The 288,358-nt window shown below is 44.6% G+C and overlaps 1 protein-coding gene, 2 long non-coding RNA genes and 2 pseudogenes across 3 annotated transcripts; 3 read left to right on the top strand and 2 right to left on the bottom strand.

The window, feature by feature from the left end:
- Positions 1-14,848: 14,848 nt before the first annotated feature.
- Positions 14,849-19,351, bottom strand: LOC138989188 (uncharacterized). Its single transcript, XR_011465433.1, has 3 exons — positions 19,260-19,351; positions 17,623-17,689; positions 14,849-15,326 (listed from the first exon to the last, which is right to left on the bottom strand). It is a non-coding gene; the product is annotated as an uncharacterized lncRNA (long non-coding RNA).
- A 44-nt stretch (positions 19,352-19,395) lies between these two features.
- Positions 19,396-31,676, top strand: SOD2 (superoxide dismutase 2). The gene is made up of 5 exons (XM_070376974.1): positions 19,396-19,555; positions 19,916-20,118; positions 24,715-24,831; positions 26,544-26,723; positions 28,792-31,676. The coding sequence occupies exons 1-5, from the start codon at positions 19,533-19,535 to the stop codon at positions 28,935-28,937; spliced, it is 669 nt and encodes a 222-aa protein (XP_070233075.1). The 5' UTR covers positions 19,396-19,532; the 3' UTR covers positions 28,938-31,676.
- A 45,567-nt stretch (positions 31,677-77,243) lies between these two features.
- On the top strand, positions 77,244-85,860 carry LOC138989155 (small ribosomal subunit protein uS11-like; annotated as a pseudogene).
- Positions 85,861-101,913: 16,053 nt separating this feature from the next.
- LOC102282846 (cytosolic arginine sensor for mTORC1 subunit 2-like) lies at positions 101,914-198,705 on the bottom strand (annotated as a pseudogene).
- Positions 198,706-206,087: 7,382 nt separating this feature from the next.
- LOC138989240 (uncharacterized) lies at positions 206,088-226,335 on the top strand. The gene is made up of 3 exons (XR_011465484.1): positions 206,088-206,319; positions 221,288-221,370; positions 225,994-226,335. It is a non-coding gene; the product is annotated as an uncharacterized lncRNA (long non-coding RNA).
- Positions 226,336-288,358: the final 62,023 nt, after the last annotated feature.

The following is a 288,358-nucleotide window of genomic DNA, read 5'->3' as shown; positions in this document are numbered from 1 at the left end:
GGGTTTTAGTCATTCTCAATCCTTGGTGGGCGCAAGGAGCAGAGATATTAGAGGCGGGGGGAACTCAGACTCACTTGTTCCTGGAAACAGGCTTGTCCAATTACGGGGAAATCTCTTCATTAGGAAAAATAAAGGCAGCCCTTGGAGTTGATTTCCCTGTCTTGCTCTCCATTCGTTGTAAGTAACAGTACTTTCTGAAAAGGACTCAACGTGCCAGCACGATTACGCACCCTCCTCCCGACCCCCACTGGGGTACCAGGGCACCTCTGCTGGGAGCCGTGTTCTCCTTCTTGCTCTTGGCAAGATTGTGTTCGAGTCGTGATACCTTCAGCCCATGGGGTGAATGATCGTTGGTTTGAGCCCAGTGTTTCTTAATAGCACTGCTCTTGGTATTTTGAGTAAGACAAATCTTGTTTTGTGTGTAGAAGGGTTCTGTGCATTTTAGAACATTTAGCATCCTTAAACTAATCCACGACATGCCAGTAGCACCTCTTTTTTTTTCTGTGACGACCAAAAGTGCCCCTTCTCTGTTTCCAGTACCTCCAGAGGAGCAGGTGCCCCTGCTAAGAACCCCGTCAGTTGTGGGCACTGTGGTCTTTATAAAACAGTGACACCCGGTCTTCTCGCAGGCAGACGTGGCCAGTTGACCAATTCTGGCCAGGACCAGAGGATGTCTTCTGGGGCTTCTGAGAAAGACTTTGCCTTCTGACAAGAGAGACGTGTCTGAGGAGAAAAAGTGTCCGTTTCCCCTCTCCACCCCCGCCCCACGCCACCTTCCTTCTCATGACAGGCTGGGAGGGGCTGCGATGCTCGCCTCCGCCTCCTTGGTAGAAACTGTCTTATGACCCTGACCCTGAGGGCCAAGTGGAAAAACAGGGTGGAAAGTCCCTGGATCCTGGATGACGCTGGTAAGCTTCCAAACTAAAGCAGGGACTGCCAGCTGACGGGCTTTTCATGAAGTAAAATGAAAATCTCCTTAATGGTTTAAACCACTGTCCGTCAGGATTCCTGTTACCCATTGCAAAACACGTGCTGACCTACACAGAGAAAAAGGGTATTTGCATGATAAACAAGTTAAAGAAAATGGAAAGTTACCAACAAAGGAGGTTTTTCTCAGGATAAAAATATGTATGTGTGTATATGTACATACATACATATATGTATATAATAATTCCTTTATATATGTAATATAAGATGATCAAGGAATTCACCAGGAGAGAGCTGACTATTCAAAGTCTTAAGACATGAACTGTGCTTCCTTTACCCACACATCAAAATAATTGATCTTCCTGTGGCATTTTGCTTTTTTATTATTGTTTTCACAGCACGTTATGACTACAAGCCCTCATGGTTTAGCAGTGTAGTAAAGCAGACATTTAAATCCCATTATTCACTTTCAAAACATCAAACTTCTACAGACCTCAGTACATTAAAAATATAAGAGGCTTGGAGACCCTTATTTCCAGAACTTTTCAAAATAGTATTGTTTAGTCTCACCAACTGGGTTTAACCTATGGGAGCAATAGATAAATTCTGTTGGGCCAAACACTCAGTGAAACCTCTTCTAAGATTCTTTACCAACTGAGCTACCGCAGAACCCCAGTTTTTAAAAAGGAAAGCTTTATTTCCTTTTTAGATGAAAGACCTACTAGCTCAGGAGACCTACTAGCTGATTCCCCAGGACAAATTGCCAGTCTGTTCTTCTGTCAAGAGAAGCATGCTGGACTCTGGGCAGTTGTTCTAATACTGACCATGCTGACCACCTGCTACAGAGGTCTGCTAGGACCAATATCAGATTTATTTTCGTTGCTCTTTCCTGCCTTTATTAACCTCCAAACTATTTTCCTGCATCCCACTCATCTGCGTCTGCCAGTCAAGTCCAGACCTTCATCTTTTCTCCTAGTTGGTTCCCAGCCACCCATCAAAACCATCTTGCTTTTCTAATATAATTGAGCAAGCGTTCGTGTGGCCACAGTGCAGAAAGCCAAACTCTAACAGAGGGTGTTTGCAGCAATGTAAGGGTTAATTTGCAGGGAATCCGGCAAGGGAGTAGGAGACAAGCCTCAGACCCACTCCACCTTGGTCTTTGAGTTAGGGGTGTTTTAAATGGAAAGAGCAAAGAAACCCGGGTTAATCGTCGTCTTGTGACATTTCTCTCTCTTTTTTTTTTTGGTCACGCTGTGAGGCATGTGGGATCTTAGCCCCCTGGCCTAGAATGGACCCCGCAGCCCTTGTGCTGGAAGTGCGGAATCTTAACCACTGGACCACCAGGGAAGTCCCTCTTGTGACATTTCTAAATTGTGGTTTTGGAGATCAGAATGTCTCCAGTTTACCATTCTCTGACCAGGCGGTCCATGGCTCCAGGGTCTGTGAACTCACCTTGCCCCAGAGAGACAACCCGAGTGTGTCCATCAGTGACGAGACCTACAACAGCAGACACGCTACCACTTTAATGACATCATCGGCACAACCATCTCGGCCATCTGACTCTGGTTGGTTAGCGTTCGGTCAGCACAGGATTGAGATTAGAGGAGACAAGAAAGGAATTGAGGGCAGAGGAGACAAGCAAGGCAATCAAGGTTTGGATAGAGGTTAATCATGAACTCAGCAAGAGAAGTCAGTTTTCGGGAGACTTGGTCTCACTAATACTCTTCTCCAGGAGAGTTCCAGCCCCGGGGAAATGGAGTAGACACACACTTCCATGTTACTCTCGCTAACCACAACTAAAAATCCCAGATGTCGCGTGTGCATCAACCACAGTCAGTCACACTGGTTGGGGATCTCAGGACCCTTGGCTTTGCTTTGGCTTCATAAACCCCAGGGGCTTCCCAGGTGGCACTAGTGGTAAAGAATCCACCTGCCAATGCAGGAGATAGAAGAGATGGGGGTTCGATCCCTGGGTCAGGAAGATTCCCCTGGAGAAGGAAATGGCAACCCACACCAATATTCTTGCCTGGAGCATCCCCTTGGGCAGAGGAGCCTGGTGGGCTACAGTCCATGGGATTGCAAAGAATTGGACTTGACTGAGTACACACAAACATACATAAACCCCAGAAGCAGGCACCCTGGAAAGTATAGACAAAACATGCCCCTGTCAACCCCCAACAAAAGCCTGTTCCCTGTAACCAGGACCTGGGAAGGGGCAGCCCAGCAAGACAGAGACCCTGTGGACAGCAACCACTCTCTCTACCGTTCACTCCTGCACAGGCTTCTGATCTGAACCCCGACACGCCTGGATGTGGTTAACTGGAGCCACACCAGGGCTGGATTACCCTACCACCTGGGCACTGGAATCAGTCATCTGATACAACTTTTCAACGGATTGCAGAACAGGAAATGCTTCAGAGTTTTCTGGGAAAAAGTACCACCTAGTGAGGAACCAAAAGCAAAAAGGGAAATACTGTGCCTCCAAGCCCTCTGGTCAAAGCCAAGTCAAGGCCAAATCACTACCCAGGCCCAGCCAGGGTGGGGGCAGTTGGGTGCGTGCAGTCAGGAGAAGGGACTGGTGAAGCCCAGATGGAATGTGCTAGAATGTTCCAGTTCAAAGCCGGGCTCATCCCTCTTAGGAAGTGGAAAGTCTGTATGGGACTCGTCACCCGGTGGGGGACTCAGGGAAGCTCAAGGTCTGGCTGGGTTTCTGGAGAGAAAAAGAATACGGGGGTGGGGGAGGGTATAGGCAGAAAGAGAGGTGGGAAACTGCTCCTAATGCTTTGCTGGTTGTTTCCACATGTTGTTTCTTTAATCCTCACAGCCAGACATCTAGCGAGGTAAGGGCTTGTGCTTGTCCCATTTCACAGGTGGGACAGCTGAGGCACAGAGTCAGTAATTAGCACCGATTTCGAGGGGTGATCAGCTTGGATGAATTTAAGTTGATTTCAGAGTCCACCCAAACCTACGCAACAGGCTTCCCTTAGGGACATATGCAAAAATAGAAACCATTAGCAAAGTAATAGCCCAGCTACTGCAAAGCATGTGACTCAGTTCAGTTCAGTCGCTCAGTCATGTCCAACTCTTTTCGACCCCATGAACTGCAGCACGCCAGGCCTCCCTGTCTGTCATCAACTCCCAGAGTTTACTCAAACTCATGTCCATTGAGTCAGTGATGCCATCCAACCATCTTATCCTCTGTCATCCCCTTCTCTTCTCACCCTCAATCTTTCCCAGAATCAGGGTCTTTTTAAATAAGTCAGCTTTTCACATCAGGTGGCCAAAGTGTTGGAGTTTCAGCTTCGGCATCAGTCCTTCCAATAAATCTTCAGGACTGATCTCCTTTAGGATGGACTGGTTGGATCTCCCTGCAGTCCAAGGGACTCTCAAGAGTCTTCTCCAACACCACAGTTCAAAAGCATCAATTCTTTGGTGCTCAGCTTTCTTTATAGTCCAACTCTCACATCCATACATGATGACTGGAAAAACCACAGCCTTGACTCGACGGACCTTTGTTGGATGTTTACCTTCATCAGGCAGATATTACGATGACGTGTCCCCAACTTGGAAATTCCTTATTTTCTGCCTGTAAACCCTTAAGCTGAATAGTAAGCCTCCCTCTCAGTAGGATAAACCTTAGATACACACACAGGAAGGTTTTCTTTTTGGTCCCTAGGAAATAAACGCTGAATATAGCCAAACAATCCAATAAGTCTGAGTCGTGCTTCTGTCCCACTGGAGGAATAGCCGCGTGGTAGCGAGAGCAGGATTGGGCATGAGGCAAGGTAAGAGGGGCTGCAGAGGCCCCAGGCTTTTTTTTCTCTAAGTATTTACTTATTTGTTTACTCTTTGGCTGCCCTGGGTCTTGGTTGCTGCACGCAGGCTTTCCCTAGTTGTGGTGTGTGGGCTTCTCATTGCGATGGCTTCTCTTATTGTGGAGGACAGAGGACAGTCTCGATGGTTGTGGGGCACAGGCTCAGTTGCTCCGTGGTATGTGGGATCTTCCCAGACCAGGGATCGAACCCATGTCTGCTGCATTAGCAGTCAGATTCTTAACCGCTGGACCACCAGGGGAGTCCCTCAGAGTCTTTATTAATGAGGAACCCTAGGCTGTCCAAGGCCACGTCTAGGAAGCATGGGAAACGGAGATGTGTTTAGATGAACAAGTGTTGTCAGAGGCCCATTCTAGGAGCAGAGCTGAGGGGGAGACACGTGGTGGTACCCGCTAGTTACATCCAAGTAGGGCCCAGGCAGAAGTGCCAATGCTGAGAAGAGGACCAAGCCTCTAGATGAAGGGACAGGTGAGGGTAAGAAGTGTTTACAGGCCTCCAACACTGGAAACAGCAAATGAACAATATGTACAGGATCAAAGCCAGCAGATCCATGTGCTTGCTCCGTATAGGAATCTTACTAGAAGGCATTAGAAAGAGGCAAGAATTTAATAAGTTTTTAAAGGATAAACCATGGTATGACTTTGACCTAGGTATTTATCTACACTCCACTATGTACTTGGCTTCAGCCTTGGCCTTTGGAAAACTGGAGTCAAGAGCTGTCTACAGGGTCATTTGGGCCATCCCTGACCTCGTGCTGGAGGAGTGATTGTGTAAGAGCTTAGGTTACCACCATATTCAACTGTGGTAATGATGTCAGTCATATTACCAAGGCGTGTTTTTCAGATTAATTTCAAACTAGCGAGTGCCTAGATGTGGCATGGGGTGACAATCATCCTAGGTTCTGTGTTCACTGAAATTTTATCAGTCAGTTGTATAAACGTATATTCATTATATAAGAATGTTAAAGGAGCTAAATATATCTCCCTTATTTACTATCATTACTTAAATTCTTACAAACATTTAGTGACTCAAGAGAATGTAACTGTCTTCCGAAAGTTACCTATTTAATATGCTTTTTTTTTTTTAAGATTTATTTGTTTCTTTTTGGCTGCACTGGGCCTTCGTTGCCGAGTGGGCTTCTCTCTAGCTTTGGTGAGCGGGGCCGCTCTTCCCTGTGATGCCTTCTCTGGTTTCGGAGCACCGGCTCTAGGGCAGAGGCTCAGTAGCTGTGGCTCACAGGCTTAGTTGCTCCAACTCATGTGGAACCTTCCTGGACCGGGGATCGAACCTGCGTCCCCTACATGGGAAGGCGAAGTCTCACCCACAGGACCACCAGAAAAGTTCCTTAACCGACATCTTCACATTTATTACAATTACCGGAATCCTTAGTATGTGTGTGCCAGTCACCTGTTAGATACTCATCTAGCCCATTTCCTCCTCTTCCTCATCACGGAAGTCAGCTTGGTTCTGCTTCTCTTACCGTCAGATGCAGCTGCAAGACTGAACTCCAGATAATGGTTTGTGGGCAGGGGATGTATGGCATTTCCAGGCTGGGCCGGTTAACACCTTTCTCATTCTCTTTCTCACCTGCCCACCAATGGACAGGAGGCTGGGGACACGACCCTGGAATATATACACGAACGCTGGAATATATAATGTCAACCCTGGGGAAGTGGGAGCTTGTCTGTCAGAGCAGCTACTCTTACTAATACTCTTCTAAAGGAATTGGTGAAAAGTTTGAAAACAACTCAGGAAGCCATTAAATATCTAGAAGAATCTAAGTTGTAATTTTGCATAAAGTGCAAGTCGCTCAGTCGTGTCCGACTCTTTGCAATTCCATGGACTGTAGCCTGCCTGGCTCTTCTGTCCATGGAATAATTCAGGCAAGAATACTGGAGTGGTTTGCCATTCCCTTCTCCAGGGGATCTTCCAGACCTAGTAATCAGAACCCAGATCTCCTGCATTGAAGGCAGATTCTTTACCATCTGAGCCACCATGCTGGGGCTGCTGCTGCTAAGTCGCTTCAGTCATGTCCGACTCTGTGTGATCCCATAGACTGCAGCACATGAGGCTCCGCTGTCCCTGGGATTCTCCAGGCAAGAACACTGGAGTGGGTTGCCATTTCCTTCTCCAATGCATGAAAGTGAAAAGTGAAAGTGAAATCACTGAGTCGTGTCCAACTCTCAGCGACCCCATGGACTGCAGCCCACCAGGTTCCTCCATCCACGGGATTTTCCAGGCAAGAGTACTGGAGTGGGGTGCCATTGCCTTCTCTGCTGAGCCACCATACTCCTTTTTGAATTCTAAGGTTATATTTGGGCTGGAGATGGATAGTCATTTTTTTTCCTTTTTTTATTGTGCAGCATGTGGAATCTTACTTCCCTGACCAGGGAATCCAACACATGTTTCCTGCATTGCAAGGTGGAGTCTTAACCACTAGACTGCTGGGGAAATCCCTGGGATGGATACTCTTAGGCAAAATGCTGGCATGAGCAAAGTTTCTTCTCTAAAATCCCCACCAAAATGATTCATGGGGAAAAATATCCAAATTAGTGCTGGAAATCTGGTGGTCACTCGAATATCCTCTGGAAACATGGGAGGATTTCTGGTCAGTGTAGCAGTACATTGAGTCCTGCTCAGTGTTTGAGTACTCAAAACACTGAGTAACAATGACTCATAGGCTGTGGTAATACAGTGACTCTCTTTTGTCCCCAGCTGTGTCATTACATTGGCCTGGGGGCTTGTTGTTTTCTTTCCCCTGGACCAAAATGCCAGCCCCGTTGCCATTTTTTTTTTTAAAACTTCTTACATAATAAAAAGTCATATAATCACTTTAAGTCAGAACACAGGCACAGTCTTTCTCTCCTTGATTGGAGTATAATTGCTTTCTAATGTTGTATTAGTTTCTGGTCTACAGTGAAGTGGATCACTGTATGTATACATACATCCCCTCCCTCGTGAACCTCCCTTCCACCCCCTCAATCCACGCCTAGATCATCCCAGAGCCTGAGCTAAGCTCCCTACGGTACACAGCAGCTTCCCATTAGCTACCTATTTTACACACAGTGGTGTATATATTGTCAGTCTTACTCTCCCAATCTGTCTCACCCTCCTCTTCCCTCTCTGTGTCCACATATCCATTCTCTACGTCTGTGTCTCTATTCCTGATCTGCAAATAACCTTATCCGTACCATCTTTCTAGATTCCATACATATACGTCACTGTACGCTATTTTGTTTTTCTCTTTCGGACTTACTTTCCTCTGTATGACAGACTCTAGGTACATCCACATCACTGCAAGTGATCCAATTTCATTCCTCTTTATAGCTGAGTAAAATTCCATTGTATATATATGTACCACATCTTTTTATCCATGCATCTGTCGATGGACATCTAGGTTGCTTCCATGTCCTGGCTATTGTAAATAGCGCTGCAGTGAACACTGGGGTACACGTGTCTTTTTGAATTACAGCTTTCTCGGTGTATATGCCCAGTAGTGGGATTGCTGAGTCATATCGTAGTTCTATTTTTAGTTTTTTAAAGGACGCTCCATATTGTACTCCATAGAGGTTGTGTCAATTTATATTCCCACCAAGAGTGCAGGAGGGTTCCCTTACACAGGCACATCTCTGGTTTAAGGTTGAAACTCTATTCTTTCAGCACAAACCTGTAGGAAGCTAGCAAGCCTGCAGTGGGAGAAAGGTGGGAAGCTGGTGGAGGTTAAGTTTCCAGCCTTGTTCTTGTGTTCCTCCTCTTCCAGTAAGCTCTTCGTGGCTTCTGACTTCTCCAGGGATTGAGCTGCAGGAGTGTGGAGGTTCTGGTACTGTTCGTGGTGGTGGGGTGGGAGATTCCTGCTGGTGGGGGCGAGGCTGCTACCTGACCACCACTGTCTTGCCTGGCAGATGTTTAAAGCAGACTCTTTTCTCTCCTGGTTTTGGAGACCATCCTATCGCTGAGGATTTCTCCCCTGGAATTCAGTCTGAAAACTGAGGGATGGCGTCGTGTTCCAGGGAAACGAGAAAAGAAACACAAATCTCTGTCTCGAACTTGAAAAGTTTAGGCTTGAACTTGCGAGGAAACTAGGCCAACGGAAAGTCCAATTTTAACAACATGGATATTATGTTCCAAAGACCAGAATCTTTAAACACAACTTCCAAAGTGTGATCACAGAGATAATGTGTTCTTCATTTAGCACTAAGAGGTGAATGTCTTCTTACTCCGTGTGATCTAAAAAGTTGGAGTCATGGGACTTCCCTGGTGATCCAGTGATTACGAATGTGCCTTGCAATGCAGCGGGACCTGGGTTCTATCTCTGGTTGGGGAACCAAGATCCCACATGCCTCGGAGCAACCAAACCCGCCTGCTGCAATTAGAGAGTCCGTGCCTTCAAACTAAAGATCCTGTATGATACAGCAAAGATTCCCCTTGCTACAACTAAAACCTAATGCAGCCAAATAAATAAATATGTAAAAAAAATGAAGCGGAAACTCCAGTCCTTTGGCCACCTGATGCGAAGAACTGACTCACCAGAAAAGACCATGATGCTGGGAAAGATTGAAGGCAGGAGAAGGGGACGACAGATGAGATGGTTGGATGGCATCACCAGCTCAATGGACATGAGTTTGAGCAGGCTCTGGGAGTTGGTGATGGACAGGGAGGCCTGGCGTGCTGCAGTCCATGGGGTCTCAAAGAGTTGGACACGACTGAGTGACTGAACTGAACTGAACTGAAAAAAATGAAAGTTGGAGACACACAGACATAAAAGAAAACCTATGGTTACTAAAGGACAAAGTTGGGAGGGGGGATAAATTAGGAGTTTGGGATTAACAGATATACATTACTATAAATGAAATAGAGAAACAACAAGGACCTACTGTATAGCACAAGGAACTATATTCAATATCTTGGACCCACCTATAATAGGAAAGAATTATATATATATAAACTGAAATATATATTACATATTATAAATATTATGTAATATATATAGTATATACAACATATATTGTTATATATTAACATATATAATATACAACATATATTATATAATATAACATATATTATTTATATATTACTGAAATATATATTATATATATATATTTTTTTCCCCACGGAGGGGAAAGACTCTCCCCGTCTTCCTGTGCTTCACGCCGATACATCGGAAGGAATCCCGTTGGTAACCCTTACTGTGTAACTGATGCCCATGAGCCCCCAGGCTGTGCTATGTGGAGTGCAGTAGGCTGGCTTCTGGACACACGTGTCCAACTGGTGGGATTAACCGCTTTTTGTTTGGAAAGACCTAGTGGGGGGTCCACCTCTAAAGGCACGCAACATAGCTAGGGTGATAGAACGTGCTGTGCTGACTCCTGCTAGACCACCAGAAGGTTTCTTTATTGATTTATTTTGGCTGTGCCTCGCAGCAGCAGGTTTCTTTTATTTATTTGTCCTTTAAAAAATATTACTTGGCTGTACCAGGTCTTTGGAGAAGGCAATGGCACCCCACTCCAGTACTCTTGCCTGGAAAATCCCACGGATGGAGGAGCCTGGTGGGCTGCAGTCCATGGGGTCGCTAAGAGTCGGACACGACTGAGCGACTTCACTTTCACTTTTCACTTTCATGCATTGGAGAAGGAAATGGCAACCCACTCCAGTGTTCTTGCCTGGAGAATCCCAGGGACGGGGGAGCCTGGCGGGCTGCCGTCTATGGGGTTGCACAGAGTCGGACACGACTGAAGCGACTTAGCAGCAGCAGCAGCAGCAGCACCAGGTCTTAGTAGCATCACGCAGGATCTTCACTGTGGCATGTGAAATCTTTAGCGTGGCATGTGGTAACTAGTTCCCTGATCAGCAATTGAACCCAGGCCCCCTGTATTTGGGAGTGAAGGGTCTTAGCCACTGGACCACCAGGGCAGTCCCAGAATGTTTCTTTTAAAGCCGGCCTGCCCCTCCATGTGGGGGTGGCTCTGGCTTGGTGAAAACCACGGGTGGCCTTCCTTATAACTGGACAGGATACCGCTGCTATTGACTCCCTTTCCATTGACCCAGTAAGCGCTTGGCTGCAAAATCTGCGCACATCCTGGCACGTGAATTCTGAGCAGACTTGGTCTCTCACTCTTTAGTTCTCTTTGGCTGCTTCTGTCTGTGCTGTATTTGTTGTATCTGGTTGCAGTGCCCCCTACATACCTGACCCCAGGAAGGTTCCGGAAGAGGGGTGGATCAAGAGTGTAGGGTCGTGCAGGGTATGTCAGGGTGGAGTGTATGACCAGGCCACTCAAGATGGCTGTTCTCTGGCTCTCTGTCCATCCCCTGTGGGACCAAGGCCTGTTTCACATACACCAACTCACATGACTGACTTTCCTCTATACCTGCCCCAGGCCCCAGCTAGTGATTTTTCTTATCAAAGGGGTGGTGGGGGTGTGTGCAAGCTCCCTCTTTCATCAAACCACTGATGTCTCAAGAAAGGAAAAGAAACTCTGATTCACTGTCCTGTTTCCCAGTTTGCCCAATGCCTCAGTGTTTTGCTCACAGCTGCTCAAATCATACCTCCCAAAGGACATTAGTAATCTTTCACAACTGTGTTTACCCTTTAAACTGAGAAACTTGTGGGTGATGATGTTAGCATCTTTTTCTTTTTTTTGCAGGTACTGTTTTTCCCAGATAGTTGTCATCATTCAGCATAACTTTGTTCCAATGTATAGGTTTTCTCCAGTTATTTTTGTTTGTTTGTTTCTTAATAACAGTTACCAAGAACTTCTTTCATCTCTCTTAGAGGTTATTTGCCTTGCTACTAATTGTAAGCTCATCCAACCAAGCTTCAGGCCAGGACGGTATGGAGGCTGAGAAGACTTGAAAATGGAAGGGCTGGGGTAGCATCACGTGCAACGAGCAGACTGAGACATCTTTGGTTGTCACAGCTGTAGGTGGGTGAGGACTACCAGCTTCTGGTGGGTAGTGGCCGGGGAGGTAGGTAAACATCCTGCATACCCAGGACAGCCCCCCAGTAGGAGAGTTACCTGGTTTAAATCGTCAGCAGTGTGGAGGTTGAGATTGAAGCCCCAGCTGTCTGGGTTCCAGCCTTTGACCCCAGACTCTAGTCTCTGGGTAGCCTCAGGCCTTTGCTGTCACACCCCGAGAGCCGCTGATCTTCCGGGGTAACAGGCTCTGCAGGACTATGACCAAGCACCTGTGGGTGGGGACATGGCTGGTTCTACATCCCAGCTCCTGGCGGGCTTAGCACCACAGGGCGGTCCGTGCGGGGAGTAGAACGTGAAGGTTCAAGCACCCACTGAAATCCTTTCTCATCCACCCTCCAACCCCAGCTAATGGAGTCAGCTGCTACTCAAAGCACGAATATGAAGTCTCCGAGCCTGGACCAGAGGCAGGGAGGCTCCTGTTCTGGGCAGTGCGGCACTGGGGAGACAGAAGAGCTGTCTCTGGCTTTAACAGAGCGTTGGGGTTGACTCTTCTCCGTTCTGCTCACCCCTCACCCCTAGGAGTCTGAGAGCGAGGTGTGGGAAGGTTGGCCTCTTCTTAGGTCTGCCTCCTGGGCTCTTCGATGCCCCGTGTCCTCACATGGTCGCCCCTTGGCCTGTGTGTGTCCCTGGCCTTGCCCCCTTTTTATGAGGGGGGGTTAGTGCTTGCATTGTACCTTAATTACCTCTTAAAAGGCTCTGTCTCCATAAGTTTGTTTTCTTAGAGTCTGTGAGTCTGCTTCTAATTTTTGTCAATAAGTTCATTTGTCTTATTTTTTAAAATTCCACATATAAGTGGAATCATATGATATTTGTCTTTCCTCGTCTGACTTACTATGGTGCGGGGAGGGATAAATTAGGAGTTTGGGGTTAATATATACACACTACTGTATGTAAACTAAACAACAGGGCATACTGGATAGCACAGGGAACTCTACTCAATATTCCGTAATAAGCCACATGGAAAAAGGATCTGAAAAAGAATGGATAAATGTATAACTGAGTCACTTTACTGTACACCTGAAACTAATACAATACTGTAAATCGACTATCGTTGCTGTTGTTTAGCTGCCAAGTCACATCCGACTCTTTGCGACCCCATGGATTGTAGCACACCAGGCTTCCCTGTCCTTCACTCTCTCCTGGAGTTTGCTCAAACTCATGTCCATTGAGTTGGTGATGCCATCTCAATCAACCATACTCCAAAATAAAATAAAAAGGAAATAAAAAGGGAAATAATTTAAATAAAAAGTAAAAGTGTCTGATACTAAAAAAAAAAAAAAAAAAAAAAAGCTCTGTCTCTGGATACAGTCACATTCTAAGGTACTGGGGGTCAGGACTTCAGCATATGAATCTGGGGGACAAATACAGTCCTTGACAACTGGATTAAGTGTTAAACTGGTCTGGGACAGGACTAAGATGTCTGCTCAGGGGGAACTGGAATGTTTAGGGTGAATGTGGAGCATAAGAGAGCTGCTGGTTTGTCCATCACTGAGAGGCTATTCTTCAAACTCCTTACAAGAGTAACTGATCAGCTGTCTTTCACAAACAGAGCATCTTATCCCAACACATAGCTGACTAGTTCCTGACACTAAATCAAAGGTTAAAGATCCCTCTAGGCTTATTGGACAGGATTTTATCCAGTTTCCCACCAAAGGGCCAGTGCACATGTAAGTGGGCCCTAGGATCGGGTGATGCAGACCAGGATGGAGAATATTCTGGGACACGCCTGAGACGGGACCCAGGGTCCATCCTTTCTTGTGGACCAAGTTCTGGAATGAACCTCCATTGTATATGAGGCCATGCCTCCTGCGTACCCCCTCTGGTTCTCCAGAGTGGACCTTTGGTGGGAGGGCGGCTCCTAACAAATGCTGGCCAGGAGACATAGCCAGCCTGAGCTCCTTCTGCATGGTCATTGCCCTCTGTGCTGCTGCTACTGCTGCTAAGTCGCTTCAGTTGTGTCCGACTCTGTGCGACCCCAGAGACGGCAGCCCATCAGGCTTCCCTGCCCCTGGGATTCTCCAGGCAAAAACACTGGAGTGAACTGCCATTTCCTTCTCCAATGCATGAAAGTAAAAAGTGAAAGTGAAGTCGCTCAGTCGTGTCCCACTCTTAGCAACCCCATGAACTGCAGCCCACCAGGCTCCTCTGTCCGTGGATTTTCCAGGCAAGAGTACTGGAGTGGGGTGCCACTGCCTTCTCCGATTGCCCTTTGTGGTCAGGGTCAACTCATTGTGAGTAGCTCTTGAGAGTTATTCTTAGAACTATGCCATGAATTCAGCCTCACTCCATGATAAATCCTGGGCTGTTAAGTGGAATTCTGCGGTGTAATGACTAACAAATCTCCCCACCGCTTACATGGAATGCATTGCCCCCCCTGTGTTTTACCTGTGTGGTGGTTAGTTTTAGGTGTTAACCTGGAGGATGTTTTGGATGAGATTAACATTTAAGTTGGTAAATTTCTGGGTAAAGCAGATTGTCCTCTATAAGGTGTGTGGGCCTCATCCAATCAGTTGAAGGCCTAAGTAAAGCAAAGACTGACTTTCCTTAAGTGAGAGGGAATCCTCTATCAGATTGCCTTCACACTGGAACTGCACCACTGGCTTGCCTGGGTCTCAAGCCTGCCAGTTCACACTATAGGTTTTGGATCTCCAGCCTCCATAATCGCATGAGGCACTTCCTTATAATACATCTCTTTCTCTCTGCATTTACACATCTTAGTAGCCTTGTTTCTCTGGAGTACACACCAGGAGTGGTGATGATGGTGGATTGTTGATTCCCCTAAAGGGGCAGATGTTGCCTAGTTTTTACAGAGGGATCTTACGCAGGCATCACCTGGATTCTAAATATGGGACCACTTTTCTCTTCACCCTTCCCCCATTCTGTTCTGGTTTCCCAGGTTCATGGCTAGTGAGTCTAATTCCATAGACAAGGGTAGGAAAGTCAGCCAGGTGGGTCAGGGTCAAGGGAAGCTCCAGGAAGCTGGGTCTTCACTGAGACTAAGGAGCAAAGGTGATCGAAGGGGCAAATGAGAGGGGGCAAGGGAGAACGGAGGACCAGTTCAAGCTTCAGGTTCAAGAGCTAGGACCTGAATCATATGCAAGAGAAGAGGCTGGAGATCAATCAGGAGTCGAGAAGACAGGAATAAGCTGGGACCCAGCATAGGAGGGGCAAGTTTCAAACAGTGAACTACAAACAAAATAGGGTTGAGCTCAGTTTTACTGGGTGCAAGGAATGTGGCGGGCAGGGGGTGTGGTGGCTGTTTAAAGGCACAGTGATGTTAGGGTTAACAGGGAGAGCAGTACATTCAAAGCCGAGCTCTACTATCGACTGGCTCTGTGTGACCTTGGTCAAGTCACTTACTGTGTGTGTGTGTGCTAAGTGGCTTTAGTCGTGTCCGACTCTGTGCGACCCTATGGACTGTAGCCTGCCAGGTTCCTCTGTCCATGGGGATTCTCCAGGCACGATTACTGAAGTGGGTTGCCATGCCCTCCTCCAGGGGATCTTCCCAACCCAGGGATCGAACCTGGGTCTCCTGTATTGCAGGCAGAGTCTTTACTGCTGAGCCACCAGGGAAGCCGAAGTCACTTACTACCTTTGTGCAAAAGAGAAATAATAAGCCACTTTACAGAGATGCTGTGAATTAAGACAAGATGTGGAGCATCAGACCCAGCACCAGAACAGGGTCTGACAGTACCAGAACTGAGGATCTGCTCAATTACGTCAGTTCCTTTCTTCCTTTATGTTGGTTGCTCAGTTGTGTCCAACTCTTTGAGATCCCATGGACTATAGCCCACCAGGCTCCTCTGTCCAAGGGATTTCCCAGGCAAGAATACTGGAGTGGGTTGCCATTCCCTTCTCCAGGGGATCTTCCCAACCTAGGGATTGAACCCAGATCTCCTGCATTGCAGGTGGATTCTTTACCAGCTGAGCCACAAGGGAAGCCCAAGAATACTGGAGTGGGTAGCCAATCCCTTCTCTAGGGGATCTTCCCGACCCAGGAATCAAACTGGGGTCTCTGACTACCTGTCTCATTCAATAAAACACTTCTGCTCTGAGCCAACCTTCCCCTTTCCTTTCCAAGAGTTAATGCATTCTTAGAGGATGCAATTTAATTATAATCCGCCTGATGTTGTGGCATGGGCAGCTCACTTTGAAACCTTTGTTAATGATATTCTATCTTTCCCATCATTTTCTCTCTTTGTCTAGATCACTGGTTTCATTTTAGCAATTTAAGTACTACTCTTGGTCCTATTCCTAGAGAAGGAAATGGCAACCCACTCCCAGTATTCTTGCCTGGAGAATCCCAGGGACAGAGGAGCCTGGTGGGCTACAGTCCATGGGGTCGCAAAGAGTTGGACATGACTGAGTGACTAAACTACAGTAAAACAACAACAACTTGATCCTGTTAGCGATCTCATTTATGCAAAAGGAAAGCCGGTGGAGCAATTCTCACTGAGATTCCTGTCTGGGTAAAGTTTGTGGTACAAGGGGTGAAAAGGAAGAGTGAGAGAGAAAAAGGAGAGAATGTAGCTAAAGTCATTCCATAAATGGTCCGAGTTCATTACTAAGCATGTGAAAATATGTCTTGTAGAAGGATATGTGGCAGAGACTGTTAATTTCCAATCCGTTATTCATTTTCTCTGTTGTTAAGGAATTCCACATTTTTTAACACTGGGAATGGCCATAGCTAAATGAATGTTTCCCAGCCTCCTCTATAGTTAGGTACAGCTTTCTACCAAAATTCTGATTGGAATTTGTTGGGTGAATCTACCATGGAGAATCCTTGAAAGGAGATAGCTGGGGCCAACCTTTTGTCCCTCCCTCTTCATGGAGAGGGGGTGAGATAGCTGGTGTTCTACAAGCTATCATCATGAGGCAACTCTGAGGACAGAGGAACCTGGTTCCTTGAGGACTTCACAGCACTGTCATCCCAGCCCTGGACTACCCACTCCAGATCTCTTTTACAGGAGGGAATACACACTTCTGGGTTTGAGACACTGTGGCTGGATCTGTTTAATAACTGACTCCAAAGGATTTCATTTCAACCTACATTTTTCCTTCTTCAGCCAATATGTTGATCTAGACTCTGGTGGGTCTGAGATGCCTGTGAAGTAGTCTTGGGAAGTTTGTTGATGGGAAATCCACAATTATGGTGCCCTGATGTGGCAGATGACATCCTGAGCTGGCGGGAGGAATTTGGGACAGATTCCAGTCAACTGTAATCTAACTCCTTGAGACAGTTGAATGAGTACATCTTATAGTGGTGATTGCAGCCGTGAAATTAAAAGACACTTGTTCCTTGGAAGAAAAGCTATGACCAACCTAGATGGCATATTAAAAAGCAGAGACATTACTTTGCCAACAAAGGTCCGTCTAGTCAAAGCTATGGTTTTTCCAGTAGTCACGTGTGGATGTGAGAGCTGGACTATAAAGAAAACTGAGTGCTGAAGAATTGATACTTTTGAACTTCGGTGTTGGAGAAGACTCTTGAGAGTCCCTTGGACCGCAGGGAGATCCAACCAGTAATCCTAAAGGAAACCAATCCTGAAGATTCATTGGAAGGACTGATGCTGAAGCTGAAACTCCAATACTTTGGCCACCTGATGCGAAGAACTGACTCATTGGAAAAGACCCTGATACTGGGAAAGACTGAAGGTGGGAGAAGGGGATGACAGAGGATAAGATGGTTGGATGGCATCACCGACTGGATGGATATGAGCTTGAGCAAGCTCTGGGAGTTGGTGATGGACAGGGAGGCCTAGCATGCTGCAGTCCATGGGGTCACAAAGAGTTGGACAGGACTGAGCCACTGAACTGAACTGAACTGATAATGGTTAACTATAAAGGAAAAACAGGCCCGTTTACTGGATGTAAGACATTTTCATTACCTCCTGCAGCCCCCAAGCCCTGGTCTCAATCCTGGTCAATCTCGTAGTTGGGGTGTCTTCTGGAAGGCTGTAACCAATGGCAGATATGATGTTAGAGACACTAATCTCACTTCCCCACAACCCAGCCTTTGTTGCTTGCTCAAAAGAGCTTGTCCTGCTGAGGGGGTGGGGTGGGAATTCAATTTAAATATCAAAGCATCACTTGTACAAAAAAGAAGTACAGCGATTTGGCCTGACTGGGCTCAATCTCCTTCTAGTGATATTTTGTTCTCACTAGAACAAGCCTTTTTATTAGCGACTGACCTATCACTGAATTGTTATTTCATTCTTCCAAATGCTTTTATTCCAGTTCCCATAGCTAGTACCCTAAAAGCAGTTCTTAGTATCTCATGCTAGAATTTATACAACAGTTTTTTAACTAGCCTGCCCCTTAAATCAATGGCAGACTCCCTTGACTGGAAAACTACTTTAAATATGCCTCATGTCAGCTAAAATGCTTTTCAGTTTCCGGTTACCAATTACGTGTTTGAGTTTTAAGGACACTCATCACCTGGTTCCAACTTGAATTTCCTCCATCTGGTAGCATGCCCTTACATTCACCTTGACTGCCAGCAAGCCCTACCCTTTCTGTGAAGCCGGGCTCAGTGCTTCCCCTTTCGGTTCCCCTAGTCATCCTCGGCACAGAGGTGGGGTGGAAATTGTGAAGGGGGTGGAGGAAGGTAACTGAAACACTATTCAGCACCTATTATTTGTCTGTTTATTACTGTACTATTCTATTCAGGAAAGGCCCAACTCAGGCCAGTAACAGTGTAAAACTTTCTAATTTCTTCACAGAATTCAGGATTTTTTTTCCCAGTTGTTGAGAAAGTACCTGATATTTACAGTTCATTAGAAATAGGACGCCGCAGCAAAGACTCCTCTGTTGTACTTCTTTTATATTCTCCCGGCAAACACTCAAGACTTGACTGCTAAGGCCTGGTAATCAATGTGTGAACTTTGGATTCTAATCCTGATCTTTCACTTATTAACGGTGTGACCGGGGCAACCGGTTCATTAAGCGGGAATCAATGATGCCTATCCTAGGAGTGAAACAAAGATAAATGTATGTAAACTCTGCAGCGCAGTCCCTGGCACGTGGCGGGTGCACAGTAACACTATTATCAGGCCTGGCGGAGGTCCCAAGGTCGGTTCACTCGGAAAGAACGCTCACTCCGGGCAGTAGTTGGAGAGGGACCGGCCCTACACCGTCCCAGAGCCAGGGCCCGCTCTCCTGCGAGACCGCGTCGGCTCACGGCTGCGCTCCGATGCGGCTCCCAGAGACACTAGTCTTTCCTCTGTGCGAAGGGCCCGGGACCCCGAGGCTACCCCCCACCCCACCCCGGCTGCGTCCGGGAACGAGCAGGAACGCAGCCGCGGGCTTCCCGGCACGGCCCGCGGGGCCTGGGCCCCCCATCCGCGGGCCGCGCCAGGCGGTGCCTTCACGGGGGCGGAACGCAGAGCCGTACCATCTCTTTCGGGGGCTGGGGGGAGGGAAAACAGCGGCCCTCCCTTTGGCGACGCGCCCGGAGACGCGCAGTCGCAGTGGGGGCCCCGCGGCTCGCGCAGCCGCCGGGGAGACTGCCGGGCCTCTTTCTCACCTGCGCTGGGCCCGGAGCACGGGCGGGGCCGACCACAGCGCCGAGCACCCCATTTCCCCGGAGTTGGAAGCGGCGCGCGCAGCTGGGCGGGGCCGAGGCGAGCGCAGTGGGGCGGGGTCGCGGCGGGCGCAGGAGGGCGGGGCCGCGGGGCGCGCGGGAGGCGGGGCCGCGGCGGTGGTGTCCTTGCGGCGCAGCCCGGGACACAAGCGCATCGTCTCAGGTCAGCGCGGCGCTGCTACTCGAGCTCCGAGAGGCCCACGGGCGGCGTCCACCATGTTGTCGCGGGCGGCGTGCAGGTGAGGCTCCGGATAGCGGGCGCGGCGGCCGGTCGCGGCCCCGGCGGGGGCCTCGGTGGCTTGCCGCTGCTGCCCTCCACTGGCCCGCTCGCGCTGGCCCCGCGGGCTCCAGGACACCGGCCTGCGGGCAGGTGGTGGGCCGAGCGCGCCCAGGTGCCGCCGGATCCGCTGGACCGCAGCTTGAGTTTAAGGCTGGAGACTGGACGGCCGGCTGGCCGACGGTCCCAAGGGCCAGCCCCACCCCGCTCCTCCTCCTCCTCTCCGGCGCTCGGGTCCTCTCTCCGGGCTGCGGAGACGCGCTCGCGGGGGAAAGGTGGCTGCGTGCGGGGCCCAATCGCGCTGGGTGTGCTCTCTCTGCAGCACGAGCAGGAGACTGGTGCCGGCCCTGAGCGTGCTGGGCTCCCGGCAGAAGCACAGCCTCCCCGACCTGCCGTACGACTACGGCGCCCTGGAGCCGCACATCAACGCGCAGATCATGCAGCTGCACCACAGCAAGCACCACGCGGCCTACGTGAACAACCTCAACGTCGCCGAGGAGAAGTACCGGGAGGCGCTGGAGAAGGGTGGGTGCCGGGCGGCCGGGCTCTGGGAAGCGGGTGGCGGGGCGCTACGCTGCGAGGCGTGCCTGGTAAAGACCAGTGCCCCCCGGCGCCGCGCAGAACCAACGCGCGCGGTTGCGCGTGGACCTGGGGGCGGAATTCACAGGGACAACAGCCGTTTCGTGGGGAACCCAGGCTTGCATTTGTTGGCCACTCTGTTTTCTTTTATATGCCACTCTTTTGAATTGAGTGAAAATATAGTACGGAGTTGGTGTTTTTCTTTTTTTAGAGGAGCTCAGTTGACAAAACCCGTAGTGCGTGAACTTTATTCTGTGTTTTGAGTCTGGGGCCGTCTATGGGAGTACGATGTCTTAACGTTTCTATACAGAATAGTTTTTGCATTTTTGCGTGAGGGAAACCGTTGTTTCCAGGCTGTACGTGTGGCTGAAGCAACACAGTTAAAAGTGCATTTTTTTTCCTAAATGTTTTTTTCCCCCCATTTTATTTATTTGGAGTATAATTGCTTTACAATGTTGTGTTAGTTTCTGCTGTTCAAGGACATGAATCAGCTATGTTGTTGTTGTTAGTCGCACAGTCGTGTCCGACTCTTTGCGACACCATGGACTGTAGCTCCCCAGGCTCCTCTGTCCATGGGATTCTCCAGGCAAGAATACTGGAGTGGGTTGCCATTTCCTTCTCCATGAATCAGCTATGGGTATACACATATCCCCTCCTTCTTGAGCCTCCCCCACCCGCCCCCTCAGCCCACCCCTGTAGGTCATCACAGAGCACCCAGCTGAGCTCCTTGTGCAGTACAGGGAGCTTCCCACTAGCTAGCTATTTCAGATATGGTAGTGTATACTGAGCGACTTCACTTTCACTTTTCACTTTCATGCATTGGAGAAGGAAATGGCAACCCACTCCAGTGTTTTGCCTGGAGAATCCCAGGGATGGGGGAGCCTGGTGGGCTGCCGTTTATGGGGTCGCACAGAGTTGGACACGACTGAAGTGACTTAGCAGCAGCAGCAGCAGCACTGTATGTACCTCAGTGCTGCTCTCTCAATTCCTCCCCCGCTCCTTCCCACCGGTCCTGTCCACGAGTCCATTCCTTCTCTACATCTGCGTCTCTATTCTTGCCCTGCACATGGTTCATCAGCATCAGTTTTCTAGAGTTCCTATATCTGCGAGTTGAATTTCAGTCCTGAGAAATTGGTTGATTGTATTTTAGGCAGTGACTGCTTGTTGACTGGGGACATCTAGTGGGAAAAGGCAGCAGTTCAGTCTGGTCGTGTGTGAGATTATTAGGTAAACGAAAAGAAGAGGAAGTTACCACATTCTGGAAGATTTACTTGTGACCATCAGAGGGATGGTCTGAGGAAAGAAAAAGGTTCTGAGTACAGGAAGAGGTTCTACGATTTAGGGAAAAAACAACTTCGGGAAGAATGTGGTAATGGGGAGAGGCTGGGGTAAATCCCAGTTGTGAAACTTATTTCCTGCAAGACAACACATGACACCTATGAATGCCTCTTCAGTATTTTAAAAGCAGCTTAAATGCCAGTCCTTGTGCAATAGAAGCTTTGCTTGTTTAGTGAAAGCTTCTGGGAAAAAAGCTTTACTTTATCACAATATATTCTGTGTTCTCTCTATATATTCTAATATATTCTATAAGTATCTGTGGTACTTTTGTTTATTTAAACAATTATATTTTAAAAACCATTAAGAAGTTACATTTTCATGTTTGAAAATTTTGGAAAAAAGTGTAAGGAAAATAACATCATTAATTTTATCTCAGGTAAGTACCATAAATACTTTTCAAACAAACATATATATTTGACTTTTACTGTATTCAACAGAGGAAAAAACTACTGTGAAGCCAAAGAAAACGTTGAGCTTCAGGAAAATTCTTAAAAGCAGATATTAAGCCCCCCAAATTTCTATTAAAATTTAAAAATGCTTATGTAAACTTGAGGAGATTGTGATGAAACTAGTTCTCAGTAAGCAGGTTTCTTTTCCATTATAGTTACTGTTGGCAGTAAAAAGCAATATAAATTCTGTATTTATTTTTAGATTGATTCTCCAAAAAAAATTAGTAAGGGAAACACTGATCTGTCAGAAAATTATTTTGTAAACATAGTGACAAAAGTTGGTATCTTAAACAGAACTCTCAAAGATTATCTGTGTATTTAGATATCATTGGCCTTCTCCTTTCTGAATTGCTGGGGCTTCCCTGGTGGTGCAGAGGTTAAAGCATCTGCCTGCAATGTGGGAGACCTGGGTTCGATCCCTGGGTGGGGAAGATCCCCTGGAGAAGGAAATGGCAACACACTCCAGTATTCTTGCCTGGAGAATCCCACGGCTGGAGGAGCTTAGTGGGCTACAGTCCATGGGTCAAAAAGAGTCAGACACGACTGAGCGACTTCACTTCACTTTCTGAATTGCTAAAACCTGGAGGCTTTATTGTTTCAGACAGCGCCATTTCTTATGTGTGTTCTTAGCATGCACCCTAACAACAGAAATGACCAACCTAGACAGCATATTAAAAAGCAGAGACATTACTTTGTCAACAGAGGTCCGTCTAGTCAAGGCTATGGTTTTTCCAGTGGTCATGTATGGATGTGAGAGTTGGACTATAAAGAAAGCTGAGCACCGAAGAATTGATGCTTTTGAACTGTGGTGCTGGAGAAGATTCCTGAGAGTCCCTTGGACTGCAAGGAGATCCAACCAGTCCATCCTAAAGGAGATCAGTCCTGGGTATTCATTGGTAGGACTGATTTTGAAGCTGAAACTCCAGTACTTTGGCCACCTGCTGCAAAGAGCTGACTCATTGGAAAAGACCCTGATGCTGCAAAAGATTGAGGGCAGGAGGAGAAGGGGACAACAGAGGATGAGATGGTTGGATGGCATCACCGATTTGATGAACATGGGTTTGGGTGAACTTTGGGAGTTGGTGATGGAGGCCTGGTGTGCTGTGGTTCATGGGGTTGCAAAGAGTTGGACATGACTGAGTGAATGAACCAACAACAGAAATAGAAAACTTCTTCTGTTATGTAAGCTCCCCAAGGGCAGAGTTCTGCTTGGTTCTGTGTCCTTCACTTTGGGATCTTGGAGTCATAAGAACTTAATACTGAATAAGGAAATTCCCATCTTTCATAATAGTTTTGTTAGTCTGTACCTTCTTCAAGGCATAGAAAAAAATATCTTATTTTGCCTCCATGTTTGGCAAGGTCAAAAAAACAGCTCCAAATATGCCATTCTTTTTAAAGTACAGAGGTCAGAATTCTTTTTCTGTAGAAACTCCATTTAGTGTCATGAGTGCCTGCTATGTTGTAAGGCAATATGTTGAGCCTCAGAGACACAGCAGCACACAGAAGTCCATGTCTTCATTGGAGCTTTCCTTGCATGGAGAGACGTGAATAAGAAATGTGTAGTATGTCAGGGGCTGAAGTCCTATCGAGGAAAACAGATGACGGGAAGTGGTCTGGAGGCGGGTGGGCATTGCCCATTTCATATTGTGGTTAGAGAAGCCTTCTAATGTGGTTGATGCTTCAGTGGAGACTTGAGAGGGAAAGGGGGGGTAAACCCGGAGGCTGTCTCCAGGAAGAGTGTTCCAGCAAAGGCTGCAGTGGTCAGTGGAAGCCCTAAGCTGGCCGCATGCCAGGCCGGCTATCTAAGTGCCAGGAGGGGCCACTGTGGCCTGAGCTGGGCCAGCAGGGAGATGCAGAGGGCCGTATGACACGCATCCCTGTACCGATTGTAAGGACTTGGGGTTCACTCTGATAAGAGCAGCCTGTGGAGGGGTTTGACCCCAGGTGTGCCATGATCAGTCTGAGGTTTAGAGAAGCCCTCTGACCACTGTGTTGAGAATAGACCGTAGGGGTGGGTGTAGAAGCAGCAGACAGTGGGAGACATGGAGGCTGGAGGAAGGGATGAGGTTCTGGATGTTCTCTGGATGTTCTCTGGCTTTGCTGCTGGGTTGGATGTGGGGTGTGAGAGGAAAAGAATTACAAATCACCATGTCATCAAATATACCCTGAGCAAACAGCTGGTACTCACTGAGATGGGGGAGGCCTTTGGACGAACGCGTTTGGGGTTGAAGATCAGCGGTTCAGTTTTGAGTAAGTTGAGGTTTGGGTAGTATAACCATGTTCGTAGGTGGTTGTCTATCTAGAGAATGAGAGTTGAACGTTCTCCATATAGCCTGTGTATGCAACCATCTATTTTATAGCACTCCACTGTTTTCTGTCCTTGTTTTCTTTGTCAGGTCATTTACTGAAATCTTTTCTATCCGAGAAAACCGAGTTCTTTGAAGCCTAGGAGTGAATTTTTTACTAGCTTTGCCACTCTTGCTCACTAGCTGTTTGCTACATTATTGATTGAACTGAAAATCCACTGGGACACATAATTTGGGGACACTTTTTTTTTTTTTTGGTAAAATATTGAAATGGTGAAGTTTTGGGACTGCTTGTTCAGTCACTCAGTCGTATCCAGCTCTTTGCAGCCCCATGGATTGTAGCCCACCGGGCTCCTTTGTCAGTGGCATTCTCCAGGCAAGAACACTGGAGTGGGTTGCCATAAAGCGCAAGACTTTAAAGAAAATGTATTCGTATTTTAATCTTTCAGGTGATGTTACAGCTCAGATAGCTCTGCAGCCTGCGTTGAAGTTCAACGGTGGGGGCCATATCAATCACAGCATCTTCTGGACAAATCTGAGCCCTAACGGTGGTGGAGAACCCCAAGGTTGGTTTAAACTGGGGCAACCTTGGCTTCATTTTGTGCATAGTAGGAATGACTTGATTTTCTTAAGTTACCTTCATTCTCCCTGAGGTATCATGATGGCATCTTTCTCATAGCAGAGGGTACGACAGAGCTGTAACTTTCAGAGGGGCACGTGCGAGAGTGCAGAATACATCCAGGGAATTATGCACACACGCACACACACAATACCACATACGGTGTCATCTCCTGGTCGAAATGCACTGTGCATCAGGGGAAGACTGAGTTTTTAGGAAAGATGAATTTTCATTTACTTGCTCTAGGCCCTGGGATAAGATATTAACCATTCCATATCTTACTTTTCTTCATCTGTATGGTATGGGGATAATTATAGGGTTGTTTTAAAAATTAGGCCATTATAGAATAGTGCCCTTTGCTATTATTTTACTACTCTTTCTAACTGATAAAAAAGTAAACTGTCCCAGAAAAATAGGTTTTCCAGGACAGCTGCAGGTAACAAGGGAGTCCAGAGCCAGTGGACTTGTTCGCTCTGCTTGTTCACTTGACTTCCTGTTTGGTGCGTGGAGTCCCGTAACTTTATCCTTCCCATCCCAGGGAAGGTATGGGCCATAAACAGAGCTCTCCACCTTTGTCTCTGGTCTTCTGGCATCTACCTTAAGTTTCTGAGGCATTTTTAATCATATTCTAGAAGGCACCTTATGCACTTGAAATAAGCAATTTCATTTGGAAGTAAGGATGATTGGAGGAGTAAGTATGGGGAGCTGGAGAATTTATTTTTTCTGAGGTAGATCTTTGGACCATGACTTAATACTTTTGAGGTATTGAGAGTTACCAGAATATCAGATACACCTATGTTCAGCCAACAGGTTTTGGCACTCTGCCATTTTTGTGTTATCCGTGCCCCTTTATCTCACCACTTGTGCTTATAATAGATGATTACTTTAAAAATTAAAAAGAAGTTGAATATTTATTTTTTGGCTCTGCCAGGTCTTAGCTATGGCAGGTGGGATCTAATTCCCTGCCAGGCAGCAAACCTTGGCCTTGGGGCATTGGGAGCACAGAGTCTTAGCCACCGGACCACCTGGGAAGCCCCTAGATGATTACTTTTAGACCATTAAAATAAGAGAAGGAATATCTTGGGCGTAGTTGATTTAGTTGATGTGCTCAGTCTAGGACTGTATTCTGTATTGCTACAGAATAAAAAGGGTGATGACCCGTGGAGTGCACCCTTAGTTCACTTTAAGAGGCAACATCACTCTTTTTAAAATGATGTAGTAATTAAGGTAGGAAAGATCTGGGCTGCCTTGGAGAAGAAGCAAATCTCAGCCATAACATTTTATTCCCAAATTGCGACAGAGTAGGTAGGGTAGGATTCAAAGTAAAATCTTCTGTTGAGGGGGAAAAAGAAAGTGAATGGAAAATACTATTTCTTTCCTTGTGGAAATAGCACTGTGAATGAAAAAAATCCCTCTAACGTGTTTCAGTAACACACACGTGAATAAAAATCATGAAACCCGACGACTGTCATGTCGGGGCAGGAATGACTGTGTTTTGTAGGCTCGCTGGGTTACGGAGTGCTTTCTGTGTTGCCTGGTGTCTTGGGCCGTATGACAATAATACTTGATATATGTGCTAAAATGATTTATTGTAATTGTTGTAATCTCTTCATTCATGGGTGGGTTTTGTAACCTTTTTTTGGTTTCTGTTTTTAATAGGGGAATTGCTGGAAGCCATCAAACGTGACTTTGGTTCCTTTGCCAAATTTAAGGAAAAGTTGACTGCTGTATCTGTTGGTGTCCAAGGCTCCGGTTGGGGTTGGCTCGGCTTCAATAAGGAGCAGGGACGCTTACAGATTGCTGCTTGTTCTAACCAGGATCCCCTGCAAGGAACAACAGGTTAGAATTCTTTATTCTGATAAGGAGCAGGGACGCTTACAGATTGCTGCTTGTTCTAACCAGGATCCCCTGCAAGGAACAACAGGTTAGAATTCTTTATTCTGGAGAGATGGTTCGTTATAAAGCATTTATCATGAACTGGAGACTAACAGCGTTTAAACCTTCCTGAATACGTTTTGAGCAGATCTTAGGAGCCGATACCCAGAGTCTTGTGTGAGCAAAAATGCTTTCCAGGTCCTTGATATTTTATAAAATTAGCACATGTAATTTTACAGATATGTTAACAAAAAAGATTTTAAACATAAGCTCTGCTTCATTTGATAGAGCATTCATATCAGGCTACAGAATAATTATATGCACTAGAATAAAAACCTAAGATTAGATAAATAGCATGAAGGAGGAAAAGAGACACAGGCTCGGTCTGACTTCAAACCTTGGACTCTCATCCCCTCTGCTGAGCACCTGTGGCTAAATTGGGACCAGAGCTCAGGTTTCCAGAGTCTGCCTTGCAGAGGGCTTTGGCTCAGGAAGAGGCTGGGCTTCAAAGCTGAAGGCTGGGCTCATGAATTCCTTTTTCATGTTGAGCCAGATGGAAGTAGTAGCTCTTTAGGGAGTAGTCCTAACGATCCAGCGGTCAGCTGAAACTCTGATGAAAGGTGATCGCATCGGTTAGCAGTGGGTCTCAGCCATATTTTCTGCCTCTGCACATGTCAGGAGACCTCCTTACATGACCCACTGCCCCGGATCTGTCCAGATTTAGTCAGAATCTAAGCTGCTCTTTTGGGAGCCACAGAATTGGGAAAAGCAAAGATTTGTGAGCCCTGAGTGCTCTGGAGTCAGGTACCTGACCCGGAAGGCTGTGATTGGTGAATCCTAGCGACACCGCCTTCTCCCCGCTTGAAGAAAGCCAATAGGAATAAAGATAAATGAAAGTCATGGCAGTTTATTTATGGGAAAAGTCATGTATGAATTTTGCTGCCTTAATTATAAATGATTAGTGGCACACCTCACGATGGATTTAGACACATTTGTTGATGACTCTTTTCTTAGAGGAGTGCTTACAGTTGGAGAGGTTTCCTTTTTTTTTTGGCTGTACAGCGTGGTCTGTGGGATTTTAGTTCCCTGACCAGGAATCAAACCCATGCCCCCTGCATTGGAAGTGTGGATTCTTAACCACTGGACCTCCAGGGAAGTCCCTAGAGAGGTTTCTTAAATGAATGTTTTGTAGCTTTAACTAATTCTTCATTTAAATTACTTAATTCCTGAAATGTGCATCTTTTCCTTAAGTCTTACTCAGTTTTCGTTGTTAACTTATTCTTATATTAATGTCTCATATAAACCTTGTGCTTTATTTTATTGAAATATAGTTGGTTTACAATGTTGTGTTAATTTCTGTTGTACCGAAAAGTGACTCACTTTTATTAATTATACATCATAAATGCTTTGTGCTCTCTGTGACTAACCTTAGTCCAGGGGAGCAGAGCAGGTTTTTCATAGCCCCCCACAAATGCACACCACCTTTGGAAGGTACTCAGGCACGCTGGAGACCTGGGTTTGATCCCTGGGTCAGGAAGATCCTCTGGAGAGGGCATGGCAACCCACTCCAGTAATCTTGCTGGGCGAATCCCCATGGACAAAGGAGCCTGGTGGGCTGCAGTCCATGGGGTCCCAAAGAGTCAGACACAATTGAGTGACTTAGCATACACATAGCCACCCCTGCAAATGAATCACACCCTTTTTGAGACCCCTAGTAAGGACCACTGAGAATTGGCTCTTGGATAAATCTGTTGATTTTAAGAACACCTGTTAAATACTGTGGTTTAGTTGATTTTTCCCAAGTCTATTTCAATTATTTTTCCTATTTATCACATTTTCTTCTTCCAAAGAGTAAAGTTTAAAATCGTTTAGGATCTTTATTCTTATGCAGATTTCCTATATATATCATATATAAGAAACTGAAAAGTGGACGAGAATGTGGTAAAGGGTAATTTTGTGTGCATAGGACAGTTAAAGTGAGAAGATGCAGTGTTTTAGATTGAATCTCGTGGTTTTTGTTTCATTTCAACAGGTCTTATCCCCCTGCTGGGGATTGACGTGTGGGAGCATGCTTATTACCTTCAGTATAAAAATGTCAGGCCCGATTATCTGAAGGCCATTTGGAATGTGATCAACTGGGAGAATGTAACTGCACGATACACGGCTTGCAGCAAGTAAACCGTCAGCCTTACACTGAGTACACCAAGCTCTTTCTGACTATTTTTGTAGTAGTGCAGAGAACCAGATAAACCAGTACGCTGCTCTGTTGTAGTGTTTCTGAGTGTGGCTTGTTCAAAAATTTGATAAAAATAATCCACTGCTATGGATAATCTCTTTTAAAAGTTTGTTATTGGGCAACTGTTTGAAAACGTTAAGTGCTTTGTATGATTTAGCCTTTTGATTGAACATTTTCTTCGGAGAGCTAAACTAGCTAGGAGGTGGTAGTTGTCATCATAAAACCATCAAAAAAAACTTCATCCCCATGAAGCCTTTCTAATCCTGTTCAATCACAGTTACAGAAAATCTAATCTTTTTTGCCCCAGTTGCTTAATAATAGAATATTAAATTTATTTCCCAAGGAAAATGCTCAGTTTTCTATTGAAAATTGCTCTGTTGGTAATCTTCTGTCCAGTATTGTTTCTGATAGTCACCACCCCGTGGTCTTTAATTATTTTCTGATCACATGTTACATAGGGTTAACACTAACCATTTTGTCATTAAAAATATATATGACTTGATTGCTGAGAATTGCTTTATTATGAGAAGGAAATAGTAGCGCCTCTGAATTTTTCTGTAGCAAGAAAAATAAAGACTTTTGTGAAATTTTGTCTTGAAGCATAGCAATGTGTGTTGTCTAAGCACTCAAAGGGGACAAATTACAGCCTGGTTAATAAAATCCACAATAGGGCTGTGGTCACAGATCCTCTGGCTGGGCAATTACCCCTCTTCTTCCGGGTCTGTTCACGCCGCCTTCCTCTCGAGAGAACCAGGCTGGCTCAGGTCCTGCCTCCCAAGTGATGAAAGACACGTTGGTTTCTGGATGCAGTCAGACGCACGCCCCGCTCTGGAACATTTATTTGCAAAGACTTGTTTTTCAGTAATTTCTTCCATTTTGAGGGTTTTTTTTTTGCTTTCTTTTAGAAAAGGTACAATCAATACAGAAGCTTTATATTGCTTTATTGGTTTTTCCAGTAAAAGGAAGACTACCCCTAATTCAGTGACACCGCACATGGCGTTCCTGCTTAGTTTTTTCGACTGGAGCTGTTCAGAGCAGCAGGGTCCTTTCTGTATTTGGCTTCAGGTGTTCCCTGTCCATCAGATCCCTCCTCATCGTTAATGGCTGTATAATGCTTTATCAGTTGGACACTTCCTAATAAATTTTACAGTCCGATTACTGAAGGTTTCATTTATTTCTAATTGTTATTACAAATAATGCCATTATTTGTGGCAGTCCACATAGCTTTTACCTTTCTATGGGAATATTTTCTCTCTTTTCTTTTCTTAAACTATTTAGTAACAGGGTGTTTTCTCAAATTTGCTTTTTCATGTTTTTTCAAATTTATTTTTTCATTTAAAAAGTTTCCCCCAACTCTATTATCTGTGGGTTGTTTTTTTTTTTTTTTCATAGAAAAATGGAGTGACTTAGCAGTTTCAATATTGAAGACTGAAGTTTTTTAAAAAATTTAAATTCAAGGCACTTTTCTTTTAGAGTTCAATTAGAAAAGCAGTCCTTCTGAATTGTCAACAGCATTTATGAGACTAGTGTTAACTGTGTGTGTGTGTATGGATTGAAAATGACTCAGAGACTATGATCGCCATCCAAAGTGGCTTTCATGGAGCACAGCTAAGAGCTGAGTGACTGCTGCTAACATATATCTTATATATACATATATGTGCCTGTATATATAAAGGCAGTTGTGTGACCACTTGTTACATGTATCCTGTATACAGATATACATGCCTATATATATAAACAAGGCAGTGAACTCTGTAAACAGACTATTGAGGAAATAGGACCTTTTTGAAAGATGGGCTTTTGACTACAAGTGGTCTTCTAGATCATGAACTATCTAAGATAATGCACAGACTACAGACATATCAAGCTGTTGGACTCGTACTAAGCTTTATGACTCACAAAACATTCAATGTTGAAACTTCTATGGGGCTCTATTTTTGCTTTGATTAAGTGACAACAAGAGAAAGCATACTGTCCTCCACTAAAGTTTTGGATTTTAAGAGACTTAAGATGACATATGCAATATAGATTTTAATCATCCAGCAGAAAATAAGATTCTAAGATTCGGTTTAGCCCTGTTTTTCATAGTAGAAAAGAAACAGAAAAAGTAAAAACAGCATTTCTTCTGGAAAGGGCAAGGGCAACTCTTCCTGTTCACCCAGGAAGAGTTTTGTGACCGAAGCAGCAGAGCCTGCTCTAGTCTCAGACAAGCTGCAGAAACCTTACTTAGAATGGGCGGTGCCTCAGGGGAGCAGGACGAAGTACGAAGGGTGTTTGTGAAACAGAATTGTTGTGTAATAATGAAACTTTGATACTGAGAAATTACAGCTTCACTGCAAATCTCAGATTCATGATTCTAAAATGAGATTTGAGTTTCTGTTGAGTGCCTTGAAAAAGCAACATCGAAATCATAAAATTTAAGACTGATGTATGCTCAGTCACATCTTAAAACGAGGCAGAAGTACGAATTTTGTTTCTTGTTTTAATCGCAGAGGAACTACTCTTTGGGAAAGCTGTGAGGTAGCTGTTTTATAAATGACATCTCTCATTTTCAGTCACGCTCTCACAATCCCATCAAGCTGACATTCTGTGTTGTAAGGTACACGTGGTACCTACTAAATATCCTGTAAGGTCCTGCAAAGTTTTCATTTAATTATTCATTAAAGGAGCATTTATTTTCATATTGTAAGTGTGAAGTTTTTTGATTGCCAATAAAAGAATCTGTTTGCCACCAAAAGGGGTCTTCATTAAATATGTTCAAAAAATATTTATAATCCTACAATGCTGTATCATTTTTACGGTAGGAAAGGAATAATAAATGATAGGCAGTTGAAATTTTACTCTGAAAACCCTGAAGACATATGAATTCTATCTCCAGCTATAGAGCATTTTATATGATAAATTATAACGTTAAAACATCTATTTTTTGGTCATGCTGTGTGGCACGTGAGATCTGTTTCCTGACCAGAGATTGCACCTGTGCCCCCTGCATTGGGAGTGTGGTCTTAACCCCTGGACACCAGGGAAGTCCCAATTATAACATCTTAGAACATTACCCAAACACAGAATCTTGTCTTAACTCTAGGAAAAAAGATTTTTATCACAAGGACAGAGGAGCCTGGCAGGCTGCAATCCATGGGGTCGCAAAGAGTCGGACATGACTGAGCAACTAACATCATATCACATCTTGAGTGATTATATTTTATTCACTTGGGTGTTGGAAAGTATGAGATTAGTGAAGCTCTCCCTGGACCATTAGTCCACCTGACTCTTGAGCAACTCGGGACCTTAGGAGCACAGACACTTCACACAGTCAAAAATCCACATATAATATAAAGTTGGCTTCTGACCAGCCTTGGATCTCGTACTTTATGTGTTTATTGAAAAAGGTCTGTGTGTCAGTGGACCTGTGCAGTTCAAACATGGGTCAGCTGTATGTTCTCGGGAAGCAGAGTTAGGTTTGCCCGTGTTTGGGGAAGCCACGTGTCAGCTGCTCCACATGTGCTTGTATTGGTAGTGAACGCTGCTCTTGAGCAGCTTCTGGAAGACACTTTGAAAAAATAAGGTGTCTCAACTTTAGTTTGAAAGGGAAAGAACAAATGCCTCATCTCTTCTGTCTGCTCACAGTTGTCCCCCGAGTGTCCCGGGGCTGCACCCCGCACCTCCACACACAATGTGGCTGTTGTGTCTCTGCTCCTGTGAAAACATGAGCTCCAGGAAGGCCCAGGGCAGAAAGTCCCTGATCATTTGTGTGTCTTTGGTATGGAGCACACAATTCTGGGCCTACATTAACATTTTTTATTAAATGATGTGATTTGATAGACCATCATGGAAATCAACCCCAAATACTCATTGAAAGGACAGATGCTGAAGCTGAAGTTCCAATACTTTGGCCACCTGATGTGAAGAACTGACTTGGTGGAAAAGACCCTGTGTCAGGAAGATCCCCTGGAGAAGGGAATGGCAACCCACTCCAGTATTCTTGCCTGGAGAATTCCATGGACAGAGGAGCCTGGTGAGCTACTATCCAAGGGGTTACAAAGAGTTGGATACAACCAAGCGACTAAGGCACTGATGCTGGGAAAGACTGAGGGCAGAAGGAGAAGAGGGTGGCAGAGGATGAGATGGTTGGATGGCATCAACCATCCTGTCCAACTCAGTGGACAGGAACTTGGACAAACTTTGGGAGATGGTGAGGGACAGGGAGGCCTGGTGTGTTGCAGGCCATGGGGTCACAGAGTCAGACGTGACAATGACTGAACAACAGCAACATTATATTGTAAATACATGTATCCACCAGGCTCAGAAGTTACTGAAGCCCACAGAGCAGCCGCACAGAGCGTCTGTGACCACAGGGCCTTTGCACATGACTCAGAAGAGCAATGGGTGGTCCTGGGAGGCCTGGGCCCTGGTCCTGATGCTTTCAGCACCTGTGTGATACTGGTCAGCATGCCTGATTCTGGTCCTTTCCTTTTCATGTAAAATGATGGATTTGGAAAGATGATCTTAGGTGACAACTCTAGCATTTTATGGATTAACTAAAATCATTGTAGCCAAATGCATACTGATGATGCCGGATGGTCCTGTCATTTACAAAAGCTATTCAGTTTATATTCTTTAAACAAAGATTTTCCAACCAATCACATATTTGCTGTTAGTACTGTCTTCCGTCTTTCACTGGGGCTCAAGGAGGAAACCAGAAGGAAGAAAACCAACTAAGTCTTTAGCTTCTAGCCCTCATCAGCATGTCAAAAGCCATGGTTCATGATAACACCTCATGTTTGTAGGGAGTGGCATAGCACAAGTGTGGAGCCAGGCTGCCTGGGTGTGTCTTTGTTCCATCATTGTATTTTTGAGGTACATTGCTAGTTGCTATACTGACAGCCTCTGAATGAATAAATGCTAGATGTTTCTCTCTCCTATTAAGCTCCAAGCATTTGATCTGGTTGATGGTCTGCTCTCTTACTAGTAATTCACATACAGGCTTCTACTGAGGCCCTGCCACTTTGACTGCATGGCTTCCATGGTTCCTGTGCATGTGAGGAGCAAGCTGGCAGCCTGGGAGAAGGCATGGAGAGCTGCTCACGGGAAGCTTTATGGCCTGGCACACATCACTCTGCTCCCACATCGCTGGCTGGAAATTAGCCATGCAGCAACACCAAGCCAGGGGTGCTGCTGGGAAGTGAAGCGTGTATGCTCAGGACAGAGAACCAGGAGTTACTGAGCAGGACTCTAGGCTCAGCATGGTGTGCCTTCCTGGACACAGCATCTGTTTCAATCTCCTCCTGGGAACACTTACCCGTTCTCCAAGACAGACAGCCCAAAGTCCCAATCCCCAAATAAGGCACAGCCCTTTCCAATTAGATTTATTTGTGGCCTGTGTGGTTGGGTGACCTGTGAACCAAAAAGTCAGATCAGATCAGTCACTCAGTCGTGTCCGACTCTTTGCGACCCCATGGATCGCAGCACGCCAGGCCTCCCTGTCCTTCACCAACTCCCGGAGTCCACCCAAACCCATGTCCATTGAGTCAGTGATGCCATCCAGCCATCTCATCCTCTGTCGTCCCCTTCTCCTCCTAGGTTATCTAGGTTGGTCATAACTTTCCTTCCAAGGAGTAAGCGTCTTTTAATTTCATGGCTGCAGTCACCATCTGCAGTGATTTTGGAGCCCAGAAAAATAAAGTCTGACACTGTTTCCCCATCTATTTCCCATGAAGTGATGGGACTGGATGCCATGATCTTCGTTTTCTGAAAGTTGAGCTTTAAGCCAACTTTTTCACTCTCCACTTTCACTTTCATCAAGAGGCTTTGTAGTTCCTCTTCACTTTCTGCCATAGGGTGGTGTCATCTGCATATCTGAGGTGATTGATATTTCTCTCGGCAATCTTGATTCCAGCTTGTGTTTCTTCCAGTCCAGCATTTCTCATGATGTACTCTGCATATAAGTTAAATAAACAGGGTGACAATATACAGCCTTGACGAACTCCTTTTCCTATTTGGAACCAGTCTGTTGTTCCATGTCCAGTTCTAACTGTTGCTTCCTGACCTGCATACAAATTTCTCAAGAGGCAGATCAGGTGGTCTGGTATTCCCATCTCTTTCAGAATTTTCCACAGTTTATTGTGATCCACACAGTCAAAGGCTTTGGCATAGTCAATGAAGCAGAAATAGATGTTTTTCTGGAACTCTCTTGCTTTATCCATGACCCAGTGGATGTTGGCAATTTGATCTCTGGTTCCTCTGCCTTTTCTAAAACCAGCTTGAACATCAGGAAGTTCAAGCTTCACATATTGCTGAAGCCTAGCTTGGAGAATTTTAAGCATTACTTTACTAGTGTGTGAGATGAGTGCAATTGTGTGGTAGTTTGAGCATTCTTTGGTATTGCCTTTCTTTGGGATTGGAATGAAAACTGACCTTTTCCAGTCCTGTGGCCACTGCTGAGTTTTCCAAATTTGCTGGCATATTGAATGCAACACTTTCACAGCATCATCTTTCAGGATTTGGAATAGCTCAACTGGAATTCCATCACCTCCACTAGCTTTGTTGGTAGTGATGCTTTCTAAGGCCCACTTGACTTCACATTCCAGGATGTCTGGCTCTAGGTGAGTGATCACACCATCGTGATTATCTGGGTCATGAAGATCTTTTTTGTACAGTTCTTCTGTGTATTCTTGCCACCTCTTCTTAATATCTTCTGCTTCTGTTAGAGCCATACCATTTCTGTCCTTTATTGAGCCCAACTTTGCATGAAATGTTCCCTTGGTATCTCTGATTTTCTTGAAGAGATCTCTAGTCTTTCCCATTCTGTTGTTTTCCTCTATTTCTTTGCATTGATAGTTGAGGAAGGCCTTCTTATCTCTTCTTGTTATTCTTTGGAACTCTGCATTCAGATGTTTATATCTTTCCTTTTCTCCTTTGCTTTTTGCTTCTCTTCTTTTCACAGCTATTTGTAAGGCTTCCCCAGACAGCCATTTTGCTTTTTTGCATTTCTTTTCCATGGGGATGGTCTTGATCCCTGTGTCCTGTACAATGTCATGAACCTCATTCCATAGCTTATCAGGCACTCTATCTATCAGATCTAGGCCCTTAAATCTATTTCTCACTTCCACTGTATAATCATAAGGGATTTGATTTAGGTCATACCTGAATAGTCTAGTGGTTTCCCCTACTTTCTTCAATTTAAGCCTGAGCCACAGTCAGCTCCTGGTCTTGTTTTTGCTGACTGTATAGAGCTTCTCCATCTTTGGCTGCAAAGAATATAATCAATCTGATTTTGGTGTTGACCATCTGGTGATGTCCATGTGTAGAGTCTTCTCTTGTGTTGTTGGAAGAGGGTGTTTGTTATGATCAGTGCATTTTCTTGGCAAAACTCTATTAGTCTTTGCCCTGCTTCATTCCGTATTCTAAGGCCAAATTTGCCTGTTACTCCAGGTGTTTCTTGACTTCCTACTTTTGCATTCCAGTCCCCTCTAATGAAAAGGACATCTTTTTTGGGTGTTAGTTCTAAAAGGTCTTGTAGGTCTTCATAGAACCATTCAACTTCAGCTTCTTCAGCGTTACTGGTTGGGGCATAGACGTGGATTACTGTGATACTGAATGGTTTGCCTTGGAAATGAACAGAGATCATTCTGTCGTTTTTGAGATTGCATCCAAGTACTGCATTTTGGACTCTTTTGTTGACCATGATGGCTACTCCATTTCATCTGAGGGATTCCTGCCCGCAGTAGTAGATATAACGGTCATCTGAGTTAAATTCACCCATTCCAGTCCATTTCAGTTCGCTGATTCCTAGAATGTCGACATTCACTCTTGCCATCTCTTGTTTGACCACTTTCAATTTGCCTTGATTCATGTACCTGACACTCCAGGTTCCTATGCAATATTGCTCTTTACAGCATCGGACCTTGCTTCTATCACCAGTCACACCCACAGCTGGGTATTCTTTTTGCTTTGGCTCCATCCCTTCATTCTTTCTGGAGTTATTTCCCCACTGATCTCCAGTAGCATATTGGGCACCTACTGACCTGGGGAGTTTCTCTTTCAGTATCCTATCATTTTGCCTTTTCATACTGTTCATGGGGTTCTCAAGGCAAGAATACTGAAGTGGTTTGCCATACCCTTCTCCAGTGGACCATATTGTGTCAGATCTCTCCACCATGACTCGCCCATCCTGGGTTGCCCCATGGGCATGGCTTAGTTTCATTGAGTTAGACAAGGCTGTGGTTCTAGTGTGATTAGATTGACTAATTTTCTGTGAGTATGGTTTCAGTGTGTCTGCCCTCTGATGCCCTCTTGCAACACCTACCGTCTTACTTGGGTTTCTTTTACCTTGGGCATGGGGTATCTCTTCACGGCTGCTCCAGCAAAGCGCAGCCAATGCTCCTTACCTTGGACGAAGGGTATCTCCTCACCGCCGCCCTTCTGACCTTCAACGTGGGATAGCTCCTCTAGGCCCTCCTGTGCCCCTGCAGCCACAGCGTGGGGTTGGTCCTCCCAGCCACCGCCCCTGGCCTGGGGCGTGGGGTTGCTCCTCCCGCCCGCCGCCCCTGACCTCAGATGCGGGGTTGCTCCTCCCGCCCGCCGCCCCTGACCTCAGAAGCAGGGTAACTCCTCTCGGCCGCCGCCCCTGACCTCTGACGCGGGGTAGCTCCTCTCGGCCGCTGCCCCTGACCTCAGAAGCGGGGTAGCTCCTCTCGGCCGCTGCCCCCGAGCTCGGACGTGGGGTAGCTCCTCTCGGCCTCGCTTTAGCGCGCCCGTCGCAGCCGCCCGCGCTTTTTTTTTACATCATTAAGACAACTGTACAAAACCTTCTCATGTACTCAAACACCTGGTCTCTGTTTAAGGAACATTTGCACTTAGAGAAAATTTTAAGGAGAATTTCCAACTCTTTGAGGTTTTATACTAAGCACAAACATTACTTGTTTTTCTATATTTTTTTAATACTGAATATAAGATTTGTGTATTTCCTGATTAGAAAGGTAGGAAATAGAAGAAATCAATATTTCAATTTTGTTTTCATTGAATACTTGCAATGAGCTCCCCTTCCCACCCACCTTAAAACTGAACTCAAAACACATGGATTTGTAACACTTTATTATTTTTATTTTATTAAAATTTTTTCATTATTTTTAAAAATACATTTTTATTTGGCATGCAGAATCTTATGTGAATTGTAGGTAAGAATACTAGAGTGGAGTTCCTTCTCCAGGGGATCTTTCCAACCCAGGAATCAAACCCAGGTCTCCCACATTGCGGGCAGATTCTTTACCATCTGAGCCACGAGGAAAGCCACTTAGTTCCCCTACCAGGGATCAGACCTGAGCCCCTTGCATTGGAAGGGCAGAGTCTTAACCACTGGACTCCCAGGGAAGTCCCAAATTTGTAACACTGAAAAGTTGTGGGCAATTATATGCCCAATTGTCTCTTATTCTTTCTAGTTTGGTTATATTCAATTATCATTATGGTTATTGGTGAAATAAAGATAGAACTTTTAAAAATAGACTTTATTTTTTTAGAGTAGCTTTAGATGAGCAGCAAAACTAAGTTGAAAGTACAAGATTTCCCATATACCTCCCGCCTTTCCACCTCAGCCTCCCCTACTGTTAACATGCCCCAAAAGATCTGAAACTCCAATCCTTTGGCCACCTGATGCAAAAAGCTGACTCGTTTGAAAAGACCCTGATGCTGGGAAAGATTGAGGGCAGGAGGAGTAGGGAACGACAGAGGATGACATGGTGGATGGCATCACTGACTCAATGGACATGGGTTTGGGTGGACTCCGGGAGTTGGTGAAGGACAGGGAGGCCTGGTGTGCTGCGGTTCATGGGGTCGCAAAGAGTCGGACACAACTGAGCAACTGAACTGAACTGAACTTACTGCAACTGATGAACCTACATTGACAAATCATCACTGCAAGTCCATGGCTTACATTAGGGTTCACTTGGTTTTATATGATCTATGTGTTTGGACAAACATATGCCGTAAACTTACCGTTACAGAATCATTCAAAATAGAATCACTACCCTAAACATCGTCTTTGCTCTACTTATTTATCCCCTTCCTCCAAATTGCTGGCAACCACTGATTTTTTTTCAGTTGTCTCCATGGTTTTGCCTTTTCCAGAATGTCACAGAGTTGGAATCACGAGTGTTTAGGCTTTTCAGATTAGCTTCTTTCACTTAGTAAAATGCTTTTAAGCTTCCTCCATGTCTTTTCATAGCTCATATCTTTTTAGCACTGAATAATATTCTTGTCTGGATGTACCACAGTTTACTTATTTCTTCACCAACTGAATGCTTCTGAGTTTCGGCGATTGCAAATAGAGCTGCTATGAACATCTTCGTGCAGTTTTCTTTGTTGATTTTTAACTCAATAGGTAAATAACAAGGGGAGTGATCAGAGTATATTTTAGTTTTGTAGGAATGGAGTTAAATTCACATTGATTCATGTTGATGTTTGACAGAAAACAACAAAATTCTGTAAAGCAATTATCCTTTAACTAAAAAATAAAAACTAAAAAGAAAAATTAATAACTCTTGGATAGTTAAATGTTCACCCATCAGAAGGTGTGTCTACTATGGTATCAGGCCAGGAGGGTGCAAACTAGGGTGAAATCCAGCCTTCCTTCTGCTCTTCGAGAAGCTGTATCTGTTCAGTTCTCACAAAGATGCCCTGTGAGCTGGCTATGATCTTGTTAGCGGTTTTTCTTTTCTTTTTTTTTTCCCCTCCTTGGGGCCTGGCCTGATATCCTATTCCTAGAGCCAGGAATTCCTTCTCTTTCCTAGAGGATGCATCTTCTCCAAAGTTTGTGGGGGTGGGATAAGGAAAGAAAATTTTGTGTCTCTATGCCTGCGTGTTCAGCAGCTTCAGTCGTGTCTGGCTCTTTGCAACCCCATGGACTGTAGCCCGCCAGTCTCCTCGGTCCACAGGATTCTCCAGGAAAGAATCCTGGACTGGGTTGACGTTTCCTTCTCCAGGTGATCTTCCTAACCCAGGGATCGAACCCAGGTCTCCTGCACTGCAGGCAGATTCCTTACCATCTGGGCCACCAGGGAAGCCTTGTGTCTCATTTGGACCCCTTAAATGTATCTCTTCAACTCCCCATTTGACCTGGACTCATCTGAAACCCAAAAAGCCATGTGCCATCTGCTCTGAGTCTCAGATTTAAATCTAACACTGGTCTCAAGGTTAAAAGGCCTGTTTGCCTTGCTCTCCAACAGCTTTTAAAAGTCAATCCCCATAAAAAGCTTTATTCTTTCACTGACTGGAGGAAACCTCTGGGGCTTCCCTTGTGGCTCAGTTGGTAAAGAATCCGCCTGCAATGCAGGAGACCTGGGTTCTATCTCTGGGTTGGGAAGATCCCCTGGAGAAGGGAAAGGCTACCCACTCCAGTATTCTGGCCTGGAGAGTTCCATGGACTGAAAAGTCCATGGGGTCACAGAGAGTCTTAGGGACTGAGACTTTCACTTCACTTCACCCTAAGTACATTTGCTCGATACCAGTAGGTGGCAGTATTGCTACACTTTTCTCCCCTGCATTCTCTGCTAAAAAAGTGATTTACTGAAAGAGTGGTTTGGAACAGTATTAAAGAAGGTCCCCTACCCCTGCCAAAGAAGTACATTAGCTTGTCAGTTCTGCTCATTTGAGAACAGATCATCTTTTACTTTGCAAATTTTTAAACCTTTGAATTCTTTTTATTTTTAAGCCATCTCAAATTTACGTAAAAGTTGCAATCACAGCATAAGAACCTTGGGTTTTTCAGAATATTCTGAGAGGTAGTTGCTGATGGGAGGCCCTCTCACCACCAAGTTCTTGGTCTGTGTTTCCTGCAAACAAGGCATTCTCTTCCAAAGCCACTAGACAGCTTTCAAAGTCAGAACATTAACAGTTGTCCTTTCCTACCCCGTCATCCTCAGATACCATTTGAGTTTCACTTGGTGTCCCAATAATGCCCTTTGTAGCAAAAGGATCCAATCCAGAGTCACCACTGTAGTTAGTAATCCTGTTTCCTGCCTTAGAAGCTGCCACGGGTGTAGCTAGAAGTTCCCTGCATTGAGGACCCTGCGGAAATGTGACGGGGTAAAAAACACTCTCTTTGTTTTGTGCATCTGATCCATCTGGATAGAGTATTTAGCTACATGCAGAGTCTTGTAAGGGCTCCAAACAGGAAGCTTCTAAATTTGCCAGAGGCGAATTTCTACAGTTTTGCCAATTTCGATCACTATTAGCAGTTCTCTTTCTTATTCACCTAAAAAATCGTTCCCTTTAGGCAAGAGCTCAGGCTTCATGTTCCTTTTCTTCCTACTCCCCTGGCCCAAATTCTGTGTTCTGATTTATTTTGGTTACTGAAATGCCATGTTCAGTTTTCATACATTTTTTACCAACCACAGTGGAGGACCACCGAGTGGGGGTGTCAATTACTCTGTGGCTTTTCAGATCTGACTGCCTCCACTTCCTGCCAAGGAGGTTCTCTACACGAGAAGGTGATCCGATTTGTGTAATCCGATTTGTGTAGGTTCTGTGTCTCAATTCTTATTTCCTCAAATATTTCACTCCTTCCCTCTATCTATTTCTCTTCTTGGGGAAAATCCACTGTTCTCTGAGATTTGCCTATTTTGGACACTTTAGGCCAAATCGGTCCCTTCCCTGCGCTCTGCCCCTCTCTGTGTGCTGGTACTCACTGGTTTATGTTGTAACAATTTGTTTGTCGATTTCTGCTGTTTATGAGCTTGGGATTTATCCATGATGGGGATGGGTCTCTATTCATTTTGTATCCCTAACACCACAGGGCTTCACACCAGGCTCCCATCAGTTTCAACTGCTCTTTACTTTTACTAGCACTTTTTTAAAAAATGTTTTTATCCATTTATTTGGCTGTGTCAGGTCTTAACTGTGGTACGTGGGATCTTCAGTTTTCATTGTGGCATGTGGATCTTTAGTTGCAACATGTGGGATCTAGTTCCTTAAGCAGGGATTGAACTCAGGCCCCCTACATTGGGAGTGCAGAGTCTCAGCCACTAGACTACTAAAGTCCCCCGCACCTTCCTTTAGACATTTCTTCTCACACTTTAGTCCAACATTTTTCTCAGTTTAGATGGTATATATATTTTTAATGTATTTGTTTACTTTACTGCCCTGGGTCTTAGTTGTGACATTTGGGATCTAGCTCCCTCACCAAGGATTGAGCTTGGGCCCTCTGCATTGGGAGTTTGGAGTCTTAGCCACTGGACCACCAGGGAAGTCCCGGACGGCGTATGTTCTTAGTTCTGGAAAGTGGAATAGAAAGCATTACCCCATAGACGGATAACACAGTTTTATTATCAATATCTAGGAGCTGTTTGAACTGATGTCAAATGATTGTCAAAGAACAGATGTTAGTCTCTGAAAATCTAAACCTCATTTTAAAGGCTTGTTGCTAACCACTCGAGGTAGCTCAATTGCTTCAAACTTTTTGAAAGTTAAAGTGTTTCAAGACATTTCTGGCTTTACTGAGGTTAAAAAAATAGCTATAAATAACGTTTTGTAAGATTCATTAAAAACACTTGCCCAGTGAGAGTGATCGAGGGTGTCCCTGGCCTATACTTGCCTTCGAGAGTCCATTTGTTTGTGTGCTGAAGCCAGCTTAGAGCCCTCCTCTGGGGAGACCATGCCTCCTGGGCTGCCTCCCTGCGGAGCAAACCGCCTTCTGTTCATGCACACTGTAGTTTATTCTGCAGCCCCCTCCTCTCAACTCAACTGACAAGGTGAAGGTTGTTGCTTAGTCACTAAGTCACGTCTGACTCTTTCCTACCCAAGAGACTGTAGCCCGCCAGGCTCCTCTGTCCATGGGATTCTCCAGGCAAGAATACTGGAGTGGGTTGCCATTTCTTCCTCCAGGGGATATCTTCCTGACCCAGGGATGGAACCCCATCGCCTGCCTGGCAGGTGGATTCTTTACCACTGAACCACCCGGGAAGCCCATGAAGTGGTATGGTATGGGCCTGCCTGTAATTTGTGCTATATAATCAATACTTCAGATAGTTGTCAGAATAAACCTCCAAACTCTCTGCTGATCAATATTTATAAAAACTAAGAAATAATACCAATAGAAATTTGTTTGGAGCATACCTGCTCAACACATCCCATGGAGATTGTTCATAAGTGATAGGTTTTGCTCTCTTGCCGCCCTTCTCATCTGCTTCCTCCTCTTCCTTCCTCCTCCTCTACCATAATAAGGTAGAGCTGATGCAACCCACTTGTTCTCTAGATTTTGCTAGATCCTCTGGCAATCCTTCTTGGACTATGCGGACCACTGGAGTGCCATCTACCCACACCACATTCACTTGGCGTTTTGCAGACCTCTGTTTCTCGAACAGGTGTAAGACGGTGGTTGAGAGCCTGACCTTCAGAAACAGACATTCCTGATTTGAATCCTGCCCTAGTCCTGGCCATTTACCGTGGCCACCTGTGTGACTGCTGATCTTTATTTGATCTTTCTAAGAATCCATTTCCCCATCTGTAACAAAGGGTGAGAATACCCTTGACAGGGTGTGGCACCAATTAAATAATGCAGGTGCTGCATTTAGCACAGTGCCTGACTCCTAGTGGGCTTCCCTGGGGGATCAGTGGTCAAGGGGACCTGTGTGGCTGGAAAGCAGGGATTGGAGGCTGGGAGGGGGTAGCTCACTGAGGCCTGTGGCCTCTGGGGGGGACATTGGCTTTTGCTCTGAACGAGATGGGAGCAAATGGAGGGTGTGGGCGTGGAAGGTGCTGTTCATCTGCGTCTTACAGTTTTCTTCTTTCTTCATCCCTCCCTCCCTCTCTCCCATCTCCTCTTCCTCTCTCTCTTTTCCCTTCTTCTTCTCTTTCTTCCTCCTCTTCTTTCCGGTGGATCAACAGAAAACTTCTGTTCAACTTGCAGTAGCAGGTCAACTCTGTCCCTGAACAGCTGGTGGGTTTGCAGAATGATTAGGGAAAGTGTGACTTTTCAGATTGTGCTCTTTGTGTTGACAGCCAGAAAGCTGATCAACTTTCTGATCAAGGCTCCCTTTTGACAATAGAGTATTGGGTTGAGACCCGACTTGGTCATCTGTACAATATCCTCATGGTGGTAGGTGATTTGAGAACACATTCCATCATTGGTTATTACTTCCTAGGCTGCAGGATTGTTCGGTTACCAATGATTTTCTCCACTAGACCATAAGCTCCACAAAGGCAGAGGCCATGGTGCTGCTTTAACATTTAGCATGGGTCCCCAGAACCCACGACACCACCTTATAGATAGACTTAATAAATAGTTGAATGAATGAATACATGAAATCCGTATGATAATTTTTATTTTCTCTATTGCTATGATGCTGGAGCCAAACATTGTGAAACCTCTGTTTGGAGAGCCATAGGCAATTATATTGTTGGATAAAAATCCATCATTTAAGAATACATTGCAAGACTGCATTTTCTGCCAGCACAATGTGAACCTTGGGGCCTAGCTCTGCCCATAATTTAGCACTTGTCAGAAATGTTCCCACTCTGACAATTTATTGGAAAGTCAGATGAGAACATTTCAGATGAGATTGGGTGCATTCAGGGTGGTAGCGCCATAGACGTGAGATGAGGACATTTCAGAGGAATGGTAAGGTTTGATAAGAAAACCCATTTTTCTGTGAGTTAATGAAAGAATTCAGGAGACTCAGTTAAGTTTTTAACATTTACATTTTTTATATTTAATATGTTTATATAAAAATATAAACCTTTATAAACAGCTCATTTTTTTAACAGATTGTATATAGCTATAAAATCAAACAAATATATCATTTAGTATCAACACAATTATGAAAGAAAGAATGTGAAGTCGCTCAGTCATGTCCAACTCTTTGCGACCCCATGGACTGTAGCCTACCAGGCTCCTCTGTCCATGGGATTTTTCAGGGAAGAGTACTGGAGTGAGTTGCCATTTCCTTCTCCAAACACAATTATGAGGCTAATGCGATTCCAGTGGGCAGCGACAGTGATTCTGGGTCACACCTCCTTGTGTAAACATCTCATTGCCTGCTTCCTGCTCCTGTGTTTCCTTTTATAGCTTCCATACCATTCCTTGCTGCTGCTGCTGCTGCTAAGTCGCTTCAGTTGTGTCTGACTCTGTGCGACCCCATAGACAGCAGCCCAACCAGGCCTCCCCGTCCCTGGGATTCTCAAGGCAAGAACACTGGAGTGGGTTGCCATTTCCTTCTCCAATGCATGAAAGTGAAGACCTGAGGTAATGCAATTCTCCCAACACTCTCCTTTATTCACAGTATTGCAAAAATATATACTCCTTCTGCCATTTGCCATGCAATTTGCTTTTTACCTTTGCTGGCTTAACAATGCCTCTTTTATCTCTTAAGTCCAATTCTTTTTTTTTTTCATTTCACATATGATATTTTACATGTTTCAATGCCATTCTCCCATATTATCTCTCCCTCGCCCTCTCCCACAGAGTCCAAAAGATTGTTCACTACATCTGTGTCTCTTTTGCTGTCTCACATACAGGATTATCATTACCTTCTTTCTAAATCCCATATATATGCATTAGTATACTGTATTGGTGTTTTTCTTTCTGGCTTACTTCACTCTGTATAATAGGCTCCAGTTTCATCCACCTCATTAGAACTGATTCAAATGCATTCTTTTTAATGGCTGAGTAATATTCCATTGTGTATATGTACCACAGCTTTCTTATCCATTCATCTGCTGATGGACAGCTAGGTTGCTTCCATGTCCTGGCTATTATAAACAGTGCTGCAATGAACCTTGGGGTACATGTGTCTCTTTCGATTCTGGTTTCCTCAGTGTGTATGCCCAGCAGTGGGATTGTTGGGTCATAAGGCAGTTCTATTTCCAGTTTTTTAAGGAATCTCCACACTGTTCTCCATAGTGGCTGTACTAGTTTGCATTCCCACCAACAGTGTAAGAGGGTTCCCTTTTCTCCATACCCTCTTCAGCATTTATTGCTTGTAGACTTTTGGATCGCAGCCATTCTGATTGGCGTGAAATGGTACCTCACTGTGGTTTTGATTTGCATTTCTCTGATAAGAGTGATGTTGAGCAGCTTTTCATGTGTTTATTAGCCATCTGTATGTCTTCTTTGGAGAAATGTCTGTTTAGTTCTTTGGCCCATTTTTTGATTGGGATGTTTATTTTTCTGGAATTGAGCTGCAGGAGTTGCTTGTATATTTTTGAGATTAATTCTTTATCAGTTGCTTCATTTGCTATTATTTTCTCCCATTATGAAGGCTGTTTTTTCACCTTGCTTATAATTTCCTTTGTTGTGCAGAAGCTTTTAATTTTAATTAGGTCCCATTTGTTTATTTTTGCTTTTATTTCCGATATTCTGGGAGGTGGGACATAGAGGATTGTGCAGAAGCTTTTAATTTTAATTAGGTCCCATTTGTTTATTTTTGCTTTTATTTCCGATATTCTGGGAGGTGGGACATAGAGGATCCTGCTGTGATTTATGTTGGAGAGTGTTTTGCCTATGTTCTCCTCTAGGAGTTTTATAGTTTCTGGTCTTACGTTTAGATCTTTAATCCACTTTGAGTTTATTTTTGTGTATGGTGTTAGAAAGTGTTCTAGTTTTATTCTTTTACAAGTGGCTGACCAGTTTCCCCAGCACCACTTGTTAAAGAGATTTTCTTTTCTCCATTGTATATTCTTGCCTCCTTTGTCAAAGATAAGGTGTCCATAGGTGTGTGGATTTATCTCTGAGCTTTCTATTTTGTTCCATTGATCTATATTTCTGTCTTTGTGCCAGTACCATACTGTCTTGATGACTGTAGCTTTGTAATAGAGACTGAAGTCAGGTAGGTTGATTCCTCCAGTTCCATTCTTCTTTCTCAAGATTGCTTTGGGTATTCGAGGTTTTTTGTATTTCCATACAAGTTGTGAAATTATTTGTTCTAGTTCTCTGAAAAATACCATTGGTAGCTTGATAAGGATTGCATTGAATCTATAGATTGCTTTGGGTAGTATACTCATTTTCACTGTATTGATTCTTCTGATCCATGAACATGGTATATTCCTTTATCTATTTGTGCCCTCTTTGATTTCTTTCACCAGTGTTTTATAGTTTTCTATATATAGGTCTTTTGTTTCTTTAGGTAGATATATTCCTAAGTATTTTATTCTTTTCGTTGCAATGGTGAATGAAATTGTTTCCTTAATTTCTCTTTCTGTTTTCTCATTGTTAGTGTATAGGAATGCAAGGGATTTATGTGTGTTAATTTTATATCCTGGAAATTTACTATATTCGTTGTTCTGCTAAGCTCACCAAACTTAAAGTGCTGGTGGCTGGTGACCATGTGATTGATAGACACAATGCCATCCTTGCATCCTCAGACATAAAGCAGACATCCAAATGGCCCAGAAAGCACATTTACATTAAAAATTTTACATTACTACTGGAATGAAAAAAACTTTGAGCACATCCAAAAATGTATCATAGGACTAGAGCTTAAGAACATTAGGCTGACTAGTTGTATACTGCCTATTTATTTAGACTCCGAAATTGATTTGGTGTTTTTTCCTTATTTGTGTGTGTTGGGTGGGGAGATGTGTGTGTTGTGTGTGTGTGTGTGTGTGAAAAAATAAAGACAAGATTTTGTGTGTGTGTGTGTGGGGGGGGGCACATTTCCCAGTATGTGGAACTTCCCTGACCAGGGATTGAAAAACTACATCCCCTTTAGTGGAAGCTCAGTCTTAGCCACTGGACTACCTGCGAAGTTTGAGAAGATTTATTTTTTAAGTATAATTGTTTAAGCTAGTTTTTAAATATTGATGGGTACATAACCTCTTACAGAGATATTTGAAGAAAATCAGGCAGAATGTTTACCTCTGGTTATTTTCAAGATTTTTAACATATACATTGGAATTCTTGAGATGTAAGTTGCTCTTTAGTTCTAGTAAACAAATACAAGAATTTGAGAATGCATGTCCTGGGCAAATGCCAGGACTATTGTCTTTTATTTTCCATTAACGTCAAATATTTTGAAATTTTGTCTGGAGATGGTGTTTATCATTTTGTTATCTTCTGGACTATTCATCAAACAGTATATCTAAGACATACTGGTGTTTATTTAGATTATAATAAACAGGATATTTATCTGGTTTTAGTCTTTTGTGATTGTCACGAGGCAGACTTCAATTACAGTGTCAAATTAACATTTTTTCTTGACTTTACACATACATTTTCTGCAGGGTTCTGTGAATTCTTCAAAAATACAATATATACTTTACTACTGCCAGAGAATGTGTATGTCTTAAATTTGAGTTTTGAACTCTCACATCTGTGAACATTTGAAATGCATTTATGTTTCAAAATCAAATTTTGAAATTAACATGGAATCTATATCTTGAAAATGTATGACAGCCTCAATATTTAGATGCCCATATTAACAAAAGTGTAGGGACTTCAAATTCAATTTTGTGTTTTATTTTCTAGTTCTACTTACAGAGCAATTCTAGTGGTTTACAAATAAAATACGTTAGCTTTTAATTAGCTAAATACATGGATGTTAAATTTTAGCTTTTAATTTAATTCTGACTTTGATAAAGAGACAAGCTGTATTACAGAAAAACCATGGAATAAAAACCTTAACATATGAAATCCTATTTCATATTCCAAATCCATGACTTTTTGGAGACACCCATTATTATCTGATTACTTTTAGTTTTCAACCAGATGTTTGGTATTATGTATGCCTAGCTGTAGTGCAGCATAGTTAATAGACATATTTATTCATATGGAGTGTTTGCCATGTGATATCCTCAGTGTAATGCCTGTATTTATCACAGGCTTTGCTCATTATTTTTATTAGGGCCTAACAGCTATTACAATGGTTTAAAATCTCATCCTAAACCTTAACCCCAAAGCATTTAAATTTCACTGCTACAGGGAGATACTGTTAAAGTAATTTTGGTAACCTGTCATCATTCCACAACCTTCCCTGGTGGCTCAGTGGTAAAGAATCTGCCTGCCAATATAGGAGACTTGGTTTGATCCCTGGATTGGGAAGATCCCCTGGAGAAGGAAATGGCAACCCACTCCAGTATTCTTGCCTGGAGAATTTCACAGACAGAGGAGCCTGGTGGGCTACAGTCCATGGGGGGTCACGGAAGAGTCGGACTCGACTTAGCAACTGAACACACATGCATTGTTCCCCAAACACTGATCTTTTCCCTTCTGGTTAAAATTATGGTAAGTAGGTGGTCTCGGTATGTTTGTGTGTGTGTATTTGCAGTTATACAATGCTTATTATGAATATCACTATTTAATCGATTGACATATTATAGAGTACAAAAGTATAAACTCACAATATTATGTTATTTGAGAAGGATCAAAATGGAGGACTAGGAAGCCCTGAGCTCACGAACCCCACTCCCCCCCCACCCCCCCACCCCACTCCCCCCCCACCCCCCTACCCACCCTGTTACTCCAGGTGTTTCTTGACTTCCTACTTTTGCATTCCAGTCCCTTATAATGAAAAAGACATCTTTTTTGGGTGTTAGTTCTAAAAGGTCTTGGAGGTCTTCATAGAACTGCTCAACTTCAGCTTTTTCAGCGTTACTGGTTGGGGCATAGATTTGGATTACTGTGATATTGAATGGTTTGCCTTGGAAAAGAACAGAGATCATTCTGTTGTTTTTGAGATTGCATCCAAGTACTGCATTTTGGACTCTTTTGTTGACCATGATGGCTACTCCATTTCTTATGAGGGATTCCTGCCTGCAGTAGTAGATGTAATGGTCATCTGAGTTAAATTCACTCATTCCAGTCCATTTTAGTTCGCTGATTCCTAGAATGTTGACATTCACTCTTGCCATCTCTTATTTGACCACTTCCAATTTGCCTTGATTCATGGACCTGACATTCCAGGTTCCTATGCAATATTGCTCTTTACAGCATTGGACCTTGTTTCTATCACCAGTCACATCCACAGCTGGGTATTCTTTTTGCTTTGGCTCCATCCCTTCATTCTTTCTGGAGTTATTTCTCCACTGATCTCCAGTAGCATATTGGGCACCTACTGACCTGTGTACATGGTCATGCAGAGTACATCATGCGAAATGCCCAGCTGGATGAAGAACAAGCTAGAATCAAGATTGAGGGGAGAAATATCAATAACTTCACATATACAGATGATACCACCCTAATGGCAGAAAATGAAGAGGAATTAAAGAACCTCTTAATGAAAGTGAAAAAGGAGAGTGAAAAAGCTGGCTTGACACTCAACATTCAAAACAAAGATCACAGCATCTGGTCCCATCACTTCATGGCAAATAGATGGGGAAACAATGGAAACAGTGACAGACTTTATTTTCTTGGGCTCCAAAATCACTGCAGATGGTGACTGCAGCCATGAAATTAAAAGACGCTTGCTCCTTAGAAGGAAAGTTATGACAAGCCTAGCTGTTGCTGCTGCTGCTACTGCTGCTAAGTCTCTCAGTCATGTTCGACTCTGTGAGACCCCATAGACGGCAGCCCACCAGGCTCCGCTGTCCCTGGGATTCTCCAGGCAAGAACACTGGAGTGGGTTGCTATTTCCTTCTCCAATGCCTGAAAGTGAAAAGTGAAAGTGAAGTCGCTCAGTCGTGTCCAACTCTTTGCGACCCCATGGACTGCAGCCTACCAGGCTCCTCCGTCCATGGGATTTTCCAGGCAAGAGTACTGGAGTGGGGTGATGATGAGCCTAGACCGTGTTTTAAAAAGCAGAAACATTACTTTGCCAACAAAAGTCCATATAGTCAAAGCTATGGTTTTCCAAGTAATCATGTATGGATATGAGAGTTGGACCATAAAGAAGGCTGAGTGCTGAAGAAATGATGCCTTTGAACTGTGGTGCTAGAGAAGACTCTTGAGAGTCCCTTGAACAGCAAGGAGATCAAACTAGTCATTCCTAAGGGAAATCAACCTTGATATTCATTGAAAGGACTGATGGTGAAGCTAAAGCTTCAATACTTGGGCCATCTGATGTGAGGACCTGACTCATCGGAAAAGACTCTGATCCTGGGAAAGACTGAAGGCAAGGTGAAAAGGGGAGGACAGAGGATGAGACAGTTGGATGACAGCATCAACTCAATGGACATGAGTTTGAGCAAACTCTGGGAGATGGTAAAGGACAGGAAAGCCTAGCGTGCTGCAGTCCATGGGGTTGCAAAGTCATGACTGAGTGACGAACAGCAACATAACAAAAAATAAGAAAATATACAAAAGGGGAAATAATCTCAATGGTAAAGGCAAATATATAGTAAAGGCAGTAGATCAACCACTCGAATAAGTAAGTATTAAGACTAAAACACAAACATTGCAAAATCAATAGTGACTACAATAAGCATTTAAAGATAGACATGAAGATGTAAAATATGACATCAAAACCACAAAACATATGAGAGAGGGAAGTAAAAATGTAGATCTTTTAGAATGTTAGAACTTAAATGACTATCAGTTTAAAACAACTACATATACTGTAGGTCAATATACATAAACTTCACGTTAACTGTAAATAAAAAATCTACAATAGATTCACAAAAATTAAGGAGAAAGGACCCAAACATAGTACTAAAGGAAATAAATCACAAGGGAGAAGACCAAAAGAAGAAGAAAATAACAGGCAAGAACTACAAAAACAACTGGAAAACAAGTAATAAAATGGCAATAAGTATATATCTATCAATAACTACTTTAAAAGTGAATGGACTATGTGCTCCAATCAAAAAACATAGGGTGGCTGATTGGATAAAAAGACAAGACTCAGCTATTTGCTGTCTACAAGTGAGCCACTTCAGAGCTAAATACACACACTGACTGAAAGTGAGAGAATGGAAAAAGATATTCTATGCAAATACAAATGAGAAAGCTGGGGTAGCAATACTCATATCATGCAAAGTAGACTCTAAAACAAAGTCTCTAATAAAAGACAGAGGGGCCCCTACTGTCTTGCACTCACTGTGCCTTCAATATGCTGGACTCTGGTACAGTTTCCCAAAACAGTGGTCACTGTCCATCTAATCCCCTGGTCTTCCCACAGATGTCTCTTCAGTTCTCTAAAGCAGGTCGTGTTTGCTCCTCGAGACCTGGTCAAGCACCAGCTCTGGGTGGAGGTCACTCTACATCCTTCAACCCCCATGTCCTGTGCATAAAGGCTATATCTCGTTCATCTTGCACCCAGAATCGTCTTCTTTTTAAACACATTTATTGATTTATTTGGCTGTGCTGGGTCTTTGTTGTGGCTTGTGAGATCTTTTAGTTGTGGCATGTGGGATCTAGTTCCCTGACCAGGAATTGAACCTGGGTCCCTGCACTGGGAGTGTGGAGTCTTAGCCACTGGACCACCAGGGAAGTCCCAGAATCATCTTCTTATGTTTGTTGGTTGATTAACTGAACCAGTTAATAAATAAATGAATAAATATACGACTTTATCAACTTGCTAACGTAGAGACCTATGAGGTTTTGTTTCATGAAGTATTCAAAGTTTATGAGATTTCCTTGTGAGCTGAATCTCTCTTGCATACCAGGAAACAGCCTGGGGAGGAGGAAGAAACCAGGGGAAGAGAGGAGGTTAGTGAGGGCAGAAGGGGCTTGGGAAGTGGGCTCGGGGTGGGGGACCAATGCCCTGTCCAGCACAGCCTGGCAGGGAGAGTCCTTGGGACTATTGTGAGGAGCCCATCATCTTGGTGCTATTCGTGAGTTGGTTTTGCCCTCTCTGTGGGCACGTGGATTCCTCTGATGATAGAAGACAAAATTTATGGCAGTAACAGTTAGTACATGTTTTCTGAATGCAGAGAAATCACAAAAACTTGTTCTCAGGAAGCAAAACACCTTAGATTGTTACAATGGTTTATGCCTTCCAAAGGGATTCAGTCCACACATTGATGGACAGTATATCTGCAGTATGAAAATGTTATAGGAGGGGGTGATTAGGGGGGAAAAAGTCTAAAAAGGCTTCTTGGGAGAAGGATGGTAATGATAAGAAGGTTAAGTAAAACTGGGCTAAATAATAGATGACCTTGAAGCCAAGGAAGGGTGATTTTGGCCAGAGATACCCTGGAAAATGGTGACCTTTTCTGCATGGGTCAAAGGTGTCCAGTTCAGGGGGGAAGCCAGACTGAGGTCAGCATCTCAGAGGGTCTGGCCTTGAGCCTTGTGCACTCACCTTTTAACTTTGCACATGGCAACTTCTGTGCTCCCCAAAGTCCTCGTTCCAGCCGTCCTGCTTGGTGAGGTTGACCCTGAGCTGGTGAGGTTGGAAGGTTCAGACTAAAATAAGAGTTGAGGGATTTCCCTGGCGGTCCAGTGGTTAGAACTCCATGCTTCCAATTCTGGGGGTGCAGGTTCAATCTCTGGTTGGGGAACTACGATCCTGCAGGCCACATGGTGTGGCCAAAAAAAAAAAAAACCCGAAAATATATAAAACGGGTTGATTTATGAGTAGGTCAGCCAGGCAAGAATCTGATTCACAGAGGGCCCTGCACCATCGCTGGGTGAAATCAGCAATGGAAGTCACCTGTGAGTCAGGACCTGTGATGGAAGTAAGTCCTTTCATCACTGGACACATGTGGGCCCTGCTTCCCCAGGTGGGGGTGCCCTGGGATGAGGGGGTGAGGTGGGATGGAAGCAACGCCACCATGATGCCAACTGTCCCTGTATTTTCGTGATCTGGGGGTGCCCTCGAGGTTATCAGCTGGAAGACAAGGCCAGTGGAAACTGCCGCCCCTGGACTGTAGCCCACCAAGCTTCTCTGTCCATGGAAATTTCCAGGCAAGAATACTAGAGTGGGTTGCCATTTACTCCAGGAATCTTCCTGACCCAGGGACCAAACCCGAGTCTTCTGCATCTCCTGCCTTGGCAGACAGATTCTTTACCACTAGCGCCACCTGGGAAGCCCTGAGAATTGGTTAAGCTTTCCTAAATCAAGACCCCTTTTATTTGCCTCTGCAATCATGTAATTCTGAAAGTCCCCCCCAAAAACTTAAAGAAAAAAAGAACTACAGAAAAGTGAGAAGCTTGCCAAGTTCCCCACCCCCCACCGCCCCAAAACACTGACTCTGTGTTGGCCTATGGAAATGAGCTCGTCATGAGCCTGTTCACGTGTACACTTACAATGATAGAAAATCACTCAGTGTGGGCCTCAATGAATGTGTTAAACGAATACTTAGGGACAATCTGTTTGACAGTGGTGGGTGCCCAAGGATTTGCATTTGGAACCTGGTGTTGTAATCACAAGATGACCATGTGTTGATATCTCTCTCCTTGAAACCATGCTCAGCCTGAGCTGGTGGGCTCCAGGGACCGTGGTGGGCATGGGTGAGGCCAGGATCGAGGGCTCTGTTCCCCCCAACACCCACATCAAGCCACACCAGGGGCTGGGGTGCGGGTACGGGTGTGGGTACACCGGCCCTGGCCTGCTCCCTGACAGGGGCACCTCTCCAACTTTCAGCTGTAACAAGGGTGGGTCAGTGAGGTAATTTTCACCGGCATACTCGATACCGCGGACTGACAAAGCCATCTTTGCTCTTTCCTACAAATGGAAAAAGTTGGATTGTTTATTTTCTTGTGGGAAGGCTGTTTAGTTCTGCTGGTGAGCATGGAAACTCTCTCCCCTCGTTTCACCCGATCAGCCGTGACGCCCAGGCTGGTTACCGTCTTGTGCTCAGGCTGCTGGTCGTCTGACAGCTGAGCAGTATGGTGGCCACAGTCCACCAGATGTTTCATCACACATGCTCTGGACTCAGGGACGCCAGGCACAGTTAAGGCTGGGGGCTACATGCTGCGCAGCGAGGTGCCCTAGAACCTTCTCTACCCATGTTTCTAATGCTGGCAACCAAGCTTATGCACCCTAAACAGCATATTGGAGGAGTTCTCTCTGGGGAAACTAAGCAGCTCAAGAGAAAAGACCTTCAGATACTGACAATCACGTGTGTCAGATGATGACTACACACCAGCTTGCCTGCGTTGGGGTCCCCTGTCTCACGGATCCTGCCCACATAGAGCTATTTCAACCACTTCATTTGAGATTTACTCTTAACTAGGAAGAGCAGGCAAAGATTGCAAGATGCACGGGAAAGTTTCCAATGTTAAAGACAGATCGGTAACAAACAAATGACAAAGACATGAACAGAAAAAGAACTTGAGGGAATACAGATACTATAAGAAGAGCAGAAAACTCCCCCCTCGCCCAAACCTTTATAAGCAATAACTTTGAAAACACTGAAGAAGCCATAGGCAGAAGTCCTTGAAGCCTTACTGGGAGAGAGATCTTTGTCCTTCCCATTCTTTTTTCCTGGAATGTAGACACAATGGTTGGAGGCACAGCAGCCATCTTTTGACCATGCAGATGAATGTCACCAGCAAGGATGCTGAAACAGAAAGGTGGAAGGAGCCTGGTTTCTGAAGAACCTGTTGAAATTATTCTTGCCTTGGAATGTCTATGCCTGAGCTTATTTAATTTTTAAAAATATATTTATTTAATTAATTTATTTGGCTGCTTTGGTCTTAGTTGCAGCACCTAGGATCTTTGATCTTCCTTGCAGCATGTGGGATCTTTAGTTGTGGCATGTGGGATCTAATTCCTTGACCAGGGATCAAACTTGAGCCCCCTGCATTGGGAGTGTGGAGTCTTAGCCACTGGACCATTGGGGAAATCCTTGAGCTTCTTTTTGTGTGAATTAAATGCCTTATTTATTTAAGTCAAAGTAGAAAGGTTTTTGATTTAAGTGAAAAGGAATATAATCCTAATCCCTTTGACACACATGCTATTTAGAGATATGGAGAAGACACAGTTAAAAGAGTTGAAAGTCCCTAAGACTTGGGGATGGGGAAAGATGGGGTAGGGAGCTGCTGGTTTCCTTTATTGTAAGCTTTTAGAACTATTTTTTATTTTAAAGTTATATACATGTCTAAATTGGAGAAAAACAAAAATTAATTAAAAAAGAAAAGTTGGGGGAGGGAGGAGGGTGTTCTGGGCTAAAGGCATGAACACAAGTGTGGGAAGGAGGCTGCAGGAGGTCAGTGACACGGGAGGGAAGAATAAGGGATGAGAAAAGAAAGGGAAGCTAGTTACAGCCTTAAAAGTCTGGTGCACCGAGCTAGAAAATTCGGATACAAAAGTCTCCTGAATGTTAATGAGTTAAATAGTAGCCCAGTGGCCTGGAAAAGCTAATGCATCTGAGTCATTTCTCTGTAAGGGAACTACCCGTTCTCTTGGAAGAGCTGAGGTACAACCAATCCCCATTTAAGCAGTCAATCTGAAGGGGATGACATTTTGACTATGTTTACCATTTTGAAGGGCACGACCTATTTCTCCTGTTTCAGAGAAGAGATAAGTAGCGAATTTGATGATCATTAAACTTGGACAAGAAGAATGGGAGATCTTGTGATTAAGTCTAAGTGCCAAGGAACAAGTGCATTAGACCTGTTATGGGCCCAGCCCTACTAGCTATGTGACCCTGGGCAGGTTCCTTAACTTCTCTGTGCTTCAGTTTCTCCATCTGTAAAATACTATAATACCTAACTTAGAGAGTTGTCAGGGGATTTGATGAGTTCATAAATGTGAAGTTCTTAGAACAGTGCCCAGAACATATAATAAGTGCTCTTTTAGAGTTTGCTATTATTATGGGGTATTCCTTGAGTGTTAAGTGATAATAATACTTGGAAAAAAAACTATTTAGGATCCAAATTATATGGGAAATAACAATATTTTAATATGTAGAAGAGGAATGAAATATATATTACCTATGTTGGCAAATAGAAGTCATTTGAAAGCAATCTAAGGAGAGTTAATAAGGAACAATTCGGTGAATTATCTGTGAACAATGGCCCAATAACATGCCCCATTGTGTTAATAGAAAACTGCCTTTGGGCAGAAGATTCCCAGAAAGAAAGTGGGGCTGGACTAGGCTATTGAACTTAAGTCATTGATATGATCTAAATACCATAAAAGGCAAAAGCTATGTTTGGACCTGGTAACAAACCCAGGCTGACTAACAGCACACGGTTCATTATTCCATTTCCTTCTGGGCTCTCCCGGGCTGCAGCCAAGGAAGCCTATTTAGACTTCCTTTTTTGTCACAGTTCCAAAAATCACATGTTGCTGAAAGGAGTGCAGCAATCTCGACCTAAAGTTTGGAAAAAAGAGGAATGTGGAAAGCTGATGATAAGCGCCCAGACCAGCTTGATGCTGATTTAATGATATGTGGCTCGTGTTTAGAAGAGAGAGGCTTTGATTATTCTAATTAGCCCAGAACAGTGGAATAAGACACTGCCAGCAGGGCGAATAGATATTGGACACCAGGAATAACCCAACCACAAGAATGAGTGGGCTGGGGGTTGGTGGCCACTGGAGACTGTGATGTTGGGTATATTATGGGTGCACACAACTGCCCCTCAGGCCAGTTCTAGCATAGACATGAGCTCAAAAAGCTGCCCAGGGAAAGGATTGTGGTTGCTAAGTCCCATAAGCGCCTGTCTGTCCTCTGGGTGCAGACTTCATTTACTGTCTCAAACCAAGGACTGCAAAGAAGCATGATGACCTTGTCGGTGATGAAAGTCAAGCTCAGGAGCCTCTCCTTGGGGGTGATAATTCCACCCCACCTTGGTCTTCCTGAATGTGCAATGGAAATGTTTTCCTCTTCATCTGTATTCATTCTGTTTCCTGAGAAAACCATCTTGGCGGCACTGCCACTGCCATTAATACCTGTGATCCACGGACACTAGGAGGAAATAGGAAAAGCTGGTGTAGAGCTGGAAACAAAATTAACTTGACCTGTGAGAGGGGCTTGTCACACTGTCCAGTGCCTGTCGCCATGGGGTCAGGTCAAATGTCTGATCAAATGTCACTTTCTCAGAGCTGTCTTTCCCGTGCTCTTACTGAAGTAGACTCCTGGAGATCATGTGGTTTGTCCACTCATTATGTTTGGTTCCTCAGTCATCATCAGCCTCCCTCACTGAATGCAGGTAAGACCCAGACGTCTAGGTTATGACCAACCTAGACAGCATATTAAAAAGCAGAGACATCACTTTGCCAACAAGGGTCTGTCTAGTCAAAGCTATGGTTTTTCCTGTAGTCATGTATGGATGTGAGAGTTGGACTATAAAGAAAGCTGAGCACCGAAGAATTGATGCTTTTGAACTGTGGTGTTGGAGAAGACTCTTGAGAGGCCCTTGGACTGCAAGGAGATCCAACCAGTCCACTCTAAAGGAGATCAGTCCTGAATGTTCATTGTTAGGACTGATGCTGAAGCTGAAACTCTAATACTTTGGTCACCTGATGTGAAGAACATCAGGGAAAAGACCCTGATGCTGGGAAAGACTGAAGGCAGGAGGAGAAGGGGATGCCAGTGGATGAGATGGTTGGATGGTATCACTGACTCAATGGACATGAGTTTGAGCAAGCTCCGGGAGCTGGTGGTGAACAGGGAGGCCTGGCGTGCTGCAGTCCATGGGATCGCTCCGACCATACCACCCAGTTAGCTATTCCAAATTTAGATCCAATTCCTTCCTTCTTTCTTTCTATGTTTATTCTAAACACAACTAAAGTTTCAAAACAGCAAATAACTAAGTTCTTAATCCTCCTCCAACATCTGTCTATGCTTTTGGAACCTACATATATTTCACTAATGTTTTTTGAAGACGTCCCCACACCCCTGTCCAAAAAGAAATCCCACAAATCATTTTTTCCCTTATTTCCTTCTTTTCTCCTCCTTCCTTTCCTTTTTCCTCCCTCCTTCTCTTCCTTTCCTTTTTGTGTTTTAGAATACTTCAAGGGAAAATAATCCCTTAATGTCTGTGCCAGGAGACAGAGATATGCCTGGATATTTTTATATTCTCTTCTAGACTCTTAAGTCCTGAGTCATTGTGTTTGTTTGCTTGTTTTTTTTTTTTTTTTCCTTCAAGTCAGCACCTATGGGTGAATTTGCTGTCAAAGCTGAATTAGTCTCCATCATTTAAAATGCCAATGCCCTGAGCCAGCTAACTCACTCCCCCTCAAATGTACAACCAACCCAACCCCCGCAAATCTAACCAAAAACCTCTCCAAATAATTCATATCCTCCTTTTGGATAAAAGTCAGACAACCCATTTTCCTAATGGGTCTTGCTCTAAATGCCAAATGGAAATTCAGATACAAGCAACTCTTTCAAAATTCTTTTTCTGTAAATATCCATTGTTCTCCAGCTCTTTATTACATAAAATTCTTCTTATTAGAAAGTTCACCTTGGAAACAGCGTGAAGAAGAGCACTTGGGAGGCCACCGCCTTCCCGCCTCCCTGCTGTTCAGGAAGGATCTGCTGTGGATGGTGGGGATCAGGCTGCAGGAGCTGAGGGTGCTGGTGTGACTCTGAGGAACTGAATTGTTGCTGTTCAGTCATTCAGTCGTGTCTGACTCTTTTGTGACATCATGGACTGCAGCACGCCAGGCTTCCCTGTCCATCACCATCTCCTGGAGTTTGCTCAAACTCATGTCCATTGAATCAGTGATGCCATCCAACCATCACATCCTCTTTTACCCCCTTCTCCTCCTGCCTTCAATCTTTCCCAGCATCAGGGTCTTTTCCATCAGAGTCGGCTCTTCACATCAGATGGCCAAATTGGAGCTTCAGCTTCAGCATCCATCCTTCCAATGAATATTCAGGACTGATTTCCTTTAGGATGGACTGGTTTGATCTCCTGGCTGTCCAAGGGACTCTCAAGAATCTTCTTCAGCACCACAGTTCAAAAGAATCAATTGCTTGTCACTCAGCTTTCTTTATGGTCCAACTCAACTGATGCTGAAACAGAAACTCCGATACTTTGGCCACCTGATGTGAAGAACTGACTCATTGGAAAATACCCTGATGCTGGGAAAGGTTGAAGGTGGGAGGAGAAGGGGATGACAGGGATGAGATGGTTGGATGGCATCACTGACTTGATGGACAAGAGTTTGAGCAAACTCCAGGGGTTGGTGATGGACAGGGAAACCTGGTGTGCTGCAGTCCATGGAGTCACAGAGAGTCAGACATGACTGAACTCTGAATTGAACTGGAAAAACCATAGCTTTGAGGTATTCCCCCAAATCTACCACTAGAATTGGACAAGCCCCACTGGAGCTTGTCTGGTGGTGGGAATCCTTGGAGGCAGAGATGCCAGGATTTCATGTAGGATGAAGATAGCCATAAGCTAATAAAAGGGTGTAAGGCTGGGACATGCCTTCCAGCTGCGTAGTACTGTATACAAGATCGAGATGTTATTTCTTTTACTTATCAAAGAATATGGGAAAGGGCTGCTGCTGCTGACTGTGGGGTGGGATGGGGGAAGCAAGGCCAATCCTTTCAGCTTCTTCTTGGAACCCCCACCCATGAGGAGCCTCCTGAGATAGAATTTGGGTGGAGACCATGGTGGAGTTTGGGTTTGTTGGTACACTGACGAGAGGCTGAGGTGTTTGCGCGAGTCTGCAGAGGGGCCAGGCAGGGTGGGAACATCTCCATCACCGGAGGGGAAAGGTGCTTCCGGGTTTCACCATGGATGCTGGGATTCGTCTCCCTGGTTACCTGATCTGGTCCTGGAAGCTTTCTTATTAACAATCTCTGTAAGGCATGGAGACCGACTTCCCTGGTGGCTCACATGGTAAAGTGTCTGCCTACAATGTGGGAGATCTGGGCTCAATCCCTGGGTTGGGAAGATCTCCTGGAGAAGGAAATGGCAACCCACTCCAGTATTCTTGCCTGGAAAATTCCATGGGCGGAGGAGCCTGGTAGGCTACAGTCCATGGGGTCACAAAGAATCGGACACGACTGAGTGACTTCACCTTCAAGGCTTGAAGAACCCTGGAATCTGTCTAGTATTTTCAGCCATATGCAGCTCAAGTGGGTGGTGAGGCATTCTGTTTCCTTTTGCTGGGACACCAGGAGAGCCCCACTGCTCTGGGCAGGGTCCCACAGCACGTGGCAGAGATGGAGGGGGTGGAGGAAATATCAGGGCTGGGGAGTGAGGCAGAGTAAATAGCAGGCATGGGGAAGGGCTGGAGGACCAGGAGTCTCAGACTGACCAAGGCAGGCCACAACCAGGGCAGCAGTTCTTATAACTGATGTGACCTCGATCTCTCCTCATAGATGGGGAAGCTCTGAGGAATCTAGAGTTTCACCCATGTTCTAACTATTGCCTGTGTCTGGACTTCTCTGGTGGCTCAGGCAGCAAAGAATCCACCTTCCAATGCAGGAGACACAGGAGATGCAGGTTTGATCCGTGGGTTGGGAAGATCCCCTGGAGAAGGGAATGGCAACTCCAGTATTCTTGCCTGGAGAATCCCATGGACAGAAGAGCCTGGAGGGCTACATCCAGGGGGTCGCACAGAGTTGAACACGACTGAGTGACTAGCACCTTCACACTCTATGACTAGATGCATTTTAAAGAAATATTTCTTGATTTTTAGTTTTGGCTGTGCTGGGTCTTCGTTGCTTTCTCTAGTGGCGAGCGGGGGCTGCTCTTGGTTGCGGTGCTCCGGCTTCTCATTGTGGTGGCTTCCCTTGCTGCAGGGCACCAGCCGTAGGGTGTGCAGGGCTTTAGTCATTGCGGGTCACGGGCTCCAGAGCTCAGGCTCAGTAGCTGTGGCTCACGGGTGTAATTGCCCCTCGGCACGTGGGATCTTCCTGGATCAGGGGTTGAACTCACATCCCCTCCATTAGCAGGCATAGTCTTAACCACTGGACCGCCAGGGAAGTCCTAGACACATTTAGTCCAGAGGATGGTCAGCCCCTGCCCCTCACTCTGCAGCACGTGAGTGTGTGTAGGCATTGATTAGATGGGCTTTCCACCAGCTTCCTGTAATATTCACCAAGCTTGGTTCTCTTTGCAGCTTGGCCTTCCCTCCTCCTCACCAACTCATACCACTCTGCCAGGCAATTGCTCCAGCCTGACTGGGCTTTGGGGGCACATCTGCTGGATACAGCACTCTATCACACAGATGTGCTGTTCCAATCCATCCCCTGGATGGTTCTCTTGAACCAAGCAGAGCCATTAGATACCAAAATCAATAAGCATAGAGCTCTTTGGATAAAGCTCAGCAGACTTGACATGTAACTGTGTGTATCTCCAAATAAGATTGGGTAAACCAATCAGCTTACCAAAATGTCTTAGGGTTTCAACTCTGGTCAAATCAGTAAATATTTTTGAGTCAGCTATGGGTCAGACACTGATCTGAGTGCTGTCAGCTTACAAAAAGATCTTTGATTATGTTCTTAGACACTAGTTATTCTTCAGAAAGGTATAGAAATTCTTTATTCTAAAATGCCATTGTTGATATTTTCCTAGTGGAATGTCTTTTTCCCTTGCATTATATACATTTTTGCTGATGCATGGGAAAATTATTTAAGTGTTTTCTCACTTCTGATCACTTCACTGGAAACTTCATTAATCCTAACTTTTTTTTAATTTGAATATTTATTTTTATTTCTTTATTTGGCAGCACCAGGTCTTTGTTGCAGCATTCAGGACCTTTTAGTGTAGCAGGTGGGATCTAGTTCCCAGACCAGGGATCAAACCCGCTTCCCTTCCCCCAGCACTGGGGGCATAGTCTTAGCCACTGGACCACCAGAGAAGACCCCTAATCCTAATTTTTTAATCTGAAATTTTACTCCTCATAGTATAGGATTATGTTGTTTGCAAATAATGATTTGTTCTTGTTATTTATAATATTTATTTCTCTCAGTAAAATTCATAAGCATTTTGTAACTCACTGAAGACTTTTTTTTTCAAATAATCAAATGTGCCAAAATTTATTTTACTTTCATCAGAACTAATCTGATACATATGGGTAGGTAGGTAATAGTATGTAATCATGAAATGTGTTCTTTGTGGACAGCTGCAGCGGTTCAACAAAATTAAATTTTATTTCTTGTCAGAGAAGCATATACTCCAGCATGTGAAATACTTTTGGAAGCTATGTTTATATACACAACTTTATCAAAAAAGAGGTTTAATAAAAATTTCACTGAAAATTTGATTAAGTGGTATGGCATATGAATTTTTACATTCTTTGCCTTTCAAACCTCAAATAGACTTTGTAGGAAGTTTAATCGTCCCATTGAGGATTTGTTACATGTATTGGGTTCTTGGGCATTAGGTGACAAGGCTAGATTCTGGAGGGAGGGTGGACTGGGTCCTGGGAAAGTAAAGAGGAGTCTCTGCACTAGGTCCTTCTGGAAGATGGGGGAACTGTGGTCCATAGAATGACACCCACCCAAGATGGAATCCTGGCCTCTCAAACCGATAACAGAAGGGCAGGCAGCTTACTATCATTTAATGTTGATCATGAGTTCCCAGTTGCTGTGGACAGGAGGTCTTGTTGAACACAGACCTTTCCAGGATTCTTTATACATGTGCCCATTGTCTCTTTATTTCTGCCTGGCACTAGACCCACCCTTTATTGCTTGCCCTGTGATTGTGGAGCTGGGCCCTGTGAGCATCTCTGCTTAGCAGCTGGCACGTGGTTAATGCTCTGTTGGTAGAGTGCTAGGCTGACAGTAAAGCAGGATGAATAGCACTTCCTTGTACTTGTATGATTTTTTTCTTTTTTGGTGTGATTCTTTTTTTTTTTTTTTTAAATCATACTGTGGCAGGAAGAAGACACAAGGGGAGGAACGTCTAGTGATGCTCACCTTGCTAGACATTGCATTTCAGAGGCATCCCTGCTGGTGGGTCTAACAGACACCCCAGTGGTTGGCCTCTCAGCTTTCAGGTTCCTGCATCCTGGTGGGGTGTTCCCTGCTTGCCAATCCAGCTGCAGTTCCTTGCCCACAGTGCGGTCTACCAGCACCCCTGTGGAAGGCCCTTCTTCATCCCATGGATGAAGTTCTCTTTATCCCTTCATAGTTTAGAGTTCTATTTATCCCTTTAATCTCCTGTTATAGTTAATAATGCTTTATATTAAAGTTTTTCTGTTAAAATTATTGTGTGGGTTCTGTTTTCTAGTTAGACCCTGATACAAGATGATTGTAGAATAATTGATAGAAATATGAAGTTTGTTCCTCTGTATATTCTACCTCCTTCTTGTTTGAGGCCCAGCATAGAAGGGGTTCTAGGGTCCTGGTCCTGACAGGTGTCAGCCCTCAGACACTTGTTCCCAGTGGGACTTGGTCCCCAGCACCTGATGGTACCAAAACTCACTGAAGATTTCCATACTTAACAAAATCACTGGGGAGAATGCATAAGAATTTAAGATATAACATTAGCACTGCTTGTGGATGAGGGGAGCCTGGAGAAGAACGGCTTGAATTTCCTGCCGATCCAGAGGGATGGGAACTCAGAATTGCAATCAAGTTGATTAAAAGCAAAGAAAGAAATCTGACATTTCCAGTTAATCAGTTTTATGGCAGTTGTATTTTTTTTTTTTTTTGTAATGTCAAATCTTTGAAACAAATATAACTATAAAATCTGATATGAATTCAGTGATGTTTCTACAAACTTGCATTTTATTATTTATAAAGCATGGAAAAACATTAAAAGTGGTATATATATATATTATATATACACAAACATACACACAAACACACACACACACACATATATATATATCACTTTATTTATTCATCATTTAGTCCATAGACATGATGATTTTCTGCCTGAAGGTAACAACTCCATAGCTCCACTGGGATCAGAGGTGCACAGGTTGGGGCTGTCCTTATATACTATGAGAATGGAAATAATACTGATTGTCACCTGCTTGATAATACACAATACTGAGATTGTAGTATCTTTTAAAAACTCTTAACATAAAATGCAGAAACCTGGCTCTCACTTGCAAAGCCTTCAACTCCTCCCTCTTTCTTTTTGTCCATATTTTGAAAGGATAAACAGTCCTTGTTTATTTGTTTTGTTTTGTTTTGTTTTTTGCACGGAAACACTGTTCCTTAGAGAAGATGCTACTCGGGACAAAATGCACTGGCCCTGCCTGAACAGATAAAGGACCAACCCCACTGCACGAGTGGTTGGCTGCTTGCCCCTGGGACAGGTCTGCGTGCGTGTGTGCGCGTGTGTGTGTCTGTGTCCTCAGTCATGCCTGACTCTTTGCAACCCCATGGACTGTAGCCCACCTGTCTCCACTGTCCATGGGATTTTCCAGGCAAGAATACTGGAGTGGGGTTGCCATTTCCTCCTCCACAGGATCTTCCCAACGCAGGCATCAAACCTGTGTCTCTTCCGTCTCCTGCTTTGCAGGCAGACTCTTTACCACAGAGCCATTCGGGAAGAGGGGGATTCAGGGCAAACAAAAGGGCCTAGAACTTGATCCTCTACCCAGATATCTCTCATCCCTGAATTTCTCTCTGGAACTACTGCTCTCAGGCAAACTTTTCTCCTTCTCTACCTTTCATATTTTAAAAATAATATTATATGCTAATATTGATGAAGATGGGAACTACTGTTTCACTTTTCTGGGAGCCAATCACTATACATGCCTATTTGGTTTCATAGTGTTGGTCTGGCACCATCAAATTAATCCAGAGAATTGAAATATCCATGGGAAATTGGAAATAAAGAAAGCAAATACAACGTGAGCTCTAAAAGCAGTTTGTTTAGCAAAATCAGGAAATAAAGCATATCGCTTTAAGCTTAATGGAATAGAATAAAGTGATAACACTTTGGCTTCTTGACTTTCATTTCCTCTGCTCTGCCCTTTGACCATGAACTTGTGACTTAATGTCTGTGGGCCTGAGAACCCAGGGCCAATGAGAATGTTTGACTTCTGCCAATTTTCAACTTCTTTCCTTCAGTTCCCTCCAGCCCCTGAGGTTCAGTCCTTTGCCTTGTGAGCCTACTGTTTGGCTGAACTGGAGGAGGGACTTCGCTATGGTGTTGGAAAGAATTTCTTGAGCAAATTCACTTTACCGATCCAGGAAATAAGGATTTGGGCCCTCAGATATGTGACTTATGGGGATATTAGGCATCCCAGTGGCTCTTTTGGTGCAGTATGGGTATCTGGAAATTATATGTCAATTCCCACCCTCATTATGGAGCCTGAGGTCTCCTGGCTTCACCACTGGGAGACATGGTGATTAAATAAACAGTCACTAAAGAATGATGAATAGAAGGAAAAACAAGCAACCTCATAAAGTGGGAGAGAAAAGGGAAAATGGAACTTTTACATTTTGCTATCTTTTTTTCTCTTGGACTTTCACCAAACACTGAGCTTCCTTAGTGCCAAAGTTTTCATAATTCTATGTAACGACATGAGAAAAATCACACTATATGACTGTTCGCTAGCTGAACACAGACATCTATATGCACTCTCAGAAGAGGGCGCTGGGATGTTCGTGTCTATTCTTAGATGGAAAAACTGTGACTGCAGAGGGTAGAATTAACAGGAGTCAAGGATGGAAGCTTTCCTCACTCATCTTTTATAATAGTGAGAACACGAACAACCAAAAGCACGAGTTGAAACTGGTGATTAGCTGAGGTTTGGGAAGGGCGTCCACTGGGGGGTTCCATTTGCTTATTATGGTCTCTGCTTTCCAGCCATGGACCCCTGGCAATGGGCACCCTCTGGACCTCTGTCCTTCACTCCATCCTGGGATCCTAGGCATTCATGCCTCCTCTCCACCCTCCTCTCGCTTGCTATTGCTTCTTCATGGTGAACAGGGGATGTCTGCTCAGTTTGATCTGAAACTTTGAACAGGATTAACGGAGGTTGGGTCAGATGAAACACACTCCAAAGAAACCTGCATGTTTGGCAAAAGGGAACAGAAAGTGAGAGATGTCGGTTTTGTTTTCCAAGGAAAACACCATACAGGACTTTCTGGTTGTGGAATAAGAGTTGCAGGGACTGGCTCCAAGCACAAGTTCTTGACCGTGTTTCTGAGCATCCTGGGGTCTTCTACAGACTCAGCCAACACTTGTCCAGGGACCTCCACGGCTTCAGTTTCACCACCTGTGAGAAGCAAGAGCGTGAAGCTCAGGGCTCACGGCAGATGAGGATGAGGCGGCAAGGCATGTGCTTGCGTGACTTGCCTGACACCGCCTGACAACTCCGTTTCCCTTCTGGGTCTCCACACTTCCCACAGAGACCTAAGACTCTGGTGAGTGTGTAATCAGGACAGCCCAAGATGTCCCTGGTTTGAATGTTCAGCATAAATGTTCTGCAAAGCATAGTCGAACTTGTTGGGTTACGAGTTCTAGTGTTAGGTATTTATTATTTATTTGGCTGCACCCGGATCTTAGAGGCAACAGGCCGGATCTTCAGTTGCAACATATGGGCTCTAGTTTCTTGACCATGGGTCGAATCCAGGTCCGCTCCATTGGGAACACAGTCTTAACCACTGGACCACCAGGGAAGTCCCATAAGTTCTACTTTTAGATTTGAGGAACATGGTTATAGGGCTTCCAGCCGGCGGGTAGCGGGGTGGTGGCTATCCCATTGACCCAAGGTGTCCCGTTCCCTTTAGATCCTGAACTTGGCTGTTTGCTTCACCCAGTTGCCTAAGGGCTTCCCAGGTGGCGCTAGTGCTAAAGAACTTGATGCCAATGCGAGAGAGGAGAGACACGGATTCGATTCCTGGGTTGGGAAGATCCCCTGGATGAGGGCATGGCAACCAACTGCAGTATTCTTGCCTGGAGAATCCCCATGGACAGAGGGCCTGGCGGGCTACAGTCCATAGAGTTGCACAGAGTTGGACATGACTGAAGTGACTTCACACACACACACACACACACAGAGCCACCTAAGGTGCTGGGGTTGAGAATGGCTTATTGGGTCAGCTTGCAGGAGGATTCATATTTATAACAGGTAGTCAACTTCTCAGCTGAAAGGCAACCAGATGTTTCGTGTTTTCAACTGTGGGCTACACACATGAGCAGAAATCCAAATGTGTGAAAAATTTTCAAACCCTTTCTTTGTTAGGATGGTGATTTGAGGGGTTTGAAGATTAAATGTGACCTGAACATGACTCACATAGGTGGAGGCTTTGGTTAGATCCTCTTTCTTGATGCCAGTGATCCTGCCTAAGTTTCATGATTAAAATGTGAAAACATCCAAAGGACGCGATGAATTGAAGATTCACTATGAAATTGCTGATGTGAGCCTAGCAGGAATCTCTCAACAGAAGCAGCCTAATGATATGTCTGGATTCCTGTAACTAAGTTCAGGAAGCAAATAGCTCTAGATAGTGAGGGTTAGTTAGATCATGTGTGTTACTTACTAAAAAAAAAAAACCAAAAAACATTTTTTTTTTTTTTGGAGGAGAAGTTGCCCAAATAGTATCTGTCCTGAGGCCGTGGTTTTCTAACTCTTTATCCTTCAGATTTTTTCCCCTTAAATGAAATGTTACTCAGAATAAGCTAGTATTAAAACAGAGCTGCCCTAGTTGAAGCCTGGGTTGGGAGTGGAGTCCTTACTCTTGTTTTTTTCCCTCCTTGAAGCAGTCTGTGAGAACTTCTGAGGAACTGCTAGTCTCTTAAAGAATGGTTGGGAATGTCATCGAAACAAAGGCTTTTTGGAGTCTGCCTGGTACGTGCTAATCTGACTCCTACTGGGTTTGTCAAGCTCAACATTCAGAAAACGAAGATCATGGCATCCGGTCCCATCACTTCATGGGAAATAGATGGGGAAACTGTGGAAACAGTGTCAGACTTTATTTTTTGGGGCTCCAAAATCACTGCAGATGGTGACTGCAGCCATGAAATTAAAAGATGCTTACTCCTTGGAAGAAAAGTTATGACCAACTTAGATAGCATATTAAAAAGCAGAGACATTACTTTGCCAACAAAGGTCCGTCTAGTCAAGGCTATGGTTTTTCCAGTGGTCACGTATGGATGTGAGAGTTGGACTGTGAAGAAGGCTGAGCACCGAAGAATTGATGCTTTTCAACTGTGGTGTTGGAGAAGACTCTTGAGAGTCCCTTGGACTGCAAGGAGATCCAACCAGTCCATTCTGGAGGAGATCAGCCCTGGGATTTCTTTGGAAGGAATGATGCTGAAGCTGAAACTCCAGTACTTTGGCCACCTCATGCGAAGAGTTGACTCATTGGAAAAGACTCTGATGCTGGGAGGGATTGGGGGCAGGAGGAAAAGGGGACGACAGAGGATGAGATGGCTGGATGGCATCACTGACTCGATGGACGTGAGTCTGAGTGAACTGCAGGAGTTGGTGATGGGCAGGGAGGCCTGGCGTGCTGTGATTCATGGGGTCACAAAGAGTCGGACACGACTGATCGACTGAACTGACTGAACTGGGCTTGTCAAGTAGCCTTTGAGTCTACTCAAAAGATGGTCCCTGGAATCCTCCAGCCTCTAATAAATTCAAAGAAATACTACCCTTGGCCATAAAATAACACTGTGCCATTTTTAACTGAGGAAAGAATCTCACTCAGCCTGCGTAGGTGTTAAGAGCAAACCACCTCTCTAAGCCAACACATGTAGGAAAACAAAGTTGTATCCGAATTGACTTTCCTGTTTCAAAAGGTGGTAGAAGGCAGGCTGGTGCCTCTGAGATGCAACGTGCAGGCAAATGAAGCAGCTGAACCTCGTGTCCCGAGTTGTTCACTGCTGTGTGAGCTCGAGGGGTGGAGAGTGCATATTTTCCTCTCTTCGTCAAAGGCCTGGGCCGGGCCAGATGACGCTTGGAAGCCGGCCTCAGAAGGCTCTGTTTGGGAGGCTGGTTTGCATCATATGATGAAAGCTGTGGGGATGATCATGGGCCAGTTGTTTGCTGTGCCAAGCTGGGTCTCCATAGCTTCAAATTCATTCCAATATAATCGAAAACATGTGCTCCAATATGCATTTTCTTAAGATTCAAAATTTCCTTGTGGTGTGTTTTCCATACTATTTTGATTTAAAAGCAGAAAATTTAAAAGCAGAAAATGAGTTTTCGCTGTGGCTGAAAACTTGTGTGTCCATATATAAGTGTTTTAAAACAAACCTTTTAAGAATAAAAATCTTGAAGAATGAAGAAGAGAACCAAAGACAGATCATAGTTCTGAGAATTGAGGCAGGTGAAGCGCCCAGAGGAAAAGGCTAAAAGTAGTACCTCTCAATGCAAAATGATGAGTTTTGTCTTTACAGTTTATAATTTGGTATGCCCTCGCTCCCCTAAAAATGTGTTCTTACATTTAGACATTATGTCTGTGACATCTGCAAAGAGAAGAAAAGAGCACCAGCCTCTGCTCAGCCTGTACAGGCTTCCACTTGTGGCAGAGGTCACTGTCTCCAATGCCTCTAGGGACCAACCAGGTCAGTTAGTGAGCAAAACCAGCCTGTGGTCACCTGGACATGGGTGCTTATTTTTTAATTGATTGATTAATTTTTAATTAGAGGATAATTGATTTACAATATTATAATGGTTTCTGCCATATATCAACATGAATCAGCCAAAGGCATACCTATGTCCCCTCCCTCTTGAACCTCCCTCCCACCTCCCACCCCATCCCACCCCTCTAGGTCATCACAGAGCACTGAGCTGAGCTTCATGTATGTTATAGTGGGCTCCCACTAGCTATCCATTTTATGCATGGTAGTGTATATGCGCCAATCCTAATTTCCCAATTCGTCCCACTCTCCCCTTCCCCACCCTTTCTCTTTTTAAAAACATTTTAAAAATTTTGGCCGAGCTGCATGGCTTTCAGAATCTTATTTCCTGAAGCAGTGATCAAACTCTCAACCTCCGTGAGAGCATGGAGGACCTAACCACTGGACCACGGGGAAGCCCCCCATTTCTTCTTCACCAGCCTCCTGACCTCACTAAACTCCCCTTTCTGTCTCACGTTGGATCTGAACCAGTTACTCATTTAGACTTGGCTCCACTCACAGATGAACCTCTCTCATGATCACCAGCCAGCTTCAAGTAAGAGGGACCCCACCCCATCTCCTACCTCATCCTTGGGTATTGCCCAGTTAGGCCCACTGCCATTATCACTTGGGAGAGTGAGGCCAGACAGAGAACAGACAGGGGTTTGTCCAGCTGAAGGTGAGCATCCAGAAGCAAATAGCATGGGGGGGAGGCGGGGAGGTGAGAGTCATAGGTCAAATGTTCTAACTGTGTCAGGGGAAGTTCTGTCTCCTTATGGGGTGATACCAGACCCACCAGGCCAACAGATACAACTGGCCAGGCCCACAGGTACCCAGCTTTAAGATTCTGGGAAGGGCCTGAGGGGTCTCCTGCTTTTATCCCAGGTGGCTGAGGCAGGGATGGGTGATTCCTGAGATCAGGAGAGAGCTGTCTGAAGCGGGTGGAGGAAACAGTACACAGTGTCTACCCAGGGCCAAGAATAATGCCTGTTCCCTCCAGCCAGACTGAAAAAGCTTGTAACTCATAGAGAATTGGATAGAGTACCCCGAAGGATCTGATTACAAGCTTGCTCATTGATCACAATAGTGGGGAATAATTAATTCTAGACTAAACACTGTTTTGGTCTGGCTTGATAAGGCTTAAATGCAAGACCCAAAAGGATCAAGCAGATTCTAAGAAGCCTAATTGCATCCCAAAACAAACTTAGAGAAAATTTATGGGCATACAAAAATAGACACCGCCTAATGAATTAGAATTGGAAATATGTGACACCTAATTACAAATTCCCAAGCATGCTAGGAAGAAGGGAAATGCAACTCACAATGAAAAGTCAATCAACTGAAAATAACCCAGAACTGACTACAGTCAGCTTAGGATTAATAGAGAAAGACATTAAAGATTAATATTACTGTTTTATGTATGTTTGAAAGTTAGAGACATGGAAATTATAAAAAAACTATGGTATAGCTTCTAGTGATGAAAACTGCAATGTCTCAGATGAAAAATACACTGGATGGGACTGATAACAAATGAGACATTATAGAAGAGTGGTTTAGTGAAAAGATCGAAGGCCCAGAAATAGAAACCATGAAAAAAATTATTTTAATTTCCCTCTTTCTTTTTAAAATTTATTTTAAATTGAAGTATAATTGCTTTACAATATTGTGTTGGTTTCTGCCATACACCAGCATGGTTCAACCATAGGTATACATATGTCCCGTCCTTCTCGAACCTTCTTCCACCTCCTACCCCACCCCACCACCCCTCTAGGTTGTTACAGAGCACTGGAAACCGTGCAAAATTTGCTAGCCTTCAGAATTGTATGACAGCAAGTTTCTGTTGTTTAAGCCACTAACTTTGTTGTTCTTTGTCACAGCAGCCTTGGCAAACTAGTACGTACTTCAATTAAGTCGAAGAGATTGTTGGATTGGATAAAAAGTGAGACAGAACTGTATGCTGTCTACAAGAAGCACAATTATAAGTTGACAAATAGGTTAAAAGTGAACCTATGAAAAGAGATGTATCATGCTAACACTAATCAGAAAGCAGGGGTGGCTACATTAATATCAGACAACATGGATTTCAGAACAAAGTAGATTAACAGAAATAAAGAAGGTCATTTCGTAATGATAAAGGTGTTAGTTCATCAAGAGGTCATCACAATCATAGACATTCATGCATCTAATAACTGAGCTTCAATACATGTAGCTCAAGAACTGGTAGGATTGCAAAGACAAATAGCCAAGCTGCAATCATGTCAGAGATTTCTTTTTTTCTATGTGACTGCGTTGGGTCTCAGTTGTGGCACACAGGCTCCCCCTTTGGGCGCGTAGGCTCTCTAGTTGACGTGCTCAGTTGCCTTGACAAAATGTGGGATTGTAGTTCCCCAACCAGCGATGGAACCTGTTTCTCCTGCATTGGAAGGTAGATTTTTTTTTTCATTGTGGGTCATTTATTGAATTTGTTACAATATTATTTCTGCTTTATGTTTTGTTTTTTTGGCCATGAGACATGTGGGATTTTAGCTCTCTGCCCAGGGATCGAAGCACACCCCCAGCATTGGAAGGCAAAGTGCTAACCCCCTGGACCACCAGGGAAGTCCTGGAAAGTTGATTCTTTCACTCAGAAGTTCCCATGTCCAAAATTTCAATGTCCCTCTCTCAATAATGAATAGAACAAGTAGACAAAAAACTGCCATGGATACAGAAGAGGACCTGAGCAAACACTATTAGCCAACTTGACCTGACTGGGATTCCACATAACCACATCAGTGTACACATTTGTTCCAAGTGAACACAGAACAGTCACTAAGATAGACCGTGTGTGGGGCCCTAAAATCTGAATACAACTGATGAGAATTCTAGTTACACAGTGTATGCTCTCTGATCATAATGGAATTATATTAGATGTCAGCGACAGGAAGTTCTCTGGAAAGTTCCTAGATGTTTGGCAATTAAACAACACACTTGTAAAAAACTCTGGGATCAAAGAAGTGTTCAAAAGAGAAATTAGAAGGTGCTTTGCACTGAACTAAAATGAAAATGCAATATATAAAAATTTGTGACATGCCACTAATTCGGTACTTACTAGGAAATTCAGGGCACTAAATGCCTATATTTCGTGAAGAAGAAAGGTCTCAAAATCAATGCATTCTACTTTCTACTTAGGAAACAAGCAAACAAAAAGAGCAAACTAAAGTAAGCAGAAGAAAGGAAACAGTATAAAAATTACTGAAATAAACTTCAAGAACAGTAGAGAATATTAATAAGCCAAAAACTCTTCTTTGAGAAAATCAATAAAGTTGATAAACCTTAGTCATACTAATCAGGAAACAAAGGGAGCAGACAGAAATTGCCAATATAAAAAATGAGAGATGTGATATCATTACAGATCCCACATATACTAAAGGATAATAGAAGACTATTCTGAGCAATCTTATTCTAATAAATTTGACAACTTAGATGAAATGGATACTTTCTTGAAAGATACAAGCTATCAAAGCCACCTCAAAAGAGACAAATCACCCAAACTGTCCAATATCTATTTAAAAATTTGAATTTGTAGTTACAAACTTCTCACAAAGAAAATTTCAGGCCCAGATGCTTCACTCAGGAATCATACCAAACATTTACAGAAAAATTATGTCAGTTCTACCTGAAGTCCTCCAGACAATTGAAGAAAAAGGTAATAATACTCCACAAGTCATTCTATGAGGCTGAAAAGTGAATGTGTTGGTTGTTTAGTCTTGTCTGATTCTTTGCCACCCTATGGACTGTATTCTACCAGGCTCCTCTGTCCATGGAGTACTCCAGGCAGGAATACTGGAGTGGATTGCCATTCCCTTCTTCAGGGAATTTTCCTGACCCAGGGATCGAACCCAGGTCTCCCACATTGCAGGGGGATTCTCTACCATCTTCGCCACCAGGGAATCATTATGAGGTTAACACCACCTTTTATAAATGGTAGGGACTTCCCTGAGGATCCAGTGCTTAAGACTCTGTACTTCCAATGCAAGGGGCTCGAATTCTATCCCTAGTCAAGGAACTAAGCTCCTGCATGACCAAAAAAAAAAGAAAAAGATAAACAATAATAAAGTCATACAAAGGCATTATAAGGAAAGAATATTATCATAAGAAGAGTTGTAAAAATTCTCAACACAATTTTAGCAATTATATATTAAATTGAATAATACATTTATCCAGGAGTACAAAGTTGTCATGAAACTTGAAAATCAGTCTATATAATTCACAAACTTAAACCCCTCCCCAACAAAAACAAACCAAAACCAAACCGTATTTTCATCTCAGTAGACTGAGAGAGAGCATTTGATAAATTCAATAGCCATTTACAATAAAACTTCTCAGTTAATTAGGAACAGAAGGAAACGTCTTCAGTCTGATAAAGGTGTGTATTTAAAAAAAAAATGCTTCTTTTTTCAATAGCCTTGTAGTCAAGTACCCCACAGAGCTATGGACCTAGTGGAAGTAGCACTAGTTTCTGTGTCATAAGCAAAAGTTCAAATCATAGCCTTCCTACTGCTATGATTATGCACGTGGTCAATAGCCTCTCTGAGCCTGTGTGTTCTTTTTTTTTTCCAACTGGGGATTTTATTTTATTTATTTATTTTTTAAAATTTTATTTTATTTTTAAACTTTACAATATTGTATTAGTTTTGCCAAATATCGAAATGAATCCGCCACAGGTATACATGTGTTCCCCATCCTGAACCCTCCTCCCTCCTCCCTCCCCATACCATCCCTCTGGGTCGTCCCAGTGCACCAGCCCCAAGCATCCAGTATCGTACATCGAACCTGGACTGGCGACTCCTTTCATACATGATAGTATACATGTTTGAATGTCATTCTCCCAAATCTTCCCACCCTCTCCCTCTCCCACAGAGTCCAAAAGACTGATCTATACATCAGTGTCCCTTTTGCTGTCTTGTATACAGGGTTATTGTTACCATCTTTCTAAATTCCATATATATGCGTTAGTATACTGTATTGGTGTTTTTCTTTCTGGCTTACTTCACTCTGTATAATAGGCTCCAGTTTCATCCATCTCATTAGAACTGATTCAAATGAATTCTTTTTAATGGCTGAGTAATACTCCATTGTGTATATGTACCACAGCTTTCTTATCCATTCATCTGCTGATGGACATCTAGGTTGCTTCCATGTCCTGGCTATTATAAACAGTGCTGTGATGAACATTGGGGTACACGTGTCTCTTTCCCTTCTGGTTTCCTCAGTGTGTATGCCCAGCAGTGGGATTGCTGGATCATAAGGCAGTTCTATTTCCAGTTTTTTAAGGAATCTCCACAGTGTTCTCCATAGTGGCTGAACTAGTTTGCATTCCCACCAATAGTGTAAGAGGGTTCCCTTTTCTCCACACCCTCTCCAGCATTTATTGCTTGTAGACTTTTGGATCGCAGCCATTCTGACTGGCGTGAAATGGTACCTCATAGTGGTTTTAATTTGCATTTCTCTGATAATGAGTGATGTTGAGCATCTTTTCATGTGTTTGTCAGCCATCTGTATGTCTTCTTTGGAGAAATGTCTATTTAGTTCTTTGGCCCATTTTTTGATTGGGTCATTTATTTTTCTGGAATTGAGCTGTAGGAGTTGCTTGTATATTTTTGAGATTAGTGTTTGTCAGTTGCTTCATTTGCTATTATTTTCTCCCATTCTGAAGGCTGTCTTTTCACCTTGCTAATAGTTTCCTTTGTTGTACAGAAGCTTTTAAGTTTAATTAGGTGTGTTCTTGATTGTAACAGAGATAACAGATGAACAAGTTATGCTATGCTACTGCCCAGCACTGCTTGCATTAAAATTAGTGCCCTTTCTTCCCTTTTTCTTAACTGGTTCTGATGAGGGTGAGGTTGGTCCAGGACAGCAGTTTTCAGCATCTTTCTTAGCCACGAGTGTCTTCTGCAGATCTGAGATGCAAAAGGCATCAGAAGGTTTGCTCTGGTGGACTGTTTAGAGCTCTCATTTTCTCCTTTTTGGAAGGATCTGATGGAGTGGAATGGGGCAGAGGCTAGGAGGCAATGAGAGGAAGATAAGACATCCCTAAATGTGCAGTTGGGCTGTTTCTGGAAAAATCCAACAGGTTTTTGGCAATAGGTTATCACTCCGGGCTTGCAGGACCATGGGTATCCAGGCTCAGGTTTCTAGCTAAGATTATATTTGAGTGTGGAACATGGGGGAGGTTAATCCATCAGGACAAGATCTGTCTGATTTAATGGCAGCTAGAAGGCACCTCTGGAGAAGGTAATGGCACCCCACTCCAGTACTCTTGCTTGGAAAATCCCATGGATGGAGGAGTCTGGTAGGCTGCAGTCCATGGGGTCGCTAAGAGTCGGACACGACTGAGTGACTTCACTTTCACCCTTCACTTTCATGCATTGGAGAAGGAAATGGCAACCCACTCCGGTGTTCTTGCCTGGAGAATCCCAGGGATGGCGGAGCCTGGCGGGCTGCCGTCTATGGGGTCGTACAGAGTTGGACACGACTGAAGCGACTTAGCAGCAGCAGCAGTAGAAGGCACCTCGTGTTCTTCAGGGCTCAGCTGCCCAAGGTCACAGTTACACTGAGACCAGTTAGTTACTTGCATGAGATTAGTTTTATCCCTTGCCAGCAGCGCTGTTACACCATACTTCGCAATCAGGAACTATTTGGAGTTCGCTTTGCCAGAGGCTGATATTTCATGCGTGGTCTTTAATGATTCTGAAGGCAATGTCAGGCTTCCAAGGAGGCTTGTTAGCCACGTTCAAGAGGGGAGAACTTGATGAGGGGGCGGGCAATGCCCCTGCCAGCCAATGAGCGCATTCTGTCAGGTGCTGGATTTCATGATACACATGAGAACATTAAAAACGCTGAGAATCTGGCAGTCGAAGCCGGAGGTCCGAGAGATGTCAGCACAGCAGCCATGAGAACCGGAACAGACATTGTCATCAACTGAGCACACAGGCACACACACACACACATGGTCATGAAGTCTGCGGAGAAGCTGAGGAGAAATGGAGGGGAGAAGGACTTGGAAAGGGGTGGTGATAATGTGAAACAGACTGTTTTACGCCAGAAAGGATCAAGGTACCTTGTTTGACAGGATCAGGTGTGCAGCATCAGGGGCGGTCAGGGTTGAAATACGAGATGAGATCTGATAGAAGGAAGAAAATTAATAACATTTGAAACATTCAAAACACTTATGTCAAGTTTTAACCCTAGTACCACAGTGCAGAACCTAAAAGTCATGTCAGACATTAAAAAAAAATTTTATTGAAGTCTAGTTGATTTACCATGCTGTGTTTGGTTCTGATGTATAGCAAAGTGATTCAGTCATACATATATATATTCTTTTTCACATTCTTTTTCATTATGGTTTATTACAGGATATTGAATCTGGTCTCCTGTGCTCTACAGTAGGACCTTGCTGTTTTTCCATTCTATGTATAGCCGTTTGCACCTGCCAACCCCAAACTCTCAATCCATCCCTCCCCTACGACCCTCACCTGCTTGGCAACCACAGTCTGTTCTCTGTGTCTGTAGGTTTGTTTCATAGATGTGTTCATATTTTATTTGTTTATTTGCTTGTTTATTTATTTATATTGGAGAAGGAAATGGCAGCCCACTCCACTATTCTTGCCTGGAGAATCCCAGGGACGGGGGGAGCCTGGTGGGCTGCCATCTATGGGGTCACACAGAGTCGGACACAACTGAGGCGACTTAGCAGCAGCAGCAGTGCCTCAAGGTTTGTGAGCCTTTAGTTCCCCCAGGAGGGATCGAACCAGGGCTTCAGCAGTGAAAGCGCCAAGTCCTAAGCACTGGACCACCAGGCAAGTCCCATCTGTTTTATAGTTGCAATTGCACATATCACAAGCGATATCATCCGGTGTTTGACGTCAGACATTTTTACCCTTGAGCGCTTTCAGCCTCCGGCCAGGGACGTTTCTCACAGCCCTGCTCCACGGCCATCCCACTGGTTACCATCTCACTGCCTCTGGCTCTGCCTCTCCTACTCATGTCCTTGCTTCCTCTCCTCCCCTCCCGCCTTCTCTTGTCTCCTTGTCTGATCGCTGGTTCCCCCACGGCCCCCACAGTGCACCTATCTTGGTGGCGCAGGCTTCTCCACGCAGATATTCCACTAGATCTTCACCTTCTACTCAGAGCAACTTGTGAGGCTTATCTCCCTCCCTAATGGAATTATGGCTCTAGTTCAGATAATAAAAATTCCCCTTGATGATGCTGAACCTGCATCTTCTGAGGAGTGCGGGTTAGACAGTTACGTGTGATAAGTGACTTGGCCTCTGTCTGCAGGGCACTGTTTCCAGGTGTGGTCTCTAGGTTTTACCCCCTGGATGACTTGGACATAGTTTTACACTCACACTTGACAAATCTTTGGAGCCATACAAATAGTTTGCATTCACTGTTGTTCCAATGTCCCCACGTGGGAAGCGGGGTCCTGTGTGCGCTCAGCTGTGTCCAGCTCTTTGCGACTCTGTGGTCTGTAGCCCATCAGGCTCCTCTGTCCGTGGGATTTCCAAGAATACTGAGTGGGTTGCCATTTCCTTCACCAGAGGGTCTCCCCGACCCAGCGATCGAACCTGAGACTCCCATGTCTCCTGAATTGGCAGGTGGATTCTTATCCACTGCATCACCAGGGAAGTCCAAAATGGGGACACTAACAGTTATCACAATTTATTTACTCTATATTTTGATCTGAAGGCTGCAGAAACTAACATTATCACTGACTCACATGTCTAAATGGTATTGTTCACCATTTTTGTTTTTTATTCTTGTGATTTTTAAGAATACATTTTTCCTATGACCAGTATTTTCCTAGAAAACTTGTAGTCCAAATATGTGGGCTATCCAGTCACACTACCCATCCTTTTGAATGGAAATGCACTGACATCTGTCAGAGGGACTTTTTGGATGGGGTCTCAGGGCTGGGGAAGGAAGGGCAGCAAAGAAGGGACCAAGGTGAAGGATCTGGAGCAGAGAGATGAAGGACCAGCATAGTGCCTGGCAATGCCCAGGACTAGGAGGAGTAACGGTTATTATTATTATTTAAAATATTCTATTTATTTGCTTATTTAGGCCATGCCAGGCCTTAGGTAAACATGCAGATTCTTAGTTGAGGCATATGGGATCTAGTTCCCTGGCCAGGGACCAGGTTTCTGCATTAGGATGACAAAGTCTTACCAGCCAGACCAGGAAGTCCAGTGTCTTCATGTTGTCATTTGTGTACGAATCATGGGCTTGTTCTTCTGAGTGACGTGTGAGTGTGTGTGCATCCTCCCCACTCGAGTGTGGGGAACCAGTCTTTCTGGAACAGGAACTTCTCAGCAGAGGTGGCCTGCCCACCATGGGCTCCTCTTAAACCAGAGGGACACCTCTCACTCTTAATTCTAGTCCCCCAGAGACTGAATGCACCTCCCCTATTTGACTGGCTCATCAAATTATGTCAATTCAGGAATAATTATGAGGGAAACGATAGCTTATGGTGAATGATGTCGGATTTGTGATCTCCAAAGAAGAAGATTTAGCTTCGGGACCAGGGACCTGTCTCGATCACTCAAGAGCTTTTGTACAGCAGAATATTACTAAAGTATAAAAAGGTACAGAGAAAGCGTCTGATATAGACATCAGAAGGGGGATGGAGGGTGCCCCCTGCTAGTCTTTAGCAAGCTGTTTTATGTCTGTTAGAAAGCTGTGAATCAGATAAGAGAGACACCTCAAGGCTGATGAGTTTCAGCAGGCCCTTCTCCCACAATGTACGTTTTTGAGATAGGATGGCATGATGTGTGTCATCCCCCAGCCGTAAAACAATCGATGTGAATACTGGTTTGTTGAGCTATTATCAGCCCAAGGTTTGAGAAAAGAAAAGAAGTTAGTCTTAGGTGGAACCATTTTGAAGAAAGGTAAATTCCAAAGCAAATACAGTTTCATTAACATAGCTTAAGAAAAACATTTCCATGAGAAACCTCCTTTTACTTTTGTATGGAGAAGAGAGAAAAAGCTGGCACTTGTGGTCTGTTTCTTCCTGCTGCTTAAGGGAGAGATAAAAAACTTCTGACACTTGCAGCCTATTTCCTCTGTTTGGAGACCCCTGGCCTTCCTGCCTGTTACCCTCTCAGAAGCATGAATCCAGTGGGTATGTTTTGTAATTAGAAGTGAAAGTCCTCTTCCTTTAGGCCAGGCACGATGTCCCTCAGCTTCTCAGGCCCGTCACCCTCTCCACGTGGATGAAGCCCTTTGTAGACAAAAGAAAGGGTCAAAGGGCTTAGACATTGGGTGGGGGGAAGTTCTCTCCATTTGCAGGGAAGAGGGAGGAGTAATTCCATAACAATATATCCATCCGGAGAAAGAAGACCGTGGCTCATGATTCAGCACAAGATGGCTTCCCAGGTGGCGCTGGTGGTAAAGAACCCTCTTGCCAATGCTGGTAGATGGAAGAGGCAGTTGCGATCCCTGGGTCGGGAAGATTCCCTGGAGGAGGACATGGCAACCCGCTTCAGTACTCTTGCCTAGAGAGTCCTATGGACAGAGGAGCCTGGTAGGCTGCAGTCCATGGGGTCACACAGAGTCGGACACAACTGAAGCAAGTTAGCAGGCATGCATGGAAAAAGCCGTAACACCAGGAAGCAAAGCCTGACTTTATTTCCTGTATAACTGGATGCAACTTAGATGTAAATTAGTGGTGACTTCTGCAGAGTCTTAATGTGAGTCAAGAGAACCTGGCTCAGTTCATCTTCACCAGGGCCACCTTTGTCTTGATTTTCCTGGGGTCCTGGTTTTGTCTTGGTTTTCCTGGGGTCCTGGAGAGAGGAGATGGTCTGAGGACAGGATGCGTGTGCCAGAGTGTTTTCCATGAACAGTTTCGTAGCTGGAAACAGATGTGCCAGGTGGCTGGCTGGCCAACAGCATAATGTAGAAAGCATTAGAATATAGATCCTTCCAAGCAGGGTTAGCTTGACTGCTTGGTTCTCAGGAGCGTCTCTCGTGCCTTCAAAACAGAAAGGAAACCAGCCTTTTCCTGGTCCAGGTTCTGTGGGCTTAAGGAGGCTTTGGCCTCCGTCGTTCTGTGCTTTGGGGCTGGCCTCGCCACATCCCTCGTCTTGCTTGGTCTCTTCGAGAGCAGCCACTTAAAACTGCGGACAGAAGCTTAGCATCTTGGCAGCTCCCATGGAGAAACCGTGTACAGCGTCCGCGGGAGCTGGAAGACCTGAGTTATTTCCCGTTCGCCTCGTGACTGGAGTGGTTTCCAAAGGGGTGTGTGGCAGAGACGGGAGAGGCTGGCACCCATCGACTCCAGCCCTGGAAATAACAGGGTTGTGGTCCCCCAGGATTTATGGGGGGGTCTGGTAGGATCTGAGACATGGAACCTCATTCAGATGGATTCACAGGCTACACACAAGTCATGCTGGAAGGGGATTGTATCTGGCCACATCTCTGTCCTTTGTAACTTTTTAAGCCTGACGTCTTTGGCTTAGAGACCATGAATTATGGAACTGTAGTGATTTCAGACCTTAGAGACCATCCGCTTGAACCTCGCTCTTTTATGGAAGAGAAATTGAGGAAGTGAGATGTTAAATGAGTTTCCTAAGGTCAGTTACAGAAGTGGGGCTGGAACTTGGCTCTCGCATCCTTTCTGCAGCATCACTCAAAGTTCCCCGATTGTCCTTCCCTGCCCCTCTTTTTTGCACCAACACAAAGGGTGTGTTTTCTCATGGTCTCCGTGGAGACCTTTGCACCAGAAACCATGCCCCGTGCCCGCCCCCCACACCGGCACCCCGCCACGGCCCCATCCTGACTGAGCCTTTCTATAATCTGGTGCATATTTCCTACAAAGGAGTACAAAAACCAGGGTGTAGAAACAAGATACAACACATGTTTAGAGATTACCGACTCTGAGAAGGCTTAACCTGAAAACTGTGAGTGGTTTAGAACATGGGTCCCCAGCCCCAGGGTCATAGACCAGTCTGTAGCCCGTTAGCAAATGGGCCGCCTTGCAGGAAGTGAGCAGCAGGCAAACCCTAAAGTATCCTCACATCCTCCTCCATGGAAAAACTGTCTTCCATGAAACCCATCCCTGGTGCCAAAAAGGCTGGGGACCGCTGGTTTAGAGAAAACACAATTGAAACCACAGAGGCGTATGCTTTCCAGGTAACACAGTCACTTGTCTTGTTCTACAAGTTGGAGGATGTGATTTTTGTACCTCACATGCTGTCTTCATCTCCTGGGCCTCCCCACCTGTCCTCTAGCCCCCAAACACAAGAAGCAAATTTCTATAATTTACTAACCTTTCTATTTCAAGGGGCTTCCTTGATCGCTCAGTTGGTAAAGAATCCGCTTGTAATGCAGGAGACCCCAGTTCGATTCTTGAGTCGGGAAGATCTGCTGGAGAAGGGATAGGCTACCCACTCCAGTATTCTTGGGCTTCCCTTGTGGCTTAGCTGGTAAAGAATTTGTCTGCAATACGGAAGACTTGGGTTCAATCCCTGGATTAGGAAGATCCCCTGGAGAAGGGAAAGGCTACCCACTCCAGTATTCTGTCCTGGAGAATTCCACGGACTGTATTACAGAGTCGCAAAAAGTTGGACATGACTGAGCGACTTTCACTTTTCTCTTTCAAATTGAGATTCTGATTTGTATTGGAACATGGCTCAACTATCAGCCTGCTCTTACTCTTTGCTGGTGAGGCTCTATGCTCCCTCTGCAAGGGGTGCTGGGGCCTCACCGAGTGGCCCCAGGCTTGCAGGTTCCTCTCCTGTGGATCCAGCTGTCTTATTGGACACTGTTTCATCAGCCTTCCCAGCTTCTTCCTGTCTTTTCTGTTGGAGTGGTAAACGGTCCTTTTCTTCCCTAAACACTACTTTACGGCTGATTCCTGGGCTTTGTTTTAACTGCTTTGAACAAGTGAGATGGAATCCCACCTGGCCCTGGGTTTGGATGCTAAGACTGCTGATGCCACACTCACAGCAGGAGGGTGTGTAAAAAGGTTATTGCCCACATAATCAGGCATTTGGGAAGAGCAGACTAGGCTTCTCAAGCTGGTCCAGACATGTCTTGAGAGAGCAAGGAAGAGAGACTGGCCTGGGGCTTCTTGGGGCGGGGCTGAGTGAGGGTCCAGGCATGGGAAAAGCTTCCATGGTTGGACTGTCCCTCTGGGCCGAAAGAGGGAGCACTCAGGCTTTCTTGCTCCATGAGGTGGAGGGGTTGGCCGGAAGGATGAGGCTTAGAAGCTGTCAGCAGTCAAACATCAACAAATGGAGCCCAGGCTCTTTCTTATGGGATTATTTTGGATTTAAGAATAGTTGTTCAAAACATGGAAATGTTTTTGTCATGTCACACAGGATTCACTTATCCTTGATTAACAACCAAATTCCAGGGCTCACAAGTCGCAGAGTAACAAAGCCAGCAATGCACAGTCCCCTCACTTCCTAATATATGAGTAAACTAAACCATCGGCCCGTGACTCCACAACGTTCTCTGTTTAGCTATGAAGCTTCAAGTAATTGGGCTTCCCTGGTGGCTGGTTGGGTAAAGAATCTGCCTGCAATGCAGGAGACCTGGGTTCGATCCTTGGGTTGGGAAGATCCCTTGGGGAAGAGAATGGCTACTCACTACAGTATTCTTGCCTAGAGAATCCCATGGACAGAGGAGCCTGGTGTGCTACAATCACTGGGGTCACAAAGAGTCAGGCACGACTGAGCGACTAACACTTTCAATTTTCTTCACATCAAGTAATTACGCTCTGGCAATATATTGATGATTAAACTAGTCTTTATATTTTTTAAAAATCATTTTCTCATTCAAAGTCTCAACTGTCCTACTCATGATGAAATTCAAATTAAGGACTTCCCTGATGGTTCAGCGGTTAAGCATCTGCCTGCCAGTGCAGGGGACGCAGGTTCCATCCCTGCTCTGGGACGATCCCACATACTGAGCGGCAACTAAGGTCTTGTGCCACCACTACTGAGCCGGCACTCTAGAGCCTGCGAACCACAGTTACTGACCCTAGAGCTTGTGCTCCACAGCAAGAGAAGCCACTGGAATGAGAAACCCCGGGCGTCACAGGGAAGAGTAGCCCCCACTGGCCGAAGCTGGAGGAACCTGTGCCCAGCAACGAAGAACCAGTGCAGCCAAAAGTAAATAAATACATATGAAAAAGAAGAAATTAAAATGAAGATCCCCATGCCGCTAATTTCCAAATTCACATGTCTAGTCCTGACTTCTCTCCCGAGACCCAGACATGCAGACTCAAGAGTTTCCTCCATAGGTGCATCTCAAGGGCATCTCAAGTTGAACATGCTCCAAATACAGCTACAGATTTGTTCTCCAAATTTGATCCTTCTCTTAACTTTCCCATCTCGTAAATGGCTGCACCATCTTCCTACTTCTGTCATTTGAAATTCTAGAAGGCACTCCTGATGGCTCTCTTGCTCTCACTCTCCCTAAGTGTTGTGGGTAGATTTACAAAATCTTCCCTCATATCCCCCATTCCTTGTCCAAGCACCGCAGCTGCCTTTCTCCTATCTGGACACTGCAGGAGCCCTGCAGAGCCCCTCACTTCTTCCCGTGCCCCTGCCCACTATGTCCCCCTAAAAGATAATTGAAGTCCCAATCCCTGGAAATTTGAAATGTGCCCTTATGTCGAAATAGGATCTTTGCAGTTACAATCAAGTGAAAATGAAATCATTAGCGTTAGCCCTAATCCTATCTGGCTGGTGTCTTTGTGAGCAGAAGAGACATGGAAACACACACACACAGGGAAGACGGCCAGGTGAGGATGGAGGCGGAGACTGTGATGATGCTGCCATGAACCCAGGCCTGATAGCGACTGAGTTCTTGGCCTTCCCCAGTCAGTAGAAATTGACTAGAGGTGGTGGCTCAGTGGTAAAGAACCCACCTGCCCGTGCAGGAGACCTAGGTTCAATCCTGGTCCAGAAAGATCCCCTGGAGAAGGAAATGGCAACCCACTCCAGTATTCTTGCCTGGGAAATCCTTATGGACAGAGGAGTCTGGTGGGCTACCATCCACGGGGTCTCAAAGAATCGGACATGACTTAGTGACTAAACAACAACAAGAGCCCAGACAAGAAATTCAAGCAAGCTCTCTTTCTGGTGGTGGAGTGTGGAGAAGACATGCAGAAATAACACCTGGCAAGGGGAAAGAAAAGAAGGAAGAAAAGGTCATCAGCCTTGGCCCTCAGGTGGCTGAAGGAGAAAATGTATTTGGTGTGTGCTACACCTTTGCACGCTTCAGTGACACTTTTGTCCATGTCACTGATCTTTCTGGCAAGGAAACCATCTGTCGTCTAACTGGTGGGATGAAGGGATGACCGAGATGAGTCCTTGCCATATGCTGCCATGTTGGCTGCCCAGGATGTAGCCCAGTGATGCAAGGAGCTGGGCATCACTGCCCTCCACATCAAACTCTGGGCTGCAGGAGGAAATAGGACCAAGACTCCTGGACCAGGGGCCCAGTCAGCTCTTGGAGCCCTAGCCCACTCAAGGATGGAGATTGGGCAGATTGGGGATGTCACACCCAACCCCTTTGACAGCACCTGCGGGAAGAGGGGTCACTATGGTTGCTATCTGTGAACTGAACTCCTCAAGTTATTGTTTTCTGTTAATAAATTGCCTTGATGTAAAAAAAAAAAAAAAAGAAAAAAATTCAGGCAAGGCTTTATTGGGGCTCCTGCGCTGGCTACAAGAGGGAGCAAAAACAAGTAACACGATTACTTGCTCCCTCCCATGGGGAGGGCATGGGGAGGGCAAACTTGTTCCTCCTTTTCTGGGCTCCAAAATCACTACAGATGGTGACTGCAGCCATGAAATTAAAAGACGCTTACTCCTTGGAAGGAAAGTTGTGACCAACCTAGATAGCATATTCAAAAGCAGAGACGTTACTTTGCCAACAAAGGTCCATCTAGTCAAGGTTATGGTTTTTCCTGTGGTCATGTATGGATGTGAGAGTTGGACTGTGAAGAAGGCTGAGCACCGAAGAATTGATGCTTTTGAACTGTGGTGTTGGAGAAGACTCTTGAGAGTCCCTTGGACTGCAAGGAGATCCAACCAGTCCATTCTAAAGGAGATCAGCCCTGGGATTTCTTTGGGAGGAATGATACTAAAGCTGAAACTCCAGTACTTTGGCCACCTCATGTGAAGAGTTGACTCATTGGAAAAGACTCTGATGCTGGGAGGGATTGGGGGCAGGAGGAGAAGGGGACGACAGAGGATGAGATGGCTGGATGGCATCCCTGACTTGATGGACGTGAGTCTGGGTGAACTCTGGGAGCTGGTGATGGACTGGGAGGCCTGGCGTGCTGTGATTCATGGGGTTGCAAAGAGTCGGATACGACTGAGCGACTGAACTGAACTGAACTGAAGACATGTTTTGCTTGAAATTTGATTTCCAGTAAATAAAAATACACTATTTATTGGGCTTCCCTGGTGGCTCAGAGGGTACAGCATCTGCCTGCAATGCGGGAGACCAGGATTTGATCCCTGGGTCAGGAAGAGCCCCTGGAGAAGGAAATGGCAACCCACTCCAGTGTTCTTGCCTGGAGAATCCCATGGATGGAGGAGCTTGGTAGGCTACCGTTCATGGGGTCAGCAAGAGTCGAACACAACTGAGTGACTTCACTTTCTTTATTTTTCTGTTATTGAATGTTTCTTTTTGGCTGTGCTGGGTCTTCATTGCGGTGCGTATGCTGGCTTTCTCTAGTTGTGGCACGTGGACTTGGATGCCCCTTGGCAAGTGGGATCTTAGTTCCCTGCCCAAGGATTGAACCTATGTTTCCTGCATTGGAAGGCAGATTCTTAACAATTGGACCACCATGGAAGTCCTTGTGTTTACTGAATTTATTGACATTCCCTTAAGTGTATTTGCATAAGTGCAATGCACACTTTTCCTCAATTAATCTCTCTTGCTTCTTAATCTAGAAAGAGCAATCAAACCTTAGCCATAGAGGCCCAGAGAGTCTCAAGATATCTGACGACTGAGAAATCACCTGTTGGCATGAAACCAGAGCATCTTGGCCTGAGTGAGGCTCTTCTCACCCTTCTCAAGGGTCATCCCGTGTGACTCCAAGGTGAACTACTGCTCCACCAAGCCAGCATGACAAAGTGTAACAGCTGGTGCATGTAGGTGGGGGGGTAGGGATAGTCACTGTGGCATTCTGTCATCTTATTCCAAGTTTGAACATTTTAAAAATAAAAAGTTGGGGGAAAACATCACAGAAAATGCTGTTTGATTTCAAATTGCCTTTAGAAAAACTTTGTGTATGTAAGACTGAAGGACAAACAGCCTGATAGGATCAGAAAATTGAAAAATATCTGGTTTGTTTAGGAGTATAATGCATCTGATGGCCAATATGTCTATTTTATGTATTTTTAAGATCAGTCAGGGGCTTCCCCGGTGGCTCAGCAGTAAAGAATCCACCTGCAATGCAGGAGATGCAGGAGACCTGGGTTCCATCCCTGGGTCAGGAAGATCCCCTGGAGGAGGGCATAGCAACCCACTCCAGGATTCTTGCCTGGAGAATTCCATGGACAGAGAAGCCTGGCGGGCTACAGTCCGTAGGGTTACGAAGAGTCAGACACGACTGAAGCGACGGAGCACACACAGGCAAGGTCAGTCAGGCCTTTGCAACAAATCAGGGCAAAATTAGCATGCCACGGTAGGTCTTATTTCTGAGGTGGAATCTCTAGTTGTAGTTTTCATGGGTGAATGGCATTCTGTGCTGTCCCCCAGGGACCCTCAACCATCAGAGCCTTTCACACCTGGGGGACTTCAGGTGTGTTTCCAGCGCTTCTCCTGGAACTGTGTCAGCTGACCCCAGACCTGTGAGTCAGGATGTCTCTGTGTTTAAGCTCTGTCCCACTTTCAGGAAGCTATCAGGCCTTTGATTCTCTTGGGAGAACTGAAACGAAGAGTCAACTTCTAGAATCCTACTGTGGAATACAGCAAAAGCAGTTCTAAGAGGGAAGTTAATCAGACTTGTGGTTGCCAAGGGGATGGGGAAGGAAGAGGGTCGGATTGGGAGTTTGGGGGTTAGCAGATGCAAACTATTATATACAGGATGGATAAACAACAAGGTCCTACTGTATACCACAGGGAACTCGATTCAATATCCTGTGATAAACCACAAAGTAAAAGATTATAAAAGAGAAGGTATATATATGTATAACTGAATCAGTTTGCAGTACAACATTGTAAATCAACTATACTTCAATAAAGTAAATTTTACACGTGTACACCCATGGCGGATACATGTTGATGTATGGCAAAACCAATACAATATTGTAAAGTAAAAATAAAAAAAATTTTTTAAATTAAGAAAAAATAAAAGAAAAGAGGAAATTCATCAGGAAAAAAGAAAAATCTCCAATAACAACCTAACGTTGTACCTCAAGAGACTAGAAAAGGAAGAACAAAGTCCAAAGTTAGTCGATGGAAGGGAACAGCAAAGGTTACACCAGAGATAAATGAAACTAAAAAGACAAAATGAAATCAAGAGCTGGTTCTTTGAAAAGATACACAAAATTGACAAATCTTTAGCTAGAATCACCCAGAATTTTCTTAAGTGTGGTAAGAATTAACAAAATTTCTCTTGGAAGATGTGAAATGATCTAAAAAGTAAGCAATGCATCAATAATGGAAGGATATGACAGCAGTAGCTCAAAAAGATTGATGCTCATTCATCTTAAGGACTTTCTGTGGCAAATATGATAGTTGGTCTTTTGCCCTAGTAGACTAAATAAAAAGAGGGGACAAAAAATAGTTACATAAGCTATAACAGGGAGAGCTGAGGTTCGAAGTTATTATTTTGGATTTTGCACATTGAATCACTTGATGAATTGGTTTGATTCTGTCCATCATCTCTTAATCGTAGACAGTTTTTCTAGAGAGTGACAGCATGGGGTCAGCCAGGCTAGGAGAGTCACTGTCCTGGTGGTCTCTGGGGTGCAGGGGAATAAGTAGAACCAGAATATGTTACTCACAGTATAACTTGACCCTTCACATTTGCTGACTGCACTGCAATTTCTTTTAGTTGTGCTTTTAGTTGCTTGCACCCAGCTCCCTGAGGACTTGGTCTTCCCCCTTCCCTTGATCTTCCACTTCCCCCTTCCCCACACGCCTGCGTAGGACCCCAGCTGCCTTCTGCCCAGGGGTATTGGTGCGGAGGCCCAGGCTCCATTTCCACTCCTGTCAGGGCCTGCCTGTGGGCCCAGGAAGGTCAGAGTCACGTGCAGGCCCCACGGCATCTGGGGCAGTGGTGTCTTGTCTTAGGCTGGCTGTACCTGGCTTTGGCAGGGGCCTCTCACCTGCTCCTGGTCCAGGGGCCCAGCACATCCTGTGCAGAGGTTGCAATTCCTTGGGGTCATCCATTCCTTGTTTGGTTTGATGGGCCCAAGGGAAGCGGAGGTTTGCTTCCCCACCCTGTTGGGCTGTGCATTTTCATTTTGCATTGAGTTTGGCAAATTACATCACTGACCCTGTGTGCCAGGACCCAGGGCAGCAGTGAAGCAGCAGAGGAGATGAGGTAGGGATACGTTCTTCCCATTAATTCCATTGCTGATTGGTTCTGGTATCAGGCTATGAAACTTTCCATTAAGAAACTTTTTCAACACTGCTCAGATTTCGAGCTTTTATTCACATAATTTTTCTGTTCTGAAATGTCTTCTCTTAGCCGCTAAGATTTTCCAACTTTTTTTTAAAGGCCCAAATCCAGATTGATCTCTCTCACAAGACTTCTGGCCCACTCCGGACAAACTTGCGGGTTCTCTGTGCTGAACTCAGGCTGTGCTTTCTGAGTGTTATTTACAAATTAAACATAGATTTCTGACCGTTCATCCTGTGTTCATTGTTTGGCCTTGTTATTGAACTTTTCAGGTGCTTGTGATTTGTTTAATGACTCTTCTTAATACAGTCTCCTGCAAAATGTGATAGATGCATGCACACATATTTGTTGAATGAATGACACCCTCAGTGTGTGATGGCATTTTTTGAAAGTAAGGGAACAATTAAGGCCATACTTTTAAAAGACATTGTTGATTGGTCAAAATCAAACTTCTAAATCCAGTGATTTCAAGTGATCAATTACAGAAAAAGTAATGATGAACTAGAAATTGACAATGAAGAAAGGAATTTTTCAACCAGAAGACAGTGGTTTTTATAGCAGTGGATTCATTTAATTTGAAGTCTGTCTTTTACAATCACGAGATTAAGGGCAGGGAAGCCTGGCATGCTACAGACCATGGGGTCACAAACAGTTGGACACAACTGAGTGACTGGACAACAGATTCCTCTACCTATGAATGATTAGATGAAATTCTCACTGCGACATGAGCGTGTATGTCTTTTCAGACCCACAAATTACGTTCTGTACCCCAACCAGGAGGTTAAGGAAAATTCTGGGGATTCGGGCAATGCTGCCTCAGTCCTGCTCAGCTTTTGAGAGGTCCTCCCAGGCGGGCGCTAAAGTATTGGGCTGTTGGTTGTTGTTTTTTCCCCCAGATATTCTTACTTTTATTTTCAAAAGAAAATAAACATTTTAAATGTTTACCTGAAATATTTAAGGTAGACAGCAGCATAATTTAGTATTTATGAATTTATCATTTTAGAACTTCACATTTTAATGTTTGCTTATTAGAGGGTCTCAGTTAATATACTGATACCACGAAGGTCTTTCGTGGGGCTGCTCTTCACCTTCAGGTTTGTTTAATTTTCCTCCCAACTTTGGTGGTTTCCTGGGTTTCTTGAGTCACCACAGCTCCGGCTGAAGGATCTTCCATCTGGTGAGGCACCTGGGGCTTACAGGGCTTCATTTCAGCAGAAGACGCTCCTTTACTGTTTTCGTCCAATGACCAAAGTGAACACACAGGCTGTTAGCTCCATTTTCAGAGGAGTTTTCAGGTCAGGCTTTAAAACGCACAAATGACGTCAGCACGTCAGCGCCTCCATCACATCAGCGCCTCCATCGAACATGGACGCTTGAGTCAAGCAGTGTTCTTGTTTTCTCATTTGGCGGGGCGGGGGAGAGAGCTGCGGAGGTGCCTTCCTCCGGGGAGTTCCAGAACAGAGGCTTTGCGTTCTCTGAAAAGCTCTCTATTCTTTCTTAAAATGTTCACAGAGTCCCAGGCCAGAAAACAAAACAAGACGGCTGTATTAGTCAGCCGACAGTGGGAGAGGAAAGCCACCCACTTCTCCATGCTTCCTTTCAAAGTAACCTCAGCGACCCTGACAGATTCATGGAACTAATTAGAAACAACAGTTAGGAAGCCGCGGGAGGGGCGATTTTGTCTCTAGACAACATTTGAGAACTTCCCTGAGGAGCCTCTGCTGCCTCAGACCCCACTCCCTGCCCCCATCCCACTCCCCACCGGGCAGACCCTCCTGAGAGGGGCTCAGACCACCTCCCCCTTGTTGAATCCACCATCAATTTAAGCACTCCCATGTCCCACAACCCACCTGACAGGCTGTCACTCTACCCAGGCCTCAGTGGGGGTCAGAGCTCAGTCAAGCCCTGCAGCCCCCTAAGCTTTCGCCCTGACCACAGGGTTGAGGGTGGTGAGCCCCTCAAAGCAGAGGTCACGACCTGTGAAGAAAGGGAAGAGATGGAAACCTAGCTCTTAAGTGCCTGCTCAGAGCCGGGCACTGTGCTAGGAGGAATCTTAATTGTTGTTCTTTAGTCGCTAAGTTATGCCTGACTCTGCGATCCCATGGACTGTAGCCCACCAGGCTCTTCTGTCCATGGGGTTTTCCTGTGTAATATCATTTTACCATGTACGTGGCCCTTCAATTATATAGAAGGAGAAAAACAGAGTCAGAAAGATTAAAAATGTATAGAAGATTGCATTCCAGTTATCTCCAAAGTTGGGTGGGTCTGCTCTAGGGAAGGTGCCAAATTAAATCTCGTTGATTAACCACTAACTACCTGAAAGTGAAAGTCAATTGGGTCCAGCTTTTTGCGATCCATAGTCCATGGAATTCTCCAGGCCAGAATACTGCAGTGGGTAGCCTTTCCCTTCTCCAGGGGATCTTCCCAACCCAGGGATTGAACCCAGGTCTCCCACATTGGAGGTGGATTCTTTACCAGCTGAGCCACAAGGGAAGCACAAGAACAATGGAGTGGTTAGCCTATCCCTTCTCCAGCGTATCTTCCCAACCCAGGAATTGAAGCTGGGTCTCCTGCATTGCAGGTGGATTCTTTACCAACTGAACTATGAGGGAAGCATGAGTGCCCTCCAACTGGCCAGTTCTAGCTTAAATTGTGGCAGGAAAATTATTTGGGAAAAAAAATGGTGTTGACATGACCATATTAAGTCTCTGTCAATTAATGACTAAAAATAGTTTTGTGTGTTCACATAGGATTCCAAGTTTATGTCAAGAATTATTCAAATACAGGAAAAGTTTCAGCTTCAGAACACAAACTTTCAGCATCTTGTTTGGCCCATCAGAAACTTCACTGAAAACACAAATATTATTCAAGTTTCCATCTTGATGCCTGGCAGTTTTTCCCTTGGGAAAGAGCTTCCAAAATGCATAGTTTAGATATAAATTTATTCATCGCTCTAGTGTCTCTTTTGTTGGGAAACCAACATAATAGTAGCTAACATTTATATAGCCATTGTCATGTGCCAGACGCTGCCTTCAGTGTTCTGTGTATTACTCACTTAATCACCATAACATCCTGTGAAGTGGATACCATTGCTGTCTCTATCTTACATGTGGGGAAATTGAAGGCCCAGAGAGGTTGAGACTTGCTCAAGGACACACAGCTGATAAATGGTGGAGCCAAGTTCTTGGTATACTGATTTTTCTCTTTTTGTATGCTTCCTGTTTCTGTCTTAATAACGTTATTATATCTATATCTCACTGTAGGCCACCCTGGCTTGGATACATTTTAAAACAGAGAAGATGCTGGTTCCTCCTCTCGTGGCCCACGTAGGGCAGAGTCCCCTTGCTTGGAAGGTGAAGGGAGTCACTGGGTGCAGTGAGGGGCCATCAGACTGGAGCTCTAAAGGGCTCCTGCCCCGCTTCTCTCATCCTAGCACCCACACAGCTTCTGATTTTAATGTGTAATTGAAACTTGATTTAACCCCAACTAACAGGATTAGGTGGAGAAGGCAATGGCATCCCAGTCCAGTACTCTTGCCTGGAAAATCCATGGACGGAGGAGCCTGGTGGGCTGCAGTCCATGGGGTCGCTAAGAGTCGGACACGACTGAGTGACTTCTCTTTCACTTTTCTCTTTCATGCATTGGAGAAGGAAATGGCAACCCACTCCAGTATTCTTGCTTGGAGAATCCCAGGGATGGTGGAGCCTGGTGGGCTGCCGTCTATGGGGTCGCACAGAGTCGGACACAACTGAAGCGACTTAGCATAGCATAGCATAACAGGATCAGGAGAAGATGGTTTGCTGTTGTAAAACCAAGCAGAGGAAAACAGACCCTGCTGGAATCACATGTGTGTTTTCTCTGAGTTGTCCATGGCCTAGAAGGGCTCAGATTCATTTAGTTGGAGGGGTAGGGATTACCTAATTCCCCAGCAAGACGTGGCAGCTCACTCCCTTGGTCCAGCATGTTGTCCTTAAATGTGCAGCCGTGGGAGTCATGTAAACCCAGATGCGAACCAGCTCTGCTGTGGAGTTGCCTTAGGAAGGCTGGTTAACCGCTGAGTGCCATGTATGCTTGTCTGTACAATGGCTGCGTTAATAAAAGATACCCTCTCAGGATGCAGTAAGAGTTAACTAAGATTATGTTCGTAAAGCAGGAGATTAACATGGTGGATGGCACAAATGACTCAAAAAATGTACTAATATCAGCGGGAACACATTCCATTTTATTACAGTGATTAGAAAGGAAGCACAAGCAGCATGGGTGAGCCTATAGATTTTCACACTGAGTTAAGTCAGAAAGAGAAAGACAAAGACCATATCACGTATATGTGGAATCTAAAATACGGCACAAATGAGCTTACCTGTGAAACAGAAAGAGACTCACAGACACAGAGGACTGACTGGTGGTTGCCAAGGTCGGGGGAGGGAAAGATTGGGAGGCTGGGGTTAGGAGATGCAAGCTATTGTATACAGAGTCAATACACAACAAGGGCCTACTGTACAACCTGGGGAACTATGTTTAGTATCCTGTGATAAGCCGTAATGGAAAAGAAAACGAAAAAGAACGTATACATAGATATGTATAACTGAATCACTTTGCTGTAGAAAAAGTAGAAATTAGCACAACATTGCAAATCAACTATACTTCAGTAAAATAAACTTAAAAAAGAAAGGAAGCAAAAAGCAAAAGCTTTTATAAACCTAAGTTTCTCAGGAGAAATATCAAGCACACTAAGTCTTAGAGTCTCCCATCCAAGTGGGCCACCCAGTGTAACGTTGAGGCTTCAAGCAGCTCGTGCAATATTTACAATAACTGGTTACATACTTGACCATAAGGGAAATCACAACAAAACCAAAGAATCAATAAAAAGTCTGACTAAACTACAGCAATTTTTTGAGAGCAACAGCTAAAAAGATATCCCCTAAAGTTTTTGTGATATAAGCATTTTAAAAGTCAAATCAAATATGATTTCTAAGTGATTCCTAGAGCAAAGAAAATGTCTTAATGGGGGAATTTAAATATTTTGAACTAACAACAAAAACACTACCCAAAACTGTGGAATGTATTATAGCTAAGGATCGAGTGCAGCTTCTGGCTTTAAATGTATACAAAAAGGTTTGTTAAATCAGTGAGCTGAGTTCCAGTTTAAGAAGGAAAAGAGCAACTGAGCAAAATCAAAAAAGACAAGAACAGAAATAGTAAAGATTAGAGCAGGGATAATGGAATAGCATTTTACAAAATCACAGGAGAGGAAAACAGAACTAAATCTAAGGAAACTAAGCTTTGTCATCTACAGAACGGTGGTGCTAACATTGCCTTCAAAGTGAAGTTGTAAGGTCACGTGTTACTCTGTGCAGAAGCACTCTGTAGACTGCAGAGAACTACATTGATGCGCATTTCATCTTTTATCATGTATTCAGTCCATCCTGACCAATTACCTCTTCTGTGCCTGGTGGTGGGAGTATAATGCCTTCTTGGGTATTGATCATGTCAGCCCAACAGGACCCCAAACAGTGTCTGCAGCAAAGAGACACACACCACTTAATGAGAACACAGGATGGGGATGTAACCCGCTCAGGGATGTTAGGAAGGTTCTGAGTGAAAATGAGGTTCAAGCAGAGAAAAGGAGGCAGGATGGAGGGAGAAGTGTGTCAGACGAAGGGAAGGGCACGTGCCGTGTGTGAAGGACAGAAAAAGGACGGAGGGGCTGAGGCACCATGGCTGGGGAGGGGGCGGGGCTACAGTGTAGGAAGGAGCCGGGAGGCTGTGCTTGGAGTTTCACTTTCTATGAGCCACCGGAAACTGCTGCAGTGTTTGTTTTTGAGTTGGAGGGGATGGTTTGAACCTCCAACTTGTAGCCAATCAGAAGCACAGGTAACAACCTGGGCTTGTGCTTGGGGTCTGAGCCCTTTACCTGCAGAACCTGATGCTCTCTGCGGATAGATGGTGTCAGAATGGAGCCGATTTGTAGGACCCCAGTTGGTGTCACGGAACATCACTTGGCGGTGTGGGGAAAATCCCACCCCCACGTCGGGATCATGAGCGCAGAGCCCTTCACTTCCCCTTATGGCATTTCATTTCTCTGTCCTTAAAACTGACTTCCATTTCCCACCTCCTGGAAATTCGGCTGAGCTTAGGTAGGAGTCAGGGGACATCTACTGAATAGATTCTGGGACTCCTTCCTGCTGTCTCCTGCCAAAAAAACACATTCATTTCCAAGGGAGCTCCTTACTCCAGGGGAATGACCTCAGAATAGGATGAATGTGCTTTCTGGGAGAGGTCCAGCCCTTGGTTTTTATTGAGAGAGTCATCAGTGTAGGACAAATGGATAGCAGAGTTAAATTATTACATTCTTAAAGTATTGGAAGCCCTCTTATTCTGAGCTTCAATTTGTGGCTTCCAGGGCAGCTGAGAGTCTCATTGTTCTGAAGGTCCTAAATCTCTGCTTTGCCTATTGGTCTATTGGCTTTCAAAGCCCATGTCTTTACCGATCATATAAGTCACTTGATAAACTCCTTTAGGGTCTCCTGGTAAAATGTTTCTACCGGGATGTTGTTTTGCCTGTAGACAACTGAAAAATCAAATAACATGACTTAGTTGATGCCTTTGAATTGTGGCGCTGGAGAAGACTCTTGAGAGTTCCTTGGACATCAAAGACATCAAACTAGTCAATCCTAAAGGAAATCAGCTCTGAATATTCATTGGAAGGGTTATTGCTGAAGCTGAAGCTCCAATACTTTGGCCACCTGATGTGAAGAACAGACTCATCGGAAAAGACCCTGATGCTGGGAAAGATTGCAGGTGGGAGGAGAAGGGGACGACAGAGGATGAGATGGTTGGATGGCATCACCGACTCAATGGACACGAGTTTGAGAAAACTCTGGGAAATAGTGAAGGACAGGAAAGCCTGGTGTGCTGCAGTCCACGGGGTCACAAAGAGTCAGACGTGACTTAGCGACCGAACAACAACAAACATTAAAATGTATCAGTTCAGTTCAGTTGTTCAGCCTTGTCTGACTCTTTGCAACCCCATGGACTGCAGCACGCCTGGCTTCCCTGTCCATCACCAACTCCCGGAGCTTGCTCAAACTCACGTCTATTGTGTCGGACATGTATAGCTTTACATAACAGGAGATCCCGGGTGAGCTTCTGTATTCCTATCTTCATCTCACTTTCTCAAACTGTGCACTGCTGCCCCCACCTAAGAATTTCCCTTGTGTCACTCTCATCTTTTCCTTTCTTCAAAATCATATTTCCACTCCACTGAACGATACTCACACAAGGAAGCACCTACAACCCTGAAACATGTACACTAAAAGAACCGTTTCTCTTTTTTACAGCAAAACTGCTTCAGAGAGTTTCCCTACTCACCAGCTCTTCTTCTGTTCCTTCAATTTTCTTTTGAATCTTCTCCAATCAGGTTTTAAAAAATACTAAGCTATAACTGACATATGGCATTGTGTTAGTTTTATCAGTACAACATGATTTGGTATTTTTATGTGTTGATAAATGATCACCACAATAAATCTAGTTAACATCCATCACCGCACATAGTTACAAATACTTTTCTTGTGATGAGAACTTTTTAAAAATAACTTTATTTTTAATCGAAAGATAATTGCTTTGCGGTGTTGTGTTGGTTTCTGCCATATACAACATGAATCAGCCACAGTGATGAGAACTGTTAAGATGTACTAACAAGTCTCAAATATACAGCAGAGTACTATTAACTATAGTCACCACGCTGGACAGTACACTCCCATGACATTTATTTTATAACTGGAAGTTTGTACACTGTGATTCTCTCCACCCATTTTTCCCACCCCTCACCTCTTGCCTCTGAAAACCTCCAATCTTTTATTTATAAGTTTGGGCTTTTCCTTTTTGTTTTTAATTAAAGGATAATTGCTTTGCAGTATTTTGTGGTTTTCTGTCATACATCAACAAGAGTCAGCCATAGGCACACCCATGTGCCCTCCCTCCCAACCCCCCCTCTCATCTTCCTCCCCATCCCACCCTTCTAGATTGTCACAGAGCCCCTGTTTGAGTTCCCTGAGTCATACAGCATGGAGAGAGTAACATGGGAATTTACAATACAGTGTGTGAAATAGACAGCCAGTGGGAATTTGCTGTTTGTTTTGTTTTTGATTCTGTACATACTTGAGATCACCTGCTATTGGTCTTCGTCTGACATCTCCCTTAGCATAACACCCTCAAGGTCTGTCCATTTTGTTGCAGATGGAAAGATTTCCTTCTTTTTATAGTTAATATTCCATCATATTGTTGTTATTCAGTCACTAAGTCGTGTCCAACTCTTTGAGACTCCATGGACTGCAGCATGCCAGGCTCCCTGTCCTTCACTATCTCTTGGAGTTGGCTCAGATTCATGTCCTTTGAGTCGATGATGCTATCTAACCATCTCATCCTCTGTTGTCCTCTTCTCCTGCCTTCAATCTTTCCCAGCATCAGGGTCTTTTCCAGTGAGTTGGCTCTTCGCATCAGGTGGCCAAAGTATTGGAGCTTCAGCTTCAGTATCAGTCCTTCCAATGAATGGTCAGGACTGATTTCCTTTAGGATGGACTGGTTGGATCTCCTTACAGTCCAAGGGACTCTCAAGAGTCTTCTGCAACACCACAATTCAAAAGCATCAATTCTTCGGTGCTCAGCTTTCTTTATGGTCCAACTCTCATGTTGGTACATTTAAAAATCCACATTTTAAATGTATGCCACATTTTCAAATCCATTCATCTATTGATGGACACATATTGTTTCAATGTCTTGGCTGTTGTAAATAATGCTGCATTGAACATGAGAGGCACATGTATCTTTTTGAGTTAGGTTTTTGTTTTCTTTGGATAAATACCCAGGCGTGTAATTGCTGGATCATATGGTAGTTCTCTTTTTAATTTTTTGAGAAATCTCCGTTTTGTTCTCCATGGTGGCTGCACCACTCCCCACCAACTGTGCACAAGGATTCCCTTTTATCTGCACCCTCGCCAACATTTGTTATTTCTTGACTTTTTGACAACTGCCAGTCTGACAGGTGTGAGGTGCTGTCTCCCTGTGGCTCTGAGTTCTGTTTCCCTGACGTGGCGCATGAGTGGACTTTCCACCCTCTCCTCCACGGGAGCTCCTCTTAGCAGAGTTCCTGATGTGCTGGCAGACCCAGCGGGTGATTTTCCTTTCCTGACTCATCAGCGGCATTTGATGTAGTTGATCAGCCCTTTTGCTCTGAAACACTTTTTTTCTTGGCTCCTCTGTTCCCCTCCTGTAATGCTGACACTGCTCCTCAGTCTCCTTTTGAGATTCTTCTGGTTTTTTTGGACTTCAAATATTGAAATACCCTGAGGCCAGTCCTCAAACCTTTCTTCTCTGTTTGTTCTCTTTCTTGATGAGCTCATCCCATCTCACTGCTTTAAAATTCATTCATGTGCTAATGATTGCCCAGGTTAGACCTCCAACTTGGACCTCTCCACCAAACTTCAGACTCATAAATCCACCTTGTAAATCCACAAATCTAGCTTGACTATGCAATGTCTGATTGGCATCTCTAACAGTGCATCAAAACTGAGTTCTTGATGTCTTCTTTGCCCCAAATCTGCCCCTCCTCCAGTTGCCCTACCTCAGTAAATCACAACTCCATTCTTTCATTTCTTCTGCCCTCAAATCTTGGGTTTCTCCCACACTTTTAGTGTCCTTATATTTATATTTTATGTTTTCATTTATAATTTTAAAATTGATAACATATTGAATGATAATATTTTAAGTATATTGGGCTAATTAAAACAGATTATAAAAATTGATTTTTCTCTTATACCACTTTTTTTCAGAATGCCTATGAGAAAATATGAAATTATGCATGTAGCTTGCATTTGTGGCTCACGTTCATTTCTCTCAGAGACCAATGATGCTTTACTTGAATCTTGAGAAGTGGTGCTGGCTCGTATAAGATTAATATACAATTGGGGTTATGCAAGTATGAAAGAGGTGGGTAATGGGAGTTAGAGGGCAACTGGCAGTGTTGGTTACATGAGAACAGCTGTTTGTTGCTTTTTAAAATATATATTAACATATATAGTGCTCAAGTATATATGCTATTTACAGTATATATCTATATCAACATAAAACACAGGTATCTATATGTGTGTACAATATATGTCCTAGGGTGTATATTGTCTGGGGAGACCTGTTTCTGGGGGTCACGGGGCCCACACACTTGCTCTGCGGAGAGGAGAGGTGGGGGAGTGACTCGGGGTCACTGGAGGGTGCACACCACGGAAAAATCAAGGCCTTCCAGGGACAGAAAGGGGGCTCAGGACGTGAAGGGCTGCCCTGCCCACATGGTCACCCCGGTTTTGGAACCAGCAAACAGTTGACATTTTTGGGTGTTTCTGGACTTTTGTGCAAAATGACTTCACTTAAAAACAACAACAACAACAACAAATCCAACTAAATGGGTTCTGAATCAGTAGTTGGGCTCTGAACATCTGTAAGGATTCAGACACACAGCTCCCCCACCGGGTGGGTTTCCGGGGCTCAGAGGGTCCTATGTGGCCTGGAGAGGAGGTGAGGGCTTCACTCGGTCAAGAGAATGGCCCTTCTCCTCCCAGCTTCTCAGGGACAGCACGTGTCAGCAGATGTCTGGTCACCGAGGAGGACTCTGCCAGTCCTGCTCACTCAGAAAACACCACCCACTGGAGAGGAGACACAGGGGTCCCCCATTCTCTGGGTGGGGGCTGGCCTGCCATCTGCCTGTCCACCTCCTCGTGGCCCATGGGAACCTTCCTCTGATGCTCAGAACCACTCTGCCTTGCCAGCCCTGTGTGGGGTGCCCTGGGGACCCCTGGATCATAACTGACCTCTGTTCCCAGCTTCCTGCTCTGAAGGGAAAGCCCTGGAAGCAGCTTCAGTTCTCATGGTTGTCCCTGGAGCCACAGATGTCAACCAAGTGATGTCATACTTTGGGCCCTGACAGGCTCAGCAGGTTCTGTGCCCTGAACCCACTGCCAACCGCAGCCTGGGTGCAAATACATTAAATGGGAAACTATACCAAGGTATGGTTTTCTCTATTAAGGCTCAGATAAGCTGCTTCCATGGTCAAGTACTCATGAACGCCACAGCCCTTGGACTGAGGGGCGCGTGGGCAGGTGAGTTGGGGGGCAGAGGCCTTCCATGTTCCCCCACAAGTGGGGCAGGGAGAGGAGGGCAGGACAACGGGGGAGCCCTGGGCCAGTCTAGTCGATTGCTGGGGAGGTGGGGGTGAGCTGAGGAAACCCCAGCCCAGAATGCTGGGGATGCCCCCACCTGGGAAGAACCAAGCTCTGCCGGCCCCAGGAGGGTCCGGGAAAAGGAGAGGGCACAGGAGCTCGTGCTGCAGGCTGCTGGGTCTCTAGGGAACCCTGTTGCCCCGAGGATGAGCGCTTGTGGTGGGGAGGGTCTGGACAGGACCCCCTTGGCAGTCTTGCTGGGAGTTGGGGCATAGGGCCTATGGTTGGCAGGCAAGGTTCTGGGTGGCTGGGGTCCCTGCCCAGATCCGTTCCCCCTGCCCCCGCCGGGGGCTCTCTGGGAGCCTCACCAGCACACCACCATTCACTGACCTCCAGTGTGCAGGAACCAGCCCAGAGCTGATGGAACCAGAGACCAGCAAACACAGGATCCAGAGCCCCTGCCCTCACAAGGGCCTTCCTGGGCTCCATGAACTCTGTCCTGCTCAGCCAGCCCCCAAGATGACAGGAGAATTGGTACCCCAGCTTCCTTCAGCATCTACCAATGCCCCCCCTACCCAAGCCCTGGGTGAGGCCTGATGAGAAGGTGGCCGGGCTTACAACTCCCTGGGCCCCAGACATCATTTTCTGGGGTGGGGGAAGAGGTGGGGGTCTCACTGGAGGATCTGGGGACTCCAGGAAGGCAGGAAGGCACGGGGAAGCCTTGGCTTGGGTCCCAGCCATTGAGGGTGTCTCCTAGAGACCCATCCTTTGGGGGCCACGGGGCCAATTTTCTAGTCTTTTGAGAAACACTGCAAGAGTCTTCAGGGCAGGGCGGGCCCAGGCCTGGGGGCACTGAAGGGGAGGAACAAAAGAGGCCCTCCATATTTTTCTGCTTGGCTGACTTTCAGGGTGCTGATGTTTTCTTCCGGCACCAGTGTGTGGAGGAACTTGAAGGTGCTGATGTAGAAGGTTTGGATGTCTGCGGCAGCCAAAGGCTCAGCGATCCAGGCCACTTCGAAGCACTTATCAAATCCCAGGGCCTGTCCTCCAATCCTCACCATCTTCCAGAGCCCCCCAGATGCGCTTGTGAACAACAAATTACTAGGAAACCTCTGCTGGGTCTGCTTGTCCCTCACCAGGGAGATGTAGCCCTTTATCAGGGAGAAGGAGAAGAAGTGGATGTGGCCACAGTTATCGCCGGAGGACACCAGGGGGTCCTTCAGTCCACTGGAGTAGAACGTGACGTCCATAAGGAGTGTGGCAACAGTGGGCGGTATGTCAGAGTCCAGGCTGGTGACACAGAACCTGTTGCTTGGGGTGGACAGTGGGTGGATGACGGGCCTCTGGACCGCCTTGGGCTTCATGAAGCAGTGTGTAATGCCAAGGTTCTCAGCTGCCAGCGTCTCGCTATTGATGACGTGCAGGGTGGTTAACTCTGATGACAAAGTATGGGTGATGAAGGGCAGGTCCTACTCATGCACCAGGATGAAGTCCATCTGGTAGGTGGACAGCGTGGACACAGAGATGTTCTGATCAGCCAGTGGGGTGATGACTGACTTGACGATCTTGGACATGCTGATGGGCTGGAAACTGGAGAAGCTGCCGCCCTGGACACCACATTGAGGGCCAGCTAGGTGGCATTGGGCACACCCAGGTGTTCTGAGGAGGGCAGTTCCAGGAAGCCCTCCTCATCGACAATGATGGTGTAATCCTCTGGCGTCTTGGTCAGACTGAAGAACTTGCACCTGGTCTCAGAGGACAGGAAGGCAAGTTTGATCAGGCTGTAGGTGAAGAGTGGGATACTCTCCTTGATAATGCTGGCAACTTGCAGCTGAGGGAGCAGGTGTTTGGAGTGTGGGTTTTGGAGCTGAACAAGCAATCACGTCCTAGTTCCACTGCTTAGCAGCAGGTGATGTCTCTGAGCCTCAGTTTCATCATCTCTAAAATGGGGATAACAATATTTACCATGTAAGGTCATTGTGAGATTTGATAAGATGATGTTGATACAATTTAATATAGTACATCTTCCCAACCCAGGGATCGAACCCAGGTCTCCTGCATTGCAGGCAGATGCTTTACCATCTGAGCTACCAGGGAAGCCCGATATAGCACATAGTAAGCACAAATAAGTGGTAGTTAATATCCTGATTTCTCAAGTCTTGACTGATCCCACCTTTGGGCAGAGAGTCCTTGGCTGGCATTCAAGCCAAGATGCTGTTGGTACATGTTCTGAAGTTCCAGTTTCCTAAACCACAGTGTTGAAAGCTCTTGGTCATCGTGAAAAGTTCAGTAGATATGAAATATATTATTCCTAGGAATCAGAATTTACCAAAATTACAGGCCCCTGGAGGTGATGTCATTTTAGCAAAAAGATCCTTTGCTACAAGGATGTCACAGTATGTTTTGTTTGCTTTGTTTGTTGAGTCACTAAGTTGTGTTCGACTCTTTGTGACCCCATGGACTGCGGCATGCCAGCCTTCCCTGTCCTTCACTATCTCCCCAAGTTTTTGCAAACTCATGTCCATTGAGTTGATGATGCCATCCAACCACCTCATCCTCTGTCACCCCCTTCTCTTCCTGCCTTCAATCTTTCCCAGCATCAGGGTCTTTTTCAGTGAGTCAGCTCTTCGCATCAGGTGACCAAAGTATTGGAACTTCAGCTTCGGCATCAGTCCTTCCAATGAATAGTCAGGGTTGATTTCCTTTAGGATTGACTGGTTTGATATCCTTGCTGTCCAGGGAACTCTCAAGAGTCTTCTCCAGCACCACAGTAGGAAGGCATCAATTCTTCGGTGCTCAGCCTTCTTTCTGGTCCAACCCTCGCATCCATACCTGACTGCTAGAAAAACTATAGCTTTGACTATACGGACCTTTGTCAGCAAAGTGATGTCTCTGCTTTGTTATACGCTGTCTAGGTTTTTCATAGCTTTTCTTCCAAAGAACAAGAGTTTTTAAAACTTTGTGGTTGCAGTCACCATCCACAGTGATTTTAGAGTCCAAGAAAATAAGAATCCGTACTGGTTCCACTCTTCCCCCATCTATTTGCCATGAAGTGATGGGATCAGGTGCCATGATCTTAGTTTTTTGAATGCTGAGTTTTAAGCCAGCTTTTTCACTTTCCTCTTTTATCCTCATCAAGAAGCTCTTTAGCTCCTCTTCACTTTCTGCCATTAGAGTGGTGTCGTCTGCATATCTGAGGTTATTGATATTTCTCCTGGCAATCTTGATTCCAGCTTGTGATTCATCCAGCAGAGCATTTCACGTGATGTACTCTGCATAGAAGTTAAATAAGCAGGGTGACAATGCACAGCCTTGACGTACTCCCTTCCCAATTTGGAACCAGTTTGTTGTCCCATGTCCGGTTTTACCTACTGCTTCTTGACCTGCATACAGATTTCTCAGGAGGCAGTTAAGGTGGTCTGGTATTTCCATCTCTTGAAGAATTTTCCACAATTTGTTGTGATCCATGCAGTCAAAGGGATTCATTCAACAGATAATTTTGCCACCCTCAGAGCCTATCAACTGCCATTAGTCACCATCTTACCTGCCCTCTAGGGTTTTCAGATCCTGGCCATCTTCCTCAGATTCAAGAACATCCTTAGGACCAAAGCTCCCTGTCAAAACTCTATGGTCTGATCCTGGAGGTGGAGCCTGCCTTGGAGAACTGTGCAAGTCACACTGAAGCTGACAGCTTCACCCTCGTGGAAGGATACTTTTAGGGTGACTCTGATGAGACTTTCTCGAAGCGGGGCTCTGACAAGCAGTCTCTACTTTTGACACCCACCATGGACTTAGGATTCTGCTGGTATCATGAGACATACTTTCTGGACAGGAGCAATGCCTGTTCAGCATTTACTTTGCTTAACTCACTGACCCATCAGGACCTGGCAGAGAGATGACACACTGCTGATTGTCTGATTGAATGCAGCAGCCCATCGATCTGAAATAATCATGGTAATTGATGGTAAAATAGGACCCGAATCAAGGAGTCACAGAGGGATTCTCAGAAACACACCTATTGTGTAAAGTAGTGATTCTCAGTGTTTTACGGAGAGGAGCATGTTGCTACTTGTGTGATTTGCCATTGTTGCTCTCCACCTTTCTTTCATTGAAATAAGCTTTTTAACCTACTTTGAAAGATACACATTAATACTTTTAAAAAGAGACTGCAAATTAAAGCTTGTTTTTGATTTTAAAAGCAATATGTATTTTCAGAATTTGATGACTCTACTGTACTCCTAATGGCCTCCACTCCCATGGGGATGATGGCGAGCACCCTGATGCATAAAATAAGATCCAACTCTTCCTTATGTTCCTCCTGCTTTTAGATATGTTTCATAGTAGCTTTGTCCTGTCATTCCAAGCACCGGAATGTTGTTGAATAAAATGAGAACTGGAATAAAAGTGAATGTCATAGCTTTTGGATCTTCCTTGAGAAGAATAGTTGTTTCTCCTGCAGTACTTAATCATGAATGAATGGAATGAATGTATGATTATTCTTAAATTGTTGCCTGAAAATTGTCATGTCATTTTTCATTTGTATATGTCACCCTTCATTCAAATGGTATGCTCCCGAAGGGAAGGCTATTAATTTTTTTTTCTTTCTTGGATTTCAAGTGACAGGGATTTAATTCCATGCAGCTTAAGTAAGAGTTGAGATTTACTGACTTCTGTAACAGGGAGAGACAGGGCTGCATTGAAGAAATCAGCCTGTGTATTCAGGGCTTGCTCTCAGTCTCCACGTCTCATCTCATCTCATCTTCTCTTTGTGTTGGTTTTATTCTCTCTCATTACCAGGGTTTTCCTGTCTGTGGTAGGTGATGGGGGTGGGCAGAGGGAATGAGTGGAGGGCAGGTGACCTGGTAGCCGGCAGCTACAGACTTTCATCATCCCAGCTGTTGTATGATGAATTTGGCTGGCCTCCGTCCCTGGTTCCTGGAAGAAAACCTCAAAACTCTTGGAATTTCCCGAGTGATAGGAGTGTCTTTGTAATTCATCCGTGGGTTCTTGGACCACACCTGAGTTTATATGAGGTGACTCATGGTTGGCCCCCAGACAGTTTTAGGATGGGGCTGGCCAGGTCAGAAGGGCCAACCATGTAATTAGAGGGTTGGGGCTATGAACCAAGTAGTATCAGCCCCACTTTCCATGGGTGAAAGAGAGTGGAGATTGAGTTCAATCTCATGGCCAGTGGCCCCATCACATAGCTATAGAGTGAAACCCCAGTAAAAACTCTGACTGAGTATATCAATGTCCCAGAACAGTGACACATCCGGAGGACACAAGAGCTTTGCATTTGGAACCTTCCCACATGGTGCCCCATATGTCTCTTCACTTGGCTGTTCTTGTTTGGTATCCTTTTGCTATAATAAATCTGGATAGTGTTTTCCTGAGTTCTATGAGTTGTCCTAGTGAATTATCAAACCCGAGGAGCTGGTGGGAACCCCTGCATTTGCAGCAGTGGGTCAGAAGTGTGGGTGGCTTGGGCTGGTGACTGACGTGAGGGTGGGCTGTAGAGGACAGTGCCCTTAACCTGTGAAATTTGACCTAACTCTGGGTAGCTGGGGCTTCCCAGGTGGTGCTAGTGGTAAAAAAAAAAAAAAAAAAAATCTGCCTGCCAATGCAGGAGATGTGGGTTTGATCCCTGGTTCTGGAAGATCCCCTGGAGAAGGACATGGTAACCCACCCCAGTATTCTTGCCTGGGAAATCCCATGAACCAAGGAGTCTTGTGGGCTACAGTCCATGGGATTGCAAAAGAGTCGGACATGACTGAGCAACTAGACCAGCACCTGCGTCTTTAGTGCACAAATTGCATTGCGCTGACTTTGGTGCAGTTTCCAACACTGAAGTGGAAAATCCCACACTAAGTTGGGTAATTTGGCCACCTTTGAAACTTTGGCTCCACACGGCATGAGGAGGAGCAGTTCTGCTGCAGCGGGGGGCTCGGGGATGCATGTTGGGTGACAGAGCAGTAGTTGTCTCCCACAGCAACAGTTTGCATCATTTTCTGACCTCAGCATGTTGCAAAGACAGTTAGTGTTCATCAAATATTTATTTGCCCCCTTACATATGCCAATATAACCACAAGTGGGGTCTGACTTCTCGCTGCTCAAAAGCCAATAAAGGGGCAAGTTTGGTGGAAAGGAAAGTTTGCTTTCTTTTGGATGCCAGCAACCTGTGTTGGGGGAGGACAGACTCCTGTCCAAGGGCCAGCTCCCCCTCTCCCTGACAATCAGGAGGCAAGACTTTTCACAGGCAGAGGGAGGCGGCTATGTGCAGAAACAGCACAGTCAGCTCTGACGGTCATCTTGAAATTCGTCATTGGTGGTCTGACCAGCGTCATCTAGATTATTTTAAGTCCATAATCTTTAGTTCCAGAATTGGTTTGTTCCCATTTCCTTGAGGCCAGTTCTCCCAAATTATGGCAGTTTATGTCATGGCTACAGTCTAGACTTATGCAGTTAACTTCTTCCACCTGGTGGGAGTTTCAGTATCTACAAGACAGCTCACAGGATATGGCTCAGAATATTATCTACAGCCCTTGAGGAGGAACTAAAGGTCCTTGGCTTTGCTGAATGACTAGAACTATTATTATTTAGTCTTGTTGGACTATTTTTTGTCCCTGCATTTTCTCATTTTTCCGATTAAACTTATTCTTTGGCTAAAGTTTTCCCACAGACAAAAGACGGGGTGAGGATGTGGTGGGGTAGGGGTGGGGAAGGGTCCTAAGATCCTACTCCGTTTCATCAGTATTCCTTACAGTTAAGTTGTGTCCTTATGGTTAGTTCTGGCCAATGGACTGTGAGCAAAATTAACATGAGTCAGTTTCAGCCAAAGGTAATTAAAAGCCTAGAATCTTTTCTTCTCTCTCTTCTTTCCTTGCTGCTCTGACCTTGGCCACCAAGTGTCCCAGTTGGCATACCACAAGATGGAGGAAGGTACTTGTTCATGTTGGTCTCTGCTGTGTTAAGTCAATGAGATTTGGGGGCTATGGTAGACTGATTAATTCCCCCCTATAGATATTAGGTCCTAATCCCAGAACCTGTAAATGGAAAAAGGGTCTTTGCAAGTCTGATTACTTTAAGAATCTTGAGATGAAGTTGTTGTCATGGATTATGTGGGAAAGTCTTAAATGCCATCATAAGTCTACTCATAAGAGAGACAGAGAAAGATTAGACATCCACATAGAAAAGATGACGTGACCCTGGAGGCAGATTGCAGTGATATGGCCACAAACCCAGGGAATTTACTCTCTCACAGTTCTGGAGGCCCGAAGTCTGAAGTCTGTATCATTGGGCCAAAATCAAGATATCTGCAGGGTCACATTCCGATTGACTTCTGGGGGGATTTCTTCCTCTTCCTTAGCTTCTGGTGGTTCCAAGCATTTCTTCAGTGCGGCAGAATGACAGCAGTCTCTGCCACCATCTTCACACAAGCTTCTCTTCTGTGTTTTCTCCCTCATGTGTGTGTCTTGTCTTTTTTCCCTCATGCATGTCTTCTTCCTCATGTGCATGTCTTCTCCCTCACGTGTGAGTCTTCTCCCTCATATCTCTGTCTTCTCCCTCATGTATGTGTCTCCTCCCTCATATCTGTGTCTTCTCCCTCATGTGTGTCTTTTCCCTCATGTGTGTGTCTCCTCCCTCATATGTGAGTCCTGTGTTTTCTCCCTCATGTGTGTCTCTTCTTCCTTGTGTGTGTCTTCTCCCTCATGTGTGTGTCTTCTCCCTCATGTGTGAGTCTTCTCTCTCATATCTGTGTCTTCTCCCTCATGCGTGTGTTATCTCCCTCATGTGTGTGTCTTCTCTGGCATATCTGTGTCTTCTCCCTCATATCTGTGTCTTCTCCCTTATGTGTGTCTTTTCCCTCATGTGTGTGTCTCCTCCCTCATATGTGAGTCTTGTGTTTTCTCCCTCATGTGTGTATCTTCTCCCTCATGTGTGTGTCTTCTCCCTCATGTGTGTGTCTCCCTTCTCTTCTCATAAGAACACTTCCCTGGCGTAAGGGTCCATCCAGATTATCGGTGATCACCTCTTTAGCTTGAGATCCTTAATTTAATCATATCTGCAAGGACCCTTTTACTAAATAAGGTGAAATCCACACATTCTGGGTGGACACCTCTCTTGGGGGCCATCCTTTATCCTGCTACAGATACCAATGTCTTGGATAGCAAGTCTGGGACAGGTAGTGTCCCCACAATATATATTCAGTGAATGAGTTTATCCAGTGAGCAATTGCCCTTTAGTCTAAAGAACATATTTTTAAATAAACATGAAAGCTATCTTTCTGTGTACAGGTATGAACCAATTATTGCTTTATTGAAAACATACAAGATCCAGTGTATTATTTGAGAATGTTCTTCATTAGGTTGAACATATGCCTTATCTAGTAATTGCTTTCTTGGCTTTGAAATCCGCCTAGAATATCTTCAGTACATCCAACACACCAGTCCCATCTTTGCCATGATGGTGAGATTGATGCCTGTTATGAGGATGACATTCTGAGTGAAGGTTTATTACTATAAATCTCAGGCTCCAAATACATCAAAGGAGATGACAGGCATGAAATGTTTGCTTACGATGCTAAACTCAAACCAGAAATTGACTCAAAGTCACTTCCAAATATCTGAAAGTCTAAGATCTTTTGGTTCAACTGAGTAAGGTTAGGATAGGCATGCTTCAGATTTTGGTGGCTTAAATTCTAAAGTAGTCTATCATTCGGAGAAGGCAATAACATCCCACTCCAGTACTCTTGCCTGGAAAATCCCATGGATGGAGGAGCCTGGTGGGCTATGGTCCATGGGGTCGAAAAGAGTCGGACACAACTGAGCGACTTCACTTTCACTTTTCACTTTCATGCACTGGGGAAGGAAATGGTACTTGCCTGGAGAATCCCAGGGACGGGGGGAGCCTGGTGGAGTGCTGTCTATGGGGTTGCACAGAGTCGGGCACAACTGAAGTGACTTAGCAGCAGCAGCAGCAGCAGTCTATCATTTGCTCCAAAGAAGTAGAGAAATTTAGGAAGGTGCCCAGAGGTTTGGGCTATTTTTAGGTATTTCCATTTAAAATGAAAACATTTGGAATCAAATTGGAAAGCTGTAGAGAATCTAGGGGTCTACCATGTTGAGGTAGAAAGGGCGTCCTGCAGTTTCTGAAGACCCTGCACCATTCCTGTCTCTGCAGCTGGATTGCTGTGTAAGCGTGTGCTAGTGACTTAACCTCTCTGGGTCTCTTGTGTTCTCAGTAGAAGCAATGTATTGGAGTAATTGATCTGGAAGATTCCTTCTAGCTCTAAAATGCTATGGTTCTGAAAGGGGACCTGCTTTACGACAGACCACCCAGGTGAAAAGTTAACTCTCTGAGGCAGATCTCATCCTTGGACCCCGGAGAACAGTGGTAGGTCATTGCAATATAATCTGGAGCAAGAGCAGACCGCGAAGCAAAACAACTGAAACAGGAACTTGGAACCAGTGTTGATTTATCTCTAAGATGTGTTTTTCCATTTTCTCTGGCAAGGTTGCTCTAAAGTAGAATCAGCTGAAAAAGTATGAGCTGGCAGGATACACATAGGCCCTTCTGATTGGGGAAGGCTTTGGGGTCCTGGTCCCCACTAAGAACACCCTCTGTTCATCCCTTTCACCAACAGCTCTTCTGAAGGATGCCAGCTGGGGCCGCAGACTCTACAGCATCTTGCTGCAGAGACAGGGCCTTCTTCACCGGGGGCCAATCACCTTGACACCTTTCTAGTCCATCAGGAAGCACCCCTCCCCTTCCCAGCAGAAAGAGTGCTTCCTCAGAGCATGTCCAGGGCAAGGGGAGTGAGTCTAAGGGGAAGGCGTGCTTATGATGAGCTGGATGAGGGGAAGCATTGGATGGTTTCCTAACGGTGAGAGCATACAGTCAGTTGCTTTTTGCCAAAACAATATTCCATAGCTCAAGGAATGACACGGCCTTCTAAACCAGGCGCCTAACATGCTCAGGCCGAGATGACTTCATGTGGACAGTGACAACTGGCTTTGTCATAATAAATAACTCTTTACAAAAGTCCTGGCAGACTCTTGTGTTTTCTCTGCTTTATGGGTTGGAGGTATGGAAACAAGAAACAGAAGGCTTTCCTTCCTTTGAGAAATGTGTTTCAAACTTGAGAATCTTGGGAGAATTTAAAGTTAGTTTTTCAGAGTTTTTTTTTTTTTTTTCTTATGATGATTGATGCCTGTTGAAGGGGAAGAACAAATTATCCTTATTGTGTGATCATTCAATTTTGAAAATCTCACGAGAAGATGACTAGATCAGTGACATCTGAACATGTCTTTCATGGGGAGTGTGGCAGGGGCACTGCTCAGTGCCTGTGGGCATTTCCAGAATCGCATGCCCTTGGTGACACCCAGTCTCCAGGATACAGTAGAAAATCACTCATCTGACCAAGAAACTGATGGACTGATGCTGAAGCTGGAGCTCCAATACTTTGGCCACCTGATGCAAAGAGCTGACTCATTGGAAAAGACCCTGATGCTGGGAAAGACGGAGGGCAGGAGGAGAAGGTGTGACAGAGGATGAGATGGTTGGATAGCATCACTGACTCAATGGACATGAGTTTGAGCAAATTCTGGGAGACAGTAAAGGACAGGGAAGACTGGCGTGCTGCAGTCCATGGGGTTGCAAAGAGTCGGACATGACTGAGCGACTGAACAACAACCAAGAAAGAGGAAAATCTCCAGTTGAATGAAAAAAAATTCACAGCTGCCAACACCAAGATGACATGGACGAGGAAATGATCTCAGGCCAAGGGCAGTGAGTGACCTCCACTCCGACTCTGCACAGCGCAGTCTCCAGTGCATCACCACTTCGAGGTGTGGTGTATGTATCCCTTATATGTGGCCTGGGGCCAAGGGACTGGTTGGGGGCCAAGGGACTGGTGGCCTGGGGCCAAGGGACTGGTTGGGGATGGGCACCTAGAGAAGGGAGGTCAGCTGGAGACGAGGAGATCACAGCCCACGTTCGGGAGGAGATAGACTTATGTGGAACACAGAAGAAGCTTTGACAGTCAGGTATGTTGAGAGATTTACTATGACCTACAATACAAAAATCTTGGTGTGCGTGTGTGTGTGTGCGTGTGTGTATGTGTGGTCAGATTTTATAGTTTGTGTCTTCTCAGATGCCTCCTCTGCAAAAAACAGCCTCACCTACCTGACTGAACTATTAAGATTTATATATCCACGCATGTAGCACTTAGAACAAGTCCTGATATGAAGTATTTGATGCCTACAACTTAGCTTTTATTATCATATGAATGAAAACGCATACTATATATCAGCTGATTACCATTTATCACACTGAGAAGTTGTTTGTGCATGATCAGTTGGTAAGTTGTGTCTGACTCTGCAACCCCATGGACTGCAGTCCATCAGGCTCCTCTGTCCATGGGATTCTCCAGGCAAGAATACTGGAGTGGACTGCAAGTCCCTCCTCCAAGGGATCTTCCTGACCCAGGGATCGAACCTAAGTCCCCTGTGTCTCCTGCATTGGCAGGCTGATTCTTTACCACTAAGCCACCAGAAGTTGTTTATCCAGAGTATTTCAATCTGGAAAAGAAGAAGCTATTGGCATTTGAAAGCGTACAAGGCCGTGGTAAAAGCCAACTAAGAGATGCTTGCAAGGAAAATCTTGTTAGACTGAGGTTGGAGTTCGTGAGCTCAAAGACATCCCCCTTTGAGGATTTCAGTCTGACATGCTCTAGTGACCGTGGGAGCGTAAATTGGCACAAGACTTTGGGAGGGCATTTTGATCATGGTTTTTTTTTTTTTTTTTTTAAGAAAAGTCTTACATCCTTTGGCCCAGCAATTTAACTTCTAGGAATGAATCCAGATGGAATATCAAGGGTGCAAGCCATATTTCTTTACAAGGACAGTCACTGAAGCATAACATACAATAACCAGAAATGAGAAACAATGCAAACATCTAACAACAAGGGAGTGCTGTGTCAAAACTAGGTTATGTACGTGTACAGATGATTAAGCCACCGTTACTGTTAGTAATGTTGAAGATTCTTTAAAGATGAGAGAATGTCAGCAATGCATTTTAAGTGGAAAAAAGTTTACAAAACTCTGTTTAGTGTGGTTTTGGTGGAATACATCCTTTGTCCACTTGTCTTCCTTCACACGATGGGCATGAGTTTGGGTGAACTCTGGGAGTTGGTGATGGACAGGGAGGCCTGGCGTGCTGCAATTCATGGGGTCGAAAAGAGTCGGACATGACTGAGAGACTGGACTGAGCTGAACTGAACTTCCTTCACAGCAACAGGATGGAGGTGTTCCCACCTCAAGCATTCAGCTAGTACACCCTCCCCAGTCGCCCATCACAAACAGCAGGGGGGGCACAGCTGCCCCGTGGCTCCCATGCCACTGATTTCAGTAAATATTTGTGATCAAAGTGTGACAGCAAGTGAATACTCAGACTGGGTCAATAGGAAATGAAACCATTTTATTTTTCTCTTCATCCTTCATGCCTTAGAAGGATGGAACACAAATATTTCTCTTCTCCCTCCTGTGTGTTAGTTGCTCAGTTGTGTCCAACTCTACAGCCTCATGCGACCCCATGGACTGTAGTTCCTCTGTCCATGGGATTTCCCAGGCACAAATACTGGAGTGGGTTGGCATGCCCTTCTCCAGGGAAACTTCCCAGGGATCTAACCTGGATCTCCTGCATTGCAGGTGGACTCTTTACCATCTGAGCCACCAGGGATGTAAAAAATTAAATGCTCTTTGCCCTTGAAGTTAAGGCAACTTGCATTTTTGGTAGGACTGTTTAAGAGGCTGGATGTAGCAGGTTGTAAATATCTACTGCGTCAAGAACAAGAGAGAGAAAAGGGGTTAAGCAAAGAAGTCATTTATTTTGGAGAAACAGGAGTAGACATTACCTTGGAATATAAGCCAGCAGAGATCTTTAAGTTCCTGATAGCATCCTGGGAAGATGGAGGGACCCCAGAAAGGCATGGTCTTGGCATGAGAGAGGGCATATATTCTGAGCCTTGTTTTTTAAACAAATGACTGTGTCCCAAATGTGGCACTCAAGAGTCAAGGGCCATATGTAGAAGAGAACCAGTTTCTTAGTGGTTCAGATCAGATCAGATCAGATCAGTCACTCAGTCGTGTCGGACTCTTTGCGACCCCATGAATCACAGCATGCCAGGCCTCCCTGTCCATCACCAACTCCCGGAGTTCACTGAGACTCACATCCATCGAGTCAGCGACGCCGTCCAGCCATCTCATCCTCTGTCGTCCCCTTTTCCTCTTGCCCCCAATCCCTCCCAGCATCAGAGTCTTTTCCAATGAGTCAACTCTTCGCATCAGGTGGCCAAAGTACTGGTGTTTCAGCTTCAGCATCATTCCTTCCAAAGAAATCCCAGGGCTGATCTCCTTCAGAATGGACTGGTTGGATCTCCTTGCAGTCCAAGGGACTCTCAAGAGTCTTCTCCAACACCACACTTCAAAAGCATCAATTCTTCGGCGCTCAGCCTTCTTCACAGTCCAACTCTCACATCCATACATGACCACAGGAAAAACCATAGCCTTGACTAGACGGACCTTTGTTGGCAAAGTAATGTCTCTGCTTTTGAATATGCTATCTAGGTTGGTCATAACTTTCCTTCCAAGGAGTAAGCGTCTTTTAATTTCATGGCTGCAGTCACCATCTGCAGTGATTAGAGGACCCTCCCACTTCCTAGTCCCCCCTTGGAATTGCATAGATTTACACTCCTTTGAGAGTTTGAAATTGTCAGAGTCACTCTTGCTGAAATCCCTGCTGAGGGAAGACTACACAGACAGCAATACTTTCAAATACTCCTTTGGTTTGTTCAATAAGCACAGTTTATAAAGGCTCTCTATTCCTGCACTTTCTCTCTCTCTTTCTTGATGTATAGTTGGTATATAGTATTATATAAGTTACAGGTGTACAATATAGTGAGTCCCAAGGTTTAAAGATTATAAACCATTTATAGTTATTATAAAATATTGGCTATATGCCTTGTGTGGTACAATACATCCTTGTAGCTTATTTTGTTTATTTTTTTTTTAAGATATTTATCTGGCCTCATCAAGTCTTAGTTGCAGAATCTAGTTCCCTGACCAGGGATCGAACCTGGGCCTCCTGCATTCGGAGCATGGAGTCTTAACCACTGAACCCCCAGAAAGGTCCCCCTTATAGTTTACTTTATACCTAGTTGTTTGTACCTCTTAGCCCCCTACCCCTAGGTTCCCCCTTCCCTCCCCGTCTCTACTGGCAACCACCACCTTGTTCTCTGTGTGTGACAGACACCTTATTCTTAATCACACACTACATTCTTTATCTTCTCTCTCGTTCTTTCTCCCTCTCTCTTTCATCTACGTGTTATACCAACCTCACTGAATGACTTGGGAGGTGTTCCTTTCTTTTCTGAATCCTAGAATAGTTTGTGCAAAAGTGTGTTCTCTGACAGATCTATTGATTTGATTTCATTAATGCTTGTTAGACTATTAAGGTTTTTCATTTTTTCTTAACTCAGTTTTGGTAAGTAATATTTTTCTAGGAATTTGACTCTTTCAGTTATGTTGTAAATTTTATTTGTACAAAATTTTTCCTAAACATTTTTCTTAATATTCTGTTGTTTCTTAACATCAGCAATACTTGAAACTTTGTCTTAATTGTATTTATTTCTCTTTTTTTCTTTATCAGTTGTTTGCTATTTTTTAGTCTTTCCAAAGGACTTACTTTGTTCTCTTTTATGTTTCTTTTTAGTACCATAAATTTTCTCTCTTACCTTTGTTTTCTTCTGTCTACTGAAATGGAATTTATTTTGCAATTCTTTTTCTAGGACCTGTAGATGGATGCTTATAGCAATTATTTTTGGCTTTTCTTTGTCACTAATCTAAATTTTTAAGGCCATGAATTTCCATTTAAGTTCTGCTTTAGCTGCATCTTGAAAGCTTTGATACATAGTATTTTCATTAGCACTCAGTTAAATTTTTTTTCAATTTTCATTTTGATTATTTTTGATTTGTAAATTACTTAAAAGTGATTCTTAATTTCAAATATATGGCAGTTTTAGTGGCCTCCTTGCTATATTTTATAATATCTATTGAGACCATTGTAATAAAATGTGTTCTGTATGATGCCAACTCTTTTAAATGTGTTGAAACTTGTGTAATGGCACTCTGTATAGTCAGTTTTTACAAATACTCTGAGTAGCTATTAGGTATAATATTCTATCTGTTTATTAGGTCAAACTTTTTAATTCTTTTATTTTCAAATCTTCTATGTCTCTGATGATTTTTTGGAATGCTTAGATTCATAATTTCTGTGGGTTTTATTTGAAAATCTATTGCAATGGTGGTGTGCTGAGTGCTAAGTCACTTCAGTTGTGTCCAACTCTGTGATGCTATGGACTGTAACCCGCCAGGCTTCTCTGCCCATGGGATTCTTCAGGCAAGAATACTGGAGTGGGTGGCCATGCCCTCCTCCAGGGGATCTTCCCAACCCAGGAACTCAACCCACGTCTCTTCCCTCTCCTGCATCGGCAGCAGCTTCTTTACCACTAGTGCCACCTGGGAAGCCCGCGGTGGTGGTGAAATTGTTGATTTCATATCTTCTGTCAGTTTTTGCTTTATTTATTTTGAGGCCTTGTGATTAGGTGCATAATAGTTTAGAATTACTTTAATTTACTACCAAATTGAATCTTTTATCATTAAGTAGTGACTCTCCATACCTATAGCAGTGCCTTTTGCTTTAAAGTCCACTTTTTTTCCCTAAAATTTCTATAACCACAATGGTTTTCCTTTGACTAGTATTCATCCACATATATATTTTTACCTTTTCCTTTTAATGCTTTTGTATCCAATTGTTTTTAATGTGTTTCTTTTAAAAATCGCTTGTTAATTATTGTCTTTAACTGGAGAAATTAATCTGTTTTCATTTATTATAATTACTGACATTTTGTGTTTATTATATTGTTCTGTCATAGCTTTTCTTCCAAGGAGCAAAGGTCTTTTAATTTCATGGCTGCAATCACCATTCACAGTGATTTTGGAGTCCAAGAAAATAGTCTGTCACTGTTTCCATTGTTTCCTCATCTATTTGCCATGAAGTGATGGGACTGGATGCCATGGTCTTCATTTTTTGAATGTTGAGTTTTAAGCCAGCTTTTTCACTCTCCTCTTTCATCTTCATCAGGAGGCTCTTTAGTTTCTCTTCATTTTCTGCCATTAAAGTGATGTCATCCACATATCTGACGTTATCGATATTTCTCCTGTCAATCTTGATTCCAGCTTGCGCGTCATTCACCCCAGCATTTCACATGTACTTTGCATAGAGGTTAAATAAGCAGGGTAACAATACACAGGCTTGACCTATTTACTTAATTTTGAACCAGTTCGCTGATCCATGTCTGGTTCTAACTATTGTTTCTTCACCTGCATATAGGTTCCCCAGGAGGCAGGTCAGGTGGTCTGGTATTCCCATCTCTTGAAGAATTTTCCAGTTTGTTGTGATCCACACAGTCAAAGGCTTTATCGTAGTCAATGAAGCAGAACATGTTTTTCTGGTATTCACTTGCTTTTTCTATAATCCAATAGATGTTGGCAATTTGATCTCTGGTTTCTCTGCCTTTTCTAAACCCAGCTTGTACATCTGGAAGCTCTCGGTTCACATCTTGTTGAAGCCTAACTTGACAGATTTTGAGCATTACCTTGCTAGCAAGTGAAATAAGTGCAATTGTGTGGTAGTTTGAACATTCTTTGGCATTGCCCTTCTTTGGTATTTAAATGAAAACTGACTGAAAGAGTCCAATCCTCTGGACACTTAAAGGACGCTTGCTCCTTGGAAGAGAAGCAATGACCAACCTAGACAGTGTGTTAAAAAGCAGAGATATCATTTTGCCAACAAAGGACCATCTAGTCAAAGCTATGGTTTTTCCAGTAGTCAGGTATAGATGTGAAAGTTGGACCATAAAGAAGGCTGAGCACCCCAAAATTTGTGCTTCTGAATTGTGATGCTGGAGAAGACTCTTGGGAGTCCCGTGGACTGCAAGGAGACCAAACTAGTCCATCCTAAAGGAACTTGTCCCTGAATATTCATTGGAAGGACTGGTGCTGAAGCTGAAACTCCAATTCTTTGGCCACCTGATGCCAACAGCCAACTCATTGGAAAAGACCCTGATTCTGGGAAAGATTAAGGAGAGGAGGAGAAAAGGAGCAAGAGAGGACTCAACGGACATGAATAGGAGCAAACTCCAGGAGTTACTGAAAGACAGGGAAGCCTGGCTTGCTGCAGTCCATGGGGGTCACAAGAGTTGGACACAACTGAGCCACTAAACAACAGCAATATATTGTTGTGATTTTAATATTTTTAATTAAAATAATTGCAGTTTCTCCTTGTTCCACCATTTCTATGTTCCATTCTCTCTCCTTTCTTATCTTCTTTTGGATTGATTGTTCAGTTTTTCTCACTTTATTTTTTCCTATGGTAGTTTAAGAGTTTTGCATTCTATTATTTTCATGGCTATCATAGAAATTTAATATACACAGTTTATCAAAATGTTACGTTATTGACAGTAAACCCTCTTTCAAGTAACATGATGTCCTTAAAATACTTCAATTTCAGTTGTTCCTTCTAACATTGTGGTATTATTACTATGTATTTTATTTCTATTTTTAAATTGCTCCCTAAGAACATTATTATTATTATTAGCTTATTCTTCTTATTTTATGTATCAATATTTTTCCATATTTACCCACATATTTTCCCCTTTCTTTGTTTTTCTTTCTGTATCTCATTCTTTCCATCTGGGATAATATCCTTTTTTCCTGAAATAAATGCTTAAGGATTTCCTTTAGTAAGGGTTTGCTGCTAGCAAACTCTCTCAGTTTTTGTTTTTCTTAAAAGATCTTTATTTTATCCTGGTCCTGGAAGGACACATGTGATGTATACAATCTTCTTTTCTTATGCAGCTATTTGTCTTTCCATCACAGTGGTCTGTAACAGAAGAGGATTTAAAACCCATCTATCAGCACTGCTGTCCTCTCGTGGAAACAAGGGACACCTTGATCTGGATGGTGAGTTTAGAGAAAACTGGAACCACCATTCCCCTTCTACTGAAAAATAAAAAGGCTCTCTCAAGCACCACAGAGGTGGAAATGTCCATCTCTTGATTAAATCACATAGCTCTAAAGGTCTTCTATTAAAATGCAACTTCTCACCAGTAGGAAGGAATGTTAAGGGATATTTGTTATTCACTGTCAGCTTCACAAGGTGAGTTAATTCTCGGGCTGCTAGGTAATGTTGTTGCTTGGAGGAAGACCACATAGGATGAACAGGAAAACTAATTTTGGGTAGAAGGAAGGAAGGAAGACAGCTCTCTTTTTGCCCCAAGAACCAGTCCTGGAGACAATGTAGGACAATCTCGACAGGAAGCTGGGGCAGGAGGGCATGGGCTCTCAGGGGTGAGTGGGTGGGTGGTGGAGTGGTGACCACGAGTTTCCATGTTCTTGTCAATTCCCATCTCTGAACTCTTCAGCCCATGCCTGTGGCTTCTTCCTCACTCTCAGCGTTGAGGAAATAAAGTGTCAGAGGAGAATGTTCTCCACTAAGCTGAGTTGCTGCTTCCCCACCCCACCCTGCCTCAGAGTTTTATTTAACACACTTCTTCCTCCTTCTTTTTCTTCCCACTTTCTCTTAGGTTTTGGCTTTTAATCATGCTTGAGTCTCGAAACCAAAACCTGTTACTGGTACCAGTGTAATATAGTAGTCACCGTCAAAGACTTGGAAAATCCAGAAAAGTCTGAAGAAGGAAAATAAAACCCCCAAATCCACTTACTATTAGAGGATAATGACCTTTCTAATTTTTGTGTATTGTATTTTGAATTTTTTGGTATGTGTGTTCTTTCTCACTCTCTTTATCTACCCTCCCCACCCCCTGACCTGCCCCTCCACACACAATTGGAATGATTACGAGGATTAATTTTCTCATTTACTTTGTCTTCGCATTAAAATGCCTTTCTTCATGTTGTTAATATATTCCTTCTATCTTGCTGTTTCCTTCCATCTTCCTTTCCCTCATAAACATCAAGTCCTTCTTCAGTCCTCACACTCTTGAAGACTGTATCCTGCACCAGCAAATCCCACTCCCCATCCCCACCAGATGCTGGCAAATGCTGTCAAAGACCTTGGCGCTGGCAAATCTGACCGACCCTTATTCTTTCCTCTTTTTATTGAACATGCAGTGACAGTTGTCTCTATTGGTTGCGGCCTCCTGGAAACACTCTGCTTCCTTCATGTTCATGGAAAAGTTCACCCTGCTTTTCTTTTTCCATTTCCTTCTCAGAATGCATCGCCAGCTTCTTTGGGTAGCCTTCCTTGTGAAGGGCAGGTGGTTGTCATGGATCTGTCCTTGGCCCTTCCTCATTCTCCAGCCTCTGGACAATCACATCTGTACCAGTGATTGCATCTCGAGTTCAGACGTTTCTCTAAACGTGCAGCTCTGGATGTCTCACTGGCATGTCAAACTCAACAGGACTGAAGCAGAGCTCACACGGCATGTGGGAGGGTTTCAGGGGCCAGAATGAAAATCACGTCCATCATTCTGGCCACCTTCTTTGCCTAGAACCCAGGCACAGGGTGCCCCTAATGCTGGGAAATGGAGTAGCTGGATGCCCAGGAGGGAATGACACTCAGCTGGGAGAGCAGCCAGCTAGTGTCCGTCACGTCTGCCTGTAAGGAACAGCCTATGGCAAAACCCACCAAAGGGATGGCTTCTGAAGAGGCTACTGTTAACTGCTCAGGATGGCAAAATGGGAGCTCCTTGGAAACAGTCTTTCAGGAAAGTTTGGAGCTGACATCATTCTGGAGGTTCTGCAAAGAGAAGCCAGAAAACAAGTACAGATATTAAAAGCCGCACATGAAACACGATTTGCCTGTCCATGAAGCCATCCAAGATGAGCTCAGCGAAGGGGCACGAGGTCGGCAGGGACGCCTCTGAAGCATCCAGATGCTCGGCACAGAGACTTTCAGTGCCGTTTCGGGAGGACACCGGGACAGCTGAGGCAATGCTTTGGGCCCGCTTTCATTTCACACTGTTCTTTTTTTTCCATTTCAGTTGCAACTTTGAAAGTGTTTTATGCTTTGAGATTTCTGGTCATTTTCAAAAAGAGCTGAAGTATTTCAGTTCTGTTTTTACTCTTGATCCCTCTCCTTAACCCTCCCAATCTTTATATTCTTCTATCTTATATTGCCAAGTACGTTTTAAAAGGGAAATCCCTGGTAGTGAAGTGAAAGTCGCTTCAGTTCAGTTCAGTCACTCAGTAGTGTCTGACTCTTTGCGACCCCATGAACCGGCAGCATGCCAGGCCTCCCTGTCCATCACCAACTCCTGGAGTTTACCCAAACTCATGTCCATTGAGTCGGTGATGCCATCTAACCATCTCATGGACTATACAGTCCACGGAATTCTCCAGGCCAGAATACTGGAGTGGGTAACCTTTCCCTTCTCCAGGGGATCTTCCCACCCCAGGGATCAAACCTAGGTCTTCCACGTTGCAGGCAGATTCTTTACCAGCTGAGCCACAATGGAAGCCTGAAATCCCTGGTAGCTCAGCAGTATAGAACCTGCCTGTAATGTAGGAGATACGGGTTCGATCCTTGGGTCAGGAAGATCCCCTGAAGAAGTAAATGGAAGCCCACTCTGGTATTCTTGACTGGGAAAGTCCATGGACAGAGGATCCTGGCAGGCATGGTGTTGCAAGAGTCGGTCATGACTAAACCACCACCACCATTTTAGAAGGTGTGGCTTCAGAAGATGAAGGAGGCTGAGCGCAAGCACAGACTGGGTGCTGTCCTTCCTGTGATCATTCTGCTTGAGCCATGACCTATTCTCTATACAAAGTGTGAGATATCAGTCCCATCAGAGCAAAGAATGGGCTTGACAGATAGAAGGAGCATCCTTAGAACACCTGCGAACATTTCCTTACTTGCAAAGCAAGGATGGAGGTGAAAACAAATCATTCTTACCAATCATCCTTCTCCTTATAAAAATGCTTAGTGAAAATTGTCTTTCAATTTTCTGGCCAGTAAGTTTCCACGTACACTAAATAATAGTGTTTAGAAGTCTACGTTGATTTATCCATAACCAAGTCTTCTTTCTTTCCCTTTTCATTCTCCAAAACTGCTACCATCTCTTAATTGCTTTGTCTGCTTTTTGGTTTCTTGTGAGGTACCACTCTTGGGGTAATTAGAAGCATCACCCTTTAAGCCAGACCACTAGCAAATCTGAGCTCTGCCACTTACCAGCTGTGTGACGGTGGTAAGTTCTTTAACATTCCTTCATCCCAGTTTCCTCATTTATAAAACGAGGAAAATAAATGATGCTGCTGCTGCTGCTGCTAAGTCGCTTCAGTCATGTAAGACCTGTCCAAAAGGTGGGTATGAGGATTAACTGAGTTAACTTTTGTAAAGCCCTTAGGGCAGTGCCTAGTGTGTGTTTAGCTTCTGTTATTATTATTATTTTAATCCATTCAGAAAGCCAGGGTCAGAATGTTGAGGCTATCAATTTTCCTGCTAACCATCTTCAGTGGCTCTGCATTGCCAAGGAAACAAAGTGTGAATGTCTTTCAGGGTTCTTTGTGATCAGGCCAGGATGCCCCTTCCAGCACATTCTCTTACTCATCAGAATCAGCCACGAGTTTATCCTTCACACACACCAGTCTCTTTCCTGCCTCTCCACAGTAGTACATGACATTCTCTTTGCCTGGAGTTTTTTCTTTCTAGATGGAAGCCTCACTTCTGACAGGCTGCTTTCCGCTTATCCTGGGCAGATGATGACTTATCCATGGCTGTCAGGCTGGGGCTTCTCCCCAGCTCCCGGCACACCTGCAACTACCTGGGAGAGACGGCAGGTGTGTGCTGATGAGCTGGTGGCCTCAGAGAAGAGCAGGAAGGTGTCTGTTCCCAAATGGACACTCGGATATGCTCACGGCTAATCTTTCCACTTTCAAGAAATGACATTCCCTCACGTATAAAATGACCAGACAAGACATTTTCTGCCCCTTTTCTCAGAGTCACTAAAAGGTTTGAATGATGTCAACGGCAAGAACATTTTGTGAGAAGAATAATATGCTTTGCAAACATACGAAAGATCATCATTATTCTGATAGACAGGATTGAGTGGAAAGAGCATGCCCGAGACTTTGATTTGTTACAGAAATCAGAGTGTCTACTATGTATTATGGTCTCATTTAATTTTTACAACCTCTGAGTCAAGGCTCAGAGAGGTATAGGAGTTTGCCCAAGTTCCCATGGTTGGCTGGCGATGGATTCACAGGCTGAGACTACAGATTGAATCCAGATCCTTCTGGCTCTGAAACCTTGGTTCTTCACGGTGACTTCCTGCTTCCAGACTCCACGAGTGATGTCAGTAGCGTGCATAGAATTTGGAGCCGCATCTCTGGAGCAGAGGCTTTTCATCATGAACAGCATCTGACTCATCCAAAGAAGCTTCTCCAAAACACAGTTACCCAAATGCAGCCCCAGAGATTGGATCCATTAGCCCTGGGAAGGGCCAAGGTCTCTGCATTTTGAAAAAATTTCCTAAGAGGTCCAACCATTCACACCTGTTAAAAACCCCTACCCTTAAAGCTTCATTAGTTGAGCACAAGTAGCATGCCAGTCTTTGTGTAGGCCCAGGGCACAGATATAAAGAAGACTGACTCTTGCCCTTAAGATCTTAGGTTTTAGAGGAGAATTGAGTATGTTGACTCTGCAACACACAGCAATATGTGCTAATGACACTTACGAGCAGTGCTGGGAGACTGTGGAGGAGCGAATGGCAGACTCCACCTGAGGGCCCAGGAAGGCTTCTCAAGGAAGTTAACACCTGAGCAGAGGCTCGAAGGATGTGCACGTGTTCATCAGTTGGAATCAGTTGGCCTTTGTCAGGCATGCAGTTCAGTTCAGATTTTGCTATTGGAAAGAGCACTCTGGAGATTTCTAGAAGGATGGGTTGGAGAAGGAAAAACAGACCCACAGCAAGTCAGCCTCCCGGTCCCAAATGACCTTCACCTGTGGTCCAGGTCAGCTCTCCCATTCACACTGGACCCCTTAGCATTAGGGTCTGCGCTCTAGGTCAGCTTGGGCTCTCCTTTCCTGACATTCTCTCTGACACTTCTTCTTTCCTGTATTCTCCCTCCTCCTCTCCCACGGCGACTGCTCCTCATCCTTACTCTCTTTTCCCAGCCGTCAGACGACCCTAAACCTCACAGTTCACAGTTCCTTCTCTGACCTCGCTTGCCTCACCACACAGCCTGGACGGAACCCTTTGATAGTCATTGGCAATGACGTACTGGCTAATGTGGTTCCTTTGCCCAAATACAGAGAAGAGTGTTTTTTTTTAATTTTTTAAATTGAACTTTTAATTTTATATTGGAGTGTAGCTGATTAACAATGTGGTGATAGTTTCAGGTGGACAGCAAAGAGACTCAGCCATACATATGCATGTATCAAATCTCTCCCAAACTTCCCTCCCATCCAGGCTGCCACATAACATTGAACAGAGTTCCCTGTGTTACACAGTAGATCCTTGCTGGTTACCCACCCTGAATATAGCAATGTGCACATGGCCATCCTAAACATAAATGAATCACTTTAAAAGTATTATTTGGGGGAATCCCAAGTATTTCATGTAAGAAACATGGTTAGACCATTCTTGCCTGGAAGACAAACATCTATCATACCTTCTAGTTGCTTTCTCACCATTGACTATTTTATGATTATGATTATTTTATTTTCTCAAGGTATAATTGACATACAACATAATGATTCAATATTGGTATATATTGTGAAATGATCACTATGATAAGTCTAGATAATATCTATCACCAAAGTTACAGAACTTTTTCTTGTGATGAGAACTTTTACAACCTGTTCCCTTAGCAACTTTCAGATATGCAACACAGTATTATTAATTATTATTAAATAATAATAATTAATTAGGGCTTCCCAGGTCATTTAGTGGTAAAGAATCTGCTTGCCAATGCAGGAGGATGTAGGAGACACAAGTTCAATCCCTAATTGGGAAGATCCCCTGGAGAAGGAAATGGCAACCCACTCTAGTATCCTTGCCTGGAGAATCCCATGGACAGAGGAGCCTGGTGGGCTGCAATCCATGGATTCACAAAGAGTGTATACACACACATTGTTAATTACAGTCATCATGCTGTATGTTTCATCACCACCCACTGACCCTTCTCCCATCTCCTCCAAGCTTCACACATGCTCACCTCTTCCCAACATTATACCATCTGCTTTTCTAACACTGGCTCAAACCCTTTCCTCCCTTCCTCATCAAGCTACTAGACCAGGTAATTGCCTTTTTCTCCCTGTCTTCATTCCAGGACAAAGGCTATTTACTTACACATATCTCATTAGAATTAAAATATTCTTTCTTTCACTGCTATTTATGTACACCTTTACTTCTGTCTTTTATGACTTCAGTTTGGTGTGTGTCTTGAAAATTTTCCTTTACTAGAGACAAACTACTTAGGCTCAGATGCTGTGTCTGATTCACCTTGGTTATCTTGCAATACCTTGTACAGTGAAATGTGATCTTTGCTCAGATGTTACCTTCTCATAAGGTCTGTACTTATCGTCCTACTTAAAATTCCAGCTTACATCCCACCTCTAGCATTCCTGATTCCCCTTACCCCTTATTAATTGAAATACATTTAGGGCAAATAAGTGCCTTCTAAAAATGCCTTCCTGGGACTTCTCTGGCAGTCCAGTGGTTATGACTCTGTGCTTCCACTGCAGGGGCCATAGATCTGATCCCTAGTTGCGAACTATGATTCTGCATGTCATGCAGCATGGCCAAAAAAAAAATTCTTTCTCAATAATTTATAAATGTGTAGCTGAGAGATTTGGGATTATCAGAGTCTGATCAAAGTGAGTGAGGGATCTACAACAGCACTGAAGTTGTGATTAATAAAGAACTCAATCAATTGTCATGTACTTTATATACTGGATGATTTGAACAGGATCTGCAAGAAGGAAGAATAGTTGAGAGGTCTCCCTCTATTGGGGGGCAGGGAGCAGACAGCATGCTGGTTGCCCGCATGCACTGTCTGGTCTGCTGGACTAGCCCAGGCCTATATGGGAGATGGTGGTTGCTTCAAGCTGACTCAGACCTTGAAGTCAGGCCACCAGACCTTAAGATACTGACCTACAGCTTAGACAGGACCTCTAGGGCCAGGTAATAAGGGTTATCTGTGGCTAAAGGTCAAGGCATCAACAGAATCCCAGAGTTGATCACCTAAGTGGAGTCAGCTTTCCCTGACTACACTCTAAGAGGCAGATTAGAGATCAGGAAATTGAAGCTGCAATCTACAGTGAGAAAAATACTGCCATTTTCTCCTGCTGGTGAATATGCAGAAGAACCCACTGGGAAGCAGGAGGTTGCCAGATGTGCACAGAGTCAGGACATGCTGCCTTCCTCTGCCTTCAGCAGCCACCGAGGAGGACCCACTCCTGGACACCTCCTCCAGAGGCCACAGGCCCTGCTGCGTCCACACGTGGGAAGTAACATCCCAGCTAAGTTGAAACATACATGCTTATTCCCAGGCAGCTTTCCACCACAGCACTGTTGGCAGGAAGCAGTGGAATAATCTCTGCAAAAGACAGAAATGATTTTATTTCTTTTGGTCCATCTGGACCAGGAGATTTGCCTTCTGTTGATGCTTTATTTAGGTTAATATCAAAAATTAGCATACACAATATGTGGATGCACAAGCTCAATAAAAGAGATGAATAATAAACGAGGATGTTGGTGAATCCCTGAGAGTTCGGCTGAATGTCGGCAAGTTACCAAGGGGCTAATCCACCACCGGATGGTATAGAAATGCCTCTCTGTTTACATGGCAAGGCCTGAGAGCCAGCTTTCCAGCAGTGACAAAATCCTGCTGAAATCTACCAACTCGGGCTGGTGGGAGGCCTCTAGTCATCTCAATAAACAGTAACCTAAATAAGGCTTTATTGTAGCCGGGTGTTCTCATCCCTGTGCAAGATGTCTTGAAGCACATGGTTCCCAGGGCAGAAGATCAGAGAGAATGCTATAAATTACCCAGTAATAAGAATGATCATTTCTTTGGGCTGGTTTTAATTGGCAGCAGCTGTCTACCCATCCTGGGTCTATCTAGGATTTCACAATTCGGTGTCGCCACGTGAGATCGACACCCCAGGGTCACAGTCGGCCTCCACACAGACCCCCTTGAGGGGTGGAGGGATTCATGTGTGTCCTGCTTTGAGTCATGTTAACAGTCACTCCAGTAATACCTGCTCCTGGGCCCTGCTGTAATCTTGGTCATGCTGAGCAAACTGTTAAAATCTGAAAATCCTCGTGAATCACAGGAGCTCTCTGAGTTTCTACCACCCATCTGGCTTCCCAAAAGATAATGCAACAGTAACTAGATAATAATAAAATAGTAACTAAGGGCTTATCATAAATTTTCCTGCTCAGAATAAAACCACTTTAATCGATCCTTTTAATGTAAAACTATATGGCTATTAATTCCACTAATGAAGTATGTTTTTCATAGAACACATAAGTAGAGAAATGCAAGCAGATTCTTCATCATCTGAGCCACCAGGGAAGCCCTGAGAAATGTATGAATACTATACTGAATTGATGACAAGGATGTATATATAATTTTTTGCCTCTGGCCCTGGGCTGTACTACTGTTCACTTTTGCCTTCACGAAATACTCACTGAAACAGAAGAAAACCTACGTGTTGGGGAGTATGAGGATTAAACAAAGAAAAGTACAAAAAAATGCCTCTTTTGAGCCCTGCACACAGGGTGCTCCATAAATATGTGTTGAGTTGAAATGATTTTGAAAATAGAATTTCTATTTCATAAATTGTGGCACTGCCTCTAAGTATATTTGTCACCCAGTGAGTCAGCTTTGAATTTAGCTGACTTCGGATCAATGGATACTGAACAAGTGTCTTATGACAAGAAGTGTCAGGGTAGCTGGTGAGAATCCTAGTAAGAAAACCCATTTCTGAAGTTCACTTCCAGAGCAGAAGCCACATTTCTTCAGCACAGCTGTAAAATGTTTGTCGTGGGAGTTGTGTCCCTGTCCCTAGGGCCAGGTGACATGGCCCAGCGGTAGCTTCTGTACCTGAGGTGACGTATAGACCCAGCCCTCGACCCTCAAGGACACATGAGAGGTCAGCCGGGAGGTCACCTCAAGGACACATGAGAGGTCACCTGTTCACGACAGAAGGTGAGACGAGAGCTTTGACACGAGCCATTACAAGCGCTTGGATTTCCCAAGTTGGTTGTAGATGAGACTGTGAGTACCCAAAGGGCTCAAAAAGAAAAGTAGGAAAGGGAAAGGAAGGATGCCTGATGCCAAGTTTACAGAGATACTGGATGAAATGCTATGCCTTTCCCGAGTCTGAGGGCCTCTCTGAGAAGGGAATCAGGCTGAATGGCACTTGAGAAGGTGGCATTTTCAGCTTAACAGAGAACACCAAGCAAATATTAAAGACAGCTTGTGGTCATTAGGAAAAGGGCTAAGCTGAGACAGAGAACAGTCTTCAGGTGGTGAGGGGTCAGGAGCACACAGATGTGGCCCAGTGGACACGAATTCTGATCTGTACTCTGTGCCAACAAGAGGCATGAACTTGGGAGAGTAATTTCTCTTTCTAGTAATTTCTCTTTCTAGATGGGTGGACCCATCTAATAATATTTCCAAGATTATTTAGTTCTCAGCTCCTGTGAGACCTGCTGGTGAATGATATTGTTTGCTTACTATGCACCTGTCACTGTGCTAAGACACTTTTGTGTATTTCCTCATTTTGTTGTTATTTTTTTAGTTGCTCAGTTGTGTCCAGCTCTTTGCCACCCCATGGGCTGCAGCACGCCAGGCTTCCCTGTCCTTCCCTGTCTCCTGGAGTTTGCCCAAGTTCGTGTTCACTGATTTGGTGATGCCAACCAAGCATCTCATCCTCTGTCATCCTCTTCTTCTGTCTGAAGTCTTACCCAGCATCAGGATCTTTTCCAACGAGTCAGCTCTTCGCATCAGGTGGCCAAAGTATTGGAGCTTCAGCATCAGTCCTTCCAGTGAATAGTCAGGACTGATTTCCTTTCCCTCTGAGTTAAGTTAAACTATCCTCCTTGTTTTAGAGGTGGACAGTGAGTCTTGAAGAGGTTAAGTAACTTGCTTGGATGCACAAGCTTGGACAGTTCTGGAGGCAGCATAAGATCTAAGCCTGCCTCTCTGGAGCGTATTGTGAGGTGGTGATGCGGCTGCTGTGTGTCTGTCTCCATGGCACCCACAGAGGATGGTCCTCAGCCTGGGTCCCCGTCTGCCCTCATCAGTGGTCAGCTGCCACTTTCATGAGGTTTCCTCACAGACACGTGCGTGTCTTCTCCTCTCTTGCCCGACTGCCAGGACTTGGGAACCAAGGTGAGGAGAAGAAAGAGGGGTTCTTCAGGTCAATGAGGGCTTCTCTGGGGCCCACAGGGCCCAACTTGGGGAAACCCTTCTGGGAATGTCAGGATCCCCAGCCCTGCAGAAAAGTAACCCTGGAATCACAGGGTCTTTAGGGCTTTAAAGTAAAAGGGATATTTGCATTCAGCTACTCTAACTTTGTCAACAAAGGTCTGTCTAGTCAAGGCTATGGTTTTTCCAGTGGTCATGTATGGATGTGAGAGTTGGACTATAAAGAAAGCTGAGAGCCAAAGAATTGATGCTTTTCAACTGTGGTATTGGAGAAGACTCTTGAGATTCCCTTGGACTGCAAGGAGATCCAACCAGTCCATCCTAAAGGAGATCAGTCCTGGGTGTTCCTTGGTAGGATTGATTTTGAAGCTGAAATTCCAATACTTTGGCCACCTGATGCGAAAAGCTGACTCATTTGAAAAGACCCTGATGCTGGGAAAGATTGAGGGCAGGAAGAGAAGGGCACGACAGAATATGAGATGGTTGGATGGCATCACTGACTCAACAGACATGGGTTTGGGTGGACTCTGGGAGTTGGTGATGGACAAGCAGGCCTGGTGTGCTGTGGTTCATGGGGTTGCAAAGAGTTGGACATGACTGAGCAACTGAACTGACTGACTCTAACCCTTGAGTTCATCTGAATCCCATGGCCCAAGGCCAGACTTGGAGATGGTGGGAGATCAGATCTCTCAGAGCTCGGGGGCGGCGATGGAGGAGCTCTGAGTGCCACGTGCAGGCCTCTTTCTGGACCTGGCCTCAGGGCTCCTTGCTGCCGTCCAGGCTGTGTGGAGTCAGGCCCTGTCACCGTCCTGAGGGGACGTCGTGTGGATGAGGGCAGAGCCGGGACCTGTCAGGGAGGCAGCTGGGACCGGGGTCTGTATTTGTGTTTTGTATCCAGACCCCAGGTGACTAGAAGTCCAGACGCCCCTTTCTCCCTGACGTGAAAGTGCAAGCTTTCTTGGTGTCTCCAGATTTGATTTCACTGCTTCACCCAAATACTCGGGAGATTTAGTCACTCAGAAGTATGTTCACGAGAAGACAGAATTATAGCCTGTTCTTTATTTTCCAGTGTTAGGTTTATTATTATTATTATTTTTAGTTGGTGGATCCACGTCCCTTCCTTTTCTCTTCCTGTATATTATTTCTTTCCTCGTGTTTTTGCATTTTGGATATTGCACTTGGATTTTCTGATAGTGGAGGGAAAGAGAATGGGAGAAGTCTCAATGAACTGCTCCCTGTCAATGACAGTAGGAAGAGGTTCAGGGTCAGGTGTCAGGGAGTCTGAGGGGCATTGGGAGCTGAGGGCTGCCAGCGGGCAGTTACCCAGCTGTGTAGTGTCTGTCGGGATCGCTCCTTGCTCTGAGTGGCCTGGCACAGCAAAGGGCAGAGGGAACGGGACTGGGGTGTTGCTGAAGGGCTCAGTGAGGTGAGCCCAGACAGGGAGCCACAGAAGGTGCTGGGAAGTTGGGATGAAACCTGCCCCAAATGAAGCCAATGTTGTGAAAGGAGGCAACACATCCAACACCACCTTTGCTCCCTGCTTTCTCCTCGTTGATGGTCAAAGCGAGAGCGCATGGATTCCACTTTACTCTTCACGAAAGCAATATGGTGTGATGATGGAAAAAGCATCAGACTGGGTGGTACTAGAGTTTCTAGCCCAGATTCTATCAAGTGTGACCTTGGGGACACTGCTTATTTCCTTTAGCATAATACCCTCAAGGGCCAACCGTGTTGTCCAAATGGCAAGATTTCATCTTTTCTATGGCTAAGTAGTATTCCTTTGCTTAATATACTACATCTTCTTCTTCCATTCATTCGTTGATAGGCACCTGGTTTGCTTAGGTTGCTCCAGTATCTCGGCTGTTGGAAGCAGGGCTGCGATAAACATAGATAAGGGTGCGTGTATCTTTTTGGACTACTGTTTTCATATCTTTGGATAAAATGCAGAAGTGGGATAGCTGGATTGTATAGTAGTTCCATTCTCAATTTTTTTGAGGAATCCCATACTGTTTTCCATAGTGACGGCCCCAATTCACATTCTTATCAGCAAGTGCACAAGGGTTCCCTTTTCTCCACATCCTTGACAACATTTGTTCTGTTTTTTTTTTTTTGTCTTTTTGATGATAGCCATTCTGACAGGTGTGAGATAATATCTTGCTGTGATTTTGATTTGCATTTTTCTATTAATTAGGTGGCTCAAATGGTAAAGAATCTGCCCACAATGCAGGAGACCTGGGTTCAATCCCTGGGTCGAGAAGATGCCCTGGAGAAAGGAATGGCAATCCACTCCAGTATTCTTGCCTGGAGAATCCCACGAACAGAGGAGCCGGTGTGCTACTGTCCATGGGACCGTAAAGCGTCGATACAGCTGAGCTACTAACACCAATGTTAATAGTTAGTGATGTTGAACATATTTTCATCTGCCTGTTGGTCATCTGTATGTATGGAAAAAGGAGAATCAATTTTTTTGCCATCTGTAAAGTGAGAGTTTCATTGGATGTGCCCTGGGAGTTCTTTAGGCTTCAAATTAGGATAATTGTGACCACTGAACTCAGCACAATTATGATGCATCTATGCATAGGTGGTCCTTCCTCGGGGCCTCCAGCCTGGGATGCTGCAGGGATATTCTGGGTGCGTGAGCTCTGTTGGTGGAGCATGTACCATGATTACACGGCACCTTTCATCAGCTCAAGGAATTAGATGTGCTGTTTACACATCTTAGCTGATACATGGGATGCAAACCCCTGGGTGTCCCAACATAGGGAGATGAATCAGGGGCGGCATTGACTGGCAAAGCTGGTCTGGAATGTCCACCTGCCTAGACATCTCTGCGCCCTCAGTGCTTTAAAAATCTGGGTGATGGGAACGGGTGTTGGTTGCGTCATTCTTTCTGCCTTTCTGTATGTTTTAAATACTCCAGGACAAAGCTGATCTTTATTGACTTGAGAACATGTGGGACAAATGCCCTGTGCTGTGAAACAGCCAACAGTATTTTGGAGCCTTGCAGGCAGGAAGGCTGGGCAGAATTAAGTTTTGGGAGCCTTAAGACTAATGGTAGTCCTGCCTCACCCACTCCCAATAAAGATCTCCCTAACCTTCCTTCTCTGCCTCCCTCCTGTGGGATGTGGGTGGGCTGCAGCCCCAAATGGTGAGGAGGTGAAGTCTGAGCTCTAGGTGCTACCCAGCTGATTCCCATTTCTGGGTTTTAGGGTGGGACCTGAATTTTCCCTGCTACAGGGGAGCAGTCCTACAGCTTCTCAGAAGAGAAGGAAATGGAAGCGATGATACAAATGGGAAGAGAGTAAAGGCTGTGGGTCCCTCATCCCTCCTGCGGAGCTATAATCAGTTGCCTTCCTAGAACACAAATATTTACAGCAGACACAATAGCGTGATGACAACTAGCATTCCAGGCCACATACGGAAATGGAATTTATGTATTTTATGTGTCTGTTGAAGGCCTTGGGGGATAGGAGGAGGGGACCAGGGAGATTACTTTCATACAGCAGAGGGGCCCTTTGCTCCCAGTAACATGTCTTTAAGCATCTTCTCATGGAACTTGGCAACAGCACTGAAAACTGAAGATGAAAAATTTAATAAAAAGGATAAACCAGTGACTTCAACTGCTGAGAATAAATCCACAATCACTCCTGCCTGGAGACCGCCCAGTCTTACAGAAATCAGTTTCTTGACAATTTCAGTCCATTTTCCACATATGTAATAAGAATCTCAGAGATGTTCACCTAGGCTAACCCTCCTTCTTTCCTTCCCTTGAAACAAAGAAGGCACATACTCGAAAGCAAATATTCCTTTCTTTTTCCTGAAGTACTGGAGTGGGTTGCCATTTCCTTCTCCAATGCATGAAAGTGAAAAGTGAAAGGGAAGTCGCTCAGTCGTGTCCGATTCTTAGCGACCCCATGGACTACAGCCTACCAGGCTCCTCCATCCATGGGATTTTCCAGGCTAGAGTACTGGAGTGGGGTGCCATTGCCTTCTCCAATTGGGATTAAAGGAAGTTGGCAATTCTAGAAACTAAAGTATGAATTTAAATGGACGTAGCTGAGTTGCTGCTGGCATCATAAATGTGAAGTGGGGACTTTCTGTGACCAAACTTTATTTTATATATTACATTTACAAAATATTTCCCCAAATTGTCCAGGTTATTATGTAAATTATTTTTTTGATTGTATTGTTCCTGCCTAAATTCAGGATAGTTAAACTTTGGACTCTGTGTCTTAAGCTCTATTTTTGACCTTAATAAAACTCTTAATTCTTTTAAAATGAAATTAGGATTTAAGTGCTTCTTTCTTAGCTTGGTCCTGAAATTGGCATGCTATTGTCTTAAGGGACTTCAAATTAAAAAAAAAAATTCAAAATCCAACTATTTTTTCCAAATTAGACAAGGTGTTTTCTTACTGCCTTAATTCTAGGATTCAGAGTAAAATAATTGAATTGCATTTTCAGGTAACTGGTAAAAAGTAATAATTTCTAATATATTTGTCAGAGATGTCCCATTTTAATTAATTAATTCTTAGGCCATGCTAATGTAATAATCTGGACATGCTACGTGGCTTGAAGTATCTTAGTTCCCCAACCAGGGATCGAACTTGTGCCCCGTCCTTGGGAGCATGGAGTCTTCACCACTGGACCACCAGGGAAATCCTTTTATTTATTTATTTACTTTTAGAGCTGTCCTATTTTAGACTGTAGTGGAAAGATGGGCTGTAAAGTCATACAACCCTGGATTTGAGTGCAGACTTTAGCACATGCTATAATCCTGGAAAAGTTTTCTATCCATTCAAAGCTTTGGTTTTTCTCATCTAAAAAATGGGAATATCGAGACAAACCACCTTGACTCACTGTAAGTATGAAATGAGAAAACGTACTAGGGGCAAAAAATAAATATACTAGGTGCAGAGAGTAAATGTTCAATAAAAGTGAGATCTTCCTATTTCCTCGACACAGTCTACTGCATATAACCACAGTTTCTAGAAAGATGTCCCAGTGATGCTCAGAGGAGGGGGAGGTGGGAAGAGCAGGTGGCTCCTGGATCTGCAATCAGAGACCTGGCTGAGAAAAATGACACGGAAGCCCCAGAGAGTGGGGCTGAAGAGGAGCCAGTTCCTAATGCAGGGAGGGGAGGAAAAGGCTGAGAGTTTCTGTGTAAAGGGGGAAAATAGAGCAGAAGGCAGCTGGAGAGGCTAGGAAAGGGAGAGATCATTCCAGCAGAGTGGGGATGACAGCCCCCAGCCCCATCCAAGCCAGCCCATCCTTGCAGGCATCAGGCCCTGAGTGGGAACTTTAGGAGGAGGGAGAAGAAAATGTAAACCCTGGGTTCGTGGGCCCTAAACGTTTGGAGAGAGGAGAAGGGCAGATGCTTAGGAGGTTTTGAAGGGTGCAGAGATTCAAGGTGGGCACTGTTTAGGAGAAAAGCTTGTCTAATTGATATTGAGTTTTCTTGTTTCTGGGAAGAGCCTCAGGGGCTGCAGAGGGTTTGCAAGCCCCGTAACAGCTACACAGTATTCTAAAAATATTTGTCTATGAATTATCAGACAGTGGTTTAGTAACCCGAAGGGCACCGTGTGACTCAGACACTGGCTGGCGAGTGCCTGAGTGGCTTCATAAAGGTGGGGATCATGCTGAGTGGAGTTCTGATCTTCTGTTTATAAAGAAGAAATTAGGAGCTATGCTGTAGCTAATAAATGGGCCCCGATGTGTTTCAGACAGAAATGTTTGACTCCGGGGAGCCCCAAGTGTGTATTCTGAAGGGCATAAACCCGGATGCCCTGTGAATATCAGGGACTCACATTCAGCTTTCGCCTCTCAATAATCTCAGCAAAGGATTAACCTGGGCCTTGTGACTGTTGGAAATTTGGTTACAAAGTACTGATTTTCCTCCCTTCATGCTTGCATGATATGTATGCTAAGTTGCTTCAGTTGTATCTGACTGTTTATGACCCTATGGATGGTAGCCTGCCAGGCTCCTCTGTCCCTGGGACTCCCCAGGCATGAATACTGGAGCAGGTTGCCATTCCCTTCTCCAGGAGATCTTCCTGACCCAGGGGTCGAACCCGTGTCTCTTTAAGTCTCCTGCACTGGGAGACAGGTTCTTTACCACCAGCACCACCTGGGGAGCCCCTTTTCTCCTCCAGGCAACTTCATTTATGAGGGTCATGATGTTTCAGAAAGCAGGACAGGCAGGGGCAATTCCCCGGGAAGGCCCTGGGAACGGAGCTGGTCTCGTACAGAAACTGTGATTGACAGGTTGTTTTCAGGGCCTCCCTCATCGCTTCACTTGGAAAATGGGCAGGGCCGGAGGGCAGCTGTAGGAATTTCACCCAGATCAAAAGGAATGTGAGTTTCTCCTAAAGGGGAGGGGAGTTTTGATATGGGAGAGAGTTTAGGACTGAACCGAGTCAGTTTATGCTGTACATTGTAAAGCATGCTAGAAATTGCTACTTGGGGCTAGACCCTCTGAACCTGAATTCTCTTTAACTGCTGGAGTTCCTCCCAGTGGACTCATTAAGAATAATTTGCATCACTGCATTTTCACCACCTTAAAAAACGCACCTGCAAGGCTGGAGGGCTTGCCATGTCAGGTTGAGTTTGGCTTGAATTAGATTTGCCTGGGAGCAATGGAGAAGCCCTCTCTCCAGGAGAAGTTAAATTTTTTTTCTCTGTCTCATGCAGAAGAAGTCTAGAGGTTGGCAGTCGTGGGCAGGGTTGGAGCTGGTGGGCAGTCCCCTGGTGTTAGCACTCAGTCTGCCTTCCATATTGTTTTCCTATGTGTGAATTTCATTTCCAAGGTGAAGTCTTGATTCTGTATCATCAGGTCCAGCCACCAGCTTTTCTTTCCAGATGGCAGGAAGGAGGAGGGAGAGGGGCCAGCTCCTTCCCTCCAAAGACATTTTTTCAGGAGCCACATACATTTCTGCTCATTTGTCATTAGCTGAAGCTCAGTCATGTGCTTACCTTTAGCTGCTGGAAAGGCTGGAGAACCAATGGTCCCAACTAAAAACTGGGGTTCTTCTTGCGAAGGAGAGGCTAATGGCCCCTGGGAGGCACCTCTCAATCTCTGTGGAAATTGATGTGTATAATCAGGTTCCAGTGCTGACTTAGCTCAAGGTCTTAAAATTAATCAAACAATTTTTGAGGAATGTTCTAAATATCTTCTGGCTAGAGATTGGGCTTCCTAGGGGGAATCTGCCTGTCAATGCAGGTAGACACGAGAGACCTGAGTTCGATCCCTGGGTGGGGAAGATCTCCCGGAGAAGGAAATGGCAACCCACTCCAGTATTCTTGCCTGGAGAATCCCGTGGACAGAGGAGCCTGGTGGGTTAGAGTCCAAGGGGTCACACAGAGTCGGACATGACTGAAGCAAGTTAGCAGCAGAGGCTGGAGGCTCATCTACACAAAGGGCACAGCAACTAGCAAATGGGGAAACTGAGGTCTGTTTTAGTGCCATGGTGAGTTGTTGGTTGAAGTTGGACTGTGTACCTTTGTTACAAGTGGAATTTTATAAAATTACCGTTCCCTAAATCTCCTGACTGCACTGACAGTTTACTAATGTATTTTATTAAATTTATTCACTTTATATTATTGGCAGAGATGTGTGCTAGGCCCTATGGAAAACAGACATATTCTCTGAAGGAGTTTACAGTAAGTAGAATAATAAAGATTATTTATGCAAATTTGGAAAGTTGACAATAGGAGCAAAGGTGGGAATCTGATGATCCAACAGTAGACAGAGGTGTTACCCTAGTCTTCAGCTGGGCACACAAAGATTCCTTAGCTCTGACTGTACTCAAGGCCTCAAATGGGCTTTGGTCAAGGTTCATATTCCTTCAACAGAGAAGGCAATAGCACCCCACTCCAGTACTCTTGCCTGGAAAATCCCATGGGTGGAGGAGCCTGGTAGGCTGCAGTCCATGGGGTTGGGAAGAGTCGGACATGACTGAGCGACTTCACTTTCACATTTCACTGTCATGCATTGGAGAAGGAAATGGCAACCCACTCCAGTGTTCTTGCCTGGAGAATCCCAGGGATGGTGGAGCCTGATGGGCTTCCGTCTATGGGGTCGCACAGAGTTGGACACGACTGAAGCGACTTAGCAGCAGCAGCAGCAGCATATTCCTTCAAAGAAGCCACAAATGACTCTTGCTGTTTTCTCTAAACAAACACTAACTGAAGATCAAGCTGAACAACAGCTTTTCATAATAAGTTTTGGGGGTATTTGGACCCTGACCATCTTCATGAAGTCAATCCATGTGGTTGGAACTCATGGGAAGAGGGTCCTGGATAAAGTGAGGGAGAATTCTGGTAGGGGAGGGTCTGTTCATGTGAAGGAGTGGAAGGATCACACACTTCCATACTCTGAAGGGCAAGGACCTGTCGAAAGTAGGTTTGGACTTGTCAAAGGTTTGCTTGACTGAGAAGAGCAAAGGAGATGGGTAATTCAAGGGCCAAAGAAGAAATGAAATGAATTGGACTACAAACAGCTGAAGACAGCCAGCCGCAGGCACTGAGAAGGGGGGTGACTGCCATCCTGTACCTGTACCCTCGGAGTCTACCTGGTGTCTGCATGGCAGGGTGCTGAGTTTGCCTCATCTAATTCTATTTCCTTTATCTCCTCCATGGGACTTCCTCAAGGGAGCCAATATATGAAGCTATAACTTTTAAACTGGTAACTTATGTGAGGTGATGGATGGTAACTTGATTGTAGTAATCATTTCACAGTGTGTGTGTGTGTGTACACACACACACACACACACACATATATAATCATGTTGGACATCTTTTTAAAATATTTATTTGTTTTTTAATTGAAGGATAATTGCTTTATAGAATTTTGTTGTTTTCTGCCAAACATCCTTGTTGGACATCTTAAATATATCCAATTTATTTGTCAATTATGCTTCAGTAAAAAACTGGAAAAAGTGGAATAAAAGCACTGAGTTCTAGAGTTAGGGTGCCTTGGCCTCATCTGGATTTCATCTCCTATGAGTGAAGTCACCACAGGCTGCTCTCTGAGGCTCTGCTTTCTCATCTCCAAAATGGGAACCCCTATAACCTTTCTTCACGTGGAGAGGATGAGGTGCTCAGTGTCAAGTTCACAGCATAGGTAGGCAATCAATGCATGTAAGTTGCCATTGCTGTGGTTGGAGTTTTGGGTGAGGACTGGCCTCCAGGTTTCCATTCCTGCCTCTCGGCCTTGATTATGAGGACTCCTACTTCTGCTGGGTTGAAGAGTCCTGGGGGCTCTTCCCAGACTTAATTCCAATTCCAGGTTGGTCTAGTTTGATGACTTCTTCCTCTTTGTCTGGTAGGCGAGGCTGCAAGCGGTTTTCTCCTTGAGTCCCGGTTGATTTGTATCTCTCCATGCAGTCCACCAATGTTCTCTTAAGGTAACGTGCTACAGCTATCATGGTTGCTGCTGTTTAGTCTCTAAGTGAAAGTGAAATTTGCTCAGTGCTGTCCGACTCTTTGCTACCCCATGTACTATACAGTCCATGGAATTTTCCAGACCAGAATACTGGAGTGGGTAGCCTTTCCCTTCTAAAGAGGATCTTCCCAACCCAAGGATTGAACCCAGGTCTCCCGCATTGCAGGCGAATTCTTTACCAGCTGAGCCACAAGGGAACTGGTGACCTTAGTTCAGTCGCTAAGCTGTGTCCAAGTCTTTGTGACCCCCATAGAAACTGTAGCAAGAATACTGGAATGGGTGGCCATTTCCTTCTCCAGGGGATCTTCCAGACCCACAGATCAAATTTGAGTCTCCTGCATTGGCAGGCGGATTCTTTACAGCTGAGCCGCCAGGAAAGGCCACAGCTCTCGCTCCTGCCCATACTATCAACCGAATACAGAAAGTGAGTTGATGACGATGAATCGTCCTCACCAGTCTGAGTGCCACTCTGTGCTGGGTGAGTTCTGACCCTGAGCAGAGCTGCTGGACTGCCTCTGTTCATGTGGGAACTTGTGGGCTGGCCCACCGTCACCCCTGGTCTCTGCTCTCCCCCTGAACTTCTTCCAGGGCTCTTGTTCACTTTCGGTCATGGTCCAGATCACTAACCTTAGTCATATCACTGCATGGATCAGGCTCAGGATGGAGCTTCAGGGCCCTTCAGTCAACCCCCTTGACCCATGCGGGCCCAGTTACTTCATGGTCACTGTGGATGAGCGATGGTGGGGTGAAGTCACTACTTCAGGTCATAAGCTTTCAAGGTAGGGGAATCGTGAGAGTGCGTTTGGATGTGAGGAATGGGGAGGGTTGGTAGGGGCAGTGGAGAAGAGGGGGAGATTTGGAGCTCAAGAGAACATCAGTTCTTTGCCTTTCATCTCCCCTGGTCTTTACCTTGTGTTTCAGGGTTTCTTTAGCCACTAAGTTCTGCATGGTGATTTTTCACCATGTTTCTGGAAGTGTCTCTCTTTTCTCTCTTTTCACAGAAGCATGCAGGGGGCTCCAGCAACCGACTGCTCACCAGCCTCCCTCCAGACTGCAAGCAAAAATATAGCATCCAGCCAGCCCCTCACAGAGGAAAAGGTCTGGGGACCTGAACACAATCACAAGGCTCGCAGAGATGAGTGCTTACATCAATGTGGGGCATTTGCAGTGACTGAACCCTGGATCTGTTGTTTCTAAACTGGAAGCTGCCTCTGTCACCTGGGTCCCTGCAACAGGTGTTCTTTCTGTACGCCGCTGGACCCTTGCCACCAGGGGGCAGCAGCCACCGGGGCCCCCTTCATGCATTCTCAGCGCGTAGGATGTATGCGTAGGATGTATGTGTGTCTATTCTGAGATCCAGAGCATACCCAGGAATTTTCCAAACCACACTTACAAAATAAAAACTACATTAAAAAACCCCCAAGAGTAGAGTAGCTACTTCTTATGGAGTAAACTCTTAAAAGAAACAAAATAACTCTATTAGCTTCTATGTTGCTCTCACTAAAAATTAATAATTATCTAGGACAGTTGAATTTAATACTGGTCTAACATTTGATCTCAGAGTCGAAAATTAATTGGTCTTAGTCTATAGATCTGGGATCTACAACGGTGACCCCTGTCCCTCAACTCTACTGCTGCTGCTGCTAAGTCACTTCAGTCATGTCCGACTCTGTGCAACCCCATAGACGGCAGCCCACCAGGCTCCCCCGTTCCTGGGATTCTCCAGGCAAGAACAATGGAGTGGGTTGCCATTTCCTTCTCCAATGCAGGAAAGTGAAAAGGGAAAGTGAAGTCGCTCAGTCATGTCCAACTCTTAGCGACCCCATGGACTGCAGCCTACCAGGCTCCTCCATCCATGGGATTTTCCAGGCAAGAGTACTGGAGTGGAGTGCCATTGCCTTCTCCGCTCAAATCTACTACAGGAGATTTATCCACTGTGCTTAGATTGTTCAAGCTAATCTTAATCCAAATCATTAACAGATCTCCTATGAGGCCCCTCCCATTTTTCTAAGAATCTTGCTTGTTCCCCCTGTCATGCAAATGGTTTGGATGACACTTCCAGACCACAGACTCTTCTCTGTAGATCAGCTGAGCTCTGCCCCTCCTGGCTTCATTAATTCTTTTAAAAAATAAAGACAAACCAGTTTTCTTAATATTTATTCTTTGAACATTGTAAAGCAGTAATTAAAGACGTTATGTTCATTTATTGATATATTCAAATCTTTGTTGCTGCTCGGTTGCTCAGTTGTGTCTCACTCTTTGTGACCCCATGGCTTACAGCACATCAGGCTCCCTGTCCTTCACCACTCCCAGAGCCTATTCAAACTCATGTCCATTGAGTCGGTGATGCCATCAAACCATCTCACTCTCTGTTGTCCCCTTCTCCTGCCTTCAATCTTTCCCAGCAGCAGGGTCTTTTCTAATGAGTGGGCTCTTTGAATGAGGTGGCCTTTCTCTAAACAATTGTTGAATGGTCATGACAGTACTCAAACCTTTTGTCCTTCTATTCTTTATCTTTCCTATGTAAAGTATATTTCTTATCTCCTTTCATTCTTTTTCTTGTTCCTAGCTCTCTTTAGTTCAATTTTTAATAATTGCAAAGATCTAAGCTAGATACAATGCTATAGGAATTTTGAGACCAAAACTCATAGTAATAGGACAATAATTTCCCAACTTTTGGAAGCAATTGTCTTTTCTTGGTTCCTTTGTTTCTTCTGAGCTCTACCTGTTGAATCTTTATCCTCTGGGCATGTGTGATGCTCTTTTCTAATCTTATTCCTGGCAAACTTCATCTTGTTTTTTTTTTTTTTTTTCCCCTTTGAATCATTTGTCTAACTCATCCAAGTGGCTGAATTCTGCATCTTTCTTCCAAGATGCTAGCTGTCCTGCCTCCCTCAGCAGCATCTACCAAGCTGGATGGGGTGTTCTCCATTCTTTCTTCCAGATCATTGACAAAGAAATGAAACCACACTCATTGTGGGGGTGACCGCTGGCAGACATTAGTGGTCGTGGTCTCTGGGGAGTGATCATGAGCCGTGCATGGATAACTCAGCCTTGGACGCAGAGATATAGGGTTATCAGCCAACTGCAGCTCCGTGAAACTTGCCACTGGCAACTCAGATGCTTATTTTCAGAAGCACAAGAACAATAACTAGTAGAGCTTCCCTTCTGGAGGAAAAAGTGCTCTGCCTGCCACCCCCTCTCTGCAACCTAGGACAGCCAAGATCCTTACTGTGCATTAAGCTCTGCCCAGCAACTGAAGGGCTTGGATGGCTTAATGCTAAAGTTCTACTTGGTTCTGAAACTCCTCAGTTCCCATTGAAAACTGACATATTTTTCCAAGGAAGACTTACTGGCCAAGAGGTCCATGAAAAGTTGCTCAACATCAGTGATCAAGAGGGAAATGCAAATCAAAACCACAATGAGATATCACCTCACACCTGTTAGCATAACTATAATTAAAAACAGCAAAAGATGACAAGTGTTGGCAAGGATGAGCAAAAATTGGAACTCTAGTGCACTGTTGGTGGGATTTGTAAACTAGTGCAGCTGCTATTGGAGAAGGCAATGGCACCGCACTCCAGTACTCTTGCCTGGAAAATCCAATGGACGGAGGAGTGTGGTAGGCTGCAGTCCATGGGGTCGCTAAGAGTCGGGCATGACTGAGCGACTTCACTTTCACTCTTCACCTTCATGCATTGGAGAAGGAAATGGCAACCCACTCCAGTGTTCTTGTCTGGAGAATCCCAGGGACGGAGAAGCTTGGTGGGCTTCTGTCTATGGGGTCACACAGAGTCAGACACGACTGAAGTGACTTAGCAGCAGCAGCAGCAACAGCAGCAGCTGCTATGGAAAACAGTATGGAGATTCAGTATGGGTCTGTGAAAAGTAGATCCATCATATCATCCCACATCTGGGTATTTACCCCAAATAATTGATCTGGATCTCGAAGAGATACCTGCACTCCTCAAGTTGACTGCAGTGGTATTCAAAATAGCCAAGACAGGGAAGCAACCCAAGTGTCCACTGAAAGTGAAGTGAAGTCGCTCAGCCATGTCCGACTCTTTGTGACCCCATGGACTGTAGCCCACCAGGCTCCTCCATCCATGGGATTCTCCAGGCAAGAATACTGGAATGGGTTGTCATTTCCTTCTCTCGGGGATCTTCCCACCCAGGGATTGAACCCAGGTCTCCCGCATTGCAGGCAGATGCAGGCTCAGATGCTCTGAGCCACCAGGGAAGCCTCTGAACGATGAATGGATAAAGAGACTGTGGTTTATACACACGAAGGAATATTATTCTGTCTAAAAAAAAAAAAAAAAGCAGTCTTGCTATTTGCTACAGCTTGGGGAGACCTGGAGGACATTATACTTAGTGAAAAAAGCCAGACACAGAAAGACCAACACTGTATGATCTTATATGCATGGAATCTAAAAAGCTGAACTTGTAGAAGCAGAGAGTAGAGTGATAGTTACCAGGGACTGGGGGGAGGGGAAATGGAAGATTCCAATCAAGGGTACCAAATTTCAGTTATGTAGGATGAATGGGTTCTGGAGATCTAATGTACAGTATGGTGACTTTAGTTACAACAGAGTCCTGTATATTTGACGTTTATAAAGAGGGTAGATCCTGAGTGTTTTCACCATGTAAACACACACACATATGTAATGGTAACCATGTGAAATGATGAATGTGTTCATTGGTTTGGTTGCAGTGACTATTGCATTCACAATGAAATATTCATGTATATCATACCATCAATTTGTACACTGTAAGTATTAGTTCAGTTCAGTTCATTTCAGTTGCTCAGTTGTGTCCGACTCTTTAAGACCCCATGAACTGCAGCATGCCAGGCCTCCCTGTCCATCACCAACTCCTGGAGTTTACTCAAAATCATGTCCATTGAGTTGGTGATGCCATCCAGCCATCTCATCCTCTGTCATCCCCTTCTCCTCCTGCCCTCAATCTTTCCCAGCATCAGGGTCTTTTCCAATTAGTCAGTTCTTCACATCAGGTGGCCAAAGTATTGGAATTTCAGCTTTCAGCATCAGTCCTTCCAATGAATATTCAGGACTGATTTCCTTGAGGATAGGCTGGTTGGATCTCCTTGCTATCCAAGGGACTCTCAAAAATCTTCTCCAGCACCACAGTTCAATTCTTTGGTGCTCAGCTTTCTTTATGGTCCAACTCTCACATCCATACATGACTACTGGAAAAACCATAGCTTTGACTAGATGGACTTTTGTTGGCAAAGTAATGTCTCTTCTTCTTAATATGCTGTCTAGGTTGGTCACAACTTTACTTCCAAGGAGTAAGCATCTTTTAATTTCATGGCTGCAGTCACCACCTGCAGTGATTTTGGAGCCCCCAAAAATAGTCTGTCACTGTTTCCACTGTTTCCCCATCGATTTCCCATGAAGTGATGGGACCAGATGCCATGATCTTAGTTTTCTGAATGTTGAATTTTAAATCTTTTTCATTCTCCTCTTTCACATTCATCAAGAGGCTCTTTAGTTCTTCTTCACTTTCTGCCATAAGAGTGGTGTCATCTGCATATCTGAGGTTATTGATATTTCTCCCAGCAATCCTGATTCCAGCTTGTGCTTCCTCCAGCCCAGCGTTTCTCATGATGTACTCTGCATAGAAGTTAAATAAGCAGGGTCACAATATACAGCCTTGATGTACTCCTTTCCCTATTTGGAACCAGTCTGTTGTTCCATGTCCAATTCTAACTGTTGCCTCCTGAACTGCATACAGGTTTCTCAAAAGGCAGGTCAGGTGGTCTGGTATTCCCATCTCTTTAAGAATTTTCCAGTTTGTTGTGGTCCAGAGTCAAAGGCTTTGGCATATTCAGTAAAGCAGAAGTAGATGTTTTTCTAGAACTCTCTTGCTTTTTCCATGATCCAGCAGATGTTGGCAACTTGATCTCTGGTTCCTCTGCCTTTTCTAAATTCAGCTTGAACATCTGGAATTCATGGTTCACTGTTGAAGCCTGGTTTGGACAATTTTGAGCATTACTTTACTAGCATGTGAGATGAGTCCAATTGTGTGGTAGTTTGAGCATTCTTTGGCATTGCCTTTCTTTGGGATTGGAATGAAACCTGACCTTTTCCAGTCCTGTGGCCACTGCTGAGTTTTCCAAGTTTGCTGACATATTGAGTGCATATTAAGTACGAATATATACAATAGAAAAGAGAAAAGAAAGCTGACCTATGTCACAAAGGTCACTGTCTCCTCAGAGACCCATGCCAACCAGCTTCCCCCTCCTTCCTGAGTTTGCACATCTCTCTCCATCTTTCACTGTCCCCTCCAAGTGTGAGCACACTCCAGTCCCCTGGACTCTACTCCATCTCTAGCTACCACTCTACCACTTGCTCTCTTTCTTTCTCATTTCACATTCTCCATGTGGTGATTTACATTCACCACCAGTCTGAGTATTTGCATCTGCCCAGATTCATATGTTGAAACCTAGTCTCTGATGTGATGGTCTTAGGAAATGGGGCCAGTGGGAGGTGATTCAGTCAGGAGGGTGGAGCCCTCATGAATGGGATAGTGCCCTTTTAAAGAGACCCCAAGAGAAGGCACTGGCAACCCACTCCAGTACTCTTGCCTGGAAAATCCTATGGACAGAGGAGCCTGGTAGGTTGCTAAGAGTTGGGCACAAATGAACAACTTCACTTTTATTTTTCACTTTCATGCATTGGAGAAGGAAACGGCAACCCACTCCAGTATTCCTGCCTGGAGAATCCTGGGGACAGAGGACCCTAGTGGGCTGCCATCTATGGGGTCGCACACGACTGAAGCAACTTAGCAGCAGCAGCAGCAGCAGCAGCAGAGAGACCCCAGGGAGTTCTTTTGCCCCTTCCTCCAGGTGAGGACACATCGGGAAGTCAGCAGTCTGCAATCTAGTAGTGTGCTCTCACCAGACCCCAAATCTTTGGGCTTCCAGCCTCCAGAACTGTGAGAAGTAGATTTCTGTTTATAAGTCACCCAGTCTGTGGTACTGTGTTACAGCATCCTGAATGGATCAATGCACTAGTTGTTTCTTCTTCATTACTTTTCAAACGTTTAAAATCCGTAACCATTTTTCTTCCATCTAGATCAAGGGAGTGGAATTGTTGCAGCTCAGGTAACCAACATTATTCTACTTGCAAAGTCCAGTGAATGGCTCCTAGGGCTTGTCTTACTGACTTGTGTACCCTGGGATCCTCCTTCACCCTCTGTGAGTCATTTCCTTTGCCTCCTTCATGACTCGCCCTTCTCTTCCCTCTTTAAATGTTGGCGTGTCACAGGCTTCTGTCTCCTGCCTGTCTCCATCCTCCTGCCTCAGTTTCTCTGCAGATAAGATCGATTATTTCATGATTCTAACCGTCACCTTGTTGTTGTTCAGTCCACAAGTTGTGTCCAACTCTTTGCGATCCCATGGACGGCAGCATGACAGCCATCTCTGCCTCTGTCGTCCCCTTCTCCTTCTGCCTTCAATCTTTCCCAGCGTCAAGGTTTTTTCCCAATGAGTCAGCTCTTCACATCAGGTGGCCAAAGTATTGGAGCTTCAGCTTCAGCATCAGTCTTTCCAATGAATATTCAGGGTTGATTGCCTTTAGGATTGACTGGCTTGATCTTGCAGTCCAAGGGACTCTCAAGAATCTTCTCTAGTACCACAATTCGAAGGCATCAATTCTGTGCTCAGCCTACTTTATGGTCCAGCTCTCACATCCATACATGACTACTGGAAAAACCATAGCTTTGACTAGATGGACCTTTGACACCTAAATGCATGTTAATGACGTTTTCTATCTATGTCTGATCACCCCACAGCTTTGGATGTGTTTTAACCATCTCTGAGCATCTCTGTCATGGGAAGCTCAAGTATCAAGTGTCTAAGGCTGAGTCCATCCCCTTCCCTTCACAGTGGCCTCCCTGCCTTGTTTGTTGACAACATCACGTCATTGCCTATGCTTGAAATCTAGGGCCTCCTGTCAGATTCCTCTCTTTTCCCACCTCCTCTACCCGTGGAAGGTTCTAAACTCTTCCATGGTGCCCTCCTAGTGTTCACGACCCGTTTCCCTGCCCCCTGCCTTGCAGGCTGCATCTGGCTCGGTGCCCACCATCCCCTCCCCCCAAGCCCCCTCATCACGCGTCTCACTAGTTCCATGCTGCCCACCTGGCTCCCCTGGGGTCCATTCTCCACATTCTCACTACAGAGACCTGGAAAAACATGGCCAGGTTGCTCTTGTCCTTAAAATCCCTCCTGTGGCTCTCATCCTCTCCAGCAGTTGATTTTAAACTACTAGGGGTCACATGTGTCTTTGAAAAGTTTATGAAAAATAAACAGACACACAGACAGTTTCAAGACAATAACAAAAATTTCTAAAAACTTACTCTCTAGACCCCAAATGAGGACCTCACGCTACAGGCGGTCCCTTTGCTTGGCATGAAAAGCCCACCTTGGGCCACTTCCACCAAACCTGGGCGGCCCCCTAACACACGCACCCCACCCCCCGCAACCCCCCCACCGCTGCCTCTGCTTGGAAAGCCCATCCCCCGCTCCTTGCCCTGTTTGCCAGGGGTGGGGAGGGGGCAGTTCTTCAAGGCTCAGCTCCTTCTGGACGCCTTCCTCGAGTCCCCCCTTCCTCACCACCCCCACTCTCTCAGCCCAGTTCATCGTGCCTCCTCTGAGACTTCAGAACATAAAAGGACACAGCTGTAGGACACTTAGGAGTCACTCAAAGTAATAAAGAGCTGGCTTTTACATTACTGCTTACAATGGAAAAAGTATTCTTTCTACCCTTAACAAAAGAACCCCAGTGACAAGACCAGCCTCCTCTGGCATTGTCAGCAGTGGGGACAAATAAAAGAAGGCTTTAAATCTTCAGATCTCTCTCTCTTTTTTGATCTGCATTTGCTTTACCAAATTATATGTGATTAGTTACCCGAGTAGAAAATTTCAGGGACTTCCCTGGTGGTCCAGTGGCTACGATTCTGTGCTCCCAATGTAGGGGGCCTGGGTTTGATCCCTGGTCAGGAAACTAGACCTATGCACCTAGAACACACACACACACACACACACACATATATATATATATGTATGTATATATAAGAAAAGTGCATACATCTGTGAGTTCTGGGAGAGGGCCCTTCAAAAGGTTGATGCCAAAGTTTCATTCACAGGCAACTTCCTATCCTGGAAGATTTTATTTCAACATTATCCTTAGCAAATGAACATGAAGGTGAATAAAGCATGTGTAATCATAATTACAGGCTTCCCCAGGGGTTCAGACTGTAAAGAATCTGCCTGCAATGCAGGAGCCACAGGAGACATAGGTTCGACTCCTGGATCAAGAAGATCCCCTGGAGAAGGAAATGGCTACTCACTCTAGTATTCTTGCCTGGAGAATCCCATGGACAGAGGACCCTGGCGGACTACAGTCCATGGGGTTGTGAAGAGTCGGACATGACTGAGTGGCTAAGCACAATCATAATCACTCTATTCTCAACTCAGCTCTTCATTTAAATCTCTATAAAACTTGGTGCCATATGCCCTCTTGAGACACATGGCAGTCTAGAGGTTACACTGTGGACTGTCAGGGAATAAGATGGTTGCAAACAGATGCCACTGTACACAGAAGGCACATTTAGAAGCAGATGGGATTCTTTTATGTAGAAATGAGAATAAAAAGCAGTAAAAAAAATATATGAGGGTGAAGGAGTCACAGAAGCAAGCAGAGAAACCAGGAAGGCAGAGGAGCATAGGATGCTTTGATTAAAACTACTGAACCGAGTTTAGGATTTTCAGAAATTTTCTTTGAGCCTGTTATGTTTAGTACAGAAATAGCCATGGCATTAGAGAAGAGAATCCTGAGGGTTTGGGCAATAGTAGTTTAGGCTAAGAGACAGCAGAGACATTTTAATCCCTGCTCTACACAGGTGGTGGCTCAGATGGTAAAGCATCTGCCTACAATGCGGGAGACCCGGGTTCAATCCCTGGGTTGGGAAGATCTCCTGGAGAAGGAAATGGCAACCCACTCCAGTATTCTTGCCTGGAAAATCCCACGGACGGAAGAGCCTGGTAGGCTATAGTCCCTGGGGTCACAAAGAGTCAGACACGACTGAGCGACTTCACTTCACTTCTACACAGGTAGAAAAGGGAAGTTGAACTTGTGACCAAATCTCTATGGACCTCAGTATTGTCATCTGTAAAATGGGGAACAGCCTGAGGGGTCTCAAACAGCCTTTCTAACTTGAAAATACTGTGATTTCTGACTCTATAGATAGGACTACATAGCCCCAGACAGGCAGTTTGAAGATAAACTATTAAACAAGATTAAAATAAAACCTAAAGGAAATCAACCCTGAATGTTCATTGGAAGGACTGATGCTGAAGCTGAAGCTCCAATACTTTGGCCACCTGATAAGAAGAACTGATTCATTGGAAAAGACCCTGATGCTGGGAAAGATTGAAGGCTGGAGGAGAAGGGGACGACAGAGGATGAGATGGTTGGATGGCATCATTGACTCAATGGACTTGAGTTTGAGCAAGTTCTGGGAGTTAGTGATGGACAGGGAAACTTGGTGTATTGCAGTCCATGGGGTCACAAAGAGTCAGAGACAACTGAGTGACTGAATAGCAACAAAACAAAACCAGCTAACAAAATTAGAAGTCTCAGCTGACCACAGATAGTCTCTTTCAGCTAACTTAGGCAAGAGGTTGTTTTATTTGAATTTTATTTGTTGATGCGCCACCTTCTTTGGTAGCCTTGCTCCCTAATCACTCCCACCCCTGTTCTTTCAGGGGACAGTTGGATGGTCGTCTATCAGCCTTGGAACGGTTGGTGGGTCAGACGCATGCCTGCCTCAGGACCTTTCCATGACTGATGCCTAGAATACTTGCCCTGCTTATTTGCATGCCTCACTCCCTCATTTTGGAGAGGGAAATGACAACCTACTCCAATATTCTTGCCTGGAGAATCCCATGGACAGAGGAGTGTGGCAGGCTACAGTCCATAGGGTCGCAAAGAGCCGGACATGACTGAAGCAACTGAGCACGCACGTACTCATTCTGTTTGTTATCTGGCCTCCACTACCTCCATGAGGGCAGTTATTCTCCTGTTCGTTCACTGCAGTATTGCCAGTGCCTGGACCAGTGCCTGGCACGTGGTGGGTGTTGAGGAATGCCTGTGAGTGAAGGTCTGTGTGTCCACAGCAGCTGCAGACCCTGTGGTCCAGAGGGCAAGTGGAGAGCTATGGCCCCGAAACAGGCTAAGGTGAGAAAGTCCCATGTGCTAAGGGAGCCAGGCCTGGCAGCTCCTTGGAGGCAATGAACCATCCTGGGCTACAGCCTTAAACAACGCTCCTTTTAGATGACACATGCCCTCTAATGCCACAGGAAGGGAGCTATGGAGGCACTGAACCAACCCACGGGGGCATCAGCCCCGAGGACGCTATGTCCACACACACTGGAGTCATTAGCCCATGACTTTATGTCTTAAGTTGATTTTGAAGCCCTGAGGTGAACATCTGAGATGCTGCCATGATGGTTCTGGGGCTCCAAGGCCAGTGAGAGAAATTGCGGACATTGCGTCTTCAGTGCAGAGGATCCCAGGTAAAGTCGGACACCCTCCAGTGCCCCATGGTTCCCCGAGTCCCCCTCTAAGACGTCACCCAGCCTGCTTCCCCACACTGGTGACCTGCGAGAGTGTCCTGATCCTCCTGCTGAATCCTGAGGCCTTATTACAGTGCTGGAGCTCTGTCGGCAGAATTCCTGGGTCAAACAATGGCTCCAACACTTGGTCATACTGTGACACTGGCCATGTTACTTGCAATGCTCTGTGCCTCTATTTGCTCTTCTGTTAAGTGGGAACATTGACGTCTTCTCCCTAGGGCTGTTGTGAGGATTACATATATGTCAGGATATGTCAAGTCCCTGGAGTTGAGCCTCATGTGCTGTAAGAGCTTTACCATGCATTGTCCAGGTGCCCTCGATGCCCAGCAGAGTGGCTGGTGCAGTAGCTGCTCAACACCATCGACTGGGGACATGGAGGGAGTGAGGCGATGGACGCAAAGCTAGAGATGAGTGAACTTGGCCTCTGAACAAGACGATGGCTGTCCTGGGGGAACAGCCCTCTTGGTGCAGCTATTAGAAAGGAGCTCTGCTGGCAGCAGGTCTCAAAGTCAGGCATTGGGATGTAAACCAATGGGGTTCCTGGTGATTGAAACAGGGGAGGGAAGGGCTGACTTTGTAAATATAACTGCAAACACATACTTGGTAACTAAGCAATTTGGCAAAGGTCCCCACTCTAGAGACGAAATTTTCCCTTTGAAAATGAGCATAATAACAATGACTTCATCCAGGGCTTTGGCACGTGTGTTTGAGAGTGGCCATCCTTTTACTGATGGATGTAAGGCCCCAGAGGTCAGGTGAGGTGCACATGCAGAGTCCCCCCCTCCTCCAAGGGCACGGTGGAAGGTCAGTCCAGGTGGTGTCTTCATTCCAGTCTTCCAGGGCGACTGCCGTGCTTGCCCCTTGGTTTGTTCCTGCATTCTCTGCAAGGTGTGCATAAAAGCTGAGGTTGTTCTCAATTCAGCTTACAATCCAGGCATTAAGGGACGTGAAACCCTTCTTCAGGGGCTTCCCTGGTGGCTCAGATGGTTAAGAATCTGCCTGCAATGCAGAAAGGCTGGGTTTGAACCCTGGGTCAGGAAGATCCCCTGGAGAAGGAAATGGCAACCCACTCCAGTACCCTTGCCTGGAGAATTCCATAGACAGAGGAGCCTATTGGGCTACCGTCCATGGAGTCACAGAGTTGGACACGACTGAGTGACTGACACTTTTTTCATGCTTGCTTCTCTGCTCTCCCCCTGCATTGGAGGTGATTTGGATCAGAGGAGTGGGAAAAGGCAGAGGAAACACACTGGTGGTTGTACCACTCTCCGCCTGCACTGGAAGCGCGCCGGTCACCTGATCTCTGGACTTTTCAAAGCAAAGGCAAGAGCCGCATCTCCCCGACCCAGCCTCGCCGACCAGGGTGGTGGGAAGCAGATCTTCCTACTCCTCTGGTCTCCAGAAGGAAAATGTATGCTCACGGGGAAATAACAGTTCATCACACGATCTTGCTCCTAAGGGGAATAACTTTTGTTTTCTATTTCTTCTTCAATCAACCATCCTTCTCTTCTCCACTTGTCATCACCGACTGCAAATCAACTTCACAGAACTTGACTCACCCTGGACTGGTTAGGATACCCAAGTTCAAAAGCAATCATAGCCCTCTTTTTCTTTCTGAGGATGAAGAAATATCCTCTTACTTTGTTGATGGCTTATCTATGTTTTCTTGCCATGTTGTTCTTGAGAGCATATTGGGCAGGGTTGATATTAGAGCATTCATCTAAACAACACCCCTACCAAGAATTTCATTAATTCCCAAAACAGTTCTCTCTCTTTATGAAAATTGGTGATATTTGGGAACATGTTCTTTTGGAAAGAGTCTCCCATTCTAAGAACTGAAGACTCTAATGTTCTCTGAGCCGTATTTTATATAGCACCAAGTACTGCTTGGATCCAAGAATTCCTGTAGAATTCCTGTGCGTGTGCACACATGCACACATACACACATTACTGGGAAATAATTATTGTTTCAGGGCAAGTGTGAACTCATAGCTCTGTGGTGAGTACCATGACCCCTGGTTTGGTGCCTATTTTTCATTGCAGTGGGGGCCTGACCATCTGCAGTTGTGAACTCTGACCTCCTGTTGGAGGAGGTAATTGGAAGGAAGTGACTGTTGTTGACCTGAGAACTGGACCTGGGTGCACAAAGACTGCATCTCCCACCCCTGACCTTGGGATGTAGGCTCTGTCCTCTGTCCCCATCAGTTCAGTTCAGTCGCTCAGTCGTGTCCAACTCTTTGCGACCCCATGAACTGCAGCAAGCCAGGGCTCCCTGTCCATCACCAACTCCCAGAGTTTACCAAATAAACTCAAGTTTATTGAGTCAGTGATGCCATCCAACCATCTCATCCTCTGTCATCCCCTTCTCCTCCTGCCCTCAATCTTTTCCAGCATCAGGGTCTTTTCCAATGAGTCAGTTCTTTGCATCAGGTGGCCAAAGTATTGAAGTTTCAGCTTCAACATCAGTCCTTCCAATGAACACCCAGGACTAATCTCCTTTACGATGGACTGGTTGGATCTCCTTGCAGTCCAAGGGACTCTCAAGAGTCTTCTCCAACATCACAGTTCAAAAGCATCAATTCTTCAGTGCTCAGCTTTCTTTACAGTCCAACTCTCACATCCATACATGACTACTGGAAAAACCATAGCCTTGACTAGATGGACCTTTGTTGGCAAGGTAATGTCTCTGCTTTTGAATATGCTATCTAGGTTGGTCATAACTTTCCTTCCAAGGTGTAAGTGTCTTTTAATTTCATGGCAGCAGTCACCATCTGCAGTGATTTTGGAGCCCCACAAATAAAGTCAGCCACTGTTTCCACTGTTTCCCTTTCTATTTGCCATGAAGTGATGGGACCAGATGCCATGATCTTCGTTTTCTGAATGTTGAGCTTCAAGCCAACTTTTTCACATTCCTCTTTCACATTCATCAAGGGGCTCTTTAATTCTTCTTCACTTTCTGCCATAAGGGTGGTGTCATCTGCATATCGGAGGTGATTGATATTTCTCCCGACAATCTTGATTCCAGCTTGTGCTTCATCCAGCCCAGATTTTCTTAAGATGTACTCTGCATAGAAGTTAAATAAGTATGGTGACAATATACAGCCTTGACGTACTCCTTTTCCTATTTGGAACCAGTCTGTTGTTCCATGTCCAGTTCTAACTGTTGCTTCCTGACTTGCATATAGGTTTCTCAAGAGGCAGGTCAGGTGGTCTGGTATTCCCATCTCTTTCAGAATTTTCCAGTTTATTGTGATCTACACAGTCAAAGGCTTTGGGATAGTCAATAAAGCAGAAATAGATGTTTTTCTGGAACTCTCTTGCTTTTTGATGATCCAGTGGATGTTGGCAATTTGATCTCTGGTTCCTCTGCCTTTTCTAAATTCAGCTTGAACATCTAGAAGTTCATGGTTCACTGTTGAAGCCTGGCTTGGAGAATTTTGAGCATTATTTTACTAGCATGTGAGATGAGTGCAATTGTGCAGTAGTTTGAGCATTCTTTGGCATTGCCTTTCTTTGGGATTGGAATGAAAACTGACCTTTTCCAGTCCTGTGGCCACTGCTGAGTTTTCCAAATTTGCTGGCATATTGAGTGCAGCACTTTCACAGCATCATGTTTTAGGATTTGAAATAGCTCAACTGGAATTCCATCACCTCCACTAGCTTTGTTTGTAGTGATGCTTCAAAATGGGCCTTAGGCCCACTTGACTTCACCTTCCAGTCAAGTGATTATCTGGGTCATGAAGTGTTGGGGGCCAGCATGAGGCACTCCGCCCGTGGCAAAGGTCATCAGGAAGGAGGCTCGACATACGCAAAGGCGGGATCGAGCCTCAGGAGTCCCCCTGGAAATCCTCGAGCATCTACCCCCATAACCAGAGCCTGCCTATTTTACTACTTTATGCTCTCACCTACACCTCTGACTTTACGGGGGGCTGTCCCTCACCACCTCTTTTGGAGAAGGAGTTAACTTAGAGCTCCAATTAATAAAAACTCCTGGGCATGATAGGAATGTTTCAACCTACAAACTCCTCTGAAGATTCTCTAGCCTGCCTGACAGGCTTGTCCGGCCACATGTGATTGCTCACAGCCTCCCAACCGTGAGAGGCACGAGATGCTTTAAACCTTCTAAAAACAGGTTCCTTAGAAAAGTTAGAAAACCATTAGTATAAGTATAGTGGGCTGATTAGAAATTGTATTGGTGAGGGGTTTTTCATTTGTTGAGCCAATGTTTGTTGCTAAGTCTCCATATTCCCTGCCCTTACACACATTAATGAATATATAGAAGAAATAAGTATTAACCTTTGATATTAATCATGTTAGACCTTAGGCTAAGTAAATTCTTTTCTTAATTAAAACCCACTACACCCTCACCCTATAGGAATGTAACTTTATCTGGTACCTTCGGAAGGTGGAGTCTTTTTTAAGAATAATCACCCCTGGAGAAATAAGTGTCCTGGTTGACTGACTGCTGTCACAAGGAGAGGGTCATAAATTGTCAGCAGGCCCCCTGGCCAGAAGATGATGTAACACCCCTAAGACCTCTGTATACATTTGTATGAAGTACCTGACTTTGATAAAAGTCAGGACTGCTGACCCCACATGACTTTTGCATAACATCTCAGTGTATAAAAGTAGACCATGGAAAATAAAGAATTGGGATCAGTTTCTTGAAATATTGGTCTCCCCATGTCGCTCTCTCTCTCACTCTGGCTGAGTCTCCATCTGGAGCGCGGAGCCCGCCATGCTTACTAATTATGCCTGGGCTTCTAAGATCCGACCAGGGAGGCCTCAGTGTCTCCTTTCCTTTGGGAGAACGGAAGGATGCCTGCGGCCTACGTAAGTGGTGCAAACTTCTTGTCTTGAAGTTTTATTGGTCTCCCGCGTAAATCAAGCTACTCAGCCTCTTTTCTCCACTGAATTTTCCTACTGAGCTATCCTCATTCTATTACTCTTTACATCTCTAATTAATATCTAATTTAAGCTATTGTATCCTGATCCTCGCCGACGCCGTCTCTGCTTCAAACTCCCTGGATCAGCCGGGGCTGGGCCTCGCAATGAAGATCTTTTTTGTACAGTTCTTCTTTTGTGTATTCTTGCCACCTCTTCTTAATATCTTCTGCTTCTGTTAGGTCCATACCATTTCTGTCCTTTATTGAGCCTACCTTTGCATGAAATGTTCCCTTGGTAGCTCTAATTTTCTTGAAGAGATCTTTAATTTTTCCCATTCTATTATTTTCCTCTATTTCTTTGCACTGATCACTGAGGAAGGCTGTCTTATCTCTCCTTGCTATTCTTTGGAACTCTGCATTCAGTTGCTTATATCTTTCCTTTCCTCCTTTGCTTTTTGCTTCCCTTTTTTCTCAGCTATTTATAAGACAAATAGCTCCTCCTCAGCCATTTTTGCTTTTTGGCATTTCTTTTTCTTGGGGATGGTCTTGCTCCCTGTCTCCTGTACAACGTCACAAACCTCCATCCATAGTTCATCAGGCACTCTGTCTATCAGATCTAGTCCCTTATATCTATTTCTAACTTCCACTGTATAATCATAAGGAATTTGATTTAGGTCATACCTGAATGGTCTAGTGGTTTTCCCTACTTTCTTCAATTTAAGTCTGAATTTGGCAATAAGGAGTTCATGGTCTGAGCCACAGTCAGCTCCCAGTCTTGTTTTTGCTGACTATATAGAGCTTCTCCATCTTTGGCTGCAAAGAATATAATAGACCTGATTTCAGTGTTGGCCATCTGATGATGTCCATGTGTCGAGTCTTCTCCTGTGTTGTTGGAAGAGGGTGTTTGCTATGACCAGTGCATTCTCTTGGCAAAACTCTGTTAGCCTTTGCCTTTATTCATTCTGTGCTCCAAGGCCAAATTTGCCTCTTACTCCAGGTGTTTCTTGACTTCCTACTTTTGCATTCCAGTCTCCTATAATGAAATAGACATCTTTTTTGGGTGTTAGTTCTAAAATGTCTTGTAGGTCTTCATAGAACCGTTCAACTTCAGCTTCTTCAGCATTACTGGTTGGGGCAAAGACTTGGATTACCATGATATTGAATGGTTTGCCTTGGAAATGAACAGAGATCATTCTGTTGTTTTTGAGATTGCATCCAAGTACTGCATTTTGGACTCTTTTGTTGACTATGATGGCTACTCCATTTCTTCTAAGGGATTCCTGCCCACAGTAGTAGATATAACTGTCCCCATAGCTGGAGCCATTTTCAAAGGCACAAACTTGAAAGAACAATGTGTTTTGAGACCATCAGAGGGTGTATGTAACTGAAAGCCATTAAGGTCTCTAAATGTTCAAGATTGTGGTAGGCAGTGGCAGAGATCTACCCATCTTGAGGCTGCCCAAGACACCCCTACTGCGTAAGCTCTCTGCTTATTATGCCTTCCGCCTACCAGTCCAGAGCTGTCTGCTCTTCCTTTGGTCTCTCCTTGCCCTCTAAGTATGAGGGCTAGTTTCATGTTTCACTGGGAAGCTTCTGAGGCTGTGAACCAGCACGTCTATGCCTTCTGAGGAGCATAAAGTAGAAACAGAACGCAAAATAGCACGCACAACCCATGCGGTCCACCTCCTGCACTGAGCGTTCCCATGCTGCCAAGGCCCAGCTTCTCCAGGATTCTTCCCTCCCTCGGAACATGTTGGATGTTACCTTGTGTTGGGTTTCACAGGTAGCACATCATTCCATCAACACACAAATTTTCCTGAGCGTTGTTCTACCAAGTGCTGGGGACAGAACCACTGAAGAAGCACAGAAGGAACAAATGTCAGAACTCACACAAGGGCAGGAATAATTTGTGTTCCCTGCAGCCAGAGAGGAAAAGCCTTGGAATTCATGGGACGACGGGTAGAGTACATAGCTGAGTTTTGGCTCACCAGGAGGCGGGTGGGTTAGAAATTTGCCTGAGACTAAAGGCTGTTCTGGTCTCCCTTAGGAAAGCTTGATGACAAGCCTCAAAATGATTCAACTATTGGAAAGTAATTTAACTGCACCCCAGAACAAAGCTCTAGAATATTTATAGAAATTCAAAAGTATTCAGCACTCAGTAAGACAAAATTCACTCAATCCATTATCTAATAAATAAACTATCAAGCTACAAGAAAACAGGGAAGTATAACCTATAATGAGAAGAAAAGTCAGTCAATGGAAGCCAATCTGAAAATGACACAGATGATTCATTTCAACTAGTAGACAAAGATATTAAAATAATTTTGACTATAAGAGGAGAGTGAAAAAGCTGGCTTAAAACTCAGCATTCAGAAAACAAAGATCATGGCATCCGGTCCCATCACTTCATGGCAAATAGATGGAGAAACAATGGAAACAGTGACAGATTTTATTTTCCTGGGCTCCCAAATCACTGTGGATGGTGACTGCAATCATGAAATAAAAGATGCTTGCTCCTTGGAAGAAAAGCAATGACAAATGTAGTGTATTGAAAAGCAGAGATATTACTTTGCATTACAAAGGTCCATCTAGTCAAAGCTATGGTTTTCCAGTAGTCATGTATGAATTTGAGAGCTGGACAATAAAAAGGCTGTGCGACGAAAAATTGATGCCTTTGAATTGTGGCACTGGAGAAGACTCTTGAGAGTCCCATGGACTGCAAGGAGATCCAACTAGTCCATCCTAAAGAAGATCAGTCCTGAATGTTCATTGGAAGGACTGATGCTGAAGCTGAAGTTCCACTACTTTGGCCACCTGATGTGAAGAGCCGACTCATTGGAAAAGACCCTGATGCTGGGAAAGACTGAAGGCGGGAGAAAGGGATGGCACAGGATGAGATGGTTGGATGGCATCACTGACTCAATGGACATGAGTTTGAGTAAACTCCAGGAGTTGGTGAAGGACAAGGAAGGCCTGGCGTGCTGCAGTCCATGGGGTGGCCAAGAGTCAGACACAACTGAGCAACTGAACAAAACAACAGCAATTCCTTGTATTTAGAACATAGAGGAACACTTGAGTATTAAGTGGAGAAATATTAAGTAAGTAAATATTAAGTAGAGAAGTAAAAGATATATAAAATATCCATATTAAACTTCTAAAGACTTTTAGATACAAAGTTTCCTGGACAGAACTAACAGCAGAGAAGACACTGCAGAAGGAAAGGTTAATGAACTTGATATAGCAAAGCGAGGCACAGGTTTTGCAGTTGTCCTGATGAGAAACAAAACCATCCCTGAAGTAAGAGAAGGACAACAGAATTTAACACTTAGGGCAGAAGGATTTGGAAACTGATGGAAACATAGAATTGTTAGGTTGCTCCCGGTTTCTGGCTCAGGTGAGTGAGTTGACTAGCAAGAAATACAGCCATTGAGAGGTTTTCTGGGGTTAGTAGAGGACGGAGAGTTTAATTTTGATACAAACATTGAGAGGAGTTGACCTGAATGGGTCATTCTTTCTTTCTTTTTTACCCCTAGTTTTGCAATTTTGAAAACTATTGATTGGAAATCATCTTTAAAATGTGCCTAACTTGTTTTAACAAAGTGTGCAGTGTGGTGTCAGGAGCCCTGGATGGGAAGGAAAGAGAGCTTCTGGTTTTGGCTTGGTCCCTGACTAGCTGTATGATCGTGGGGAAATCTCAGTGCATACCGTTTCCCTAATCCTTTCCTGCAGGCCGCTGCATTGGAACTACCTGGGTACTTGTTAAAAATGAAAACACCAACTCATCCCAGAACTACAGAATCAAAATTTCCCAGGGCACAGCCCAAGTACCTCAATGTAAATTTTTAAAAATTTTGACACTGTGAAAGTTATAGAAAAGGTGCAAGAATCATACAAGGAATTCCTGAACAATTTCACCTAGAGGACCTGCTGCTGCTGCTGCTGCTGCTGCTAAGTCACTTCAGTCGTGTCCGACTCTGTGACCCCAGAGACAGCAGCCCACCAGGCTCCCCCGTCCCTGGGATTCTCCAGGCAAGAACGCTGGAGTGGGTTTGCCATTACCTTCTCCAATGCATGAAAGTGAAAAGTGAAAGTGAAGTCGCTCAGTCGTGTCCGACTCTTAGCAACCCCATGGACTGCAGCCTACCAGGCTCCTCCGTCCATGGACCTAAATGGTAACAAATTACTATATTCATTCGCTCTCTCTTTCTACACACACACACACACACACACCACGCACAGACACACAGAGGTTTATTATTATATATGTGTAGGGTTTTTTCTGAACAATGTAAGAGAAAGTTATGGACATGAGATATGGTTCCCTTTTATTCCTAAATGTCTTTGTTTCCTAAAATCCAGGAATTATAATATAGAGTATAATTATATAAAAAAATGGAAATCAGCACCAATACAATAACACTATTTAATTTGAAAACTTTAAATTGCCAATGGATCCACAGTGTTCTTTACAGAAAAAGGAAACCCAAGGCCTTGCATTCCATCGCCTTGTCCCATTAGTCCTTCATCCTCTGGAGCAGGGCCTGGGGCTTTGTTTGTTTCTCATAACATTGGCACTTTTGAAGAGTACAGGTCACTGATTGTGCAACTCGTCCCTCACTCTGGGTGTGTCGACTGACTCCTCGTGATCAGGTTCGGGTCGTGCACTTGGGGCCATCCGTCATAGCAAGGGAGTGATGATGTGTCTTTGTGCATAGAGTCCAGAGGCCCTGGCAGTTGATCAGTTCTGTTTCTGGAAATGGTAATTTGGTGATTGGTTAAGGTGGTCCCTGCCAGTTTTCTCCACTGAAAAGTGACTTTATATCTTGTAATTAATAAGGATTTGGTGGGGAGAAAGTGTGAAAGTGTTAGTCGCTCAGTCGTGTCTGATTCTTTGCAACCCCTTGAACTGTAGCCCACCGGGCTCCTCTGTCCATGAGATTCTCCAGGCAAGAACACTGGAGTGGGTGTTCCCCACTCCAGGGATTGAACCAGGGTCTCTGGCATTACAGACAGATTATTTACCATCTGAGCTACCAGGGAAGCCCCTGTGGAGAGAGACTTTGAGAAAATATTAGTCCCTATAATCTCGACCCTTTCCCCCACTGGCTTTAGCATTCATTGATGGAAGAATGTTACTGCTGTTGAGTTGCTCAGTTGTATCTGACTCTTTGCGACCTCATGGACTGTAGCCCACCAGACTCCTCTGTCTATGGGATTTCTCAGGCAAGAATACTGGAGTGAGTTGCCATTTCCTTCTCCAGGGGATCTTTCTGACCCAGGGATCAAACTCACATCTCCTGCTTGGAAGGTGGATTCTGAGCCACCTGGGAAGCCCTTTCATTGACAGAGGGCCAGCGCTTGGGAACCTCTGCGCTCACTGCATGGTGACCTCTGCACTCACTGCATGGTGACCTCTGCAGGCCAGTCCCAGCATGTGGCCTGGTGTCTGCTTCATAGCAGGTGGTTCCCAAGTGGTAAAAAGGAAGCCAGAGGCAGCTGTGTCTTTTCTCCTGGCTGTGAGTCATCATCAATACCATGAAGGAGATCACTAGCTGTAACTGTGATGTTTTATGATCAATTTTTCACTTACCCCATGAGATGTTAATTCCATTTTAAAAATTCTTAATTTTATCTTTTCTTTAAAGATTTTTTGGAGGTGGACCATTTTTCAAGTCTTTATTGAATTTGTTTCGTGTTTTGCTTTTTTGGCCGAAGGGGGATGTGTGATCTCAGCTCCCTAACCAAGGATTGAACCCACACCCCTTTCGTTGAAAGGCGAAGTCTTAACCACTAGACAATCAGGAAGTCCCAGTAATTCCATTATACAATGCTTTCTTCAACATGGGAGGCTGCAGTTGTGTGTGTCGTGGAAAAACAAGAAACTAAGACAGCTCAATATACGCTGCTGCTGCTGCTAAGTCGCTTCAGTCGTGTCCGATGCTATGCGACCCCATAGACAGCAGCCCACCAGGCTCCCCCATCCCTGGGATTCTCCAGGCAAGAACACTGGAGTGGGTTGCCATTTCCTTCTCCAATGCATGAAAGTGAAAAGTGAAAGTGAAGTTGTTCAATCGTGTCCGACTCTTAGCGACCCCATGGACTGCAGCCTACCAAGCTCCTCTGTCCATGGAATTTTCCAGGCAAGAGTACTGGAGTGGGTTGCCATTGCCTTCTCCGCAATATACGATACAGGAATGAAAGCTGGACTTAGTTTATTCATTCATTCATCCAATAAATATTTATTGCACAATTTCTGTATGTTAAGCCCTGCTATAGCAGTATATAGTGGTAACAAGACAGTCATGGTTCCTGCCCCATGGAGTGTGTCGTCATGTGATGCTAAGAAGTACCATTTTTCTCTGCTCTCGTCTAGCAGTTGATGATGAGCAAGGATTCCAGAAATAACCCTCTCTTCCCTCCCAGGTTATTTCTGAAGCATCTCTCTGGAGGGTTTGGCAAAGCTGCATGTACAATGTATAAAAAGGAGCACTTATTAGAAAGAAGCCTATGTAATTCACAGCTGTCTTTAAGATTCATCCATAGCATTATTCACCTAAACTTTCTACATACCTGTGCTGTGGAAAACCTACTTCGAGTTGTTTTCAAAAGAACAAATCTGAATCTGATCAGGTCTATTTTATTTCCCAAACCAGCCTGTAGAGTGAAAACCAAGATAAACTCTTGATACTTTCTGATTCATAAGCGAAGTCAAACCATTCACACAGATGAGCTTTCCATAATAAAATTAGCGAGGTCATGATAATGAGTTAAATGCAACAGTGCCGATGTGTACATTATAATTTAGGTGAGTAAACTAATGTCCTCCCATAAACATCTGATAACAAATACAACTTTCCAAAACAAACAAAAGAGGGAGGAAATGCAACTCTCCATAACAACCTTGCAAAGCCAGTACAGCCTGGAGATTAAGGGTTACAGCCCCGACTGAACTCCGATAAGATAGGAGTAAGGCTTTTAGGATTTACAAACAGAATGGCCAAGGAGAATTTTCTGCAAACAAATTAGCCTAGACTCAGTTGGACAAGATACAGAATAAGAATTTTTCAAACTGCTTACTGTTTATATCCTTGAGTGTTTCTGATGGGTTTGACTTATAAACCTTCCCAACCTTCTGTCGTAATTTTGTAGTAAGATGTGACTGTGAGCTCAGTGCCAAGTATTCTCAACATAACCTTTGTCAATGGCTTTACCTTGTTATTAACTAAAGCCCAGAGTTTACTGTGCTTCACAGTCCACAGGTTTGGACAAATGTATAATGCATTTACACATGTGTGTGTTAGTTGCTCAGTTGTGTCCGACTCTGCAACCCCAGGGACAGTAGCCCACCAGGCTCCACTGTCCATGGGATTCTCCAGGCAAGAACACTGGGGTGGGTTGTCACTCCCTTCTTCAGGGGGTCTTCCCAACCCAGGGACCTAACCTGGGTCTCCTGCATGGCAGACAGATTGTTTACTGACTGAGCCACCAGCATAGAATAGTTTAAAACAGTCTAAAATTTTCCTGAGTTCTACCTATTCATCTCTCTTCCCATCTCATTTAATTTTCAAAACAATACTATGAGGTGGAATTTCACAGGCCCTGTTACAGCTGAGAACCCTGACCCCTCATTTCCTTCTCTACGAAGCTGTGATGTTTGTGTTTACCTCAAGTGTTGCTGTGAATCTTCATGGGGTTGACAGGCAAAGGCTTGGGAACCATCAGTATGGTGGGTGTACATGGCATTTGGTGCAAACTCTGAGTTATCAAGACTTCTCTGCCTATGTGGCCAGGATAAGACTGTCCCATCTTGGGACCCTGATGGATTTCCCTTGTAGCCCATAGTTTCGGACGAAGCAGAAGATTTAGGTTTAGTTTGTTTAATAACGACTAGGCTGAGCAGAAAGAGGGCTCCTGGGGAAAGGGTGGCCCCAGCAATTCCTCGTTTCCTCTGGAGCCCCTAGAACTCTGAGCAGCTGACACAGAATGGGAGTCAAGGTGAAGAGCATTCTGACTTTGACTGGCAGTGACCGAGGGGGCAGTGGTCAGGAGGGTAAGCAGGGAGACAAGGGTCTAGGCTGGGCCAAGTAGTGGGAACCTTGAGACCTCAAGGCCCCTTTGCCAGGCGCCGCGAGAGTGTGTCACATGACTGCCTTCCCCAGCTTGGCCTCCTCTGTCCCCATCTATCTGCAGGCTTCTGGGATGGCCCCTGACGTCTGACTAGGTTGCCTTTCCCTTGGAGAGGAGGTGCCCTGAGCCCTCAGAGGGTTCCTGATCCAACCTGAGAGAAGCCTCGTCACCCTGGCATCATGGCTCCCCCTCCTTGCCCATCACCTCCCCACCACACTCAGCTCCACCCTCCTCCTCTTCCTGGAAGCCCTCCAGGGAGGCCTCACTGTGTGGGAGGAGGTGAGTGCAGGAGTCGAGAGGGGCTGGGAATTCTGTGAAGCTCTGTCTGCCCACATCCACAGACTTCACACTCCTTTCCATCCCGCTGCTCCCGCTCTGGAAGGCCTGGCCTGTGGCATTTGGGGATGGGGTCATGGTCAATGAGGGTGCTGTGAGCACTGGGCTCAGCCGCCCGGCCAGATGCAGGAGGGTGGAGCAGGAGCTCAGGCTGGCTCAATTATTCCAGGAGAGTCTACCTTCCTGGAGGAAAAAGCACCACTCAAAGGTACCTGGCAGCCTCTGAAAATCCTCACCACATCCTGCTCTGCCTGGCAACACGGGCTGTGCACCTTCTTCTGTTCCAGCCTGTGGCCAGGAAGGACCCCAAGGAGAGGGTTCTGGACTATGGGGGCAGTTTCATAAAGGCACACTCAGGAGCTGCCTGGGTGGCACTTTCCAAAGTGAAGGCTGAGCCCCGGAGTGGGGTGGTGGGGGAAGGTGCGGGAAGTTGGAGAGGTTAGGGGGGCTTGGAGGAGGGGCAGCCCACCCAGGACTCTGCACCTCACCACATTGCGTCTCCTGGGCCACTCAGGAGGTGGGGCAGGTGGGCTTCATCACTGAGGGGGTGGGGTGGAGGCGGAGGGAAGCTTTTGCTTTACTTGCTGGCTTGGCGTCTCCTTCCCAGACCTGAGCTGACTGGTGGCGTAGGGAGCTCATGGAGCCTGCGTCCTGGCGCGGTGGGAGATTTAATCAGCTTGGTAACCTCTTCCCCAAGGAGGAATCGGGGCTGGAGATTCTCCAGCAGGAAGGTGAACCCCAACTCTCCCAGACGTGTCTCTGTCCCCACATCTCAGACGGGCATCCTGCGTCAGTGTCCCGGGCCCCAGAGCCGGGCCCTCTGCGGTGTCCTGTGAATTAATTGGGGCACAACAGTGGGCCATTGGCCTCATGGGTGATGGAGGGGTCTCTTTGGAGTCTTCACTGCTTTAACCCAGGAGTCACTGTTCGGAGCAACCAGGAATGCCCTCAGCAAAGGTTCATCCCAAGGAAGGAGTGAATGAAGGTGAAGCCGCGTGGCTTAGTGACAACAGCCCGACAACCACCTCCCCCCTCCCCACAACCCGGCCTGGGCCCCGCGGGTAGGCTGTACTGTCCACACTCGTGTGTGTTTCTCAAGTGCCCTGTGGTCCAGCCCCAGCCCATTCCACAGTAGGCACTAGAGGCCTCGGCCGGAGGGTCCAGGCCATGTAGCCTGATGCCCGGAGGACTCAGGGTGGCAGCTGTGAATCAGGCTGCATCGTCTGCCCCTTTTGCTGGGGAGAGGAGTGCAGACATCTCAGACTGTCCGGGATGATAGGACGTGCCTCCTGAGTACTCGGGGAGCTAGACGCGCACAGACCTTCCTTCCACCGCCCAGGGTGCCTGGGAACGCCCAGCACACGGGGTAGCCGTGCGCGTGCGCAGCTCCCACACCCGGTGGTCTCCTGCGCGACCCCTGGACCCGCTCTAACCTGAGCTGCGCAGCTGCTGCTGTGAGCAGGTGGGGTACCCCGTTCTGCACCGTTGCAGGGATGCGCTGTAGACAGTATCCCGTGTAACCTGAGTGGAAAAGCATCCGGAAAGTCGGCTTGGAAACCTTTCTCACATCGCTTTCACAGTGTCTGGAACCCGCCAGGGCAGGTGCTTTGACTTCATATCTTTCTTTTAAAGGAGTGGGGGTTCTTGGCTCTTAGGTTTCATAAATGGTTGCTGTTCCACACATTTATGTCTTGTCTCTTCTAAGAAGAGTTTGAACTCTCCCACTCCTGTAGGTTAAGAAGTACCGTCTCACACCTCTTTTCTATCCCTTTTTTGGGTCTAAAAGAAAGTGAATCACTTAGTCGTGTCCGACTCTTTGAGACCCTATGGACTGTAGCCTACCAGGCTTCTCTGTTAAGAGTACTGGAGTGGGTTGCCATTTCCTTCTTCAGGGGATCTTCCCAACCCAGGGATCACACCTGGGTTTCCTGCCATTGTAGGCAGACGCTTTACTGTCTGAGCCACCAGGGGAGTCACTTTGTAGATGCTCACTACATTTTCGTTCATTATTTAAAAAGCTGCCTAGTGCAAGGTGGGCATAGAGGGTTAACCAACGTTATCTGAGCTGATACTTCTCATGTGGATCATGATACACTGCAAATGCTCATACCTTGAGTATGATTTCTGAGAGCACACGCGTTGTAGGTCAGCAGGAAAAATACCTTGTTTGTGGTCCACCCCACTGACAGGTTTTGCTGAATAATTGTAACTCACCAGTGTGAGTACATAAAACATGAAATCTCAAAGGTCCAACGAGGCAAATATTTAGCAGGTGGATGGGTTTTAACACCTAGAAGAAAGACAGGAGGCAAATACAGAGGAAAAGTGAGAAATGGAGATTGGTCACGCAGAGAGCCCTCAGCATGGAGGATATGGTTGTTCCTACCTAAACCCAGGAATGTCTGTAAGCCCCTAGCCACACTCCAGAGGACTTAGCAAGCTTACGGCATTTTGCTGAGTGCGTTTGACTTGGAGAGGGTTCCGCCTCCACCAGTTCTTGAAATGAATGAATTTGTTCAGTAGAAAGACCTGGAGCAAAAGAATGTTTATGAAGTCTCTGTAGTTGAGGCTGAGAGATGTTTGTGCTTAAGTTGTGTTTAATGTTTGTGCATTAAAGAGTGAAACGTGAGAATCTGTAGGTAAGGAACTGCTCTCTCTGCAGTTAACATGGCTGTCCTGAAGCTTCCAGGGTCTGAGGAAACTGACGTGGCCGCAGGATGGAGCAGAGCCAGAATGTGGAGCTCAGTAGACGATCACGACGTTGAGCAAGACCAGGCCAGAGGAGAGTCTGCAAGTCACACCACGGACGCATATGTGTGCTTTGTGCAATTTGTGGTCTGCCTCTTTGCTTCATTCTTTTTTTCGTACCTTGGCATGGACCCACCAAACATCAATAGAGGTTACTTCAGACCTTGTCTGCTGTGAGCTATCAGTAAATTTGGTTTCTTCTTTACAAATTAACCTTGTTCATCCTCAACTTTTTTTTTTCTTTTTGGTTGGGAGCATCTGCAGAAGGTCTCTGCCTGGAGATGGTGTGCTAACCTATGTCTAGCAGACACCAGCAAGGCACCCAGGTTTGATCATGGCAACAAGGCAAGGCTTTAGGGAGGATCATTGAGAGCAATGAGGTAAAAGAAGCTCCTAGCACAGGTGACTGCTTTGCACCTCACCTGTAGGATGTGATGTTGTTTGCAGTGACTTATTTAACAAGGGGCTAGAGAACGGAGATTTGTGTTTTAGCTAATGAATGGAGGGTGAAGGCCTGGAATTTTGTTGTTGTTTTTACTTTCTATTTTGGGATGATTTTTGACTTATAGAAAAAATTTCCAACCAGATTTCTTCACCCAGATCACCCAAATGTGAACACTTTTCCACATTTCTTATTGTTCTCCCATCTCCCCACTTCCTCTGTCTGTCATCTCTATCTTTACCTGTATCTCCAGCTACATCATATTCTGTCTCTTTCTGGCTGTACACATATACATTTCCACGGCAGGCAGCTAGTTTTAATTAGGTTGTTTATTGACTGGGGAAGAATGTTAGGTGGCATGGGCGACACTGGGGGAATAGCTGATGAAAATCATGGAGTATGAATGCCCCTCAAAATTTGCTCTGTTTCATTATTTACAAGTATGTGTCTTTCTTGAGGGGAGTTATCTGACGTATTGATTGCCATAGGTTTTGAGATTTCTCAGTTAAAGCATGTTTGTTTTCATTGGAAAGGAAATACTGTGGTCATTTTCAGGGCTGAGGGCTGTTGGTTCTTTTGGAGATATGTAAAAAGGGAGGAATGTAGGGATTTTATTTGGGGTTTTTCTTTAATAAGCTCAATCTTGTGGGTTTTACATCCTTTGAGGCTTTTCTGAGAGTGGAGGGAAGCTGAGCATGTGTGGAATGGCAGGGTTTACAATGCAGGGTCACCTCCTTTACATCACAGCCAGTCCTTGTTAGAAAATCATAAAAATAAAAACAAAGTTGAGACACAATGGCTTTCTGAATATATTTCTGTATTGAGTGTGAAACTTAATTACTTTTAGCCTGGCACTTTAAGCCTCAACAAAGAGGACTCGGGTAACATGATTATCACGATTTTAAACATGAAAAGCCGTCTTTCTAAGTGGTATTTACTCTTCTGTGTGCTTTGGAGGCTCTCCCAGTCAATGTCAGCATGATGAATCACTTATTTAACTTTGCTTCTTAAAGTCTCTTTTAGTTTAATGCAACTGGACCTTTCTTTCTTTCTTTTTTTAAAATGAAGAGTCATCTGAATTCCTACAGGAACAAAACCACTTTTGATTTTTTAGGATAAAAAGTGAGAATGGATTCAAAAGCCATTTATAGGATGATTTGCTTTTATAAAGATACAGGAGCAGGAGAGAAGGGAGCCAAGGGCAAGTGGGGATGATATCACTGATGAGGACTAAGTGGACGGAAGAGGATGAGGCCCAGGAAGGGGACACTAGTCGACTGCAGAAGCTGGATATTTTTTCTTTGCTAGCCTTTTGCCCAGTATTAAATAAATTATTGATTTAGTGCTTGAGGTCATCACAGTCTCACATTACCATGGACCAGTGCTGTACTATTACTTGGTACTGCATAGAAATGATGTGAAGATTATAATGTTGCTTTAAAGTGTCACAAGATATTCTTCATTTTATAGTGATAGTGATGGAGTAATTTAGGTCAATCATCTCACTGAAAATAACCACCAAATAATTGTTGTTCTCCAGTTGCTAAATCGTGTCTGACTCTTTCCGACCTCATGGACTGCAGCACACCAGGCTCCTCTGCCCTTCACTATCTCCCAGAGTTTGCTCAAATTCATGCCCATTGAGTCAGTTCTCCTGCCCTCAGTCTCTCCCAGCATCAGGGTCTTTTCCAATGAGTCGGCTCTTCGCATCATGTGCCAAAGTAGTGGACCTTCAACTTTAGCATCAGTCCTTCCAAGGAATATTCAGGGTTGACTTCCTTGAGGATTGACTGGTTTGATCTCCTTGCAGGCCAAGGGACTCTCAAGAGTCTTTTCCAGCACAACAATTTGAAAGCATCAATTCTTTAGTGCTCAGCCTTCTTTATGGTCTAATTTTCACATCCATACGTGACTACTGGAAAAACCATAGCTTTGACTATACAGACCTTTGTCAGCAAACATTAAAAAAAGTTCTTTAATAGCATCAAGGAGCTATAAAGGTAGTGAGGAATCACTGGCTCCAGATTTGGAAGAAGATGAAAATTCATAGAAGCGAGGTTGGCATTTGGGACTACTTTTGACCAAAGGGCAACTGGGAATCTGAAATACATGTCTAGGAGAGTGAGCAATATGCTTCTAGTCCTGTAAGATCAGGGGAGCATGAAATTTGAGCCCAGGGCTCCCCAGGATAAAACTTCCTATGCCTTGGTCTCAGTTTCAGTGGAGTTGCTTCTCCTAGAAATAAGGGTGAAATGGAAGTCAAACAGTTCCTCCGTGAAATGTTGCCCATTTGTAGGTCATCTGGGTGACCAAGAAAATTTTATTGCCTGAAGTTGGACTAAATGATAATTGATTGGTTTGATTGTGCCCCAGGACTAGGCAAAAGCAAATGAAAACTGTATCTAAAGAAAAATAGCATCATCTGAGGCTTCAAAATATTTCTATAAATTAAAAAATACAATGTCAAGCACATAGTCAAAATCAACTATAAAAAAACAAAAAGCTGGGCACAAGGTACACATTCACCTATGAAAGAACCAGTGAAAATAAGAAATAACACACACACACTCATAAGAATATCAAGTATGGGAACTAATAGCAAGAGACTACCTAGCAACTATATTTACTACTTTCAAGAAGAGAAAGGGAAGCTTGAAAAATTTGGTCAAAATGTTAGTCCTTCAATCCTGTCTGACTCTTTGTGACCTCATGGACTATAGCCTACTAGGCTCCTCTGTCCATGGAATTCTCCAGGCAAGAATAGTGCAGTGGGTTGCCATTTCCTTCTCCAGGGGATCTTTCCCACTCAGGGGAAAATTTGTTAGATTATTGAAAACTATAAAAAGTGGCAAAGCAGACTTACATAAGAGCAAAGTAAATGCTAGTACTTGAAAATCTGACTGAATTAAAAATTCAATGTATAGGTTCAATGACAAATTAGATATAGTTGAAGAGAAAGCTATAGTAAACTATAACCTTGGTTATAGCAGCTGAGCACTGAAGAATTGATGCTTTTGAACTGTGGTGTTGGAGAAGACTCTTGAGAGTCCCTTGGACTGCAAGGAGATCCAGCCAGTCCATTCTGAAGGAGATCAGCCCTGGGATTTCTTTGGAGGGAAGGATGCTGAAGCTGAAACTCCAGTACTTTGGCCACCTCATGCAAAGAGTTGACTCATTGGAAAAGACTCTGATGCTGGGAGGAGTTGGGGGCAGGAGGAGAAGGGGACAACAGAGGATAAGATGGCTGGATGGCATCACTGACTCGATGGACGTGATCTGAGTGAACTCCGGGAGTTGGTGATGGACAGGGAGGCCTGGTGTGCTGCGATTCATGGGGTCGCAAAGAGTTGGACACGACTGAGTGACTGAGCTGAACTGAACTGAAGCATGTAAAGGCAATAAGGTCATGAGAAAACATAAAACCCGTAGAGGATATAATTAAAAGGTCCAGCATATGTCCAAAGGGCTACTCAGAAGGAGCAGAGTCTAAAAGTCTTAAGCATAAAACAAAAACGAGTGACAATTTTCCTAGGAAAATTCCCAAAGTTTCTTAGGATAAACATAAAGGATATATTATAGTGAAATTGTAGACAATCAGATACATAAAGCTGCCAGAGAGAAAAAGAGATTACTTTTAAAAGATACGATAGTTAGACTGATAATAGAGTTATTGAAAGCAAGAGTGGAAGTCAGAAGATAGTGGAATATCCTTACTGTACTGAGAAAAAAAAACAACTCACCAATGTAGACTGTTAATAAAAATGTCTTTTAAGTATAAAAGTGAAATAAAGACATTTTCAGGCAAAATCAGAGAGAGCTGTTACCACTAGAACTTCAGTAAAGGAAACACTAAGGAGAGTTGTTTAGGCAGACAGAAAGTAATCCTAGATGGAAGGTTAGGATACAGAATAAATCAAGAGCAAAGGAAAGTATAAATATATGAGTAAATCAAAATTATATTGATTTTATAAAACAATAATAATGTATATGTGTGGGTGCATATATATGTAAGTTATTATCTATCCATTTATATATCATCTAAGCAGAAACATCATTTTGCCAACAAAGGTCAGTATAGTCAAAGCCATGGTTTTTCCAGTAGTTGTGTGCGGATATGAGAGTTGGATCATAAAGAAGTCTGAGCATTGAATAATTGATGCTTTCAAATTGTGGTGCTGGAGAAGACTCTTGAGAGTCCCTTGGACTGCAAGGAGATCAAATCAGTCAATCCTAAAGGGAATCAGTCCTGAATATTCATTAGAAGGACTGATGCTGAAGCTGAAACTCCAATACTTTGGCCACCTGATGGGAAGAACTGACTCGTTGGAAAAGACCCTGATGCTGGGAAAGATTGAAGGCAGGAGGAGAAGAGGACGACAGAGGATGAGATTATTGGATGGCATCACTGACTCGATGGACATGAGTTTGAGCAAACTCTGGGAAATATTGAAGGACAGGGAAGACTGGTGTACTGCAGTCCATGGAGTTGCAGAGTTAGACACGACTTAGCAACTGAACAATAACAATGTATCATCTATCTATTTAAAGACATAAGACCTAAAAATCTTTAAGTTGGGAGGGACATTAAAGAACTTTTAAGTGTTGGAAGCTCCAGTACTTTGGCCACCTCATGCGAAGAGTTGACTCAATGGAAAAGACTCTGATGCTGGGAGCGATTGAGGGCAGGAGGAGAAGGGGACAACAGAGGATGAGATGGCTGGATGGCATCACCGACTCGATGGACATGAGTTTGAGTGAACTCCGGGAGTTGGTGATAGACAGGGAGGCCTGGTGTGCTTGCAAAGAGTCGGACACGACTGAGCAACTGAACTGAACTGAACTGAAGGTCCTTTTATTGTCCAAGAGGTAGTAAAAGTACCAAGTACTCTTAAAGTTTGATAAATCAAGAATTCATGTTATAATTTCCAAGGTAGCCATAAAAGCAAAATAGAAAGAGTAAAACTTTCAAATAAATAAAATGATAAAATGAAGCTATAAAAATGAAATAATAAAAATGGTCAATCCAAAAAAAGGCAAGAAAAGAGAAAAAAACATGGAGTGAATGAAGCAAATAGAAAACATACTGAAAGATGGTAGGTTTAAAGTCAAATATATTAGCAAGTATATTAAATATAAATAGACAAAATACTTCAGTTAAAAGACAAAAACATTCTGACATGATTGTAAATCAAAGCCAAATTTTATGGTCTTTTAAAGGCACAAATTAAAATGTAAAAATAAAAAGAATTTGAAAATAAGAGAGTAGAATAAATCACACTGTGCCAATAGTAGCCAAAGGAATGCTGGTAAATCTATATGGACATCAGACAAACTTGATCTTAAAGCAAAAAAAAAATTTGGAGATTAAGAGTCATTTTTTATTGACTAGGGATTCAATCCATTGGGAAGATAGTATAATTTAAAATTTATATGCATCTAATTTTATGGCCTTGAAATATTTGAAACAAAAAGAGACAGAAAGACTTGTGAGGGGATATGGATAAATCCATAGCCATGCTGGAGTTTTACAACAAATCTTCCTCAGAAAGAGGAAAAGCAGGCAAAAAAAAAAAATCTGTTAAAAAAGATTTCAAATGCATGAGTAGAAAACTGAGATGCTGAAACCTCTGCATGGATCACAGAGCAAGTCTCAACAATTTCAAAGGATTTTAAAATGACAAGGTATATACTATGATCACAATAAAAAACAAAAAGATAATTGGAAAATCAGCATATATTAAAAAATCAGCATACGTATTAAGACAAGTATTTAACTCAGTAGCTCCCCCAAAAATCTAAACAAATATACTGCTTTTTTTTCAAAACCTGTGAAAGTAACTCCCTTTAGGGAGATCTTCACTTTAAAATGTTATATTAGAAAAGACTGTAGGCTGAAAAAACTCAATGAGCCAAGTATTCATCTCAAGAAATTGCAAAAAGGAAAGCAAAATAAATGCAAAGAAAGAAGAAGTAATAAAAACAAGAGAAGAAAGTACTGAAAAAGCAGAATAGAAAAGATCAACAAAGTCAAAAGTTGTTCTTTTTGAAAAGATGAATAAAACTTTTCAAAAAACTTGGGTGAGACTGATCAATGAAAAAATGGAAAGAACATAGAAATAACCAATGCTGGACATGGAGAAAGGAGACATATAGGCTGAGCCTTAGAGGATGAGCATGCATCAGGAGGTGATGAAAGGGAAGGGGCATCTTGGGCAGTGGGAACAACCTGAATTGGGACTGAGGCCTCAGTTACTCACTGGCCAGAGCAGTTGGATGGTTGTAAGGGTAGACAGGACAGGAGGCAGAGCAGGCCAGGATGGCCCAGACTGGGAGGGGCAAGCTGAGGAGTTTGGGCTTTATCTTGAGGGCCAGGAGGCACAGTGGAAGATTTTAAGAAAGAGAAAGAAAAAGCCATTTAGGCTGGCCATCCTGGCTACACTTGGGGAATGATTAGGAGGTGGGATGTGGTGGAGATGCCAGCCTAGAGTTGGGGAGGCCAATGGGCAGACAGATGCAGTGGTCCAGGTGAGAAAGACGAGGGTCTGGACCAAGGTGGAGAAGCTGACAATGCAGCAGGCTTAGAAACACCCTGGGGCTGGCAGCTGCTGTCACAGGACAGAGCTTTAGGAATCACCAGTATGTGCAAATAGCAAATAGCGTGGAGAAGAAGAGGAATCAACTGCCAAGGTGAAGAGTATTTGGAGAGTCAGGAAAAGTCCTAATGTTAGCCCGTTATGTCTGACTTTGCAACCCCACCGACTGTAGCCTTCCAGGCTCCTTCTGTGCATGGAATTCTCCAGGAAAGAATATTGGAGTGCATTGCCATTCCCTTCTCCAGTGGATCTTCCTAACCCAGGGGTTGAACCCAGGTGGCTTAACCATTTACCAATCAGGACACCACCGGTGACTCTCACAAGACTTCAAGGAAGAGTCCAGCTTCTGGAGCCTAAGTGCCTGGTGTCATCCTGGTGAGAGTATGGCTGGGAGCTTGGGTTACTGTGAGGGAGGAGAGAACACAGCATTGGAAAGCCTTGTGGGATCACAGACATTTTTTTAAAGTTGGAAGATGCATCTCTTCCCCCCTTTACTGCCTGCCACCCTCCACCTGAGAAATGAAAATCAGTGACTCACATTATATGACTAAGATTTTCCAACTATGTCTGTCCAGGTTGTCCTATTTCCTCCCTCTTATTACATATTCATAAGGAAGTGTTTTTGAACCTGGCCTCATGATTACTCTTAGTTTATATGTCTTTATCTTGGCTTCCTAGGTGGCTCAGTGATAGAATCTGACTGCCAATGCAGGAGACGCAACAGGCTCCGGTTCCATCCCTGGGTCGGGAAGGTCCCCTGGAGGAGGAAATGGCAACCCCCTGCAGTATTCTTGCCTGGAAATTTCAGTGGACAGAGGAGCCTGGCAGGCTGCAGTCCATGAGGTCACAAAGAGTTGGATGTAACTGGGCACGCAAGCACGCTAGTTACTTTATTTACCATATAAGAGGATGGGGAGACAAATTTTTTAAGAATTGCAAAAGAGGAAAATTTAAAGGATCATCATAGCTGTTTCTGCCAAGGAAGTCTATGAAATGTTTAAATCAGGAATGGCCAGTTTACATGTCAGACTGGTATTTCTGAATCCCAATTTTTTCTCCTCTGTAACATATTGTAATTGAAAGATGCCCAAACAGATGTTTTCTGTTATATGGATGTGGTTCCAAAGGTTTCTTCATATGCTGCTCACAGACAAATAATCCCAAAGGAGCTATAGGGGCCAATAATCTTCATTTTGTTATTGCATGTGAAAACATCTCAGGCTGTTTATGTTAGACGAATTTCATTTTAGAACAGCATTATTATTAAGACACACCTTTCTGTGCACATTTTTAACAGTAAATTCCTTTCCCTTATCTCGTGGCTCAAAATTCTACTTACTCCTTTCATGGTCATCAGATCATTTATTCATTTACTGTGGTCATTGAGAATCCCTCTTCCTTAGTCAGATTTCATCCCTCAGACATGGAGTCCCTTGGAAGAGATACTCAGGTTATTTAAGTGTGTGTTCAGGCACACCTATGAACACAAGTGTCAAGTTTTCCTTTAGGACTGGTGCTCCAGAAATGAAATATTTAAAGTGAAAATGGAGGAGACATTGTTTCTACAGGAGAGCTGGCGAAAGCACTGTTTGGTTAGACTGTATCAATATTGGTTTAAATCTTGTTACGTCTCAAAGTCATTCTGAAATCAGAGCTGGCCGTGAAGAAGCCCTTGTTAAATAAGAATAACCCTCTCCTGGGGATCTGAAGCTCTGACCCAAAGAACGGGAGGGGGACGATGCTGACCATGTGAGAGAGATCGACTGTATACGCAGTGTGGACTGAAAAATAAATACCGGCAACCTAAAAGTTAAAAGTTAGATTTTATTCGGTGAGAATGTTAGGACTCGATCCAGGGAGACAATACCTCAGGAGACCCCCAGAGAGCTGACTCCAGAGAGGCAGGGGAGAAGCCAGGCTATATACAAGGTTGCAGCAAGGGGCAGGTGATCTGAATATGAAAAGATTACTGTTGATTAAGAAAAACTAAATCGCTCACAGGAAGAGATTTAACAATCTTCTATGTATGGGAAGATGCAGGCATCTGGGCTTGCTGAAATCATTTCTTTCATATGTACCTAGCTATCTGGGGCCAGTCCCCGCTTTCTCTATTTTTCACTTCCTAATTCCTTGTTTACCGTAAGAGATGGTGGATGTGGCACATGGCCACCTCTCACGTCCCTCCAGCTCCTCAGCACTTACCGGGAGGAAGTAGCTGATGGCTTCCAAACAGCTGGCTTTGTTTCACCTGGGCTCAGAAATTTGTATTTGGAAAAGGCTTGTTGACTGATGGTAGAGCAGAAAATATTTCATTTCACAGCAGTAAGACTTCTGGGAATTCTAGAATATCCTAGGATTTTAGAACAGACTATCTAGTTACTTCCTCTGAGACTGTCCTGGATCTTTTGCTCATCAGTAAACAAGGGCGGGAGAGACGAAGGGGAAATACCACAGGGGGACCTTCCAGGTCTCGTGCTGGTGACGTTAACTTCAACAAGGGGAACAGGGTGGTCGAGTTGGAAGCTGGAGTTCCTTGGAGCTTCTGGAGTTCCAGAACACAGAGATCTCCTGTGCTTTTTGCTGTGGGTGGAAGTGAAGGGGCACATTTCCTGCTGGTGGATGGATCTAACATAACCACAGACACCAGGCCTGAGTCCAGGCCTGGGGCCTCCCTGTGCACCCGGGGGCACGGGTGGAGCAGGATGTAGAAACCTCAGCCACACCATTTGTCCATTTACTCACTCACTCACTCAGCAAGTGATCATTGAGCCCTTTCAGCATGGCGGGCATTGTACTCGGCTCTAAATAAACCATGGTGGGAAAAACAGGTACAATCTCTGGATGCTTGAAGAGTCTGTTGGGAGAGATGGAGGTTGGAAAACTAGACAAATGAAAACTAAATGAAGAATAAAATCTATGCAGGAGGTTTCGGGGACAGGGGTTAGAGGTCACAAAGTCCTCTGAAGGCAGAGGCATTGGCCAGAAGGACAGGGGAGAGGGCCAGGGCACCTGCCCAGCAGGGAGGGAGCAGGTGGGAACCAGAGGGGGGCCTTGCTGTGACAGCAGGGGAGAACCTAAGGAAGTTCAGGCCAGGGAGGGAGGCTGGGAAGAGAGGGGGCTGGAGGCCTGAAAAAGCTTTTAGACCAGATAGTGGAAGCCAGAGGGTGGTTGTCAGCAGGAAAGTAACAACCCCTCCTCCTCCCACCCTCCTGCACTGGAAAGATATAATTGCAGCAGCTTGGAGAGTGGGTGGGGCTGGCTGGACACAGAGGGGTGTGAACACAGTGAGGCCAAGCGGGACAGGCCGGTGGGAGGCTGCCCTTCCAGGTGGTCAAAGGCCACCACCTGTGGCCTTGGCTTCCCCGTCTCCATCAACTCCCTTCATCTAAGACATTCATTATCCTCCTGCACTGGTCCCCCTGAGATGGGGGTCGGAGAAGAGCCCCTCGTGAGCGCAGTGACAGCTTCAGGCAAATGACTGCTCCAGGGAGGGAGCGTCTTCACTCCAGCGGTAGGTGGAGGAACCACCCCTCTGAGTAGATGCAAACTGAGAAAATGTGAATTGGCACCGTCCTACCCTTCCCAGGTGGCGCAGAAGTAGAGGATCCGCCTGCAATGCTGGGAGACCTGGGTTTGATCCCCAGGTTGGGAAGATTCCCCTGGAGAAGGGAATGGCAATCCACTCCAGTATTCTTGCTGGAGAATCCCGTGGATGGAGGAGCCTGGTAGGCTACAGTTCATGGGGTCACAAACAGTCGGACATGACTGAGCTGCTAACACTCACTTAGTGACCTAATGGGACAGAAACCACCTCAGTATTCCTCCATGCCATTTAAAAAGTCTGTTAACACTAGAACCTATTATACAGAGTGAAGTGAGTCAGAAAGAGAAATATAAATATCATATTCTAATGCATATATATGGAATCTAGAAAGATGGTACTGAAGAATTTATTTGCAGGGCAGCAATGGAGAAACAGACATAGAAAGTAGACTTATGGACATGGGGAGAGGGGAGGAGAGGGTGAGATGCATGGAGGGAGTAACATGGAAACTTACAATACCGTATGTAAAATAGATAGCCAATGGGAATGTGCTTTATGGCTCAAGAAACTCAAACAGGGGCTCTTTGTCAACCTAGAGGGGTGGGCTGGGCAGGGAGATGGGAGGGAGGCTCAGAAGGGAGGGAATATATGTATACCTATGGCTGATTAATGTCGAGGTTTGATAGAAAACAACAAAATTCTGTAAAGCAATTATTCTTCAATAAAAAATAATTTTTAAAGCCTGTTAACATTAATGTTCCCAGTTAGCAATCTAGCATCCCATTCAAAATATTCTGCCATGCATACAGTAACATACATGTGGAGTTGGCAAGGTGAAGAGTCTATTGAAATGTTGACAATCTAGAGGAGAGGACCTGAAAATAATGGACAGATAGCTTCGAAAACATCTGCTATTGTTCCCAAAGGAACATGCAGGAGAATGCTTGCTTTCAAATCTTGTCCTGAAATGAGGAGACACAGTTTACAGGACAATGGGACCAGAGGCATCTTATGCTCCTATGTTACTCTTTGGCTCTCTGAAGGCTCCTGAGGTTTTGGGGTACATGGCAACAGGTTGAGGTTTGATGTTCATCTTTGGAGACCCCGTGTCTTCATTGGCTACAACCTCCTCCCTCTCAGAACTTCTTTCCTTTTGAGCACCAGGCACCCTTTAAGCATCTCCCCACCCTCCTCCCCTGCGAGATACCCAGGGCCACCTCTGCAGCCCCTCCCTGGTGGGACCCTTCAGGAAGTGGCCACTCTTCCTCCTGCTGTGGTGCAAGCTCACAGCTCGGGGTCCCTTCCCTGCACTGTTCGCTCTGTGCTCTGGGCCACCGGCTCATTGGACCTATAATCCAGGCTATTGGGCCCTGGTGCTGGCAGGCACTTCATTGAGGTCACCAGAGAACAAAACACTACTTGCTTTCAATGCTGTCTTTATTTTAAAATTTGCCCTTAAAAAGCAGCCAGACAGAATTCATTATTCTCGAAGCAGACTTCCCTTTTTGGGCAGGCCTGCCAAGTAATTGCCGAGGAGACACAGAAGCAGTGGGATGCAAAGATGAGGCCTCGGGACACACGCATTTCCCCAGGTCTGGGCAGCAGGACCCTGGCTCAGTCTTCCCCCAGGACAGAGTCAAGTGCCAGATGATGCTGTTCGTTTGTCTCTGTGTCCCCACATCACACCCCAGCTCAGGAGCCCATGGTTCCCGTCAGTGCTCTGCAGAAACTGTATACATCCTGGACCAACACTGAAATAAAAAAGCAGCCACGTTGGTTTTCCAGTGGTCACGTATGGATGTGAGAGTTGGACCATAAAGAAAGCTGAGAGCCAAAGAATTGATGCTTTTGAACTGTGCTGTTGGAGAAGACTCTTGAGAGTCCCTTGGACAGCAAGGAGATCCAACCAGTCCATCCAAAAGGAAATCAATCCTTAATATTCTTTGGAAGGACTGATGCTGAAGCTGAAACTCCAATACTTTGGCCGCCTGATGCGAAGAACCGACTCATTGGAAAAGACCCTGATGCTCTGACAGATTGAGGGCAGGAGGAGAAGAGGACGACAGAGGATGAGATGGTTGGATGGCATCACCGACTCAATGGACATGGGTTTGGGTAAACTCCAGAAGTTGGTGATGAACAGGGAAGCCTGGCGTGCTGCAGTCCATGGGGTTGCAAAGAGTTGGACACGACTGAGCGACTGAACTGAACTGATTTGCTTGTTCTCTCCTTTCCCCATATTCTAATCATATCTTTCCTTGAACCTTGGTAAGCGTCATACCACCTTCATGGATGTTTTACATAGACTCTACCCACCTTTTCTCTGTCTTCTTCAAGCTATGTTCTTCACTCAGGAACTGTTCTCCACTGCCAGCTGTGCTAGGTTGTTCTGGGCCAACGTGGTCAAGCTGGCTGCACTGCGATTCCTTACTTTTCCTTCCCCGGGTTAGAGTTGGCCAAGATTTGGAATCAAGATTTGGATGGCATCACCAACTCAATGGACATGAGTTTGGGTAAACTCCGGGCGTTGGTGATGGACAGGGAAGCCTGGCGTGCTGAGGTTCATGGGGTTGCAAAGAGTCAGACATGACTGAGCAACTGAACTGAACTGAACTGAAAGCGATTTGTGTGAGCCTTGGAAGGTAGGAGTGAAGTGTGACCATCACTCACAGAAGTTCCTGGTGGTCACGTCTAGTGATGGGTGGACTCAGAGCTGCCCAGTGGCTTCCAGCTTGCCCCAGGTCCTCTCTGCTCTGGGTCCAGCTGCTCTGCCGAGCTGCTGGCTTGGCTGGCCATAGTGGGTCCAAGCCCAGTATCAGGTCATAGACCCTCAGAGGTAGAAGCCACTGAGGCATGGCCCCAAATCCCCCTTCATAAGACCCCTTTATTATCTTATTTGGGGGCTGCCCACCCCAGCTTTTCAGATTTCCCCACAAGCTCTAACTTTTCTGTTAGAGCCACAGGTGGCCTAGTGAGTGATTCTTCTCTGATCCTTCAAACTTTGCCTTCCAAGTCTTCACTTCTTAAACCACTCCAAGATTTATGTGAGGTCTGAAGTGAAGTCGCTCAGTCGTGTCTGACTCTCTGCAGCCTCACGGACTGTAGCCTACCAGGCTCCTCCGTCCATGGGATTTTCCAGGCAAGAATACTGGAGTGGGTTGCCATTTCCTTCTCCAGGATATCTTCCTGACTCAGGGATTGAACCCGGGTCTCCCGCATTGTAGGCAGACGCTCTACTGTCTGAGCCACCAGGGAAGTCTAATTAGACCTCTAATGTGAGGTCTAATTCACATTAAATCCCCTATCCCTAAAACCTGGCTTTGCTTTTCTCACTGAACCTTGATTGTACACTGTCCAACCCTCCCAGATGACCTTTGAGCCTGCTGCTCGGGGCCATGACTTCCATTTCTTTGAACTACTTCATCGTGCCCAGGGCATTGCTGGAGACAAGTAGATGTCCAATGGTGTTGGCTGATTGATAGACTGAAAAAAAAATGTTCCTACAAAATGTTTTTGGATAAATGACCCTCCTGCTGCTTCCCCTCTCCCAGAAAATGTAGGAACCTGCTGCTAAATTCCAGGGCATGGAGTCATTCAAGTGTCAGCTTCTGTGTGTGAAGATCCACCATCATTTCTTAGGACTCCGTCACAGGACAGTGGAGTGCAAAGCAGGGATTGAGCCCATTTGCTTTTCCCTCTGCACCTAGGTAGAGCAAATCAGCTCTCAGAGGTAGACTGTTACCAGATGAGTGACCAAGGGAGGGAGACTCAGAAGAGACTCATGTCCAATAGTGTTCAAGGCTCTGCTTTAACAAGTGGGTAGTCAGAATATTAACGACATGTGAGGAACGCTGTCACTCTTGGGATGTCTAGTAATCCATGTGTTCAAGAATGTCGGAGTCTTTCTAAGAGGCGAGACCAAGCCTGAAAGTCTGATGTCCAACAAATGAGTCATACAAGTTAAGTGCAGTTTTCACAGCTTGCCTTCCTAACTCTTTCTTTCTTCCTTTGTATTAAAACATATTTTGAAGTCTTACAATCATTTTTATTTTCTTGGGCTCCAAAATCACTGCAGATGGTGACCACAGCCATGAAATTAAAAGACAGTTGCTTCTTGGAAGAAAAGCTATGACAAACCCAGATAGTGTATTAAAAGCAGAGACATTACTTTGCCAACAAAGGTCCATCTAGTCAAAGCTATGGTTTTTCCAGTAGTCACATATGGATGTGAGAGTTAGACCATAAAAAAGGGCTGAGCGCCAAAGAACTGGTGCTCTTGAATTGTGGGGCTGGAAAAGACTCTTGAGAGTTCCTTGTATAGCAAGGAGATCAAAGCAGTCAATCCTAAAGGAAATCAGTCCTGAATATTCATTGGAAGGACTGATGCTGAAGCTCCAATACTTTGGTCACCTGATGCAAAGAACTGACTCATTTGAAAGGACCCTGATGCTGGGAAAGATTGAAGGCAAGAGGAGAGGGGGCAGCAGAGGATGAGATGGTTAGATAGCATCACTGACTCAGTGGACATGAGTTTGAGCAAACTCTGAGAGACAGTGGAGGACAGTGAAGCCTGGCATGCTGCAGTCCATGGGGTTGCGAAGAATTGGACATGACTTACCGACTGAACAACAACAAAATTTCCTTCTTTCAAACACTTAACACAGAATTTATCTATGTTTGATGATCTTGCTCTCTGAAGTCCTTGTGTGGGGGACCCAAAATTTATTTCTGTTAACTCACTTTCATGGTAATTTTTCCTTTGCAAATTTGATCTTGGGTTGTGAGCTTGAATTTGTTTGATCTTTATACTGGGGAATCCTGAGAGCCCAAACTGGGGATTTCCCTCCAGAGAAGACTTTGCATTTGGTTTCACTAGGATTTGGCATACTGCAGTGTCTTCAGGTGGAGAAGGCGATGGCACCCCACTCCAGTACTCCTGCCTGGAAAATCCCATGGATGGAGGAGCCTGGTAGGCTGCAGTCCATGGGTCGCTAGGAGTTGGATACAACTGAGTGACTTCACTTTATTTTTTCACTTTCATGCATTGGAGAAGGAAATGGCAACCCACTCCAGTGTTCTTGCCTAGAGAATCCCAGGGACGGTGGAGCCTGGTGGGCTGCCGTCTATGGGGTCGCACAGAGTCAGACACGACTGAAGCGACTTAGCAGCAGCAGCAACAGCAGTGTCTTCAGGTGGTCAAACTTAATGCAGGAATCTCAAAGTCATCTTTTCACCTAGCAGCAGGTGCAAGTCTCCAATTTTTATTGATGAGTGGGATCATCATTTGCTTTCACATCAATTGCACCTGATGCCTCTGTTTGGAACTTGTGACTCCCTGCTCTGATTTCAGCTCAGTAACTTAAAAAAAAAAAAAAAGTGTCTTTGGAGACTTAACTTACTTCCTGGAGCCCAGACACATAAAAAATAGTATAAAGTCTATTTTATCTAGGATCTCACTTTGTAGAGGGAGAGAAGTCTGAGCACTGTGGGGGAGCCCCACGTCTTATTCTCTCCAAGATTGTTTCCCTGGATAACTCAGCTTCATTGAGCCCATAGAATCAGTTTCTCTCCTTTGCCATATTTTTAGCATCAGTCTTGAACTATCATTATGCACTGATGATGTATAAATGGATACTGTAGTTGAAGAAAGGCACTTTCAAAAAGGCTATTCTATTAAACTGCTATGTAAATGTCACAGAGTAAGACTTGAAAAGCTTTCAAGGCACTGAAACCAGAAATAGTATGTACAGCTTGGTCCATTTTTTGTGCCCACTTCCTTCTAGGGCAGATTTTAGCCTTTCCTGAGGCCATACTTTTTTTAACTCCAAAGTATTCCATGTTGGGACCATCTATAGAAAGTTATCTTTGAGAATTAGATTTCTAACTTGCTAGTCTAGCAAGAGAAGTCCTGTGCAAGCATAAAAGCAGTGAGAAAGATGTGACCAATCTATTCTTTAAAAACATTGCAATAAAAGTAGTCAGTCTCTTCCTAGAATTTTTGTCTGATGCTCTGAAGTGCAAGGAGATCCAACCAGTCCATCCTAAAGGAGATCAGTCCTTGGTGTTCATTGGAAAGACTGATGCTGAAGCTGAAACTCCAATACTTTGGCCACCTGATGCGAAGAGCTGATTCATTTGAAAAGACCCTGATGCTGAGAAAGATTGAGGGCAGGAGAGGAAGGGGACGACAGAGAATGAAATGGTTGGATGGCATCACCGACTCAATTGACATGGGTTTGGGTGGACTCTGGGAGTTGGTGATGGACAGGGAGACCTGGCATGCTGCAGTCCATGGGGTCGCAAAGAGTTGGACACGACTGAGCGACTGAACTGAACTGAAGTGTTAAGAGCAGGCCAAGGGGAGCAGATTATTAGTCGCAATGCCTGGTGTTAATAAAAGCCATTGAATGCATGTTGATGTATTGCAGAAACCAACAGATTTGGGTTGCACAGGCACTCAGAGGTAAGGTGTAAAGGTAAGGCCGGGATCCTCTTCTGTCCCCGTGTCCTGAAGCTGTGTTTCATTCTTCACCACTTTATTTTGGCTTTCATGTCCTATAAATGTAACTTATTTGCTCAAGAAAGAATTCAAAGTATTTAGTCATAGTTTCCTTTTCACAGGGGATAGGTGAAGTAATGCATTTTCTGGGGAAAAAAAAAAAAAAAGACGTGCTGGCATGACCTGTGTTGAATTCTGTTGAAAACATGGAGTACTCAGAAGTGGTCCTCTCTGAATGTTCCCCTTTGGGATAAAAAAGAGTTAAGTTACAAAATTCTGTTTTTCTCTAAAATTAAAAGAGTCTTCAGATTTACTTGGCAACAGTATATACAAACTGGGCTATCCTCTGGAGAAGATGAGAACATTGATTTCTGTTCATGTTCTCAAGAAAAACAGAAGTTTTGTGACAAAGCGGTCACGTGACTAAACATTGTGGACCTACGTATCTTCACGGCAGTCTTCTTCCGGCCACAGTGTTCTACACGGCACACCTGACATGATGAGGGGACTAGCCCCAGTTGTCCTGAAAATCTGTAATATCTTGTCAGCTCTCAGTCTTGTACATGCTCACTATCTTCAGTTGAAAGGGATTAAAGTGAAGAGCTATACTGAAACTGGAGAGGAAGACCAGCGTCCTTTTTCGAAAATCTGAATTAGACATGGAAACAGCCCAAAGGTCCATCAACAGATGAATGGCTAAAGAAAACATGCCGCACACACAGTGGGAAGCTGCTCAGCCATCCTGCCATTTGTGACAGCGCTGATGAACCTGGAGATTGCTTCAAGTGAAATATGCCGGATTCAGAAGGACAGACACTGCATGCTTCCACTTACATGTGTGCGAAAGTCACTCAGTCGTGCCCGACTCTTGGCGACCCCCATGGACTATATGGTCCATGGGATGCTCCTGGCCAGAATCACTGGAGTGGATAGCCAGCCGTTCCCATCTCCAAGGGATCTTCCCAACCCAGAGATCGAACCCAGGTCTCCCACATTGCATACAGATTCTCTACCAGCTGAGCCACCAGGAAAGCAGGATTCCACATTATGAGGAATCTAAAATAGTCAAACACATAAAAGCAGCGAGTAGAATGGAGGTGGCCGGGGCTGCGGAAGACGGGCAGCTGTCGTTCAGTGGATGCGAAGCTTCGGTTATTCTCGTGGAAAGAGTTCTAGAGATCTACCGGACAACACAGCGCTCGTAGTTAACGATACAGGACCGTGTGCTTCAAAACTTGTTAAGAGAGGAAATCTCATGTTTGAGACCCCAGTTCCATTCCTGGGTCAGGAAGATCCGCTGGAGAAGGGATAGGCTACCCACTCAAGCATCCTCAGGCTTCTCTTGTAGCTCAGCTGGTAAAGAATCCTCCTGCAGTGTGGGAGACTTGGGTTTGATCCCTGAGTTGGGAAGGTCCCCTGGAGAAGGGAAAGGCTGCCCGGTCCCGAATTCTGGCCTGGAGAATCCAGGGACTATACAGCCCATGGGGTGGCAGAGAGTCCGACTCGACTTTCACTTTCACTTTAGTGTTCTTACCACAAACAAAAACCAAAACCACAAAGGGCCACAGGGAAGCTTTTGGAGGTAATGGACGTGTTTATCACCTTGATTGTGGTGATTGTATCATGGGTGTATACGCATGTCTCAAACTCATCAAATTGGATCAATTTAACATGTGCAACTTTCTTTTTGTATCAGTTAAATCTCAATAAAATTTCAGTATTCTTGCCAGGAGAATCCCATAAACAGAGGAGTCTGGTGGGCTACAGCCCACGGGGTTGCAAAGAGTTGGACATGACCGAGGGTCAGAGCACAAACCTCAATAAAACTGTTAAAAAAGGGGGAAAAAAAACTAAATTGTAGATGTTGTAAAGAAGAAAAGAATTTAGCTCTTACAGTTAATTGCTTTGTGAGAGTTAAATGATGAGATAATAACTGATTAGTTTAGAATGGAAGCAATTGTCTGCATTTTGTTTAAAGCCATGTGACTTCACATGATTTATATGAAATGATTTTAAAAATCTTCATTTCTCTTTCTTTCTAAAACTGATGCTCCTGGACTGAATTATTGCTGTTTTTATTTAAATTTTTCATTGTATGTATCAATACATGCGATTTTATTGTTTGCATGTGTTTTATTTTTGTATTTATTCTATGTATAACCTACGTAAAGTCTCAAACAAAACTTTGGACTTTTTCTGAGCCAGTTCATCTTCTCTTGTAGACCCATCACTTTGTTGGGTCGATCTGCTAGGAAATTCTCAAGTCACCTTTAGAAAATCAGCCTATACTTTTTCTCTTGTTTCCATTATGCTCACTTGGCAACTGGTGCTCTGTTGAGTACTTTGTAGACCTTCTGTTTTGCAGAGATCTGAATGGAAAAGACTAAGCGTAAATGATGAGTGGAGCTGGCTGTGGCCCACAGTCTAAAACATGCTCTGATGCAACACAAATGTTTGAGTTACTTTTTTAGGAGTGAATTTGAAAATTTTAGTCAGCTGTACTGAGGCCTTTCATCAATTCTTCAGCCTCATTTTCGTCTCATTCCAATCACATGTATGTAAGACATTTTCACCTGTCTCATATAATTTGTATTTTTTGTTGTATCTCTCATCCTTTCTTTTTTCCCCCTCCCTCTGATACATATTGGATGTTTTCCACTGAGTTGTCTTAGATAGCGTATTGAAAAGCAGAGATATTACTTTGCCAACAAAGGTCCGTCTAGTCAAGGCTATGGTTTTTCCAGTGGTCATGGATGGATGTGAGAGTTGGACTGTGAAGAAAGCTGAGCGTCAAAGAATTGATGCTTTTGAACTGTGGTGTTGAAGACTCTTGAGAGTCCCTGGGACTGCAAGGAGATCCAACCAGTCCATTCTGAAGGAGATCAGTCCTGGGTGTTCAATGGAAGGAATGATGCTAAAGCTGAAACTCCAATACTTTGGCCACCTCATGCGAAGAGTTGACTCATTGGAAAAGACTCTGATGCTGACAGGGATTAGGGGCAGGAGGAAAAGGGGACGACAGAGGATGAGATGGCTGGATGGCATCACCGACTCGATGGACATGAGTTTGGATAAACTCCGGGAGTTGGTGATGGACAGGGAGGCCTGGTGTGCTGCGATTTATGGGGTTGCAAAGAGTCGGACACGACTGAGCAACTGAGCTGAACTGAACTGAACTGTCTTCCAGTTTACGAATCCCCTTCTTCTTCTGGGTTTAATCTAACATTAAAACCATCTATACATCATGTGAAATGCCAAGCTGGATGAATCACAAGCTGGAATCAAGATTCCCGGGAGAAATATCAACTGCCTCAGATATGCAGATGATGCCATACTAATGCAGAAAGTGAAGAGAAACTAAAGAGCCTCTTGATGAGGGTGAAAGAGGAGTGAAAAATCTGGTTTAAAACTCAACATTAAAAAAAGAATAAGATCATAGCACCCAGTCCCATCACTGCACGGCAAATAGAAGGGGAAAAAATGGAAGCAGTGACAGATTTTATTTTCTTGGACTCGAAAATCACTGCAGATGGTGACTGCAGCCATGAAATTAAAACACACTTGCTCCTTGGAAGGAAAGCTATGACCAATTTAGACAGTGCTGGGGACCAGCCCCGGCTGATCCAGGGTATTCGAAGGAGAGACGGCATAGGCGAGGATCAGGATACAATAGCTTCAATTAGATATTAATTAAAGATATAAAGAGTAATAGAATAAGGATAGCTCAGTAGGAAAATTCAGTGGAGAAAAGAGGCTGAGTAGCTTGGTTTACGCGGGAGACCAATAAAACTTCAAGACAAGAAGTTTGCACCACTTACGTGAGGCATGGCGTCCTTCCGTTCTCCCAAAGGAGAGGAGACACTGAGGCCTCCCGGTCGGATCTTAGAAGCCCAGGCATAATTAGTAAGCATGGTGGGTTCCAGCGCTCCAGATGGAGACTCAGCCAGAGTGAGAGAGAGAGAGCGACATGGGGAGACCAGTATTTCGAGAAACTGATCCCAATTCTTTATTTTCCATGGTCTACTTTTTATACACTGAGATGTTATGCAAAAGTCACGCTGGGGTCAGCAGTCCTGACTTTTATCAAAGTCAGGTGCTTCATACAAATGTATACAGAGGTCTTAGGGTGTTACATCATCTTCTGGCCAGGGGGCCTGCTGACAATTTACGACCCTCTCCTTGTGACAGCGGTCAGTCAATCAGGACACTTATTTCTCCAGGGCTGATTATTCTCAAAACAGACGCCACCCAAATATAGTTACATTCCTACAGGGTGAGGGTGTAGTGGGTTTTAGTTAAGGAAAGAATTTACTTAGCCTAAGGTCTAACGTGATTAATATCAAAGGTTAATACTTATTCCTTCTATATATTCATTAATGTGTGTAAGGGCAGGGGATGTGGAGACTTAGCAACAAACATTGGCTCAACAAATGAAAAACCCTTCACCAATACAATTTCTAATCAGCCCATTATACTTATACTAATAGTTTTCTAACTTTTCTAAGGAACCTGTTTTTAGAAGGTTTAAAGCATCTCGTGCCTCTCACGGTTGGGAGGCTGTGAGCAATGACATGTGGCCGGACGAGCCTGTCAGGCAGGCTAGAGAACCTTCAGAGGAGTTTGTAGGTTAAAACACTCTTGTCACACCCAAGAGTTTTTATTGACTGGAGCTCTAGGTTAACTCCTTCTCCGAAAGAGGTGGTGGGGGACAGCCCCCCGTAAAGTCAGAGGTGTAGGTAAGAGCACAAAGTAGTAAAGTAGGCAGGCTCTGGTTATGGGGGTAGACGCTCGAGGATTTCCAGGGGGACTCCTGAGGCTCGATCCCGCCTTTGCGTATGTCGAGCCTCCTTCCTCATGACCTTTGCCATGGGCGGAGTACCTCACTCTGGCCCCCAACAAGACAGCATATTATAAAACAAAGAGATCACTTTGCCACCAAAGGTCCCTATAGTCAAAGCTATAGTGTTTTCAGTAGTCATGTATGGATGTGAGAGTTGGACCATAATTCTTCTGAGAGTAGAAGAATTTTTGCTTTTGAACTGTGGTGCTGGAGAAGACACTTGAGATTCCCTTGGACTGCGAGGAGATCAAACCAGTCTGCAAGGAGGTCAAACCAGTCCATCCTAAAGGAAATCAGTCCTGAATATTCATTGGAAGGACTGATGCTGAAGCTGAAGCTCCAGTGCTTTGGCCACCTGATGCTAAGAGCCAACTCATGGAAAAGACCTTGACGCTGGGAAAGATTGGAGGCAAAAGGAGAAAGGGGTAGCAAAGGATGAGATGGTTAGATAGCATCACTGATTCAATGGACATGAATTTGAGCAAACTCCAGGACATCGTAAAGGACAGAGGAGCCTGACATGCTGCAGTCCATGGGGTCACAAAGAATCGGACACAACTTAGCAACTAAACAATAGTTGAGCTCTTAATTTCAGCTCTTATATTTCAGTTCTAGAATATCCATTTGAGTTGAGCTCTTAATTTCAGCTCTTATATTTCAGTTCTAGAATATCCATTTGATTTTTAAAATAGATTCTACTTCTCTGGTGAAATTTTTTATCCTGTCATCTATTTACTGAACTTACTATTCACAATTATCTTAACTTTCATATCTGATAGCCCAAATATCTGGATCTCCTGTGGGCCTTTTTCTATATTTTTTTTAAAAGCTATTTGGACTTCTTTCCTAGTATGCCTGGTAATAGTTATTGAATGCCAGGCAATGTATATGGAGAATTACAGGTGCTCTGGGTGATGTCTTTCTCCGGAGAGATATTTTTGCTTCTGGAAAGCAGCTAGAATATGGGCAGGTCATCTAAATCCTGTCTTGGATTGAGCTGACTAGAATCTGGTTTCAGTTCTCAGGAGGGTTGGTCTATTCATGATTCACTCATATCCTAATATAGTAGTTCAGGCATCCCAGCCAAAAGCCTGGATAAGCCCTTGACCTCCAGTTTTTATCTCCATGGCACCCTGAGACCGCTGACAGCTCTGCACACCTCCTCAGTCTTGCGGGCACTGCTGTGTGCGTGTGTACTAAGTTGCTTCAGAAGTGTCCGACTCTTTGCGACCTTATGGACTGCAGCCCACCAGGTTCCTCTGTCCATGGGATTCTCCAGGCAAGAATACTGGAGTGGGTTGCCATGCCCTCCTCCGGGGGATCTTCCTGACCCAGGGATCGAACCTGCATCTCTTATGTCTCCTGCATTGGCAGGCGGTTTCTTTACAACTAGCATTGCCTTGGAAGGCTGGGCACTGCTTACAAATCAGTAAATGACAGGGAAAAAGCATGGTAAATATCAGACACACTTCTCTGTGCATCCCTGTTTGCTGGGTTCCTGGCCCCGCAAGTGCTACATGCCTTGATGACCCTGGATTCTAATTTTTAACTCTCCAGTGTTTGAGACTGTCACAAGGTCACTTCTCATTTACTTTGCCACTTTCTCCTTGGATTTTCAGACTTTGAAAAATTGATTATAAATTAGCAATTTCATTAGAAGAAGAGTGGTGTATGATGCCAGACTCATCAGTACGTTTTCTTTCTCTCCAGGATTTTAGACCCTCAGGTCCTGCTACTTTGGCAGCTCCCAATGCCTTTGAACAGATACTTTCAATATTTTAGTCAGCAATCTAGTGATAACTGATGGAAAGTTTTGTCTGTTACAAGTCAGTTAATCAAAATGAGAATCTTGTCCTCATTCATTCATATTATGTACTTACTATGAGACTTTACTTCCATTAAGGATATAAAGATGATAAACAAAATCTTCGCCTACTAAGAACTACCATCTACTTCAAACCAGAAAACAGATAATAACGATACAGTGGGAATAAGTAAATATTATAGAATAGAAGTTAATTAAGTACATAGCGTACAATGACAGCATAGAGAGAGAGTGTGTGGTTCTAAGACTTGGGTGGGAGAGTGATTCATGAAAGAGTTGGTGCTGGAATTGAGCTTTGAATGAGAATTAGGGCATTAAGCACCGAAGAATTGATGCTTTTGAACTGTGGTGTTGGAGAAGACTCTTGAGAGTCCCTTGGACTGCAAGGAGATACAACCAGTCCATCCTAAGGGAGATCAGTCCTGGGTGTTCATTGGTAGGACTGATGTTGAAGCTGAAACTCCAGTACTTTGGCCACCTGATGCGAAAAGCTGACTCATTGGAAAAGACCCTGATGTTGGGAAAGATTGAGGGCAGGAGGAGAAAGGGACAACAGAGAATGGGATGGTTGGATGGCATCACCGACTCAATAAACTTGAGTTTATTTGGTAAACTCTGGGAGTTGGTGATGGACAGGGAGCCCTGGCTTGCTGCAGTTCATGGGGTCACAAAGAGTTGGACATGACTGAGTGAACTGAGATAAAGGGGGTGACTGTGAGGTTCTGCTACAAATTATAACTGGAATGAATTTGAGAATCACCTGAGTTCTCTGCATAGCTGGTCTGTCTGTCTTCTTGGTTGAAATGCTCATTTTCACCTCTGTGTGAACATCCCATTACTGGAGAATTACAGAACTATGCTTTTGGTCAATGATGGATTAATCTGTTTTTGCAATGCCTGTGCTGGGTTAAGAACATACACACTTCTACAAATACTCAGGGCAACTGAAGATGTAAACCTGGGCCTTGACCCCTGACCTTCTTCTACCTGAATTACTCCATCTTTTAGGTTCCCATTTCCGTCAATGATTCTACATTTCTGATTTCTCAGGTTGGAAAGCTTTGAGTCATCTTTCATTTGCCTTCATTCTCAAAATCTATTGTTTTACAAAGATTTCTTTACATAAGTTTCTCTGATTTCTCCTCTTGGGCTCCAGTCATCACTCTTGGGTAAATGAATATGCTATCTTTCTTCAAAGTTTCTCTGACTCCAGTTTCTCCAGTCTATTTGTATACTCTTTACAGATTAATCTCCCAAACTAGAGCTCTCATTATGCTATTTTTCTGACTCCAAACTTGTATTGGCTCCTTATTGCCCCTCATATAAACTCTACTCCTTTGTTGACTATTGAGGAAGCACCATAGTCGGGTTAATTCTATTTACCTAACCTTTTCTCTATTATTCGTAAACCTGGAATTTCTGTTCTAAGCTGGGAAAACCAAAATATGGTTACTTAAACAGACTTTAGATAATCTATACTAAGCATCCAGCCCAAGAGGCAAAACAAAAAAATAGAACAAACCCTGATTTGCGTTGTTTTTTCATTTTCCTCCAAGTGGAAGCCTTAATGATTTGAAAGAACATCTTCATTAGATGCAGTTTCTGTCTAGAGCTAGGGATTTCTGATGGCTTCCTGCATTTCCTTTTTGTGGCTTCCTTTTGTGATTAGATAGTGATGTAACTACAGATATGATTCTTTGCCTTTCTTCTATTTGCTTCTAAGAGTTAATTTCTTTGATAAGTGTATGCTGGGTTTTGGTAAAAGAATAGATTTAGGTTTCATATTTATTTCTAAGAGTTTGTGTGTATAAGTGTCCACTGAAGGTTGTCAGATTGAAAACTGGAAGGTACTATCCTTTTCAAGACCCCTAACAAGAGGTGTTTGAAAAGAAACAGAAAACTCCCTCCTTTCTACCTCTCTTGATAAATGTTCTAACTATTGTGTATCCTGTGTGTGTGTTAGTCACTCAGTTGACTCTTTGCAACCCCATGGACTGTAGCCCACCAGGCTCCTCTGTCCAGGGGACTTCCCAAGCAAGAATACTGGAGTGGGTAGCCATTCCCTTCTCCAGGGAATCTTCCTGACCCAGGGATCAAACCCAGATTTCCTGCATTGCAGGTGGATTCTTTACCATCTGAGTCACCTGGGAAGCTGTTGTGGATTCTAACAACTTGTATTATGTTGTTGCAATGGTTGGAGCAGAGAAAAACTTGGAGGAGATTGCAACGTAAGTTCAGATTTCCACCTATGTGAAAAGTCAGACTGCCTGGTTTCATTATGTAAATAAGCAAAATGATATGTTATTTCCAGTATTCTATGAGTCAGATTTAACTATATTTTTTATTCTATTATGTACCCCAGGGATGCCAAGTCTACTCAACAGACTTTTAGGGAATGGGAGTCCTGGGAGCATGAAGACCCCAAACCAGTTCCCTTGTCATCTCCGTGAATGTTGCCTGCTGAGTCACTGTCCCTGCCTCCCTCATGCCTTCCTCACAGCCCATCCAACTCCTGCCCCTTCTTGAAGACCAATTTTGATCCAGCTTTTCCATGAAATCTTCTCAACCCTTTCCCTGACTAATGACTAACTGCATGTGTTCAGTCATGTCTGACTCTTTGCGATCCCATGAAATTCCCCAGGCACGAATACTAGAACGTGTAGATGTTTCCTCCTCAGGGGATCTCCCCCACCCAGGGATCAAACCTGCAGTCTCCTGCATTGCAGGCAGATTCTGTACCATCTGAGCCTCCAGGGACGCCCTAAAGCACAGGGTATTATTTCACTTCGCCAGCCACTTAGAGTAAGGTGCGGCCACGTAACTCACTCTGGTTGATGAGATGTGAGCGGACTAGACACGTAGCATTTCTGGGTGGAAGCAGTAAGAGGCTTCTCCCTCTAGCACTACCATCAGCAACTGGAGATGGCAGCATTCTTAGCCTAGGCCAATGAGTGACTGTTGCAAGTGGTGCCCCCTGCTGGCCTTTATACATGGAATCTGAGCTAGAAATGAATGTTTGTTTAAGCCCCCTAGGGATTCCCTTGTGGCTCAGCTCATAAAGAATCTGCCTGCAATGCAGGAGACCTGGGTTTGATCCCTGGGTTGGGAAGATGCCCTGGAGAAGGGAAAGGCTATCCACTCCAGTATTCTGGCCTGGAGAATTCAGTCCATGGGGTCACAAAGAGTCGGACACTTTGACTTTCACACTTTAAGCCCCTAAGGTTGTTGGGTCTTTTGCATCTGCAGCATAACGTAGAGCCTACCCTGACTGATCCAGGTTACTTCCCATCCCTCACTGTGCAGGAACTAAAATTTCTATACTTTGAAATTGAATGCTGAGAGGGCCAAAGGAATAACTTACTTACTTCTACTGTAGATTGATTTCTTCTTGTTAGGCATTCAGATTTTCTTTGGAGGTTCTGGAATTACTAATGGCTAATAAGCTTGAATGTCATGGAATGACAGGATTCTGGGTAAACCTTCCTTTCTTCTAAATGAAGGCCCTGGAGGAATCATTGTTCCAAGAGACTCCCTCTTATATGGCTAATAATTAATGTCAGGGATCTTAGTTAAAGGAAAGACTGGTGCAAGGAAAGTTTGTGAGATCACTGCACTATAAATTTCCCCAAAGCTTATCATCAGCGTAGATCACAGGGGAAAGATCCACAAATATTTGTATAGGTGGTTAGAAAACACAGACTGGTCTCATGAGCTGTGATGTTTCTCTGGACTTGGACACATTTTTGGCTCCGGTTGTCATGGCGCCCCTCCAGGACCTAACTCTCAGTTGATCAGCTTTCCCTGGATACCAGATGCTTCAGCTCCAGTCCAGGCCCTCCGGGGAACAGACCCTGGTGCTTCCTGTGGAGTCACAGCTGCCCTTTCATTCGGAGAGATTAGGACTTGCTGGTGAATTTGGTAGCTGAATTGCTTAATTTCCTTTTTGGAAAGGCTGGGTAAATCTCTTCTTTGGGTTAAGTTATAGCTCCCCTGAGTCTCAATTAATGCCCTTGGCTTTCTGACATGTTTCGTGGTTGAGTCCTGTCCTAGGAGCTACTGGGTTAGTACCCAGGCTGTTATATCCATCATTGCTATAAAAATGCTGCCGTCTATGAAGGTGTCACAGGAACACGTTGCTGTGGTGAGTGTTCCACATGCTAGGAAACTCTACTCTGTTGTCACTTCTGACAGTGTGATCCCCTCCAAGGGATGTGCTCATTCCCACTGTTAAAGCCATGGTTGAGATCTCAGTCTCATCAAGCCCGGACAATCGTTCAAGCTCCTTGGCCACTCGTCTTGCCGCCACTGGGTTCTTTCCTCTTTCTTCTCTGGAAGCTCACACAGACTGTGCCAGACAGAGCTCCTTTAGACAGGATACCTACCTTTAGAAGGTGGGACATTCAAAATCTAAGGGCCGAAAACCAGCTATGTCTCAGGATTAACTGGAACACAGAGACTTAGAAGCTACCAAGAATCTCTCTTGCTCCTTTCTGCTCATCATGCATCATTCTTCTCTGCTCAGCGAGCCAGGGTACCAGCATCCACATTGTAGGAACTGTGGCCACTCAGCACCAAGAGTCTACATCTAAGAGCTGTTACGCCAGGAGAAGGGTGGGTCATAGAAAACATTATTGCCCATGGAAATCCTGTGGATGGAAATGCATGGTAGGAAAAGCTTCCCAGTGGAAGGGGGCTGCTTGTTTGACAAACAACGGGTGCCTTTAACCTGAAGGAAGGATCTTCCTTCAGCGCCTCCCACACCTGCCACATGTGAGTCACCAGCCCTCATGCCTATTTGCATCTCTGAGTTTTACAGATATTGTTGGTTCACCATCTTGAAACACCTCTGCTCTATGGAAGCTGTCTTCCTTTTTGCCTACAAAACTCACTTTCTCTGCACAGATATTTTCAATGAATCCTACTCTACCCAGACACCCTTTCCACTCTTGCTTGCTGTGGGGTTGGTTGGGCAGATTAATAAGTGGATCAAATCTAAGTGTCCGCTGTGGCCTCACATTTGCTGGTGATCTCTGTGCAAAGGAATGGAAGCCCCAGGAGGACCCAAGGGGGTTCAGGTGCCTAAAATCTCTACTCTGCAGAGTTGATTTTGGTTTAAAAACCACCCCCTTTGTGTTCTAACAAACAGAACCGGACCAAACTTATCCATAACCACTCACATGAAGTCCACATGGCCCAAGCAGACTTTACCAGCGTGGTGGGTGCAGAGACCGAAGGGGTGGGGCTGCCTCTCAGCAACACACACGACTCAGAAGGCAAAGAATTCTCTGGTGCTAACCAGCCTCTGTGGCTCCACCATCGACCCTGGCCCGGCAAGCATCTTGTTGGTGCTTTTCTACTGCTCTTCCCTCTTGCCGTCTTCACTCATCTCTTCCCCTTCTCGGAAGCAAAACTGATCAGTTGTCCCTTTTCAGGCCATCTTGCTGCTCTCCAGGTGAAACTGAAGCTGAGGACAGAAGCTGTATCCAGGTTACTTGGGGAAGTAGTGGCTGGCTGCCCAGTGCTCAGCTTCTGGGAGCTGCTTTCTGCTCAGGTGCTAATTCCTGGTCTAATAGGCTGTGGCCGGGAAGCAGAGCTGATCTTTTGTATAAAACCAGAGCATGGAGGACTTCCTGGTGGTGGTCCAGTGGTTACGAATCCACCTGGCACTGCAGGGGACATGGGTTCGATCCCTAGTCTGGGGCTATTCCACATGCCACGGGGCAATGAAGCCCTAGTGCCAAAACTATTGAGCCTGTGTACTGCAACTACTTAGCTCACACAGCTAGAGCCAGTGCTCTGCAACAAGAGAAGCCACCACAATGAGAACCCCGTGCACCGCAAAGAGGAGTACCCCCCACTGGCTACAGCCAGATAAAGCCCGTGTGCAGCAACAAAGACCCAATGCAGCAAAAAGAAAGCAAGCAAGCAAGCAAGCAAAAAAACCCACAGAGCACGGGGCACTGCTGCTTATTCAGTGCAGGGCAGGTGGGGACCATGCTTCCAGAACAGAGCTACTCCTGGAGAGGGGGGTGGACTCCTCCCACAGTGGGCAGGTGACTCAGGTCAGAGGATGGATGAAGGAAGCAGCAGGTGGACAGGGATGAGTATTTAATTTTTGTTTTCTTTACTTGCAGACAACCTTGAGGGATGTTCCCCAGCGAGATACAGGGTCTTCACAACACAGCAGAGCTAAGTATCAATTTTTGGAGAGGGATTATGGTGACTCTCCCAGGGGAGGAGTCCCAGGCTGAGCCAGATGGGCCAGGGAGAGGGTGGGCCAGGGTAGGAGGCTAAGAGAGCTGACCCACGGACCCAATGCACAGATGGATTGGAGGAGCTGCGGAACAGGGTCAATAGAAGAGCTTCAGGTGCAAGCCCAGGAGGATATGGAAAGAAAAGGGGGTTAGAACTGAGGAGACAGACAGCGCTGATGAATGCCAGCAGCTTGGCTTAGGGAGGCTGGGTAAGGTGACAAGCATGGCAGCGGAAGAAAGGGCCCAGGCGATTCTGTCTATAGGGGCAAGTGGAATGACGGTCAAGGCCAAGGTTCTCTCGGAAGGTCAAAGGGCGGGAACCAGGCTGGAGCCCAGCCAGGAAAAGACCCTCCTCCTGTCCTCAAAAGACCTTGAAAACCGAGAGAAAATGCAGGACTGGAGGGGATAGGAGGGAGAGAACTAGGAACCCAGGACCCAAGATGAGTGCTCCCTAGGTGTCTGCTCAGAAAGCACCATGGAGGTGGGGCAGGGATTGCAAGGGGCTTGTTTTGCACTCAGCACAGTGCCTGGCACGTGGTAGGTGCTCAGTGCACCTCTGCTGATCCTTGCGTGAGTGTGTATCACGCGACTGGTGCCACTGTCAACGGCGTCTGGGGTAAGCTCTAATAATACACTTCTTTTCAGGAAAAGTTCTGAGCACATTAGCAAGTTTCAAGCCCAGAAATCTTGATGCATTGAAACCCGGCTAACTTTCCTTTAAGCCAATTTTTGCCATACTTGTTTGGGTAGAGCGTCCCCCAACTTAACTCCCGTGACATCTGTTAACCCTGGAAGGAGCCCAGCTTCCTTGGAGGGACCAAGGAACCCAGGAAGGAGCTGGCATCTGAACCAGGATCTGAGCTGTGGACGCCAGCAGTGTTCACGGCACAGCCCTTACCTGGAGATCTCACAGCCCTTTCTCTTTGGAGGCTTATCACACGGGCCCCCTGAAGCCAAAGAACATTTTCTGTCAATTTTAAATGTGATTTCTTTCTTCCTTCTTTCTTACACCCTCTTTCTCCTCCCTCCCTTTCTCTTTTTGTTTCCTTAAAAAGGGGGATTTGTGTTTCTTTTCCCAGTAATGTGGAGACCACGAGAGAAACATCATTCCTCCTGACCTTCTGACCCTGGGTGTACCTTCATTCATTCATTCAGTACTGAGAGTACCATTGACCGAGATCGGGAAACAGTGCTCTCAAATCTTAGATGAGTAACTTCAACCTAGCAATAATTGAGTAATAATAATAAAAGAACAGTGAGACAATCTAATTACACTCCAAAATAGAAAGTCTACACCAGTGACTTTTAAATACTTGATTGTTTAACATCACTAGGGAAATTTAAAAAAATACATATTCCTGAGTTTCCATGCCTGAATCAGAACCTCTGATGTTTAAGTTTTAAAATTCTTAAAAGTTTCCCAGGAAATACAGAGCTTGCCTGGCCTGGGACTGTGAATTAGTGTTTGCAAAATACTGTAGATGACAGGCAAACTCTTTGATGTCAAGGATGGAGCAACATCTGGCTGGCTGGGTTATCACACAGGTCCCATTTGCTAATGAGGAAGGAGTCAGAGAGGAACCAGGCCCTGGGGACCAGACAGCCATCTGCAGCACAGACACCTGTTCACGTGCCCTGCAAGTCGATACCCACACGCTGCGTTTCTGCTCTAAATGCCTCGAAAGCGTGCAGGTGACCTGTTACACTTCTGGTTGGTGCCAGGGTTTCCATGATGCTTCAGTCTCCATGCTTGCCTGTTAAAGTTCCATCTGTTTACTGTTTTACCCACACTCACTGTGTGGGACAATGATAGTGAAGACTTTCCTCAAAGCCGTGACAGATGACTGAAAATTATTTGAAAAATAACTCAATCAATACTTACCTGGCAAGGGAGATACCATGATCACGAAGGTGGTTTTCCCAGGGCAAGGCTTTAAACTTAAAAGCTTCTGCACAACAAAGGAAACTATAAGCAAGGTGAAAAGACAGCCTTCAGAATGGGAGAAAATAATAGCAAATGAAGCAACTGACAAACAACTAATCTCAAAAATATACAAGCAACTCCTACAGCTCAATTCCAGAAAAATAAATGACCCAATCAAAAAATGGGCCAAAGAACTAAATAGACATTTCTCCAAAGAAGACATATAGATGGCTGACAAACACATGAAAAGATGCTCAACATCACTCATTATCAGAGAAATGCAAATCAAAACCACTATGAGGTACCACTGCACACCAGTCAGAATGGCTGCGATCCAAAAGTCTACAAGCAATAAATGCTGGAGAGGGTATGGAGAAAAGGGAACCCTCTTACACTGTTGGGAATGCAAACTAGTACAGCCACTATGGAGAAGAGTGTGGAGATTCCTTAAAAAACTGGAAATAGAACTGCCTTATGATCCAGCAATCCCACTGCTGGGCATACACACTGAGGAAACCAGAAGGGAAAGAGACACGTGTACCCCAGTGTTCATCGCAGCACTGTTTATAATAGCCAGGACACGGAAGCAACCTAGATGTCCATCAGCAGATGAATGGATAAGAAAGCTATGGTACATATACACAATGGAGTATTACTCAGCCATTAAAAAGAATAGATTTGAATCAGTTCTAATGAGGTGGGTGAAACTGGAGCCTATTATACAGAGTGAAGTAAGCCAGAAAGCAAAACACCAATACAGTATACTAATGCATATATATGGAATTTAGAAAGATGGTAACAATAACCCTGTATTCGAGACAACAAAAGAGACACTGATGTATAGAACAGTCTTTTGGACTCTGTGGGAGAGGGACAGGGTGGGATCATTTGGGAGAATGGCATTGAAACATGTATAATATCATATATGAAACGAGTCGCCAGTCCAGGTTCAATGCACGATACTGGATGCTTGAAGCTGGTGCACTGGGATGACTCAGAGGGATGGTATAGGGAGGGAGGAGGGAAGAGGGTTCTGGATGGGGAACACGTGTATACCTGTGGTGGAGTCATGTTGATATATGGCAAAACCAATACAATATTGTAAAGTTAAAAAATAAAATAAATAAAAAAAGAAAAATAACTCGGTCATAATAACAACAATAGTCCTACTTCGAACCTTATGTTCCCTGAGCGTGCTTTCTACCCCCAGAGAGCTTTCAAAGCTTCTGTGATTGCTTTGGGGCCAGCTTTTATCATGAGAGCATCTTCATAACTGACACTTCATCTGAAGCCCCATTTGCTTCTTTACACATTGAGTCACACGTAGAGATCCTCCGGGCTTCCGTGGCAGCTCAGCTGGTAAAGAATCCACCTGCAATGTGGGAGACCCCAGTTTGATTCCTGGGTCGAGAAGATCCCCTGCAGAAAAGATAGGCTAACCACTCCAGTATTCTTGGGCTTCCCTGGTGGCTCAGACAGTAAAGAATCTGCCTGCAATGTGGGAGACCTGGGTTTGATCCCTGGCTTGGGAAGATCCCCTGGAGGAGGTCATGGCAACCACTCCAGTATTCTTGCCTGGAGAATCCCCATGGACAGAGGAGCCTGGCAGGCTACAGTCCATGGGGTCGCAAAGAGCTGGGCATGACTGACAGACTAAGCACAGCACACAGAGATCCTCCAGCCAGAGCAGCTGGCTCCAAATGACTCCTTTAGGGTGACTACACAAAGGGTGTCCACATCAGCTATTTTAATAATATCGCAGCCTGCAGTTGAACAGTTCAGTTGGACTCCTGAGATATTCCTTCTCAAATCATGTAGTACTCATTTTGGAAACTGTATCTCCCCCCACCCCCTGCTCCACACCACCTTTTAGTCTTTATTTATTGCTTTAGTTCAGTCCTGGATTCTCATCCCAAGCTGCGGGTAAGGAGAGCTATGGATAAATTCATCCTTTACTTTAGAGTGACAGAACTAGAAATATCTGGTTTCTTTCTGTTTGGAAAAATTGAGTAGTCATGGAAAACGCTTATGACAGAGTTTACACAAGTGAGCCCTGAAAGGGATTCCTCCTGCCCTTCGTTTTTCCTCTTCTTTACTCCCTATCTTCCCTTCCTCCTTCCTTCCTTCCGTCCACATTTACTAAATATCCACACCATCAGGCAACGTCCTAGATTCTGAGTCAGACTCAAAGGTGAAAACAAAACATAGTCTCTAACGTTATCTGAAGATGCCACGGCAGACCTTGGGGAATGCCTTCCGGGCTCACAATTCCTTTTTCTGCAGACTTCTCTTTTCAGGGCACAGACCTAGAAAGACAGGGGACTCCCGGGTCAGAGAGGCAGGACTTTACTCCCCTCAGCAGCAGATGAGAAGACTTATTTTTGCACTAGTCCTGAGCCCCAGTTCTCACAGGGCAACAAGAAGGGGAGCCAGGTGACACCCCTGCCCATAGTAGCTTGAATTACCAGAGAGGATTTCTGAGTTTAGAGAATTCCAGTCTTTTATGAAGGGGAACGTGCTGGCTATTTTCTTCAAGAGGTCTCATTTCTGTGTTTTGAGACTGCTTGAGACACGGAGGGTCTCCCCAGCGCCATTTCTCTCGTCCTCTCCAAGTCCAGAGAAAGAGGAAGTGGCAGACAGAGGATGAGATGGCTGGACGGCATCACTGACTACATGGACATGAGTCTGAGCTGGTGATGGACAGGGAGGCCTGGCGTGCTGCAGTCCATGGGGTCGCAGAGTCGGACACGACTGAGCGACTGAACTGAACTGAGACTCCTCTGGAGTGTAGCGGGGTGAGGACCCAGATCCTGTCCCTGCTCTGCTGGGTGTCCTTGCCTGCTCTGTCTTCTCCTTCTGACCCTCCATCTAGTGCCATAGTCTGCTCAAACCAGGACTGCAAACCTCAGCCCTGACTAAGTCCTGGGCACCAGTTTTCGGTCCATTTATCAAGAGCTGGGGTTGGCACGCTGTCGTCCGACAGCCAAGGCTAGCTCGCAGTCTGTTTTTGTGCGTCTCTGGAGCGAGGAAGGAATTTGAATTTTTAAAAGGTTGTAAAAAAGAGAATGAGAAGGAAACAAGGGGGATTATCAGATAGGGACATCCCACCAAGCCTTAAATATTTCCACAACTGAGCGACTGAACTGGTAAGTGATTTACTATCTTGACCCTTAAAGGAAACGTTTGCCAGTTCCGAGTCTAGATGTTTAGTCAGGGGACATGGGAAAGGCGACCTACAGAAGAACAGCAGCTGTGCCATCCCCAGGATGGAGGGGATGCTGGAGGCCTGGGATGGTGCTGCCTTCCCGTTCTCAGAGGTGTCCTGCTCCCCTCCCTGGTAGAAAGCAGACTGCGTGACCCTCCCACCTTCCACCTGTCTTAAAAGATTCGGATTTCTCAGCTCATAAAATTATACCCTCTTTCTGTACATGTGTTAATCCCTCAGTCATGTCTGACTCTTTGCAACCGCATGGACTGTAGCCTGCCAGGCTCCTCTGTCCATGGAATTCTGCCGGCAGGAATACTTGAATGGATTGCTAGTCCCTTCTCCATGGAATCTTCCAGACTTAGGGATCGAACTCAGGTCTCCTGCATTGTAGCCAGATTCTTTACTGTTTGAGCTATCAGGGAAGCCCTCTCTGTACACACACACACACACACACACACACACTGTGTGTATACAATAAACACACACACACACACTGTTGTGAATCAAATCAGAAAAGTGAAGAAGAGGATGTAAATCATTATTCCAGTTGTGATACGTGGTTTAAACTAGAGAGGAGCTGTGACTCATCTTTGTCCCTCGGTCAAGCGCAGCTACAGCGTCAATTAGGATTTAGATGATGTTCTCAGACCCAGGGAATGAATTGCTGAGTGCCAGGAAAATAATACTACAGTGTCTGTGCATGCACGGAGCTAGCTGGACAGCTTCTCAAATGGATTTCCTTTGTGTGATCAACCATCTGAACTCTGTAGAAATTCTCTCTTCTCAAAGCCATCTTGGAATCCCTGAGCCCTCAGATTCCAGCAGTATCTAATTTTTTTTTTAACCTCTCCATTGACATAAAGACCTAAGATGTTTATTCGTACTTTCTATACGCTGAAATTCGCTCTCAAAAATATGGAAGAACGTGTTTGAGAATATTGATGCTCACCTCATAATGACAGGGGGACACTTTCTTCCTCTGGACTCCTTCCGGGGTTCGCCCGAGCCTCTAACCTTGGCCTCGGAGTGCGGCAGGTGGAGTGATGTACACAGACCACAGGAGACAAAGTCAGATTTTAACTAAATCGAGAGTGCGACTGAGGGACTTTCCTGGCAGTCCAGTGTTTAAGGCTTTGCCTTCCAGTGTGGGGGATGAGGGTTTGATTCCTCGCCATCGAGCTAAGATCCCACATGCCTCGCAGCCAAAAAACCAAAACATAAAATAGAAGCAGTGTTGTAAGAAATTCAGTAAAGACTTTTAAAATGGCTCACATTAAAAACGAAGTTTTTTTTTTTAAAGAGCACTATTAAAAGAAGTGGACATTCGAATGATGGTAGTTTGCCATCTTGAAGCAAAATCATAGTTTTAAATCAGAATGTTCTATCAACTTAGAAACAGATGTGAGTGAAATATGACATGTGAATGACAAGGAATGGGATTATACTGAATATTTTTCTCATATTTCTCTAAGTCTCACTGGGTGACTCTGGAGTACAGAACACCTGGTCTGTTCCAAGGGCTATGTATGAATGAACTTGTATAATTCCCACACCCAATGAAGCAGATGTTGCTGTGATCCTCATTCGACAGGAGAAGATGCCAAGGCACAGAGAGCAAATGGCATAGCTCTCATCAAAGCCTGATGCTTAATTTCTAGAGCCCGTAGCCTTTCTTGACTGACATCTCAGGTGCTCAGCATGCGTGCATGCTCAGTCGTTCAGTCCTGTCCAACTCTTTGAGACCCCATGGGTTCCTCTGTCCATGGGATTCTCCAGGCAAGAATACTGGAGTGGGTTCCCACTTTTTCCAGGGAATCTTCCTGACTCAGGAAGATCCTGACCCAAATCCTCTGCATTTTCAGGCAGATTATTTATCACTGAGCTACCTGGGGAGCCCTAGGCTCTCAGAACTTCTACTTATGTTCTGGAAGAGTGATGCCCATCAATGGTCATAAATTAGAGTCACCTGGGAAATTTAAGAAAATTTGTGTGGCCTGGATCTCACTCAGATTTTCCTAGTGGGGTTGCTGCTACATTCGGGGGCACCTCCTAACATGTAATGTGGATGGAGAATCACTCCTCCAAGGGGCTGTCTTGGTAAGGTTCAAGTACGTGCAATTGATACTTGGGATTTCGTCTCATTGGCCAGGGTGGTAGTAGTGGTGGTTTAGTCACTAAGTTCAGTTCAGTTCAATCTCAGTCGTGTCCAACTCTTTGCGACCCCATGGACCGCAGCACGCCAGGCTTCCCTGTCCATCACCAACTCCCAGAGCTTGCTCAAACTCATATTCATCGTGTCGGTGATGCCATCCAACCAGCTCATCTTCTGTCATCCCCCTCTCCCCCCCGCCTTCAGTCTTTCCCAGCATCAGGCTCTTTTCCAATGAGTCAATTCTTTGCATCAGGTGGCCAAAGTATTGAAGTTTCAGCTTCAGCGTAAGTTGCTAAGAAGGTCTTGGCAATTTTTAAAAGCTCTCACATTATTCTCTTGCGTACCTATGGTTGAATACTAGGAACTCACTGTTCTTTGTAGGGCACCATTAAATAGAAATGGTTCATTTCATATCCCATTTAAAATCCTTAAAGACCATTTAATTCGGCAGCTCTTAATATAAAGGAGTTTTCATGGTTCACACCAATGTTCAAATCTGATTCAAACTAATGCCCCTTTAAATATATATTTATATGTCTTTATTACTATTATTTTTAAATTTTTCGACCAGGCCACATGGCACGTGGGTTCTTAATTCCCTGACCAGGGACCGAAACTGCACCCCTTGCAGTGGAAGTGCAGAGTTAACAGCTGGACCACTAGGGAAGTCCCTAAAAATCTTTTTTAAAAGCAAATATTTTGCTTTACCAATTTTATATGTAATACTCACTCATAGAAGTTAATTTAAAGAACCAATACAATGGCCTAGATGTTCAATAAAGGAGAAATAAAAGAAAATAATTTGCAATAAAATAGTACAGCTGGGTGTTCTTTGGAAGGAATGATGCTAAAGCTGAAACTCCAGTACTTTGGCCACCTCATGCGAAGAGTTGACTCATCGGAAAAGACTCTGATGCTGGGAGGGATTGGGGGCAGGAGGAGAAGGGGACGCCAGAGGATGAGATGGCTGGATGGCATCACCAACTCGATTGAGTGAACTCGATTGAGTCGGCATCACCGACTCACTTGAGTGAACTCTGGGAGTTGGTGATGGACAGGGAGGCCTTGCGTGCTGCGATTCATGGGGTCACAAAGAGTCGGACATGACTAAATGACTGAAGTGAACTGAACTGAACTGAGTACAGCTTTTATTTTCAATATGTAAGTGTGTAAGCACCACCATATAAAGGGGTGTATTAAGGCTGTCACCCACACTGTCTTGCATGTGGTCACTGGGAACACATACTGCCACGGGAGTATCAGGACAACTGTTATGCTACAAGCTGTGTTGCGGTGGGTGCTGTGACTTTTTGAAATGCTGAACTCTCAGTAAAATTTCAAAGACACAACGTACAATTTTCTCTTTGACTTACACGATGATTGCATTTTTGGAAAAGTCAGTGTCTACTAAGACTATACAAAAGCACTTTCTAGTTGGATGTAAAAGTGGAGTTGGGTTCCAAGCTCGGAAAGCTATAATCAAGTTTCTCACCTACATAACTGTCTGGTGGGACATGGAACAGTTGCACAGGAACACAGTTGTCTTCTGTGTTCCTGGCCTCCACCCACTCAATATAGGAACACCCAATCTCCACAATTCTCAAAAAAGAATTGGGCTTCCCTAGTGGCTCAGATGGTAAAGAACCTGTCTGCAATGCAGGAGACCTGGGTTTGATTCCCAAGTCAGCAAGATCTCTTGGAGAAGGAAACGATAACCCACTCCAGTACTCTTGCCTAGAGAATCCCATGGGCAGAGGAACCTGGCGGGCTGAGGTCCGTGGGATCGCAAAGAGCCAGACACGACAGAGCGACACTATTACACATTTCCAAGATGATCCCTAGGGGGCAGTAGCCCTCCACCAGTTAGATTTGATGACTTAAAAATGATTTTTCTCCAGGGTACATTTACAGGGGTAAGAGTGTTATTGGCAAGCAAGTGGCTATCATCCTATATGTGCGAGAAGGAAGTGGGCTAGGTTGCGGCCAAGCTAAGGGAAGCCAGCCTTTGTCTGGACTCATGCGAGGTTGTCCCCACACAGGGGCACAGAAGGAGGAGATTTGAGAGGTTGCTCTGCCACTTTGGCAGTCCTTGATGTTGGTGACTCAGTTATAAGGACACACACTGATATTTGACCTGAGTCTGCTAGAATCCAATAACTTAGAAGTGGATCTGCCAGAAAATACACAAAATGAATTTTTGGACGCTCCGCTGGAAACTGTGATCCGCGAAGGTAAGCGAGCTCCGTTTTCCAATCTCTCCGTCAAGACCGACTTCCCTGGAGCCTGTGTGCACGGGGACACTCTGAGACTTTCACACCGAGCCAAACCTTCCCACTAGCTTTCATCCTCTTGCTAAATGAGAAAATCGCTGCTGCTGGGGATTAAATGCTTCCCCACTACTAGGAAATTGTGACGGTGACTTGAGTTCGTGAATCATGCGGGGTTGCCGTGGGGACTCACAAAGACTCGGAGATGCACACCAAAGACAGACACCAAAAAACATGTTGGTGGTGGGGAGAGAAGTACCCTGTTTCCCCCATTTTGAGCAGTCTCTGTTTTAAAGCTGTAAATAATGTCTCCATCCCTTTCCAAATCATTTCCTTCTAGGCAACCTTCATATGATAACACATAGGTGCACGTTGTATTTTCCATCAGTGCCATTTGCAGCTGGGGACAGCTGATTCTCTTTTTTCTTTTTTGGCTGTGAATGGTCTTCACTGCTGTGCAGGCTTTTCTCTAGTTCTGGCGTGCGGGCTTCTCACTGCGGTGGCCTCTGTTGTCACGAGCATGGGCTGTAAGGTGTGCAGGCTTCAACAGCTGTGGCAGGTGGGCCCAGTGTTGCGGGTCCCAGACTCTAGAGCACAGTCTCAAAAGTTGTGGCGCCCAGGCTTAGCTGCTCTGAGGTATGTGGGATCTTCCCAGATCAGGGATGGAACCTGTGTCTCCTGCATTTGCAGGCAGATGCCTTACCACTGAGCCACCGGGAAGCCCGGGAGAGTTGATTCTAACCCACTTTGCTGTCACACATTCCTGTGAGAGTTTGGTGGCATGGCCCCCGTTCTGGGAAAGAGGTCACAGTTCGTTTCTTGCTGGTTCTTTAGGTGAAGCTCCTGGGAGAGCCAAGCTTGCCTCTCTGAACTCGGAAGTTTTCGTGCAGACCTTAGGCTGCCTCATGTGACTCTAAAAGAAGGATTCTTAGGAAGTCCTGAGCTGGCTGATGGCAGTATTTTAGACTGCTGCTGACTGATGATTCAGAGCCAGAGTCAGAGAAGATACATTATGATGATGTCTACCATGTCAGAGCTACCAACATTTAAAAATCTCTCATGAATGTGGTGGTGGTGGTTGTTTAGTCCCTGAGTCGTGTCCAACTCTTTGCGACCCCATGGACTGTGGCCCGCCAGGCTCCTCTGTCCACGGGATTCTCCAGGCAAGAACACTGGAGTGGGTTGCCATTTCCTTCTCCAGGGGATCTTCCCAACCCAGGAGTCGAACCCAGGTTTCCTGCACTCGGGCGAGTCTCCTGCATTGCAGGCGGGTTCTTTACCAACTGAGCCAACAGGGAAACCTGATGTAGATTTTGGGTTGGCCAAAAAGTTCCCTCGGGTTCTCCCCTGGCCAGCATGGAAGAACCCGAACGAACTTTTTGGCCAATCCGATGTACCCTGTTACCACACATTTTGCATTCCACACTGTGAAGTTAAGTTTGATTGTCACCCATTTAGGTCTTAACATGTTCTCCTGTGTCAAAAATCAATGGTTCTCAGTAATCTGGGGAGAAACATTTTTTTGAGAATGTTATGAGAGCTCACCAATAAGAAAGCACCTCTTCGTATATCCACAAAAGTTTGCAAACAATTTTAAGGGCTTTTCAGACCACAGAATCCCACACAAGGATCTCCTTGGGGTCCATGGACCTTGTATTTTAAATTCCAGAACACATACTTGTTGAGAGAGCTTTTATTTTGGGGGGATTCTTAATTTTGATAGCAATTGCCAGGTTTTTATTTGATTTTAAGCTAACATATATGACAAATTGCTTGTTGGAAGAGAGCAGAGATCATGGAAAAAAATAAATCTGCTCCAAAATTATGTATAATCTGTGTTTGTTCTCTGCAAACCCTTGGTGAGGAAAGAGGGAAATAGTTGAGAGAGGTGTTTATGACACTGGGCATTTGTAATGAGTTGTGGTTTGAACATCCCCAGAGCAGCTCACTCAGTCTCATTGCCTGGAATGATTTCTTCCAGTGTCTGGCCACTTGGAAAAGAGAGGCAGGATGGGACTTGGATTTGAACTACTAAATGAGGTGGGTTGGGAACTTGGCTTCCAGTGGCTCCCTTGTTGTTAGATGGTTGCTCTTGGGAGGGTAGGAAAGGAGAATGTATGTAATTGACTCTCAGCTCAAAGAGACATTTCCCTTAGGTTGGAGTTCTTCTGAAGCTTACTCCCTGGAAGGATGGTGCTTGGTCATCATTTATGCCCTTTGTCCAATTGCTTTATCCGGATCTGGAGTGGGTATCGGCCTCACAGAGAGAGAGTGTTGTTTGGGCTGAGCTGGAGGACTTCAAGGCCGGTTCTGAAAGTCTGGGCATTTTGGGAAAGAAAACCTGCAAATGATCTTGGCTAAGGTCACTTCATTGCTCAGGCTGTCGGTTTTCTCAATGTAAAAATAACTGAAGCAAGACTTAATCATCTCCATGGTTTACCCATTTGGCGATTTCATTCGATTCAACAAATATTTATGGAGAGCTATTTGCCAGGAATGTTCTAGGCACTTGGAAGGATCAGCAAACAAAACAAACAGAATTCACTGTCCCCCTGGAGGGCATGGGGTGTGGGCTTGGGAGGGGGGATTGGCATTGGCATTGTTCTTAAGGTGGTGGTTGGGTTGCAGAGATGGGCCAAAGCTTTCCAGGCAGACGGAAGAGCCAGGCTAAGGCCCTGAGGTTGGCATGACTGGGTGGAGAGGTGACGGGCAGTGTGCCCAGGGCTGTGGAAGTAGGTGGGGAGGGGGAGTAAGGTCAGGGACAAAACAGCAGGTGGGCGGAGCTCCGTGCATGCCCATGGAACTTGGGCTGGGTCTTGAGCCCCATCCATGAAGGACCCCCTGAGTACTGAACAGCCTGCAAAATATGCAGAGTAGAGGGTGCCCTGAAGAGCCCCACATCAATTCATCTATAAGGGAAAGATGAAAGTCACCTTTCTCTAGGTCACAATTGCTTTTAGTTCAGAATGATTGCAATGACTCTGATGCCCACTAGTAAAACTTCTGAGGCCCCAGAACTTTGCTCTCCTTCCATGAAATCCCCTACAAGGGGCTCCTGGGTGTCTCACATGTGCTTCAGATAACCACGTCAGTCCTCCTCACTCACCACGGCATGCTATTGCTTTGCTGTTCCCAAGTTCGTCAGTGTTGCTGAGAGCTTGGCATCGAGCACGGGGCGTTCTGGACTCGTTGCTCAGGGATCTTGGCCCGGGGTCAGCTGTCTGTCCTGAAAGCTGAGGACCCTGTCCTGAGGCTCTGACCCTCTTTCAGACCCTCTGCTGGGACCCTCCGGACAGAAGCCCCCTGAGTAGAGAGTACAGAGCGTGATCACTGAAGTCAGAAAAACAAACCTCCACATTGGATCAGTTTCACTATTTGAACTTTACAAGGAATTGGCTGTATAACTTGGGCTACTTACCCAAACCTTCTCCATGCGTAAAATGGGACTCGTAATAGCATCTTGTCTTCATGGCGCTTTTGTAAGGAGTGACTGACACAGTACACACAAAGCCCTTATCACAGTCTGTCACATAATATATGCTCAATAAACTTATTTCTTAAATCTTACGAATTCTCTGGAACAGTACTGATTTAAAATATTTTCACATGGTAACTTCAGAAACGGGTGTTAAGTACAAGCTCTTGCAATGTTTCCATGAAAAAAGTTGGTGATGTGCATGAAGAGACTCAACTTAATTTTATCCTATTATGCAGTAATCTTGTTTATTGGCTATGTGGTGGAAATTTTCAGAAGTGTGAACAAAGATATAAAAATGTTTATCAAAGTCTAATTATGGCATATACAAAGATAGAATAGTATGCAGCCATTAAAAATAAAGTTTACAGAGAATCTTCAATGACATGAGAAAATCCTTGTGACATAGATTTAAATGGAAAGGTCAAGAATTAAAATTATATATTTAGTGTACTACCTAACTTGATAAATTTATCTTCTGTTATAGATAAAAACTGAACCGGAATATGGATTAACATGTTAATAGTTCTTTCTGGGTGGTGGGATTACAGATGTTTTTAGTTGTTTCTTTGACTTTTCTGTAGTTTCTAAAATAAACATGGGTTACTTTTTTAAGCAGGAAAAAAAAAGCAATGCGTTTTATTTCTAATTTTATTTTTAAATCGTGTGGTAAGTGCATGCATACTTATCAGGCCATGTGTTTGGAATTTTATTTGGAAAGTATGGTTACAGTAAATATAGGTCAACTACTTTCCAAGATTTCTTAATTGGAAACTAAAAAAAAAAAAAAAAAACTTGAAAATAAATTATTTCCTGGACTAGTCTGGATGAGAAGAGAAAATAAAATTTTAAAGGAGATGGAATAATGCCTTCAGCATCCCCATGTACAAATAACTCTCCCCTTTTGGCCTTTGGGACAGTGTTGGGGTGGGGTTTCTTCTGTTTCTTTTTGAGAAACAGGTCTGAGGGCCAGAAGTCCATGTGGGCCAAGGGACAGACTTAGCCTGAGAGAAAAACAGCTGTCCTCGACTTTGTCACTGTATGTCAGTGTGACAACAGGAAAGGCGAAAGGGAATGACTCTTACCGGGAGTGGGAGCCCTTGGTGTGCATGACTAAAGCAGTCAACTGTATTTCCAAAAGTGTGCTTTATTTTTAGAGGCTCTCTAAGAGAAGAGCTTGTAATATATAAAAGTGGAATCATGAAATGGTGTGGTACAGGGCTTCTCAAACCTTAACGAATGTAGGAGTAACCTGGGCCCTTGGTTACTAGGCAGACTTTCCTTCAGAGGGGGTGGGCGAGGCCCCAGATCCTGCATTCTGTCCAACTCCCAGGTGATGTGAGTACTGCTGGCCGAGGACCACACCTTGTCCTGTGTGAAGGTACGCATATGTGTGCGCCTGTGTACTCGGTCATTTAGTTGTGTGACTCTGCAATTCTCTGAACCTTGACCGGGCAGGCTCCTCTGTCCATGGGGTTCTCCAGGCAAGAATCTTGGAGTAGGTAGGTTGCCATTTCCTCCCCTGGGGGATCTTCCTGACCCAAGGATGGAACCCACGTCTCCTGCATTTACAGGTGGATTCTTTGTCACTGAGCCACCAGGGAAGCCCCACACAAAGGTGTAGGATATCCCAAAGGCGTTGTATTTTGACAAGGAAGAGAGGAGGCAGGAACTGAGATGATGCCTTATCACTTCATGAAGATCTTCCCAGAGGACTATGGACCACGGTGCTAGATCAGGAGCTCTGAGCTTCCCTCTACCTCAGAATCAACCAGCGGATTTTTAGAAAACAGAGTGAGATGCCTGCGTTCCCCCTCGCAGAGATTTTTATTTAGTTGGTTCTCGGCGTTCCTTTTCAGTAGCTTTCCAGGTGGTTTTGATGAACAGTGAGGGTTAAGATCAAAACCACCTGGAGAGCTACTAAAAAAGGATCACCCAGGACCAGCTTCCCTGGCTCCTCTCTTACCTGCACTGGCTGGCCAGCTCAAGTCAGGGGTGTTTCTGTTTTTCCTGGCAGGGCCCGGGGCCCCTCTTATGTGCTCATGGGACACACTGGCTTGAGGCATTTTCTCAGTCTTCTGCATCTTGACTGCAGAAGTATCTTCAGGATAAGACTGAGGGCCCTGACTCAGCTCTCCCGCCCCACTGATAAGTCCATGTCACCTGTGCTCACCTCCTGATAGGCTCGGTAGACCCAAGGAGCAGCCATTTAGAAAGCGTTCATACATGAATTTGGAATCTGGCTTTTTTGTGACACCCAGTCAACACTCAGGAAGCTAGGGAAAGATTTGGATCACATTTCTGGCTCTGGATCTTGCCAGAAACTCCCAAAGATTCCAAAATTAAATTAATTTTCTTTTAGAGATGGAAGTTGATAAATGCTGAAAATTCAGCTCCCTTCCCTCTTTATTAGTAAAATGAAAATATCCGGAACAGAATAATTTAAGAAGCACACAAGAAAGTGGTTTAGATTCCAAAAGAATGCCTGCTCTGAGGCCCAGTGAAATAGCTTTAAAAAAAATGAATAATACCCCCACCTCACTGTATCTCACTGTGAGCACTGTTTGCTGAATCCATGGCAGGCAAGGCGCAAGCTGAAAGAGAATGCAAGGAGCTGTAGGAACTGCAGACGCGTTTATTCTCTCCTGGCTGGCACAGCAGCTGCAGCAGCAGACATAACAATATAACTTAGCAGCACAGTCACAAAGGCTTTTCCAGGTGGAGCTTGTGTCTGCTTCAGTTTAGTCCAGTTCAGTCACTCAGTCGTGTCCGACTCTTCGTGACCCCATGGTCTGCAGCACGCCAGGCCTCCCTGTCCATCACCAGCTCCCAAAGCTTGCTCAAAGTCATGTTTATCCAGTCAGTGGTGCCATCCAACCATCTATCCTTTGCCATCCCCTTCTCCTCCTGCCTTCAATCTTTCCAGCATCAGGGCTTTTTCAAATGAGTCAGTTCTTCGCATCAGGTGGCCAAAGTATTGGAGCTTATGCTTCAACATCAGTCCTTCCAATGAATATTCAGGACTGATTTCCTTGAGGATGGGCTGGTTTGGTCTGATTTGCTGTTCAAGGGACTCTCAAGAGTCTTCTCCAACACCACAGTTCAAAAGCATCAATTCCTAAACAGAAAATTAACAAGGAAACACAAACTTTAAATGATACAATAGACCAGTTAGACCTAATTGATATCTATAGGACATTTCATCCCAAAACAATGAATTTCACCTTTTTCTCAAGCGCACATGGAACCTTCTCCAGGATAGATCACATCCTGGGCCATAAAGCTAGCCTTGGTAAATTCAAAAAAATAGAAATCATTCCAAGCATTTTTTTCTGATCACAATGCAGTAAGATTAGATCTCAATTACAGGAGAAAAACTATTAAAAATTCCAACATATGGAGGCTGAACAACACGCTGCTGAATAACCAACAAATCACAGAAGAAATCAAAAAAGAAATCAAAATTTGCATAGAAACGAATGAAAATGAAAACACAACAACCCAAAACCTGTGGGACACGGTAAAAGCAGTTCTAAGGGGAAAGTTCATAGCAATACAGGCACACCTCAAGAAACAAGAAAAAAGTCAAATAAATAACCTAACTCTACACCTAAAGCAACTAGAAAAGGAAGAAATGAAGAACCCCAGGGTTAGTAGAAGGAAAGAAATCTTAAAAATTAGAGTAGAAATAAATGCAAAAGAAACAAAAGAGACCATAGCAAAAATCAACAAAACCAAAAGCTGGTTCTTTGAAAGGATAAATAAAATTGACAAACCATTAGCCAGACTCGTCAAGAAACAAAGGGAGAAAAATCAAATCAACAAAATTAGAAACGAAAATGGAGAGATCACAACAGACAACACAGAAATACAAAGGATCATAAGAGACTACTATCAACAATTATATGCCAATAAAATGGACAACGTGGAAGAAATGGACAAATTCTTAGAAAAGTACAACTTTCCAAAACTCGACCAGGAAGAAATAGAAAATCTTAACAGACCCATCACAAGCACGGAAATTGAAACTATAATCAAAAATCTTCCAGCAAACAAAAGCCCCGGTCCAGACGGCTTCACAGCTGAATTCTACCAAAAATTTAGAGAAGAGCTAACACCTATCCTGCTCAAACTCTTCCAGAAAATTGCAGAGGAAGGTAAACTTCCAAACTCATTCTATGAGGCCACCATCACCCTAATACCAAAACCTGACAAAGATCCCACAAAAAAAGAAAACTACAGGCCAATATCACTGATGAACATAGATGCAAAAATCCTTAACAAAATTCTAGCAATCAGAATCAAACAACACATTAAAAAGATCATACACCATGATCAAGTGGGCTTTATCCCAGGGATGCAAGGATTCTTCAATATCTGCAAATCAATCAATGTAATACACCACATTAACAAATTGAAAATAAAAAACCATATGATTATCTCAATAGATGCAGAGAAAGCCTTTGACAAAATTCAACATCCATTTATGATAAAAACTCTCCAGAAAGCAGGAATAGAAGGAACATACCTCAACATAATAAAAGCTATATATGACAAACCCACAGCAAACATTATCCTCAATGGTGAAAAATTGAAAGCATTTCCTCTAAAGTCAGGAACAAGACAAGGGTGCCCACTTTCACCATTACTATTCAACATAGTTCTGGAAGTTTTGGCCACAGAAATCAGAGCAGAAAAAGAAATAAAAGGAATCCAAATTGGAAAAGAAGAAGTAAAACTCTCACTATTTGCAGATGACATGATCCTCTACATAGAAAACCCTAAAGATTCCACCAGAAAATTACTAGAAATAATCAATGACTATAGTAAAGTTGCAGGATATAAAATCAACACACAGAAATCCCTTGCATTCCTATACACTAATAATGAGAAAACAGAAAGAGAAATTAAGGAAACAATTCCATTCACCATTGCAACGGAAAGAATAAAATACTTAGGAATATATCTACCTAAAGAAACTAAAGACCTATATATAGAAAACTATAAAACACTGGTGAAAGAAATCAAAGAGGATGCTAATAGATGGAGAAATATACCATGTTCATGGATTGGAAGAATCAATATAGTGAAAATGAGTATACTACCCAAAGCAATTTATAGATTCAACGCAATCCCTATCAAGCTACCAACAGTATTCTTCACAGAGCTAGAACAAATAATTTCACAATTTGTATGGAAATACAAAAAACCTCGAATAGCCAAAGCAATCTTGAGAAAGAATGGAACTGGAGGAATCAACCTACCTGACTTCAGGCTCTACTACAAAGCCACAGTTATCAAGACAGTATGGTACTGGCACAAAGACAAAAATATAGATCAATGGAATAAAATAGAAAGCCCAGAGATAAATACACACACATATGGACACCTTATCTTTGACAAAGGAGGCAAGAATATACAATGGATTAAAGACAATCTCTTTAACAAGTGGTGCTGGGAAATCTGGTCAACCACTTGTAAAAGAATGAAACTAGACCACTTTCTAACACCATACACAAAAATAAACTCAAAATGGATTAAAGATCTAAACGTAAGACCAGAAACTATAAAACTCCTAGAGGAGAACATAGGCAAAACACTCTCTGACATACATCACAGCAGGATCCTCTATGACCCACCTCCCAGAATATTGGAAATAAAAGCAAAAATAAACAAATGGGACCTAATCAACCTTAAAAGCTTCTGCACATCAAAGGAAACTATTAGCAAGGTGAAAAGACAGCCTTCAGAATGGGAGAAAATAATAGCAAATGAAGCAACTGACAAACAACTAATCTCAAAAATATACAAGCAACTCCGACAGCTCAACTCCAGAAAAATAAACGACCTAATCAAAAAATGGGCCAAAGAACTAAATAGACATTTCTCCAAAGAAGACATACAGATGGCTGACAAACACATGAAAAGATGCTCAACATCACTCATTATCAGAGAAATGCAAATCAAAACCACTATGAGGTACCATTTCACACCAGTCAGAATGGCTGCAATCCAAAAGTCTACAAATAATAAATGCTGCAGAGGGTGTGGAGCAAAGGGAACCCTCTTACACTGTTGGTGGGAATGCAAACTAGTACAGCCACTATGGAGAACAGTGTGGAGATTCCTTAAAAAACTGGAAATAGAACTGCCATACAACCCAGCAATCCCACTGCTGGGCATACACACTGAGGAAACCAGAAGGGAAAGAGACACGTGTACCCCAATGTTCATCGCAGCACTGTTTATAATAGCCAGGACATGGAAGCAACCTAGCTGTCCATCAGCAGATGAATGGATAAGAAAGCTGTGGTACATATACACAATGGAGTATTACTCAGCCATTAAAAAGAATACATTTGAATCAGTTCTAATGAGGTGGATGAAACTGGAGCCTATTATACAGAGTGAAGTAAGCCAGAAGGAAAAACATAAATACAGTATACTAACGTATATATATGGAATTTAGAAAGATGGTAACAATAACCCGGTGTACGAGACAGCAAAAGAGACACTGATGTACAGAACAGTCTTATGGACTCTGTGGGAGAGGGAGAGGGTGGGAAGATTTGGGAGAATGACATTCAAACATGTAAAATATCATATAAGAAACGAGTTGCCAGTCCAGGTTTGATGCACAATACTGGATGCTTGGGGCTAGTGCACTGGGACGACCCAGAGGGATGGTATGGGGAGGGAGGAGGGTTCAGGATGGGGAACACATGTATACCTGTGGCGGATTCATTTTGATATTTGGCAAAACTAATACAATTATGTAAAGTTTAAAAATAAAATAAAAATTAAAAAAAAAAAGAAAAAAAAAAAGCATCAATTCTTTGGCACTCAGCTTTCTTTATAGTCCATATCTCACAGCCATACATGACTACTGGAAAAACCATAGCTTTGACTAGATGGACTTTTGTTGGTAAAGTAATGTCTCTACTTTTCAGTATTCTGTCTAGGTTTGTCATAGCTTTTCTTCCAAGGAGTAAGCATCTTTTCATTTCATGGCTGCAGTCACCATTTGCAGTGATTTCGGAGCCCAAGAAAATGAAGTCTGTCACTGTTTCCATTGTTTCCCCATCTATTTGCCATGAAGTGATGGGACTGGATGACATGATCTTAGGCTTTTGAATGTTGAGTTTTAAGCCAGCTCTTTCACTCTCCTCTTTCACTTTCATCAAGAGGTTGTTTAATTCCTCTTCTCTTTCTGCCATAAGGGTGGTGTCATCTGCATATCTGAGGTTATTGATATTTCTCCTGGCAATCTTGATTCCAGCTTGTGCTTCATCCAGCCCGGCATTTCATATGATGGACTCTGCATATGACAATATATTGCCTTGATGTATTCCTTTCCCAGTTTGGAACAAGTCCATTGTTCCATGTCCAGTTCTAATTGTTGCTTCTTGACGTGCATACAGGTTTTTCAGGAGGCAGGTAAGGTGGTCTGGTATTCACATCTCTTGAAGAATTTTCCACAGTTTGTTGTGATCCACACAGTCAAAGGCTTTAGCGTAGTCCATGAATCAGAAGTACATGTTTTTCTGGAATTCTCTTGCTTTTTCAATGATCCAGTGGATGTTGGCAATTTGATCTCTGGTTCCTCTGGCTTTTCTAAGCCCAGCTTGAACATCTGGAACTTCTGATTCATGTATTGTTGAAGCCTCACTTGGAGAGTTTTGAGCATTACTTTTCTAGTCTGTGAGATGAGTGCAATTGTGCAGTAGTTTGAACATTTTTGGCATTGCCTTTCTTTGGGATTGGAATGAAAACTGATCTTTTCCAGTTCTGTAGCCACTGCTGAGTTTTCCACATTTGCTGGCATATTGAGCACAGCACTTTCATAGCATCATCTTTTAGGATTTGAAATAGCTCAGCTGGAATTCCATCACCTCTGCTAGCTTTGTTCATAGTGATGTTTCCTAAGGCCCACTTGACTTTGGACTCCAGGATGTCTGGCTCTAGGTGAGTGATCATACCTTCATGATTATCTGGGTCGTTAAGATCTTTTTTGTATAGTTCTGTGTATTCTTGCCACCTCTTCTTAATATCTTCTGCTTCTGTTAGGTCAATACCATATCTGTCCTTTATTGTATCCTTATTTGCATGAAATGTTCCCTTGGTAGCTCTAATTTTCTTGAAGAGATCTCTAGTTTTTCCCATTCTATTGTTTTCCTCTATTTTTTTTACCTTGATCACTGAGGAAGGCTTTCTTATCACTCCTTGCTATTCTTTGGAACTCTCCATTCAGTTGGATTTCTCTTTCCTTTTCTCCTTTGCCTTTCACTTCTCTTCTTTTCTCAGCTATTTGTAAGGCCTCCTCAGACAACCATTTTGCCTTTTTGCGTTTCTTTTTCACGGGGATGATTTTGGTCACCACCTCTTTACAAACCTTCATCCAGAGTTCTTCAGGCACTCTATCTATCAGATCTAATCCCTTGAATCTATTTGTCACCTCCACTGTATAATCATAAGGGATTTGATTTCGGTCATACCTGAATGGTCTAGTGGTTTTCCCTACTTTCTTCAATTTCAGTCTGAATTTGCAATAAGGAATTCATGATCTGAGCCACAGTCAGCTCCCGGTCTTGTTTTTGCTGACTGTATAGAGCTTCTCCATCTTTGGCTACAAAGAATATAATCAATCTGATTTTGGATTGACCATCTGGTGATGTCCATGTGTAGAGTCATCTCTTGTGCTGCTAAAAGAGAGTGTCTGCTATGACCAGTTCATTCTCTTGGCAAAACTCTGTTAGCCTTTGCCCTGCTTCATTCTGTACTCCACAGCCAAATTTGCCTGTTATTCCAGTTATTTCTTGACTTCCTACTTTTGTATTCCAGTTCCCTATGATGAAAAGGATTATTTTTTTGGGTATTAGTTCTAGAAGGTCTTGCAGTTCTTCATGGAACCATTCAACCTCAGCTTCTTCAGCATTACTGGTTGGGGCATAGACTTGGATTACTGTGATATTGAATGGTTTGCCTTGGAAATGAAGGGAGATCATTCTGTCATTTTTGAGACTGCACCCAAGTACTGCATTTTGGATTCTTTTGTTGACTATGAAGGCTACTCCATTTCTTCTAAGGGATTCTTGCCCACAATAGTGGATATAATGGTCATCTGAATTAAAGTCACCCATTCTGGTCCATTTTAGTTCGCTGATTCCTAAAATGTCGGTGTTCACTCTTGCTATCTCCTGTCTGATCACTTCCCTGGTGGCTCAGCTGGTAAAGAATCCACCCGCAATGCACGAGACCTGGGTTTGATCCCTGGGTTGGGAAGACCCCCTGGAGAAGGGAACGGCTGCCCACTCCAGTACTCCGGCCTGGAGAGTTCCATGGACAGCGTGGTCCATGGGGTGGCAAAGAGCCACGACTGAACTGCTTTCACTCACCGACTCGCACAGTTTACCTTGATTCATGGACCTAACATTCCAGGTTCCTATGCAATATTATGCTTTACAGAATTAGACTTCACTGCCATCACCAGTCACATCCACAACTGGGCGTTGTTTTTGCTTTGGCTCAGCCTCTTCATTCTTTCTGGAGCTGTTTCCCCACTGTTCTCCAGTAGCATATTGGGCACCTACTGACCTGGGAAGTTCATCTTTCAGTGTTGTATCTTCTTCCCTTTTCATATTGTTCATGTGCTTCTCAGGGCAAAATACTGAAGGGTTTACCATTGTCTTCTCCAGTGGACCACATTTTGTCAGAATTCTCCACCGTGACCAGTCTGTCTTGGGTGGCCCTGCACAGCATGGCTCGTAGTTTCATTGAGTTAGACAAGGCTGTGATCTGTGTGATCAGTTTGGTTAGTTTTCTGTGATTGTGGTTTTCATCCTGTCTGCCCTCTGATGGAGAAGGATAAGAGGCTTGTGGAAGCTTCCTGATGAGAGGGACTGACTCTGGGGACAAAAGTAGCCCATGGCCAAGCGAGGGCCAAGCCCATGCACCGTGCTATAAGTGATCTTAGCTGTTACATGTTCAGTATTTACAAAACATGGAGCGAAAGCAAGAGGTTGTGGGGATAACAGAGCCTGACGCCACCATCTTGGCTAATTTGCTCTTTTGCTACAACCCGAAACTGACAACTAACTTTGGAGACAGATGGTCAGAAAGGAGAAATATTCAGTTTTCTCATTTACAAAAGAAAAGTCATGTAAAAATGAGAATTGTAAAGTTGTCAGAGGTGTTTATCTTTGGGTTAAGGCCAAATCAGAGTAAGATTGCTTGAAGTGAGTTCTTATTTATTTGTTTCTCTAGCTTGTTATCTATTTATATTGTGGTGAAAGCATATCAAGTTAAATTTACGACCTTAGACTTTTGTCGTGTACAGTTCAGAAATGTGCATTCACGTTATTGTAAAACAGATTTCTAGAACTTTCTCCTCTTGTAAAACTGAAACTCCAGAGCCATTGAACATGAGTTCCCTCTCCTCTAGCTCCTGGCAATCACCATTCTACTTTTTATTTCTGTGATTTTGACTCATTTATATACTTCATATCAGTGGAATCAGCCTTTTGGTGATTGGCTTACCTCAAAAGAGTTTATTTTTTAATGAACACTTTCAGAAATAGTCTCCAGATCAGCAGGAATTAGCTAACAAATAACTGAAAAACTTTCAGGATGCTGTCTTGAGCTGCAGGCTGGCTGTGTAGAAGGAAAGAGAGTGATTGACACAAGGTGAGCCTGGTCGGTGGGCCTGGCATGGGGCAGGTGCTGCCATGAGTGAACCAGGCATGCAATGTCATGAGTGACAGGGACAGTAGGTGTTGGTAAAAGGAAGATTCTGGGTTGGAATGCAGTAAAATGCTTCTTTTAAAGGCAAATGAATGAAAAGAAAGCAGGGCCTGGGATTATTTTAATAAGCACACCAAATGGGTGCTAACACAGAGTGATTCTGGTTCATTTGACACCTCAGCCGCTTGAAGGTCACTTCAAAACTCTCCAGAAGGGCACAGCCTTTCTGCAGTGGAATGTTTTCACTGTGACTTGTAAAGTCACAACAGAACTTGGTATACAACCTCAAAACTAGTTATGTAGTTGGAAAGAGTGGTATGATTTTCCCTTTCTGCTTTGACCACAAAGGTGCCATTTTTAAGCTTCCCAAAGAGAGCGCTATAGAGGTGGAGCCTGACTGTTGTGTGGCCAGCTAACGGGCCATGGGACAGTAATGCTGGTGGGCATGGGCTTAGCATTAGAGCCACCCTGCTATTTTAGGTGGGCTTTCCAGGTGGCGCTAGTGGTAAAGAGCCTACTTGCCACTGCAGGAGACACAAGAGATGCAGGTTTGATACCTGGGTCAGGAAGATCCCCTGGAGGAGGGCATGGCAACCCACTCCAATATTCTTGCCTGGAGAATCCCATGGACAGAGGAGCCTGGTGGGCTACAGTCCACAGGGTTGTAAAGAGTCGGACACGACTGAAGCAACTTAACATGCATGCATACTATTTTAGGTGAGGTTGCAAGTCAACAAATAGCAGATCTTGAAGGACAAATGGCCTCCCTGCTTCTTTGGCAAAGTGCAGAGACTCAGAAGGTGAGTTCCTGGTATGAACACCAGTTAAATATTTCTTGACCAAGCCCAGCGACCCTGACTTGACCAGAGTGATGGCTTAGATGTCAGGAGGGTTAGTCTTTTGGAGGTCAGTGTCTGAAGCCATGCGATTTGGTGGGCAGAGACATTGCAGACAGAAAGGGAATAGGAAACAGCTTACAGGGTACCAGAAAGCAGAGGTGGGAAGTTAGGAAGGACAATCAGATGTGCATTGTGTGAAAGGAGCGGAGAGAGAGGGGCTATCATTCGGATTGTGGTTATTTTCCCAAAGGTCACGAGGGCACTCACATCGAGTTCAGCTTTGAACACTGGAAAGGGTGACGAACCATAATATTATAAAGTAAACACTGCATGGTGATGGACAGGGAGGCCTGGCGTGCTGCGATTCATGGGGTTGCAGAGAGTCAGACACGACTGAGCGACTGAACTGAACTGAACTGTATGTCGCTTTGCCCTCTGGCTCTGCCACTGGGATGGAAGGAAGTCAAAGGGGATGGAGAGCTTGAAGTTGTTGGGTTAGACCCACAACCATAGCAACACAGGACTGGTCTGGGTAGCGATTCCAACATTGTAACTACCAATACAAGAAGGCGTCTCTGAAACAATTGGGGAAATTTAAATATAAAGTGGATACTAACTGGTAATAGGGAAGCCTCGGTGATTTTGTTAGGTGTGACTGTTAAGGCAATCATGGAAAAATTCATGCTATCAGTTAGATGTCTTCTGAAATATCGACATGCAAAATGGCATGATACATGAGATATGCTTTATTTTTTTTCATTTGAGATGTTATTATTTTGGTTATTATTACTCTACCAATTTTTTAAAAACTGGAGTACAATTGCTTTTCAATATTGTATTAGTTTCTGCTGTACAATGAAGTGATTTAGCTATAAGTATACATATATCCCCTTCCTCTGGAGCCTTACTCCACCCCTGGAGGTCATGGCCGAGGCCCCGGGCTGGACTCCCTGTGTTATACGGCAGTTTCCCACTAGCTCTGTATTTCACATATGATAGTGTATATATGTTCGGAGAAGGCAATGGCAACCCATGGACGGAGGAGCCTGGTAGGCTGCAGTCCATGGGGTCGCTAAGAGTCAGACATGACTGAGTGACTTCACTTTCACTTTTCACTTTCATGCATTGGAGAAGGAAATGGCAACCCACTCCAGTGCTCTTGCCTGGAGAATCCCAGGGACGGGGGAGCCTGGTGGGTTGCTGTCTATGGGGTCGCACAGAGTCAGACACGACTGAAGCGGCTTAGCAGCAGCAGCAGCAGTGTGCATATGTTAATGGTGCTTTTTCAATTTGTCCCGCCCTTTCCTTCCCCCCACTGCATCCACGGTGCATTTTCCATGACTGCATCTTGAGATATATTTTAAAATAGTTCAGAAAAAAAGTATATATATGTGTGTGTGTGAGAGAGAGAGAGACAGAGAGTGAGAAAGGTGGAAAAGGCAAACAAAGATCAGTAAAATATTGGGATTGTTAAATATTATTAAAATTGAACAGTGGGCAAAGGAGAACTCATCCTCTAGTTTTCTCTCTTGTTTATGTTTGAGATTTTCCATAATAAGAATGTCTCCCTCCCTTGAAAATGTTGGTATTGATTTAATTACACAAAAGCATCAGCACATTAACTCCAGGACCCTCTAGACCGCACATCACACTTGGGAACTTGGAGCCACACATTCCGTTGGCCTGACTCAATGGAATGCACAGCACACTGTAAACAGATCTGGGTTTATGGCTCTGAGAGATGCTTCCATGGATACAAGTCTGTACAGTCAGCCTGGAAGGTAGAGGCCTCTTCTCTCTGCTGGAGATGTGTTTATTCTTTTGCAATTAACATTCTTTCAAAGATCAATGTGTGATACAATTTGCCCGGGGGTCTATATTTTACAGGCAGTGTAGGCATTCACCTTTGGTGGCCCAGGAGGCCTGTCTACATTGGGTCAATCAAGTGAAATTTCTAGACTGACTCAGCATCAGCAAATAAAGGAGATGGGCAGGTGGCTCAGGGGCCTGGGCAAGACTTCCTGGGAAGTGAATAGCTCTTCTTGTTCCCAAAGGCCCCTAGCAGGAGGAGGTCTTCTGGTGGGTGCAACCTGGCCATTTTCAGCCTTTTTCCTCATCTCCAGTCAGTTCAGTTCAGTTCAGTTGCTCAGTTGTGTCTGACTCTTTGAGACCCCATGGACTGCAGCATGCCAGGCCTCCTTGTGCATCACCAACTCCCGGAGCCTACTCAAACTCAAATCCATCGCGTTGGTGATGCCATCCAACCATCGCATTTCCAGTAGTCATCCGTTTTTCCAGTAGTCATGCACAGTTGTGAGAGTTGGACCAGGAAGAAGTTGAACCAAGAAGAAGAGTTGGACCAGAAGCATCAATTCTTTGATGCTTTCAAACTGTGGTGTTGGATAAGAGTCTTGAGTGCCCTTTGGACAGCAAGGAGATCAAATCAGTCAATCCTAAAGGAAATCAACCCTAAATATTCATTGGAACATTGGAACAACTGATGGTGAAGCTGAAGATCCAACCCTTCAGCCATCTATTGGGAAAAGCCGACTCGTTGGAAAAGACCCTGATGCTGTTGCAGAGAAGAAGCCAATTCTGACTGCATGTTGGAACTGTTTCTTTGATTTGCTTTTTGTTGCTTTATAATCATGAATAACGGTCTGCCTCAGAGCATCCTGCCCCTCTGTGAAACTGCCCCTGACTGTGAAACTACAGAGCCTTTGTTCAGAAGTTGTCCGCCTGCGGATGGCAGGAAGGAAGAAATGAACACATCCTCTGCCTGAGGTTTGCCATTCTAAGAGATGTTTGCAAGGTTAATGGCCCTTTTACCTTGCTTCCTCACCTCCCTCCATCTCTGAGCTATAAAACAACCTGGCATCCACCCCATAAGACAGTTATTTTAAGGTACCAGCCTGCCATCTTCTCTGTCAGCTGGGTCCCTGATTAAAGCCTCTTCCTTGCCTCAACCCTCTTCTCTTGGATTCATTGGCCTGTTGTGTGGTGAGCAGAGTGAGCCTGGACTTGGTAACAATGCTGGGAAAGACCGAGGGCAGGAGGAGAAGGGGCGGCAGAGGATGAGATGGTTGGATGGCATCACCGACTCAATGGACATGAGTTTGAGCAAGCTCTGGGAGACGATGAATGACAGGGTAGCCTGGTGTACTGCAGCCACACAGCATCGGACGCAGCTTAGAGACTGAACAACCAGCTCATTTCCACCTCCCTCTGAGCCAGGTGAAAAATCAGCCTGGTTCCTTTCTGACCCTTAGGATGTACTGCTGAAGGCCACTCAACGTTTTCCATCTGTCCTTTTTCTTTCCCTGCTTTGGAAACTGTGGTCCCTTTTGCTCCCTTTAGAGTTTTATCTGAATTGCTGGCATTTCTCTGGTTGCAGGGCCTAGCCCAGCTGGGCCCAGCAGACACTTACATCCTGGCATCTAGTAATTTATTTTTATGAGTAACCTAGCCAGGAACACTTGAAAAACATGAAAATTTCCAATATACAGTATTACTATTGAAACAGGCTCTAAAGCTTCAATTCATATTTTGCCTTTATTTGCAGGCTAAGGAGTCTTCACTGGATAAATCATAGACTTCTAATTAGTAGGAACCTTAGGGAATATTTATTCCAGTGCCACTGTGAGTGCCCCAATCTATCCATGCATCAGATAGATCAAGTGCTTAACTCGTGACCAGTTTCATGATTGCAGCCAACTTTTTGCAACCCCGTGGACTGTAGCCTACTAGGCTCCTCTGTCCATGGGATTCTCCAGGAAAGAATAATAGAGTAGGTTGCTGTTCCCTTCTCAGGGGATCTTCCCGACTCAGGGATCGAACCCAGTTCTCCTGCATTGCAGGCAGATTCTTTACCATCTGAGCCACCAGGGATGCCCCTAGGGGTGAAAAGGTGATGTTTATATAAAATCACGTCCAGTGGGCACAAATGAATTCTAACTTACAATAGGCGGATGGTGTAGAAATTAAGCTGCCTGAATTTAGCATAGGTTGCAGGATACAGAGAAAGGCTCAGTTTTTGTCCACTATTTTTGTATTCTAATGTCTCTTCACAATCAATCACTGTATGCACAGTTTTTTCTTATAATATTTATTTCATTATTTCACCATATAGACAATAGCTTTCAAAGTTCTACTGTTTGCATATAAAGAAAGGAATGGCTCTGTCACTTCTGGTTGAACAAATTAGGAACTTTTACAAAATTCTTGGCAGTAGAAATACAATATGCTTAAAAGCTGGTGGAGACAGGTTTTAAAGTTTACGTGTTATAAACATTATTAAACCATTTATCTGAAAGTTAATCCAGTAAAATAAACCACATTTTTCTTAAGCATATCTTTGAATACTAAAAGGCCAAAACTATACTCAAGAACTAAGTATTAAATTATCTTTATTTTTGCTATTTGTTAAGAAACCATTCAGCTGTTTTGGAGCAGATATTTGTCTGAAAACATAAGTCACAACTGGCTATTTAAAGCTTTTCTTCATGCTTATTTTTATGTTATTTTTTTCTTCATGTTTTCTGGCCTTGACTTTATTTCTCTTGTACTTTTTGTTGGGCTTCCCAGGTGGTACCAGTGGTAAAGAACCCGCCTGCCAATGCAGGAGACCTAAGAGATGCTGGTTTGATCCCTGGGTCAGGAAGATCCCCTGGAGGAAGGCACCACAACCCACTCCAGTGTTCTTGCCTGGAGAATCCCAGGGACAGAGGCGCCTGGAGGGCTACAGTCCTCGGGCTCCAAAGAGCCGGACAAGTTGACAAAGTATGTATGTGCTCTTTGTCAACAGGTTTGTGCAGCTAAATCAGACGTCAGCTAAGGATTTCCCCTGAAGATTCATACGTGAATGAAGAAACAAGTTTTCTAATTGAATTGGAATTGTCTATAGATTAATAAATTGGTATATGCATGTATCTGTCTAAGTGTAAGTTTAACCTTGGAGTTAAGTTTAAAGAAGGAGAAATTCGCCAGTCAGAATGGCTGCGATCCAAAAGTCTTCAAGCCATAAATGCTGGAGAGGGTGTGGAGAAAAGGGAACCCTCTTACACTGTTGGTGGGAATGCAAACTAGTACAGCCACTATGGAGAACAGTGTGGAGATTCCTTAAAAAACTGGAAATAGGACTGCCTTATGACCCAGCAATCCCACTGCTGGGCATACACACTAAGGAAACCAGAATTGAAAGAGACACGTGTACCCCAATGTTCATCGAAGCACTGTTTATAATAGCCAGGACATGGACGAAACCTAGATGTCCATCAGCAGATAAATGGATAAGAAAGCTGTGGTACATATACACAATGGAGTATTACTCAGCCATTAAAAAGAATAGATTTGAATCAGTTCTAATGAGGTGGTGTAACTGGAGCCTATTATACAGAGTGAAGTAAGCCAGAAAGAAAAACACCAATACAGTATGCTGCTGCTGCTGCTAAGTCGCTTCAGTTGTGTCTGACTCTGTTTGACCCCATAGACGGCAGCCCACCAGGCTCCCCCATCCCTGGGATTCTCCAGGCAAGAACACTGGAGTGGGTTGCCATTTTCTTCTCCAATGCATGAAAGTGAAAAGTGAAAAGTGAAAAGTGAAAGTGAAGTCGCTCAGTCATGTCCAACCCTCAGCGACCCCATGGACTGCAGCCTTCCAAGCTCTTCTGTCCATGGGATTTGCCAGGCAAGCATACTGGAGTGGGGTGCCATTGCCTTCTCCGCCAATACAGTATACTAACACATATATATGGAATTTAGAAAGATGGTAACAATAACCCTGTATACGAGATAGCAAAAGAGACACTGATGTACAGAACAGTCTTTTGGACTCTGTGAGAGAGGGAGAGGGTGGGATGATTTGGGAGAATGGCATTGAAATATATATAATATCATATATGAAACGAGTCGCCAGTCCAGGTTCAATGCACGATACTGGATGCCTGGGGCTGGTGCACTGGGACGACCCAGAGGGATGGTATGGGGAGGGAGGAGAGAGGAGGGTTCAGGATGGGGAACACATGTATACCTGTGGCAGATTCATTTTGATATATGGCAAAACCAATACAATATTATAAAGTTAAATAAAATAAAATTAAAATAAAAATAAAAAGGTGAAATTTATCCCTAACATTGCCCTTCTTATCCCTAGATGATGGTGAAGGTTAAAAGGCATCAGATAAATCCCCACCTATGTGTTGGCTAACCAACAAAATTGCCCTCAATAAGGGAACACTTTCGTCAGTTCAGGGGCACAGTCTGTAGGACAGTGGGTCCTAGTAACTTTCCATCGTATCCTTCTAATCACATTCCCTTGGTGGTAACTCTCTCACCTGCCTGTACAGGTTTCTAACAGCTGATTGTAGAGTGCTGTGTATAGCTGTATGCTGCTGCTGCTGCTGCTAAGCGCTTCAGTCGTGTCCAATTCTGTGCGACCCCATAGATGACAGCCCACCAGGTTCCCCCATCCCTGGGATTCTCCAGGCAAGAACATTGGAGTGGATTGCCATTTCCTTCTCAAATGCATGAAAGTGAAAAGTGAAAAGTGAAAGTGAAGTCCCTCAGTCATGTCCGACTCTTAGCGACCCCATGGACTGCAGCCCACCAGGCTCCTCCATCCATGGGATTTTCCAGGCAAGAGTACTGGAGTGGGGTGCCATTGCCTTCTCCGTATAACTGCATACAACAATGTAACTGCAATGATCTCGATGACTATTCCATCAAGATTTCGAGTGCTCTGTGCTGGTGACAAGAAGATAGATAAGACAGAATGACTGTTCTCCAGAAGCTTCAGTCAACTTGAGAGGATGAACAGATTAAAGTAGTGTGCTAAGTGAACTAACTAAGGATACACTTTTCCTCTCCTTCACCATGAATGTGAGAGTTGGGATTTCTATATTCAAAGACAAGGTACCAAAGACTATGGTTGGTGTTAGCATCTCAGGGGAGATATGACCTAAGCTAGGGTGGCACTGCCAATACCATCACAAGTGAACACAGGCAAAAAATGTTTAAAATGAGGTAGAGCATAAGACCTCAAGGCAAGATGGCCACTGCCATCCTGAAGGGGAAGAAATTTGGGGTCGGATTCCTTTGAGAGTGAGACTTTCCAGGGTTGCAGTCCCAGAAGGTTCCTCCTCCCATCAGGAAGGCAGGGAGTGGGCTGAGGTTTTTTTTTTAATATTTATTTATATTTATTGATTTATTTGGCTGTGCCAGGTCTTAGTTGCAGCAGGTGGGATCTTCGATCTTTGTTTCAGCACGTGGGATCTTTCGTTGTGGCATGCAGATCCACAGTTGCTGCTTGCAGGATCTGGTTCCTTGACCAGGGATCGAACCCTGTATTGTGAGCACGGAGTCTTAGCCACTAAACCACTAGGAAGTCCCTGGGCTGAGTGTTTAAGTGTGAATTTCATTTCAAGAGCCAAGAAAGAGAAATTGTACCTTTTATAGGTGAGATTGGCTGTAAGGAACAAATTTGTAAGGATAGGATAAGAACAAACAGGTTGATCAGAAAGGTCAGGAATTTTAAATACCCGGAATATCTGGCTTGGGTGTTTGGCTTTTATTCCATTGAGGAAAGACAGGAGCGGGAGACACTGGATGTGGGATCCCAGTTACAGAGCTCTGTGACCTAGTGGTAATGACACACACACCAGAGACTGAACTGTGACAGAAGACATGAAATGGAAGGGATAGATAGATGGGAGATATTTTGAAAAAATAACGAAAAGAGTTGGTTGTCCAACTAGATATGGAGGTTCAGGGAAGTTAGGAGGTAAAGAAGAGTCTAAGATTTGTCCCTGGGGAATCATTAAGAGGCACCGTGCCTCCGACAGAAACTAGTGACATTATAGGGGTGGGCAGGGAGCTGGATTCTGTGATGAGATAATGATGAACTTAGTTTCAGTGTTAATTTTAAAGCAATGTCAGGTCATCCAATGAGCTATGTGACCAGAGAGCCATTAGAGATGCAAGAATGGAAACCGGGACAGAGGGCTAGGCTTGATATTCAGATCCTTGTGGGAGAAGAAGGTGCTGTCTAGAGCCATCTCACTATGCATTCATCTACCCATGCGTGTATGTACATGTGTTCGTTCAGTTCAATCATTCAGTCGTGTCCGACTCTTTGTGACCCCATGGACTGCAGCTCTCCAGGCTTCCCTGTCCATCACCAACTCCCGGAGCTTGTTCAAACTCATGTCCATCGCCTTGGTGATGCCATTCAAACATCTCATCTTCTGTTGTCCCCTTCTCCTGCCTTCAATCTTTCCAAGCAACTCATTGACTTATTCATTGGCTCTCCATTCACACATTAATGTATTTGCTTTTCATTTATCCATCCATTAATTCCTCATATGCTTATTAGAATCCTTGCTGGGTGCCAGGTATCATGATGCTCTTGAGAAAAGAGACAAGAAGCATTCTTGCCCCCAGGATGCTCACTGCTGAAAGTCCCAGTCTCTTCTGGCCAGCACCTTGACTTTCCCCCACTTCTCCCCTAACTGCTGCCTCAGTTTCTTTTTCTGTACAAGGCAGCTGCCAGTGTGAGATCTAGAGTGAAAAGATTTCAGATTTGCTGAAGTAACGACGCATGGACGGGAATGTGGGGTTATATTTTCTAAACATTCTAGGACATGTGTTGCTTTTAAATTTAAAACAGATAGAAAGGACATTTGCCAGGACAGAAAAAGTGAGTTTTCCAGACAGTGATCATATTTGAGTTGGACTTCCAAGTAAGTGGAGCCCGAAGGCATTACCTTCCTGGAAGTTATATTCTGAAGACACACTGTCTTGGGGTGGAACCCAAGGAAGCCTCAGCTCACACAGATGCAAGGCTGCTTTTCCGAGGGCTTTGGGGGTCTGGGGCTTGGGAGTTGAGTCCCACGGGGTTGATTTGTCTGGGAAAGACTCTCTGGGTTCAGACTCCTATCTTGGTCTCTGTGTTCGTTTTCACACATGGATCTTCTCTTTGTGCATCTGGTCAATAGTTTATTCCCAAGAACGTGAAGTCATTGTTGGCCGGAGAACTTGAGCCCTTGGAATTTAACTCCTGCGTGAGTGTCTGGTTGTCTGGATTCCTTGTGTCCTCAGCACCCCTGGGGCTCGCTCCAAGCAGGCAGGTGTTGGAGATGGAGCGGTGGGTAGACCGGGGGGCTGGGGAGGAGACACGAGAAAGGATGCCTCCAGGCTTTTCTGCGCTGGTGTCATGACTCACAAATGTGATCTTCATCTGTTTCATGTGCTGCCAGGGGCGCCTGCAGTGCTGTTCTTTCTTGCCTCTTTCCAGCTCCAATTCTCCCTGCTCCCCATGACCAGTCAGGCTCTGCTCCTCTGGGAAGGGTCTGCATGCTGGCTTTCCACTGAGCGGTCAGAACAACCTCTCCAAGAGCTTTGGGAAGACCCTAGGCCCTCTGTGGCACTGCTAGGGCAGAGCTCTCAGACTGCAGGGGACACAGATTTCCCTGTGTCCTAGGCGGGTTTTGCCCCTTGGAGTGCGCTCTGAATGTGGGGTGATTAGCGCCTGCTGCTGTCCTGGGATCAAGAGGTGGTCCTGATGGGTTTGGAGAAGGCAATGGCACCCCACTCCAGTACTCTTGCCTGGAAAATCCCATGGGCAGAGGAGCCGGGTAGGCTGCAGTTCACGTGGCCGCGAAGAGTCGGACACGACTGAGCGACTTCACTTTCACTTTTCACTTTCATGCATTGGAGAAGGAAATGGCAACCCACTCCAGTGTTCTTGCCTGGAGAATCCCAGGGATGGGGGAGCCTGGTGGGCTGCCATCTATGGGGTTGCACAGAGTCGGACACGACTGAAGTGACTTAGCAGCAGCAGCAGCAGCTGATGGGTTCAAGGAGGGTCCCTCCACGGTGAAGGGCTGCTGCGAGATTCACTCTTTAAATATAACCTTCACGTCTGTGTGTGCAGGAGGTGGTGGAGGAGGGCCTCTCAACTCATTAGAAGTGACTTGGAGGCTGGGGCTGGGGCTTTCACCTCCTTTACACCAACCCCTTTCACACACAGCACCCAGCACACACAAGGCATGTGTGGCTGTCTGCTGCTGCTTGAGGCTCAGTGGTCTGTGGCTCCTCTGTGAAAGCTGGGATGAGAGACGAACCTTAGGATGTGCTCTGGCTGCTTAGTGCTGCTAACACACACCCCAGGGCCTGGGTTTATAAAAACGGAAGCTTATTATTATGCATGTGGATGCTACAGGACAGAAATTTAAATACGGCACACAAGACTGGCTTATCTCTGCCCCATGGTGTCTGAGGTGTCACCTGGGGAGACCAGAATATCTGAGAGGGTCTTGAACAATGGAACTGGTTCTTCCTTCACGTGTCTGGTGCCTGGGCTGAGATGACACAAAAGCCGGCCTGGTGGGCTCTCTACTGGAGTGCCTACACGCGTGGCCTCTTCACGTGGCTGGAGCTTCCTCCCAACCTGTGGCCCTGCGGTCATCAGATTTCTGACTTGGAGAGTCAGAGTCCCAAAAGCAAGTGTTTTGGTAAACAAGTCCTTTTCTGCCTGCCTTAGGGGCCTCAGAGAGTCATTTCCACCCCCTTTTATAGGTCAGAGCAGTCATAGACGCCTCCAGAATCCAGGGGAGAGAGGCCTGGCCTTTGGGGGACAGAGTGTCAAAGCACTTGAGGTCTCGCTGTAAGGCTGCCACAGGCCCCAGCTGTATGAAGCATCTCCCTCAGCATCAGAAACAGGGAGGTGATGGGTGGGAAGATGAGAAAATCCTTTGGCCACACAAAGCAGTGAAAATGTTAAAAAAAGTTTTTAGCTTTGAGGGCCCCAACCCCGAGTCCTGAGAGCTCCCTGGTCCAATTCCTCTTTGTTGGGAGTGGCAACAAGGGTCCCTGGGGTGTCACCAGAAGTGCCACCCTGGGGGCCTGCTTTGGGTCTGGGCACAGGGTCTCACATTGGCTTCTGAGTATAAGGCTCATACCTCCACTCACATCCACCTAAGAATTGTGAAGAATTTTCCACTCGAAACTTCCTACAAGCAGCTCTTTCTGGTCCCCCAAGATCAATATTTCATAGAGCTTTTCTCTGATTTAGGGCTTCCCGGGTGTCACTAGTGGTAAAGAACTGGCCTGCAGATGCAGAAGACATAAGAGACATAGGTTCGATGCCTGGGTCAGGAAGATTCCCTGGAGTAGGAAATGACAACCCACTCCAGTATTCTTGCTTGGAGAATCCCATGGACAGAGGAGCCTGGTGGGCTACTATCCATGGGGTCACCAAGAGTCAGACACAACTGAAGGGACTTAGCATGCAAGCATGCACTCTCTTTGATTTGGCAGCATGACCCTCGCAGGGGCTCTCCCAGGGCAGCAAGGACTCATTGCATGGCCAGAGTCAGCAGGGCTTAGCTTGGATGCCCCACCCTCGTCCCAAAGCTTGACGTTGGCGGGAGAAGGGCACTCATGGGAGACGCGTCCTCAGATCCCGTGTCTGGCCTGGAGGAAGTTGGCCTTTGTTTGATCTTTTATCTGAAGCTCTGTGGGAAGTTTCAGTTTCCAGCTGGGGATGGTGATGAGTGTCTGTGAAATGCATCATCAATGAACTTCACCCCATGAACATGACTGTAAATGCCTTTGAGATAAGCATTATCTGAGCATCATCATGACTGCCAAGGAGCTAGTGAAAAGAACGTTGATGCTATTCTGGGTAGCCTTTGAAAAATCCAAATCATCTTTGCTGCTGCTGCTAAGTCACTTCAGTCGTGTCTGACTCTGTGCGACCCCATAGACGGCAGCCCACCAGGCTCCCCCGTCCCTGGGATTCTCCAGGCAAGAACACTGGAGTGAGTTGCCATTTCCTTCTCCAATGCATGAAAGTGAAAAGTGAAAGTGAAGTCGCTCAATCATGTCTGACTCTTAGCGACCCAATGGACTGCAGCCCACCAGGCTCCTCCATCCATGGGATTTTCCAGGCAAGAGTGCTGGAGTGGGGTGCCATTGCCTTCTCCACCAAATCATTGTTAGTTCCTTCCAGTTCACCAGCTCTGCGTGGCCGTGGGCTCAGGCTTGGTTGCCGCTGGAAAAGCATTTTTACCATTAGGCCATTCGGTCCAGGGGTGTTCTCAATGGGAGCAGCATGACTTAGGAAGGAATCTTCACTTACGACTCATGCCTGCAACTTGACCCTCCCAGGGGAGGCAGCCGATTCTGGTGCTGGAAAATAGCCGATGAGGACAATTCTCAGTTCTAAGTTCTGCTTCAAGCTGCTTTCAGAGTGGAGGAGCCCTCGTCAGCCTCTGGAACCTTAAGGAAGAGGCCTGCTGGGCACAAGGCTTGAGGCTTCATGAAGAAACGCCTTCCTGTGTCATCCTTAAAAGACTTCATTTGCATCTGGGGGTGATTCGAGATTAAAAAGGGGGACATGAAATCTAGAGGGTAAGTGAAGCAAAGAGTAGAAGGGGAGAGGACCAGGGAGAAGACACACCAGGAAATATGAATGGCACGTGCTCAAAATAACATCTCAGCTCAGTCAGACCCAAGACAATGTTGACTTATAATTTATTCCATCATGAATAAAATACTCAGTTCTGATCCACTCAGGTGAAAGAAATAATTGTGAAGGTATATCCATAGGCGGAAGCCCTTACAGAAATCCTGTGTGGAACTCTAAAATAATCACCCTCTGCCTTGTCTCGTTCCTAGACAGCCCCACCCCATAGCGTGTCCAGTATTGGATAATTAGATCTGCGAGGCTTTGGCAAAGTCAGCTTTCTAATGTAAAGCATCCCGGTTGCAAAGGAGAACGCCCTTTGGTAAAAGCATGAGATAGGATTGTTGCCTGGTGGCTGTGAGTTCTCATCCTGGTTCCTCCCAGCCTGGTTTCCACACATCTGGGGCTGTGGATTGTTTATTTATTGTGTTTTTGGCTGCAGCACAGAGGTCAGGCACCTTTGCAAATTGCAGGCAGTGATGACTAAATCTCAGCATTTCTACCACCTCAAAAACCCTGGAGAAGAGAGTGTGTCACATATACACCCGGAAAAACAAGTTCCCAAATTTAAAAGAAATCAGAAACTACTGGTTGAGAAACACCAAACGTCTAGATGTTCTTCGGTTTTCACCTAGAAATGTACATTTTGGTTCTCTGTGCTAGGCTTGGCGCCTCCAGAGCTCAACTGTGTCTCTCTGGGTTTCTGGGAGAGCTCTCATGGTCCACACTTGGGTGGCCCACAGAGGACCTCAGTAATGGATGGGGCATTGGTAGCAACCTTGTGGGCAGGTCTCATGGTTCAGCCTGGCCAAGTAGCAGGTAAACTGAGGAAAGCAACTGTGTTTTCATGGACAAACAGGCTTACGCTTGCAAAAGAAAAAGGTTTCTGTGCTGGGAGCCCGGTGGTCAGCTCTGGAGGCTGAGGGCTGCAGGGAGGACCAGCTTCTCTGACTTTCTTAGACCAAGGATGGAGGATGGAGTGAGAGCCCTGGCCCACGGGGATGCACCCACGTGAGCATCCCAGCGCTGTCAGCAGTGGCTGGGTTTAGCTTCAGCAGAGTGGGCGCCCTGGGGAACCTTGTCATCCCTAGATTGGCTCCTACCACCCGGCACGCTCCATGCTCACTCCTTGGAAGAAAAGCTATGATGAAGCTAGACAGCATATTAAAAAGCAGAGACATCACTTTACAGACAAAGGTCCATCTAGTCAAAGCTATGGTTTCTCCAGTGGTCATGTATGGATGTGAGAGTTGCACTATAAAGAAGGCTGAGCACTGAAGAGTTGATGCTTTTGAACTGTGGTGTTGGAGGAGACTCTTGAAAGTTCCTTAGACTGCAAGGAGATCCAATCTGTCTATCCTAATGGAAATCAGTCCTGAATATTCATTGGAAGGACTGATGCTGAAGCTGAAACTATAATACTTTGGTCACCTGATGAGAAGAACCGACTCACTGGAAAAGACCCTGATGCTGGGAAAGATTGAAGGCAGGAGAAGAAGGGGATGAAGAGGATGAGATGGTTGGATGGCATCACCGACTCAATGGCCGTGAGTTTGAGCAACTCTGGGAGTTGGTGATGGACAGGGAGCCTGGCATGCTGCAGTCCACGGGGTCGCAGAGTCGGACACAACTGAGCAACTGGACGACAACCTGACAGTCTCAAGATGGGCAGGATTCCTCTGAGTTTCTCTGAGTTTGGGTTTTGGCATCTGCCCTTGATAAACAGAACACACCCTGCTGCCTCCTCCGCCCTGGATGGTTATGGCTCATGTTCCAACTTTCAAGATCGAGAGGACTTTTTTTAAAAAATCACTTTACATTAAAAAAAATTGTAGATTTAATAATGTCTCAGCTTAAAGTTTTATTTTCTGAAGCCTCTTAGTAGCGCAGTGTGACAGAATGCCTAAAAAAACGAGGTACTTAATAGACCCAGGTGAACTGACAGCCCAGTGCTCCCTGCTTTCAAAAGTCCTCATTGTCTCCAGAGGGAACATGACTCAGTCCCTGTGAACACAGGCCTCTCCTCTCAGGGGACCATGTTCTCTGGTCAGCAGGGCCCACATCTGACTCATGGGCACCTACTCCTTTCTGCTTTCGGGTCAGCCCTCAGAGGACATGGAGACTGTGAACTAACTAAAGGGTGGGGTCACCTTCAGCCCTGTGCCCTTGGGTTGGATGCAAGCTGTCTTTGAAGCGGTCCTGATGACATGAGAAGGTCACTGGTGGCCCTCAAGACTGGGGTGCTTGGCATTGTACAGAGTTTGGGGTTCTGTGGATGTTTGTTTCCAAAGATGGCTACCAAAATTCTGCACACATTTTTGTTAAGTCACTTCAGTCATGTCCGACTCTTTGCCACCCTAAGGACTGTAGCCCTCCAGGCTCCTCTGTCCATGGGATTCTCCAGACGAGAATACTGCAGTGGGTTGCCATGCCCTCCTCCAGTGGGTCTCTCTGACCCAGGGATCAAACCCACGTCTCTGATGTCTCCTGCATGGGCAGTCGGGTTCTTTACCACTAGCACCACCTGGGAAAGCCTCAGATAGGGATTTCCTGGCAAATTCTGGCCAGTCCCTATTCTCTCTTTTTAAAAAATATTTATTTACTTATTTGGCTGTGCCAGGTCTTAGTTGCAGCCTGTGGGGTCTTCAATCTTTGTTGCAGTATGAGGGATCTAGTTCCCTGTCCGGGGATTGATCCCAGGCTCCCTGCGTTGTGAGCACAGAGTCTTAGCCATTGGACCACCAGAGAGGTCCCCCTATTCTCTTCTGAAATGTGGCTTCATCTCTTCTCTCATCTGAAGGTAGAGTCCTTTGCCTCTCTCCTTGAGACTCAGATGGCCCTTTGACCTGCTTTGCCAGCAGAAGAAGTGATGCTGTTTCATCTTCAAACCTGTGCATAATGGGTTTTTTTTCCGCCTTGAGGATGCAGATCCAGTGAGCAGGAGTGACCTGAAGCAACTGGTCACGTGTGAGCAGCTCTGGTTCCTGCCTGCTTCCTGTGAATGGATCACCCAGCACAGGACTTTTCCAGATCTGCAGGCTTGCATTGGACACTTTACAGGCTGGCTTCAGAACAAGCATTCTCAATCTCTGGAAAAGGAGGAATCGTAATCCTTTGATAATATTTTCCTAAGAGCAGTAAATCGTGTGTCCTCCTTTGTACGAAACCTTCCTCTCACAGTCTGGAGCAGTAGCTCAGCTTTTCACTAACTAGCAATGTGGCCTCAGCCTTCCTACCTGTAAAGGCAAGATGGCACAATCTATGTTTGGTGGAGATGCTGGAAAATTGAGGTCCCTGCTCCCTCTACCCCCCAACCAGCAGTGCTGGGCAGGGGCTTTGTGATGGCTGTGTCCATCTTCCTGGGGCCACTCGAGTTGGTCGGCCTCCTCTCCTGGCTTGCTCCGTTTTCTGGACCCAACCCCCATATGTCTTGGACTGAGACTGACTTTTCCCTGTCAACATTCAAGTCTGCGGTCACGTTCCTCCGTGGCTCCTGGGTTCCATGACTTGCCTTCCAGACAGGGTCCCTGCGGTGCCCTCCTGCCTGCCTGGGGGTTCTTGGGGAAGCCCCGCCCACTCGGTTCATCTTGGCTTTGAAGTTGAGACCCAGACACCCCTCAGCAGGCACCGTCCTTTGACTTCTTTCTAGAGAGGGGGTTGGCTATGTAGAGTCATTCATTTCTTGCCAAAATCATCTTGTGTGTTTCTGGCCAAGGTTAAGGAAAAGAAAGAACAGCAAACATCCTGGAAAAGAGCCCTTCTCTATGTTCTGAATTATCCTGAGCTTATTAGGTCTGTCCTTAAGTGAGACTCAATAGGAAAGCTCTCATATAAAATGTTCAGTTTGGAAAATCCTACCTCCCAGCCTCTCCTCCTCCCCAGGTCTGTCTCTGCTGCATATCTGTCTGTTGGCTCCACACCAGGCTCCCGGCCTGCTTATGCTCTTTGCATCTTCCCCTCTATCAAAACATGTTCTCAGGAAGGGCTCTTAGGAATCTGTGTCTACTTCGCTGCAAACCACCATGACCAAATGTTACTGTGTAATGCTGTGTGCTAAGTCGCTTCAGTCACATCCGACTCTTTGCAACCCCACGGACTGTAGCCCACCAGGCTCCTCTGTCCATGGGATTCTCCAGGCAAGAATACTGGGGTGGGTTGTTGTGCCCTCCTCTAAAGTTACTGTAATGAGTATTAAATACAATAGGGGATAAAGCTTGAAGTCAAAGGAATGACTCTCTAAATGTGGAATATTGACCTTGCCTGGCAAGCTGATACTGAATTGAAGGGTTGTGTAGTCAGAGTGAAAGAGTCTCACTATTAGAGAAACTAGGAGAGCCTCTAACCACCTGTGTTGATCACTAGCTACCTTTTGGAAGCCTACTCCAGAACTGAGCAGCAAATGCTGAGAACCTGCCCTGTGCTCAATCAGGTCACACACAGTAGGGCGTGCTGGTAGTGACCTTGACCTTGTCATGTTCCCTTGACTGTGCTCCTGCCTGGGCTTCTGGGAGCCCCTGTTCCTGTCACGTGGCACTTCCCATTGTCCATATATTCCCAGTGCACGCTTCTTCTTTTCCTCTCCTCCATGTGACTCTTGACTCTAACCCTGTGGTGCTTTATGTTAGGAGGGGAATTGAAACTGCATCTGGGGGGTCACCTGTCCCCGCTGGGCTCCCTCTTCCACTCTGAGCAGTGGATAACCCCTCCCCTAACCACAGCAGCTGGGACAACATTTGCAAAGTAAGAATGACTGGCACTGGAAAATTTGGGAGACCTCCTGCAAATGAGCCATCAAGGTAACTGAGATATAGTATCTTGTTCAGATTGAGTGTAAAGAAATTAGTTTTCTTTATCTTCACCTCTTGTTTTTACATGTCAGTTAGTCATACATTTTTGTGTGTGTGTTGATTTTAGAGCTTGGTTCTATGTGGGGATGATTTAATGAATGTTCCTGAGTCATTCACACTTTAATATGAAAGAATGAGGTGGAAGAGCACTTAATATCTGGAGAGTGTCCTGGTGGTTCCAGACATCATCAGAGCCACTCTGCTCATTGGTTGGGAGCAGAGTACGTGGATGTCCGGGGGTTCACTTCACATTACTCGGCTTCTACTTGTATAGAGAATTGAGGTTATGCGGCAGTAATGTGGCCAAAACACATCCCATCACTCTCACTCCCATGTTTAAACCATGACTTGTCAATGGTGCAGGGACTAAGACACAATTTTGAATGGATCCTGGGTCTAATATTATGGTTATGGACCAACTTCGCTGGTGGCTCAGATAGTAAAGAATCCACCTGCAGTGCAGGAGACCTGGGTTCGATCCCTGGGTCAGGAAGATCCCCTGGAGAAGGAAATGGCTACCCACTCCAGTATTCTTGCCTGGAGGATCCCTGGCAGGAATGGACAGAGGAGCCCGGTGGGCTACAGTCCATCGGGTGGCAAAGAGTCAGACACAACTTAGTGACTAACACGTTATGGTTCTGTATCAGGGAATAAACTCTGATAATATTTAACTGGAAATGTTTTCTGTCTTTTGCTAAACTTAGTAAACGTGGTAAATGATGCAAACTCTGCTAAGAGAAAGTGATTTTTTACAAAAAGAAGAGTCATCTTAAAAAGTTACAAACATAATTTAGTTCATGACGTGAAATTTCCTGATCAAAACAAATCTGTACTATAGATTTGAAAAATCATATGCATTTTCATCTGTAACTGGTGCTCCAGTCGCTTTCTTTCTCTTTTTAAAATTGAAGAATAGTCGATTTACAGTGTTGTGCCATTGGCTTTCTTAATGCAAGATTTAGGACATCTGCAAGGTCCCCCAAAATGAGCCCTGGGGTGGGGGTGGGTCTCCAGGGGGCTCTTGCCCCTGGTCCACCCGGGACTGCTTGGCTCCACCATTTCTTCTTCTCTTTTCATCCACCCATTCATCAGCCCATCTTATTGTTTTTAGGCATTTCTTAGAGAGCTGCACTTCTTTTAGGCATTCTGCATTCTGCACTTTAAGGCATTTCCAAGAGAGCTGGATGAAGCACAAGCTGGAATCAAGATTTCCAGGAGAAATATCACTAACCTCAGATGCACAGATGACAACACCCTTATGGCAGAAAGTGAAGAACTAAAGAGCCTCTTGATGAAGTGAAAGAGGAGAGTGAGAAAGTTGGCTTAAAACTCAACATTCAGAAAACTAAGATCATGGCATCTGGTCCCATCACTTCATGCAAATAGATGGGGAAACAATGGAAACAGTGAGAGACTTTATTTTGGGGGGCTCCAAAATCACTGCCGATGGTGACTGCAGCCATGAAATTAAAAGACGCTTGCTCCTTAGAAAAAAAGCTATGACAAACCTAGACAGTGTGTTAAAAAACAGAGACATCACTTTGCCAACTTTGTAGACCAAAACCTAGACAGTGTATTAAAAAGCAGAGACATCACTGTGCCATAGCTTTGTCTAGTCAAAGCTATGGTTTTTCCAGCAGTCATGTATGGATGTGAGAGTTAGACTATAAAGACAGCTGAATGCCAAAGAATTGATACTTTTGAACTGGGGTTTGGAGAAGACTCTTGAGAGTCCCTTGGACTGCAAGGAGATCCAACCAGTCCATCCAAAAGGAAATCAGTCCTGAGAATTCATTGGAAGGACTGATGCTGAAGCTAAAACTCCAGTACTTTGGCCACCTGATGTGAAGAACTGGCTCATTGGAAAAGACCCTGATGCTGAGAAAGATTGAAGGCGGGAGGAGAAGGGGACGACAGAGGATGAAATGGTTGGATGGCATCACCGACTCAATAGACATGAGTTTGAGTAGGCTCCGGGAGTTGGTGATGGACAAGGAAGCCTGGCGTGCTGCAGTCCATGGGGTCGCAAAGAGTCAGACACAACTGAGCGACTGAACTGAACTGAAGAGAGCTGCAGACATCCGTGCCCTGCATCCCTATCACGCCATCAACAGTTCAATATTTGTCATGGTCTTTTGTATAGTGTCAGTCGTACTACCTTGAATGTTGATATTGTCTGGAGTCTGAGGAGGAGGCAGCTCATTTTATTTTTACCTGCAGCCCCCTCTCTCCACAGGAATCAGATATAAGTCCATGGGGCACTGGACCAGAGACAAAGGAATCACAAGTTCAGACTACGTGTATCCAGCAAGAAACTAAAATTGCAGAGTAGGTTTTTGCAATCCTCCCAACATCCTGCATAATGTGAAAATAATAGGTCAATTAGTCAATATGGTTTTTTTTTTTTTTTCAAAAAGGCATCAGGCCAGCCTGCTGTTGGAATTCATACAGACTTGACAATGAACCATTGTCTGAACACTGAGCTTCTTAGCTGGTTCCTTTATTGAGGGGTTGGTGTAATAGGTATCTGAAGAAACTGCTCAGAAATCTCACGAGCCACTGCCAAACCATAGAGCTGTGGAACCGATCCTTCAGCTGCTTGAGCATCGTTCTGTAGGGAGTGGGCTGTGGAGTCAGGGAGCAGAGGCAGTGAGGCCTGCACTGAGCATCTTCCTACGCACTCAACAACCCCCTTGCCAGTCCTGGCAGGCCACGGATTTACAAGGGAAAACCCCCTTTGACAATCTGTAGCCATCAACGGGTGATTAACTAAAGTTGGCCACCCCTCCCAGGGAGCGGGTGGAGGGCTTTCATTTTAATAAGCTTGCCAATGCATTTATTTAGAAAGACAAAAAAGGTTCAGAGCGGGAATGCTCTAATTAATCTATCAGCCAACCTGGAGGAAGGAAGGGAAATCTTTTAAAACTATTTTATGGGGTATAGTTGCTTTCCAGGTGGCGCTAGTGGTAAAGAACCCACCTGTCAGTGCAGGAGACTTAAAAGACATGGGTTCATTTCCTGGGTCGGGAGGATCCCCTTGAGGCGGGTATGGCAACCCACTCCAGTATTCTTGCCTGGAGAATCCCATGAGCAGAGGAGCCTGGCGGGCTTCAGTCCACAGGGTCGTAAAGAGTCGGACACGACTAAAGCGACTTAGCACACACGCTTAGCCGCTTTACAGTGTCGTGTTAGTTTCTGCTGTACAGCAAAGTAGATCAGCTGTGTGTTTACATATATTTCCTCGTTTTTGGAGGAAAAGAAATCTTTGAAACAACAGTTGTGCATCCACAAAAAGCAGTTTTTTTACCTTTCGAGTATGAATTTATAACAATAAAGTCCATCTTTCTTTTGGCAGTCATTTCCTGCAATTATAAAACAATATAAAGCCTGACTATAAATAGGATAGGGTCAATGTTACTTCAGCAAAAGCACAAAAGTACTGAGCTGTGGATGACTGGGGAAAAAATAAGGCTTTATTTTCCATGCATTTTGCTGTATTTGCTAAACTCGTCCTAGAATTAATAATTTTATAGCCAGGATGAGGATAGGAGAGAAGTTTCATAATCTCAAAAGTGCTGAATGAGCAGGTTCTCAGAAACATTTGTAATTAGCCCTTGTTCTTCAACAATGTTAAAACTGTTTGCCTCTAGAAATAGTTCATTGGCTTTTGCCTTTGTTAATGCCATTAGTCTGTTTATGAGCTATGCTGCACTACCAACACAAAAAAACCCTCCGCCTAACATGTCAGACTTCTTTTCAAGTGGACCTAAGTTAATGAGGTGTAATGTAATAAAATCTTCTTTTAAAATTAAACTTTTGTGTTTCGTTTTGCTGAAAAATAAGTTTTCTGCAAAATTTAAGTCACATGATAAAGTACTTATAGAATATATATTAAAACATCAAATTAGGGAGAAACAGTGGCCTTCCCATGTCACTGTCCACGTCTCTCTTCTCCATCAACAGCACCCAGGTTTTTTAGGGGGGACTGTCACCTACAGGATTCACAGCTTAGGACTGGGTTTGGATTGATTAAGCCCACTGGTATACACAGCGATTATATTTTCTAAAGATGGCCATTCTTCTAGATGTTCTTCTAGTAGCTTGTTGCACTTCCATTAAGAGGCAGAGTCTGTGTACCTGCCTCTTGAACCTGGGTGTGTTTTTGTGACTGTTTCACTCAGTAGCATAGGGTGAAGTCACGCTGTGTGGTTTCTGAGGCTGGGTCACAAAACTGCCACTCACTCACTCTTTGTTCTCCTGGGACCCTGCCAGGTGGGCACTCTGACAGTTCTGAGACCTCCACGCTATGAAAAAGTGAAAGTGAAGCCGCTCAGTTGTGTCCGACTCTTTGCAACCCCATGGACTGTAGCCTACCAGGCTCCTCCAGCCAAGGAATTTTCCAGGCAAGAGTACTGGAGTGGGTTGCCATTTCCTTCTCCAGGGGATCTTCCCAACCCAGGGAACAATCCCAAGTCTCCCGCATTGCAGGCAGACGCTTTACCTTCTGAGCCACCAGGGAAGCCCTCCACTCTGTGAGGGAAGCCCAAACTGGCCCAGCTGGAGAGATCACACGGAGAAGCTCCAAGACTCTAGGAGGAGGGCCAGCTCCCAGTACCGACCACCCCTCCCCTACCTTTCCATCTCCCAGCCCCGTCTGACTGCAGATGTAGGAGGGACTCCAAGCCAGAGCTTACCCAGGTGAGCTTACTCAAATTCCTAACCCACAGAAACCAGGAGCCATAATGAAGTGATTGTTGTTTGAGTCCCTAAGTTGTGGATGACTTGCTATCCAGGGACCGATAGCCACGGAAGTGGGTCTCATCTCTTTGGCCACAGTGATTGTTGTAGGATGGACATGTGACCCAGTCCAGCCTGATCAGTGTAAGCCTGAAGCAGTTTGCTGGGAATGCTGGAATCCTTCGGGCTTGGTAGGTTGAGTACACAGGCTTGGGAAGATACTGTAGCTGTTGGACTGTAGCCAAGTGAGACAGCAGCAGGGGAAACCAACACGCACAGCAAGCCAAGCAGACAGAGGAATCATGATGACATCACCGTGCTCTGGATCAAGCTGCACCTGAAGCCACCACTTGATTTATTCATTACCTGCTGAAGTCATCTATGGTCAAAAATTCTGGAATTGCAAGTCACCATACAGATTGCAGAATTCAATACTTCTTATGATACCTGAACCTTTTCTATTTTTTTTTCTGATCCACGACCAGCTAGACATTAGACAATATTCAATGACAGGACACTCACAGCCATCTGGAGCATCAATTCTGTTTCCAAGGAGCTTTAATCGTTGAGCCAAAATCTGTCTCTCGACCACAGTTTTCACGAGGCAAATTGTGAATGTGTGTGCGTGGGCTCAGTTGCTCAGTTGTATCTGACTCTTTGTGACCCCCATGGACTGTACCCCACCAGGCTCCTTTGTCCATGGAATTTTCTAGGCAAGAATATTGGAGTAGGTTGACATTTCCTACTCCAGGAGATCTTCCCGATTGCATCTCCTGTATGGACCAGTGGATTCTTTACCGCTGTACCACCTGAGAAGGGTAAGTTTCAGCAAGTTGCTTAAGAAAGAATTTCATGAAATTCAAATCACCATGGTGGAGTGATGTGGGCTGGATGCTGTAATACTCAGCTTGATTGACAACTGTTTGATCACTTTCTGCTTAAAGAGCATTGATTCATTGATCAACCTAAATCAGCATCTGATAACAATGACTGAATCCAATAAGATAAAATTCGAAAAAGATAAACATAATTTTTTCCCTTTATTCCTCTCAAAATCAACCATATAAGTAGAAGAGAAATGAAAACTGATAGAATTCAGAGGTAACAGATACAGAAAGACTTAGAAATTTCACTTGTCAAAAAGGCTTGATGTAAGGCAAGAGGGTTATGTACTTCTTTCAAAAAGTTCTTGTGATCTTAGATTATTTCAGCAGAAGCACAGTGTCCAAAACATGGCTGGTGACTCTCTTTTCTCTGTGCTGTTTGGACTTACTCTGGAGTACAATGCCGGCTCTGTGGATGCCACATGCTAAGAAAGAAACTGACCAGTGTATGTTTAGAAGCAACTGGGGAATAGTGAGAAAAGCTGAAATCTTATCATAAGAGACATGGTTGAAGGACATGGACATGTGCCTGGAAACGACTCTATGTAACATCTGGGCTTCTGGAAAGTCTGATCAAGTCACTATTTTATCCTTTCAGGGGAAGCCCCCTGGGGGAAGATTCACAATAGCCTGCCAAGTGAGAACTTTAAAAAGCTTCATCTTCTAACATATCTCTGCCTTCATCTGCAGGACTGGAAAATCCTTGAGGTGCTGATGGGAGCCCCAGAACCATTTCCTGACAGAAATCACTGAAACTGAGTAACTTGAAAAACTTTTGAGTTTACAGATTCCTCTGAGGAACATGCATCCCATGTAGAGAAGCCCTGTCCATTCATTTCCTTCTGCCTGTTTCCTCTTCTCCAGAGAAGCAAATATTACAAAGCCATTGCTTGAAATTGCTAAGCATGAAGGGTTATTTTTGTAGAGATTTTCTTTCTCTTTCTCACTTTCAGAGCAGTGCAAAGATCATTAAAACCTTCTCTTTTGCTGGCAGTTTTTTTTTTTTCCATCTTTTCCTTAATACATTTTTTGTTTCCTTCCCTCTTTCTGGTCTCTTCTTGCCTGCCTCTCCTTCCTCAACAAGGAAAGAAGGCAGGGATGCGGTGGCAGGGGTGTCAAGGCTGGGGAGCATGGCTGGAGGGAGGCTTGAACTGGCCAGGGGCTCTTTCTGTTTCTTCCTTGACCTCTGATCTTCCCTTCCTGCCCATGCTCCCTCTGCCGGGTCCCATCTTTTTTGTTGTTGTTGTTGTTTATTTTTAATTGGAGAGTAATTGCTTTACAATATTGTGTGAGTCTCTGCCATACATCAACATGAATCAGCCATAGGTATACATACGTTCCTTCCTTCTTGAACCTCCCTCCTACCTCCCACCCCATCCCACCCCATCCCACTTCACTGGTTGTCACAGAGCACCAGGCTGAGCTCTCTGTATCATACAGCAAATTCTCACTGGCTGTCTGTTTTACATATGGTAATGTATATGTTTCAACACTCCTCTCTAAATTTATCCTGCCCTCTCCTTCCCACACTGTGTGCACAAGTCTGTTCTCCATGTCTGCATCTCCATTGCTGCCCTACAGATAGGTTCATCGGGGTCCCAACTTCACTCCAGAATTCTGAAGATTGTATGACACTCAGATAGGAGTCTCTATGTGATAGCCATGCTGACTTCACAGGAGAGATCTGGGCATTGGGAGTTGGTGGTTACTTGTGTAGGTCCTGAGCTTTGATAAAATACGGTTTCAATGAACATTTGATGTCAGCTTGAATTGTAACTGAAATTATTTTTAGTCTTATCTCTACAAATGGATTATACATGTCTCGTGGGTTGAGGTTTCATGCTATATTACCTTTGTGCCTTTCACAGGAAATGGTAACACAGCTAATATTATTGCCTCTGCCTTGTGTAAACTATTGGTATCTCTATGTGTGCTGTGTGCTCAGTCACTCAGTGGTATCCAACTCTTTGCAATCCCAGTTCTCCAGGCTCCTCTGTCCATGGAATTCTCCAGGCAAGAATACTGGAGTGGGTTGAAGATGAGACTAGATATATATCCACCAAAGGAAAGGAAATCAGAGTCGTAGAGAGATATCTGCACCCTCATGTTCGTTGTAGGGTTATTCACTGTAACGGAGATTTAAGAAACAAGGTAAGTGTCCATCAACAGATGAATGGATAAAGAAGATGTATATTACATATATAATATATATGAAGTGAATACAAGTGTTAGTCATTCAGTCGTGTCTGACTCTTTGCAACCCCGAGGACTGTAGCCCACCAGGCTCCTCTGTCCATGGGATTCTCCAGGCAAGAATACTGGAGTGGTTTCTCCATTTCCTTCTCCAGGGGATCTTCCCCATCCAGGGATCAAACCCACGTCTCCTGCATTGTGGGCAGATTCTTTACCGTCTGAGCCACCAGGGAAGCCTATATAATGAACTATTATTCAACCATAAGAAAGCAGAAAATTTTGACATTTGTGACAACTTGGACTGACCTTGAGGGTGTTAAGTAAAATAAGTTAGAGAAGACATACTGTATGACCTCACTTCCATGTGGAATCTGAAAAAACTGAAGTCATACAATCGGAGTGGAGTGGTGGTCACCAGGAGAGGGGGGTGGGGGAAAGCGTTCACATTTCTAGTTAGAAGACGAATGAGTTCTGGGGATCTAATGTGCAGCATGGTAATTGACGTTGATACCATGTACGATACATTTAACAAGTGTTAAGAGAGTAGATCTTCCATGTTCTCTCCACAGGAAAGAAATCGTAACTATACGTGAGGGAGGTATCAGCTAACCCTAAGGTGGTGATCATTTTACAGCCTACAAGTACATCATGTCAGCACATTGTCCACCTTAACCTTATGCTGTGATGTGTCAATTACATTTCAGTAAAGCTAGAACAACAACAAAAAAGATAACTCCAAGTGATCAGCTCCTGGATGACTGAGAGTCAGTTAATAATCGTAGGAAGTGAGAGCACAGGTTATGGAGTCAACTGCCAGACTGGAGCTGAGCTCATGTCACAGCTAGCAGATGTGTCACCGTGGCTGAGTCCCTGGGCTGCGTCCCAGTCTTCCCACGCAGAAAGTGGAATCAGACTGTATCACGAGGCTTTGCTGTTTAGTTACTAAGCCGTGTCCGTCTCTTTGTGACCCCAGGAACTATAGCCCGCCGGGCTCCTCTGTCCATGGGATTTCCCAGGCAAAAATACTGGAGTGGGTTGCCATTTCCCTTCTCCAGGGGATCTTCCTGATTCAGGGATCGAAACTATGTCTCCTTCATTGCAGGTAGATTCTTTACCACCGAACCACTTGGGAAACCCATCGTGAGGTTTATGAGGGTTAAATGAAATAATTTATGCAAAGCAGTTAACCAAGTACCTGAGGCCCATACTCAAAAATGTTCATTGTTGGGACTTGCCTGGTGCTCCAGTGGTTGGGACTTCACCTTCCATTGCAGGGGGTACGGGTTTGATCCCTGGTCGGGAAGCTAGGATCCCCCATGACTCATGGCCAAAAGATCAAAACAGAAACCAAGCAATATTGTAACAAATTCAAGAGAGACTTTAAAAATGGTCCACATAAAAAAAGATTCTTAAAAAAACTGTTAGTTATTGCTATTTTCCTGAATATGGTCTTTACCTATATTTTGGGGAGCCTCCAAAATTCCCAGCAGGAAGCACAGTTTGCATCAGACCCAGCTGTGTCTTAGACACCAGCCCCTTCTTCCCATCGATGCTGCAGTGCAGCTTGTTGTCACAACACAAGGGGATTAGGCGTTCCACGAAGGAAAAACACGTGGAGACCCTCCAAACATCCGATTCCCATGAATGTCTTACCAAAAGGGAATTGAAATGACCGACTGAATTTATTCAGTGTATTTATTGCCAATTTGTGGATTTTCTTCATGTTCTATCCCATGTTCCAGTGTGTCCGGTGGTCTTAAATACCGTTTGGCCTGATTTCGTTTATGAAAATCAGGTGCAACCGAGCTGCCTTAAGCAAATAAAGTGCTCATTCCTTCCAGCCTCCAACCTTAAGCCTAATGTTATATGTTCCATACTCCAGCTTCACTTCCTTGCTGACATGCGTCCTCCCAGTTCTGCCGGCCCAGCGCCTAAGGGATGGACATCTGTCAGTCGACCGGGGCTGGAGGATGGTGACCAGAGGTCCAGGGCTTTATTTGATGACAGCATGGTGTGTTCAAAGGATTCCAGATCTGCAGCAGGCGAGCCAATGCAATTCTCATGAATGGGAGCCTGTTCAAGGGGCTCAAGAAGGGGAGCTCATCATTTGTCTAAAAAAGGAGAGTGCTCTCCGGCAAGGGTCCGGGTGGGAACCCTGCTTTTTCTCTGTGTCGACAACCTGTTGAACCACCCCCGGCCTCCAGGAGGGGAGCACAAAGGGCCTTGTCTGGTGGTAGCCACCCTGGCTCCATTTGGCATAAAACCCACAAGAAGAAATGTACAGAGAAAACTATTCAGGAGTGGGAACGGGGTGTGTTTCAGACGTGAAGTCTGCAGAGAAAAATCTGTAGACTTTTTTTATTTTTTTAAAGAAAACAAGCCCCTGGAAATGAACTTTTGGAGAGAGATCGTTTATGCAGGAAATCTTCCCAGAAGGAGAAAAAAGAAACCAAGCTAAGAAGCAATCCAAATGAGAACATCCCCTCCCTGCTTCACAAGGAACAAAAGTGGGAGGTGGAAGTTGAGATGTGAAAAGCTCACTGAAGCTCAGCTGGGGCCCTGGGTGGGCTGAGCGGAAATCCAGTGAGAACTGTCCTCAGTGCGGGTTCTGTGTCTGTGTAGCCACTGCTCTGGGCCCTCACCTCTCCTTGTGGCTGAGGAAATCCTGCAGTGAGTGACCACGTGCCCCTGGGCTGTTTGTGCTTCCATTCATCGTCTCTTCTTTCCCCTTCCTTTTTCTCCACTGTCTGGACACTCACCCTTTCCTTGACGCTCCCCTCGCCCCCATTTTGGGGGGGGTGTGTGTGTGTGTGTTTTAATTGAAGTGGAGTTGATTTACAATGTTGTGTTAGTTTCAGGTGTACAGCAATTTTTTTTTTAAACCTTGTAAGTAAACCGAGAAGAGAATACAGAGCATAGAATAGAAGAGAAGAGCTGCTGCTGCTGCTAAGTCGCTTCAGTTGTGTCCGACTCTGCGACCCCATAGACGGCAGCCCACCAGGCTCCTCCGTCCATGGGATTTTCCAGGCAAGAGTGCTGGACTGGGGTGCCATTGCCTTCTCTGAGAAGAGAAGAGAGAATAGAATTTAAGAGGCAGGACAGGAGAGTGAGCTCAGGGAACATTCCAGGCCCCTGGATTTTGGAGTCATGTGCAGTGTTACCACCATCTCTGCTGCCCCCACCCTGAGGGGCAGCAAGGCTGAGGGCCTGGACCCAATGGACTCCAATCTGGGTGTTTTGCTCACAAGATGCAGAAATTAGGGAACTGCAGAAATCTGATGTGCAATGAGCAGCCGGAAGAAATCCTTCTGCAAACTGAAGTGTAGAACTCCCGGCTCTGAGATGCCCAAGCAATTTGGTCAATTGGGCATCAGTGCCAAGTCAAATGATTTGCTACCTCTCACAGAGAAAATGATCTGTTTGTTCATTGATTTAGTAAGGGCTGCAGCACATACCTGTGCCCTTGTGTGCCTCCTGGGAAGTACAAAGCATTGTGCACCCTTAATGTTCTGAAAGTTTCAGAGATGAGATAAGATTGTCAAGCAAGTCAAGATTGATGATTGTCAAGCAGCCTTTTTCACCTCCAGGGAAGGTGTCCCCTCCACCAGGAGCAGATGCCAACCATCTGAGTGGTCCTGGGGGGCCAAGAAAGACCCAACCCACACAGGTGCTGGAGGGGGCCAAGCTCTCCCGCATAGAGAAGACAGAACCCCAGTCTCAGGAGTGGGCCCCAGGCCCCATGATCAGCAGCCAAGGAGGCCCTGTGAGATTTCCAGAATCCTTCCTGAATTAGCCTGGGGGAAGGTGAATCCAAGCAGGGTCTGGAGGCTGGTGGGTAGAACCTGGTGTCAGGGGAGGCTTGCAGGAAGGGCCCAAGACCACTGGGCCCACAAGCTGAGCTCAGGGCATGTGGAGGGAACTGGGGAAGCTGCTGGAGGGGGTGAGGGAACCAAACAGGGCAGTTCTGGGCTCCCATTCAGAGCTGGAGGCGAGGTGTAGGGAAGAAGAGGGAAGTCTGGACAGTGTTCTGAGTGGACACTGCTCTGAGCAGAATTGTGTCCCCCAGCCCCCAAAGATGCATTGAAATCCTAGCCCTTGCACTTGTGAAGGGACCTGATTTGGAAATAGAATCTTGGCAGTGAAATGGAGTTAAATGAGGTCATTAAGTCCATGTGACTGGGGTCCTTGTAAGAAAAGGAGAAGGAACACAGAGACAGATGGACCCAGAGGGAGAAGAATCCTGTGAAGACAAGGGGGAGAATGGCATGACGATGCAGGTCAGCGCCTCGTGTCTACCAGCGGGGACCCCGAGACTGCTGGGGACACAGACGCCAGGAGGCGAGCAGGGCACAGACCCTCCAGAAGAGCTTCGAGAGACGGTGGCCCTGCAGACTCCTCGATTTGGGGCTTCCAGAGCTGAAAGAGATTAAGTGCCTGGTGCTTTGCACAGGCGGCCTTGGAGACAAACACAGGGAGGGTGGTTGGGTGCCTCCCTTTGAAATGGGACCACTTTGGTGCCATGCACGGGCCCAGCGACCCGGGATACCGTGTCCTGTGGCTGCAGGAGCAGATGTGTCACACCCCCCGGGACCTTTTGTGGCACCAGCAAACTTGCTTTTGAGACAATTCCGGTCATGCCATTGATGGCTGTCTTCCCTGACTGAGGGCTCCCTCCGCGTCTCCATACACAGTGAAAGCGGTTGATCGCACTTCCTCCAAAATAGCACCAGATGTTTAAGGGTGCCCCAGCCCATTCCCAGTACATGCTGTTTCCCATTGACAAGGTTTTCCTGTCTACATGCTCCTTCTCAATCTCTATGAAGATATCATCAAAAATTCATTGAGCACATCTTCAGGGAAACACATTTACCGAAGACCTACGTTCAACTGAAAACAGTAAGACTTGAAGTAACGGGTCAAAACATAGCCTAAAAGGCCTTTGTAATTCATTGCAGATGGTCCCTGTGTTTGCAAGGGGCTTGGTGAGGGGGGGCGGGTGGTTCCTGCAAAATCAGACACTCAACTGAGCGACTCAGCCACTGGAAGTCAGAGGCAGGAGCAGAAACCACAGGGATGGAAACTCAAGTGAGAAAGGGGACTTTATTAGAAACCCAGAGGCACTGCTGGACTTGCCCAGGGCTCTCAGAGTACAGCAGAGCATGACAGAACTGAAAAAGAACTGTTGTTTGATTTTAAAAAGTGGAGTGGTTAGCAGGTGCAAATCATAACTTTTCAAGACTTCTTTATGCTTAGTTCATAATCGAGCTCTATTTTTGTTATCAGTGACTTGTGCAGGGGTGGGCAGGGGGCTCAGTCTTCTCTGCTTTGGGGTCTCTCAAGGTGGCCCAAATTCTGAAACGTCCCATGGAATTGAGGCCGCCCTGCCCTGGGCCTGGGACAGGCCTTTGGAGGAGGGGGTCTTCCCCCCCACGCCCCCGACGCCCGGGTCAGCATGTCTGCAGGCCCGTCCTGGTGGGCAGGCTTCCTCAGCTTCTCAGGGTGGGAGGGGAGGAAGGTGCTTGTCCCATTTATACAGCGCGGTTCTACCTTAATTGCTCACCTCTCCATCTCAGACACACAGTTCAGACAAACAACTCTTCCTGGTGGATCAGGCCCACCACTGGTTTCATAAACCTCAGCCAGAGAGAATTCAAGATGTCCAGAGAGGAGGAAAGACAGCGTGGCAGATAATGCTATATTTAAAATGGATCACCAATAAGGCCCTACTGTGTAGCACATGGAACTCTGCTCAATGTTATGTGCCAGCCTGGATGGGAGGCGGGTTTGGGGGAGAACAGATACATGTATATGTATGGCTGAGTCCCTTCGCCTTTCACCTGAAACCATCACAACATGTCACTTGTCTATACCCCAATATAAGACAAAAAGTTTAAAAAGAAAAGAGGGCGGATTCCAGAGCTGGACTTCATGGCTTCCCATCCTGACTCCACTGCATACTGATTAAACACTAACCACGTTATTAATCCCCCTGATTCAATGAACATGAACTTGGGTGAACTCCGGGAGATGGTGAGAGACAGGGAGGCCTGGCGTGCTGCTGTCCCTGGGCTCGCAAAGAGTCAGACACGACTCAGCAACTAAACAACAGCAACAACCTGCATCCATCCCCTCAGCTGTCAGATGGGCAGAGACTAGCCCCTACCTCGTAGGGCTTCTGCGAGATTAAATGAGCCACTGAATACCATGCCTGCATAGATACCAGCTAAAATTACGAGAAATCCTTCAGGGAGCCTGTCACCTTCTGGATCAGAGAAGGTGGAGAGTCCCTATAGAAGTGTGTTAACAGTGCAAGAGCTGGGAAGCTGGCCAAGAGCATCTCCTACTGAGGGCCAGGCACTAGGTCATGGTCAGCAAAGGGAATGGAGGGCAGGATGGTACCGTTAAAGACTCGATGGTCAATATAGATGGAGGGGTTGCCTCGGCTCCTGGGACAGCTGCTTGGTCCTCAGATGACGGACTCCATGTAGAGGTTATGAGAAGATCACCATAGAAAGTGCTTTATGAGAGTGGCCTGAGTCATTCCCAGATAAGACTGTGAAGCGGGGTCGGTCCCATGGGAACTGGGTTAGGCCATGGACATCAAAACGGACTTGATTCTAGAGAACTGAAGGAATCCTTCTCTCCCATGTTGGCATCTCCAGCCCGTCTTTTTTGAGAAAGTGAGTCATGGGAGGCAAAGTCTGATGACCTTGACCCCTTGATGCAGACCTCCTTGCTTTGCCGGAAGTTTCTGGAGCTTGCAGACGTGTAAGGAGAGCAGAGCCTCCCTGCTTTGGAAACAGTGAATCCAGACTGCTCAACTTGGCCCAGGGCGGGGGAGAGGAGAAAGGTCGACTGAAAGTTCAGCCTCATTCTCAGCATGTTCTCCTTAATTTTCAAGCCCACCCATCCACAGATAAGGAATTAGAGGCTCAGAGGGGTTAGTTTGCCATAGTCACACAGTGAAAGGCTGAGTTGGGCGAGGCTGGCAGATGAGGCTAAGGCCTGCTCCCTGGTTTTGAGTCACGTTTTTTTTTTTTTTTTTTTGGGGAGGGAGGTGGAATGCTGGAAGCTTCCTCCAGCCCCACCAGGAACTTTCTGAGCCCACACGCAGGGCAGTTCAGCCAGACTGGGACAGCTGAGGGGTCACTGTCTGGGGATGTGTCCAGGTAGGAACACAGGGGTTAATCACTCCTGCTTGTGAAGTTCAGGGTCAGGGTCTGTAATGGGCCACCAGGCAGCCCTGTTGCCGGGGCTCAGGCTTAGGATGAGGCCACTGGGCTTTGCTGCACAGGCGCTGTCTCCAGTTGGTTGTAATTCAAAGCCCGCAATGCTACAGAGAGTCCCTGGCGGGAATGAGTCTCAGTTGCCCATAGCAACAACTAGCCCATGGGCACCCTCTTCATCAGCTTTTCTCCACTCCCTGGATGGCCTTTCCCATTCCTTACTCTGGATCCTCCCTGCAGTCCCCTCTCTGATAAACCAGCACGTCTCTGGAGACGGTTTCCCTGATAGCAACAGCTCACTGCACCTGTCCGCCCACAGGGCCGCGAGGCCCAGAAGTGGCTCAAACAACAGCCCAGGTGCGGCTGGGAAGGCGTTTCTTAGATATGATTCATAACTACGACCAGCAGACTTTGAGTAAAGAAAACCATCCTTCAGAGTATGGGTGAGCCTCATCCGACGAGTGGAAGGCCTTAAGAGCAAAGACAGGGTTCCTGAAAGAAGGGGCCTTTCTGCCTCAAGACTGAAACATGGATGCCCCCAGCTTCCAGCTAGCTGCCTGTGGGACTCGAACTCAAGACCAGGACAGCAGCACCAGCGTTCACCTGGGCTTCCTGCCCTGCGTGCGGATCTCAACGCTGCCCAGCACACACACAAGCCAGTCCCTAAAAATGAGCCTCCTGTCTACACACTCACACACATACTCACTCACACACATACACACATACTCACTCACACATATACACACTCAAACATACTCACACACACACACTTACACACACATGCACATGTGCACACACACTCACACACATACTTATACATATACATACACACACTCACACACTCACACACACATATACACACACTCACACACACATGTGCATGCACACTCACACGCACACTCACATATACACATTCACACACAACGCTCACACACTCACTCTCTCACACAATCTCACACACACTCACACTCAAACATACACACACATGCACACTCACATGCACACTCACACACATTCACACACATGCTCACACACTCACTCTCTCACACACACTCACACACACACAGACTCATCCCATGAGCTGTCACCTTCTCTGTGCTATGGCAGCACTCAAGACCTCTGTTTCCTTTCTGATGAACTCCGTGTGTTACTTCATTACAGTATTTAGTTTCCATTTTCCTCTCTCCTGTTGTGTGTTTGCCACACCAAGCTGAGCCCCCTCTGACCCTCACACAGACCCTTAGCTGTAGAATGGAGAAAGAGGGGCTGGAGTCCTGATCTCAGAGCTTCTGCTGCCTCGTGCCTGATTCCGAATCCCCCTGACAGTCTGAAAGGCTTCAGGCAGCTTCTCCATGGCCAGCACTCCCTCTTCTATCCATTTACTCTCCCATGTGTACGCATCCCAGCTTTACGGTGTCATCCCTGGTTAGCAATGCACATATTCATTGGTTTATTTAGCGCTGATCTATGCATCTGGCTGGGCCAGCTCTTAGTTCCCTCCCACGGGATCTTCGGTCTTCACTGGGGCACATGATCTTTAGTTGTGGCATGTGGGTCTAGTTCTCTGACCAGAGATCAATCCTGGGCCCCTGCATTGGGAATGAGGAGTCTTAGCCCCTGGACCAGCACTGGCACACATTGCTGATGAAACTCCAAGTTGAATAATTAGATTGTTGTTGCATTATCCACCAGCCCAGCTGGGAGCTGCTGGTAGGACAGCTGTCTGATCCACAGGTGGGCACAAAGGCTACTGAACACAACTGGGATTTTGTATAGCGTTGGCTTAAACTGTGAAAGCCTAGAGACAGGCATGGTCCCCTGCTCTCTTCATCTGACACATCTTTTTTTTTTTTTGATGTGCTGCTGCTGCTAAGTCGCTTCAGTCATGTCCGACTCTGTGTGACCCCAGAGACGGCAGCCTACCAGGCTACCCCATCCCTGGGATTCTCCAGGCAAGAACACTGGAGTGGGTTGCCATTTCCTTCTCCAATGCATGAAAATGAAAAGTGAAAGTGAAGTCCCTCAGTCGTGTCCAACTCCTAGTGACCCCATGGACTGCAGCCTACCAGGCTCCTCCGTCCATGGGATTTGCCAGGCAAGAGTACTGGAGTGGGTTACCATTTTTGATGTGGATCCCTTTTAAAAGTCTTTTTTGAATTTGTTACAACATCGCTTCTGTTTTATGTTTTTGGTTTTCAGCCATGAAGCACTGTGGTCTCATTTCCCCAACCAGGGATTGAACCAGTGCCCCCTGCATTGGAAGGCAAAGTCTTAATCACTGGACTGCCGGGGAAGATCCCCCAAACAGATCTTGTTGTCTCATTCACATCGCTCAGTCGTGTCCAACCCTTTGCAACCCCATGGACTGCAGAACACTAGGCTTCCCTGTCCTTTGCTATTTCCTGGAGTTTGCTCAAATTCATGTCCATTGAATCAGTGATGCCATCTAACAATCTTATCCTCTGCTGCCCCCTTCTCCTCCCACCTTCAATCTTTCCCAGCATTAGTCTTTTCCAGTGAGTCAGCTCTTTGCATTAGGTGGCCAAAGTATTAGAGCCCCAGCTTCAGCATCAGTCCTTCCAATGAATATTCAGGACTGATTTCCTTTAGGATTGACTGGTTTGATCTCCTTGCTGTCTACAGGGACTCTCAGGAGTCTTATCCTGTACCACAATTTGAAAGCATCAGTTCTTCGGTGCTCAGCCTTCTTTATGGTCCCACTCTCACATTCATACACAGCTATTGAAAAAACCATAGATTTGACTCTATGGATCTTTGTTGGCAAAGTGATGTCTCTGCTTTTTAATACACTGTCTAAATTCGTCATAGCTTTCCTTCTAAGGAGCAAGTGTCTTTAATTTCATGGCTGCAGTCACCATCTGCAGTGACTTTGGAGCCCCCCAAAATAAAATCTGTCACTGTTTCCACTTTTCCCCTTCTATTTGCCATGAAATGATGGGACTGGATGCCATGATCTTAGTTTTTTCAATGCTGAGTTTTAAGCCAGCTTTTTCACTCTCTTTTCACCCTCATCAAATGGATCTTTAGTTCCTCTTTGCTTTATGCCATTAGAGTGGTATCATCTGCATACTTGAGGTTGTTGATATTTTTTCCAGCAATCTTGATTCTTGCTTGTGATTCATCCAGCCTGGCATTTTTCAAGACATACTCTGTGTAGAAGTTAAATAAGTAGGGTGATAATATACAGCTTTAATGTACTCCTTTCCCAATTTGAACCAGTCCGTTGTTCCATGTCCAGTTTAACTGTTGCTTCTTGACCTGTGTACATATTTCTCAGGAGGCAGGTAAAGTGGTCTGGTACTCTCATCTCTTTAAGAATTTTCCACAGTTTGTCATGATGCACACAGTCAAAGGCTTTAGCATTGTCAATGAAGCAGAAATAGATGTTCTTCTGGAATTCCCTTGCTTTCTCTATGATCCAATGAATGTTGGCAATTTGATCTCTGGTGCCTCTGCCTTTTCTAAATCCAGTGTGGACATCTGGAAGTTCTGGGTTCATATACTGCTGAAGCCTATCTTGAGGGATTTTGAGCATTACCTCACCAACATGTGAAATGAGTGCACTTGTGCGGCAGTTTGAACATTCTCAAGCATTGCCCTTCTTTGGGATTGGACACATCTTAATGAGGAACAAAACAAGGCAAACAGGCTCCATTCGCTGCTTGATGCGTGAGAGGAGACTTTCTAGTCCCAACTTGACTGTGTCAAGATTTTTTACCTCAGGATCCAGACGGCACTATTTTGAAAGCCTCTAGGGATGTTAATATCTCCACCTGCTCCTCAACCACTACTCCTTGAGGAAAAAAAACAACGGACTTTTCATTCCAGTAGAGAAAGTTTGTGAGATTTTTTTTTCCTACTGAATTTGTCTTGGATCCTGAAACCAAAGCTATCGCATACTTTACTTATATAGTCCTTTCATAAACACTTCTGAGGTTTTGGACACAGTAGATTTCTCTTGACAGATGGAAAACTGTGTTGCCGAAGGGAAAACCAAAGTACAAAATGAATTTGACTGAAAGCTGACTTACGTCCAATTCCTAGGCTACCCTAACATTGGAAACTCTCCTTTCTTCTCCAAAGATATTAATTAATCATGGTCATTCTTGAATATTTACTCTAGGCCAGGTCCTGTTCTAGGTAGCTTACAAGATTGCTAATTTACATGGACAACTAAAACTTCATGGAAACTTAGAAAAACAAGATGAAAAAATATATATTAGAAAAATATAAACAAAGCAAACAAAAAATGTTGTATCTGCAGTTATATCCAACACAAAAACTTAAAAAAATTATGATAAAAAGTTCACTACATAGAAAGTTAAGTTCATTTAAAATACATAACTCTTAATTTCTGAATTTGGTAAAATAACATAGCCTCAAAATATGACTGATGGACCGTACCAATCAATCAAGAAAAATAAACAGATTCATGATCCTGGTGTGAGAATTTAACATATTTCTCTCAATTACTGGTATGTCAAGCAGACCAAAATAAATGTAAAAATATGGAAATATTGAAATAAATGATCAACTTGATAGATTTAGTGGACATTTATAGAATCAGAAGGGTGCTTCCCAGATGGTACTGCTGGTAAAGAACCTGCCTGCCAATGCAGGAGACATGGGAGATGCGGGTTTTATCCCTGGGTCTGGAAGATCCCCTGGAGGAGGGCATGGCAACCCACTCCAGTATTCTTGCCTGGAGAATCCTATGGACAGAGGAGCCTGTTGGGCTACGGTCCATAGGGTAGCACAGAGTTGAACACAACTGAAGTGACTTAGCATGCATGCGTGCACAGAACCAGAAATTAGGGGATATACATTCATCTCTACACTCTACACATGGAACATTCACAAAAATTAGAGAGACCTCACGCTAAGCCATAAACCAGTTTCAATAAATTCAAAGAACTGGGATCACACACACCATATTCTTTGGCTACTATTAATTGTTGTTCAGTTGCTAAGTCATGTCCGACTCTTTTGTGACACCATGGACTGTATCCTGCCAGGTTCCTCTGTCCATGAGATTTCCCCAGCAAGAATATTGGAGTGGTTGCCATTTCCTTCTTCAAGAGATCTTCCCCAGTCAGGGGTCGAACCCATGTCTCCTGCTTGGCTGGCAGATTCTTTACCTCTGAGTCACCAAGGAAGCCCCAGTTAAGTGGAGGTAAATAGCAAAAATTAAATGTGAAAACTTACATTTTTTATGTTTAACAAGTATGCTTCCGAAAAATGTGTAAAAGAAGAAGCAACATTTAATTTAATGAAAATTTAAAATACAATTGAATGACAATATATGTATATATATAAAATTCATGAGATATTGACAAAACAATATTTTGAGTTAAAAGTTTGTCTTAGGAAAGAAGAAAAGGCAAAAACTTGAGAAGCTGAGTATCCAATGCAAGAAGTTATCAAAGTAACTCCAGAAAAAATTTAAAAAGTAAAAGAAGGAATGAGCAAAAATAAGTGAAGTAGGAAGCAAAGATATAATCAACAATGTCAAAAGGAACTTTTAAAGAGATTAATAAAATAGACAAAACGTTGCTGAGATGAATCAAGAAAAAATATAAAGAAGTCATAAAAAAATTAGGAGTGAAAGAATGCCATAAATATAGATAGAAGAGAGATATTAACAAAGAATACTATGAAATATATATATAATATATATTATATAGAATATATAACATATATAATATATTATATTATATATTTATAATATAATATATTTAATATATATAATTTAATTATACAAATATATAACTATTATATATTTATATATTATAATAATTATATTTAAATCATATGCATGCGTATAAGTTAAGTCGCTTCAGTTGTGTGTGACCTATGACTCTGTGCGACCCCATGGACTGTAGCCCACCAGGCTCCTCTGTCCATGGGATTCTCCAGGCAAGAATACTGGAGTGGACTTCAAAGTCCTCCTAGAGGGGATCTTCCTGACCCAGGGATTGAACCCATGTCTTTTATTTCTCCTGCATTGGCAGGCAGGTTCTTTATCATTATTTACCATCTGGGAAGCCCTTAAATCATATATTCAACAATAAATATATATACTATATATAACAATATACCATAAACATGAAAATTTAAAAATGAAATGAAAAAATTCTAGGAAAATATCACTTATCAAAACATACTCAAGAAGAAATAGAAAGCTTTGATAATTCCATTATTCTTAAAGAACTTATGGAAAGTTATATAACCTTTCCTCAGAGACTCAGATGGTTTTATAGGTGAGTTTTAAAACAAACTTTTAGATTATTGCGTTGGCTAAAAAATTATTTGTATTTTTCCATAAGATGTTACGGAAATATTATTCATTCAATCTCACACAAACCCTTTCAGAGAATACACAAAAGAGGAAGCAATGTAGTATAGCATAAGAGATATGTAGTATAAGAGGTCATTATGACCTTGATGACAAAACCAAACAAAGACTGAATAAAGGGAAGTTGTCAGACAATCTCACTTATGAACATGTATGCAAAAATCCTAAATAAAATATTAGGAAATCAAAGATAGGATTGTAACAAAGCAGAGAATACACCAAGATAAAGATAAATTTGTCTCAATAATATAAGAGTTGTTTATAAAAAAAATCTATAGATGTAACGTATTATCTCCTGCTTGTCAATAGATGAAGCATTTCATAAAAGTAAAACAAATATATAGTAAGTCAAGAATGGAAAGGGACTTCCTTAATGATTAATCAATGGTGTGTACCAAAATGATAGCCCACATTATTCTCAATGGTGAAATGCTAGAAGCATTAATTTTAAACTGGATACCATTTAGAAGCAAGATGAAGATACCACAATCACCATCTTTTTGACAGTAGAAATCATAGCTAGCACAGTAAGAGAATAACATTATAAGTCATGAAGGTAAGAAAAGAAAAAGACAAAACTATCATTACTTATTAGGTGATACAGTTCAACCTACATTAAAAAGCCTCAAAATATCTATAGAAAATTCATTAAGAGTGTTTCTGCAAGAAGACTGGATTTAAGATTGATATAAAATGTCAACTGCATTTATAAAACACCAGTAACTCAAACTCTTCCAGAAAATTGCAGAGGAAGGTAAACTTCCAAACTCATTCTATGAGGCCACTGTCACCCTAATACCAAAACCAAAGATGCCACAAAAAAAGAAAACAATGTCAATATCACTGATGAACATAGATATAAAAATCCTCAACAAAATTCCAGCAAACAGAATCCAACAACATATTAAAAAGATTATACATCATGACCAAGTGGGCTTTATCCCAGGGATGCAAGGATTCTTCAATATTCACAAATCAATTAATGTGATACACCATATTAACAAATTGAAAGATAAAAACCATATGATTATCTCAATAGATGCAGAGAAAGCCTTTGACAAAATTCAGCACCCATTTATGATAAAAACTCTCCAGAAAGCAGGCATAGAAGGAACATATCTCAACATGATAAAAGCCATCTATGTTAAACCCACAGCAAACATTATCCTCAATGGTGAAAAATTGAAAGCATTTCCTCTAAAGTCAGGAACAAGACAAGGGTGCCCACTCTCACCACTACTATTCAACAAAGTTGTGGTGACTTCAACATTGGAAGTCTTAGACACAGCAATCAGAGAAGAAAAAGAAATAAAAGGAATCCAGATTGGAAAAGAAGAAGTAAAACTCACTGTTTGCAGATGACATGATCCTCTACGTAGAAAACCCTAAAGACACCAATAGAAAATTACTAGAGCTAATCAATGAATATAGTAAAGTTGCAGGATATAAAATTAATACAGAAATCCCTTGCATTCCTATATACTAACAATGAGAAAACAGAGAAATTAAGGAAACAATCCGATTCATCATTGCAACGAAAATAATAAAATACTTAGGAATAAATTTACCTAAAGAAAAAAAGACCTATATACAGAAAACTATAAAACAATAATGAAAGAAATCAAAGATGACACAAATAGATGGAGAAATATACCATGTTCATGAATCGGAAGAATCAATATAGTGAAAATGAGTATACTACCCAAAGCAATCTGTAGATTCAATGCATTCCCTAACAAGCTACCAGTGGTATTTTTCACAGAACTAGAACAAATTTGCATAGAGACACAGAAAATCTCGAATAGCCAAAGCAATCTTGAGAAAGAAGAATGAAATTGGAGGAATCAACCTGACTGACTTTAGACCATACTACAAAGCTACAGTCATCAAGACAGTACAGTACTGGCACAAAAACAGAAATACAGATCAATGGAGCAAAATAGAAAACCGAGAGATGAATCCATGCACCTATGGACCCCTTATCTCTGACAAAGGGGGCAAAAATATACAATGGAGAAAAGACAATTTCTTTAACAAGTGGTGCTGGAAAAACTGGTCAACCACCTGTAAAAGAATGAAACTAGAACACTTTCTAACACCATACACAAAAATAAACTAAAAACGGATTAAAGATCTAAATGTAAGATCAGAAACTATAAAACTCCTAGAAGAAAACATAGGCAGAACACTCCCTGACATAAATCACAATAAGATCCTCTATGACCCACCTCCCAGAGTAATGGAAATAAAAGTAAAAACAAACAAATGGGACATAATTAAACTTAAAAGCTTATACACAACAAAGGAAGCTATAAGCAAGGTGAAAAGGCAGCCTTCAGAATGCAAGAAAATAATAGCAAATGAAACAACTGACAAAGAATTAATTTCCAAAATATATAAGCAGCTCATGTAGCTCAATATCAGAAAAAATAAATGACCCAATCCAAAAATGGGCCAAAGAACTAAACAGACATTTCTCCAAAGAAGACGTACAGATGGCTAACAAACACATGAAAACATGCTCAACATCACTCATTATCAGAGAAATGCAAATCAAAACCACAATGAGGTACCATCTCAGGCCGGTCAGAATGGCTGCCATCCACAAGTCTACAAACAATAAATGCTGGAGAGGGTGTGGAGAAAAGGGATCCCTTTTACACTGTTGATGGAAATGCAAACTAGTTACGCCTCTGTGGAGAACAGTGTGGAGATTCCTTTAAAAACTCGAAATAGAACTGCCATATGACCCAACAGTCTCACTGCTGGGCATACACTCTGAGAAAACCAGAATTGAAAAACACATTTACCCACAATGGTCATTGCAGCACTGTTTACAATAGTTAGGACATGGAAGAAACCTAGATGTCCATCTGCAAGTGAATGGCTAGGAAAGTTGTGGTACATATAGACAATGGAATATTCAGTTCAGTTCAGTTCAGTCGCTCAGTCATGTCTGACTCTTTGCAACCCAATGAACTGCAGCACACCAGGCCTCCCTGTCCATCACCAACTCTTGGAGTTCACTCAAGCTCATGTCCATCGAGTTGGTGATGCCATCCAGCCATCTCGCCCTCTGTCATCCCCTTCTGCTCCTGCCTCCAATCCCTCCCAGCATCAGAGTCTTTTCCAATGAGTCAACTCTTCGCATAAGGTGGCCAAAGTACTGGAGTTTCAGCTTTAGCATCATTCCTTCCAAAGAAATCCCAGGGCTGATCTCCTTTAGAATGGACTGGTTGGATCTCCTTGCGGTCCAAGGGACTCTCAAGAGTCTTCTCCAACACCACAGTTCAAAAGCATCAATACTTCAGCGCTCAGCTTTATTCACAGTCCAGCTCTCACATCCATACATGACCACTGGAAAAACCATAGCCTTGACTAGACAGACCTTTGTTGGCAAAGTAATGTCTCTGCTTTTGAATATGCTATCTAGGTTGGTCATAACTTTCCTTCCAAGCAGTAAGCGTCTTTTAATTTCATGGCTGCAATCACTACCTACAGTGATTTGGGAGACCAAAAAAAATAAAATCTGACACTGTTTCCCCACATATTTGCTATGAAATGATGGGAACAGATGCCATGATCTTCGTTTTCTGAATGTTGAGCTTTAAGCCAACTTTTTCACTCTCCTCTTTCACCTTCATCAAGAGGCTTTTTAGTTCCTCTTTAATTTCTGCCATAAGGGTGGTGTCATCTGCATACCTGAGGTGATTGATATTTCTCCTGGCAATCTTGATTCCAGCTTGTGCTTCTTCCAGCCCAGCGTTTCTCATGATGTACTCTGCATAGAAGTTAAATAAACAGGGTGACAATATACAGCCTTGACGTACTCCTTTTCCTATTTGGAACCGGTCTGTTGTTCCATGTCCAGTTCTAACTGTTGCTTCCTGACCTGCATATAGGTTTCTCAAGAGGCAGGTCAGGTGGTCTGGTATTCCCATCTCTTTCAGAATTTTCCACAGTTTATTGTGATCCACACAGTTAAAGGCTTTGGCATAGTCAATAAAGCAGAAATAGATGTTTTTCTGGAACTCTCTTGCTTTTTCCATGATCCAGCAGATGTTGGCAATTTGATCTCTGGTTCCTCTGCCTTTTCTAAAACCAGCTTGAACATCTGGAAGTTCACGGTTCACGTATTGCTGAAACCTGGCTTGGAGAATTTTGAGTATTACTTTACTAGCATGTGAGATGAGTGCAATTGTGCAGCAGTTTGAGCATTCTTTGGCATTGCCTTTCTTTGGGATTGGAATGAAAACTGACTTTTTCCAGTCCTGTGGCCACTGCTGAGTTTTCCAAATTTGCTGGCATATTGAGTGCAGCACTTTCACAGCATCATCTTTCAGGATTTGAAATAGCTCAACTGGAATTCCATCACCTCCACTAGCTTTGTTCTTAGTGAATATTACTCAGCTATAAAAAAAGGAATGTGTTTGAGTCAGCTCTAATGAGGTGGATGAAACTGGAGCCTATTATACAGAGTGAAGTAAGTCAGAAAGAAAAACACCAGTACAGTATATTAACGGATATATATGGAATTTAGAAAGATGGTAATGATGACCCTACATGCAAGACAGAAAAAGAGACACAGATATAAAGAATAGACTTTGGGGCCTCTGTAGGAGAAGGCGAGGGTGGGATGGTTTGAGAGAATAGCATTGAAACATGTGTATTACCATATGTGAAACAGATGACCAGCCCAAGTTCAATGCATGAAACAGGGCACTCAGAGCCAGTGCCCTGGGACAACCCAGAAGGATGGGATGGGGAGGGAGGTGATGGGGAGCTCAGGATGGGGGACACATGTACACCCATGGCTGATTCATGTCAATGTATGGGAAAAATCACAATATGGTAAAGTAATTCGCCTCCAATTAAAATAAATAAAATTTTAAAAGATTGACATAAAAAGTTAGCTGCATTTATAAAACACCAGCAACAATTTATAAAATCCAGTAATAGCTACTATTTGCTGTAACACACCTGTTTTCAAAATTACGCACTAGAAAGAAATCTAACAAAAGTTATGCCAGAGTTGTGTGAAGAAACATTTTAATACTGTTAAAAGATATCAAAGTTCTAAATAAATGAAGAAAGAGAACACGGTTTTTGCATAATTTTTTTTAAACCATCCAGTAAGTCAATTGTCTCAAATGTCTAACAGATTTTCAAGGAACACAGCAGTTTCTATACAATTTAAATGGAAAACAAAGGCTCTAGTATAATAGGATCAGCACACTTGTTAGGGCATTGCCAGCATGCTGTGTGGAACTCTGGAGTGCATGCTTCACTTCGCACCGCCCTTCCTAGTGTTTTATCTTGTCTACACATGGGGAACGCAGGCGTCTGAGAAATCCAAGAGGAAGAATCCAGCTGCCTATGCAAATGACAAATGACCAACCCATTTGGATAAAGATTCCTGGTCTCTGAAAGAACCCTCTCTGGGAGAGGAGTGTACGTTGCAGTGTCTTGAAGACACAATAAATTTATTATGGGCTGCAAAAAATAATAAAAAAATAAAGTAAGGCTAACTGAAATAGTATGGTATTGGCTCAGTGAGAAACATAGTGACCCATGTAACAGAACAGAGAACCAAAAACAGTCCCACACCTTTTTTGAATTTGAAATACGATACAGGTGGCAGCACAGATTACTAGAAAAGGATTAACTGTTCCCTTAAGTGCTGTTGGGACCATTTGCTATCAAGATGGGAAAAAATGAAATTGGACCCAGACATCACACCATACACAAAAATCAATTCCAGATGGATGTAAAGCCTTCCACGTGAAAGGCAAAGTCTTGAACCTAAAGAAAAAGATACTGGAGAGTATCTTTAAGACTTTGGAGGCAGAGAAGTTTACCCTAAGCATTAACTATAAAAGAAAAATTGATATACTCAACTGCACTGAAAGGAAGGATTTCTGTGAGTAAGAATAAAATGAAAAAGATAGTAAAAATAAAATGAAACATGCCCCTGTCTAGAATACGTTTTTTAATACATTTAAGCAACAAGTGAAGTTACTCTTTGTACATTAAAAATCCCTTCAAATTGTCAGTGTAGTGAAAGTCATGTCCAACTCTTTGTGACCCCATGGATTATACAGTCCATGGAATTCTCCAGGCCAGAATACTGGAGTGGGTAGCCTTTCCCTCCTCCAGGGGATTTTCCCAACCCAGGGATCAAACCCAGGTCTCCTGAATTGCAGACAGAGTCTTTACCAGCTGAGCCACAAGGGAAGCCCAAGAATACTGAAAGTCTATCCCTTCTCCAGTGGGTCTTCCTGAACCAGGAATTGAACCAGGGTCTCCCGCGTTGCAGATGGATTCTTTACCAGCTGAGCTATTAGGGAATCCCAAGGAAAAGAGAAATAATGCAATAAAAAAAATCAACTGGATATTTTATAGAAAAGGAAGTATAAATGGCAAGTAAACATACGAAATATAGTTAATATCTTTTTTAATCAGGGAAATGTAAACTAAGAACATACAATATATATCTTGGCTGAACTGTATTAACAAAAATCAATATGGCTGAAAACACTAAGTACTGGAGAAGACTTAAATGCTGTAGAGGTAAGAATGTAAGTTGGTACAATCACTTTGGAGAAAAATGCAGCATTATCTTGTAAAGCCGAGAATGTGCTGAACACACTCTCCAAGCCAGAAGTTCCAATTCTACTCCCAGGAGTGGGTACATGCACCATAGAGAACATCTGTGTATGTGAGTTGGAAAATAGGTACAATTGCATCCTTAATAGTGTTATTAGGGCAAAACCCCTGGAAACAGCCCAAATGTTCATTGTTAGGACTGGATAAATGTGTTGTATATCCATACAATGGAATATTAAATAACAAGGAAGATGAATTAATTTAGCAACATATAACAAACTGGATGAACCTTGGAAAAAATTCTGAGTGCAATAAGCAAGTGAAAGAAGGTTGCATATTCACTATGGTACTTTTTTTTTTTTTTTTTTTCAAGGCCAGATCTGCATTTTATTTTATTTCCATTTATTTTTAAAATTGGAGCATAATTGCTTTACAATGCTGCACTGGTCTCTGCTGTACAACGATGTGAATCAGCTATGACATACATATATCCTCTCCTTCTTGAACCTCCCTCCCAACCTCCATCCCACCCCTCTAGGTCATCACAGAACACCGAGCTGAGCTCCCAGTGCTGTATAGCAGCTTCCTTCTAGCTAGCTATCTTTATGGTACCATTTTTATAAGGCTCAAAACAAGTCATGTACTGCTGAAAGATACATGTGTAAACTATTTTCAAAAGGTGTAATGATAAACACAAGTTTCAGGATTTTCCTTCTCACAGGACAATCAGGAGGAAACATCTAGGTCATTTCTAAGGTATTGGTCTGGTTGTTAAGTGATGGTTCTCAGCTATGTTTTTTATAATTATGTTTGATAACCAACATAGACCCTGGCTATATTATTCCATTAATGAAGTATTTTGTTAAATATTTTAGGCACAAAAGCAAATCATCCGGTGACTTGTTGGCCTTATTACAAGTCTCAGACTTTATTTTTCCCACTCTTATTTATCTTCATTTTCCCATTCTCATTTCCTCTGGGACTTCTGAGCATCTGAATAGTCACCAGCCAGATCAGGAGCCAAGCCACAGTGACTTCGTGAACTCTTCTGCATGAAAAATAATCTCTCCTCCCCTTTAGTCAGCACCCCTTTCCCTGCCCAGCTTCCTACAAATCCAAGACCCAAGCCTCCAGCTGACTGTTTGGAGAAGCGTTTTCTGAGATCTCATTAGGAGACACTCACATTCTGCCCATGTTTTCTCCTCTTTCTTCCTCGGAAGGAAGACTGACAGTCATGAGGTTCACGGTTGGGGCTGTCCTCAGAGACCTTTTACAGGAATGTGGGCTTCTCGGGGCTTGACTGAACCCAACACTCGCCCAACAGGTGTGTGGGCGGCTTTATGAACTGACTGACTTTCTGTCTACCTCCCTTTTTTCCTTCCTTACATTAGTGGTGATTCTATTAGCAAACCATGGGGCCCTTGACATTCAGACTTCATAAAACCCGGCGGAAATGTAAAGCAGAAACGTCCACAGAAGGGGTGGACCCATCCCCCTGCCTCACCTCAAGATTAGGTCAGCTTGGCTCCTGCCTCAGAGAGAGCTGGAGCTATGATTCATCACCATCACTTGCAAAACTAGGATGGCAATCTTTCCCAGCTGCCGGCCAGGGCAGAAACGAACAGGGCTGTGCACCCATTCCAGACGAAGTGAGTGGGACTCAGAACTCCTTCAAAGGCTGCTGTGGTTCGTGAGCACAAGGCCAAGTTTCAGCTGTGAATAACTCAGCAACTGGCCCATGTGGAAACTCATGACTGAGTTCATGGGACCAACTGATTATGGACATGACTGAATTAAAAGCAGCCTCTGTGTCCAGTGAGCCATTGAGAAAACTTAAACTGGGAACACTGAGTTCAGTGCACTGAGAGGATAGTTTGGGGTGATGATACAGATGAAGCAAGGGAGGGTGGGGCAGAAGAGGGGCCCACAGCAAAATCTAGGGGAACAGAGCAAGCAGCTCTGGGCATGGCAGCCAGAAGACCTCACAGGGTCTTCCTCTCTCAACATCTCATGCCAGGGGCTGGGTCCATCTTGGCTCCACTCGTGGGCTTTGTGGATCAGGTGACGTGATTGGATGCACGGGCCATGGTCAGCCCGGCACACGTCTCTGGGTTCCCAGCAGAAGCTGACTTTGGAAAAGACACTTAATCCTTCTGGGTTTCCTTTTATTCATCTGTCAATGAGCTTAATAATAGTGCCAGTCTCCTAGGAGGGTGGTGGGGATTAATAGAGTTTCTTCATGAAAAAGGGCTCATTCCGAGTCTGGCACAAGTTGGGGTTTAATATTGATCAGCTGATGCTTGTGGTTGCTGGACCACAAACCAGGGCCACAAAGATGCTGAGATCCAGTTCTGGTTCTGTCTCAGGTCGCTTCTGTGTTTCTGGGTACCAACTTCTCCCACAAAGTCGGAGGCTGGGGGACCAGGGGGTACTCACACAAGCACCTGGATCTGGGGAGGCAGAGACCGAGACTCAGGCCAGCTGTGAGCCTGTTATTTCAGCTGACAGATGATCATAAAGAGCAGTTTATAAGATTATCCTGTTTTACAGTGGTTGCTCTGGAAGTCTGTCACTATGCCCTAAAAATGTAAGTTCAGCTATGGGATGGAAAAGAAAAAAACACCTACAGGAAACTAGTTTTTACAAAGAACCAAAAGAATCCAATGCTATTTGGTTAAACATTGATTTTTAAAAATGCCTTCACTGTGACAGGGCACGTTTTAAGAGCACTGTATCTATGCATGTCCTCTGAGAGGCTGTGGGACGCTCTGACAGCCCCAGAGGCTGAGCTGGGGTAAACCAACCCGCCTGACCCCAGGCTTTCACCCTGTCCAGTGCCCACCCCCCCCCCCCACCCTCCCACCCCCCTACCCCGGAGCCTCCAGTGCCTCCCCTCCAGCTGCACTGGCTGCTAATTCTGAATTCTGGACCTCACCCTATATTTCTTCTCTTGGACACTTAACAGTTTTGTCTTCATCAGGATTTCAAGGAGCAGTTGGCCACATAAACTCTCAATAATTTCCCTGTGAATTCCATAAGCAATGTGAGAGCAGGGCACGCAGGCCTCCAGGCTGCTTTTCATTTGGTTTCGGGCTCCTGAGTGTTCAGCTCCTGTCTTTGTGATGACTCAGTCCTGTCAGTTCCAAAGTTGTGTTCTTTATCCAAAGTTAAACTCTCTTGATCTGGGCAGGAGACAGGCATGAAGGGCCACCCTCTGTCATAAGCTGTGAGCTACCTTTGGGTGCCCAGCACCCTCTTGTCCATGCAGAGAAGCCATGCGGTGGGGAGGTGAGATGCTGGGCAGATGTGAGAGGAGGGTGATGTCCTCAGGCCCACGGCTCCTGCATCCGCCTCCCTCACTGGTTCTGGGGTATTTGTGGGAGGAGGGTTGGAGCCCTATGACATCGCAGGAAATGGTGCCTGTTTGCAGTGTTTTCTCCCTCATGTTCTCTCAACATGTTTTCAAAATGTTGATTTTGAACCAGGTGTCCTGCTGTGATGAGTGAGAGTTTTTCAACCAGAAGCTTCTCCTTTGGTGGCAGAGAGATACCCCGGTCACATGCTCACAGAGCTGCAACTCTGATTCAACTCCCCGAGGATGGATGTTGGAAGTAGGTACAAAGGCAGTAAGACCAAAGAAGGCCACATAAATCAGTTTATGAACCACATAAGCCAGTTTCAAAATGCTTGTCTGGAGCTTCAGTGTCAAGAGGCCAACATACTCAGGTAGTTCTGTCTCCACTGCTCTGAACTCGCAATGCACCAGACTAACCATGAGAAGCAGACAAGATCTCAGCTTCAGGTTTCACCCAATGGCCTAAAAGTTACAGGAACTTTTGATACCAAGAGAAAAACAAGGGGCTGGAGGGTGGGTGGGGAGGACGTGCACGCACACACACACACACACACACACACACACACACACACACACTTGAAAACAGGTGTTTGCATTGTCAGGTTTTTACTTATTTATTCATTCATTCATAATAAGCAATTTTGAATATGTGTGGTATACTGTTTCATCTGTTAGGTAGAGGGAATACAGGCATGAATGTGATGCTATCATATCAAGGATTGTATAGACTATTGAAGGAGAAAGGCATTTATTACATGATACACTGTAAATAATAAATAATACAATGCACTATAAGAATCCACTAAAAACCGTACAGGCAAAATGTGGTGGAAACATAGGTGAAGGGCTTATAAGTAAGCCTGCAAAACCAGGGACATTTCCACAGAAGCAAGAATTAGGTCTTAAAGAACAAGAGAAATTCACCTAAAGAAGAACGTAGGAGTAATGTCCAGACAGGTTCCAGTTACTACAAATGGTTAGTTTAGTTTATACTGGATAATCAAGGCTAGATCACACTTGTGTCTGTGAGGGTTAAGTTGTTGAAAATAGAATCCTCTAGTTTACACGGACTTCCCTGGTGCCTCAGACGTTAAAGAATCTGCTCCCAATGCCAAAGACCCGGGTTTGGTCTCTGGGTTGGGAAGAGCCTCTGGAGAAGAGAATGGCTACTCACTCCAGTATTCTTGCTTGGAGAATCCCATGGCCAGAGGAGCTTGGGCAGTACAGTTTACATGGCAAAGAACTTAGTATAGGTCTTTAACTGACTTAGAGAATCAGCGGTAGTGCTGAGGAAATAGACTCCATGCTAAGTTTTCAGGAAATAAGTCCCAAAGGCACACAGCAACATTAACCCACCAAGAGACTTCTGATTTCTCAGTGATTCAGAAGCCACTGGCTCCAGAACCACAACCCCTCAACAAAGGGGCCCCATGATGAAGAGGCAGCCACGGTCAGAAAAGCTGAGGTGTCTACTGCCTCCAGGACTTTCTATGACCCACAGTAGTATGCCCTATTCCTTGTCAGTTACTAAACGCTGAGACCTCCACTAAGACTGATATAAAAAGGCTCTAAGCACATCCTTGACTGTGCTTCTCGGATACACAACTTCTGCCTCACTCTGCCATCCAAAATTCACTCAAGACCATCTGATGGTTCTCATCCTTGGTCACATACTGAACCCTAGATGCAAGAGCCTGAGAAATGTGGATAATAGCTGTCCAGATTCTGGATCACAGAAAAGTGTTCTGAAGCAGGGTGGAATGGAGAATTAATAGTTAAAACAGAAACACATGTATATATAAGTACAGATAGCTTATGTGTTTATTTGTGTGTCTTCCTTTTCAATGGATCCTTTTGTTTTTTGTGAAATGTCCCTCCTTATCTTCTGTAACACTCCTTGATTTAAAGTCTACTTTAATATTAGTAGAGTCATGTTAGTTTTTGAGTGCTTATATACTGTTTGTTTATCTTTCCATCCTTTTCTTAATACTTTCAACCTGTTTTTACCTTTATATTTTAAGTATATATCTTATAGACAGAAGATAGTTGGGTTTTGCTTTATAATCTCTATCTTTTAATTAAAATGCTGAGTCCCTTTTACTCAATGTAATTATTGATATGGTTGGTTTTAAGTCATGTATTTTATTTACATATATGTTATAAACCCCATCTTACAATGCTAGTATTTTTACTTAAATTGTTATTTATCTGTTACAGAAATTAAGAGAAGAAAAGATGTATCTTTTGTATCTATCCAAATATTTAACTTTTTTATGTTTTTAATCATTCTTATATATCTGTGTTTCCCTCTGATACCATTTCATCTCACACTAAATAACTTCTTTTAATATTTCTTGTAATGAAATTCTGCTGGAAATAAATTCTTTGAGCTTTTATTTATCTGAATATATCCTCTTTTAAAAAAAGATCTCTAAAAATTTCGTAACACTGTCTTCTGGCTTCTGTTGTTTCTGATGAGAAGTTAACCATAATTTGAATTATTGTTCCTCTGAATGTAACAGATCATTTCTTCCCACTCTATTTTATCTTCCCTTCCATTTAAAAATTTTCTCTTTATCTTTGACTCTCAGAATTTTGACTATGATCCAGCTTGGCCTGGTTTTCTGGACATGTTGGCTCTGTGAGTTGGTGTGTTTTCACCAAATCTAGGGAAATTTTGATCATACTTTCTTTTTTTTTTTTCCCCTGCTCCTTGACTTCTCTTTTTTTAAATTAATTTATTTAATTAAAGGCTAATTACTTTATAATATTGTAATGGTTTTTGTCATACTGATCATATTTTCTTCCAATATATTTTCCTGCTTTTATTCTTCCTCTTCTTTTCTGGGATTTTTTTACATGTACTTTAGATCATTTGCTACCCATAGGTCACTGAAGCTGGGTTTATTTTGGCTTGCTCTTACTTCTCTCTATTCTTCAGATTGGGTAATTTATATGGATCTGCCTTTGAATTCACTGACCATTTCTTCGGTCATGTCTAATCTGACCACTAATTCATATTTTCATCTTAAATTTTGTTTTATTTCTGGAATTTCTATTTGTTTCTTTTTTATAGTTTTAATTTCTCTGTTGAGACTATTTCTCTGTTTATTGAGATCATAATTTCCTTTAAGATTTTCAGCATATTTATTATACCTGTTTCAAAGTTCTTGTATAGTAATTCTAATATCTGGATCATTTCAGGGTCTGTTTCTGTTTACTATTTTTGTCCTTGATTGGGGGTGAAAGCTTTCTGCTTCTCACATGTCTAAAAATTTTTGTTAATGTGCTGGACATTTTGGACAATACAAATGGGCTTTAATTTCTGGAGCTGTACTTAGACCTAAGGATTGGCCTTTCTGGTGCCTCAGCTGAGTGCTTGAGATGTTAATGAGGTCTCTCCACTGTGGCTGAGCTAGAATTCCACTCTCTTTCACAACCGTGTAGCTTTACTATCTCTGTTCTTCTTTCAACCTTGTAGCAGATCTCTCTGCTAAGCCTATTGGAACAATACTGAAGCCAGACCCTGACCAAGGACCCACTGAGAATTATTATATACATTCTTGCTGCTCCCCACTTCTATCTTCCTTCTTCCCCAGGGCAACACCCTTCTCCCCCAGGGCAACACCCTTCTCTCTTATATTCTAAGCCCTGAAATCCAAACTATGCTTTCCCATTTCAGGAGGACCTCCCTCCTTGATCTCCTTGCTATCCAAGGGACCCTCAAGAGTCTTCTCTAGCACCACAATTTGAAAGCATCAATTCTTGGGCACTCAGCCTTCTTTGGATCAACTTTCATATTGGTAAATGACTACTGGAAAATCCATATCAAGGAGATCACACCAGTCAGTCCTGAAGGAAATCAGCTCTGAATATTCATTGGAAGGACTGATGCTGAAGATGAAGCTCCAATACTTTGGGCACCTGATGCAAAGAGCTAACTGACTGGGAAAGACCCAACGCTGGGAAAGCTTGAGAAAGGAGGAGAAGAGGGTGACAAAGGATGAGATGGCTGGATGGCATCACAGACTCAATGGACATGAGTTTAAGTAAACTCTAGGCGATAGTGAAGGACAGGGAAACCTGTGTGTGTTGCAGTCCATGAGGTCACAAAAAGTTGGACACGGCTTAGCAACTAAACAACAACAAGACTGCCCTACTCTGAATTCTGCCTCCTGATGCCCAAAGTTAAGAGATTATCCCCAGTTCAGAGCCCAGTTGAGACCTCACCCCAGGGAGCGAGGATGAGCTCTGGACGCACATTGTGTGCCCCCTTTGTCCGGGACCCCAGTGTGCCAGCGCCTACTGTTCAGTCCCTGGGAACAAAGTAGGCATGTTGGTTCAGGCTTATAGTTGTTCAGGCTTCTCCTGTGGCTCAGTGGCAAAGACACAGGAGACGTGGGTTCAATCCCTGGGTCGGGAAGATCCCCTGGAGAAGGAAATGGCAACCCACTGCAGTATTTCTGCCTGGGATACCCCACATACAGAAGAGCCTGGTGGGTTACAGTCCATGGGATCACAGAGAGTCAGACATGACTGAACACCCATCCATATCATAGTTGTTTGTGGTGTAATGGTACATCTGGTACCAGTTACTCCAATCTTGTGAGAAAAAGAAGTTTCTCTATATGTACATTTGAAATGCATAAAATAATAAAATAAAGAGAAAAATCAAGATGTAATCATCTTAGGGCATCTCTTTAAATTCAAATCAATTTGAATTTAAAACGCTTTATAAGTGAATACAGATGGCATGTAAATTTTATGTTGTGAAAAAATCTAAATATAAGATATATCTATTTAGAATTTTGCATTTGGGTGTAACAGGCAGGAAAATTCTTGTGTTGCTAACAACTCCTGGAGATTTTAGCATGAATTGAATAATCTTATTTTCCCATTGAGAGTTTCCAAGAATGAGGTGAGTGTTTCCATTAATAAATTGGCCAGACCAGAGAAGCTTGGAATAGCATAAAATAAATGACTTCAAGAGAGATGATTTAAGTAGAATGGAGAGGTTGAGGTGGAGATATAGAATGAAGTTGCTGTTCCATTTCGGATACTACAGAAAGTGTGACTCAAAGAGGAGACATTTATTTTAGCTGCTTGAACTCTAATGGGGCGAGCATGTGATTGACATCCCAGAATACTACACAACCATCATCCAGCCACTGAGAGGCTCACATAAGCCCTCTGGGAATTCTTTATTTAATGTTCTCTTTGCTTCAGTGGTCAAATCTGGGCTCTCCAGGGAGAGCCTAACGGGCCAGCCACATTTCCAGCTGAAACCTAATAAATGCAATGAAATTTTAAATGAGCTCATGTTTAAAGGACTCATAAAAGAGATATTGTTATGTGCCAAATATACTGAAGAAAGACTGTGTCCATAACATAAATGAAAGGAAATGTCAGCTCTCTATGCTTAATTCAATTGCAGGTAATTTTCCAGTGTCTGATTTAAACGATTGCTTCCTATTACAGTCAGCTAAGACCTTGGGTCCAGGCAGGATGTATTACAGCACCTGCCCCTGAGGACTATGTGGTAACGAGGCAGAGGTGGAGTCCTACCTGGACCATGGAGACTTATTAGGGTTCACCTGAGGCCAGGATTAAGGCAAGGGAGCATGTGACTGACAAAAGATCAAGGCTGTGTGCGCTGGTGGTGAGAGCTCAGGCTTTGGAATCACACCTGCCTGGGTCACAGTGCTGACTGTGACTCTAAGTAGGTTAACTTGACCTCTCTGAAGGTAGTTTCCTTATCCGCAGAATGTTGATCATAATTGCATCAACTTCTCAGAATCCACATGATGCTTCAACGAGACTGTTTGTAAGGTCCTGAGCACAGATCTTGAAGATCTTTTTGAATTAATTTTAATTATTACTATTATTTTTGGTTGCCCTGGGTCTTCGTTGCTGCACACAGGCTCTCTCTAGTTGCGGTGAGCAGGGCTACTCTTTGTTGCGGTGCCTGGGCTTCTCATGGCAGGGGCTTCTCTTGTTGCACAGCACAGGCTTTAGGTGCTCGGGCTTCAGTAGTTGGAGCTTGCAACCCTAGAGTGGGGATTCAGTGGTTGCGGTGCATGAGCTTAGTTGCTTCACAGCATGTGGAATGTTCCTGGACCAGGGATCAGACCCATGTTCCCTGCATTGGCAGGCAGATTCTTATCCACTGTACCACCAGGGAAGTCCTTTGAAGATCTTAATGTTCAGTGAGAGATAGAGGTTATGAAATGCATGTCCCATGACCTCTCTGTAACCTGCACATCACTACCAAAATAAAACCAACACCTGTGGTTTCTGCAGTGTTAAGATCCTAGTGGATCACAGGTTGCTGCTAAGTCACTTCAGTCGTGTCCGACTCTGTGCGACCCCATAGATGGCAGCCCACCAGGCTCCCCCGTCCCTGGGATTCTCCAGGCAAGAACACTGGAGTGGGTTGCCCTTTCCTTCTCCAATGCATGAAAGTGAAAAGTGAAAGGGAAGTTGCTCAGTCATGTCCGACTCTCCGCGACCCCATGGACTGCAGCCCACCAGGCTCCTCCATCCATGGGATTTTCCAGGCAAGAGTACTGGAATGGGGTGCCATTGCCTTCTCCGGATCACAGGTTAGGGATGAACAAGAGTCCTCTCCCTTTTCCTCCCCTCCCCCCACCCCTGCAAACTTACCCTCAAGGGACCCTTGCTCTCTGCAGGACCTGGGCAGCCCCACATTCACCCACTGACTAATTAGGTCTGCCACTGTCATTTCAAAATGCTTGTGTTGTTGATGTTAAGTAGATATTTGCACACACTATTTAGGATAATGGTAAAGATTCATCCTGGAATTTGAATTAGGTGAGCAAAGACACTGTTTAGGATAATGGCAAAGATTCATCCTGGAATTTGAATTGAGTGAGCAAAGGTTTTTGAGGCTGAAAAAGGGGGCCCTAGGAATGTAGGAGGTTTTTGGGAGAAGGCCACCCTGTTTAGTTCACCACTGCTCAAAGGATGCTTTCTGGAAAGCAGGGTGCTGGGAAGAGCTCATTAAATGCTTGAAATATATTTGCACAAGTAACACAAAATCCAGAGACACTGACTTTCAGATGACCATTATATCTACTACTGTGGGCAGGAATCCCTTAGAAGAAATGGAGTAGCCATCATGGTCAACAAAAGAGTCCAAAATGCAGTACTTGGATGCAATCTCAAAAACAACAGAATGATCTCTGTTCATTTCCAAGGCAAACCATTCAGTATCACAGTAATCCAAGCCTATGCCCCAACCAGTAATGCTGAAGAAGCTGAAGTTGAATGGTTCTATGAAGACCTCCAAGACCTTTTAGAACTAACACCCAAAAAAGATGTCCTTTTCATTATAGAGGACTGGAACGCAAAAGTAGGCAGTCAAGAAACACTTGGGGTAACAGGCAAATTTGGCCTTGGAATATGGAATGAAGCAGGGCAAAGGCTAATAAGAGTTGTACCAAGAGAACTCACTGGTCATAGCAAACACCCTCTTCCAACAACACAAGAGAAGACTCTACACATGGATAACACCAGATGGCCAATACCAAAATCAGATTGATTATATTCTTTGCAGCCAAAGATGGAGAAGCTCTATTAGTTCATTTCAGTTGCTCAGTCATGTCTGACTCTTTGTGACCCCATGAATCACAGCACACCAGGCCTCCCTGTCCATCACCAACTCCCAGAGTTCACTCAAACTCATGTCCATCGAGTCGCTGATGCCATCCAGCCATCTCATCCTCTGTCGTCCCCTTCTCCTGCCCCCAATCCCGCCCAGCATCATAGTCTTTTCCAATGAGTCAGCTCTTTGCATGAAGTGGCCAAAGTATTGGAGTTTCAGCTTTAGTATCATTCCTTCCAAAGAACGCCCAGGACTGATCTCCTTTAGAATGGACTGGTTGGATCTCCTTGCAGTCCAAGGGACTCTCAAGAGTCTTCTCCAACACCACACTTCAAAAGCATCAATTCTTCGGTGCTCAGCTTTCTTCACAGTCCAACTCTCATATCTATACATGACCACTGGAAAAACCATAGCCTTAACTAGATGGACCTTTGTTGGCAAAGTAATGTCTCTGCTTTTGAATATGCTATCTAGGTTGGTCATAACTTTCCTTCCAAGGAGTAAATGTCTTTTAATTTCATGGCTGCAATCACCATCTGCAGTGATTTTGGAGTCCCCCAAAATAAAGTCTGACACTGTTTCCACTGTTTCCCCATCTATTTCCCATGAAGTGATGGGACCAGATGCCATGATCTTAGCTTTCTGAATGTTCTATACAGTCAGCAAAAATAAGACCAGGAGCTGATCGTGGCTCAGATCATGAACTCCTTACTGCCAAATTCAGACTGAAATTGATGAACATAGGGAAAACCACTAGACCATTCAGGTATGACCTAAATCAAATCCCTTATGATTATACAGTGAAAGTGGGAAATAGATTTAAGGGATCAGATCTGATAGACAGAGTGCCTGGTGAACTATGGATGGAGGTTCATGACATTGTACAGGAGACAGGGATCAAGACCATCCCCATGGAAAGGAAATGCCAAAAAGCAAAATGGCTGTCTGGGGAGGCCTTACAAATAGTTGTGAAAAGAAGAGAAGCAAAAAGCAAAGGAGAAAAGGAAAGATATAAACATCTGAATGCAGTGTTGCAAAGAATAGCAAAGAGAGATAAGAAAGCCTTCCTCAGCGATTCAGTGCAATGAAATAGAGGAAAACAACAGAATGGGAAAGACTAGAGATCTCTTCAAGAAAATTAGAGATACCAAGGGAAAATTTTATGCAAAGATGGGCTCAATAAAGGAAAGAAATGGTACAGACCTAAGAAGCAGAAAATATTAACAAGAGGTGGCAAGAATACACAGAAGAACTGTACAAAAAAGATCTTCAAGACCCAGATAATCACGATGGTGTGATCACTGACCTAGAGCCAGACATCCTGGAATGTGAAGTCAAGTGGGCCTTAGAAAGCATCACTACGAACAAAGCTAGTGGAGGTGATGGAATTCCAGTTGAGCTATTTCAAATCCTGAAAGAGGATGCTGTGAAAGTGCTGCACTCAATATACCAGCAAATTTGGAAAACTCAGCAGTGGCCACAGGACTGGAAAAAGTCAGTTTTCATTCCAATCCCAAAGAAAGGCAATGCCAAAGAATGCTCAAACTACCACACAATTGCACTCATCTCACATGCTAGTAAAATAATACTTAAAATTCTCCAAGCCAGGCCTTAGCAATATGTGAGCCATGAAATTCCAGATGTTCAAGCTGGTTTTAGAAAAGGCAGAGGAACCAGAGATCAAATTGCCAACATCCGGCTGGATCACTGAAAAAGTAAGAGAGTTCCAGAAAAACATCTACTTCTGCTTTATTGACTATGCCAAAGCCTTTAACTGTGTGGATCACAATAAACTGTGGAAAATTCTGAAAGAGATGGGAATACCAGACCACCTGACCTGCCTCTTGAGAAACCTATATGCAGGTCAGGAAGCAACAGTTCGAACTGGACATGGAACAACAGACTGGTTCCAAATAGGAAAGGGAGTACGTCAAGGCTGTATCTTGTCACCCTGCTTATTTAACTTCTATGCAGAGTACATCATGAGAAACACTGGGCTGGAAGAAGCACAAGCTGGAATCAAGATTGCCGGGAGAAATATCAATCACCTCAGATATGCAGATGACACCACCCTTATGGCAGAAAGTGAAGAGGAACTCAAAAGCCTCTTGATGAAAGTGAAAGTGGAGAGTGAAAAAGTTGGCTTAAAGCTCAACATTCAGAAAATGAAGATCATGGCATCTGGTCCCATCACTTCATGGGAAATAGATGGGGAAACAGTGGAAACAGTGTCAGACTTTATTTTGGGGGGCTCCAAAATCACTGCAGATGGTGACTGCGGCCATGAAATTAAAAGACATTTACTCCTTGGAAGGAAAGTTATGACCAACCTAGATAGCATATTCAAAAGCAGAGACATTACTTTGCCAACCAAGGTTCGTCTAGTCAAGGCTACGGTTTTTCCAGTGGTCATGTATGGATGTGAGAGTTGGACTGTGAAGAAAGCTGAGCACCGAAGAATTGATGCTTTTGAAGTGTGGTGTTGGAGAAGACTCTTGAGAGTCCCTTGGACTGCAAGGAGATCCAACCAGTCCATTCTAAAGGAGATCAGTCCTGGGTGTTCTTTGGAAGGACTGATGCTAAAGCTGAAACTCCCAATACTTTGGCCACCTCATACGAAGACTTGACTCATTGAAAAAGAATCTGATTCTGGGAGGGATTGGGGGTAGGAGGAGAAGAGGACGACAGAGGGTAAGATGGCTGGATGGCATCAGTGACTCGATGGACATGAGTTTGCGTGAACTCCGGAAGTTGTTGATGGACAGGGAGGCCTGGCGTGCTGCGATTCATGAGGTCGCAGAGTTGGACACAACTGAGCGACTGAACTGAACTGAACTGACTGAATCAAGTATCTATTTAATTAGTTAATTTTGTTGTATCTGCTGGCTGGCTTTGCAGGGCTGTGAAGCATGGGGAGAGTCTTCAGGGGTGGGGGGCCTTATTTGAAGGTCAATAAAGGTGAAAAGGAAGTGGGACTAGTTAGCAGCATTTGTTGTCTGGCTGCCCTGGGCACTGTGGTTTGGGATCTCCCTGCCACGGCATTTATATCGGGCCACCCTGCTCCCACTCCTCTCTTTGTGGAATGTTTTAGTTTACTTCCTTTGTCAAAACTGTGTCCATCTTTGGTCCCTTCCTTCCAGGCATTTTTCTGGGTATCTAATGAGTTGATCTGTGATAAATGAAACGTGAGTGGTTCAGTGAATAACCTGCTCTGCCCCTCCACCAAATGTATTTTAAGGGGGACTCAGAGGAGCCTTACTCTAAAGTACTGACTTCAGTCAGTACTAAGGGATAGCCCTCCTCAGACAGGTGTAGAAGAATTTGTAGTGGAAGGATGGGTATTTGCAGTAACTTTGCTGCCACTGCTAAATTGCTTCAATTGTGTCTGACTCTGTGCAACTGCATAGATGGCAGCCCACCAGGCTTCCCTGTCCTTGGGATTCTCCAGGCAAGAACTCCAGAATGGGTTGCCATTTCCTTTTCCAATGCATGAAAGTGGAAAGTGAAAATTGAAAGTGAAGTTCCTCAGTCGTGTCCAGCTCTCCTCAGTCGTGTCCAACTCTTAGCGACACCATGGACTGCAGCCTACGAGGCTCCTCCGTCCATGGTATTTTCCAGGCAAGAGTACTCGAGTGGGGTGCCATCACCTTCTCTGGGTGGTAACTTTGGGGAGTGCCTAAAATCACACCTCGTATTTGGCCACATACAGTGGTTGACGGGGAGCAGAGGCTCTGAAGATGGGTTCACACAGCCAATGGGCCTCCTGGTCCTGGAATTCAGACGTGGCTGCCATCACCGTATGCTTCAACCACGTGCCGACCTCCATGGGCACTGCAGCCTTGGGCTCTGAGGAATCCCCTTGGGGTCCTGATGCAGTGTGAGGGGAGCAGCACGTCACCAGCAACGTGAGGAGGCCTTTCCCTCTCTTGCCGGACCGTCTCGTCAGGTGTGTGAGTGCAGAGGCTTCTCCAAGGGGCTTCCGCATGGTCTCCAGCCCCAGGCCCAGGGAACCCTTCAGGGGCAGGACGGGTAGCAGGGGTTGAGTGTGGCCACATGCTGGGTGGCTGGGTCTGGAAGAACCAGGGCCTTCCTTCTCACTGGAAAAAAAAAAAAAGAAAACACATTAGAAGACTACTAAAGTATCACAGAAAACCCAGCAGAGTGTTTGTTTCTATGAAAAATAAACCAACCAGCCCCTTGTGGTTACTCCTTGCTGCACTTGCCGTTGAAGGTGAATAAACCCTAACTGCCCTTAGTCACAGTCTCCTGTAAGTGTCCTGTGAGTCCCTCAGGTCAGGTCCTCAGCCCACCAGGCTCTGGGTCCTCTTGATCCTGCCCTGCTCTTCCCTGGAGTGGGAGGACACGTTTTTTTACATTATGATTCGTGATGCTCTTTGACTTGGTTATTAAAACTGCTCTTCAGTCCCTGAGTATCTACAGAGACTCCCTGACTGTCCACCATGCCCTCACTCTGCTGGGGGTCCTTCTATCCATCACCATTTCACACCCTGCATCTTGTCTACAAGATGAGAAAGATTTTAAATATCAGAAGATGTCATAGATACAAAATCATGTTCTCTGTAGATTAGTTTAGAAGCTAGAAAAAAGGAAAAAGGAAATTTCAAAATGACTTTTCATACTCACTCCCCCTGCCCCAATTCACTTGGAGATCACATAAAGTGTGAGCTTGGATGTGGCAACACCTGATGAACCAAAACTACAAATCTAGACAGTGTATTAAACAGCAGAGACATTACTTTACCAACAAAGGTCTGTCTCGTCAAAGCTATGGTTTTTCCAGTAGCCATGTATGGATGTGAGAGTTGGACCATAAAGAAAGCTGAGAGCTGAAGAATTGATGCTTTTGAACTGTGGTGCTGGAAAAGACTCTTGAGAGTCCCTTGGACAGCAAGATGATCAAACCAGTCAATCCTAAAGGAAATTAACCCTGAATATTCATTGGAAGGACTGATGCTGAAGCTAAAGCTCCAATACTTTGGCCACCTGATGCAAAGAACTGACTCATTTGAAAAGACCCTGATACTGGGAAAGATTGAAGGCAAAAGAAGGGGGCAACAGAGGATGAGATGGTTGGATGGCATCACTGAGTCAGTGGACATGAGTTCAAACAAACTCTGGGAGATAGTGAAGGACAGAGGAGCCTAGCATGCTGCAATCCATGGGGTCACAAAGAGTCAGGCACAATTTAGCAACCAAACAACAACAGGTTCAAAAAGATCATGTCACCCCTTTAAGTGAAAAGTGCGTGAGCAACTGAGTCATCACAATGAGTGTCTGTCGACTCTGATTTAGAGCCTGGATAGGAGGCAGTGCTGACCTGAGATCATGCACACAGGGAGTCTCCTGAACCGGGGGAAGCTTAATGTAAATACACTGAGACATTTGTACTTCCTTTTAAGAGGATGAACCATACATTTCTGGGTGTTGTCACAGATTTCCTGTGTAAAGGATTCTCTCAAGCATCTCAATCAGAAGATGTTTCTATTGGGACCAGAAAGACAAATGAAAAGCATGACCCTCCCACCTGGGACAAGAGCAATTTTTGGCCGCCAGTTCCAGTGGACACACAGGAGCCAGGAGTGCCGAGGCCAACGTTGACCTCAGCTCTGCTCCTCAGGCTCCCAGCCCGGGTCACAGGGCCTCAGGGCCTTGACCTTGACCCTCAATTCAGCCCCAAACCCCAAGGCTCCCCATCCCAGTGTCTGAAGAGGTCAGAGGTGGAAACTTTATTGACTCACCGTGGGACTTTCCAAGTGGGAAGCCAGGCTCTTCTTCCCGTATATTACAATAATAAAAAATAATCACTGCTGCCATTGAATTTTTATGCTAACCACACCAGGTCCAGACATCTGCATTAAACTAAACTGCAGAACCTTGGGTAAGGATTTTTCCACAGCTGCAAAGCTCTGCAAAAACTAGGAAATGTCCAACAGCTGCTTCAACCACGAAAATATTACAGGAATGAAGACATTTCAAATGTAAGAGAAATGGCTGATTATGCACATCAAAGCGGCCTTAATGAAGAGTAGTTTTTTTGGCTAACACTACAGAAGTGAGGAGTGAGCCTTTAGTTAAAACTATGAAGATAAAGACCTTTCATTAATCATGTAGGAGACTAGAGAAAGGGGTTTTCCTGAGCAGGGTTGAGGAGATCATATGCAAATAAGAGGCAGCCTGAACAGCATGGGATGGGATAGAACCTCATTCCCGTCAAAGAGGAAGAATCAGCTGGAAAAACTTTGAAAAGGACCAATTTTAATGCTGCTTTTGAGTACCCAGTTTAGTATAATGGAAACTGAAAAAATTATCATTACCCGATCTTGTTGCAGTAAATAAATATGGCGGTCATATCTTTCATTAAATGTGAAATCAATTGTCTTTTTAAAAGAGAACAAACTTGTAGCATTTGTAGAAGTGTCTCAGCCTCTCTTGCTTGGTGCATTCAGAGGTCAGCAGGCCCATGTGTCCTGGGCAGGAAAGAAGTTGCTTATCTGACTCAGCCACCCCTCCCTGACTGTGGACTACTCTCACCTTCCCGAGTTATCCTTTTCAGGATCCTGTGAGATTATTTCGGAGGACACAAATCAGGATTCTCTGGAGAAACAGAACCAACAGGATATACAGAAATGAGAGAGAGAGAGAGAGAGATTTGGGGCTAGAAAGTCCGAAGTCTGCAGGGTAGACCAGCAAACTATAAATTCAGGCAGCATTCTCACACTATAGTCTTGAGTCAGAAAATTCCTTCATTTTAGGGAAAACCATGTTACTGTTTTTAAGGCTTTCAACTGATTGGATGAGGCCCAACCATGTTATGAAGGATAATCTTTACTTAAAGTCACCTTATGCTGAGCATATCTACAAAATACCTTCACAGCAACACCTAGACTAGTGCCTTACCAAAAAACTGGGTACCATAGGCCAGTCAGGATGACACATAAAATTAACATCACACCCTGTATTCATTTCAAGAACATTCCAGAAGATGGGGTGGGCGTGGAAAAATGTGGGTTGGTGGGATAGTGTTAATACTATTTCCCAGAGGTGGAATAAATGTCATTCTCTTATTTTCAAATTTTAATAAAATTTCCAAATTCTAAAGACAATAAGGATTAGTTAGGGCTAAAAGGATATTGCCATTTAAAATCAGTCCATAGGTTGCTACAGCTGTGAAGCCAGGTTGTGAAAGTGTGAAAATCTCCCCTTTGCTCACTCAGACACATGGTTCACACTGGGAGGTGTGAGGAGCCAGACTGTAGAAGGCCCACAGCACACCTCCTGCTGCCCCTGGGCAGGGGGAGGCCCCTGGGCACAGTGAAGCCTGACTACCACCTGTGATGCAGCATGAGGGGATCTATTTTCAGAAGAGAACTGTTTAAGGCTGCCCAGGACTCCGTGTTGTTGTTTTTTTAATTGGAGTATAGTTGCTTTGCAGCACTGTGTTATTAATAGTTTCTGCTGTGCAGCAAAGTGAATCAGCCATATATATGTACAGATATATCCCTTCTTTTTAAAGTTTCCATTTAGATCACCACGGAACACTAAGTAGAGTTTCTTGGGCTCCACAGTAGGTTCTCAGTAGTTATCTATTTTATACACAGTAGTGTAAATCCCCATCCGCCAATCCCCATCTCCCAATCCATCCCACTCTCTCTTCCCCCCTTGATGTTCATACACTCGTTCTATGTCTGAATCTCTATTTCTGCTTTGCAAATAAGTTCATCTATATCATTACCGACTCAATGGACATGAACTTGAGCAAACTCCGGGAGATAGTGGAAGACAGAGAGGCCTGGCATGCTGCAGTCCCTGGGGTCACAAGGAGTTGGACACAACTTAGTGACTGAACAACAATACCATTTTTCTAGATTCCACACATGTGCATTAATATAGGACTCTCTTTTGCAAAGTGCCTGCCAGTCATTGAGAGATAGGATCATTGGCCACAGGCATGCTGGGATTCCTGCCTGCAGGACCACACCCTTGTCCTTGATGTAGACCCTTCGCCATCCTTCTTGCCCATGCTGCCATTTCTGGCAAGGACATTCATGACTTCTTGACCTTTAGGTTCTTGATCTGCAAATTCAGGAGGAGAAAAGCTTTCTGGTCTCCTTTTCTCTTTTTTGCCTGTAGAATCTGCCTCTTCCAGGGTGAGTGCCGATCCTGGTCTTCAGTTAAGCCCTCCAGGGCCCCTCGGGCCAGGACTGACCTCCCCCTCCTCTCTTCTTCTAGAGGCTTATTCTTTCTATCATTCATTTGAAAAACATTTGATCTGTTGCTAATATTTAGGCCCAGATTTTGTCTCTACAACAAGACTGGAAACTAAAAGCTTAACTCAGGTGTCACCTGTGTTTAAAACCTGCCCTGTACTTCTCCCCACCTCCCCTGCAAACACAGCCCCTCCCTGCTAAAAAAACACCCCCCATGTACACACACACACACATACACTGTTCCCAGAGCAGAAATATAATAAATATTTATGAGTGAGGCTGATGACTTAAACTGCCTCACAAACTCACATATAGTAATTTGACATATAATGACAGTTTTTTCAGAAAAGAAGTTTACCCCAGAGTGTTATTTTAGGTAGTTTTACCACCTTAAAATTTCATTTATTGAGCAATTACTATGTGCTAAAGACCTTTCTTTACATGTGCTGTCTTGTTAAATCTCACAACAGCCCTGTAAAGTGGGATTCATATGGGCATAACTTATTTATTTACTTGTCTTTAATTATCAAGTTGTATTTATTATAGCACTTACTACATATTAGATGTTCTATTAAAAATTCAGTTTTAGTTTATTAACCCTGGGTTCTACCACTTATATTCCTCTTCATCTTTATTTTTTAAAATTAATTTTTATTGGAGTTACTTTACAATGTTGTGTTAGTTTCTACTGTACAGCAAAGGGAATCAGCCACAATACGCACAGCCCCTCCCTTTTGGACTTGCTTCCCATTCAGATCACCTCAGTGCATTGAGTAGAGTTCCCTGTATGCACATTATTAAAATGGTTAATTGTGACTTAGAGTGCTTAAATAATTTGCCCAAGGTCACAGATATTTTTTGCGTCAAGCAAGCAGCCCCTGCCTTTTGGAGGCTAAAACCCCAAGAGAGAAGAATCACAAGGAAAATCAGTCCCTCCGCCTTTCAGTTTTCATTTCACTTCTTGTTGCAACCACCGTGACATCATACAGAGATTGCTTCCAGTTATTTTTGATTTTAGTCTATGATTTTGGTTTTCACTCATATTTTTATTAGAAAATAGTTTTTCTTCATGCAATGCCACTTCTGAGGCAGTACCCATGAATCGCAAAGTTCATCACACTGGCATCGATACAGTAGAAAAGTCAGTCCCAGTTACCAACTGACTGGTCCACAATAAACTGACACGCCAATGCAAGCAGAGAATGGAGAAGGGGGTGCAGAGCGAAGAGCTGGCACCGGCATTTTAGAATTTATCAGGATACGAGCACTAGAGTCTCTCTTTTTGTAATGACAACAAAAAGCATGTTTTTGAGGGCAGAGTTCTTTAAGTTCTACTGAACAACTGAGGGACTTAATGTTTATTTTTTTCTTCTGAAAATAGACCACTAAAATTAATATCAAATGGGGCAGAAACTGTTGCTGAAGCAGGCTGTGGAAGTGTCTGCCCACCCTGGCCCTCCACCCTGGTTAAATCCATCCCCAACCACCATGATCAGAACATCCCCCTCCCACTCCAAACCACGACCCTACTGCCATCTGTCTGTCCATCCTGTCCCTGACCTGCCAGGATGTCAGAGGCGAGTCTCAGAGGGGCCTCCTGGCAACTATGGAAACTAAGGCTCTTCTAAGGAGGATTGCATCATGGTAGGAACCACTTCAGTATTCTTGCCTTGAGAACCCCATGAACAGTATGAAAAGGCAAAATGATAGGATACTGAAAGAGAAACTCCCCAGGTCAGTAGGCGCCCAATATGCTACTGGAGATCAGTGGAGAAATAACTCCAGAAAGAATGAAGGGATGGAGCCAAAGCAAAAAGAATACCCAGCTGTGGATGTAACTGGTGATATAAGCAAGGTCCGATGCTGTAAAGAGCAATATTGCATAGGAACCTGGAATGTCAGGTCCATGAATCAAGGCAAATTGGAAGTGGTCAAACAAGAGATGGCAAGAGTGAATGTCGACATTCTAGGAATCAGCGAACTGAAATGGACTGGAATGGGTGAATTTAATTCAGATGACCATTATATCTACTACTGCAGGCAGGAATCCCTCAGAAGAAATGGAGTGGCCATCATGGTCAACAAAAGAGTCCGAAATGCAGTACTTGGATGCAATCTCAAAAACAACAGAATGATCTCTGTTCATTTCCAAGGCAAACTATTCAATATCACAGTAATCCAAGTCTATGCCCCAACCAGTAACGCTGAAGAAGCTGAAGTTGAATAGTTCTATGAAGACCTACAAGACCTTTTAGAACTAACACCCAAAAAAGATATCCTTTTCATTATAGGGGACTGGAATGCAAAAGTAGGAAGTCAAGAAACACCTGGAGTAACAGGCAAATTTGGCCTTGGAATACAGAATGAAGCAGGGCAAAGACTAATAGAGTTTTGCCAAGAAAATGCACTG

Source organism: Bos mutus, chromosome 9 (genome assembly GCF_027580195.1).
Source record: "Bos mutus isolate GX-2022 chromosome 9, NWIPB_WYAK_1.1, whole genome shotgun sequence".
Classification (NCBI taxonomy): Eukaryota; Metazoa; Chordata; class Mammalia; order Artiodactyla; family Bovidae; genus Bos; species Bos mutus.
The sequence above is the reverse complement of the archived record's forward strand: the minus strand, read 5'-3'. Positions and strand labels throughout refer to the sequence as shown.

What these genes read in the sequence shown, in the direction of transcription:
- SOD2 (XM_070376974.1), top strand. Translation starts at nt 19,533, where the DNA reads ATGTTGTCGCGGGCGGCGTGCAG. An exon ending in CCGGGAGGCGCTGGAGAAGG is followed by an intron (nt 20,119 to 24,714) that starts GTGGGTGCCGGG and finishes TTAATCTTTCAG; the next exon opens with GTGATGTTACAGCTCAGATA. An exon ending in TCCCCTGCAAGGAACAACAG is followed by an intron (nt 26,724 to 28,791) that starts GTTAGAATTCTT and finishes TCATTTCAACAG; the next exon opens with GTCTTATCCCCCTGCTGGGG.